Consider the following 207,288-nt stretch of genomic DNA (forward strand, 5'->3'; position numbering starts at 1 on the left):
TTGTGAGAATCAGAAGATGTGACTGAACTGTATGTACATAGTCCTCTGTACGCTCTCAGAGTACTCATCACGTAACAGAGTGTATCATGGGTAGCAGCCCCACCATGACAGCCTCCCAGTGGGGATACAGGTTTTAAAGTGCTACACTCTCCGATTCTTTGCCTGATCAGTCCAAGGTTGATAAGACGCAACGCCTATGAAAGGCAGATTTCTTTCTTAAGAACACATCAAAGCAAACCAGTCCTGCTCACTTTCCTCTTTCCACATTCTGCCGAGGCAGAAGAAAGCAAACAAGAAAGAAAGCAATGTTGGGAGGAATAGGCGCAGCAAATGGGGTTTGCCATGGCTGGATTTGATGCCAGGGCTGGATGGACTAAGTCAGAATTCAGGGATATATGCCAAAAGAAATTACTACAGCTTTCACTGAGCGTAATCCACCACTTCAGTATGTATTTCCTTTTCTTTTCACAACTAAAGAAGCTCAGGCATCTTCATTGAACTTCTGCTATCTGAACATATACAGAGTATCAGCTGTCAAAGCATGAAGTAGTCACAGTTTTCAACAACTTATTTAAAAAATACATGTTTCTCTGAAGGATGTGCTGAGGTGAAATTTGCTTTAAACACCAATGCTTGGTGTTGAATGTCTCAAAGAGGGAAATTACTGAGTGAAAATACCCAGTCAGTCAAAGATAAAATAAACCTGAGGGTTGTCCCTGTGCTCTATTACTGCACCTTTGAGTCCCCTGCACAGTAGAATCTCCTCCCCACCTCTTTATTTCAGTCTTTCAACCTCTTTGCCTCTGTACTGGCTCTTTAAAATTTAATTGAGTTTATGTTTTTTAAAGGAAGACTGTATATATTGTTGTTTTTTTAAGTACCTGCAGTGCTATTACCATTATCTAGTCTTGCATGAGCAAAGAGTCATATTAGAGCAATTAAGTGGCGGAGTATGACCCTTGTAATTATAAATACTGAGACATATAATTTTAATGACCCTTATGTGGCATCTAATGAAGGCCCAAATCCCCTTAGAAAATAACAGGTCATTATCACCTTACTGTTTAAAAATCGCTGACTCATACTTACACAGTATCCTCACGGCAGCTTTGTGTGAGGCCTCCTTGTTTTCTGGGTCCACATACCCTGAAAGAATAACCTGTAAATGTAACATGAACATGCTGCTCTCAGAACTGCCTGTGCCTTTGAGAAGTGGAGCTTTTGATTCATAATTTGTGCCAGTGTGAGTGTGAATGTCAGTGTGTGTGGCCCACCGGCAGTTCGAGGCCAGCAGCTGCGGGGGGCCGTGGAAGGGTATGGTTGTCTAAATCAGTATCGACAACCTCACTCCTCTTCTGTGAGTGTGAATTCAATCCGAGCACAGACAGCAGCAGACCAACTTAGCCTGTAAAGGCTACTGTGATGTACTCTGCATATCTCCTTAAAACCCCTCCTCCGAGCTCATTGGAGTGGAATATCTTCACACCGTGTCTGTGGAAGCAGCTTTTTAACATCATCATGCACAATTAAATGTAACCCCAATTTGCTCTAAGATGTAATATCCAATTATCAATTGAGCAATAAAGGGGTTCAAATTACCTCTGCATTTGCATTTTTTTCATATTCTCAAGTCAATTTTCTGCCTGAAATTGATTCTTTTTTAAATGACTCTTGAGACTGAAGACAGTCTTGTGTTACCTATATATTTTTAAAATATGCAGGGTGGGGAAGCAAAATTTACAATGAACATTTAGTTGTTTTTTCTCAGCAGGCACTATGTCAATTGTTTTGAAACCAAACATATATTGATGTCATAATCATACCTAACACTATTATCCATACCTTTTCAGAAACTTTGGCCCATATGAGTAATCAGGAAAGCAAACGTCAAAGAGTGTGTGATTTGCTGAATGCACTCGTCACACCAAAGGAGATTTCAAAAATAGTTGGAGTGTCCATAAAGACTGTTTATAATGTGAAGAAGAGAATGACTATGAGCAAAACTATTACGAGAAAGTCTGGAAGATACTATTGAAGAAGAATGGGAGAAGTTGTCACCCGAATATTTGAGGAACACTTGCGCAAGTTTCAGGAAGCGTGTGAAGGCAGAGGACACATAGAATAAAAACATTTTCTATTATGTAAATTTTCTTGTGGCAAATAAATTCTCATGACTTTCAATAAACTAATTGGTCATACACTGTCTTTCAATCCCTGCCTCAAAATATTGTAAATTTTGCTTCCCCACCCTGTATATATTTAAACCACTCTCGATTCAGGGGCAGATCTACCCCAGCTGCCCCTCTAAAAACTGCAGTGGTTAAAACAAACAGCCACAATATCCACAAACTCCTCAGAACATTGAAACAAACAATAAATGGACCCAAAGTGTTTTATTGTTCTTCTACAGTACATCTTTGAAGCAGCTGTTGTGATTATTTAAAGAACAGAACTTTTACTTGTAATGGAACGTTTTCATGTCAATTGATGATGATTGATTCGATTGATTTTAATACTATTCATTTTTCAAGAGCTTGTTTTGCTTTGTTTGAGTACTGGTCTTGTTCCTGTTGTGCATTAAGAGCTCAGGTAGTGTATTGATACAGGGCATTTTTCAACAATAAATAGTTTTATAATATTTTTGTGGATCTTGTGTTGAATCCAATTACATACTGTTTATAAGGGGTTATCCCCCCTTTGCCACCTCAAGTAAAATTTGTAAAATCTGTCCCTGTCTCCACTAAATTGGCCTAAACACATTGCAACAGTATTCATCCGAGTTGAAACAAACTGCAAAAAGTGTATTTATTTATGGGACTGCAGACATTTCCCATCATTCACTTCTGTTTCCTTCCACTTCTCTTTTTGTCCCTGTCCATAAAAAATATATACTTTATAGGAAAAAAAAACAAACTCTCAGGAACCCTTACGTAAGTTGAGTGTATGTCTTACTATAAATATGGAATCACACAGGACTTTACCAGCCTCACCTGCTCTAAGTGGATAGTTTTCGGTTTTAGAAACTTGTCGACTGACTGACTGAATGAATGAATGAATTTCATGGTCACATAAAGCATCAGAGTCACAGAAATGGAATATCAGCACAAAATATCTGCTCTCAGCACTTTCTGTGGGGCAAAGATTTCTTTTCAGCAGCCATTGTGACTTATCTGGATTTCTGTACCAGTGTGAGTTTCCATTTTCTTCACTCTCAACTTTCTTTATTTCCAATACTACGCTGAAGAGGTTTAAATCCCTAACATGCACAGACAGGTTCTGGTCCAGAAGTTAAGTAGCTTTTCTGCCAGATTTATGATCTGGAAAGTCAGTACAGTCCGTTTCCTGTAAACAGTACAGGAGGGCAGATGAGGAAAAAAAAAATACAGACAGCAAGAAGCATAAAAAAAACTAAAAAAAAAAAAAAAAACAAAGTGAAGTGTTTGAGTGTAAAGGAATCACATCATAGCCACTCAACTTACTTTTGCTCTTGAAATTGCTGAATAGCGAACGCATGATGGTCAAATGACCCATGAAAAAATATCTAATTCAGCAGAGCACTAAACTACATAAAGTGATCTGATTCAAACACTGCAACAATGCATTTCTCTGAAAATGATTTCTGTTCAAAAGCCTTGAGGCAAATCAGCATCAGCCTTATTTCCCAGCTCCAAATGAAACTCTTTCCAACTTTCTCTATCAGCGCCGGGGAGGGTCGGCCATTTGTGTGCGACCCTGCATTGTGAAAAGATGATGTGCATTTTTGGTACAGGTTCACGCTCTGTGATTTCGGAGTAGTCTTTGGGGCTTTGGTGTCCTCATCCTAAGATCCCAGAGCTGAACCTAATACAGGGGAGCGGTGTATGGGGGAAGAGGGCAGGGAACGGAGCATGAAGGAGCAAAGCAGGGCAGTGCAGGGTGGAGGAGAGCATGCTGGGTGAAAAGGAAAGTTGATGGAAAGCAAAACAGAATAAAGAGAGTAAAAAGGAAATAGAAGAAAGCTCAAGTTCTATGAAGTATTCTGAATGAGTGAATTGTACAATAGTGGGACCAGTGTTGTTCAAGGTACTTCCAAACTGTATTATATTACGGCTAAAATTTGCTTAGAGGTCTTATTTATGTGTTTGTGCATAAGAAATCAATATAAGTGAATCCCCAAAGGAACTTTGTGTTGGTAAATGCAAGTTATTCAAATTTACAGGATTTCAGTTCTGTTGCAACATGTTGCTGGCCATATGAACTATGTTTTCAGCTCAAAAATGTCCAATTTCATCACAATTAATGGTATATTTTCATGTCAGAAATAGCCAAGTTATATTTTAACTAATTTACCTGAAAACAAATATTCTATTCTTTTAGATTCCCCAATTTTTCTTACAAGATTATATACTACATATCACGTTTTATTTTTACAGGTTCAATATGGAGTATGGTGCTGATCCATCCTGCTTATGTTACGCCAATACATACATTAAGAATGTCACACGTCACTTTGTAAATCAACAGTTTTCCAATAATAAGCATTTTTATAAAGAAATAACAATTCTATATTGTTATTTACTCTTTAGTATGATGATAAACTATACAATAAATAATTATGATACTAGTTTTTGCACAGGGATCATTTGTGAAAACTGTGACATGGCCGCTGAGCATCAGTATGATGGGATCTGTAACAACCATGTCACATCCGTCCACTGTCACATTTTGTGTTTTTGTGTCAGCTGTTATTGTTTTAGATCCACAATACTAACATTAATGAATAAGAGGATAATTAGCTATTGTAAGTCTATAAGTTTATTCCTAATAAAGTACTGGTACTGACCAGATCATCATGGGTAATGTCACGTCCGTCCACCAGCAAAAGTTTTCACATACACATGCTATTCAAAATCCAATATTTCTGAAAATATAGCTTCCACTGTCAAATAATATCAGTAGCCTGTGCACAAATGGATTAGCATTATTTCAACATAGTTCTATGCATTTCTTACAACTTTTTTTTTTTTTTTGACAAAAATGGCCACTCATTTAACCCTCTAAGTAAATTTTAGCTGATTATAGATCATCTGTTACTGTTATTTAAAAGTAATTCCTCACTTTACAATATTACTGTCTGTCAATTGTAATGTGTTACTGTTACTTTTGAGTTACATACAGACTCTTGTCATAAATGGCGCATGCACAGTGAACCCAACCCCCAGTAAAAGAGACAGGAGAGCCTTGGGACGCATAAATTTGCGACCCAAAGTACATGTGGACTGATAGCTCAGTAAATAACACTACAGTCTACGATGTTTGAATCCCAGCATTTTTTTCTACATTTTACATGTTCAAACAGGAGGCATGACACCAAGGATACAAATACACAATTGATAAAGAATTCTAACTAGTCATAGAAACGTTAGCTTGCCTTGTCATTGCTGATCACAGGGATCATGCTAATGCTAACTAGCTTCTGTAAAGCAGGATTAGATTTAGTAATGAGCATGTGGACAATGGACTGTCTCTGACATCTTCATCCACTGGCTGAACACCAACAGGAAATAGAACTTTCCTGTCACATTTTTGATTCCTTTAGGCAGTGTTTTTCAACCCCACATGGGGTCGCCTGGAATTCAAATGGGGTCACCTGAAATTTCTAGTAATTGATAAAAAAAAACAAAAAAAAAAGTACTAATAAAAAATATATGGCGAGTTGACAGAGACAATCATAATACATAAAAGACATGACAACATCTGAAGCTGAAACTGAAGCTCTGTGGTTCTGTTTATCTTTCAGATGTTCATTGTGGTCAGTTTCAGATGCTGCAGCTCTTTCATAATTCATAGTTTGAGTTATTGTTTGTTCAGTATTAATTTGCAGCCTTGTAAATACAAACTGGACTGTCTGCCTCCATCCATAATAATCTATATTATACAGACTAAATGTTGTATAAAATTAATGTTTATTTGCAACATAGTATAGCAAACTATTACATGATCAGAAACAAATTAAATTTAGCAAAAAAAAATGTCTCAATTTAGAATGTCTGGGGTCACCAGAAATTTGTGATGTTAAAATGGGGTCATGAGCCTAAAAATGTTGCCTTAAGGAATCAAAGTCTTGGTGGTTGTTTTTGTTTGTTTGTTTTTTTTTATTTAGGCAAATTATGGCTGAAAAATGTGTTGTAACGCAAGTGCAATTGAACATGTATCAACTAAAATATTACCGAAAATCAATTAGTAATGCGCACTAATGTGTTACAGCAAAATTAATCTATTGCTGTAATGCACTACTTTTGTTGCGTGTTTCTCCCAACACTGAGTAAGACAAACAGGATACAGTACAAAATGGAAAAGACAGAGAAAATAGACAGATCAGAATAGATCAGAGTACAGCAGTGTCTCATGTTCCACACTCAAAGCTAATGATAGGCTGAGACATGCATCAGACAGGGTTCAGAGGTCACAGGACCACCCTGGCTTTCATCATGCTGTATATTGGCTGTGGGCTGTACAGTGTCTGTGAAATGTCAAAGGCAGATGAAGCACGCTAGAGGAAAATCAATGCTCTTTGGAATCACTGTTTGCTTCCTGAGCTTTGTTTTTCGGCGCACACTAGCACACCCACTAACACACACAGAAGCATGATCAGACCTGTTGTGACATTTTACCTGAAACAAATCGGTCTGTGTTGTGCTTTCGGCTTTTATAGAGGGAGGCATCTGCTTTGATTTGCTATATGTCTCCCCTGCAAATGAAACACTGCATGACCTGGAAGCTACAACGGGCAAATGCAAGATAGCTGTTAATAGTGTGTAGGGTTTTAGAAAGAGATGAAAAAGAATTGTATATTTTGCATGTGGCGTTTACTGCTTTTGAGTTAGTCCCATTCCTTTTTTTCCCCCTCAATAACTGACTCAGACTGCAGCATTAGGAGACCCTGTAAAGAGTTTTTGAAATGACTAAAAATATTAAATTCCCCATTGGCTGTTGTGTACACAGGCACTCTGAGCAAATAACATTGATTTAGTTAAGTCAACTGAGTAAACCCACTGTACTGAAGAAATAAAATGTGCCTTGTCTGTGCTTTACTTCTGCAGCTGTCAAACTGAACTTGAGTAACACAGCCAGAGAATGTAGCTGACAAATGGCTTTATTTGATACTGTGCTGTTTATAGGCTCTCGTGTGTATTTATTCTGCGTTTGTGGGGAAAGCCTTTACTTAGCCTCCTATAGTGATAAGTGTCAGTTAGAATGAAAGTAACTGTAGTCACTGTTGGTTGTAGTAGAAATGGCAGAAATCAAAGGTGCACATTGAAGGTCTGCTGAGTATGTTTGCATGTACGCAGTAATACTTCACACACAGGCCTATCTGGGTTTGCATCATAATTTAGATTGACATTTATATGAAATGTAAAGAATCCAGGTGACTCATTTCATTCTTTGTATAAGGTAAAAACGTCAAGTTAATTCATATCTTGTATTTGATTTATGTAATATATGTAATTTTCAACACACTTTCAGTCCGAACACATCCTATTCTCTTGATTATATTGCATATATAGCCTTCACCCTGTTATTTTCTGAGATTGAATAAAGGTTAAATGCATACATTTACACATTTGTATGTATACAGTTAGTATTTATATACACTTTCAATGTTGGCTATTATGTCGGGTCTTGGGAAATATCTTGTTTTCTATTGTGTCATGATGATAAATAGTATCTGCACAGTTTCATCTTCATTATACTGATTCTTCTCATCAACAGCAACTTATCACCACCTACCAAACCCTTACACTACATTTGTTTTTGTTACCATGCAAATCATTAACTCCTTAAAATCCAGCCACATTTAGTTGTTTCTGTACTGAAATAATTGCTTCAGTAAAAATTCACCTGTAAGAGTAAGGATGGTCACTTTGGTTTATCGGTTTTTAGTTGTTGTTTTTTTTTTTTACTTGTAAGTTGGTTTAAAGGACTGTCCTGCTGGAATATTCATTACAAGACAAAAGTTTTGATAATTGACCATAAATAGATAGATAAATAAACTTTTGTGGTGAAAATTTGTTCATTATAATTTTAGTCATAATCTTAAAGTATGTCACATGATCCTATTAACTATAGAAAAATACCAGGAAGTATCCATGTTATGACTTTTGCACAAAAAAACTTCCATGTAAATACATATACCATTGCAAAATTATAGGGATAGATCAGTATGACAGATAGATAGATAGATAGATAGATAGATAGATAGATAGATAGATAGATAGATAGATAGATAGATAGATAGATAGATAGATAGATAGATAGATAGATAGATAGATAGATAGATAGATAGATAGATAGATTTACTTTATTAAGCCCCAAAAATAAAAAAAATATAAAATACGGTCACCGCTCCGCAAAAACAGTCAAACCACATCAGCAATCAATAAATAAATATATGCAGAGTATAAGTAGCTAAGAATAACTTAGATTAAAAAGAAAGTAGAATTAAAAGACAGAATTAAAAGACAAAATATGTTTTCTACCAATCACATAAAAACGTAAAAGCACAAAAACATTAAAAAAAAAACCATAAAAAAATGGCTGATATACTGTAGGTACACAATATGAACAAAAATATTTCTACATATTACACTTACATCTCGTAGGACTACCCATTCTTGCTGGTTTTAAATATTTCCACAATAAAACGGTCCATGTCTGTTCATGTTGTCAATAATTATTACGATTAATGTCAAATCAATATTTATTCTCAGTTAAAAGCCTGATTTTTCTTTCTGAGTTAGAGTTGAAGAAACCAGATGGCTACTTGTGATTTGAATGACTATTTATGATCAGAACCTGCCAAATACTTCAGAAATCTTGAGTGAAACTAAATTAAAGAGAAAGAACTAAAGATAACAATGAAATAAAAACATAAAGAAAGGTATTATGACAACATTTTTTTTCCCAGATGGTGTGCTATTTAATAGTAATCAGGAAGATGTATATATTTCCAGTAAAATGAAAGATCCTGGCATCAAATTTTTTCAAAACTCCAACACAAAATTTTGTTGAAATGCCATTAAACTGGCTGCGATATCAAATAAAGCATTTGGTTAATTCTCCAAAGTATTTAATCTCAGTTTTCACACTGAACTGGAGAGACTATATGTGCTAGCAGCCAAAGTGGCACATATCAATTTATTTATTTTATCAGAATTTGGATCAAAGAAATAACCAGTAATTATAAAACGACCAAACATTGGATGTGGTAAATAGAAAGCTCAATAATTGGTTGATCCGTGTTCCATATTGAAGCCACACCTGATAAGCTGTTGGTAAAAGTTTCCAGGGAGCTGTGTAGTTTGTATTCATCCAGAGTTCACCTCTCCTGTTGTATTTCTGTCTCTGGGGCACGGGGATGGTGAGGTTGAGGATTTAGTGATGATCAAACTCACTGGACTGGACAGGAATAACACAACAGGACAGGCTCTCTGACTCCTCTATCTATTGTCGAGATGATTTGAGCGTCTGGGGTGCTGGGGCTGTGGAATGAAATAATGACCCGGAGAATTGCCGGTGGAAGATGGGGGTGACAGATGGGGCAGCGGAGGTGTGATGGGTGGAGGTGTAGACAGGATGGACACTTTTCTATTTCGCAGCTCTCTGATTCCCCTGTGTAATGTGGACACAATTAGGAGGAGGAAACGTCTCCCACAGCAGCTTTCTCCTGTCCAGCAAGATAAAAGAGATGAGAGTGACTTCTACCTTCCTCTGCCAGAAAGACTCTTCATCTTCACGTCTTATGGAGCAGACTGATTGTGGAGCTGAAACGATGTCCAAACATCAAACAGTTTCAAAGCAAATACAAACAAATGATTTTTTGTTTTTTTTGTTTTTTACAAAATATAGAGGGGAAAGGGCTTGGGGGGGAGGATCCAGTTGTTTTTTAGAGTGGGGCTTTGCCACATATGTGTTGATAATATCTAGTTTAAATATGGATATATGAATATCCTCTGCCAAGGAACGAAGGAGATTATGTTTTCATCGGAGTTTGTCTATCAGCAAGATAACTCAAAAAGTTATGGATGGATTTTCATGAAATTTTCAGGAAATGTTGATACTGGCACAAAGAACAAACAAGAAAAGCACTCAGACAGCGCAGACCTCCACCAAGAGAGATCTGCCCCCCTTCCCCCCGATCACCACCAAAATTTAATCATTTTTTCCTTGTGCCAGTATCAACATTTCCTGAAAATTTCATGAAGATCCGTCCATAACTTTTTGAGTTATCTTGCTAACAAACAAACACACACGCACGCACACAAAGCAAAGTGATCACAATAGGAGGAAATTATTACATTTTGGTGGTGATTGGGGGGGGGGGGGGTAGACTGATCATCCTTGGTGGAGGTCTGCGCTCTCCGAGTGCTTTTCTAGATACTATATTACTATAGGGCAATATAGAATATTATATGTATTTATATTATATATGTGATTTTGGTTTTTGTTTGTTTGTTAGTTTTTATTAATACCTGAGAGTGCTGATGCTGGTATGATAATTTGTAAATGGTATTATCATATTAGTATATAGTATAATAATTGCTATATAGAGTTCATAAGGAATAGAGATTGGGCATAGGAGTATGTAAGTTTTTACTTCCTACTCCTTTTCGAGCATGTTTAATTCGCTTATTTAATTTCATTTCTTTTATTTCTTTCTTCTTTTGTTTACTTATCAACCTTTTATGTTTCATTACTGATATTTTGTTGGTTGATTTTGTTTTGATTTCACTGTCTACATGTTCAAAATAAAGATTTCAATCAATCAATCAATCAATCAGTCAATTTTCACCTTCTTCTTCTTCTTCTTTGTCTTCTGATCTATTCTATTCTTCACTCTCAGATCTTTTCAATGTACCTCCTGTCGTCTCATCTCCATCATACACCCTCAATCATTTGTACTCATTTATTTGCTTCGGCTAGATGAGAGCCATAAATATTCATAAATCCACAGTTTATTCTAATAATGTGGTTCTTATATGCATGTCCATGTTCATGTGTTCATCATGTGCTTGTCTTGCATATCCATTTACATTTACAGTAGCTGTTTTTTTCCATCGCCATTTATGCTTTGATTGTAGCCGAACATTCGTGACTTAAATTTCAGTTCGCAGAGGTCCTCAGCCTTAGAGGTCTCGCTCACCCTGAATCTGAATCTGTATTACTGCTGGAAGAGTTATTTTAAACAAGAGGAGGAATCTTGGAAACGTATTCCCTGTGGGACATGTGTGCGTGACATTCACATCCCCTTGTTCCATCTCGGAGCTGAAACTGAGCATTCTGGATTCTTGACATGAAAAAGTCAGCGGGCAAGGTTCAATTTATAAGTTATACTGTAAACACAATGATAACCTCACATGTTCAGTTCTTTGTCACTGGTCCAATGCTCTGGAACACTCTGCCTCATCAAGTCACATGTCCACGGTCCATTCAGTACTTTAAATCTCTTTTAAAGATGCACCTATTTGCACTGGCTTTTAATACAAGTGTTTGAGTTTTATTTGTTTTATCTTCTGGTTGTGTTTTTAGATACTATTTATCCTATTACTGTGTATCTGTTTTATCAGTTTTATCTTATCTTCTATATCCATATATTTTTAAAAAGCCAAGTGACCTGTGTGTGCGTGTGTGTATGTGTGTCTGCTCTATAACTTCAAAACTGGACAGATCTACCCTTTGCTTTTTGGAGTACTTACGTATTTTGGGTCAAGGACCAGACAGGCGAAACCAGCTTATAAATACGATCAGTACTTTTGGAGTTATTACTTGTTTTTAAAATTACAATGGGTTTACAGGTGGCCTGCGGTTGACTCCATTCACAGCTGCAAACAGGGGGGGGCTGGATCCGGTTCAATGAAACCACCAGAACATGATGGGAGAACTGGGTCCGGCTGTGATCACACACAAAGAAGGTTGGTTTGGTTCTGGCTGTGGCCCAGTTCCACAGCGTCAGTCCCTGGTTAGACCTGGACCATTAATGCCCCCCCCCTCCACTGTGGATGGCAGTGACTCGCAATAAACCGTCATGTTCAGTCGTGCGTAAAAGTCTTATGCCACCTTCAAGTGCTACCGGGAAAAGTAAAAATCACAAACCATCATGTGCAGTCCTGTGTCAAAATCTATGGTCCACGCCGCTGTCAATACAAAACAAAATATACAGGGTGGGGAAGCAAAATTTACAATATTGTGAGGCAGGGATTGAAAGAGAGTGTATGACCAAGTAGTTTAATGAAAGTCATGAGAATTTATTTGCCACAAGAAAATGTACATAATAGAAAATGTTTTTATTCTGTGTCCTCCTTCTTTCTCAATAACTGCCTTCACACGCTTCCTGAAACTTGCGCAAGTGTTCCTCAAATATTCAGGTGACAACTTCTCCCATTCCTCTTTAATAGTATCTTCCAGACTTTCTCGTAATAGTTTTGCTCATAGTCATTCTCTTCTTTCCATTATAAACAGTCTTTATGGACACTCCAACTATTTTTGAAATCTCCTTTGGTGTGACGAGTGCATTCAGCAAATCACACACTCTTTGGCAGTTGCTTTCCTGATTACTCATATGGGCAAAAGTTTCTGAAAAGGTATGGATAATAGTGTTAGGTATGATTATGACATCAATATATGTTTGGTTTCAAAACAATTGACGTAGTGCCTGCTGAGAAAAAACAACTAAATGTTCATTGTAAATTTTGCTTCCCCACCCTGTATATATATATATCCTTTATTTGACCAGGTAAAAAAGACCTCATTGAGATTGCAAATCTCTTTTTCAAGAGTGACCTGGCCAAGAAAAGCAGCATAACACAGTTTCTGACAAGACAAGATATTATCAACACATAATACAAAAACTTGGTTGTAGTCAACTCATCAAGTTATGCGCATGTGATGAAGTCATACAATAATGATGTAAAGCCCTTTAAACAAATATATAAGGTACCTATGAATGCATTCTTATCTGTTACTTCAGATTTCAATACAAAACAAAACGAGGGCCATTCTATGTTTTCCTAATCTGTGTGTTACACCAGTAAGCTCAGTTCAGTTCCCCATTTTATTAACTCCACTGCTTCTAGAACCCATAGTATATTTTTATTAGTTTTACCGTGTCTTTTATTTTTACTTATATCTTTGTACAGCGCTTAGGCACTTTGTTATAAATGTGCTACATAAAAAAAACTTGATCTTGACCTTTATGTGATTAATACTTTTTAAATCAAGCACATAAACCAAAAAGCTAAATTTCTTCTGCTATTCTGCCACACCCACCCCCTCTTTTTTTTCCCCCCATGTCCTCTGTGCTCATTGCTGAATGCACCGAGAGCACTGTATCACTCACTCCCTCCATCTCCTTGCTTGCTTCATGGGTTGTGACACCATGACAGAGTGCCATTTGACAAGGTTCCCTTTCAGTCTGGAACATAACAGCGAGGGTCTATTGCATTTATGTGCTTTAGTAGCACTCACAGTCTTCACTTTTCACTTCTTTCTTCTCTTTCTCTGCCCTTCGGTGTTAGTAAGATGTGGCAGTGACACCACACACCTTTTTAACTCAGCTTTCATTTTGCAGGCACAATACACTGCATGTTCCACCTCATATGTATGTAGTAGCAGCTCATGTTAATACAGTATGGTGTCTAAATGCGGGGGCAATATTCTTTCTGCTCCTGGCGTGAATAGGGAAGTTGTTTTCCTGACCACCATGCAAACGTGCAGAGCGTATTGATTTTAATGCTGATGACACCGCTGGTACATTAATGTAATGAAACAGAAAACAGCCTTTTAGCCTTGAAGAAAATAATTCTTTTTTTTTTTTTTGCCTCTATTGTTTCCAGACAGGATTATTTAGCTGTAAAATAAAAGAGGCCAACCACAGTGCTTGGGTGAGCTGAGCTGAAGTCTGTAATTACCCAAGAGACACAGGGAGGGGGTGGGGGGGTGGGAGAGGTGGTCATTTAGTTGGGATGTTAATTGTAATTACCGTTCTGGTCGGATGTCGCCATGGCAACCTTCGCCACCACTGGTCTTAGTCTGACCATGGTAGTGTGTATGTGTGTAAGTGACAAAGGGAAAACAGGGAAACTTAAGATGTCCACAAGCTAAAAGTAGTGTCAGTTTGTGTTCTGAACAGGCACTTACACTTCTCTATAAGGCAGACAGATACCTCCCCACCCCCACCTCACCCCCCACCCCCACCCCCCAGGATATCCCTCTATTTCTCTTCTATCCCTCATGACTACTCCATCCCTCTTATTCCTACTCCTTTAATGTTTTTTTTTTTCTCCTCCTCTCATGCTTTCATCTTCTCTGCTGGAACTTATGTAGCTCTTTCACCTCCTCTCTCCCTCATCCACGCTGACCCAATGTTTTGCTTTCTGCTCCACCGCTTCCTCCTCTCATGTCAGTCATTAATCATGCACAAGTAGTTCATGGACAGAGTGTACTTACTTGGTTTCTGTTTACGGCATATGAACCAAAGACTCTTCTGTGTTTCGCATTCAGCACGCTAGTCGTGTGTATGTGTTTGCGTGTGCACGTGCATGTGCATGTGCGTGTTGTAGCTCATACGAATGGGGTTTTCAGCGAAGAACTGTACCTGTTATTCATGTTATGTAAAAATAGCACACAAAGAAAACAATTCAATCTAGAAGCTTTGCACTAAATGACAACTGTGGAGAATTCAATGACACTTAATCACTATTTACAGATTTTGGGTTACACCAATGATATTACATAAGCATATTTTTGTGGGCTGATGTTAGCAGCCTTGTGTCATTTGTGTTGGTATGAGCTTTGTCTGACCAAAGGGTTACTGAGGCCACCTATTACAACATCATCTATGACATCATACCCTAAGCTCCAGTGGACACACACAGTAGCTTATACGTACACACAAATTACTGGTCCAAATTTTAACACGGGAGACTGATTTTAGTGGCAATGATCTGGTGTGGCTATAAAAAGCATCTTAAATGGACCGGACAGAATCTGCCAAACAAACATATTTGACTCTCACAAATGTTATCTCGTTGCCCAGCACTGTTTCTGTTTACTGCTTCATGCCTGCTGTATTTACATTGTGAGATGAAGAGGCCAGGAATTAGGACTGTGTGGAGTTTTTGTGTGTACACTGGGCGTTGTGTCTGACCATTAAACTTTCTAGAAACACACATATTATCATTGCAGCTTCTGTCACTTGGCTGTTGCAGCAGCCCGTTTAATTGAATCTAAAGATGTCTGAGCAAATACAGACGAGTTAACAAGTTGGCATCCGAACTGAGGAAGAAGCAGGAACCTTAACTTATCCCAGCAGTGAGTGCAGAGTTAATTGTGCTCGGAAAGTTGATTCATAAGCAAAGAAAGCGACTTCACATTTGTACAAACATTTCTGATTACACAAATGGGAATGGTGACAGATAGATGAGGACAGTTGAGTGGGAGAGAGGCTCTTTTCTGTGAGTACTGGGGGGATGAGTGGGAAAATGAGAGCAAGGGGTTTTACCGGACAAGCGGCCATTAATACACATAAACTTCAGATAAGATTAAATTTAACCCATAAAGACCCAGTGCCACTTTTCTGGCAGTTTCCAAATGATTTTTTTTATCTCTATTTAAATTTTACTGAATGACTTATCACCATAATATTATCCTCTGAATTTATCATTTTTTAATATAAATCATGTATTTTTTTACATTTCATTTGGGTGTTCGTGAAAACTCACAGTAAATTCAAAGGTTTTTATATCAAAAGAGAGAAAACTGAAGAAAAAGTGACTTTTTCCAGTAAAATTTATCATTAACGAAACATAAACCAAGTGTCTCCATCGACTGTCATATAGCAAATGAATGAATTTTCTCTCTTTTTTAACCTTTCTTAAGTGATTTATTAGCATTTATCCTCATGTTATCCTCTGTATTTTGCATTTATAAGTGAAAATCAGGTATTTTCCCATAGTTAATTCACTGATCATGTAGATGTTCATAAAAGCTCAGAGTAAAGTTGAGGGTTTTTATGTAAAAAAAACAGAAAACTGAGGAAAAATTTGCTTTTCAGTAAAATATATCATTAACTGAACATAAACCAAGTGTCTCCATCCACTGTTATTTATCAAATGAATGAATTTCTCTCTATTTTTAATCTTTCTTAAGTGATTTATCAGCATTTATTCTCATATTATCCTCTGTATTTTGCATTTAAAAGTGAAAATCAGGTATTTTCCTATTGTTAATTCATTGATCATGTAGATGTTCATAAAAGCTCAGAGTAAAGTTGAGGGTTTTTATGTAAAAAAACAGAAAACTGAAGAAAAATTTGCTTTTCCAGTAAAATATATCATTAACTGAACATAAACCAAGTGTCTCCATCCACTGTCATTTATTAAACTCCGTGGGTTTTACTGGTGAATCAATGTTGTAGAAGATGACAGTGTTTCCACGTTCACTACGGAGCCTCTGAACGTCCAAATGGGTCATATCTGATGACCATGAAAAGATGATACACTGCATTTTACATCAATTATTTACATGGAAGGATAGAATTAGAGAATCAACAGGTATGAAAACAGTTTAGATCAGTAGATGCTTTTGGTCACCAGTGGTTGTTTGAGTCTTTATGGGTTAAAAAAGAATGTAAAGAAACACAGAGAAATGGAATGTGGACAGTCTTTATAAAAACTAGTCCTGTGGGATATATTCCAGTTTACCAGTAATCTGAAATGTGATGGAATGTGACCAAAATAAATACTGTACAGGACACTGCTGGACACAATGATACTTCAACTCCACTACTGACTTGTTTGATTCAGTCACTTCGAGCAAAGCGTCCACATCTAAAGTGTGATAAATGCCAGAGTAGTTGGAGCAGAAGTGCTAATCATAATGAATATCATGAATTTTTCCAGTAGAGAGATGACATTTGCAATACACCAACAGTGTAGGATGGGAACTGAAGAAAAAATGCCACTGAAGCTTGGATCTGAGATAGAAAACAAATACCAAATAAGTGCAAAAGGATACAAGCGTGGCCGGAAAATCGGTATGAAAATGCTAATAGATTCAAAATGACAAGCTTTTGTGATGACTTGGTGGAAATAATGTATTGCATTCATGAAATATTTCAGAAATTTCAAGTTTAAAGCCTTATTTAGGTGAATAAATGATGCTATTGATACATAATGTGAAGATATAAGAGAAATGCAAAACGGATATTGCTACTTCTCCTACTGAAGGAAGGAGTCTCTCTTTAAACAATGTTTCTCTCTCTGTTGTTTATCTGTCAAGCCTATTTCCAGACAGGAACATCGATCTGCTGAGAAAGCCAAGATTACTTTGAGTGCCAACATTTTTTTACACCCAATACCAGAGTAGCCAGAGTTCTCACTGCTCACAGTTTTTTTCCTACAGATGCCGAAGGTGAAGGAAAGATTAGAATTTAAGGAAATATATCAGAGTAGTGTTAGCACAACACAAAAACTTTAGACTATTGATAGAGAATGTTTTATTACTACCAACACAAACTTTAGTTGGGATTGGGCTCAAACTCCTGTATTATGATACCAAACACACATCATGCTTCCCAACAGTTGTAACATCTACAACAGGGGTGTCAAACATATGACCCATGGGCCAAAACCAGCCCATCAAAGGGTCCAATCTGGCCTGTGGGATGAATATGTGAAATGAAAAAATGACATCATCAATTACATCAAGGATGGCAAAATCATTTTAGTTCAGGGGCCACATACAAGTGTACTAGACTGGTAAAATACTTATAACCTATAAATAATAATAATAACAACTCCATTTTTTTCTTTGTGTTATGTGTACAAAAGTTCAATTACATGAAAATGTTTATATTTACAAAATGTCTTTTCACAAAAAATTTGAATAATTTGAACAAATATGAACAGTATGAAATGTCTCAACCCATAAAGACCCAGTTGTTGTGGTTCCCATATGATTTTTTTTCTCTATTTAACCCTTCTTAAGCGATTTATCACCATTTATTATGACATTATCCTCTGCATTTTGCATTTTTCAGTAAAATTCTATATTTAATTCCCAGATCATGAAGATGTTCATAAAAGCTCAGGTTAAAGTTGAGGGTTATTATATCAAAAACAGAGAAAAATTAAGAAAAAGTGACTTTTTCAGCAAAGAGAATTAAAGGTAAAAACAGGCATCTCCATTCACTGTCATTGATCCAACTCCATGGCTTTTACTGGTGAATCAGTGTTGTAGAAGATGACGGTGTTTCCACGTTCACTATGGAGCTTCTGAACGTCCAAATGGGTCATATCTAATATGAATGAAAAGATGAATAACAGTATTTTACACCAATTATTTAGCTTTTGGTCAGCGGTGGTTGTTTGGGTCTTTATGGGTTAAGAAAAGTAAGTGCAATTTTAACAATTTTATGTCTGTTACTAAATGTTTTCTGCCTTCATAGATCCACTGCAATTTGTAACTTGTAATGCACAAGCTGAGGTGTATATTGTTAAAACTGCACTTATTTTTCTCAAGAAATTTCAGGTTGTTCATTGTTGTTCATGTTATTGAAATTTTCATAATGTTATTTTACATTTTCACTGGTATTATTTTACAGGTCCAGCTCAGTTGAGATCATACTGAGCTGTAAGTGGTCCCTGAACTAAAATGAGTTTGACACCCCTGATCTATAACCTGTGTTTCCTCAGACACAAGTGTACCTCTGACAATTCATCATCACAGGGAAAAAATACTCAGCTGTCACACACCAATGATGACCTATATTTTGAGTACAGAACATATTTCTAACATATGATATATAACTTATCAGGGGAATTCATAGTTTAAGTATCTTTCTTGCCTTCAACTCAGATTCATGTATACATGGACCTCAATGACCTGCAGCATTAAAGTAAGACATGAATGATGATAAAGAGATGGAAAATCAACAAAATAGGATTTTGGTGAAGAAAAAGAGCAGTAGCTGTTTGAAGTAGAAACTGAAAGTGGGACATTTACAGACACCGTGCTTTAGGTGTATCCAAAGATCTATAATGACGGAGATAGGGATCTGAAAAACTTCACAGAACCATGAGGACCTGTAAAGTTCAAAGAAGTATGAGGCTGAAATGTGGTGAAAGGTAGTTCAAATGTTAGACACTGAAAATTGAAAAATGTAACACATATGAAAAAAGTGACATAAATTAATCTGTTTTTTACTCCCAATGTGTGAACCGGCTAAAAAATTGCAAATTCCCTGATTTTTTTAATTAATTTATTTTCTTTTCCTACATCCATGAAATCAGCCTGTACTCATTCTGATACTGTACCAGGGTTCCCACGCATCCTGGAAAACCTGGAAAATAATTGACCAATTTTCCTGTCATAGAAAACATGGAAAATGAGAAAAAAGGTCAAATGTCCTGGAATCGGTGAAGTTATTCTGGAGAATTATTTATCGTCCCTCTGCTTTCTGACCTTGTGTGCCTAAACTGAGATGAAATAAAGGAAACTGTTTTTCAGTGATTTATTGAAAATATACAAATATTTTTAGAGGAAGTGCAGGAGAGAAAGTAAGAGAGAAAAGAAAGTTGAGCTGGGAATTGCCCAGTTGAACATTGTAACTCCAGTTTGTTATGCTAATTCATTTCATTCATTCATTTACTGTATTTGTTTATTTTGAGCATTTACAAGAATACATGCAAGTCCAAAATCATTCATTTACACTCGAAAAGGAGTGGGAAGAATTTTTATTTAATCTCACCCACATTCTCATCATCAATTAACTTAACATAATAACGTTACTCACTCCTGTCCTTAGACTTCAAGCCAGAACAATGAATAAAATAGGCCTATACCAAATTAGAATAAACTCATTACATAATCAAAATGTGTGAGAAAAATAGAAAAAAGTACATTCCTGGTTAACTGTCAACTTACATTATAATAATTACATACATATACTACATACAGGGTGGGGAAGCAAAATTTACAATGAACATTTAGTTGTTTTTTCTCAGCAGGCACTACATCGATTGTTTTGAAACCAAACATATATTGATGTCATAATCGTACCTAACACTATTATCCATACCTTTACAGAAACTTTTGCCCATATGAGTAATCAGGAAAGCAAACGTCAAAGAGTGTGTGATTTGCTGAATGCACTCGTCACACCAAAGGAGATTTCAAAATAGTTGGAGTGTCCATAAAGACTGTTTATAATGTAAAGAAGAGAATGACTATGAGCAAAACTATTACGAGAAAGTCTGGAAGATACTATTAAAGAGGAATGGGAGAAGTTGTCACCCGAATATTTGAGGAACACTTGCGCAAGTTTCAGGAAGCGTGTGAAGGCAGTTATTGAGAAAGAAGGAGGACACATAGAATAAAAATATTTTTGATTATGTAAATTTTCTTGTGGCAAACAAATTCTCATGACTTTCAAAAAACTAATTGGTCATACACTGTCTTTCAAACCCTGCCTCAAAATATTGTAAATTTTGCATCCCCACCCTGTATATATACCTACATATACTAATGAAGTGCTACGCTGTAATCTGTGGGTGTGTTTGCATTATTTTATGAAACATTTGTCATAATTATTTTTCATAAATAAGTTATAGCCATAGACTGCATATCAAATGTCTGAGTTATAAGCATAGAAACAATATGAGGTAAAAACAAGTTACAAATGTAGAAAAGAACACTTCCAAAGAATGAGGGGGAATGGATTAGTGCGGTGGTTCCCAACCTTTTTTGGCTCGTGACCCCATTTTAACATGACGAATTTCTGGCGACCCCACACATTCAAAATGGAGAAATTTTTTTTGCTAAATTTGTTTTTGATTATGTAATAGTTTCATATACTATGTTGCAAATAAACATACATTTTAGATGACATTTAGTCTATATAATGTATATTATTATGGACGGAGGCAGAAAAGCCAGGTGTAGATTACTGCACAAAGTGAAAATTTTATTGTCCTTAGTCAGTATATGTACAGTCAGTCCAGCTTGGATTTACAAGGCTGACAATTAATACTGAACAAACAATAACTTAAACTATGAACTATGAAAGAGCTGCAGCATCTGAAACTGACCACAATGAACATTTGAAAGATAAACAGTACCACAGTGCTTCAGTTTCAGCTTCAGAGTTTGTCATGTCTTTTATGTATTGGGATTGTCTCTGTCAACTCACCATATATATTTTTTTAGTATGTTTTTATTTTTTTTTTTATCAATTACTAGAATTCTCAGGTGACCCCATTTGAATTCCAGGCAACCCCACGTGGGGTTCCAACCCCAAGGTTGAAAAACGCTAGATTAGTGTATGACTTGATAACTTATCTCTGTCTCTGGAAAATAATTTCAGGGAAAGAATGGGAACCCTGTGTATGAATTGTTATATAGAGGAATCATGTTATTTTTTCTGCAAAAATCCTTATGCTTATCTCTGATTGCCTCCCTCCCGCTCTTCTGTTCCTCTACAGCAGGGGTGTCAAACTCATTTTCTTTCAGGGGCCACATTCAGCCCAGTGTGAGCCAGACCAGTCAAATAATAGCATGATAACCTGTGAATAATGACAACTCCAAATTTTTTATATGCATAAAATAATGTTAAATTATGCAAACATTTACATTTTACAAACTATCCAAACAAAAAAGATGTGAATAACCTGAAAAAACTGAAATTTCTGAAGAAAAATAAGAAGAAATAATAAGAAAAATTTGATCAGTATTTATATGTGTGCATTACAGATCAGATCTATCAAGACACAAAACCAGCAGAATATTATTGAAAACTTATTTTTCTTTAAACATTTCAGGTTGTTCATATTAGTTCAGGTTATTGACATTTTATTATTATTAAAGGATATCAGAGTTTAATGTTCTTTGCAATAAATCAAAGAAAAAATTGGTGTTGCCGTTATTTATTGGCATGATGTCATATTACTTTTTTTCACATTAAACCAAGAAGAACATTTGGAGTCATTATTTGTAGGTTATTATGCTATTATTTTTGAGTTCGACGCCCTTGACTGTTAATATCTTCTGCACTTTGTAAAGTCATCCCACGGGCCGGACTGGAACCTTTGGTGGGCCGGTTTTGGCCCCCGGGCCACGTGTTTGACACCTGTGCTCTACAGTGACAACAGTGTGCAACAAATAAAACACTTAAACACAAGTGTCATGTAAGTATATGAGCATGCTAAAACATTGCATTCTGTATCTTTAGCAACAGTTATTTTAGATTTGCATTTTCAGATAATTATGTAGAAATGAATGCTCACTTGTGTCTGTTAGAGATAAAAGTGCCGGATCAAAATCCTGAATAAAACTTAGATTGTTGTGTTGTAACTGCTCAAGCAGATAAAAAAAAACTTACTTGACAGCTGCACAAGCATCTTGGGGGCTTGGATGAATATATGAGATAAGGAGCCAATCTTACAGAGTCACAAATAATGGACTCACTGTAAAGGAAGACTCAACTTCAGCCTCGACTTGACATTTTAGTAAATTTGATTTTGTACCAGCATAAGCTTCACCCTCTGAGCATGAACAGAAGAGATTTACTGCACATATAAACACGTAAAGCAATTTCATTTGAACATTTCAAGTGCCTATTAGAATGTAGAGCTTTACTTGTGTGTCTATAAATACTATGAACTTCTCAGTGTTTGACCAGTTGTCTCTTCTAGCCTGTGAAGGTCTACCGCCTGTGCTACGCTGTATTGATTTTTATTTGGGACATGCGCTGCTGTAGAGGATGACACCGCTCTTGTCACATCCAATCACCGTGTCTGTTTTTCTTCATCTATCCCCTATTTCTCTTTGCCTCAGCCCCCACCCTAACACCCTCCCATTAACCCAGCCACAGTCTTCTGCTTAACTTTGACTCAAATCACACTTGATATTAAGGAATCCACTTGTTTTACATCAATCACACATCGCGAATTACATCCAAATGCAAATAGACTGACCCACATATTTGTTAATGGCTTTCCGTTTGCTTCCTTTGTTCTCACACTCCACGTCCACTCATACATACAAATAATGCACTATACTTTGCTGCTACCTCCCTCCTAATGTGCAATATATCTATTTTTTCACCTGTACCACCATTAAGCTCTTATTATGCTGTGTCTACGTCTGCCTTAATATTGCTAAGTGTTGTCAGCAGTGGTGTAGTGGTCCCTGGAGAAGTGGGTATACTCTCAATTTTTGCCTTTTTTTTCAGTAGTTCAGAAAAAACATCCTGTTTTAGAAACAATGACATGTAAAACTACTTTATTTAGTTTACCCAAAAATCCATCAGTAGTATTTGCTCACAATTATAAAATTATCATGACTTGATCAGGAGCAGTTAGTAGGTACTGGTCACACAAGCAGCTGCATGAATGTAAATGTATTCAACATGAGGCAAACATAGGATAACGTTAGCCTTTCATAATGTTAGCCTTTCATAACATTAGCCTTTCATAACGTTAGCCTACTCACACAGTTTAACTATTGGCGACAAAATCTCTTCTCTAAATGTGCAGTCATATGTCCAGTAGTTTAAAACAGTGACTCCTTCTGAAACCACCTTAAAACTTACCTCAGAATTATGTATTCCATCAAAATAGGTTCTCTTACCAATGCTGTGTTTCCACTACGTGGAACCGGCTCGACTCGGCTCGGCTCGACTCAACTCGGGTACCAGGTCCTATTTCTGGAGACCGTTTCCATTACAGGATATTACCGACTTAGGAGTACAAGGATGTCATAGCAATGCGGCGCGTTACTTCCGTGTCGTCTGCTCAGAGAGTTGCTGATAAACTCGCTCCTTGCGTGTTGTCTCATCAAGCTCATGCTGAATTTTTATGTCCGAACCTCCTCGACAAACCATGGTGTAGTTTTGTGGGCTGTCAACATGTGGATTAACCTACTGCTATATTTACTGTAAACTTCTGCATCTGTTTTTGTAAAGCGGCGGGTCACAGAGATGACTGTCTGACTAATCAGTGGTCTGCAGTGTTTACACATCACGTTTTAGCATCTGGTCCCCAGTCCCGGAACCTCGGCGGAGGCGATACCAAAAAAACTACCGGGTACCGGATTCCAGGACCTTTTTCGTAATGGAAACGCAAAAAGGCCGAGTCGAGTTGAGTCGAGCCGATACCACATAGTGGAAACGGGGCATATGTATCACTCACTTGAAATATGTTTATTCTGCCTTTCTCGTTCATATTTCCAATAATCGCGTATCTTTCAACGAGATGTGCAGTGACCTATCAATCAACTGGGGTGGCACTGGCGCCTGAGGTGTCCAGTCAGGTTCCAGAGGTGGCCAGTGCTAGTTAGCAATATGTTCCTCTGCATGACCCGCCCTACTCTGCCTCTGATTGGCTCATCAGTCCTCATGCCTAAAGTTAACCAATCTAATCAGTGAAGGCAGCAAGTACTAGCCAATTAGAGGTAGAGTAGGGTGGGTCATAGCTTCACCATCCTGGGAGAAAAAAATAGCAATTTGGCTCAGATACTACTGAACGGTGCACATCGGGGGGATTTAGAAGTGGCTATATGCAATGTTGACTGAAAAATAAGTAGATTTATGCCGTATACCCTGGACGACACCACTGGTTGTTAGGTGAGGGTTTTTTTTTTGTGTTTTTTTTTTTTTTTATTGTCTAGCTACTTTTATTTTATCTTAGATACTTTCACTATCTTAGCTGCCTTTACTTGTTTTTAGCTTAATGTTAACTGCTTTTAATTGTTTTTCGCTACCTCTATTTTGAGTCTAGTATATGTTCTCATTTATGTTAAACTTGATTGCACTAATCTGAAGAGCTCCTTGAATTTTGTCATGTTGATTCCTTGTGCTAATATGATAACTATAAAGCATCTATGTATCTATAACATGCTGCCCCCCCCACCCCCAAGCCCCACTTCCCCAGGCTGAGGAAGCTACATAGCATGTTTCTGTCATTTCCTTGGCCTCTGGTCCCTGAGCCATCTGAGAAGGGATCAATATCCAGCGTTAATGTCTGCTGCTCCCTAATCACAGCTCCACTGGTGGCAGATGAAGCAGAGAGACAAACTGCGAATCTCCCCCTCTTCTTCTTCCTTCCTTTCCTCTGTCTTTCTTTTGCCCCCCCCACCCCTAATCTTTGTCTTTCTCCTGTCTGTCTTTACCTGAAACCTGACTGACACCTAGTGTGTTTCTGAGTGTGCGTAAACCAGCTGTCCTTTGTGGTGTTCATGTGTTTTTGTGTCCTTTGAAAGGCAGCCAATGCTCTATGCTGGCAATAAGTACTCTTTGATGTTGTGTTCATGTTTCATATTCATTTTTTCCGTCTCATGTCAAGTTTTGATGTTTCTGCAGAGGCGCTTCGCTGGATGTCTGACTCTCTCTCTCTCCATTTTCATTGCATTACACGAGCCGCACTTGCAAGAGAGCTGTGAGTTAATGAATAAATGAACTGATTAGATCTTGTTTGATCCACCATCATCATCAAGCATCTCTCCCCATTGGTAATGACCTCAGTAATGGTGCTGGCTTTAGTGGGATTTTAATTGATTTAGCTGCTTTACTTTTGTTGCATGGATGTGTCTTGTATTCCTTAAAGGGAGGTGATCACAGGAGCTGATTCTTAACTGCTTATACTGATTGTTTCCTTTGCTCCCCAACATGAGACCGTTAACACATCAGACATCACTATTCATCCATTCCATAGTAATCACGTGTCTGACTGTAGAGGCTTTTCTGAAATGAAATGTGGTAAGATTTGTTCGTGGATTGTGATGCATTCAGGTCTTTTGACGGTAAATCTACCAGGTCTTGCCATAGGCTAGAGTCAAACGATGTAATAAAAGGGCAGCTCAGGCGTAAATCTGCTAATTAAGTGCAGATTCAATTAATTAAATCTTATACTTTTCTTATTATTTCCTTCAGTTGACTCTGTTAGTAAAGAAAGAAGTGAGTTTAAAGACATGCAAAAAGTTTGCTTGTTTGTTTCTTTATTTTTTAAAAATATAACATTAAAACCAAACCACAAAAAGATTTATATAAAAATAAAGGAAAACATTCGAAAAGGAGTGGGATAAAGTTTAATTTATAATCTCCTGCCCCCTATCCTAAATTCCTATGTCAGATCTCATAAGTAACTCAAAAATCCTACACATATGACTCCATTTTGCAACAGCATTTTGCATCAAAATAAACTCTGTCCATTTCATGACAATAATACCCATATCAAAAACAAAAATGAACTCTGTCCATTTCATGACAATAATACCCGTATCAAAAACAAAAATAAACTCTGTCCATTTCATGACAATAATACCCATATCAAAAACAAAAATAAAGTCTGTCCATTTCATGACAATAATATACATATTGAAAACAAAACTAAACTCTGTCCATTTCATGACAATTATACAAAAATCAAAAATAAACTGTCCATTTCTCAGCAGTAATATACTTATCAAAAATAAACTCTGTCCATGTCATCATATTTACTCGACATTTTGGATTTAATTATCTTTTTAAAAGCGTTATTTGATTTAATTGCCTTTGTTTCATCATTTAAGTTGTTCCTTAAGTCGATTCCCGTCACAGAGATACAATCTTCCATCATCCTTGTCTTGAATCTTATTTTTTTTGAAGATGTTGAATCCTTTTAGATTGTAGTGACTTTTCCTTTTTTCAAATTTGTGTTGAATATTGACCAGCAGAGAAAGTAACTCCATGCAGTACTCAAATGGTAATGATAAGTGGTAAATTGACTTGCATCTTCTGTATATAGCACCTCTCAGCCTTTATGGTAGTGAGAGTGCACACACAAAAACTCACACGTGAACACACCAGTGAAACAGTCACTGGGAGCAGCTTTGGGTTCAGCGTCTTGCTCAAGGACACTGTGACATGCAGACATCAAACCACCAACCTTCGGCTTTGTGGATGATCCGTTCTACTAACTGAGCCGCAGCCTCCCTCAAATATAGGGCTGAGATATATTTGAAAGCTCTTTCATTATCATTTATATCAACATAAGTGATGGAAAATGAACAAGAGAAATCAAATTCACTCAAATGTCTCTTGAGGGCATTAAAGATGTTATATTTAAGTTCATTGGAATACACAAAGTGAAAATACGGGCTACAGAAAAAAACCTGCGACCATAAATTTGCCTGGAATTGAAAACTCTTTTTGTCATTACGTACTCTTTCCTCCATAATCATGTGCAACAATTTTTGTGGTTTTCTCGATGTCATTAGTCCAGGCGCCTCCGCTGAAAAGCTTCTGAGTGCAGGTACCTGGTAATGTCCTAATGCCTGCCATAAATAAAGCACATTAACACTGCAACTGCACTGTAATAACCTCCACTATGATGTGCTTCCCTGCTCTCATCACCCTGATGACCAGTGGGTTATAGTGTGTCGGGTTTGCTGTGGCAATCTTTATAACAACTAGTTACATTTTTATCCAATTACAGGTCATTAAAGGGGAGATATTTTGTCCCGTCTCCAACTTTAATGACCTATTTGAGGGTTAAGTTTTATTTTTTAGGATTATGGTTAGAATTGGGGTGGTTAATGCTAGGCACCTTGGCATGATGGTTAAGGTTATGGGACTAGGGAAAGTAGTTATAGTAGTCGAAGTATGCAGAAGTCTGTGTTTAGTGTTACATTTATGGAGTGATTTCACTACCAAAAGCAGGAGGGCACAACTTATCACTCCATATAGATTCACATTCCAGGTCCCAATGCTCAATTCAGATTTTTACCTCCACCAAGTGTAACGGCGGAGGTTATGCTTTCATCTGGGTTTGTCTGTCTGTCTGTTAGCAGGATAACTCAAAAGTTATGGATGGATTTCCATGAAATTTTCAGGAAATGTTGATACTGGCACAAGGAACAAATGACTACATTTTGGTGGTGATCAGGGGGTTGATTTACCTTGGTGGAGGTCTGCGCTCTCTGAATACTTTTCTAGTTCTTTTTTTTTTTTTTTTTTTGCTTAATTCAAAAAAAAAAAATCTGCCAATATAACGAGTGAAAATTACACTGGTCAACAACAAATTTATTGTTTAAGTTTTTTGAGCTGATTAAGGATAATTTTGGTGTGCTGAATCCAAAAATCGCATTAATTTTGCTCAATCAGGTCAACTTTCTGAACTATGCTACATATTGGCTTATTAACATTTTTGCTTACATTTATGGGCATTTTCACATCATATGATACAAAATTCTTTCATTTTTCTTGCAATAAATGAGTTCTGAAGATTTTACTTTTGCCAATTTATGATTGTTTTTTTTTAATATTACAGGTGAATGAAATGGCTTCGACTAGAAGATCTTGCAAAAATAAGCCTGACGTATTCTGCTACATCTGCGGTGAATACACCATTGTACCTAACAGGAATCCTGTTAGAAAATGATTTTTTTTCTCTTAAAACCTATTTTGGGTGAGAACTATATAAAAAATCAACTGATAAAGTCACAAAAATGTAATCAATTTATTGAGAAGATCCAATTTTTCAAAATCAAATTAGCAAAAAAACTTGACCTGATTGAGAAAAACAGATGTCATTTTTGGATTTAGCGGTGCAAAATGGTCCTAAGTCAGTTGAAAAAACCTAGATAACTTGCAAAAAACATTTTTTTGTAACCCAGTGTTATCTTGGTAAGATTTCTTGAAATAAGATGTTTTCTAAAAATAAGTTCTTACATTTCACAGAAAAGTCACTCTTTAGGTGATTATGTTTTATTTTAAGTGTGGTGAGATATTTTGACTAAAAATGGGGGGGGGGGGGGGAATTGATGAAATTTTCAGGAAATGTTGATACTGGCACAAGGAACAAATTATTACATTTTGGTGGTGATGGGGGGGCACTGATCTGCCTCGGCAGAGGTCTGTGCTCTCCGAGTGCTTTTCTAGTTTTTTGCCGAAATCCGACTTTTTTGTGTGTTTGTTTACATTGTGATTCAAATGCGACTACCATCAGACTCATATGTGCACAGTCTGGTCCTGAAGTGACCCGTGTACACAGAAGAAAAAGGAAGTAAATATGGATCTTGTCGGGTCCTACCTCCTCCTCCTTATGGCATTTGTTGCATTTCAGTGATGTATCAATCAATCAACCAAATTTTATTTATACAGCGCCAAATCATAACAAAAGTTATCTCATGACACTTTACATATTGAGCCGGCCGAAACCAGACTCTAAGCCAACTTACAGAAACCCAACAGAATCCTCCTGGAGCAAACACTTGTGACTGGTGACAGTGGAAGGAAAAACTTTCTTTTAACAGGCAGAAACCTGGAGCAGACCCTGACGCCTGGACGATGGACGACTGCCTTGACCAGTTGGGGTGAAAGAGAGAGGGTAAAGGAGGAGAAAATGAGAGAGATAGAGAGAGACTGGGGGAGAGGGGGAGTAGAGAGGAAATGGGGGGATACACATGGATGCAATTGATGCACAGATAACTAAACTAGAACTGACAAAAGCAGATCGGCTGGTGTTAGAAAATGTCCAGTGAAATACAATGTGACCGTTCAGACTGAAGTCGCCTTGCAAACAATTAAGGACCACATATGAAAGTGGGTCTGATTTGAAAAAAATTGGGTTTGTGCTGCTCAGACTGTTATAAGAAAAATTAGATATAGTTCATATATGTGCAAAATGTAAGATTTGGGCCACTTTTCCCTGCAGTGTGAATATAGCGTAGGAAGCTAAAAACTGAACAGTATTCTCAGTGAAGCTGTCAGCTAGTGTCGTCATTGTACTTTGATTTGAGGTACAGATGAGTGGGAAAATGGTGTTTCAATATTTGTACTCCGGCTCAGCTAAAATGACTAAAACCCAGTGGTTTGACTCATGCTGTACTGCTCACATCTAATGTCTGTAACTAACTATTCACCAAATCTGTCTGAGTGATTGTTCGTTTCTGCATGTCTGTGTGTTCCTGTGGGGTTGTGTTAGTAGCTTATGAAAGCCACTCTGTCCTCCCCTCCATGCTAATGCCTTGACCAAGGCCTTGGCTTTCTCCTCTTGGGCAGCCAGTCGACCGGAAGACAGGATCAAACGCAGGAGGAGGAGATCTCAGTGACTGGAGTCAGACGCTCTTTCATCTCCTCTCTGCCATGCCAGCACATGCTCTAATGCTTCATTTTCCCCACACACAGGGGAGGGAGTCTCCACAAAGAGAGCTTTCTGAGCCAACTCTCCCTATGTGTCTCTTTTTATATTCTGCTTAAACTGATTCATTCCTGATAGATAATCTTTTGCATTTCATCTATCTATCTATCTATCTATCTATCTATCTATCTATCTATCTATCTATCTACAGTCTACTCTCGTTAAACCGCCCGCCGTTATACCGCCATTTTTGCTCACCGCCGACCAAAACCATTGCACAAAAATCCCCAATGCATTATTCCATTAGCTACCGCCATTTCCGCCTATCACCATCCGCCAGCCCAGTTCCATGCACAAACAACACTTATACCATTGATTTCCCGACTGTTATACCGCCAGCGTGATTTCCATCGAGTACACATAAATTTTAACAATGCACTGAAACAAACGCGCCAGACGCTGATCGCGACAAGCTACGAGTAGGTCTACGGAACGGCCACCGTTCATTTATCGCAGAACACTCAGTAGGTCAGGATGTCGGGAAGAGGACGTGGGATTAAGCCAAAGCCTCAAGATGATGGGGTGTCATTTTCCGACATGGTATTTTAATGCTTAAAATGTTTCCCCACTTTAAATGATCCCTTACAACATAACAGAAGCAAGATTTATTTAGAAACGCAATTAGAACGGGTTAACGGAGGCAGCATACACATCATATAGTAAAGACATGCACATTATGGACGCAACCCGTTGTAACGCCATTTTCGCTATACCGCCAATTTGGCCGTGAACGGAAGTTGGCGGTATAACGAGAGTAGACTGTATCTATCTATCTATCTATCTATCTATCTATCTATCTATCTATCTATCTATCTATCTATCTATCTATCTATCTATCTGTCTGTCTGTCTGTCTGTCGATACGGTGATTTTGACAGCAGTTATCGTGAAAAATTCATTGTTGAACTTGCGCCTATATTTCCATGCTTTATAATCTGATACTAGTTGTTTTTTTCTATCTGCAAAATTGAGGATGTGGATGTGGACAGGGGTCTGGATCAGCACTCATGTTGGTCTAATGCTCTAAAAGTGATTTTCTAATGTTCAGTGTGTTTTTCATGTATTTTGTATATATACTGTAGATCTTTGGTTTGTTTGTTTTTTTTTGGGTTTTTTTTAGCACTTATGGGTAAGGATCCAAATATGGTAACTTCGCTGACCTTGATTTTCTACATAACAATTTTTTTTTTTTTTTTTATTTCTAATTTTCCACATTACTGAACAATTCCATTATACTTTGCACATTACAGTTTATTGTTGCACCTTACTGTTTTTCTACCATTTCTGTTGTTTTTTTTATACTTATAATTTATGATATAGAGTGTTTGCTGTTGTATTCTAGAGTATGTTGATCTTATATTGTATTTTTGCTGTTTGTTATCCTGCTGCACTACAATTTCCAGTTTGGGATCAGTAAAGTCTATCTATCTATCTATCTATCTATCTATCTATCTATCTATCTATCTATCTATCTATCTATCTATCTATCTATCTATCTATCTATCTATCTATCTATCTATCTATCTATCTATCTATCTATCCATCCATCCATCCATCCATCCATCCATCCATCCATCCATCCATCCATCCATCCATCCATCCATCCATCCATCCAGGCTTAATGCTGTAATGACGGTCTCATTAATTTGCTGTCTGTCTCCCTGAATAATAGACTAACTTCAGCTTTTAATGACTCAGGAAAAAAGTTGGAGACGACAGCTAAAAGACCAAGTTGAGGTTGATATGACATTTTCTGAGTTTGGCCATTCCTGCTGGCAATCTACAAGAAAAAACAAACAAACTATTTTTGCAATGGGAAAGCAGTAAAAAAGAGAGAGATGAGTCTGGTGTGAAGAGAAAATTAGACAAAATATGACCAACACAGTGCGATGACCCCTGAATTGAACTAATTCAAGTCCAGAAACCCCTAGTAATAAATCAAACATTGTGTAAGACGTGTAAAAACCTGACTGATGGCTCAGACTGAATGGTACTTTCTATGATGCATGTTACACCAGACTAAAAGGATTGTCTCAAGTTAAATTAGTCTTAGCAATTACTATTTCACTCACAATTTAAGATCTGCAGACATGCAGGACTTAATTATGCTGAATTAGCAGCTTAGAAAAGGATGTGTTAGATTTTAATGATCTTATTAACCAAGAAATAGGAAATTAGCTCTTTCAGCATGATATGTGTGTGTGGTTGTGCATTTGTGGAGTGTGAGTGGAAGAAAAAAAAAAAGAAAAGAATTTAAAGAGATGCACATCTGATCTGTTCTATTTGAATAATTTAATCTAGACAGGATAATGTGGGAATCTGAAGACCAAACACACCCAGATGCAGTCAGGTTCCTAAGTATTTGGACAGTGAGATAAATGTTGTAATTTTGCCTCTGTACACCACTACAGTGGTTTAACAAGAATATTACATCAAACATTTAGGAACTACATCTATCTTGATGGTTTCATGTCAAATCCAATGTGATGGTGTACAGAGGCAAAATTGCTAAATTTGTGTTACTGGCCAAAAGATTTGTGGATCCGTCTTGTTTCTGTAATGAAAATAAATTAACAAGATATCTAAGCATCAGCAACGAACCATCTCTGGACTGTCCACTGAATACTGACCTGAAGCCTGTAGATATGTGGAGATGGTGAGCATTTGTCTTTAGCAGACAAACTGAAACACCCATGCTAAATTTGACCATGTTTTTTTCAATGGTTATTGATCCACAACAGGAACCAAGCAAAAGTTAACAGAGTTTACCAGAGCTTCGACAATGGGAATTTCCTTTAATTGTTTGATAATTTTTTAACAAACACATGATTTGTTATCCCAGCTGGAATGGAACAACAGCCAACTGGCTGAATGGTTTAAGCCAGTGGGAGGCAGGCGACTTTCTTTGATAACTGGGCTGTTGGCTTACCAGCTGGTTAGTACGCTGGTAATGTTCATTGATATGTGGTGGGCTGACTGTATACATACCAATTATTTGGGCCAATATGGCCTACAGCGTGGTGTAGTTGTTTGGTGTAAGGCATATCAGAACAAAGCGGAGAACTCCCTGAGGTTTTCCTGCAGGAAAAACTCCAGATTTTCCTGCTTTAACAGAAGTTTAACAAAAAAGTGTGAAGAGAAAAGAAGGAACAATAAGCCTCTAATTGTAAATTTCCTACCCTGAAACTCTTTAAGTGTTAGGCTCACATTAACTTCAGAGGGAAAAGACAGTGGGGATGAGGAAAGCATGTTATAAAGAAGGAAACTGATGATGAAACAGATGGAGGTAGATGGAACCAGTGGAATAAATAATTTCATAATAAGCCTATGATCCCTCAGATGTATTTTATAATTAGCGAATATGGAGATCATATCATATGGATCACACTGAAAGATGGAAGACTTGTGCATTATTATTAACAGCCAGCACTGACAGAAAATGCATTCATATGTGCATGTGTGCACATGCAGACGTGGCAAAAAAAAAAAAAAATCTTTCCGCAGTCCCATTTCATTCCAGTGAGTGGCCTCTTCACTCCACTCCCTGGTGTTCACAGATGCCTGTCACGTCACCATAAAAAGACAAGAGAGAAGGAGAGCATGACACAGATGCATTCCCCTGACAGAGAGACAGTCGGATTGAAAGGTGTAGCTGATCCCTGAGAAGCACTGCAGGCTTAATATCCCCTCCATATCCACTCTCCGTGCCGCCTGGTACCATGAGGCTCGGAGCTGACGTCAGTGTTATTTCTGTCCATCTTTTGGTCAGGGAGGGGTCATCATCTCTAATGCATTATTCACAGACGCAGTATCAACCTAGACAGATTTTATCTTGACAGGGCAAAGCCAGCTATCACCCCTGGCGAAGAGGGTGAATAAACACCAAAACCAGACAATAGCTGTGGCTGCACCACTTTTTGATTGATACTGCTCATTTCAATCATATGGCGTATTTGTAAAGGTATATCATTATTCTGAAATATGAGTCAATAAAATAGACACTGATGTCATTTCTTCCCACAAAAACTTGAGTTGTACATCTTTTCTGTGTGAACTTGGGAAGGAAGCATGAAAAAAAGCAAGGGCTCTTGGGAAAAAAAATGCACAGGCCCTTAAAGATGTTTGTCTCATATGCCCTTATACATAATCGAGTAATTCAGCAGAGGTTTTCTGACTGATGTTTGAATGTCAACAGCTGTCATGTGGCACACATTGTTAGATAAGCCGTGTTGTCTACAGTGAACCCATGGGAAGGTGAGCCACAGATAACACAAGTGCATAGATTTACTGAATACAGAACGAAACAGTCTTTTCCTTGCTTTCAGTAATATTCAATGCAATTCATATTTAAAGTATTTCTTTATGCACTTGAACTGTGGCTCTTCTAATATCTACTCCGCACTGATGACAGCGATAATGCTGGTAGTGAGAGATTTACTGTTTATGCAAATAGCTGCTCTGATAGATTCCTGGCTATTCTGTGATTCAGTTTTGTTATGTATATACCAAGTTAAAGGGCTCATATTTTGCTAAAACGACTTTTATTAGTCTTTGATTCATTTATTTGTGTATTTGGGGACATTAATGGTTCCAAAAGTTTGAATTTGAACCCTTCAGGTGCTACAAAAGCTATCTTTATATTCATTTTGGCAAAAATCGAGTGGATTTCTACAACTTGTTTCAATCCCTGCTTAATTTGTTTTGACATTTGCACATACAGGGTGAGTCAGAAAAAACGCTCTTTCCATTTAAAGAAATTGTATTGCTAAAACGGAAACACTGATTTTTCTTTTGACCATACAGTCATATTGATGTGGTTATTGAGCATGTCTGGTGATGTAGTCATAGATTTATTGCATTGCATAAGAGAGAGAAGGTCCATTGTTTATAGGGCACTGAAATACCTGCCAACACAATGTATGCCACAGTGAACAAACTTGAAATTGACAACAATTACAGGAGTCGGGGCTTTGCTTTCACACTCAGGACATAGGCCTACATGACAGTGCACAGGGAGTTTTCATCATGGTAAGACCACAGTTTACGGATGTGCAGAGAGCTTTCATGGTGACAAAATTCTGCGAAACTGGTAGCGTCCAAGAAACCATCCGGCAGTTTCAAGACCGCTTCCCTTTTTCTTGTGGGGGTATCTTAAAAACCGTGTGTATCAGACTGTTCCACAAACTCTTCAGGAACTCCGAAATCGCATCACGGCTGAAATCCAAGCCCTACGACGAACACGAATGGCGAGAAGAGCTGTGTTAGAGATACGACAACGAGCACAGATTTGCATCAGTCTGAATGGTAGCCAGGTTGAAGGTCGTGCCGGACGACTTCGTTGAGACAAAACATTTTGATGGCGAGTAAACATGCTGTAATGGTTGACAATTTCAATTTCATTCACGGTGGCATAAACTGTGTTGGCAGATATTTCGGTGCACAATAAACAATGGACATTCCCTCTGTTATGCTATGCCATAAATCAATGATTCAATCGCCAGACATGCTCAATAACCACATCAATATGACTGTATAATCAAAAGAAAAATAAGCATTTCCATTTCAGTGGTACAATTTCTTTAAATGAAAAGAGCGTTTTTTCTGACTCACCCTGTATAAGGTCAAAACTTTTAACGAGCATTTCTAGTCCATACTGAAAATATGTCCAATATGCGCAAGCCGATTACCTAAAATGTTCAGTTGCTGTTTGAACAGGACAGAGCAGCACAGTTAACAACCTGGAGGGGGCAGGGCCTGAAGTGGCTCATGTGCATTTAAAGGGCCAGCGCTCAAAACGACCTTTCTGGTGTCATTACTCAGAAATAGGGTTGAAGATGGACCTGTGAAGTCGAATTAATGAAGAATTCAGACCCAAGCAGAGCATTTACAGTTTATGTAGACCACAGGGAAATGTTTTAAAATGCATAATTCCATTTAAAAAATAAAAATATCACTCCTTTAAAACCGTATCAAGTAGCAAAAACAATGTCAATGCTTCTATTGTTTTTATCACTACTTTGTAGAGTTAATTGGCTGAGTGGCTCATTACTCCCTCTAATGGTCAAATACATTCACAGTGACACCTCAGCTCATTTTAGTGAATAAATTCTGTGTGCATTTCTGCAGTGGAATATTCAACATCAAAACTCCTTTTTTTTTTCAAGAGACTAATGCTACTTCTTTCAGCCCTGTAAAGATAATATAATATCACTCCTTTAAAGAATACACAATTATTACGGTATGCATACAGTTGTTTATATTCACTCAAATGTGGATTCTATTATCATCACAAGAGGCAGAACTCAGAAAAAAGTTAAATGAAAATGGTTCATATCATAGTCTAGCATTTTTTTTGAAGATGTAGCAGTTTCGGAAATCAAACATCAAAAATCAAGCTTTTTTTTTTTTTTTTCTAGAAATGATGAAAATTGGACTCAGTTAGAACCAGGGGGGACACAGAAATTGACTTGCAGCAAAGTCCTTGTCATCAGATGTGAACCCATGTGGGAGCAGCTCATGAATGTCAACTTATCTGAGGAACCAAGAGTTAGAGTTGGGGAATAGAAGTTGTGCAGGTACAGATACAGATCAACTTTATTTCATTTTATCCATTTTCCATCGGCTCAAGTTAATAGCACCAATTAAAATTTAAAAAATTATGCACAGTCTGATTGGATGGGGTTGAAGTTCGTCTGTAAGCCTCCTGCATTGCAGTGATGTCACATGTCCACTGCAGCTGCTTCTCTGGTTTGATTAGACTGTGATGAAGACAAGGATCCAGACTGTCCAAGATCCTCCACCTTACTCAGTGTGCATACAAGCATGAGCATGTTATATACACATATTAGACAGCACAGTGGCGTGTGGTTTGTGCTGTTGCCTCACATCAAGGAGAAAGCAACAAATTCAGTTCGACTAGAGTCTTGCAAGTTCTCCCCATGGCGTTCAGGTTTCATCCAGGTCCTCTGATTTCCCCATCTATCAAAAACACGTATGCTAGGTTAATTCTCCTGTATGCTCTTGACCAAGGAACTGGCATAGATGTGGAGTTAGTTCTTTGGCAGCCCACTCCTCCTTTTGTAAGGCTTAAATGCAGAAGCAGAATATCCATATGGGAACAATAAAAGGAAAACTTTATCTCTCCACCACAGTCACCAGTGAGTCCAGCTACTCTCTAAACACTGAACCAGCTTTCATTACCAGTTTGTCCAGTTGCCTTGCGTCTGTTTGTTTAATGTTGGACTAAGGAGTATTAACCCATAAGGACCCAAACATCCATCACCGACCAAAAGCATCTACTGATCTAAACTGTTTAATAAAATGTTGTTGGTTGTTATCGAGCACCCTCAGCTGAAAATTGTGCCCTGCCTAATTTAATGCAGCTCCTTATAGAATTCAGCTCAAAGGAATTTATAGCTTTGGGTGACTTTAACCTGAACTGGTTACAACCAGTTTCAGATGAGCTTCGATCCCACTGCGACGCCCTGAACATCTTCCAGTTGGTAGGCAGTGCAACACGGCCAAACCTTAAAAATCCAGAAAAATCCTCTTTAATAGATCTCATTCTAACAAATGCTCCTCATAAATACACAACTACTTCAATATTTGCAAATGATGTCAGTGACCACTGTGCTGTTGCAACAGTGAGAAACACAAAAAACACCTAGAACCAGGCCACGCATCATTTATAAACGGGACATGAAGCACTTTTCAGAGCAAGGTTTCTTTCATGATTTTTTTTTTTTTTTTTTTACAAATAAAATAAAAATAAAATAAAACTTGATTTTTATTACGAAAAGTGTGTGGTGTTTTAAGTATAATGAAATATATATTGAATGATTAAAAAAATGTTATTAGTAATTTTTTTTTTATAAATTACAAGAAATTTCAGGCAACTCCATTTGAATTCCAGGCGACCCCAAGGTTGAAAAACACTGCACTAATCCTAACAAAAAAAAAAAAATACAGTTTGTCATCTTTTCATGGTCATCAGATATGACCCATTTGGACGTTCAGAGGCTCAATAGTGAACATGGAAACACCATCATCTGCTACAACATTGATTCACCAGTAAAACCAATGGAGTTGGATGAATGACAGTGGATGGAAACACTTGATTTATGTTCAGTTAATGATATATTTTACTTAAAAAGTCACTGTTTCTGCAGTTTTCTCTGTTTTTTATATAATAACCATCAATTTTAATCTGAGCTTTAATGAACATCTACACCATCAGTAAATTAAAGATAGGAAAATACCTGATTTATACTGATAGCATACAAAATACAGAGGACATTATTAAAAATAAATGGTAATAAATCACTCAAGAAAGGTTAGATATTGAGAAAATTTCATATGGGAACTGACTTAAATGTAGCTCTGGGTCTTTATGGGTTAAGATGCCATGTTGTAAAAGAACCTTCAGTTGAATAATTGACTTGAATTAAGGTATCGACCACAAGTAAAGCATTAGAAATGGTTCATTAATTAAACTGTAAGTGTAAGCAACTGTTTATTCAAGCATCACCTTTCCTCCCTTGGTCAGGGGGAGTTATGCAGTTATATAGTTATGCAACTAAGTGGTCAGTAAATGCCATTAATTTATTATTATAATACCTTTAGGGTTAGTAATAACTTTTTAATGAGGCTGATCATGTACGTATCAGAAAACAAACTCCATATCAGTATGTGTTGTGTCTTCCATTTCAGAAGCATAAAAATCATCTAGATATGAGAAATTAATTTCACCAAGATCAGAAACTAGCATCATTAGCAACAGATTTTTTCTTGTTGGTTGAGCAGTTGGAAGACAGACGTATGAACCGTGTTTGGAGGTAACAGCTTACAGTCCTCACACCAATCTGACAGGAAAAAGTTGGTGTTATGGAAGCAGAATGGCTGTTGTCAGTATGTAGCTTCAAAATGAAATATGGCCACATTATGTGAGCTGTGAAATGCATCTTGTGATACAATGACCACAGTAGTACACTAGGGAAACCTCACATCAGAGTTTGTTTTTGACATCCACACACACGTCCCTTTGACTATATTACTGTAGCTGCACCAGTATAATTAGTGACTTAGTTATTTTATTTTTTTCTAATTTTCTGATTTCTGGCAGTGCAGTCCCATTTTTTTTTTTTTTATTTTTATTTTGAATGGAACAGAATGAACTCTTTCAGCCTTCATCGTTATTCACTATCCATGTCATTTCTGCTCCCGTCCTTTCCCATGTTCCATGGCTCACTGTGTCTAAATGTGGGGTTGAGAGGAAAAGCAGCTGATGGATGTATGCTGCAGTCGTCAGCTGCCTCTGCTAACAGGGTAATTGAAATGGTAATTTTCTGATACAGGATGATGACCTGTGTTCAGCCAGAAATCCTAGGCCTTATTGGATAATGAACAGGGAGAAAATCGGCCCATCAAAGCTCATTGGCGCGCTGAAAATGCAGTGAAGAGTGAACAGTCTTCTAATGTGAAGTGCACACACAAAGTAGGAAGTTTTGATGCTTGCAAAGTGTCTTTAGTCCGTCAGTCATTAGTTTTGCACCACTTTCCTCTTCCTTTCTCCCCGACCCTATTCCCACAACAGTAAAGTCTTGACTCAGATATGCTAATAGAAAACCTCCTTCCTTCGATTCAGTTTGTGTACTCCTCAACAGTGTTTTTGCCTTTATGAGAGCGGTGCGTGGGTGAATGTGGGTGTGCATGTGTAGCAGAGGATGTCTGTGAATAAGTGTTTGCATAATTGAGTTTCACCGGAACATGTTCTATCCTTTTTTCACTTTCAAAATTCATTTATTTATTTTTTTTGGAGCAATTCTCACCCTCTCTCCTTTGTTTCCACTCCTCCCTCTGTTTCTATTTGGCGTTTAACCTGATAGGCAAATATGGCGTTATTTGTACTGCACGCCAGGCAGGTAGCTTTGTGTTTTTGTCATTCAAATCATTATCTTAATTGCTTTGCATTGCTTTGATGGCTTAAGGCTAGCTGGCCAGTGAACCTGAACAACCAAGTCCCAGGAACAAGCTCTTTTTTAAATGCTTCCTTTTCTTTCTCTTTCTCTCTGGTCTTTTGCCAGACAATAACACAATCAATCCTCCCATGTCCAACACACACACACTCTTTAGCAATTACTCAGTCTAATTAACTATTTGGCCATTGTTGTAATTACCTCTATAGAAGAGAGACATTCTCAGATGCTCAGTTATATCATTATTTTCCTCTTGCATTGTTCTGGTAATATTTGATTATCACATCAGATTATTACTATTATTACCCCTTTTGCAACATTAAAACAATACGTGGCTCTACATTGTTCTTACAGTTGTGTTTTTTGTGCATGGCGACTGTGTTTTGTTTTTTTTTTTAGACGTTTCCAGAACGCATCAATGTGTCTCTCTGTCAGACACACCTTAAAGTTATGTAATAGCTTGTGCTTTCGTTTAAAACACAGAACCGCAGGAACAGTTTGACAGAATATCATAAAATCTGGGATAAATGAACCATGATGATTTTGGTGGTCCAAGGTAAAATCACTGTGACCTCAACCCATTCTTAAAAGGAAGATAAAGCCTCTCAAAATGCTCTGAGGGAATTTGGAAAAAAACATGTTGACTTAGAGGCATGGATGAACTACATTTTTTTTTAATCAAAGATCATAGGTCAAGATAATTTTAAGCTCACAAAACCCATTTTTGGTTGTTATTCCTTGTAAGAGCTGTATCAGTATACACTACCTAGTCATAAAAAGTCACACACATTATTTTTCTTCCTTTAGCTTTGGAAGTTACGCAGTTATAGGACATTATTTATGCTCTACAGTTCAGTCTTTATACTCTCTACAAACTGATGGATGCTTAGGAAATGAAAGGCAACTCACTGCATCAGTTAAAGAACTTGCTGCCAATTGAAATATATTAGTCTCTGCAGCATTTATGGAAGGAAGAATATTATTATTTGCTTAGTTAAATCCTACTGGTCACTTTTTCATTTATTTATTTCTCTTTTGCCAAAGCAGTGTGACATTGGGATAATAGATGAATCTGATTTATAGAGTATATTTCTTTTTTTCTGCTTTGTATCATCGCTCTCTGTCTCGAATGCAGCAATATAACAACTCCATGTGCTTTACTGTGTGTCTAGGTTTTGTCAAGGCCTCTACTCATCACTGAGCGTTCATTGTATTAAAGTCACTGTATGGAGTATAATGACAATAAGTCCACAACAGCTTTATCCAGGGACAGGAAGCTAGTCTGGTATTGAGTGGAAAAGAAGGAACACAGAGGCCTCACAAAGACAGATCAGGCATGAAAGGCCATGCCAGCGCAGTCAATTTTATATGTAATTTGCAGATTAAGTGGGTATCTTTTAGTGCTAATAAAGGTGTTTGTTAATTAAAGAATTCGAAATAAAAGAGAAATTAGGACACCTTTAGAAAGCGGGGTGCTAATAAGCGATTGCACGCAGCAAGCTTTTCATTACTTAACCTCATTTCACAGAGGGGAGGCTAATATACTGAGGCTTTTTAATGTTCTGCCATGGCAGCTCTGGAATGTCCCTTGAAGTTTTTGGGAGAGCGCTCTTTTGAATACAGAAATATTCAAGGAATTTCCGTGAATTTTTAATGCAATATTTCATTTGTGGTTTGAGCTATTAAACATTATTTGACACATTGTCTGGTGGTTAATGTTTATTTTGAGGTAATTGCTTCTGAAGGCAGGCTGGTTGAGATCTCATTAGTTCCTTTGCCCTTGTCTCACAGCAAACATTTTACCTGTACTCATTAGGCATCAGACATGACACATCAGAGAAACTGTTCTGCAAGCATTTCAGGCTGTTACTATGCCAAGGTCTGCCCTCTCCGAAGAACCTGCCAAGCATGGAGCTTCTTTCCTCTCATGCCCTAAAAATTTCTGCTCTTTTTGGTGATGCACCCTTGTCTTTAAACTAGTATTTAGTCCAAAGTGACACCTGCTTCCTTATGAAAAATAGTTTAATGAAGTCAGAGGGTTGGAAATGCATTTATTTCTCTAAAGCTCAAACAGTATCCTATTAAGAACTTTCTCATGGAATTCTTTAATAAAGATCTGAAGGTCTCAGTCCGTCATAAGTCAGCTGCCCTTTTCTGTTCTGCCTGAAGGGAAATTCTTTCTTGAAATAGAATTCAGATGTACTATTCCAGCAGTATTGAATCAGCCAGTATTTATGAACATAATCAGCTGTGTGAGGATGTTAAAACACACATAAATAGCTCTGGGGCTGCTCCATTTCTCATGAATTATAAATTTAAGTATTCATGAAATTTTATATGAGTTTGGACACACATTTTACAAAATTCACTCAAGTGCCAGTGTGGTCCTTAAGTGTGTACAAACATTTCCTCTTAAAATGTGCATCTGGGTGCAAAGCTTTGACTTTAGATAATTCTTATCCGCCAAGATCAGAGGATCCTTTGACATTATGTAAATTGCAAAATAAACAGATTTTCAAAGTGCTTTTTTTTCTTTTCTTGTTTTAACAAAGACAGGGGGTGGCAGTGATAGAACAGCAGATTATTGGAGTGTCCTCTCCAGGTGTTTTGTTGCTCTTTTAAGGGATGTCCCACAGGCTGATCCAGATGGAATTTATGAAGAATCTGAATGGTTTAAAAGGGTCATAAGTAGGGATGCCCGATAATATCAGCCCACCAATATTCTCAGCCCGATATTGGCATAAAAATGTAATATCGGTGAATATCGTTATCGGTTTGTTTGCCTATCATTAAAACCAATAAAATAACGCCTTGATTTTGCCAGCATTTACCGATGCGTAAATGAAGCATTGTTTGTAGCTGAAAGAAATGTGCAGTTTTCAAAACTGTACAGTAGAGTTGCCACACTGTAATAGACTCATGGAGGGAGAGAGAGAAAATAAATAAATATGGCATTTTTTCCACAACTTAAGTTGAAGTATGTATTCTTTGCACAGACAGTGTTTACATTTTGAAAGCCTTGTTGCATTTGAGAATGAATCCATTGGGGCATCACAATAAAATTAGGCATGATGTGTTAATTCCATGACAGGAGATATATGATGTTACCTAAAATTAGTTTAATATCCCACATATATCGGCAGCGGTATCGGTAGATATCGGAATCGGAAATTAATTGGACAATATCGGCATATCGGTTTTTGGCAAAAAAGCCAATAATTGGACATCCCTAGTCATAAGGTTTAAGAAATTGTATATATGTCTTCAAGGATGCTTGAAAGAAGGGTGCAAACTTGAAACATAAGTTAAAACACCAACAAAAAAGGAAAAAAAAGATGAAGAAACACCTACATTTGCATATACTTTTATACTGTACCATTATCTTTGCATCGTCTTCTGTGATACTGCTCTTAAACTACATTCAGCTTTGCACCAAATGTTGACACATGGTGGCCTTAGGCAGTTGGAGATGTAGTTGGTTGGCAGAAGAAGGGGTGAGGGGTCTTCAACATGTTACATTTTAGGCTCCCGGTGCCCTCTGGCGGTCCACAGAGGAGACGATACCCCATTCCTTATTTCCTTTTCAGCTAGTCTCTCCATTAATAGCTTAGTGCCGCTCCAGCTCCCATTGTTATTCCTGCCTGGGTGCATGCTCACAAGGATGTTGCATGTTTATCAGACCAGAAATATTGTGCATCTCTGCTTTAGGAGGATGGACTTCGAAAGAATGCTTTTTCTGAATCAAAATGTCCTTGTATCCTTTAACTTTACTCATTTCTTAGTTATCTCTTTGACCTTCTGTGTCCATCCATCTTTTGATCACTGAAGCCAAAGCTATGCAGTGAATCTACTCTTGCATCCCTTCACAGACTACACTTTTTCAGCTTATGGTCGTCTATTAATTCCATTCATTTCTTTCTCAAACACACAATGGGTAGAATTTAACACAAAATTAATGAACCTTAAATGTTGCAACTGCCGTAATATGCAGAGAGATGCTGATTGATTAGGCATGTCACACACAGACATGCACACACACACAGGGAACTTGTAGAGTCAGCTTTGCTTAACACCTCAAAGGATTTGGATAAGTAACTGTCATTGAGTCTGCATAATTAGGACACCATGTCATCTGAATGTAAATTGCCCGGTTGTACAGATGATGTGTCACATTGCCTGGAAGTCAAGCTCACAAGAATACCTTTTCAGCCGATCATCAAAATATTACTAAAGAAAACTCCTGCCAGCTGCCAAACTCTCACACATTCTTACTCTTACACATTTTTAAATTCATTAAAAAAAACTAGTATGAAGTGAAAATAAATACCATGCACTGAGCTTTTTCCTCAAAGTAAAATATGCATCAAAAGAAAGGGTTAATCCTTTTGTCAGTGACAGCATTCTACACAGATGTCTTATGTTCAAAGTAAAAACAGTTACTATTGATTACTTTTGTAAAGAGATGTTGTGTTGAATCCTGTAGTTTACAAACCACAGGAAAATGTGCTGTGTTGTTGATAGTAAAATGTTCACATAACCCCCAACTGTTTCTCTGTCTTTCTTTTTTTTTTTTCTTTTGTTATTGGTTTGTTAGATTGATATCTTTATGGGCTTTTTATTCTGACTGATAACTTTAATTGAAAAACAGTGACTATTACATCATTAAGCCTTTACAATGCCTCTGATGATGCACAACTACAAGCCTGGTGTAAGCAGCTATAACATGAGGTGTGAGTGCCCTCTTCAGGAAATATACAGAACTGCAGCTACCTTTTCTTTCTTTCTTTTTTTTTTTAACCCTTTCATGCATACTGGTCAGTACAGTGGGCAGTTATTCTCCAGATGTTCTCTTGTATATTCATGGGTCTCGTTGTTTCAGTTCCATATCAGTCGATACAGTGGATGCTTGTGCACCATCCCATTCACTGACATTGATACCATGACTATTACTTTACTGTTCTTGATAAACCTGATCTGCACTAACATGTTTGAGTGTAAATCAATTGCTTGTTATTGGTATTAGATTGTAATTTATAGGGGTTTTTTTTTTAAACAAAAAGGTGGGTTTTTTTTTTTTTTTTTTTTTTTCATATTATCTCCATGGAGTGAGTAATGACTAGTATTAGTAAATGTTGAAATGTGAGAAAACATCAGATTAGCAGCATTGAAAATGTTTTTATTTCATAGAAATACATTGAAATATTATTTTAACCCTTTCATGCACAGTGGTCACTACAGTGGACAGTTACTCTACAGCTTTAATCTTGTATATTCATGGGTTTTGTTGTTTTAGTTCCATATCAACCAACACAGTGGACACTTATGCATCATCTCATAAACTGCAATTCATACCATTATTGTAACTTTGCTGTTCTTGGTTGGTTCTTGAGCGGAATTCAATTGCTAATATTTATTTTTTGCATATTATCTCCATGAAGTGAGTAATAACTAGTATTAGAATATGTTAAAATGTGAGAAAACATCAGATTAGCTGCATTAAACATTGTTTCATTTCACTGTTTTCACATCGCTTTATGATATCGGGTTTTAAATACATGTCTCTTTGCTTCAAGAATAAAATTCATGGTGTCCAGCTGAGTGGACATTTTTGTAACTCCATGAAAAACAGGTTGATTTAAAAAAAAAAAAAAAAAAAAAAAAAAATCAATCACATTGGGTTTTTTTTTTTCATGCCTAAAGAGGAATAAAAACACTCAGGAAAAAAAATTTTGATTAAGGTTCTAATAATTCATGCATGAAAGGGTTCATTTATATAGTTAAAGTCTTAAGTTTAATCACAAATTAGTCAGTAGTTAATGTTTTAAGATAGGATTCCTTTGTTTCACTTTGTAAGTTTTTAGGATAGTATGGGTTGGTTGTAACATTATGGTCAGCATATATTTCCTCCTTGGGGTGAATCCTTAGTACTAAGTAATGCTTTGTCTGTGATCAGATCAAGCCAAAATAAATGTATAAAAATGAGACTGAGACAAATCCGGGTTTATTCTTGGAGCTTCCAACAAAAGAATACACTAACAACATGTTTCTTTGCTTCAAAAATTAAATGTATGATGTCCAACTGAATGGACATTTTTGCAACCCCATGAAAAATAGGTTAATAAAAAAAATATACAATCACATTATTTTTTTTAATGCCTAAAGAGGAATAACATCTTGATATTGAAGGCTCTCATAATTCATGCATGAAAGGGTTAAAGTAACTGTCAAACTGTGTTCCTGAAATGTGCCATTCCTCTTTTCTTTTTTTTTTTTTTAAAGGAAGAGGGATACATTGACACAATTCTTTGTTAGTATTGTTAGCATAACATTTTTCTAAATGGGTGGAAAAAAATTTATTTCTAACATCAATTAAAAAATTAACCAAAAACTGCCCCCTATTTTACAAAAACAGATATTTTACAGCATTAATAAATTCTTTTAGATGTAGATACTATTTATTTATATATTTATTTATTGCTGTATATTGGATGGAGTTAGTGTTATTAAATGCCCGGACAGTAGGTGGCAGCATTTAGAGTTTAACCGCATCGTTTAAACGCATCGACACGAAGAAGAGCCTTTTTACCTAATGATAATATGAGGTGAGTGGATATTCCCGTTTTTATTACATTTAGTGCACAAATATATTTATATTTTTTCTTGTCCTCATATGAAAATCACGTTGAGCTTTATTATTTATCACGACACATATATATATATACTGCAGAATTATTACGATACGAACGAATAGCCGACCTGCTATGTTTTGGTGTTGCTAATAGCCTAGCATCCCAAATGTCATATGACATCTGGAACAACAAACAACTGTAAGGATGAGGTAATAGCTCTGAATAAGTTAAATGTGCGCTATGGAAATGTCACTAGTTGTATTTCGAGAGTAAGGAGACTCGAATCCTCAATTGTTTTTCGAAATTAGTCTGAGAAAACACAAAATACAACCAGAGTTATGCGTCATTTTGAGTTTATGTTGCGCTGTCGTGAGTGTTGTGCCGAATTCTGCTCCCTGCCAAAACTGTATCCCCCATCATGTAGTTTTTGGCAGGATCTGGTTTATTTATATTTTTTTGTGTTGTGTATCTAAGATTTAACTTTTGAAAGTTTTATGAGCTTTACAGTTTGCATATTCTTTAATGTTAAACACATAAAAAAAAATAAAAATAAAAAATAAAAAAACTGCAATATCTTACAATATTATTAATTACTTGTTACACGGATATGATGGTGTTAAGAGGTTGACTAATTCACAATTAATTTCATACTCTGCAGTCAGAAAGGAGAAAAATTAATGAGCCAGGGTGAGCAGCGAGCATTTCTCAGCACATTGTGACAGGGTGAATTTGGTGCTCCTTGTCCTCTTCATGATTGACTTAGGAAGGGGGAGCAGTGTTCAGCACAATTAGTTTAACATGTAAGATTGAATATCAGGCTTGAGCACAACTCAGAAACCCATCTGTAAACCAATGTATTTATCTCTAATACACATTTGATCGAGAGCATGTACAGTCATGGAAAAAATTATTAGACCACCCTTATTTTCTTCAATTTCTTGTTCATTTTAATACCTGGTACAACTAAAAGTACATTTGTTTCTACAAATGTAATGATAACATCAAAAATAGCTCATAAGAGTTTAATTTAAAAGCTGATATCTTGCCATTTTCCATGGTTTTCTTGATAATAACCAAAATCATTCAAGTTCTTACATCAATAGCTATGGCATTGTACTGCCAAAAACAGTGCTTTTAGGCATTCCATGTTTTCTTTTCTGCCTGTTTTAGTCACATGATACACACAGGAATTAGTACTTGATTGCATAACCATTGTTTTTCATGACTTTTGATGGTCTAATTATTTGTTCCGCAACTGTAGTTCCCAAATCATTATATAACAGGGTTTTGTCACAAGAATAATATCACGCTTACAGTGTTTTTGAGATAGATATAGGAATATTGATATTCTTATGTTCTTAACTTAACTTTCTGTTCTGCTCTTTTACACCTGGAGTTGTTATTTTCAGAATGGAAGCTCTAGGTGACATCCTAAATATATTCCCCACTAATGGCAGTGGGTTATCAGTGACACTCAGCCTTTTCCTGATCTTTCTTGGTCTTCTCTACTGGTAGGTAAATACTTTGGTGCTTTGTATTTTTCTTATTGATAGTAAGAAGTAGTTATTTGTAACTTATCATGATATAAAGCAGACATTTTTAGGAAGTCAAGCAAATATATACTATTGATATTATAACGCTCTTCAGTATTGTGTGCTGGCATTTATCATGTCATTTTAGTAGAAACCTATAAACAGTCTATGGATCATAAGATGAATGTGTTCTCTAGCCTGATTCAATGAAAAGACACCCATCTTCATATTTTTTTTTTCCTTTTATTCATCTCCCATCAACACACCTATGTTGTCTTTCTTTTAGGTATTCAGTATACCCTTTTTCAGTGCTCTCAAAATGTGGCATCAAACATCCAAAGCCAGTGCCTTTTTACGGCAACATATTCATGTTTCGCCAGGTAAGATTTTACACCCTTTCAGTGTTTGTTAAGATGACTATCTAAATCCAAATCATTCTTTCCTGTCTTTCTTTTTAGCCCATTGCAAATGTATTTGTCATGTTATCGGCCAGACTTTTGAGGCACTGATGCAAAATATATCTTGCTTTCAACTCATAGTGTCACTTGGTGCTATTTATGCATCAAGATTATTGCATTTCCTGAAGGAAACTAGCAGCTTGCCATTTTATCAATATGTCTGATGTTAGATGAATGATATCAATATTTTTCTCACAGCAGGCTTCCTAATTTTACGCATTTCAACAACAGAAAGCAAAAAAGCTGGAGAAATAACAGCCCATAGCAGTAATGTTTGCACTTAATGTAATATAGATGTATCTCCGTGCAGAACATTCTGGGGTGATTTAAAATCAAACTATCCTTGGTGTTAATCTTTCTATCAGTGTAAGAGCATTTGTGTGACATAGTAACATAGTAACATACTCATTGTTGAGAGGTGCTATTGCTTCCTATTATTTTGTATATTTCCGGGTTTTATTTCGTTGGCTGTTCAGTTTAACAAGATTTTTTGATTCATAGTTCAAGATAAGTTTTGTACATCAGGCTTCAGCAACATTCAGTGTTTTATTTATAGTTCACCGATGTTGTTCTGTACCTTTCTTTTCAGGGATTTTTCAATCCAATTAGTGATCTTATAAAGACACATGGTAGAGTTTGTGGGTAAGTACTTAGTCATGGCATTACTCTGTGACATTAAGGTTTATTTATTTTTATTCCTCTGAAGTATGAAGCAAGATGTAACTGTGAGCTCCACTTCCACATTTTTAATAAATGTTGAACCTCTTTAGTTGTGGTTTTTTGAAGCAATACAAAGCACATTAAGTAGTTCTACAACACTGTACAAGAAACCATAGGAAACATCACTTTAAAAAAGTGTACACAAGTACTTACTTGCTTCATATGGTTAATTAAATTCCATCTATTACTGGTGCTGATAACTGGAATTCGTTGGTGTGACTCATATCTACATCTGGTGTATTTCAGGTACTATTTAGGCCGGAGACCTGTGGTGGTGATAGCAGACCCTGATTTGCTCAAGCAAGTGTTGGTCAGGGACTTCAGCAGCTTCCCAAATCGAAATGTAAGTCAATTTATTTCTGCAAACGCATAAGGTCCAGAAAGAGATTACATTTATGTGAGATCAGAGACTAGCCATACTGCACAGAAACTGGAAATATGTTGGAAAATTTGAAATGATGAGAACATATTCGGTCTCTGGAGCAGTGCTGATGATAATGACTTAAAAACTAAAAGAATTGCTGGAATATTTGCAGTATAATTTTAGACAATGTAATGACTGTCACCTTGTCTTTCTCTGTGCAGTCTTTTCGCTTTGCTACCAAGCCCATGAGTGACTGTCTGCTGTTGTTGAAGAATGAAGAGTGGAAGAGAGTTCGGAGCATCCTTACACCATCTTTTAGTGCTTCCAAGATGAAAGAGGTAAAAAAAAGAAAAGGACTCACTCAGAATGACTGGTAACTGACCTAAAATAGCTGATTTTCATTACAAACAGTTTGTTTAGTCTTTTTCATATTTGTTGTCAGAATAACATGAAAGTAATGATACAAATATTACTCAAAGTATTTCCACTTTTTGAGTTTTGTGCCTGTACAGACAGTACCGCTCACAAAATAAAATATGAAGCTCATTGTTTACACACATCTGTATCATGATATCATCACATTTTTTTCTTTAAACTAAAACTCGTATCTGATTATTTTTACAGTCAGTCTAAATAAGCCTAATAAGTCCCTCATAATCACACTCACCCATGTCAAAGAAATGCTGTGGTTTCAACATCAAAACTTCTTTAATTCAGAGCTGTGTCCAGTGGTGAAAACAGCAACGATTCTTGCTTTTATCACTTTGTCACTTTCTTTGAGTCTAAAAGTTGTTTCATCCCATCTCATCACTTTCTGATGCTTTGGTCAAAGGCCCCGTGGCTTTAGCATTCATCATCATGGTAGACCAGCAGAGTGTCTCCCCACTCACTGCTCCCTCTAGTGGTCACATAAACCCCCACCCTATCAGAACAACAATTCTTCAGATTCATTTGGCTGTTTCCTGATTCATGTGTAGCTTTACTACTTCCATTTGAAAACTAATACTTTATATTTTACTGAAGTCGTACTGGAAGGAACAAGCTTTTGATGGGCAATTATGTGAAAAAAAATTTTTTTATCTTTCTGTTTTTGTGTAGATGGTTCCACTCATCAACACAGCTACGGAAGCCTTAATGAACAACCTGAATGTCTATGCGGAGTCAGGAGAGGCTTTTGACATCCATAGGTAAAGCAAACACACAACACAATACTAACTACAAGCCCCAAACAAGAAGAAGGGCGTCTTTATCTGTGCTTTTTATTTTGTCTAAGCTTCCTTTTACGTTTCTGTGTGTGTTACAGATGTTTTGGCTGCTTTACCATGGATGTTATTGCCAGTGTGGCTTTTGCAACTCAGGTGGACTCTCAGAACAACCCAGACGACCCGTTTGTCCATCATGCTCAGATGTTCTTCTCCTTTTCTTTCTTCAGACCCATCATGCTGCTTTTCAGTAAGATTACAGTCTGTGAATCCTTTTTACATAGGGTCACTGCTGACAAATACATATAAATGAAACAACTCTGTCTGATCTTTATCTATTTTAATGAAGTGGTTGCTATTTCAGAGAAGCACCTTGAGTTTTTGATTCATCCTTCAAACGTGGATAGATAAAAATGTGTATATTTTTCATAAATATTCTAACATGCACAGAGTATTTTGCAGTTTTGTAGGCTGAACTCAACACTGATTTATATGAAGTTACTATTTCTGATTGAGTCATTTCAATAATTTCTGTGTGCAGTTGCTTTTCCTTTTATTATGGCTCCTTTGGCGGGCCTTATCCCCAACAAAAGGCGAGACCAGATGAACCAGTTCTTCATCAGCAGCATTCGGAAGATCATCAAGCAGAGAGAGGAGCAGCCTCCAGAGCAGGTGAATGTGGTTGTTACATGTCAGGCTCTATCTGCAGTTGACCAGTGTTCTTTAAATGAATTCACAATTACACTGAGCAAAAATATAAACGCATCGTGTTACACTTTAAATTAAGTTGCTCAATAAATTAAGTTGTACACAATTTATTTTGTTGATCAATGCGGTACAGATTACTGTCCGTTAGAACACGATAGTGGTGTCTGGCATTCAGGGACATTCATGTGGACACGGTGAGCGCCGGTTGAATGAAATCACAACTTGATATCTACTGTGTCCACCACTGGCTTCATGTAGAGCGACACATCATCTTCTTATCGAGTTGACAATGTTGTCAATTGTTGCCCGTGGAATGTTATTCCACTCCTCTTTGAGGGCTACACAGAGCCGTGGGATGTTATCCGGAATTGTTCCCGCATGATTTGCTACATCTGTAGCATGGTGACATCTAAGGAAATGCAACATTTGGAGGTGTCCTTTTATTGTTTTCAGTATACAGAGCGTCTGAATACTGTTAACGCTGTTTGAGCAGCATCTGGACATGCCACAGCTGTGTTTTTGGTGGAATCACTGGATCACTGAGCAAGTACTCCCTCGCAGAGATGGACAAATCAAGAGAATTAACCATGTTTTATAATTATAAGACATCATGAGCTCATTTTGGGCCGCGCATCTCATGTTACACAAATATTGTTCATGGGGCATTTATATTTTTGTTCAGTGTAGATATAAACATCTAAATCACTTAGGGGCACATGTTTAAAATGAAGCAGGGTTTAGTCATTTGTTTAAAACGATTGTTCATTCCATCCTACTAGCAAAAAGAACATATTTAGTATTAACCAAATAACCAAATTTTGTTGCACTGTATTTTGCAATGACAATGAAGTTTATTGTTATTCTTCTAATGTAATGTATTTAAATGTTTTGGCATTTAGAGGCGTCGGGACTTCCTTCAACTAATGTTGGACGCACGAAACAGCAAGACTGAAGAGTGTGTGCCTTTAGAACACTTTGACACCGGGAGCCACTCTGATGGCCTCGGTCACAGCTCTCAGCAAACAACGCCATCAGCGTCACATGAAAGACTCAAGCCTCATCAGTCTCAGGAGCCTCCCACAAGGAGACCTCCAAAAAAGACAATGTCTGAGGATGAGGTTGTGGGTCAGGCTTTTGTTTTTCTCCTGGCGGGCTATGAAACCAGCAGCAACACATTGGCCTTCACCTGCTACCTCCTGGCTCTCCACCCTGAATGTCAGCGCAAAGTACAGGACGAGGTGGATGATTTCTTCACCAGACATGTGAGTGTGTTAAGTTCCAACAGAGAATATCAGCGAAGACGGTCACCGCTGTTAATAAATAAACCATTTCTGGTGTTTTTCTTTTTGTTGTAGGATTCACCCGATTACACAAATGTCCAAGAGCTGAAATATTTAGACATGGTTTTAAGTGAAGCACTGCGCCTGTACCCTCCTGGATTCAGGTATAGTAAGAACATTAAAGTAGTATATCATATCATTTTAGTAGAAATTATACTAGTGGAAAAAAGTTTTCAGACACCCTTAAAATTCTACACAATGTAAAACATTCTGAAATATTCTGGTAAAGGTTCATACTGTCTTCCAAATATAACTATTGCAAGTAATTCATTTATCAGACGGGGTAGTTGTTTACCTGCTTGACTAGTTTCAGCTACTTCCTGTAGCCTTCGTCAGCAGCGTCACGTGATGTTGCTGTGACTGTCTTATAGGCTGCTCAGGAGGATTTGTCAGACAGCAGGGAAGGCTTGCTCCCCCTGTTGTCTGACCTTTTCTCCAGGACTTCTCCAGGAATGACCTACAATAATTATGAAATATTTGTTTTAAAAGGTGTGGCTGTATCGGACAGACACAAACAACTGCAAATGATTTTTTTTGTTCATTGTTCACAAGAAAAAACAACTCAATTCTTGACTGTTTCACCATGTCATACATGTGATGTGTTTCAAGGGGCGTTATTTTTCTGAAACATCCAGTTTTGACCTTGATGGAACAGAGCATGTGCAGAGGGGAGTATTTGGGTTTGGAGAATGGAACAATACTTGCTAGAGTTCAATGACTTAATAGTGATTCTTAATGCAATATATCACAAATAAGTGGAGAGTCCAAAACTTTTTTCCACCACTGTACATGGTTAAAAGATATCAAGGTTCAAGGTTACTTTTTTTTTTTTTTTAATAAAGTTTTGCATAAAAAATGATTGCATTTGGTATTCCATTAAAAAACACACATTGAACCTGACAGGCAAGTACTTGATTGAGTGTCAAGACAAAAAAAGTGCTCAGTGTTCCATTATACACTATATTGCCAAAAGTATTTGCTCACCTGCCTTGACTCGCATATGAATTTCAGTGACATCCCATTCCTAGTCTATGGGGTTCAATATGACGTGGGTCCACCCTTTGCAGCTATAACAGCTTCAACTTCTGGGAAGGCTGTCCACAAGGTTTAGGAGTGTGTTCATGGGAATTTTTGACCATTCTTCCAGAAGCGCATTTGTGAGGTCACACACTGATGTTGGACAGAAGGCCTGGCTCTCAGTCTCTGCTCTAATTCATCCCAAAGGTGTTCTGTGGGGTTGAGGTCAGGACTCTGTGCAGGCCAGTCCAGTTCATCCACACCAGACTCTGTCATCCATGTCTTTATGGACCTTGCTTTGTGCACTGGTGCACAGTCATGTTGGAAGAGGAAGGGGCCAGCTCCAAACTGTTCCCACAAAGTTGGGAGCATGGAATTGTCCAAAATGTCTTGGTATGCTGAAGCATTCCCAGTTCCTTTCACTGGAACTAAGGGGCCAAGCCCAGCTCCTGAAAAACAACCCCACACCATAATCCCCCCTCCACCAAACTTTACCCTTGGCACAATGCGATCCGACAAGTATCGTTCTCCTGGCGACCGCCAAACCCAGACCCGTCCATCAGATATCCAGATGGAGAAGCGCGATTGGTCACTCCAGAGAAGGCGCCTCCACTGCTCTAGAGTCCAGTGGCGGCGTGCTTTACACCACTGCATCCGGCGCTTTGCATTGCACTTGGTGATGTATGGCTTGGATGCAGCTGCTCGGCCATGGAAACCCATTCCATGAAGCTCTCTGCGCACTGTTCTTGAGCTAATCTGAAGGCCACATGAAGTTTGGAGGTCTGTAGCAATTGACTCTGCAGAAAGTTGGCGACGTCTTCGCACTGTGCGCCTCAGCATCCGCTGACCCCGCTCCGTCAGTTTACGTGGCCTACCACTTCGTGGCTGAGTTGCTGTCGTTTCCAAACACTTCCACTTTCTTATAATACAGCTGACAGTTGACTGTGGAATATTTAGGATAGAGGAAATTTCACCACTGGATTTGTTGCACAGGTGGCATCCTATCACAGTTCCACGCTGGAATTCACTGAGCTCCTGAGAGTGACCCATTCTTTCACAAATGTTTGTAAAAGCAGTCTGCCTAGGTGCTTGATTTTATACACCTGTGGCCATGGACGTGATTGGAACACCTGATTCTGATTATTTGGATGGGTGAGCCAATACTTTTGGCAATATAGTGTAGCAGCAAGGATAAGTAAAAAGATAATCTATACACTAATCTATAATATATCTCTGTGGTAGTTTATTTGTTACTGTTAGAGAACATGCCTGTTCATTTATATTTGGTGTCATTACTCTGCTTTAAAGGATACATTAAGATCACTGCTTCTTTTGAAAAAAACAAATTACAGAAAAAACACGTTGATGACAAATTCACCTTCTAATTTCACCCCCTAAAGGTTTGCACGAGACATTGAACATGACTGTGAGGTGAATGGCCAGCGCCTCCCTAAAGGAGCGTGGTTGGAGATCCCAGCAGGTTTTCTCCACCATGATCCAGAGCACTGGCCAGAGCCAGAGAAGTTCATCCCTGAGAGGTAGGAATCTGAGATCTAGCTGTATCTAAGACCTCAAGCTGTTGTTACTTATGAGTGTCTTTCTATTCTATCACCACAAGAATGTTTTACATGAAAATGACCGTTTTGTATTTCTGATTCATTCTAAAAATAAAAGTTGTGTTCAATTCCAAGGTTCACTCCAGAGGCTAAAGCCAGTCGGCATCCATTTGTATACCTGCCATTTGGGGCCGGACCCCGGAACTGTGTGGGAATGAGACTGGCTCAGCTGGAAATCAAAATGGCTTTAGTCTGTCTGTTCCACAGGTTCAGCATTGTGTCATGTTCAGAGACCAAGGTGAGTTACACAGTGGCATTTTCATTAAAATACAATAAACAATGACTAAATAAACTTGGAATGCATGTGCATTTATGCATATCAATATTCATTTTTCATTCTCATAAATTTTGCTAAAGCAGAGGAAACATGTTTAAAGAATAAGAAACAAGCATTTATAACAGAATTATAGTTTTCAGTTAAATATGTTGCAGTAATAAATAAAATGGTCATAATTTAAACTATTCACAGATCTCCATAGTGTATTCATGAAAACATTGTCATATTTGTTGCTTTTGTCTTCATGCAGGTTCCTCTTGAGCTCAAGTCATCCAGCACTTTAGGACCTAAAAATGGCATATTTGTTAAAATAGTGAGAAGAGGCATGGATGAAGGTCAAACAGATGCTGCACCGGATGATTAGGAACAAAGTGTTCATTGTTTTGAATGGGAATATATATATATGCAGTCAAAATCCATCCTACTTCTGAGGGGCTTCAGTTGTGATTCATCTGATTTAGAGTGAAAATGCACTGTAGAGTTCTGTTATAGTCGTGAACTGGAAAGTGGCCTGGATGTTTGTGCTCTACTGATTGATAAAATGAAGCACAAACAGAAGGTTGGCCAGTATTAGTCACATATCCAGTCAGGCACTGATGGGCGTCTCTCTGCAAGAATTAAGACAAAAGAGGGAATTAAATTTTATTTTACTAAAATGAAAGTAACTCAACCTTTGCAGCTCAGTCGGCCAGGATTCAGAAATATTGTTCATGTGTAGCAGGCTACAATACCTCAGATTAACCATTAATCTAAGACACTGGTTTGGATTTCATGCCATGTTAGGTTTTCTTCAGGATGTGGTGAAATTAATTTATGATTCTTGACACAGTAATACTATGTTTCTGCATCAGACACTGTTCTATGATTAAACTTGCTATTTTAAATGACAAATAAACTATAAGATCTACTACATGTGGTGTTTTTTATTATGTTGGGAACTATATTAGATCTATCAAAACATGACAGCCTTTGTTTTTGATTATTTAAGTTGGAAGGAGAACCCTCATGGTAATAAAAGTATATTTCTACATTTATATCTAGATGATGCTTAGGAGATTAGTAGATGCTTTATAAGTACAGCCCAGAACAAATCTTAATAATTGCCTGTTTAAATTGGACCCCCTTAAAGAAGAGATATGACGAGAGAATGACAAAACATTTAGACATTGGCCAAATGCTTTGTGTAACTATAGTAATTTATTGAGATGAGATTTTGAATTACAGGTCAAAAAAATAACATGCAGCACACACAAGTGATGATTTGTAACCAATTTGCCATACAACTAAAAGCTGATTTAGTGATACACACAATCACCACAGAACACTGAATATTATACTGACTGTACTGAAAACTGGTCTAAATATAGTTGGCCCACAAACTGTGCAACTAGGACCTACCAAGGTCAAATGTTATGAGAAAAGCTGACATCGTCTCTGTGACTTACAAGTAATTAATCACATACTCTGGGTAAATCTGGTATTTTTCAAAAATAACAAAGATACTGGGGTCCGCCATACTGTTGACACAACTGTCATAGAAGGCTTTGCTGTTTTTAGACGGAGGCCGGACGTAGCTGCTGCTTCCTTTGGTGTAGTCCCCCACCAGCACCACAGCAACAAACATGATCTTCTGGTTTCCTTTGGATGTGGAATATCTGGCTGAGTAGGAGGCATCCCTAGCAAAGTAGCTTCCTAAAAAACAAAGTGTCAAAGGATGAGATGACAGAAATTAACCCATAAAAGCTCAAACACCCACCGGGGCCCAAAATCATTTACTGATCTAAACTGTTTAATACCTGTTAATCTATTAATCCTACCAATACATGTATATAATTGGTGTACAATGCAGTGTATCATCTTTTCATGGTCATCAGATATGACCCACTTGGACGTTCAGAGGCTCCGTAGTTACTGTGGAAACACTCATCTTCTACAACAGTGATTCTCCAGTAAAACCCATGGAGTTTGATAAATGACAGTGGATGGAGACATTGGGTGTATATTCAGTTAATGATATATTTGACTGAAAAAGCTACTATTTCTTCAGTTTTCTGTTTTTTATATAAAAACCCTCAAGTTTACTCTGAGCTTTTATGAACATCTACATGATCAGTGAATTAAATATAGGAAAATAGGTGATTTTCACTTATAAATGCAAAATACAGAGGATAATATGAGAATAAATGGTGATAATTCACTTACGGAAGGTTAAAAATAGAAATTCATTTGGAAAGTGCCACAAAAGGAGCACTAGGAAGAATCTCGTAAGGCTTTTTATTACTCCCAGTTTAACTAGAAAAGCACTCGGAGAGCGCAGGCCTCCGCCAAGGTAGATCAGCCCCCCCCCCCGATCACCACCAAAATTTTATTATTTGTTCCTTGTGCCAGTATCAACATTTCCTGACATTTTCATACAAATCTGTCCATAACTTTTTGAGTTATCTTGCACATGGACAGACAGACAGACAAACCAACGCTGGCAAAAACATAACCTCCTTGGCGGAGGTAAAAAGCAAACAGCTGCAGATGCACCAAAGGTTTTGGCGTGAAAGTGGTGAAGTCGATGTCATCCATTCACATATATTTTGGAAATGTCCGTATATTACTGTGTTTTGGAAGATGATTGGGGACGCACTGTACCATGTTTTGGGTTATTCAATTCCACTAAATCCTGATGTTCTATATCTTTGTAACTTTTGGGACACTATTATTCTTAAAAAGGATGACTGAATGTTGAATGTTTTTATTATTGTGTCTTGCATTAAAAAAAAATAAATAAATAAAAACATGCCCAGCCCTTACATGGGCTTATAAGACACCAAAAATACACACCAAAAATCAAACACCAGACAATACTATTTGGTTAAAATACTCTTAATAGCTGCAAAAAAATCTATAACACGGAACTGGGGGAAGGCAACCATTTCATCAAAGGACCAGCGAATATCCACAATTGAAGAGATATTTCTAAAGGAAAAATCAACGCAGACTGAGACTGCAAGAACCTCAACTGGATAAAAAGTGGAATAAATGGACTACATTTACACAAAATCAATAGACTGACTGTTGCTACCAGGCACATTGTGTTCTTTTGTACTCATTTGTTTTCTTGTTTGTTCTTTTTGGGTATTTTTTTGTTATTGTTATAATTGTTGTCCATAAAACTCAATATTTAAGAAGATTTGAGTTACAAAACAAAAGAAGTAGCACTGGGTCTTTATGAGTTAAGAAGAAGTTCCTTTCATAGACATAAACTAAATGTGCCGCACAGTGACTTTGCAGAAAATTTTTTGTTGCAGTCTCTCGTTGAATTGTGAAAGCGGTTGCTGTACCTTTGCCGTATGCCGTCCCGTGCATGCCGCACATCCTCCAGTCAAAGTTTTGCCCACAGATGGGCTCGATCAGGGACTCATCTGTCCCATGGAACAAATGCTTCTCCTCCACAGGTTTACCCCCGTTCTTCGCCTTCATCTGTTCCTTTTGCCTGAGCACAGTTTGAAAAATGGTATTCCAATCCATCATTTTCTTTTTTTACATTTCCTGCTAATCTTCTCTTTACTTTACTGAATAGACTGTACTTTTTAAACAGGTGAGTAATTCCCATGAACCTATTTACTGCCCATTAATCCTGAAAATCTTTCATATTTCTACTCAATTAAATAACCAGATGCTATTTTTCTACTAAACATGGAGGCCAGTAAGTCAGTCCTGTTTGTTACTTTACCATTGAAAGACTTTCCACAGAGAGGGGTTCTGGATCCTCTGTATGCTGTTGATTTTACTCTGGGGCATGGTGTTTTTAAACAACATCTCAATCATGCTGTACTCCTTTGAATGTGTGGAGAGAAGTACAAGCTGGAAGGGAAGAATGAGGGTCATTAATAAAAAGTATTAATCTGGGATGTCATAATATGTATAGAGTGTTCAGAAGCTGTAACAGTAACTGCATATAATATTTAGAATTATGTTTTCATTTGTGTACAGTCACCATTACATTCACTGTGTTATTGTTACATTAGAATGAGCTGCTTTATGTGTAGAGACAGTACAGATGACAGTCTGTCCACTGCGTTGTACCGCCGTCTCATTTCTCTGTTTTCTGTTTTTAGTATATCTGAGGAAATTTACCCTTTATTCAGCGCAGAACAGATGAAACACTGGCTCTAATGAGGGTCTTTGACATTGAGAATTATTGTAAATGTAACTGTAATTCTATTCTAATATCACATACTGACCCTGTGACTGAAGTTAACCTTTTTTAATTGTCAGAATATGAAAAATTACCCAAATTATTGAACAAGATATTGTTTATGTGTCTGCAAATATTACCACATGTTGGACTTCTTATTTTTGTCTTATATGTGATAATACAATATGTTGATATGTGCTTAGAACATGTATTTGAAAGCAATATTTTTCAATAAAGAATGAAAAGAAAACACTTTCAACATGGATACACAAGAGAAATTATGTAGATTATTCCACACTTTTTATACAGATAAGGGAAATTATTTTGCGATATTTGCATATTGTGTTATCGCAGAACTGTAGTTACACATACAGTGGTGGAAAAAACTTTTTGGACACCAGACGCATTTGTGATATACTACAATAAGAATCACTCTTAAGTTGTTGAACTCCAAAACCCACATGCTTCCTTCCACACATGTACTGTTCCGTCGAGGTCAAAACCGGATGTTTCAGTAAGATAATACCCCTTTGAAACACATCCTGTCAAGAATTTTTTCTTGTTATCAATAAACAAAAAAAACAAAAAAAAAATTGTTTGCATCTGTCTGATCCAGCCACACCATTTTGAGACATGAAAAAGATTTTTCCGCAATTATTTTATGATCTTTGAGTGTTAAATTTTAAGAATGTCTAAAAAATTTTTTCCACTACAATAGTTCTACTAATATGATATACAATAGGATATACTATTATGATCTTCTTACTACAGGGTGGCGAAGCAAAATTTACAATGAACATTTAGTTGTTTTTTCTCAGCAGGCACTACGTCAATTGTTTTGAAACCAAACATATATTGATGTCATAATCATACCTAACACTATTATCCATACCTTTTCAGAAACTTTTGCTCATATGAGTAATCAGGAAAGCAAACGTCAAAGAGTGTGTGATTTGCTGAATGCACTCGTCACACCAAAGGAGATTTCAAAAATAGTTGGAGTGTCCATAAAGACTGTTTATAATGGAAAGAAGAGAATGACTATGAGCAAAACTATTACGAGAAAGTCTGGAAGATACTATTAAAGAAGAATGGGAGAAGTTGTCACCCGAATATTTGAGGAACACTTGCGCAAGTTTCAGGAAGCGTGTGAAGGCAGTTATTGAGAAAGGAGGAGGACACATAGAATAAAAACATTTTCTATTATGTAAATTTTCTTGTGGCAAATAAATTCTCATGACTTTCAATAAACTAATTGGTCATACACTGTCTTTCAATCCCTGCCTCAAAATATTGTAAATTTTGCTTCCCCACCCTGTATACCTGAATCCATAAGGGTACAGGTGCAGTGCTTCACTTAAAATGATGTTTATATATTTCACCTCTAGGACATTTGTGTAATCTGCGTAAAATTTTAAGGGTGTCTGAAAACTTTTTTCCATTACTGCATGAACACAGTGATGTGCCATGAAAATACCTTGTATCCAAAGTCAGGCAGGGCATTCTTGTCCCAGTGTAGCGGGATATTCTCAGGTGTGGACGAGCCAGAGCTGGAACTGAGAGATGACAGAATACAAAAGAGACAAACATAAAAATTTCAGAAGCAGTAATAGTTGAAACATCTCCATCCATAACTGGAAGTAAAAATACCTGTTTAGCTTCAGTTCCACGTCCTGAGCAGACACAAAGCGAGGCCTCCTTCTGACCTGTCTTCTGGTTTGGTATTTTAAATTCTGCTGATACATCTGTAACAGCTGGTTTCCCTGTGCATCTTTCAAATGAAGAATATACTGCTGTTTTCCAACTGAAAAGGGAACCTCTGCATCTCTATCTGCCATGTAAACGGCCTCCAGAGTTTCAGATTTGACAGAGCCTGGCGTTTCGGTACCATCCTAAACAAACAAACAAACAAAAACAATCGTAACAGGTTTGATACCAGGGGGAAACAGGATTATAAAGTCCTAAAAAAGACAGTAACAAAACTATTGTCTTCATTTTGACTGACCTGTCCATACTCCAGCCAGACTCCACTGTCTTCCCTCCAGTACCACAGCCACTGTGTTGTGAGGATGTATTGAGGCGGCTTGGACACAGAGGAAGCGGTGGACAGGCGGCGAACAGGAGACCCTCCATACTTCATTGTCATGAAATCAACTGAGTTCACACCATGGGAAGCTGAGCTAAAAGCATGTGCTTCAAGTTAATTAACTGTGGAAATAATTTTTTAACTTGATAACTACCATACAAATGCTATTTCTTGCTCATTTGCACATTTCTAGACTACCTCCAGTCATACAAATGTAAATCAGAAGACACTGTGTCACATACACACTCTATGGTCAATCATGTCATTATTCACCTATGAAAAGAAAGCAACCTGAAAAGAGTTAAGGCAGATGAAGGTTGATCGGTACAGCTTCTGTCATTTTGGGGGTCACAGTAGGCCTTCTCAATGTCCTCCATATTAGGCAGGTCATTCCAGGTCACGCCATCACTGTCTAAAACCTGCCATCTGTAAGGCAGATGCCAGTGGACGCGAACACACTTCTCTGAGAGAAACAGCAAAAAAAAAGGCAGTCAATACAGTAGTACACATAGAAACATGTTTACTGTAACACAGATTTAGACAAATATATGGATAGATTATGATAGGTATGATGAGTCCATGTTGGCAGAGGCAGTGTTACCATTGAAGCGGCAGTGTCTGCGAATAGAGTAGAGGCAGATTTCGGTGCCGTCAGCATCATTCTCAGATTTATTTGGACAAGGTGAAGTGGTGGGAGCTCCAGGGTTGCTGCGGGACGTTTGGCAGGGAGGATGATTAGTTGGGATTTTCACCTCTAGTGGTACTGCAAGAGATAAACACACACACATGCATGAAATATGTTTTGTAGACTCTCTTTTATTTGAGGGGAAAAAAAACAAAAATAGCAAAAAAATTTTACCTGGTATGGGAGTGACTTGTTTCCCTGGTTGGCCCATGATGATGGATTTATTCCTGTAGATCTTGTAGAGGTTTTTAATATTATCTTGGCTGTAGCCTTTGAAGAGCCTCATCCCATTTGCATCGATAGCGTGGCTTCTCTTGCATGATGAACCAAACTTACAGTCACCTTGTAAATAGTGCTGGCACATGTGTAGCTTGGTGCAGGAAGTGTTGAACCTACAGGATCCATGCACACCGTTGCCCTTGTTGTAGTGTGGGCATATCTGCAGGGGTACAAAGGGGAGCCCATGTCAGTGTAATTAGAATATGTGGCAGTTCATTGATGTTTCCATACAAAACATAAACGCTTAATTTAATCAACCTCAGGAAGCAGAAAAGGGTCATTCTGTAGTAACAGCTGGAACAGCTGTTTTTCTGTCAGGTCTTGGAGGCCATATTTCCCCAGAATCTCTGCATTGTGTGGAAAAGTCAGACTATGGGGATTTTTACATTTGATTCTGAAAAAGAGAAAAAAAGAGAAAAATGTATTTCGGTTAACTTTAGAGATCTCACTTTTTTATATGTTACATATACAGGCCACAAGATTTAGAGGAGCACAGCACTGTATTATTTCATGTTATACCGACAATAACTATAATACATGTATATGCACACACACACACACACACACATCTGTGAGCTTATTAATTGCTTATCATGTACTGTAGGTTAAACTGGAAAAGTAAGATAATGGCATATTATGATATATAATGTCAGACGATGTCATTGTTTACTTATAAACTGGTGTTTCCCCATAGCAAATGACTGATAAACAGGATGTGCATTGCTACCATCTCCTGGTCAAATCAGATGCACGTATTTCTTGGGTGATTATAAAGAAAACTGTGTAGCAGTAATATATATATATATATATATATATATATATATATATATATATATATATATATATATATATATATATATGCACAACAAAACTAAAAGACTGTACTGACTAAAGTTACCTTCTACACCTTTAAAAGGCTTTCATATTCTTTTGAGAAAAGACCATATCATCACGCTCCACCCTTCTTGACTGTTATCAGCTGTTTTTGTTGATGGGACACGTGAATCGTGAGTCAGTTAATCAACTAATGTGTCAGGTTTCACAGGTTCAAAGGAGATGTCAATCATAATTCCACTCTACCACGCCCGCTGTGACGTCATACGTCAAATCAGGACACGCACGTAAAATGCTTCCTGGGGTTTACATTGTTTAGTTTTCTCTCCACAGTTTGACAAAAGACTTAGTCACAACAAGCCTGAGTGAAATATCAAACCATAAACACAATTTAAAACATTAAGAAAACATGCAGATGTTGTAAATGTACTGTTAGCTGATGCTATGTTGTCTCGAGCAAAAGCTAGAGCTAAGCTGTAAACAAACAATTAATAGTTGTTTTTCCGCTGCTTGTTAAGAAATAAACTGGTTCTTACCCGAAGGTGCAGTCTCCGCAAACAAAATACCTGCAAAGGTGTAAATCGTCACACCTTAGACAACCCCCAGCTTTGACCTGACAGATTCGGAGACTGGTTTTGGCGACCACCAGACTGTCAGGGCTGAATAACTGGCCGCCCTGGGCCCTCTGTGTCCCGGGCTGAATGGCAAAGCTGCCGTCGTTGAAGAGGACGGTCCGCAGAACTTGGTCCGCAACAGTGAATTTTTGAGCGATGGCGTCTTTCAGGTGCCGAAAGTCTAAACAACCCTGATTGTCACACAGGGTCTGGGTGACAAATTTAGAAACGACTGCCGTCATTCTGAAATTTGTCTGGACGAAACACTTTCAAACTTCGGTCACACAGGGCTCACTCTAGACGGCTTCGCTGTTCGGCAGAAACGAAACTGAAACTTTTTTAAACCTGCCCCCAAAACAATGCGTCATCATTACAAGCATAAATATTTAGATAAGAGAAATATTAAAGACAGAACAGGAATTAAAATAATAGTAATGATAATAATAAAATAACACGGGGCCATTCTACTCACTTTTACATTTTGTATTTAACATTATATGTGCGTTTGTTGAAATACTTACACATGTAAGAAGCACTTGAAGGCAACACTTCCCCTAGCAACGGATGTGGAGGCTCAGTGTACCTTAGCAACCATGGAGGACGAACTTTCCCCGACAGAAGAAAAAGACATGGATGTCGGCGAAGAGCAAAAATTCCTCTATAACCGGATCGAAGAACTTAAGTAAGATTAAAAAAATAATAATAATAATAAAATAAATAAATAAATAAAATAAGATGCTTAGTTAGCCTTTCCAGTCGTAAACTTGAAATTAATGTAGTTTAACTATATGTTGCTAGGCTAGTCAGCTAGTTTGCTCAGCTAGTTAAGCTAAGCTAAATACATATATTTTTTTTTAATGTGGCAAGCGTTAAATTAAAAACGCCTGTATATAATATTAAGCAGGCTATAGGTTTCAGTACTAAAAATGCCACATTTTGGAGGTACCTTGTCTGATATTTTTAACTTGGCTCAAGGTATTACACAAATGTAAATTATTTTGTATATCTGTAATTTCGCAGTTTGGTATAAATAAAGTACATCTATCTATCTATCTATCTATCTATCTATCTATCTATCTATCTATCTATCTATCTATCTATCTATCTATCTATCTATCTATGAATGAACACTCTCTTGCACTGACTCCTTGTGGAAATTGAAATTGAAAGTATTTTTTACTACTGTGTTTAAACTATTGTGTATTTACTATTGTTTTTAAGTTTGTGGATACTGCTGGAACCTGTAAATTTCCCTATGGTATGACTAAAGTATCTATCTATCTATCTATCTATCTATCTATCTATCTATCTATCTATCTATCTATCTATCTATCTATCTATCTATCTATCATATGCTCTCTTAGCTACTCAAAATGCTGATCTGTTGAACTTGTTTTTCTATAGAAAACACACAGGCAATCAAGTTTAATCCCAGTGACCTCTGCAAAGAATATAGTTGTTTTTAGTTCTGTTTACTTATTTCATTTATTCATTTATTTATTAGGGGCAATGCATTGAAAAATAATGTACATGTAGAACATCTGATGTCCTGCATAAAAGAGTATATACCATTTAGCTAGCAAGTAAATAAATAAAACAAGTTTTCCATATATGACTGGGATGTTGTTACACACTTTCACCCCAGGAGTCTTAATGCAGCCCTCCTGGCAGAGAATGACATGTTTGAACGGTTCATCAGCCGTCTAGACCCACAAGACCTAGTATCTCAGGCTGTTGCAGAGGATCCAGGGGCAGCAGGAGCATCCCAGCCAGAGGTTGGAGTAAGTGACACCCACTGACAAAATCCTACAAAGAGTTACGTAAAATAAAAAAAAACTGAATGAAAAACTCTGCTGAGATAAGTTTTGAGTAGTGCTTTTACTTATGTCTGATTGAAAACCTTGTAATGACCTGCAGATGTTGCTTTCATGTGAATAAATCTTAGAATTGACAGTAAAATAGTTTTAGTTGAGTATATATGCATGTGTATGTATATGTGTCTTCTCAGGGTCGTGGATGGAGGCGGAAGTCTCGGGCCAGCATAGTAGATCGCATCCAGCAGCTAACCCTGGAACAAAAACTTTATCTGGCACAAAACGAAGTGACGGAGACACAACAAGACCAGGAGAAACTCAGACGGAAATATGAAAAAATCCAGGATAACTACATGGTGATGAAACACCCCTGTAACAAAAATACAATAAAACACACATATGTACAAATACATTTTCTCTAAAGGGTTTTGTATTTGTCTCCAGACATCTCTGGAAGAAGCAGAATTGCGCCTTGGAGAGATTAAGAAAGCCATGAATGAGCTTGAACGCAGACTGCTCAAACCTCTGAAGGACAACAGATTAGAAATAAATGACCCTGAGAAAATGCTGCAGTTTATCAAAGACAAGTCAAAGGTAAAAGTTTAGTCAAATGTCATCACTCATTGCTAAGTCAGTTTACAAACAATTTGGTGATTAAAGGAAATTGTTTGAATTAGTGGATATTTTCTTTTTCCACATTACTTAGATTTCATGGTTAATGCTAAATATGAAAAATATGTCAACAGAACTTTTAGTCTTTTCTCGTCAACTACATAACATGATGTGTAAAAGAAATAGCAAAGTAGGAAGTGATAGGATGGTGCTAGGATTAATGTAAATAATGGTATAAAATGGCAGCTAATGCAGTATGTTTTTAATACAAGCAGTTGTTCCTTCATAGTGCAAGAAAGCAATTTGAAGGAAGATACCTTATCTCACCTTATCCCTTTGAACAGAAAGAACACAAGGTTGAGATTTTGATTGACTCTTATTTATAGAGTTTTTATTTCATTTGGTATTTTTCAAAGAAATTACCCTTTCCTATTATGCAGACGTGTCTGTTAAACCTAGACATTTTCATTTGTAAACGTTCTGTTCATATACACAACCAGATCAACCAGTTGGAGAAGTATAGTCTGAAGAACCAGGCACTGAAAGCCCATGAGAAGAAGCTCCAGCAGCAGCTCCAAAAAAGACGAGAAATGGGAAAAGCCGAGTATGAGGTAGAAAAAATCAACTTAACGGCTGAAAGAGCAATAGATTCAGTGGAAAATACATTGTGAATGCCATATCTATTTATTTGTTCCTTTTTTTTTACTTAATCGTATTCCTTGCAAGTTGGTGAATATAACATGTCAAGTTGCTGTGTTGCAGGAAATCCTCCAGGAGTTCAGTGAGCCTAGAATTGATAAAAATCTGGATGAACTTCAAATCATCAGTTCAAAAGTACAACGTGTGCTCAGTTCACATAAGGTAAACTATATATTTTTTGAATGTTACACTACAAAAATCAAAATCTTACTAAGTGTATTTCTTTCATTTATAGTCAAAATATCTCATCACACTTAAAATAAGACATAATCACCTAAAGAGTAACTTTTCAGTGTGATATAAAAACTTATTTTTAGACAACAGAGCTTGAAAATCTTATTTCAAGAAATTTACCAAGATAATTTTCACTTGTTCCATTGGCAGATTTTTTTTTTGCTTGAATTAAGCCAAAAAAAAAAAAAAAAAATCTTGAATTGAGCAAAAAAAATCTTGAATTAAGCAAAAAAAAAAAAAAAGTCTTGAATTAAGCCAAAAAAACAACAACAAAAAAAAATCTGCCAATGGAACAAGTGAAAATTATCTTGTTAAAATTTCTTGAAATAAGATTTTCAAGATCTGTTGTCTAAAAATAAGTTCTTATATCTCACTGAAAAGTTACTCTTTAGGTGATTATGTCTTATTTTAAGTGTGATGAGATATTTTGACTAGAAATGAGAAAAACACACTTAGTAAGATTTAGATTTTTGACTAAACATCTCCAGTATGTTTATATGAACAGGAAATGCTGCAGAAGGTGACATGTGAGTCATCAGAGCTGAGCAGTGACATCATCAAAAAGAAACAGATACTGGCAAAAACTGAAGAGGCAATACAACGTGCTGAGGAGGTTTGTATGAGAAAAATAAAAGGATATTTTAAACCCAATTTGTTGGTTTCTTTCTTCTGTGGATGTTCATTTGTTTTTTCTGGCATTCTCTCTACAGGAACGTTTAAAAGCACAGCTCTTCAACCAACATCTGCACCGCCAGATGACAGATTATCAGGCTCCTAGTGTCACTGAATACATGTATGTCAAGGACAAACACAAGAAACTGAAGCACAGTGTTCACACTTGGGAGAGGAAAGTTGGAATTGCTGAGGTAAACCACATTTTCCTCTCTGTAGCACAGTCACGCCTCTACTGGATTTCCTGTTATTCTGTAAAATAATATTATGAAGTACACCATCTTCACTTTATCACAAATTTCAGTGGCAATAACATGAAACTTCTGCGCAATAGTGTCCAAAACAACGGACTTCCTTTTTTCTGTTTTTCCCAGATGGCCTTGAAGACCCACAGTAAAGCCTGGAACAATCAGAGAAGCACTCTCACTCCTATGAACAGTGCTGAGGCTGGAACGAGATTTAGGGGACACCAAATCTCAGTAAAGCTCCCTTATATCGCAGAAGATTGCATGTAGAGGAGGAAAGGAGAACACTACCAAAATGAGTGAAGAAAACATTTAAGAGTCTGAAAATAAAGAATGAAAGAAAACTTTGATTCCCAAATGCTGATTCACAATATTGGATCTTATGTTGATGTTTACAATGATTTGACTATTAGTTAGCGTGATAGAAAATAAAAATAACTTCATATACTATGATTCTGTTGCTGTCATTTTAGTATATTTCACTGGACTTGAGAATGTATGACCTTAACTTTTTAACCCATAAAGACCTAGTGTTACTTATATGTAGGGGTGTAAAAAAATATCAACTGCAATATATCGCGATATTTCATTTCACAATACTGTATTGATATTAAAAAGTACTGTATTGATATTTTTAGGTATTTATTCAAATGCAGATATTGTGGCTTTTCTTTTCTTGTTTTTCTTTTTTGTTTATATTTTATTTATTATTATTTAACACTCTTTTATTAAATAATGTTAGTTCCTTTGTTGGGATTGCACAAAAATAATGTTATGATGTTAATTATGAACTAATAGAATATGAACATTTGAACAGGATCTTAAACTGTAATGTCTGTAAAACATAATATAAGTTTTACCACAGGAACATTTTGTGATATAGCGTTAGATCCTGTTCTGATCAAATAAAAATGTGTTTAGTATTTGTGCATATTTCTGATGTAATTCAATTCTTCAAGGAAATAATCATTTAAAAAAAAAAAGAAACAAAAAAATTGCCTTTTTAACAGTATCATGATATAACAAACCGTGATCCTAGTATCGTATCGTATTGCCAGATTCTTGCCAATACATACCCCTACTTATATGGCAGTCAAAAAATGGATTTTTCCCTATATTTAACCTTTCTTAAGTGATTTGTCACCATTTATTATAATATTATCCTCTGCAATTTGCAATTTTTCAGTGGAAATCATGTATTTTCCTATATTTAATTCACTGGTCATGTGGATGTTCATAAAATCTCAGACTGAAGTTGAGGGTTATTATATCAGAAACAAAGAAGACTGAAAAAAAGTGACTTTTTCGGTGAAGATATCAATAATTGGATGTAAAAACAAGCATTTCCATCCACTGTCATTGATCAGTTCATTATGTCAGTTCCCAAATGAAATTTTCTCTATATCTAACCTTTCTTAAGTGATTAATAATCATTCATTTATAATAGTATCCTCTGTATTTTGGATGCTATCAGTATAAATCAGGTATTTTCCTGTATTTAATTCACTGATGGTGTAGATGTTCATTAAAGCTCAGATTAAAATTGATGGTTATTATATCAAAAACAGAGAAAAATGTAGAAACAGTGACTTTATCAGTAAAATATATCATTAATTGAACATAAATCAAGTGTGTCCATCCACTGTCATTGATCCAACTCCATAGGTTTTACTGGTGAATCAATGTTATAGAAGATGACAGTGTTTCCATGCTCAGTACGGAGCCTCTGAACGTCCAAATGGGTCATATCTGATGACCATGAAAAGACGACAAACTCTATTTTACACCACTTATTTACATGTATTGATAGGATTAGTGGTACAGAAATTATTTAACTCTTCAGATCAGTAGATGCTTTTGGTTACCGGTTGGAGTTTGGGTCTTTATGGGTTAAATCAGCCTTTAACAAAGTAAAATATAAGAGAAGAAATACATTACAATAAAATAATAAAAATCCACATCAGACTCAACAAACTATTTCCTTTATTAGAAAGAAATCCTTTGAGGTATAAGTCCGCAAAGAATCCTAAATGTTATGATGTTACATGCCATATATACAGTTATATACATAAAAGTGCAATGTCACAAATGAGTTAAGCTGTTTATTTATTCTTCTGTAATATAACGGTTTGTAAAATGGCATCATTACTTATTCATGTGTCTTTTTCCTGCGTTGCATTTTCTGAAAACACAGTATTGGACATGAAAATGCAACAGTACAGAATGTCTGAAGTTCCTCTAAAACATTTTCAAAGGCACTTTCACAAGTACATACTACAGATGTACATACATAACACCACAGAGTAGCTTAACGCCTACAGACGGCATAACTGAGTCCTACTGTTGATGATGTTACATGGTGACAATAGCACACTTTTTTTTTTTTCTCTTTACAACTGGCTTCATAGGTGGATATTTATTCTACATCATTTGTTCTAAATTAAATTCATTTCTACTCAAGAAACAAAACAAATGTAACAAAAAGGATTATAAAAATAATGAAAGTTAGTAATCAGAAAATCTTTTTAACTTTTGATTATTATACACACATTACCTGTCAAGTCAAAGATAGTGTAAACCTTCTGTTAGAGAGCATTGTTTACTTGTTGCAAACTCATACCAAGTCTTTTCCAAAGTGTTATTATATGCTCATCAAACATTCCCAGGACATGCACCCAGTTCTGCTTTTACTACAGTACAGAGATTACTTAAAAAGACACACAGAGGGGTGCAGTCACACAGCTGGAACTCTGGCACATACAGCTTTAAGGGGGGTATTGCATGGGAAATTATTACTTGACCCTGGACACATATGAACTGACTGACACGGGCTGTAAATCGTCCCCCATTTCCACATACGCCACTCCACAGTATATCAGAGCCGTCTTCATCCGTAAATGCCGGGAGAAAGCTTCAAGGTTACCATGGAGAGCAATGCAGGGGCAGGTTATGGACATTTTTACCTGAACTAAACACAGATTACAGATATTAAAAGCAAGCTGCTGTTTTCAGAAGTTGAACGAACACAAGCGTAGGAAGCAGGGTGAGCATATTAGCGGGCTTTTACACTAACAGTCGTTAGGGTCCATGGCTACCGGCAGAGCTCCCACAGGGTGCTGCCATGAGTCTATACACATCAGACTATAAGAAGAATGCTTCATCTAGTACAGTCACTTCTTTGGATAGGAAAAGCTAAGCAAGGCAAAAAAAAAGAAGCAATGGTGTTTTTTTTTTCTTCCACACTATGTAATAGAGTATGTGTTGTATATATTGTACAATGGAGAATGTTTACTCTCACACTGCCCCCATTGGTTATACAGTTTTAAATAATTGCTGACAGAATTTAAAAATGCATCAAAGAACATTTATAATGCAGTAGTGGTTTTATCCAATAGTCATATCTCATTTCAGGCAATAATAGTTAACATGTTACAATGTGAGTGAATGTAGCACAGAGGTGATCTTTGTACATTTCTGAGACACAACAGATGTCATGTCCTGCCAGATAAAGCTGCTATGTTTACACGCTACTGGAAAAAAAAAAAAAAAAAAAAAAAAAAAAAAGCATTTTGGTATCAGTACCATGAGTTTATTAACAGAGTACCATGAAGGGCTCCACAGGCCCATTATGAGTCCAACATTGTCATGGTTTCTGTCCAGGTAGTCACAGCACCTTTGTAATAGTAATATTTAATATGTGAAATCAGTTTCGTAAGGCCTTTTCATAACACCTTCAACGGCCTTTTTGAGTAGAACTATTCTAGTTGTATGTGTGAGAATGCCTGTGTGATTACTACAGTTGTTATGAGGCTCTGTTTCAGGTTCAGTGGTAAACAGAGGAGCTACATGCACCGTGTTTTGTTCAAAGATACACAGTTCATGAATGTCTGTAATCTAAACTAATGTACATCTTCTAAAACTCTGAAGGAAGCCTTTGTGATTTGTTGTTTGAATTGAATACAAAAAAGAGACATATTAGATAATATTAACCTAAATATATCAACACCTAACTGTGCACGTTATTCAGCCATGATTTGTCCATCTGACAAATCTGTCTGTTCTCCAACACCAGCCTTCGACCCAGTCCCCTTTATCATCTCATGTTAATGTTCAGAACACCAAAGGAAAACCGGCATCTCAATATGCAAATAGTCCTTTCCTGTTCAGGTCCATATTTTACATGTTCTTAGATATTATTTATAGTATGTCTAAAAAGTATAGAGTTGTTTTACATCTGTGGTGTCATTCCCAGAGGTTACATGGTGCAGGACTTGTCCAGAGGGTCCTGAGGAGATGTAGCTGGAGGCTGTGGTACCTGGCCAGACTTTGGCAGGACCATGGGCTTGGGCCTCAAGGCCGGGGGTTTTAGTTGCACCCCCATGCGAGGTGCTACCACAGGCTTGAAGGTGCTCATAGTATCGCTGGATGAGCTGGTGCTGCGGCGGATGGGAGGCTCAGTGTTGGCAGTGGACCTCAACATAACGCCATGGATGGGGCTGAGGGACTCGCTGGAGCTGGCCGGCGTAGGACCACCGCCGCTGCTGCCAGAGGTCTGGCGCTGTTCCAGGGTGTCCAACACCACATCGGGGGCGTGCTTCGCTGAGCTCTGCCTCTCCAGCTCACGCAGCTCATTCAGTGCAGTGTTCATGGTTTCTTCTATATCCTGCAGGAGACAAGACAGTGGGTGGATAAGAGAGGAGGACAGACATGGAAGGATCATAGTGAAAGATAAGAAGCATGAGTAAGAGACAAGAAGGTTGGTGTTAAAATAGAGAGAGACAAAAAATACTTAATGTAGGAAGTAATCATCAAGTAGTTACTGAGAAAGAGTTAATATACGGTAAACAGAGGTGACACAAGTGTAAAGTTAGGTACACAAAGGAAACTGTGATTTTAAAAGAGAACAAGAGCAACAGATTTTCAAGAAAACACCCAGCATGCATTAAAGACAGAATTAGTAGAGCATAGTACTCCACCTGCATCCCTCCCCTTGCATGCCAAGGATTTTGGACAGTGAAGGAGATGCAGAGATGACAAGAAATGTTCATCTTGGCATCCTCCTGGTAGGCAGGCAGACAGCCAGCACAGTTTAAAGTGCTCTCTGTGACCTCTGATTTCTATGCTAGCATCATGGCGAATTTTGTTCAAATAAGAGCCATTGTATTCTATAACCAGTGACACAAAACTGGAAAACAAGTTAACTAATTATCACTAGTGGTGGACGAAGTATTCAGATGCTTTACTTAAGTGAAAGTGGGAATATCAGTGCCAAAATACTCCATTACTCATCAAATAAAGGTCATGGATTCAGTTTTACTAAAAACATATCTGTGTTATCAGCAAAATGCAGTTTTAAGTATCAGAGGTAAATGTTTTTAAGTCTACTTTGTAAATGTGCAGCAAATTTTACATTTTGTAGACCACTGAGTAGATTAGAACAGCAGTGCAAGGCAGCGTAATACATGAGATGTAATGGAGTATGAGTATAAAGGACCAAAAAAGGAAATACTTAAGTAAAGAACAAGCATCTAAATTTTGTACAAATACAAATACTTGAATATTTGTACTTACTTACAGTCCACCACTCCACATGATTACCAATCAGGCATTAACACAATTGGTACAAAAAAACAAACATACAATTTTTTTCAATTTGTTGATGAGCATGGTTATAGTAAATATACTATGAGTCCCAATGTCAAGCCATGCTCCCTGCTGTCTGCCTGTGAAGCTAGTCTTTTTTGCGTGTATTTAGCACACAGACACAGTTGCAGCCAGAGGAAGCAGAAGACAGGGACTGACTATGTTTTTACAGGGCGGGGCAGGGCTTTGATGGTGGAGGGAGCTGCGGTCGGGTCGCCGCTCGTCCCACGCTGACCTGTGCGATGGTCTCCGGATCCAGGGACTTGCCGCCGTGATGGTGGGTGTCAGAAAAGCCCGTGTACTGGCCAGAGGAGGTGGAGCGGCGGATCGGAGGGCTCTCCATCTTCTTCAGAGACTCATGGCGGCTGATGTTAGTCAGACTACCGTGGCCGGTGCGACGGCGGCGTTCAGGGCTGTCCATGGGCATGTGGTTTCGACTCCGTAGCATGTCCCGAGGGCTGAAATGGCCCAGAACTGGGGAGCCCATTTCCGGGGTGCCTCCATGTCCCCCATGTCCTCCATGTCCCTGTTGAGATGGATGAACCATGCAGTGGACTTCACTAGGCCGGGCAGGCGGCCGCCGAGATGGAGGGTCTGATCTTTTTCTGTGCCTGCTGGGATAGAAAGCAAGAAAATGCAAGAAAATGTCAAAACATTAAAAAAAATTGACATGAACAAAGAATTTTAAATTCTACACAACAATAAATTGGCAAGTAAAATAAGCCTTGTTATAGTTTCCTCGCTACTTGGATGGTGGTTGATATAGCACTTTAAATGGCTAAATTATGAACAATAATAAAATTTTGATTTTGCGAATAATGGGATGTCTGATAAACAATGGTTTGTAAGTCACTAGGTACTTGAACATCTAAACCTAAACTTCAATCATAAAATAAAAAATAAAAAATCAAAAGCTGCAACTGTCACACAACCTTAGATCTTCTATATACTTTTTAGCTAGAGAACATTACAATAAATTAAAATTTTTCAGTCATACGTTTGATTATATGAATGAATGAATCCACCAAATGTGATGAGAGTTTTCTATATGTAAAATACACAACCGGTAACGAATAAAACTTCTATCTCAATAAAAAATAGAAACTACCACAGCTGCTACAAGTATTGTGAAAGGAGCCCTGACGTCAGTGCTCTGGAGTCGGACATGCATATTTGGGGAGCAGGTAGAGTGGGCCTGGCTGTCGGCCAGAGTAGAGAGGCCTGTGGTTCATCATTGCACCAAAACAGCTCCATGTGAGAGGCTCCAGCTGTCTCAGCAGCACAGCTGTCCTCCCTCTGAACCCAGACCAGCACAGGACTGTACACACCTTATCTGAGACATAGACATATGAAGGGCTGAGCACGCAGCAACATGTGTCTGATCGGACACACAACCCTCACACAGACACAGTTGTTTCTCCATAGTAACATCTATCTCCTCGAAGCAGTTCTATTGGTTCATACAATGCCAATAAAGCAGCACATCCTCCTCAGGCTGCCTCTTATAGGCTGATTTCAACATATTTGTGCCTAGAGGCACTATAGTAACTGGAGTCAGCTTTAGTCAAAGCTACAATTTTCAATTAACGCATCATAACCCTTGCCAAAGCTATACAAAATTAAAATTTATTATTCACCAATTGCATACCATATTTAGATCTATCTGGTTTTACATTTTTCACCTAATGTAATTCTCCCCGTGATATAAACTTGAAGTGCATATTAAATATCACCTCAGAACCAATACATATTTTAAGTGAAGTACTTTACATATCCTGAAGTGAATGGCTTTATTTGACTGTTTATTTCTGCCTAATGAATACAGTCTAAACCTAATGTCACTGTCATAAAAATTTACAGCAAGCTCTGTCAACACACCTAACAAAAAGCAACAGATATACAGACCTTTAGGATTACCAGATAATGTAATGGGAGTGTTTTTCACAAAGCCACTGAGCTACCATTTCTCCAAATTCACATCGCTTCATGATACAGAAAAGGTGTTTACTGTAAGTCTGCTTCAAGTCTACACTTCAGATGTTGACATAACACACTAACATGCACCCAACACTTTTAATTTGAATGAAATTAATGAAGCTGATTATTTAAATAATCAAAACAAAAAATAAGAAGTGGATCACTGCAGGCTGGTGTGCCTGGTGGAAGAAAGAAAAAAACTTTTTATGACTGCAGAGAGAAACCTAGTACCTAGTAAACAACTGGAGATCCAGATTTCAACCTGCAGGGGGAGCAGTGTGCATACATAAAAAAACGAGTCTCCCTCTGGGATGTAGTGTGCACCAACAGGCAGCTTCACAGACAGCAATGTACTCTACAAGCTGTCAGCCTACTGACAGCTCTGGCTTTGTTTATTTTGGCTTTGGCTATTAATAATTTTAATCACAGAGCTTTACATGAGTTTCTATATGACCAAACAGACGGTGGACCAATTTTAATACTTGTTTTTATCCCAGTAATGTGCATCCTCCTCACTAAAAGTATTCATTTGGATCACTAACATAAGTATTTTGTTTACCAAGGCTCACTTTTATCATAATGCCACTGTCTCTACATGTTACCAGCCAGAGAACCGTATGGTAAGGGCGTTGCTCGTTGAGAACACCAGAAGAGGAAAAAAAATCTATATTAAGCTCAGGATATAAATGATTCAACAATTGTGAGGATTTTCTGAATTCAAGAACATAAAGTGAGGGGGAAGACAGCAAAGAGAGAGAGAGAGGTGGGGATCACCTGGGAGCTGCTGACAGGTAGACTGCTGTCAACACTAGCTTAGTGAATTTCAGGACGTTCATTAAGACTGATGTGAAAATATGACTCATTCAGATGAACTCCCATTTGCATACAAATACCTGCAGGGGTGTAACTATTGCTCTGAGTATGAATCACCACCAGTGAAGTACAGGGGTGAGTATGGTTGAGAATATAACAGGAATTGTTCACGTTTTCCAAACACCAGCATCAGACGTTTCAAGGTTGCTTACTCCACCACGGGTAATGAGAATGCAGCAATGAAGAGGGGAAAAGACTAAATACTGGCACAACACCAGCAGACGCTGCCAACAAGTCTGACGTGTGATTGGATATGTGTGTGTCCTCTCCATATGTACCAGTATGACCTGCTGATGACTAAGCACCGCACTGAAATAGGCATTTAATACACATGCTTTGCAACAAGGAACTGCCTGGTCACTGGCATAAAATAGAGAGGGGGATGTTTCTTTGTCCAGTGGCAATAAGTCAGAGAGGGGTGAGCTGAGGATACAGAATGACAGGAGGGTGCAGTGTGTGTAACAATGACGACTGGGTACATATTGTACAACGTTTTCCTGCTTCTCTCAGGCCAGTTCATTTCATAGGCACTGCCAAAGACATGCTATTAAACTGTCAGCTGCTAAAAGCTTAAAAACAATAGATTATTTTTAGGAATGCAGCACAGTCTCATTCGAGGAATAACTCTTTATTAAAAATGTAAACTGAGTTCCTTTTTGTATGTGTCCATATTGGTTGGATGGCTGTACACAGCAAATTATTTGGTTTTTACCAAGATAAAAAAAACAAAACAAAAAAACATTAGATTTAGAAGTGTTAGATAATTTATCTTGTTTAAGAGTTCATTTCTTATTTTAATTGATCATGCATCTGTAGACATGTTTATTTTTAGATTTAACTAAATTCAAGAAATCTTGTCAAGTGAAATTATCTTACTGCATGGATAGATATTTCACTTGTTTTGAGTACCTTTTTCCTCAGATTTAGTGTTTTATCTTGTTTTCAGACACCCCCTTTTTTGCAGTGTACTCAGTCATTCCTGAATCGACTCAAACATCTTGGATGATGAAATGTTACAGTTGTTGCAGACATAAACTTAAGACTGTTGTTTGATAATAGACTGGTTTTCTACTATTAGAAAAAAATCCCATGTGGTCATTTATGGGTTGAGTCTAATTCCTCTAAACAGTGGGGTGTTTGTTCACATCAAAAAATGTGCCTTAGTGTCTCTTATTTGGGTTCAGTATGAATCTGTACAAAAAGAGTCCTTGTGGAGTTGTTCTAAAATATTGTGCAACTTTTTAAGCAGCTCCATCATTGCTGTGGTACATTATCAGCATTGTCCTTTGAAGATATCAAAATACTAGAAGCAATTTCTGCAAAAATGCACAACAAAGGAAGATAAAGCACTGCAAGCTGTGCCACTGATATGAAATGATAAACACTCTCTGTCTAATTGGCAAAGTCGAAAAGGTGAAGAAGGTCACACAGATGAATAAAAGTAGAATAAAAAAGGCTGAATAAAATAAAATTCCAATAATATCATGTATTTTGCTAGTAACCTTCATTATGCAGGTAGAGGGCTTTCCAAAAAACCAGCTACCTTAATCAGGCGTATGCAACTGGTATCAAATGTGACAGTTAACATATTTACCTTTCTGTATCCTTTATACAAGAAAAAGATAAGTTATTCTTGTTTTTACACCTAATTGTTGCATAAAGCTTGGATACTTTGAACACTAATATCCAGATGAAGTATTGTCGACACAATAAATCCAGAAATACAAAACACATTTGAGGTTTAATTTTGTTGTTCATGGGAAATATACAGGGTGTCCCCTAAGTCTCCATACATAGGCGACGTAATACGTTCCATACATATATGGTTCTAACATGTATTTCTTTATATTTCTTCTTTATAGTTCTTCAGCAGTGGAGGACACGCATTGAAATGTGTTCCCGACAAAATGGCAGTCATATAGAGCATATTATATAAATAAAAATGGTTTACGTCAAGAAACGTTTATTTTTCCTATGTATGGAGACTTATGGGACACCCTGCATATGCGGTTCTCGATCTCACATGTGTCTTGCTGAGAAAGAGACACAAAGTCAGTTTTCTCTTGATATATCTTCCTGTAAAAGTTCATTTATTGTCAGGATGTTTGGGGGATGTGTGGTTTGTAAAAAATGGGTGGCATGTGACAGATACAGGACATGACTCTTAGTGTACTTCTCATTTCTGAAAAATCTCTGACATCTTTACTGGGATTTATTTAGACAGATGTGTACAACAACAACGATTTTGGTAACATTAATCAGCAAACAAATATTTGTTTTCAGATTCCTAATTGAGGTTACTGGTACAAAGTGTCTGAGAGATGCATGAATAAAACAGCAGAGTGTAAACCAACCTGGTGATGTAGGCCTCAGAAATGCGGGTGTCATTAGGCGAGCTCATGTCTTTCCCTGAGCATTTATCCTCTCCTGCATGGCCGCTGCTGGCCTCGCTGTCAGCCTTCTGACTCAGAGTGTCTGAGAAGTTGTCATCTCTGGGACACAGAGACAGAGTGACATTGAATCACAGAAAGAGTGAGAGGAAGTGACAGACAAACAGACAAGAAAAAGGAGAAATCAGCGAATCAGCCGGTCTTTCATTTTACGCTATTCTTCGATGACAGTATTTGATATTGGTTTCCTGTTGTGTCAGCATGTTTCTCCCTTCTCTCCCAAGGTCCAGAGAGTCAGATGAGTCATGTTACTGTGCCTTTCAGTCTTATGGTGATGCCTTGTGGTGGCTGTATGGGTTTCAGAGAGGTATGTGACTGGATACTGGGTACAGTTGGTGCTTGTCAGATGGTGGTAATCAGAGCCATTGAGCTGCACTGCTGCCTTTGATGTTGTGTATTAGCCGAAATAAAACACAGTCACTTATTTACTGTCTCCACATGCTCACAGAGCAAGGACACGCACTTCTCCGAAGCAGAGGCAGAAATAAACAAAATTTACAGACACAAGATAATATGAACACTTTGATAGCCAAGCCTTGAGTGGAGACTTCCTGTGCTGAAGTGGTGTGTCACGCGTCTCTGTACATGTTTTATTCTTGCCGATTTTATGGGACAAGTGAAGATCCCAACCCCGTCTGCTCCTACAGTCCACGGTCAGCACTGTTTAAGTAAAGGGCAGGATGTTACAATGCTCAGGGACAATCCATACAGCTGTAAATTCCCATGCTCTTTCATTAACTAAGAAGACACCCCATCAGCAGTGCTCCTCCTAGTGAATTATTGATAGAAGCACAGTGATGGGACAGCAGCGGGGAAAGAGAACAGAAAAAGAGGGGAAGGTATTCTAAATGACCATTTTGTCGGCCAGCCACTAAGTGATTGGAGTGATTCTTTTCCCGTCCTAACGAGACAGTAAATCCAGTCCATTAAGCACCAACAGTCACCATGGTGCTTGTTAGGGCTAAGAGCCAAAGACAGTGACAGAAGACACATTAAGGACCCTGGAGATGGAGAACACTCCGCAGCTGAGCAGGGCCAATGCTGGGCAGGAAAAAAGAAGGCTGAAGTTCATCTATGCATGACCCTACGGTCAAGTGATAGCTTAGAGCCTCTTATAAAGCAAATGTTGTTTAACCCTGTGGTTCTTAACTGGTATCTCCTTGGAGCCAGCATTTTCCCCATTGTCATTAAGTCATGACCCACTTTTATAGAATTTAAACCAGGCAAACAGATTTAAAAGAAAAAAAAAAAAAAAAAAAAAGCCTCATTAACAGATGTTCTATGCCAATGTGAGTTATTTTTTAAAGACAAAATATACCAGTTTTTACCAATGCATTCAGATCATATTACTTTAATTATAAACTGAGTGAAAAGCTCAGCTGCGGAACTGTGTCTGCACACAAAACAGGCTGTTATCAGTTACTACACATTTTTAAGAGAAAATAGGGTGCGTTTTGGTTCTAAATGACAATCAGCGTAAGTATCTTAGTGTTAACACATCATGCAGTTGGGTTTTAGTCCCTTTTTATTGTCAATATTTATGAAACCATATTTATCTCACTGGATAGTATTTACAGGACACTACAATATAATCAGTGTACGTGCAGGTTTGAGGAAGACAAATTTGTGACCTTTTAAGACATTTTTCGAGACATTCGTTCACATAAATAACAGTACAATGAGCTTAATATTTATTGCCTTGAACCAGCCTTAACCATGTTCCATCCAGCTAAAATTACATTTCCATTATTCCATGACTAATGTTTCTGCTACTGACGTTCAAGCTCATACCTGAACTCCTCCACCATGAATGATTGATGGAAGCTCCACTGATTCCTATCTCTGTTACGCTAAAACGCTAAACACTTATTGCAAATTTGATTCTTCATAAAGATTTACAAAACAAATAAAGCAATATCACTTATTGTATCTGAAATTTTTTAAGATGTTTGAAAGGATTAATTATCAATTTTAAATTAAATTAAAGCCTTACTTTGGGACAATCAAATTTAAGATTTTTTAAGACACCCTGTATAATGTAAGCTTGCCTGTCATGCCTTATTCAATGTCTGCTTCCACGTGGCAACAGTCGCCAGACTACATGTCTCTGACACCTGTCATTAAAACTCCAACATTAGATAACATTTAAAACCAAAACACTGAAAGAGTTAAACATATGTAATTTCCACTGCTACAATGCATCAGAATCAAAAAAGTAACAAAAGATGTAGTTTGATTGACATTGTGGAATGGATCATGGAATTGATTATTTTCACATCAGTTACAAATGCAAATCTGTGTGATGTAAACCTTGTTTATTGAAGAGATAATGGATCAAAATGTCAGTCATATTTGTGTAGTGGTATATTCATGTTATGTCATTTCATTCTTCTTAGATAACTGCAAGTAACTTTAGTTATCTTAATGTTGTATACCAATTTAACATAAGGTGATCCCATGTATGAGAAGTAACCCTAGTAACATTTCTTTCACTTATACACTGGCTTGGCGGTGTGCATAACCAACTGGATGCCAAATAATAAAAAAAAAAACGGAAAAAAAAAAACATGCAGTGTACCAACATACACTGCAATTTCAGTTAATCTTTGGTGTTAACTTAGCATGATGACACCATTTCCAGGTGACTCAATTAAATGTACTGTTTGAATGCATCTAGTTTTGACATAATGTTAAATTAACTGAATATAAATCCCTTTTCTAAAAATCAAAAAACTTAAAAACCTGCACACAGTAAGAGTTAGACGGTTAGAGGTGACCTAACTTGTTAGTATTCAGCGTGTGTGCAAGCTCTGTGCATCATGCAGTGTCTTTGCTTGAATTTAAAACAAGAGAAACCTATCCCATACCTAGGAAAAGTAAGATTTTTGGAAACAAATACAAGGTCTAGATATTGATTTCTCTTTAGTTACAATGTTAATATATAATCAGTGTACTATCATCTACTTTAATGTGCACGTTCGTCAGGTGGAAAGTCAAAAGACATGTTTGCAAATTCAAGTTTAAACTCACATGTCCTGAACGACGATATACTGATGTGGCACCAGGCCGTCGATGCCATTGTGACGTCCCTCCCACCAGTCCTCAGATGCTCGCTGATACAGCAGCAGGGAGGCGCCCTTCTTAAAGGACAACTCCCGGGAAGAGCGCCCAACGTAGTCGAACTTGGCAATTGCTTCAATGGGTTCGCCCTCTGTCAACAGAGAGGATTAGACAGGTCAGATATGTCAGACAAGGCAAAGACATCAAGTAAAGATGGCTATTATCACATAAGCAGGCAGACATTTTTGATGATGACTACAAATATGTGCATTTAAATAGGTGTCCGGTAGGAGTCTAGGAGTGGGTCTAAGTGTGGCATGCTTGTACATGTGCACGCCTATGTGCCAAACAGTGCACGTGGAGTTCAAGTGTGCAGAGTGTATTAGCCAGCTGGTTATTTTTGCTGTAGTCAATAGTAACCCAGCTGTACATTGCTGGACTGTGACCAGGGCCACAACAAGCCCACAGGAGCTTTACCAGGATATTTATAGATGGTGATGAGAGGAGATCTATATGTCTCCAGGGCATGTCACTCATTGTATGGATCATTAGATTGGGGTGATATGTGCTCAATAATTGTACAACTAGACTTCTTGATTACTAACACGGGGCCAACCTGCAGTGCATAATAATGATGACATCAGTTACAAGTGGCAGTGATATGAGTTTTTTTTCTGCCCAATTTTGTTTTACTGATGACATTCTTCAAATACACTATTCGGAATTTAAAATCTGCCTGTTATATTGTTATCCATCTTGAGGAAAATATGTGTACCTTAACAACAGCTATTGTCAGCTCTCCTGTTCAAAAGTCTCCGAGCCAATATGCATGCACTACAGCAACACATGTCTAAAAATAGCTTCTTTATTCTCCCTCACTCCTACCTCTGCCCTCCTCCCCTCTCACTTTCTCACTTTAAGTCAGACAAGGGGTCCCTGGACACATATAGCCCAACTATATACACTAGCAGAGAATAGAGTAAATGGCTAAATCTTGTATCAGCTGTGAAAAGCTATCATGATATATCTTTCACAGGAGCTCTGGAGAAATTCCCAGATGGGCAGAAGGGCAATGTGAGCTATGATTCTTAGGACAGGCGAGGCTTCTTAATTTTTCTCACAGTCCTATTCAGCTTCGTCCGTTTTTCTTCTTTTTTTTTCGACCGTTTTCTTGCCACCTTCCCTGCTCCACTGGGTTGTCAGGATTGACAGGGTGAATGTGACGTGGCTCCAATGAAATGTGACAAGCAGGAATTTACTGTCTGAATTAATCGTGCTGCTCTACACCAGACAGGCTGTTAATAAAGTGGAGTGGAGATTTCTTTTTCTGCCTTTTCTCTTCACCAACTCTTCCCCCCTCCCCTTGTAATTTATTCACCCATCCATCCATCCTCTTCTTCAAATGTTTGTCCGACATCTCACGCGCTTACAGTGACGTGGCTCAAATTGGAGTGCGCTAAAGGGTCCCCTATGACGTGGTGTGCAATTATAACCAAGAATCGCTTCAGAACCAAGCCACCCGAGGTTGCACATACACACTCGTGCTGTTACTGGAGTTAGAGAAATGTTGAACTGTGAGAGCTTGAAGCCTGCAGTATGAGAGATACAAACTGTCAGAAACAAGTCAGTGGAGCGGAGTCGCTGTGGGTGTTGCTCTAGATCCATGTTAATACACAGATATAGAGGAACCTAAGCAGCCTGGCATCGGATACAACTATGATCAATATAATAGTATGAAATGCTCTTTCTCTTTTATCCACCCAATTTTACATTGCTGCTACAAGCCAGGCAGAAGCCTCCAATTTGGACAGATCAAAGTGGGGCTCTGGGGAAGAGGTATAGCCAGTCCTGTACAGTAAAATTCCCTGCTCTTTAACATGTGCAATCCATATACAGTATGCCTGCCGGGGCACTTGACAACAAGGACATCCTATACGCTCCTGCAAAGTGATATATAATCAATGCTCCAGTTAGTTCACCTCTGACCTTGTAGTGAATTTACCAGCATATGGGATATCAATGTATTGATGGTGTACGAGAAGTGTCACTGTAAAAGCAGACAATTAATCTCTGTGCATGACAGCCCCAGTCCTGAGAGTGACATGTGTTAACCCTGAACGGAAGTACAGCGACGGTCAAAATGTGATATATATATATATATATATATATATATATATATATATATAAAACATTCAGCAATTTATTTCTTGAATGTACTTTCTACTTATACCTGATTAAAAAAATACTCATGTAGTTTTTGCTGTTTGTGTGTGGCAGTGTGCTCTGTACAAATCAGACTACACAGGTAATCTCACTGAATAATGAACTCTTTCCATCTCTGGGGGATTCACTACATTGAAAAAAATCTAAATCTTACCAAGTGTATTTTTCTCATTTCTAGTCAAAATATCTCATCACACCTAAAGAGTAACTTTTTAGTGAGATATAAGAATTTATCTTTAGACAGTAGATCTTGAAAATCTTATTTCAAGAAATCTTACCAAGATAATTTTCACTTGTTCCACTGGCAGATTTTTTTGTTTGAAATTAAGCACAAAAATCTTGAATTAAGCAAAAAAATCTGCCAGTGGTACAAGTGAAAATTATCTTAGTAAGATTTCTTGAAATAAGATTAAAAAAAAAAAAATAAAAAAAATAAGTGCTTATATCTCACTGAAAAGTTACTCTTTAGGTGATCATGTCTTATTTTAAGTGTGATGAAATAATTTGACTAGAAATGAGAAAAATAGACTTGGTAAGATTTAGATTTTTGCAGTGGATAAGTTAGTTTCTGGACAGCTACTTAAACTGACACATGAAATTACCTTTTCTTCTCCAACAGTTTTGAGCTTTGAAAAGATTGGATAGCTAAAATTTTTTCTTTGTCAGTATGCAGACCAGGAAAAGAAGTCCCTGTGGGTCTGAAATGTGAATGAGGTCATGGAGATTTAAAATAAATAATGACAATAACTTGACCACAGGGAGGCACCCAGTCGGTGGAGACATCCTTCCAGTCCATTTAGATATGTTTTTGGATCAAAACCATGGTAGCAAGGGATTACTGGAAAATATATCTTTTACAAATTAATCAGAGAGTTGATAGCTGCAATCCATGTGTTACACTGGGAATCTTCATATCCAGAAGTTTCCCTTTTTAGTTATAAATATCATTTGAAAGCACTGGGATTAACAACTGATGCAATGTGAGGAGATGAGCTGTATTTCCAGAGTGGCACTCATGAACAAACATGGAGACTGCAGATGATTCATGGCAGGGTGTTCCTTAAAATCATCCCTGGGTGTAAAAAGGAGACAGGAATGGGGTAGTTGTTGTCACCATGGAAACAGGTTTAGGGAAGTGTGACTCTGTTACTAATGTGAAATATGAAGACCTGCTGCAACCACATATAAGTTCTCTCTTCTTCCTGTCACGGTGTCTACATCTAGTCAGCTGCCTGTCAAGGTTATTTATGACTTTTTAATGAGCTCAAACTTTTATTGTCTTCTTCTACTTTTTCATTCGATGTTAAATAGCGACGCCTGACCCTGTCTGATCTTTTCGTCTCAAACTAACTCTCTCATTGTTTGAGTTGGACCTGACTAAGTGCTCTCCATTACACTCAAACAATAGACCACATGTATAGTCACACAACTTGAACGTATCCCATGAAGTCCACCCTCTGGAGTCCTCAGGGTCTTTTTTTTTTTTTTTTCCATTTTGCACATTTGTCTTGGACACATGGAAATGTAGTTCAAATGAGCAAAAACAGATGCTATAATTTCTAAGAAGCAATAAAAAAACCTGACACATTTGATACACACTCCTTTCATTTCTTTTACAAATTACTACAATAATTATCTGTCATGTCAAAATCGGGGGAGCTGAAAAAACAAAGATTTCTCTTCTGAGGGGTCCAGTTGGTGCAGACCACCGTAGAATTTCTATAAGGGGAATGTAGAAATGCCCCGAAGCCCAAAGGGAGAGGCAGAAACATTAGAATATGAATGGCCGTCCATCACACTGAGCCCGGTTCCCTGGCCCTTCAAGGTTACTGCATTTAACAGGCTGAAAGGCAGGATTATCCACCCTGAGCTGCAGAGAGCTGGGTTTAACCCTCACAATGCCACAGACATGAGGAAAGTGTCCAGATACAGCTTGTGGAAGGGTGAGTGCAGCATTTTACTTTACATGTGTGTTTCATTTTGTACTGTTGAATTCTCATTACTATGGTGTTCATTCAACAAGCCCATTTTTTCAAGGAAGGGCAGTTTGGTATTAAAAGCAAAATGCAACAAATGTCAAAATTACCATTTACAGACACGATTTAATATGTTTGTGTGCGTGAGATGTTCTAAATAAATGCATTCATCACTCACCATCCTCGCTGGTGTGCGTCTCTGTCCCTCCCTCGTTGTCTACTTCCTCTAAAGCTCCATGCTCACTGTAAGGGCTCTCGCTGTGGGGGGACAAAATGCAAAACCACCAGGTTTAAAGGTCAGGGGTAACAAGAGGGGAAGTCTGAAAACAGAACTATGGAAGGTCTTACTGCTGCCAAGATTTATCTGGCACTTTTGTTAAGTCCTAAAAAAAGTTTAAATAGCAAATTCTCATTTCAATGAGGATGATGGGGAGGAGAGGATGTGCTCGAAATTTGTATGACCTAGAGGAAGTTCAAACACCGGTCAGTATCAGTATTCTGTGAGAGGCTTAGATGCTTTATCTGTAGTTGGGCCTCTTTTTCTAAATGGTCTCCTTCTGGCATCGCGCCGTGAGAGCTGGCAGTAATGCCACACACATCTCTACAGATTACTGCTGCCAGGAACTGAGTTCTCCTCCCATGCTGACATGTCACCAGCCGCCTCCTCTTCTGTAAGAAAAGGAGGCAGTCAAGACAACAAATCTCTACAGGGCTCGTGGCTTTGCCCAGGGGGGACATGGTTGTGCAGAGACAGGTGATTAGCTTTAGCCAGAGATAAATCCCTGTCAGCCTCTGGTGATGTTGGGGACGCAGGGAAAGTAAATTAGTAATACAGACAGATAAAGACAGGAAGAAAAGTGATACATTCTGGTTACAAATATGGAGCTGGCAAATCATGTTTGATCTGTTTGACTCCAGTATGTGCAGTATGTGCTACAATTTACCTAATCATCCTTTCCTTTCCAGGTGACCTCTTTCTTTTTCTTCTTACTATAATTATGGTCATTACAGTGATTGCTTCAGTCGGTCACGCAGAAAGAGCATTTACTATTTTAAGAAAATGCTGAAACATGCTCTGCCTTGTCATGTTCTTCAACCACAGACACCTAATTGGCATGTGTGATTATTCATATCAACTCCGCTGACATGATACTGACCTAGCTGCAGCAGTATGCTCACTGTCAGAGTGCATGCATACCTGTATGTTAAGTGGGTCCCTAATGAATGAGGTTTGGCTGCCTGCCTTTGTACCATTCATGGAAAATTCTGACCACCTCTCAAACCTGCATGTCATTTAGAAAATCTGCACAGCTGCATGAAAGGACCTCAATAAAATGCTTTCCATAAGGCTACAACTTGACCTTCAGACACCAGTGACAGGGTGGCCTGGGAGCCTGATGGAGGTTGTAGCTTTACAGTTGAAACACTCCAAAAATAATAGGGCTAACCTTGAACTGAAAAATGGCTTTATGTTTTGATAATACATAAACAGATAAATACCATATAATATACAGCTTCAGTGTCAGTCTCATTATGTATGCAGAGTGTTCATTTTCTCACCAATAGTCTCCTCCAGCCATGCATTTCTCATAAATGGGCCCATCTAATTCTTTGGCATCAGGGAAGATGGTTTCATGGTGGATGATGATAGTCTTGATAATCTCATTGACGTGCGCCTGGCAGGAGACCTGGTCCTGGCTGTCTGGTGTGGGCATGAGCGTCGGTCCGAAGCATATGGCCAGGTTGTATGGGTCCATCATGTTCTCATCGCTGTACTGGGACAGGCTGGCAGGAGGTGGGAGTTAGGGAGAATAGCGGAGGAGATAAATATTGTACAAAAGGACAAGGAGGAAGAGAGAATAAGTAAAGATAACAGCCCTGCAGACAAATCACAACTGACAGCAACAGAAGCTCATAAGTTGGTGGGACGTTTCATTAACAGGGAGCAACCCTTGTAAAGTGAAATATAGGATGGATTTAAAGGTTATTGTCCGTAAACTTACTGGTTGAGGAAGGCAAAGAGGTAGCGCATGACAATGAGGACTGATCTGGGAATTGTTAGGAGGATCTTGCGGATGTACAGCGCTCTCTCATAAAGGTTTTCTATTCCTACAGAGGTAAAAATAAGGAATAAAAAGGTAAAGTAAAGAATATGTTGTTAAATTAAAAAAATCAACACCACAGGTCAAATGCCATACCGTTTGAAACTGCACATGAAAAATACTCATTTAACTGACGTGTCCATATATTGATTATCAACACACCAAATCCCAAGATATAAATAGCAGCTAAGCCAATTATTCATCAGAGTTACTGCAAATCTCAAGACAAGAAGCAGAGATTTATTCATCCTGTAATATGTAAAGTGTGTGTGTGTGTGTGTGTGTGTGTGTGTGTGTGTAAAGGCCTCAAGAAATGCATTAACTCTGTGGCTGTGACCTTCACCTCTGCTTATGTATCTCTACTGACACCACACAGAGAGAGGAAGCCCTGTGGTTGAGGGAAAGAAGCTGACACTCTGTGCTAACTACAAGGATTTCAAGGGTTTATTTCCTATGCTATTTAAAACACCATCTCTCTAAACTTGATTTTGTTTATTTTTTCTTGCACAAAATCAGACATTACCCACACAACAGGAACTTGTAGTCAATAAACTTGATTATGACAGAGTACATGTATTTCTACTATTCTAATACTGACTTTATAATATTGTGTTAATTAAAAAAAAAAAAAAAACGCTTGATAAACATAACCTTTATGTCTTCCACTACAACCATATTTGTTCTACAGTGGCACTTGAAGCAGTATTTTATTTGGCTGGGCTGGGGCTGTGCTGCCTGCTAAAAATAGACCTGTCACCCTCCAGCCACTCTGTGCCATCTGGGATTTGGGCTTCTGGGATACTCGTGATGTATTTCATCTTTCGTGAATACCTAAGTAGGATTCTGCAAGGTTCCTTAGCACTTCAGAAGTTACTATTTACAAAATCTACCACAATACATGCTGATACATCACGTAAAAACTCACACTAGGCGCAAACACCAACATCCTTATTACAAGTTCCATTATGAAAGATATCAGTAGCTGCAGTACGCAGCTGTGGTGAAAAAAAAAGACACAGTCAACTGAAAGCAGTTAAATGGAAAAGTGATCCTGAAGCTGGTCTGAGCTACTCCATATGGAATAAGCAGAGGGTTTTAAATATGAAGCCTGCTGGGCGTTCAGCCCACACTGTAATCACTGGCACGTTGAGCTGGGGAATGTAAACAGGGAATCCCCATCACTCATCCTGCACAAATGTGTACAAGTACACCTAGGAAACACACACAGCCACACTTCACACACAGAAGAGAACACTAAAGCCTGTTTGAACATAAACACACAAGTGCAAATGACACACAAGTACGCGTACAGCCACACAAGTCTTTAGGAAGGGTGGAAAGCTACAGATACAGAAAGACACAATCTTTCCTCTTATGTTGCCATTATAGATACTTAAGCTACAGTCCCACCGAAAATATACATACACTTCGACATCAGTCAACAGCCATTTAAAAAGGCCAGTTTAAAAAATGAACAAAGATTGTCAGCAGCCTCTATGTGACCCATCTATACCAGACTCAGATATTACACAGTCAACAGACAGAGTTGGAGGGCACAGTTTTACATTTAAGGATGATTCTTAAAAAACTTTGATTTCGTTATACTTTTGTCAAAAATGCTCATACAAAATATAAATAACTGGCAAACTAGTCACTACCATAATAAATTTTCGATTAAAAAAATAATTGTATACTGAGAAGAAGTGTGCTATGTTGTTGGTAAAGTGTAAATGTGACTGTACAGGTGTAAAAAGTAGCAATGGACTTACAAGAATCCAAAAGATCAGTTGTATAATTATTAATAGCTGAGTAAGATTCAAAAACATGACAAACCAGTAACAGTAAGCATAAATGTGATTATTCTTACTGATGCAGGACAGCAGATCGTTGAATCTCTCTTTGGGGAAGAGAGGGTTCTCCAGACCCCGGAAGTAAAGCTTGAGAACGCCAGCCACCGAATTGATGTCATGGTTGTTCTCTTCATCTGTCAAAGGATCATTTCCTAAGACATGAAGAAATCAGCAGATCAGACGAACAGTACTTCCTTGGAAATCCTTTACAAGCGCATTAAAACTCAACAGACTTCAACAGTTCATTTATAAACTATGATAAATAGTTTCTGATCGTGCTCATGATTAATTTCAAACATGTCCTGTACCTCTCTCAAAAGAGTTCTTGATGTCGTTGACTTCCAGTTGGGACCCAGATACACGGAATATGCCTTGATGTTGGAGGCCTAAAATCACAAAAATCAAAAAAAAAAAAAAAAAGGTAATGAATGAAAAACAAAGATTACAAGAACACACTTAGCTACACTGACAAATAAAGAAAATTCCTACTTAGCAAATAACCCTCTATTCAGTTAAACCTAAAAGACTCCTCCTGCCTGATAAACCCCCTCTTTTTTCTAATTAAAGAAAATTAATGACTCAAATGACCGACTGCAATCAAGCTTTACTAGAGGGTCTTCCAGCCAGGATTAGCATTTAATAAAGGGGAAAGGTCATGGGTCAGGACAAAGAATAATTAGGCGCCCATTTGTTTCTTTGCTGTCTTTCAGTGCATCATCATCATCATCATCTGGCTGACCCTGTGTGACCTTGTTTCTGTCACATCTTCAATTCAACTTAACATTCTTTTTGAACGTCCTTTCTACTTAAGTTGAAAACCAATAATGTAACCCATCACTTGTGCTAGGCTAAGCTGTCTGTCTGGGTGGAAAAGGCTAAACCGCTGTAAACAGGATGGAATCTGCATTTTCCCATGACCGCAACTGAAGTGGAGCAAACTGTAACCCCAACATGAAAAAAATACACACCCAAACAATTAACGCCTTGAAACTGTATCAGATAAGATACAGAAATAAAGCAGGCTACAGGGAGTTATGAGAGAAATGACTTTTAAAAATAACAGCATACATTATATTACACTTAAATTACATATACCTTATAATAAAAACTTACTCACCGTATAAGTTTATGTAGCGAATGCAACTTTCAACCACACGGGGGATAGCTTGCCCGGAGTCCTTTGAAGGCAAAGTAAACCAGAACACCCAAATGTCAGATCATGTATAATTTTCTCTTTTTTGTTACATGCACAAGAGCTAGGGCCTGACCAGCACTGGGTTTTGAGGCCAATACAAACATAGTACTCATTTGAATGGATATTAAAAGAAAGAATATATGCTATAACTATATTGAAACTTAACAGATCAAAAGGAAAGATACATAAAATACAATTTAATGTAGCTCCCTCTTCTGCAATTTTATTTTGTCCACTTGCATAAAATAATTTAATATAAATCAGATTTAACATCTCATGTACTGGTCAAACTCAGGATCTGGCAACAAACTATTGCTTTGATGTCAAAAACATAAACACATGCACACATGTAAGTAAAGGTTGTTGGATTAGATAAACTGTGAGAGTAAATGTGTTGGGGATCGACTGAAACAGACTGAGTTGACTTCCAGTTATTTATGAGATACTATAGGCAAACATGTACAGGTCATACTTTCCAGCACGTTTTAAACAAGCATCCAGTGATAGTAAATATACTTCATGTCCTGATATACTAACAGTCAAGTGTTTTTTAGTGCTGAGGACTTATCTAAACAGCCACACACTCAGTTTGGAGCGGTGTGATGAGAGGTGAAGCAGCCTCTCCTTCACAGAAAACACATTCCTCTCACGTACGTAGACGTAGACTGCACTCTTGTTCTGCCTCAGTGCCAGCTGCTCCTGTGGCTCAGTGCTGGACAGAGACTCGGTACATGCTTTTAATGATACAGTGGATCTGTTTACAGCCCTCAGGGGTATAAGCACGGTCCTAACACAGCAACCATGCCAAAATCGACTATCTATCGCTGGAATGGAGCCGTGAGGGTTGAGACACAGGTCTGGTGCGGCTGGATTATGTAATACTATCTCTTTGGATATATGAGACTGGGGATGACTGCTTTTTATCACTCGAATTTTGATGTTCAGTGAAAAGGATTCAACTCAGTCTGTCTCAAAGGAGTCAACTGATGATCATATAAACAAACATGAGATGAAGTAGAAAAAAGCTGATGAGGCCAGGTAAAGGAAAGAAGTGCAGACAAGCAGCATGGGCCCCCCCAAGATGCTTCAAAGTGTCTACCTGATGTCGAGCATGTGAGTTCCGTCGTCCGCGGCTACAGAGAAATGTTGCAAGAGACAGAATAAAAGAGAAAGCAAGACCCAGATTAGGACCACAGCAGCTGCCCACCAAAGCTTCCTAAGAGCATACCCTCATTCCACTCTCTGCTGGCATTAAACCCAAAAAGAAAACAGTGGGAACTGGACAGGACGAGGCAGGACCGGACACAGTCGCCAGTAAGAGGCACTGAGGAGGCCGGAGGAGGGATGCAATAACACCTTATCAGTCTGGCATCCGCTCTCCAACTGTCATTTATCCTGCTGTTTTCACTGGCCTATGTTCTCACTCTGGAGGAGGAGGCAAAAATATCTCTCCCAGAGCAGCTTGGCGATGCCAGGTCAGCAGTTAGTCAGGGGAGCTGACTGAGACAAACATTTATCCCTCCAACTGTCCTCCTCTCCTGCTGCAGCACTCCGAAATCTATCTGAGCCACCCTCCACATCTGCAGGTCGACGACAGCGGGGCAGACACAGACTGCCAAAGCTCACTGACTCATGAGGAAGGTTTCCAGAAACCATCTTAGCACAAATATGCTGGAGCTGTTGTTGTTTTGATGATAAAAGATGAATTAAAGCTAAGATGCTTTGGGGGAACCCACCAAAATGGCCAGAAAGCCAGAGCAAGACAGAAAATAGATAGGAGGAGGAGCAATGTCAGGCGGGTAGACTGGTAATCTGTACCTTGATGAATGACTCCAAATTGCCATTAAATAACCTAACATTAAAAACAGAGCGGGGTCTAGCCCGCCGGGTGCCAGTGTGGGTTCTGAGTGGCCCATTGGGATGTCTAAAATACAAAAAATGCATTAGTACTGTATAAGTCAAAGATTGATTGTCCTTTCCTTTCAGCTTCTAGGACTGATGTTGAGGCTGACTAATGTTTAAAACCCCGTGACGGAGAATGATGGACATTTGAATGAGTGTATTTTCAGAAAACTCCTGAACCTTTGGATATAATCCTGTATTTTCTTTCCCTGTGATATCACAGGCCAGTGAAATATCATACCTGCTGTGAGCTGGTGTGATATTACGAACTTGATGACATGTCCAACAGGGGGTTGCCTCTCTTTGTTTGTCTGAATGTTTGTATTGGTGAGTGTGACGTAATGGGGTTTGGTTTCTTATGGCCACTTCAAACTGAGATAAAGAAGGATTTTAGATTTTGCTGTTCAATCACAATTGCAGGATTATTCTGGTGGAAGGGCCAGAAAATGTTTTAAAAATACTTATGGTCATGATAAAACAACACGTCATTGTCCCACTGATGTAAAAGTATGACCACACATTTAATGCAACTGCAATCCCAATATGAGCCTGTGCAATAATATATTTGCAAAAAGCTGCACTTAAAAGATTCAAACATAGGTGGATTAAGGGTTATCTAATTGAAGAAAATGGTGATAATTTTTATTCAGTGTCACTGACCAAAAAGTACTGTGCAAAACCTGCAAAAATAAAAATAACTACATTTGATAAAGTCTTTCTACATTGTTCATGCTAGTTTGAGTTTCTATGTTTGAGCTGAAAAAGTAGAAAATAAATAAATACATTGACTAATCTGTGCATTTTCCTTGATCACCAAGCAAGCAGACACAAATTGCAATATTAGGCATATCTCTATGTGAAACCAAATTACTTTACTTGTAATCAACCCAATTAAAAACTACTGTGTACCTGTATCGACATAAAAATGTTGATGTGGTTAATGTGCATAACTATAGAATATCATATGACTTTCACATGGAATTTTTTAAGAACAAAATTAATTTTGTTGTTTTGACAGAAAAATGTGTTTAATTTCAAAGTAACATGCACAGATGAGGAAAATTTTGATCACTGCTCTCTCATTTACTGACAGACCATTAACTTGGCCCCAAAATCACTTACTTTCTTTAGTTATCAGAGCTCAAAATATGGTTAAAATATTAGTGTTGTGTGAATGAAGTACGCAGATTTCATTATTATTATCATCCACAAATTATATTCAAAAAGGTGCAAAGGGAATACCAGTATTAGGAGCAGATTCAGTATGACATCATTCCATACTTCACCTGAACTCCTTTTACAGATGCAAAAGTAAGACTAAAGATTCTCGTGATCCATCTGTTTCACTTTAAACCTTAATATAAAACATTAAAATTTCATGCAAAGTGTAGCCTCTCTCCTCTCCAGTTAAGTGTCCACTTTATGGCTTTTCATTCTCTTTACCACCTGATAAACCCTACTGTTGGGACACAGAAGTACAGTAATCCTGCCAAAACATATCGTGTCACTGGCCTTAAAAATTTGCAGGCCTGCACATCTGCTCAGAATTGTCCATGTTTTTTTTTGTCTAACTACAAACTTGTCTGCCTTCATGGTCACACAGGATTTCACATGAGACTTTCCTGAGGCAAACTGTCCTCAACACATAAGTTATTGTGGCTGCTGAAAGAAAAGTGGGCTAGATGTGCATCTCAAATATGAACTCAGTAAAAAGTGTGAGATTCTCAGTGTGTGTGAGTGTGTACTTTACCTTGTGGTCATGTAGTCAGCTCTGTGGCCTGCGGGTGAAGGGAGAAACGACAGAGGAAGTTAGATGTGCGGACACGCCGGGACCTGTCTCAGAGGTCTCTGCGGTGCATTGTGCATATGCCTAGTGAAGCATTTGAAGCCTGCCATCTGTCCGCAACCGCTGGCCTCTTGAGCAGTGCAAACAAACCCATACACACACCTACACAACAACTCATAGGTTGAACAGAGATTCATAGCACAGTACTTGGGCCACATGACAATTACAGTACAAACAAACATCTACCAGAGATGATGTACAATTACAACTGATGTAGGCACAACCAGACACACTAATCATCATAGAACTACAAGTTTAGACCAGCAAAGTAAGATTAAGCACAAAATAGCTTCCAAATGGTTTTGGAGAACAGGAGTAGTATAAATGTGAAGCCATCTGTTCCCCTGAACAGGATCTGACCTGCCTGTGTCTCTGAGTGACTCATACTGTACTTCAGCTCATTGACAACAATATGATTAAGGAGCATGTGGGAGAAAGAGGAGACTTTTCTCTTCCTCGTTAGCGCGCGGCTCCATTTCTTGTTAAGCGAGCGGTTTGACCAAGACCACCAGGAGAGCTGGTTAGAACAATGACTGACGGATACTCTCTGGGCTGACGCTAGATTAACTCAGGCCTCGAGGAGATCCCACCAATGTAGAACAAGGAGAGAACGTTGTAATAACCCGCCATCCCTCTAATACATGGCACTCCATTAAGTTGGGAGCAAATCAATCACTAAGACGGATAATACAAGTTAAAAATCCCCCCTCAGCTCTTGGCTTGACTTGCTAAACCCAGATTACCATCTAGGAGCTTTGACTGATGGCAGAAGCAGGCAAATAATGGGAAATTAGCCATTGAAAAGGTTGACTTTCTTGGTACAAAACAGAGGAAAATGAAAAAAATACATTACAATTAAAATTTGTGTAAAGCAAAAGCTAAGATTCTGTAGAGGACAGAATTTCTTTATGTAGAAAATAAAATAAACACAGGTAGAAGTGAAATTGACCTGTAGGGGTAAAAATTTTGTGCTAGTGCTTGACATAAACCAGAGAAGCAGAAGCTGTAGGGAGGAGGGTAAGTAAAGGATCGTGACAGTACCTTCACCAAGTGTCCTCTTCAGCAAGTCATGTTTGGCCTGCAGTTTGGAGATGAGATTACTGCCCTCCAGAAACTCCCGGAATTTCTGTGGAGAATTGAGAGTAATTACACAGTGGCCTCGAGTGCCAGCCTGAGCGCCCGCTCTTAAGACAGAAATCTATGATAAGGAAGCCAAGGCCAAGGGGCATGCAGAGAGTCTTTTTAAAGCCTTTATCAGAGCATGTCCATCTTGAGACTACAACAAGATAGCAGTTAACCTCACGAAAACGAGAATATTTTGGGAGTGTGACCCTCCTGCCAACTCATCAAAGTACTCCAAGGGGCTTTGTGTTAAGATTCAGAGCTTTATGTCAAACAAAATTTATATGCACAGATTAAGCATTTTTAAATTCAAGAGAAGAGCTTGGAGTGCATACTATCTGATTCATGTGAGGGGGTTTTCTTGCAGTACACAGTAAAATTAAGTGAGAGAAATCATTTCCACTTTTACTGAATATCACCATGCCATGTAGAAGAGAAATACGTTCTATTTTTCGTAGACATATGTGATTTCTCCTTACAAAAGACATCTACTTTCTATTTTCTCACTTCAGGGAATTAAAACAAAGAACCCAATTAAAGCTAGCAAAAAAAGATGATATACATGTGAAAGATGAAATAAAATAAAAACCACAGTCTACAAAAACAGGACAATAAAAACTAGGATGAACAATTCCCCTCTTGATTATTAGTGTGCAAAAATAAAACGCATTTGCACATTATAGATCCTTCAATAAATAATATTTTTGTAAATCAGAATTCATGTCATGCATTCTTTCATCTTACCTTTTTCTGCTCCAATAAATAAAGACTTTCCTCATAAATACCTAAAATCTACAACTAAATGAAAACTAAATGAAAAAAAAAAAAAAAAAGCTAATTTGTCATAATAAAAGTAAATCTAAAACAACTTAAGCACACACAAAACAAAACAGAAAGAAGTCCATCTATCTTCATCCTCTGTTCTTTCCAGTATCACATCTACACTCACCATGAAGTAGAACTGCTCAGTCTCCTGCTGGTTGGCTCTCCGCTTTGCAATACTGGGTTTGCTGAGGTACGTCTCCGACACAGTGGACTTTACAGACTCAGTTGACCTGCTGTGGTGGAAACACTCAGACACGTCGTAGTCCTCAATGGTCACCATGTCCTGGATGGTGGTCAAGGTGGCCTCTGATGTCTTTTTGATCTAAAGACAGAGAAGAGAAGAAGGAAGATGTGTAAAGTGAATTTCTTCAGAGCACACACCTGCCTGCTTAAAAGCTAGATGTCATGTCTTCGCTATTAGGATGTTATCGTCACAGCATAACCACCGGCTTGTATCATCACACTCCCTAAAAATCTCTTTCCTGTCCTACGACACTCTGAAAAATTCAAGTGTTTTCTGACAAGAAGCAGATTCTGAAAACTCCAGCCCTTAAACACGACTTCCAGCCAAAGCAATCAATTTGCATGCACTCAGAGGGGCCGGAGGTGAACAGCGTCGGGTGGAGATGGCACACTTTAGTTGCAGGCTTTTAAGAATCATTTCCATAACCGCCTCTTCCCTGTCAACAGGAGTGCTACTCTCTAAGCTTATAAACATTTAGTTGGTCGAGCATGTTCTGCCACTTTACTGAGAAAGATGTTCAGCGAGTGAGCGCTATAGGCCATAACAGTGTCCACTATACGCTGACACATGATGATAGAAGGTGTGATAAACAAATAAGAGAGCAAGCAAGCCTGTAATAGCTCAATAAAAGTTTAAGACACACAAGAAGGTTCATAATGAGACTATAAATTCTAACAACAACAATAAGGACTTGCAGTACCAGAGTTGAGAAGGAAATGAGATGAAAGATGTAATGTTTCAATAATTTAATGCGTAAAAACAGAAAATAAGTCATCCTATGTTTTATGTAATTATATAATATGAAAATGGAGGACAATATTAGTAGGCAGGAAAATAATGATCAGACAAAATTAATTAGGAAGACTACTTTTGTTTTGTTTGTTTTAAATCACACATATGTTCAATGATGGTAAAGGAAGAAATGATAATTACAGAAAATCCCCATGTTCTGGAAGCTACATTAACATAAAGGTTAAGAGATTTTCCAAAAAAAGAAGACAGGGGATAGATATAAAACAGAGACAGACTAGCGGAAGTGTTTAGTGGCTGTTGAGTGTGAGCATGAGTCACTGATGTGTAAATGCTGTAGAGTAAAAGAGCTGGAGCTGATGTAGAAACATCAACATCAAGAACCTCTCAGGAGAAATTTAGTACAATGCCCCTTGATTCAACATAGACATTCTAGAGTAGAGAAGAGCACACTGATTGTGTGTACTTTAAAAACGGAGGGGGGCACCACAGGTCAATGGGGCGCTTGCTGGAATTCCTCCTAATTATGCCTAATGGTCATGAGGACCCCCATTCAAAGGTAGTGACCCCATTTTTCAGTTGGAGAGTCAGTCTGACCTCAGTTCTAATAAAAGAACAAGGTGGATTCCTGTTGTAACAGTTGTACACACTTAGACAAGAGTGGATTATATCTAAAGCAAGGTGGATTTTAAACCATGAGGAATTTCTTTCCTGTGTTACTGTGATGGATTACAGTGCGAACATATGAGCTTTGGCACACAATGTAGATGTAGTTACAGTGTTATCCATGTTGTTGTAGAATGACAACACTCTGCAGGTTGGAACATGGCTAATGACAATGTACAACAGGAAATGGGGCATTCTGACATCATAAAATATCAACCTGTCATGTTATAACAGTCACTGAGTATTGCTTTGTTCCAAAGAATGAAATGAGACCTGTAGTCGATGCAAGAGAAAACTACTGAATAAAACGACAGTGACAATGAGTACGTTTCTACTAGATTTAGACAAACTAAGCAGTTAAACCAGCCCAGACTAGAAAACAGCTAACTTATGTAGAGTGGCCACATTACATTTAAATAGGCCTTGTAGTTTCCACAACTCTGGCAGCTCCCTAAAATAGTTAACTTACTATAACACCCCAGCCTCGTGCAGGGTGGCCCCATGGAGACAAGGGGCCCAGCTGTCATCATGAAGACATGAGCCATGCATGCGAGAGAATTGCTCCCAGTGAAAAAGCTGTTGAGTTTATCCATTATTCAGCAAACGAATAGTTACCAGTGTTCACTGCTGGGCTCAATTACAGCAGAGCTCTTAAGAGAGACCGGGTGGACATGCCCATTAGTCCCTCCAGCTGCACACCAACCTGGAGAGTTAAGCTTATTTTTTCCTCATTATATCTCTAAAGTATGTCAGTTTTAAAGACAAACATGACTTTTATTCTGTTAAAATCCAAAATGACTCCACTAGTCACACATTGAAATCACAGGCAGTCTGCAGAACAGCAGTAGAACATCACTGTGTTCAATATGCCCTGTAGAAAGTATGTAATCTTGTGATCATCCCACTATGAGCACACACATACCCACTCACCCCAGCTTTGATGTGGCTTCCTGAGATATTTCAGAGGAAAAACAAACACTCCCTGGAAAGGGAATGGTATTAGATTGCCAGGGTTTAGTGTGAAATGCCTTGAGAATAACCGTTAAGATGAAAAGACAGCAGAAGGGGAAAATTAGTCTGCGTGAGCTCTGCTTCATATGGAGGAAAACGAGATCTGAATAGCTACATTATTAAAACTGGAAAAAGATGAACAACACTGGCAGGCTGAGGAGATTAAACGAACAATGAACTAAACTTTTAAAAGGATACAAAAATTCATCTGCAGAGGAAGAAAGTGTGACCATGTTAACCCTCACCACCCACTGACAGTGACATCTTCCTACCCACGTGGCACCCCCTCCCACAACTGCTGCAAAGTAAATAATTTAGCGATGTTTTCTTTCACCATTTCACAGGAGTCAAAGAGGTTTGAGGAAACAGCTGCATTTCTATTAAGCACTGCCCTGCAGCTTTTCCTGGCCGGATGAAGACTCATGTTCTCTTTTACATTTGACAGTTGTGCTTGTAGGTCGTCACAGTGCTTTGGAAGTTCATTTTTCAAGGATATGTCTAACATGCTGTGCCCAGGAAGAGAGGCCATCTGCTGATGCTAACACAAGGCAACAGCACCCTCCAAATCTGACCCACCAGGACATCCGCTATAGAGAGGCAGGCAGACAAGGACATGAAGCACCAGGAATTGTCATTATACCACTACCCACAAGAATGCACACAAAGTCCCTGGGTATGTGTGTGTGCCATTGTAATCATACAGTACATTGTACAACAGTGTAAACTGTTGTCACCAGCAGAGTCAGACCAAACGAGTCAGTGGATTTTTTTTTAAGTTGGTCATAAATAATTACATAAGATGACTCTCAAGAGACAATTTAATTATTCAACCATATTCAATGTATTGACACAATCTAACAGACACATTACAAAGCAGCAGGTTTGAAGTGACTGGATCTTACAAATATGCAGAACTTGATTAAAGAATTAAACTAGTAATCAATTCATTCCATGCGACTGATTACGTTGCTAATTTACTGATTAAAACAGCTCAATTAATTATCAGACCCAAATGAGCCCCAGAATGATGCATTTGTATTCATTTTTGATTATGCCATTGTATTTTCAGTTATTTTACCTGTTGACAACAATATGATAAGAAAAAAACATTCTAACACTGCAGTGGATGTAGAGGCAGTTGACTGAAGTGGTGCTGTGTTTCTGCTAAGGATAAAAAAAAAAAGGTGCACTGATGTTACAGCATGGAAACAGAGAGAGAAAGAAGACACAACGCATAGAGAGCAAAGGAGCCAGATACGATATAGAAGCCAGCCGACTGACACGATTACACCAATCACAGCCTATCAACCTTAGTTTTACCTGTAAAGCCTGTGGAGTTATTTGAGCATTCTACAAAAAAGATTAAAAAAATACAGCCTGAAAAGATGCATCTCCAATGTCAAAACAGATCAGCACAGGACACGTTTGAGCAAATAAAAAGAAGACAGTGAATTCTACTGGTGGGAGCAAAATTTGAAGCTTCAGAGAGGGTTTGATGGATACCTGCAGGGCATGAAAAAGAGGAAAAACAGACTGCAAATGTGTGTGTGGTGTATTTACGCAACCAAAAAAAAACAAAAAAAACAAAAAACTGATTCTTCAGAGATCATAAGCAAATATGCTCTGTCTCACCTTGAATGACTTCTGGCTAAAGTTAACTTCTCTTAGTTTCTTTAATACTCTGCAACCGTCGGCAGCTAGCACCAAACAAATCGCAGCACAACAAAACTCCTACATTGTGTTTGGCAGACAATCTAACCGGAGCAGCTGAGAATATTTTTTGACATAACTAGAGGTAAGCCCCCACACACCACAAACACCTGTGTGGTGAATTGCATTTATTTGTGCTATTTTACCTCTTCGTTCTCGATCTTCAGAGTAGCTAGTCGAGACTGCAGTTGCTGGAACCTCAGTATGAGTTCTCCATTAACTGGTGGCTGGACTGAGATCTGACACACCTGGGGAGGGAAAACAAAAAAGAAATGAGTCATCATTGATCACTACCCTGAAATTAAAACCTACTGAAGAAACACATTGTCTTGCAACCCTACAACAGACATTTAAATCTTTCTTCTTCTTTAACTGCAGAGGAAACCACACAGACTTCTCCCAAATGAAGCCAAAGCTGAAATCTCAACTAAATCTAAAACTAGATTTTGGTCTGTGGCTGCCTGTAAAGTACCAGCCAAACAGCAACCCCTAACACGTTTAACTGCATGACTGCAGGCTGAAACATAACATAATTTGTCAACTTTAGTGCCCAATAAAATCTGATCAGGCAGCCTTGATACAATAAATCATTGAAAACAGAAATGCTTAATATTTTTAATATTTTTCCCCTTTAGATACAGTTGTAGTAATTCTAATTGTGACATTCAATCAGTGTAAATAAAACATACACGATCATCAGATAATATTGCCACAGCATTGAGTACCTCATCTCCCATGTGGGGCTGGAACTCAAATTTTGTGGGTGGGCAGAAGGCTGTAGGGTACATCTCCATGAACCTCTGTCGGTCACTTCTGGGGTCCAGACTGTCCACAGCATTTTCAATTATATCTAGTCCTTCGTGTCGCGATGTCTCGAGGTTGTATTCAGCGGACAGGTAGGTCCTCAAAGCTCGATTCAGACTGGCATGGTACCCCAAATCACAGCACTGGATAGGGAGGAAAACATTAATGTTACAGGGAAAATTTGGAAAATGAGAAGTAAAATTTCATACACTAAAATGACAACTGACCACAAAGTTTACAGGAATCACCCATAAATAAAGACCAATTATTAACATAAACCCCTGGATTAAGTGTACAAATAGAGGTAGAAGTGTATAAGGAGAAATGAGACACATCAGGGTTTTAATAAACAAAATTCCTCTCCTGAAATAGAGTTTATATACAGCCAACACATTCTAAGCCAAAAGGGTTGCTTCTGTGTTACACAACCTCAATGTTACCTCTAGGATTTAACACCCATTTTTAATAACTAGAACCTTGGCCAGGAGTTCTCCTGGGAAGACACATACACCCGAGGCACCCATAAATACTGACAGACACACACATGTACACACAAGTGAAACACTGCGTACTGTAAGTGATGGGCTAACACAATTCTACTACTAGGCTGCTTGTACACTTTGTTTCCGACTATAAAAAGTCTCCTTCATCAATAAACAAATGTGTGTGAGTCTGCGCATGCAGCTCACGCAGAGCGCATCCCATACACACTCACACACACACATCCTGGTGAGATGTGAAGACTTGTGAGCAAAGCGGGGAGAGGGGTAATTTCAGTGCACAGCATGCTCCTGAAGAGAGGTTGCATTTCTCTTCTCCTTTAGTGCTGTCTGAAATATAAAACCCCAAATGCTCAGTAAAGATCCAGTTTTCTTGTTCCTTAGAAACACCACCAAAAAATGGTGCAGCAAGTTTATTTCCCCAACAAAACGTTAATAAGCCAGGTGAACCACATCATAAATAAGTCATGTTTATCAGTGAGGTAGCAGAAGGTCAAACAAAGGAATCTGCTGGTAAGGCAGAGAAAGAGACCAGACTGATGAAGTGAATGGAGTGATGACGCCAAAAATGGAAATGGAGAAAAATGGAGGATGGAGTAAAAAAAGTAGGTTTCAGGGACAGGCCCACATCCACACTTCATTCATTTTGAAGAGATGCAGAAATTTTCAGAACACTGACACACAAAAACTAAAGTACAGTAGAATTGACCATAAGATGTGGGTTTTTAATAATTGTCTATAGAGAAGAGACGGGGGAAAATACTTTTTCATCACAACAGTTAATAACCTGCTTTAATTTTACCCTGCTCTATAATTTTCATCCCACTGTCTGGTGTCCAAAGATCTCTTTTATATCTGATCCAGCTGCTTAAGTCATCAGTCTTTTCCCTAAGTATGATTTTAAATATGTATGAAAATCACAGCTATATTGAATGACTATAGGATTTCTGTATCAGGATCACAAAGAAAGTTAATAAATCTTGACACTGTCTCTTAAATTGGGGGGAAAAAAAACTACAGACAGAAGATTTCAGAGTGTGTTCATATATAGAGAATATCCATGGCAATAAACTGTTTCCGGTCTCACTGCAAACAAACAAGTCTGTGCAAGAGATGAGGCTGTCTCAGAATAAAACCATCAAACGCAAGTGGTTTATACTTACATCAATTAAGTCTGACAAGTCGTGGATGTAGTATTTGAAAACGGAGGAGTTTGTTGCTTCCAGTGTCAGTAGGTACTCGTTCCGCGCTTTGATTGACTTCAGCTTATTCTCAGAGTACTTTGCTTGACGCTGATGAGAGAATTAGAACCATGAATGAGAAATACAAGAAAACAGAGCAAGTTTGGGGGGGGGGGGGGATTTTAATGAGTCAAGAACTGCCATTTTGACAAGTGATTTTACTTTTATGTCTTTGCACATACTGTGATTCATAAAGCGGAGACAGGATTACTGGCAAAACACCAGCTTCAGTAAACATTAGAGCATAAATAAGGTAACATCTGTTAAAAAAAGCCAAAAAGGAACTTGTATAGACAAAGAAAACCTAAATTAAATACGGCTTTTGTCCTTTGATTCAACCAGTGTGAGCCATCTGTCTTTAACCTACACTTCCTCTGCTCCAGACAAACAGAAGGCTGCTCGTTTGTCACCATCCACTGACCAATGGGCTTTGACTCACAGACTTCCACATTTAACACTTCCCGAATGCATTCCAGGAAGAGTGGTGGGGGAAAAAAATACATTCCCTGGAAATGTAATGCTTTGTCACGAAGATTTAACAGAAAACAGAGCTCTTTTGGGAATACAAACCCTGCTGTGGTTACACAAACAGTGTGTTTTCTGATAGCAAATAAATACGACTGTTCAAAACACTGTAAAGTTCACTTGTAAAGACAGATCAGACCATTTGATGTTAAGTATTTAAGTGAATAATCAATGGCTCATATTCCTTTAGGCTGAAATACAGCTGTCAGTAATTGGATTAAAATGATTAATGATTATAAAGCGCTGGCATTCTACCTTCTCTTTCATCTTCTCTATTTTTTTCACCGAGCTGCGCCTCTGGTATTTGTCCTCCATTCGGATGCTGAAGACAGGATCTCCCCTGCCAATCTGCTTCTCCTCCTGCTTTTCAGCCTCCTTCAGCTTGCTCTCGGCACTGATGCTTTCTGAGTGGTACATGTGATAGGTCTTCATAACCTGGAGACACACAAAAAAAGACTCTCAGCTGACGGAGGAACAATCAGGAAGTCCTGTTTGTCTTTATTCCAATGCAAAATTTACAAGACAACATCCTGAAACTGTTTGGTCATGATTTAAAAATAATTTTTTTTTTTTTTTTTTGATTTTTCAGGTCAGTGTCCATTAACGCTGAGAAAAACTCAAGGACCAAAGGCCAAAATAATTTATCTTCATAGTTGAGACGGACCTTTTACGCCCACATCTAAGGCTTCCTCCTGTGACCCGCTCATTCATCACAGATCAACTAAACTCATCTTGCAGCTGTCGGTTAGTCTCTCCCTAAACCACAAACCAAAGACAGATTTCTCCAGTCTTTCAATAAGGGCCGCTCGTACAGCCACTACAACCGCAAATCACTGCAGCTAAATGTAACATGCTGCCTCTATTGCTCCATGTTTTTAAAAAAATAAGATTCAGGAAGTAGATTTGGGTTTGCTCTGGTACTGGAATGAGGTTATTGTAAGGGAAGTCTGTAGTAACATAGATTTTGTCTTTTGAAGTCAATATAAGTGAGAAAGTGAAATTAACACAGCTTTAATTAATTCTTGCAAAAAGAACACTGCTATTTGTTTGTCTGTAGTGCTGCATTTTTTTTCTTAATCACTGATGGTTCTTATATGTAACAGGTCATTCTATTTTAATGTAAAATAAGCCTGTTTCATTGACAGAGGAACCTATAATCAAGGCTGTCATGGAAAATAAGCTGCACCCTTTTGCCTCCTGTCATACCATAGCTATTTAGCACCAGGAAAATGCAGTTCCTTGATGGTGAATAACTGATTAGCACTACTTCCCAAGGCCTGAGTCATCACTGTCAGAAAAGGCTGTAATGTGTATGTTACTCATACATTCTTGAAGAATCCATTAGATACTGACTCAGTTGTTAAGTAGTAACCCACGAAACATAAACAATGAGTTCTTCAAGGGCAGACATGAGAGAGGTTGTAAAACTTTATGCTGCAAAGATAAAAACAGACACTCTTAGGCTAATAGAAGATTGCTAATTGCTGGAAATAGTAAAAAAAAATACTGACAGACACATGAAGTCAAAATTTAAAGATGCCTCTGACCCTTAAAGATGCAAATAGACTCAAATGTGCCCAATTGAAGGTAGCATTAAGGAGCCTAGTGGTGTAACCTGAAGTGAACTAACTCTAGCAAACTATAGCCCCAAAACCTGTGTATGGAATATGATCCTCTGTACAAAACCCCACGTTCAGAACAAACAAAGACTCACCCAAGTCAAAATCTAAACACTGTTCCCCCAAACTGGGTTATTTCTGTACGAGTGGAACAACAGAGTAAAGTTTGATTTGTCTGGAGCCCTTTGCCGTTGGTTGGGTTTGCCCTTACTGGAACCAGTTTAGAGATGGGTGACTGACCTTGGGCCTTGCACTCCTCACTTACTGGTCTGGAGACTGCCATTGCTATGTTTACTTTGGTGCTTCTTTTAGATGGAGGGACATATTTAGAGACGGACCAGACCTGTTATTTCATTGGCGGTTGCCAACATCGGGACTGTGGCTGCCTGATGCAATAGCTTCGTGTGTGTATGTGTTTCAGTCTGCTTGCGTGTCTTCCCACAAGGGCTAAACCAGGTCAAATCTGGAGTGTGGACAGTGGTGAGAGTGACACACATTGAGTTTGGAGTAAGATGCTGTTGTGTTTGGACCGGCACTACCATCAACTGGAAGTGTAACCACTGTCGTCCTGTACTGAGTGCACATGGAGACACTACATGAATGATGAAAAGTGTATTGAACTGATGGAGAAGTGTAAACTCACAGCGTGTAATTATAAACAATAAAGTATGTCTGTAAGTTTACAGTTGAGTTTAACCAGCCGTCCAATGTAAACTGGCATCTAATTATACAATACTGTGCGGTGTGTTAAGCAAAGCTAGTAAGCTACCAGGGCTGATTGCAATAATTAAGGCAGTGAAATTAGCTATTGATTCATGATTTAAGAACCTTGCTTCACCAAGGTCAGAGCTACACAGGGACAAATATACCATATGTGCACCAGACTGAGGAAGAAAACATGGTTAGATGAAGAATGGAGTGCAGATGTGCAGCTTGTTGATGCAGAGCTTTGATGGTCTAGTGAAATGATACTCATTTCCACAGAAAATGCTTCTTAGTTCAAGGTTTAACAACCACTACACTCCACTACAACAACATGTGCTATATTTACCATGTAGGGGTTCCTAAAATAAACTGTCTTTTGCTTTGTTTTCTACCTGGTAATTGTTGATTGTATGAAACAAATACTTTAAGGTGAAGTGCAAAAATACATACAAGATAGTTGATGCTGTTTGATGTCATACGTGTTTTGTAGTTTAGGAATTGAGTACATTTCACTTTTAAAGACCCCATTTACAGCACTGTAAATGCAATTTAAGGCATACTTTACATCTTGTTGCACTGAAGCTGGACTTCTGTGAGGATCCCAATTTGAATACACATTATTGGGTGAAGGGCAGTGTTTGCTCGTGGCTCTTTAAGGAAGCTTTATCCTTTTCATCACCTGCCATTTGACTCTAATGCCATTGTTCTCAAAGTTCCTAAGTTGAGAGTTTTCTTGAACAAGCTGCCGTAACCTTCAGGTCTGTTATTTAACCAAGCACAAGATCAAATCAAATGAAGCTTTAATACATGGCATTTTAAGATGTAATATATAGATGAAGATGTTAATAACCTACAGGAACCCTGTTGTTAGTTCGTTTCAGACTATAAACCAGTTTGAACCATTATAGCAAATGTAAGTGCATTAGTAACAAATAAAAAGCAGTCATTGCTACTTACTGTGTAGAGCTCGTTAAGGACCTTCATTAAGTCTTCCTGGAGCTGAAAGGCTATTTCCTTGCTCTGAAAAGAGACACAAAGGGAAAAACAATGAAACCAACACAGCAAACCAATGGGCTGACTCAGCAAAATAGCCTACATGAAATTGCTTTTTCCAAGTCAAAATGATGTCTAATTATTGTCGCCTTTCAAACCAACATACTCACACCCCTCTCTCTAAAACCACAAATTCTTGTTACACATTTGAACATTCTACTGACCACTTTTAATTAATTACCTGTGGTCATGTATGAATGGTACAAACAGGGAGAAAGTGATTCATTATCCATGCCAAATACAGGATTTTGTGTGAGAGTGGTATCAGTGACATGGCAGCTTTTCCACTCAAATCACTGAACACAGCTTTAGTTTCACTGTCCACATGCTTAACACATTACCAGGCTTTTGCGCCCCAATGTGAAAGATTTTTCGCAAATATGTTAACTCAATCAGCCATACCACAAGGCTGACTCAGTAATACTATCACACACACACGCCCACTTTAATGCATCTCACGGTGTGGGATACAGTTTAACAGTGATACCGTGATGGATTTAGAGGGGCTTTCACTATTAATTTAACTGTGGTACTCCTATATTTCCTGCACAGACACTCATATACTGTAGCACATGTTTATGAGATTATGAGTCACGGCAATGAATTTTTGATCTCTCCACTACAGCTGATACAGCGTGCTCCTACCTGGATGATGTTACAGCCTTGGCCCACACTCTAGGTCTTTTTCTAACCCAATTATCCTCAGACAAATCTCATTCTGGGAGCCGCTCCCAGCAAAAGGCTGTAAAAGGCTTCTGAAAGGTCACTGAATCACCTAGTGTAGTGCAGTGGAGAAGTGATTTGGTTCTCAGGAAAGATTTCTTTTAAGGGTTGGTTAAACTAACTACATGAATCATTCTTGACAAATGATCCCGTACTTGGACCAAATAATTCACACAAGAGAAAACTGATTCATTAATGGTTGTTACATTCGAGTATTTGTTGAGCTCTGTAGTATTTCATGTGTTTTTTAATAATTTGCCACCACCTAAAGACATTGTTTCAGAACTTGCATACAAGGATTTGATACTGATGCTGTGTTTTCATGTGAAAAATTCATCAAAACAAACAAATCACTGAACATGTCACAGATCTTCTGAAGTGCTAACTTGGAATTAACTCCAATAAATCTTGTAGCCAAGTAAACATGTGGTCATGAACAGTAGCAAAGTGTGCATTTCCATAAATGTAGTTGATGCTTATTCTGAATTTTCAGACTGAAAAATGTTTATAAAGAGAAAAATAATATTGTAAATGTAAAATATAATATAGATTAGGTATTGATTTTTTTTAATGTTTTTTGCTCACACTAGCGGATTGTTTAAGTTTTGCAGTTCTTTGTGAGAGAATATATGTACTGGGAATGGAAACACCTTTGTCAAATAAATTGTGACATAGCCAACATTTAGCTCACATGACTGATCAGCTGTTTTCCATGTCCTCACAGATATTCAGATATATTATGAAAACACGTCCGGGAAAACAGGTGGCGTGGATTGATAAGACTGAATTATTTGTCTGTCTCAAAAAAATAGCTACATCACAGCTGCATTAGATGGACATAAAAAACACAATGCTCTGCTTCTTCTACCCTGTTTATTAGAGCCATGTGTCACATAGCCTACACTGCTATATGCTAGCAACATAATGCAGCCTACATTATTTGCTCCAAACAAGTTATAGAAACACAAATAATTCACATTTTCTTTTCGCCATTTAAAAAAAAAAAAGATTTAAAATTCACTTGAAATTTAAAAAAAAAAAACAAAGCTACCATTTCAGAAGGTTTATATGGTGCACCTTACAAATATTCACACCAACTTCCATCTCTAACATGATTCTATTAAACTGCAAACACGCAACAGACACACTGGGGGAGAAAAAATCCCTGGGAAACTGTGTGCTCTGACATACACTTTCACTCTTGTTCTTGACAAACTGTGCCCAGGTAAGCTGCATGACGTCCAGGCATGTGAGTAGAGAGCAAAGAGGATTACATTCTCAGTCACTGGCTGCCAGGCCGCTGTCTGAAATTAGCTGGTCGTGCTGAGTGACCTGACTGACTGGTAACATCTTCCTAACCACCACCCTGTCTATCTACTGCCTGATTTGTGGCTATTACCTAATCAGAAGGCAAACAGCCAAGAAGCCTGAATGACTCAAACCTTAGTAGCATTAAATAGGCACATTTAAGACTGGAGTGTAGATAAGGAAGGTAGAGACATTTTTTTTTTTTTTACTTTTAGATAAATTATAGGTCGATGTAGTCTAGAGTTCATAGCAGATCTGTAATTATTTCTTTCAAAGATGACAGTGTCATATTTTAAGTAAACCTAAGCCTATTAATCGTGAGTTCTTGTATGATTGAGGTCTCCTGTGGGAAAAGCCATTACCAACAGTCAGTTCAGAGGACGGAAACCTTTGACTCTGTCAGATCTAACACTTGTCAGCTCTTCTCCATTGAGAAGGCTGGGAAAGGATCCAGGGCTCAATGAAAAGCCTTTTCAGGGATCACATGAGCAGCGAGAACTTGTGTGAGAGGTAAACACCAAAGAGATAAAAGTAAAGTGCTATTACATTCAGTTCATGTCTACACTACTTTCACCAGAAAAGATGCGCCTTACACGAAATACCTTTTAAGAAGTCTGTGGATTAATCTTCCCTTTCACACTGTTGCATAAAGTTACATACGTATAGCTCAATTTACAGGCAATATGGACATTTTACTAAATGCTGTGCTGTGTAACCGATGTTGCCAATTTCATTTGCACAACCTAGTCCCTTTCATTTTAAAGGAATCTCAGTTGGGGGTTTCCAATTTGGTCTAATTCATTAAAAGGATCCTACAAATGGGTTTTCCCTTTTAAGCTCATACCATCTGTATTCTAACCACATTAGAAAGATAAAACAACCACACAGAGAGGAAACCAAGTCAGCCTTTAGGGAGTGGTGGGTTTCATATTGCCACTGACATTAATCACAGCATAGAGATGGCAGTTGTATACCCTGCAGGGCCTGTATGTCTGCCATTCTACAGTCCTGTCACTGTTAACACAAATGCACAGCAGATTCTGAAAGGATCAGATGGTGGAATTTAAGAAGTTCAACCAAGTTTTGACCAAATTGCATTGATGTGTGATTATTTATCGAAATAGAAAAATAACAATTGAACATTTTAGTATAATGTTGATTGGTTTTCATTAATGTAAGAAGACAGATTAATCTCATACCTGTCTGAAAAATGCACCATGGTTAGGTTAACTAGCCATAAAAACTTTATGTTTAGTAGTTTGTTTTATCTGCACATGAGACGAAACAGGTGTTGGGATTAGTTATGAGTAGAGACTTTTGACTTGTAGTGTCTGCAGCTTACTGGTTACCCTTACTGAGCACATCTGGAAACCTTACTTCAATGACTTACTGGTCAATGAGAGGAAAGAAAATATTACAAGTACAGTCATGGAAAAAATGATTAGACCACCCATGTTTTCTTCAATTTCTTGTTAATTTTAATGCCCGGTACAACTAAATGCACATTTGTTTATACAAATATACTGATAATGACAAAAAATAGCCCATAAGAGTTTCATTTCAGATTCTGATATCTAGCCATTTTCCACGGTTTTCTTGACAATAACCAAAATCACTTCAGTTCTTACATCAATAGCTATGGCATTGTACTGCCAAAAACAGTGCTTTTAGGCATTCCATGTTTTCTTTTCTGTCTCTTTTAGTCCCATGATACACACAGGAGTTAGTACTTGTTTGCATAACCATTGTTTTTGATTACTTTTGATGGTCTAATAATTGACTGTATATTCTTTTTTTAAAAATTTTTTCACTGAAATCGTGGCATAAAATATCAAATGTCTTATTAAGATGTCCAAGAACTGATTCAAAATCTTTGAGCTTTGATTAGGGAAAAGAAGCACTATGAGGATGTAATTTTCTGAGAAATTATTTGAAATTTCTAAGCCACAGAAATGAATAATTGATAATCAATGTTAAAACATATTCCTAAATTGTTTCCTTACTGCTGACAAGATTTTTGGCAGTAACCATGTTCATTGGTCATCTTATAAGGAAAAAGCTAAACTACAAACCATCAGTTTTTCCATTTGCTTTTGAATGGGTTACCATTAATCAAGTGGAGAGATGTTGGTATACTGATTCTGTGAACCAGACAAAAGCCAGGCTAGTTATGTAATCCTGTCTTCATCCTTTATAATATGGTACCATGACACTGACCGTGGTACACCCATCTAGGCTATTCAGGTGATGTAAAAAAAAAAAAAAAACACTGTCCTGTGTCTCCTTTGGTTAGTGAAGCAAAAAGACCTAAGACCATGAGACCATCTATAACCCTTAAATACATGATGAAATGATCAAATTAACACATTCTTGCCTTTGGAAAGCCTAAAGAATTACATAAAGCTTTGGGAAAATCTACCTTGCAGCTGTGGACACAGTATGAGACTTCCATAAATAAAACAGTGCTGAGTAAAACAAAGAGCCAGTTGTATGAATAATGAAAAGTGAATACATGTGATAAGATCTGTCCAAGCGTAAAGAAAAAAAAAAAAAAGCAGTCCACTACCACTGCATTCCAACCAAAAAAAAAAAAAAAAAAAACCCTTTCTAAAAGAACCTCTTCCTGACATTGCACTGAAAAGAAATAAATGCATGTGCCAAATTGATAAACTATTCAACAAGAGGATGTTGATGGAGGCTACTCTGAGGTCCTCCTACACTGTTCCACCTCACAGTGTGACACTAGAGCATACACGGAAATAAAAACACTGGTCTTTGATGTGCTGGAAGGATGACAACATCACAGCTGTCTCCTCGAAACTGTGAGGGAGCCCTCGTAACGTGGGGGGACTTCTCTGTTGTTTGTGCCTTGTTACTGAAGCTCTGCTCAGATCAAAGACTCTGGGAGGGTTTAATTAGAGGGTGAACAGTGTCTCAGGTCTCCTATGAACTGGGACCTCCCACTGGGCTGCCGTTTGTCTGCACAATGTCACCAGGTTCCACAGAGAAAATAGGTAAAAAACTCTGTGGTTACATATTGCAGATTCCACTGCAACAGAGCCAGGTGGAGGAATTTGATAATCTTAAGTATGTGTTGAAAGAAGGGAGAAACTAGAGTAACATCTACAAAATGTCTGTTTTGCATTTGCTCTCCTAAGGACCGGTTTATATACTACAAGTAGGAAATGCCAGATACACGCATCCTGTTGGTGTGTTTGGGATTCAAATGAGCATTTAATGTCCCTAAACACACATAATCAGACAAAACCACTACTATTAAGCAATGTTAATTACTTTGAAAACACAGAAACACTCTGGAACCTACAGGATAGATGGTAGGGGTTTACAGCGAAGTAGCATGAGAAAATAAAAGCAGAGGAACGGATATAGATATAAAAATGTTGCACAGGCTAAACTGACACAAAGGCACTCCTCTGAAGAACAGCCACTTTGTAATTTAGGTCTGTGGTGAGTTCATGTGACTCCTGCTGCATAGGAGCTCATAATCTGTTAGGGAGTTGTCGTCTTTGTGGTGGAAATGGCAGCAGAGGCCCGGTTTCATTCAAAAAGCCACAGTCTTCAGACAGGAGAGTGAAAGCATACTGATCTGAAACTGTGGTGGCCGAGGCTTGCATTGCTCTGAGTCATATAAGTAAACCACAAGAGTGCAACAAAGCTTCACTCCATTATACACAACACACAATATGTACTATATATGCCCTCCATTTGACTAAATATAAATTCTTGTCAAAATGGATGGTTAATTGAAAGTGAAAGATTGCTTATATAACATGACTGACTGGAGATGCTGCTGCCCAATCCAACCACTACGAAAAATCTGGATCATGTTAGTGGTGACTTCAAACTTCTTTCTTAGTCGATCAAAGAAAAGTAGAGGTCAAGTAGTGGTCATCAACATCGATATAATAGAAAGTATCCACAACCCAAAATGAGGAAAAGTTGGGATGGTTAGGAGAATACAAATTAAAAACTACTGAAAAGTTACTTTGCCTCAAGAACTGATTATCGCTGTGTGTTATAAATAAAATGTGGGTATATCGGTCACAGTGACGCTTGCATCTAGCAGCAGTGTGACTGCTAGCTACAAGAGCTTCTATGTGTCCTGTGACTCTCGGGGGTCATTCAGTTGTGGATAATAAAATAACCCCAAATGCACATCACTACAGAGAATATCCAGGGTTCCCTAATACATTTCCAATTTTAATCCCAGAGTTTCTTTCGCTTGAAATATTACTCTCTTCCTTTTCACCAAGCTGTCAGAGGAAACAGATGAGTTTATTGTTCTTATATTTTTAACCATTTTTTGCTTTTATTAGGCAATGCTGAGAGATGAGTGACTACAACAAATGTCATCTTGCTGTGATTTACACCAGTGTTGCTGCTATGTGGCATGCACTGTAACCATAGGTCATGGGTACAATGTTCTCACCTTCTTCAGTAGCCTTGTGGAGTCCTCACTGATCTGCATGAACCTCATGATGACGTTGTTGAGGTAGATGTCGCTCAGTGTAGCATGGTCTTTACTCTCCCTCCTCACCTGGTTCAGCAGTAAGTACCAACAGTTGACTGGAGACAGCAGGTTTTGGTCTTTCCTAGATAGACCAGAAGCAGCCAGTTAAGTTATCAAATACTGGAGAAAAAATCTCTTTAATATATATCTTGGTGCCATATTAGCCAGTTTCAGATTGATGAACATCAAATATGTATGTACAGAAATCAATGGTGTCTGTGAATGTAAACATTTTAATGTAGAGCCCTAATTCCTTTAGACAATATTTGTCATTTTCACTAGGTGTTTGTGACAGTTCTTCAATAACCAGGATGTTTTAGTGCACGAGGGGTCTATAAAAAGGCAGAAGGATGCGTCATGGGCCTCCCTTGGTGTTAAATGTCCCATATACTGCTGGTTCTGGCCCCAAAAAGCTCTCCGTATATTACAAGGACTACACTCTTAAGTTGGAGATACTTTGTATCAGTGACATTTCTGGGGCAGAGCTCTTGCACTGCTCTGAGCCAAGCTGACTTCCTACAACTAGAGAAGAGTGAGCCACAGGCTTTAAATACACTTAGTGGAATGAAGTTGGAGAAGTCATGGATGTATTTTAAGTGACACTGAAAAGTAGAATTACGTATGAACCATGACAGTAAAAGACAGACAACAAGGAGGAGAGAAGGCAGAGCAGAGGAAAGATAGACATCTGAGTGCAAAAAGGCTAAAGAGGAAAAAAAACAAAACAGAGAGGCCTGAGAGCTGTTTCCTGTACTGTGTGCCGGCTGCTTCCATGCTAACTGTAGGACATTGTCCAGGACAGAGTGAGCTGAGGCCCTGCGTAAGCACTGGCCTGCAGGCTGACTTCCTCTGGGTTAATCTATAACATTCTTCCTGCCTGCTAAATCGTAGCTCAGAATATATGTGTGTATACCCGTGCATGTGCGTGTGCATATTTGAAAAGGCTTTAAGGTTGGGTTTGGGGTCAAGTCTTGCAGGAACCATATGGAGCCTCGCCTCTGCACTCCCTTCACAAAGTTAGTTTGCATAGACAGGCAGCACTTGTCAACACAACAGGTGAAACTTTGCACTCAGCAAGTGACCCAGCCCTGAACTAACCTTCAGTACTGGCACAGCACATCTGCTGCTAGAGAAAAAAGAAGCATTTCTTTAAATGAATGACTGCACAAAAAAGAATCAACCCTAACTTCACAAAAACAGGAAGCAAGCTACATTTGATAAAAGTAGAGGCAAACATGCTGATGTGGAAAAAAAATATCAGACAGCATTTGCAACTATCCTTTTTTCAAAGATGCCAGGAAACAGTGAATTTTTTAATATAGATATTTAGAACAAAGCTCACCTAGTTTCCAGGAGTTATGCAAAAGAAGAGACCATATAGAAAGGGCTTAATTTTAAAAATGAGTCCCAGACCAATATCAGTAGGGCCCCTGGACAACATCAGGCATTCTGTCAAAAGTGCATTTAGTACAAATTATTTCTGCAATATGTATCAGGAGAGCACAATGCATCTGTTCTATGGTATTTGATATGTAAAGACAGCACATGTGTCTGCTCATTCAACTCCCTTTAGTTATGTTTACATCAGATGCATATTGTCCAGTTGACTATGACGTGAAGTTGGACACGGTACAATATAAATTCCCATAACCATGTATGAAACAATATTTCAACACTGCTTCCTCCTTTATGTTGTATACCTCCGTCCATCTGCCTGCTTTCTGTTCCAGTTGTTAAATAATGGGGCCAAGATGATGGGGAATGCAAAATAGCTCACGTGAAAGCAGCATTTGGATATATTAGGGCTCAAAATTTTCAGTCAGCACTTCTTTTTGCTTAAGCTCACGTTGCTGCTCAGGGCAACACAACAGGGCTCCTCATTGTAAAAAGATTGACCTAATTCAGCACTCGTACATGCACATATAGTATCTAATAACAATTAAGTTTGTCACACAAAACGCAGTCAACAAAAGCAACATCACTCTTTCCCATGAAGTCCAGTTGTTTTATAGATGAAGGGATAGATCAATATTATTAAAGTTTAATTAATAATATTCTTGGCAAAAACACCAAAGTGATTCCTCAGTTGTATGTTTGTTAACTGGCTGACCTACTATTCAAACTGAAGGTCTGCCGTGAAAAAAAAAGGGCTGGATGAAAAAACAAGGGGAGGGCGACACAGGCTGTGACGACAAACTAACCTCTGGGATTTTCTTACCCCACATAATGGCAGGAAAATCTCTCAATGTCATCATTTCCCCCTCAGCCAGGGCAGGAACTGGGTCAGACAGACAAACGGCCAAATAGACAAACTCCCAAGAGACTCAAACACAGTTATAAAAAAAAAAAAAAAAAAAAAGGGAGGTGGTGGGGTGGGGGGGTGATACTTCTGTCCAGGGGAGACAGGCAGGTGAATGGAAAAATAGAACTTATCAACAACAAAAGTCCACCTTATCTAGTCACATGTATATGTTCTACCAATTCAAGCGGGTGAAATCAAAGAATCTCTAGATTAGCATACTTTCACTCTCATACATTATCTGGCTGCTGACAACAAAAGACAATTCCCACGTCAGTATTCAGGGTATTGAAACAGGAGCTCTTATCAGAAGCTGAAGCCAAATTGCAGTCCTTTATTACCTAAGTGATAACATCTTTCATTAATGAACTATGGTGGTGGCTTCTATAGCTGCAGCACTGTAACTGACGTCCACTAAATTCATAGGTGATCACTCTAAGTCCAATTTACACCAAAGTAACGAATTAAGTAGATAGGAGCAGGATGCCAAAGTCTCATTAGCAAATGTATTTTTAGAATAAGTAAGGTTTAACAGCAAAGGAAATGCTGAGGAATCTTAAATAAAACACCATTTTATGCTGAGCTCCAGCAAAAAGTCTGAACGCTATTTGATCAGCTTGCATCACTGCATCACTCATCCCATGAATAAGTCCTCTGTTCTGCAATTCACTGCATGCTCTTCTCTCCTTTTGCATCATACCTCTTATGTTTCCATTACTTTTGCAGCAAGGTGATTATATGACATGATTTGGTTTCTTAAAGTTGTAACCAACCATGTTAATATTCTCCTACATGACTCTGTGTTCAACAAGCTAGCCCTATTTTGTAGCTAGAGGATGTTCTACACCTTCTTTTTTATCCTCGGAGACAAAGAGAGGACATCCGTTACCCAGAAACTTAATTCTGGATAAAAGCTGCCTATTTAAAATGATCCCAGCGGTAGCTTTGGCAATATAAATAATTCAGTGATTCCTCTGTGCACCATCTCCATGTCCCTCCCTGAGCAAACTTTGCATAATACAGTATCTGGATGTGTGCATGTGCATGAGTATGAGTGTGCATGTGTGTGTTTAAGAAAGAGTGGGAGAGACAGAGGAGAATGTTTGCCCATATTTGTTCACTTGTGTGTGTGTTCAGCAAACATCCACTGGAACACAAATGGAGCTAAGCAGACAGGACTGCTGCTATGAGCCGGACATCATGTTGGTGGAATTTTAGGCAAAGACCAGGAGCCGCAATTCACATGTGGCATTCTTTGTGAGTGTGGGAGTGAAAGGAACTTTAATTTATTTGAGACTTTGTTTATATTTATATTAATACTTGAGTTGTGATGATGGACTGAGATCAGGGTTCCTACAGGTTTCTACAAATTAAATTTAAGACTTTTTACGACGTTTTTAACACTACTTAGAAAAATTTTTAATGCCTATTTCTTGAAGAGAGGTGATCGACACACACATTCAGAAAATGAAAGGTGTGCAGGATCCCAAAAAAATTGATGAAAAAAATGAAGGAAGGTCCGCACAACCTGTGAGCTCCCAAAGAATTTATTAATTAATTTATTAACCGGGCCCGAAACGTCACGTTGGTTAATAAATTCTTTGGGAGCTCACAGGTTGTGTGGACCTTCCTTCATTTTTTTCATCAATGCCTATTTCTTGGCCATACTGGCAAAAATTTGTGACTCCTAGAATTTAGCAAAATGTATTTATGTACTCAGTCATTTCTCACCGGGGGCTGCAAAGTTAACGATACTTGGTTCCTAATTTCAATGCAAATTGTCGGGTTGGAACGGGTGGAACTGAGTAGACTAATGATACTTTCTTTGCAGCTTAGACATTTCCCAGACACATTTAAACACACTACAGCAAGTTTATGGCAACATAACTTATGACCTACCATATCAAATTTAATACCTTTTAAAGACTTTTTTAAATGTATTAAATGCAGATGTGTAAATTCAAGACTTTTAAGACTTCTTAAGACCCTGCAGGAACCCTGGAGATGTTTGGGAAAAAGACCCCGGGGTAATGAACCTTTTTAAAGTCTCAAGTCAGAATGCAGTGATGTCTTTCTGGCTGCACCATAACCCAATAATTTAGACGCTAAAGGCGAAAAATGTTTTCAAATTCTAGAACCCCCTCACAGAGACACAGTGCAGCTTTGACTGTTATACTAAGATGCTGAACAGTGTTTTGCAGTGTTTCCTAACTTGACTTAATAACAGCTCATTATCAGGTTTAATTGAGACCATTTGCAGTGTTTCCATTACTAAGTGCTGTTTTACTTCTGGTAGTAATGAAGAGGGGAAAGAATAAGGAACGAATCAAGGAAGAAATGCACATCAGCATTTCTTTTTGTGCTACATAGTCAGTGACATCAGTATGAAAGGAAGACTAACACATTAAAATTCATCTTGTTATATGCTATTTTGAGGTTTCTCCCCAAAGGTAGAAGTCAGAGATGATCTGTCTGTTTAACAACATCTATTTTTACTTTAAACATTTGGCATTATCCATCTTCCACTGCTGTCTTGCAACCGGTTTTGTCAGACTCTGCAGAAGAGCAGCCCAGCACAGGGCACATCCCCTGAAGCAACACAGATTCCTCTCCAACATCAGCTTGGTGCAATAATCCCACAGGTAGCACAACCGGAGTTTTCTGACAAACACCAACTCATTTTCTCTACCTAGACGATAACTGACTTCTTACTACTAAAACTTTTTTCCCTCTGCTGCATAAAGACAGATTTAGATTATGTTATGACATTCTGCATTCTGGTGGTACAGTCTGTGAGATTTATACCTGCAGTTTGGTCCTGCAACAAAAAAGGCAGCTACAAGTCAGTATGTGTTACACCAGTAGGAATAGGCCTTTCAATGAAGAACAGATTCATTGCATAGTAATCCAACATCTCCACGTCACCATCAACATTCCAAACAGGAAACAGTTCACCCTCAACCTCTGACACAAGAATTCTACAACATCCTCTTCACAGACTTGTTGGATGCACCACCTCAGAGGTTCAGTTCAGATTATCTGTCCAAGAAGCTCCACTGAAAGAAGATGACCAGCATCATGCATAAGTACACTCAGTCATTTCCTCTAAGCTGCACTTTCTCAAAAGAAAACAGCACAAGAGGAAACTATGAACATAGAGCATGCACTATGCATTTAAAAACACATGATGTCACGTTCATTGAGTTAATGTTAAATCACAGCACATTAAAACAAACTCCATCTTGGTCTATTAACCTCCAACATGTGGAATCGTGCTTCTTTGAACCAATACTGATATATTAAAAAAATAAATAAAATGAAATCAGGCTGTGTAAGATGATGGTATATATTTTCAATAATTTTGGTTCTTTGTGTACTTCCACACACATATAGACAGGAAATTTGCATGAACATGGCGAAGTCAGTCTGAGCAGCATAATTCTGAACAGGAACTGCTAGTTTGACATTTTCCCAACAACAGCAAGAAAAAAAAACTCAAACGTGATGAAGAACAGTAGGAGTATTTTAAACCATGTCCAAGTCAACTATTGTTTAATGATATATTCCATCGCTGCAATATAAAATCATATTACAAACATCTCTATCTCAAACATACCACTAAACTAAACTTTTCCATTTTATTATAGTTATACATTTATCAGTACACTAAAGGTTGAATGGATGTGCATAATACTTATTACTCCTCAAATATATATTTAAGTCAATTCCTTAGACATTCAACTACTAATAGTTTTAAGTCTACAGTGAAATGAAACCCTAAATTAGGCAAAAACTGGAGACGACTGCAAACTTAACATGCCTTGGTTATTGTTTATTCATGTATGTTTGAGTAAAAATGACAGCCTATTGCCAACCTGTCTCCACATGAGTTATTTAAACCAGATTCACAAATGCAGCTCCAGTGGCACCCTTTTATATGCAGCTTGTCTAGACTAATTACCCAGTTTAAGCCGCTCATTTTAATGCTACTTACCCATTCTGCTGCTTCACTAAGTCGACCTGTCATTTGAATGCAGAGACAGAACGAAAATTCACATTTTAAAAACAAAAAAAAAATACCACATACAAATCTGTCCAATAAAAACAGCCTAAAGGATATAGAACACAGAGGCCTTACTGTATGTGTGTTGTTTATGTGGATACAAAAATATAGGCCACGTGATTTAAAACCCACTGGAGGGTTTTTAATGTTATTCAGACCTTTTATATTTACTTAAGAAATATGCTCCTAAGCACTTGCCAAAGGTTCACCCTGTGAATGAAGTGACCAGACTGTACATCACGCGATGAAAACCACAGAGTGCCATACCACAGTCCCCTCCACAGTTACACATAAGGGTACACACAGCTGCTAGAGCCATTGGAGCCTCAGACAGAGAGAGAGGTCTATTTGCAGACGGTGAGGGCAAACATACATCTTATTTTTGTTCCCACCACAAGTTCAAACAATATGCTAATGTCTGCTTTTTCCATGTGTGGACCAGTGTAATAAGGCCAAAAATTACAGCATGCAGAGTCGAACTGTGATGCACCGTGAAAATAGAGACAGAGCTGAAAAGGGAGACAGATGGCAAAAGAAAAAAATGAAAGGATTGTGTCCTCAGAAAGTAAGGATGCCTGGTAAATACAGGATAAGTATTCATATGCAGTCTTCTATTTCCGTCTTTAGACACCTGTCCAATGGTTTCCAAACCAAAGGTCAGAAATAAGGAAATTCACAGATCTCCACAGTTGAAATGTAAAGAAGTGTAAAATATAATACTGTAGTGAGTTATCCTCAGCTATATAAGTGGGGAATTTGTAGACCACAAAAATGTGACCTTTAACAAAGACACACTGTACAATTAATGGACATAATAGCAGGGTTAGAGAGGGACAGATTTTATCAAATTTATGTCTGAGGGCCATGAATCAGAACTGCACTTTCAAAGCACAAGATACTAGTAATACACTCATGTAACAACAACTGATACATAAATTAAGGAAGGAAAAATAAGCACAACTGGGTTATTTTCCTGCCTGAATATGAAATGACTGATAAAGCTAAGCAGCACAGTAATCAAATTAGAACCTCGCGATCCCATCAACATTACACTGAAATCTAGTATGAGTTCCATCTGGCAGCCAAAATCAAATAAGGTTTCATTTTTGTAAATAAATGAGACCAGTGCACTAAGGATGACAATTCCAGTCTGTTTCAAAGAACACTCTCAGACCAAAGACTTGTAAATGAACCACAGACATGTAGTAAAAAAAACAAAACAAAACACAACACTATAATTTAAATACTAAGCATAGAGAAAGACTCAGAATCTACTCACTTGTACTGTTGATGATCCTTGGTGCTGCGAGTCTTTGCCATGAAGCGTTCAGCCAGTTTCTCCAGGTTTCTGGAATATTCCATCTCAATCTCTGCCTTTTTTCTGAAGAAATCCTGGAGGTCCTGCAGCAGCTGGACCCTCATCTCCGTCTGCTGGTCCAGACATTTCTGCTGCTCTACCAACTGAGCCCGGATCTCTGTGAATGAAAACAAACCCACAGGTGAGCACTAGACAACATTTACAGGTAGATCTTGTTGTTTATCCAACATCTGGATGTTGGATGTCATTGAGCTAAACTGGCTAATTCGGCTACTTTTAGTTATGTGGCTGAGACATTTCTGCTTATTCATTAACTTCTTTTAAAGTTCCCTTAAAAGGCCTAGTTTAGATATGCTTTTTATTTGTCAACATTTGTTTCATTCATATTCACTTATTAATCTGTTGCTTAAAGTCCTGACGGCTTGATTAGTTTCAATAACTGTCACATAAATCACAGTATATTTTGTGTATTCCTACTTTTCACTCAGCTAAAGGATGTCATAAAACATGGGAAGCTTAAAATCTTTAAAAAGTAATAATGTTGAGTTATACGAGGGATAAGGCTCAACCAAGAAACAAAGACACAGCAAAAATCTACTGATAGGGGTAAAACGCATGTACATCTGAGTACTACAGTGCAGCCACATGCAGCTCATTATCCTGTAGTTATGGGTCTCTGGATGCTTGTAGAGATATAAGGATGGCGACACACATGGTCTCAGGTGTTTCATTAAAGCTGAAAATAACTCCAGGATGAATGGAACCCAATTCCCACTATAACTAGCGCTATAGCACAGAGCAGCAATACACACACACACACACAGAGACACACACCCACACACATACCCACACACACACACACACACACACACACACACACACACACACACACACACACACACACACACACACAGAAACATCCTCATCATCAGTGCCTGTGACTGAAACCACAAGCCATTTAAAAAAGCACAAGGGTGACAACAGGCCTCACTTAAACAAGCTGTATGTGCAGGTAATTTACCCTCTGAGGTCCTTCGGAGGAATCACGCCTGGCAAAGTTCCCCTCATTTACATTAACATCACCCACAAGACAAACAGGATCTAAAATACACATGTATGCACACAACGACACACACACACAAACTGTTTCCTCTGTGTGTCCTGTCTGGCCAGGGCTGTGTATAATGGATTTCTCCTAATGGAAGGTAGCCTGGGCCAGACATCTTCAGCAGAGGAAACAGATTAATGAGGTGATTTAGAGCCACATGGACACCAGCGGAGAAGGGCAGAGAAAGATCCCTCATCTTAACAGCAGAGAACACTAAGGCTGCAACATGCCTTCACAAATTATCGGTACAACATGCAAGATATGACGGTAAGAACATAACTGCTGTGGTGACAAAATGTGAAACATTAAACAAAAGGTAATTTGTCCACTTACATTCAGCGCATAAACATATAAATGCATATGCAAACATACTTGATGCACACAGGGTATTAAAACAAGTGTGATACAGGATCATACATACAGATATACAGTCAGTGTTGAATGCATTCTTTGTTTGCAAAAAGACCATCGCCAAAGAGAGTGAACAGTTCTTGTTTTGTAGATACTACTCAGTGTAGATTAAAAGATTTCCAAAAATTTTCCAGTTTGATTCCAGATGTCTGAATCACTAGTTCATCAGCCAATTTAAAACGCATACCATGCTTTTCTTTCTTTACTTCTGACATCTTCTGTTTGTAAATGTACAAACTTGTATTAAAATTTCTGATAAAGAATGGTTTTCCATGCATTTTACAAGACTCTTCTAATGCAAAAAACCCTCTAATTTGTAATTTGGGAACTGACAACTATTTTCCTTCTGGACACATCTATACTTAAATCTTCAACTTGCAGTTCATAGAGTTTCAAAGTGTGATTAAGTATTGATATTACAGCATTTTTATGTGTAGTCTTGTAACTGTTTGTGGAAATATCACACACTAACTCTGACTACCTAATGAGCTATAAAGATGAAGAAAACATCTCTTGCTTATTTTTCAGAGAACTTCTGCTTTTGTAGTGAACATCACAAGAACTACATGCTAAAGAAGGCCAGAAAGTATGAAAGTAAAAATGTTTGCTTGGTCAAATTATCAATAATGTGCCTACTGCTTAATGAAAACTCTCACTAACAGGAAAAACTATGATGTATTTGAAGTTGAATTAGACAGCAACAAATGTCTACAATCCAAAAGATCCCTGAGAGCCTTTATAGGAGACCATCAATAGTTCAGTTTGTCAAGCTACTTAATGGCCAATCAACTGCTGACTGCATTAAAACCCTTCCAGTCAAAAAGGGGAGCAGAGCTGCATTTGTGAATGCACACTGGCATGCATTGATGCACGTGCCCTTAATGGAGTAATCGAATTAAATAAAATAGGCTCTTTGCCATTAAACGGCATTAAATCTGCTTGCAATCTTGATAAATTGACAATATATGCTGCATCGATTAGAAACTGTTGATTATTATTTGTATTCTCTCAGAGCAACAACTTCCATCTGGCTCTCAGAAGGATATAAACTACTTAGCTACAGACAGACGGGACACAAGGGAGGCGCCTCTGCAATACTAAATCTGAATGAATGCCTATCACAGCAGTTACACTCAACCACAAACATCATTAAAGTGGACGTGGGATTTCGACAGCAAACTAAGAGGTCTGACTACAATCAAGAACTCAAAACTTTAACATTAAAAGACATTGATGAAACTTGGAGACTGCCACAAGCACTAAGAAGATGAATGTGAGTGCATTAAACTCCAATAGGTCTTTCTGATGAATGAGTAAACCTTACAATTGCTTCTATCTTCAGTGGATATGGGGATTAAAACAAAGCTACCATGGCACTGACACAAAGGAGTGCACTGGATCATTTAACACAATTACATTCATGGCTGCACACAGAAACTCATTAAATCATTCATTTTCCAAATCAAACAGTGGCCACTGAAGCTGTACCAACTTGACGTATGGAGGAATTAATGCTACAAGGCATCCACCTGTCAGAGAAAATTACAGGTCTGGTACTTGCCGAAAGTACGACCAGCTTTAGAAACTCTCTAAAAAATTGCAGTGACAACAGAGTTTAAGCAGAGCCATATCTCCAGTCAGCCAGATATAGTTGAAAATGCATTTTTATTTTCCTGCTTGGTCTTTCCTGTACACTAATCTGGATTTTTTTCCATATCCAAATGTGCTTTTCTGTGTAGGAAAGCATTCCTGTCAGCCTCCAACTTCATTTTTTTTTTTTTTCTGAAATGCATTTTTGCTTTTAATACTGTTTCCATATTTACTGTACATTCCAGTTGTTCATATATTATTACAAAAACTGAGAAGCACACGTGTGGTCATGTATTTCAGAGAAAAATATGCATACTGTGGAGGCCATATGGGATCATCTAGACAGAGAAAAGGATAAAAGACCCTTAAAGCCTCTGGGGCATTCTGAAAGTGTGTAATATAACACAAGATTATTTAAGAAAACATCCAGACAGTCAACCCAAGAGAGTTGAAGAGTTACTGAATCCAAATGGAGGTCACACTAAATACTGATTTTACCTGCAGTTGTTTGCGTGTGTGTGTGTTTGTGTGTGTGTGTGTGTGTGTGTGTGTTTCAATACTGTGCACATATTTCCAGCATATTTTTTTGGTAGAAATAAAAAAACACCCATCAAACCTCTGCAAAAACAACAAAGCTAAGGTTGCCTGGGACTTTTGCACAGTACTCTATATTTGACAGTTTCATTATAGCACGCAAGATATACTGTACAGTGTAATAATGAGAAAAACAAAACTGGGTTTGACACTGAACAGAAAGTTTGATTTTTACAGTACATCTGTAGTTAGCTGAGCAACAGAAGTGAAAAAACGAAATGTCCCAGATTTCCTGCTGTTTTGTCATACAGCATGTAAACCACATCATGTTTGTCTGCCTTCAATTATGACCTTGAATTCCCTGCTGCAGGCAACATCAGCCATCTTGTTTCTCACAAAACACAACATCAGACAAATGAAGGATTATTAATGTTTTGTTTTCTTTTTAAATAAAGCACTGTTGGCATTTTTTTTCCTGAAGACAGTTCTACCTTACTGCCATATCAAGTGGTCCCCTACTATTATATGGTGCATTCCTGTCATTCTGAGGTCATCTATATGGTAAACATTGGTGGGCCTCTGTGCTGGGGGATATGATTATGGGGAGAGTGTGTGTGAAGAGGACATCAAAACCCTGTGTGATCTCCTTTAAAGTGGGAAGGTGAGACAAGCTGAAAGCACCTGTGTTTTACATGGACAAATCACACTAAAGGGGTACTGGTTGTCTCCTTTTATTCATATTTTACAATAACAATTTGATGAATGTTCCACAGGCTTTTTATAACAATTATTAGGTACATTTTGACATGAGTGGACAGTAGCTGGCTGAATTAAAAAGACATATAAAGCTGTCAGCAACAAATCCAGCTGACTGATGGACACCCAGTCAATGTGGCCCAGAACGATATAGACAATGAGAGAGCACTGTTTGGTCTTTGTGGTGATCAGGTTGGACCAAAGCCCTTTTGTTTCTACACTGGATGTTATCCAATTGCTCCTTTGGAGGCCGCATCGCATACTTCACATAACCCCATTCATGGCAACAAATATGTCCAAAGTTGCAATTCAGAATGGCTTCTGATTTGCCTGATAGGCCTGTTCTATTGTCAAAGAAAGTGCTTTGTAAGCAGGATGGTTACTGACCCACACTGTTGACCTCCTGAGAGGGAAACAGGGCTTCAGTAAAAACAGCTTACCCACTGTCAGACAGCCAGATACATAAGTTCCTATTTTTCCTTGCTCACTTGTGTTGCTCCCAATTAACCTTGCTATGAATCCGTCTGTCTAAAAAAGCTGTTACTTAAGCTGACTGCAGCGATGTACTCCTCTATGACACCCATAAAAGACTATAAACTTTCAGAGACTTTCTACAGTTTCTCCTAGTTGATTACAGTCTCTACCAGCAGCTATCTGGGACATATTGTACCACATCAGTCCCAGGGCTGCATTTCCACATGCAGAGCGGCTCATCAGCAGCACCTGAAATAGCAGCTGTGGCCTGGGGAGGGCCGATACAGGAGGGTGCCCGGCCCCACCATCTGCTTCAGATATAGGGTTTGGGACTCGGGGAGTTGCCTGTGCCTCTTCTGGAGGTTGGATACAAGACAGGATAAATACCATCAAAGGTAATTATGAAACAGCCAATCAGTTTTTAACACAGCACAAGTTTTCAATTACAGCTGGAGAGGGATCACATGCCAGAAAAATCTGAATATCTACAGTACATCATCCTCTGACATTTTTGGAGTATTCTGATAATCCAACACGGCTCTACCACTATGTCTAATTACAGGGGGGTCTGCCCGTCATGTTCTTGCGTCTGATAAAAAAGTATTACATCTGGAAAAAGTTACACAAATTAGTAGTTCATCCAAGCAATTATATATTAATAAAAGATGTTCCTACTGCACATCTTGACTTTTTATGCTGAGTTTTGTGATAAGCTTTACCTTCAACTGTTTTCTCTTGGAATCTTTAAACAATCAACTGATGGTCTTCCTGCCAGTAACAAATGCCTTGGCCCTTAGTAATATAATTATGTGCCAATACAGCACAGTAGCTTGGCTCTAAACACTCAGAGTAAACTATTTGACAAAGTCAACCTCAAATTAGGTATTACAGAGGAGAAGCACACAAAAGTGATAGTAGACCAGGAATGTGGGAGACATAGGGTTGGATTGAAGCCTGTGTCAACACATGGCAAACACCTGTACCAAAAAAGTTACCGGCACAATCCGTGCAGTTTAAATGACAAAACATACTCTTTAGAAAAACCAGATGCAAAACATGCTCCTCTATACACAAGGGGTGTAGTGGTGCACTCATTTGTACCGAACCGTTTCGGTTCTGGGCCTTCAGTACAATACAGAGGTGTACCGAACAAACACATGTAGCCTATGTGAAGAACGCAAGTGGAATGCACACAGTAGGGCTGCACGATTTTGGCAAAAAAAAAAATCCCGATTTTTTCCTCTAAAAACTCGATTTTCAATTTTGATTTCGATTTTTGGGTAAAACTACAAAAGACAACAGAAGTCAGCATGTCGTTTTCGTGAGCAGCCAACAATGCAAGGCACTGCTCTGACCTCAAATCTGTGATGGTATCACGAGATGAACCCACAGAAGTTTTTTTCTTAATTAAATCTTTATTGAATGAAGTAGAGTATACAAACAATGTATACAACAAGAAAATAACATAAGTTTGCCAGGGGGAATACACTATAATACAATGTCCAAATCAGAGCAAATACTTATTTTTTTTTATACCTTTTTTATACCAGCCTTTTTGTTTCCAGATTTATCTAACAGCTTTAAATAAAGTTCAACATCTTTCAAAAAATAAATAATATTTGGTTTTGTGTTACAGAACTTACATTTGTGAATGAAAAATTTAGCAAGTAAGAGGACTAAATTAATAATTATATATATATATATATATATATATATATATATATATATATATATATATATATATATATGTGTGTATTTCTTTTTTTTTTTTTTCTCTGGGTATCTGGGCCCACAGAAGTGATACCAATGTAAGTCAGTGACTTAGTCAGTGGTCGTGCGTGCATGGACCACGTTAATATGACTGATCCACATGTGGTTCTATTTAAACTGGGGGATCCGTGCGTGGAACAGACCGACCCAGGACACGCTGGAGGGATTCTATCTGTGGAGCTGGTGGATGTGTGTGGGCACAGGGCTGTGTGGGCTCCTCTGCTGAGGCTGATGACCCCGAGACCCGGACCCGGTTCGGAAGAAGACAGTACGGTACAGATCCGGGACAACGTAAGATGAGTGATCCGCATGCAGTTCTATTTCAGTTGCGGGATCCGTGCGTGAAGCCATGGCTTACATTGCTGCAAGTACTGCGGGCTCAATAACACATTTAAAGTCCGGTCATTACATGGACTTCTGTGACAGACCGCTGTCACTGATAGGAGGAGGAGCCTACGGGAGCCCGCAAGCGCGCGGCCCGGAGGCACGAGAGAGATGAAATCGATTTTACGATTTCCATTTTTTAAAAATCGTCCTAATTAAAAAATCCGATTTCGATTTAAAATCGATTAATCGTGCAGCCCTAGCACACAGTATGAGCAGGATGGCCACAAGTGGAACTCATGTGCAATATTTGATATCCTAGACGGATGTCTAAGCGATACATGCACCATACACATGCTAAAGGTGAACCAGCATGGAACCTCAGAGCAGCATCACAGGTACAAAGCCAGAGTTGGAAGACCCTCCGTCTTCTCTAAGGTCTCTGATTTGGGAGCATTTTGGATTCCCTGTCAGTTATGTCAATGGAGAGAGACAGGGTCAACAAAACAGCAGTGGTGTGCCGACATTGTTTCGTGGAGACTGGTTATATTTAAAGCTCTTTTTAAAGAAATTGGACTCCTTCACTGTACCAAAAACACATTGAAAATGTACTGAACCCCTGTACCAAACCAAATTTTTTTCTGTGCCATTACACCCCTACTATCCACTGTAAACATCTTGGCCATGTAGCTATCTCTATCTCCCCACAGCATTAAGTAGAAGCTAATGAACATGGAATGTCAGACGTACAGGGTGACTGACTTACACCAGTCCTGTGCCACCAGGCAGTAATGAGCGTTTTATAACCAAAAGAACCAGAATCAGATGGGAGACACTCATGGGACTTCTATGATGAGCACTGACATATGACCAAAAGAAGTGGACTAGTGTTTACAGTGTGATAGAGGCAGCTTTTACTGCGAAAATTATCACTTACTTTGAAATCCTTCTAGAATGAGATCAGATCAAACTGTGGATGGCAAACATAATTATAATCTAAAAACTAAAGAAATATATCAAGTAGTAGCTCACCAGTACCTACATCATACCTGCTCTAGCACCCCAGCATCTTCCAGAAAGAAGATGTTTATTCATATGACATTATGAGTCATTAAGGCCAATAAGTTGTGACCCATAGTCTCACACACACGCTTGTAAAAAAAAAAAAAAAAAAAAAAAACATTACACAATGACTAAAGCTATAGGAGTCACATGGTGGAGAAGAAGTTGTGTAATGACTTCATTATGTTGGTGAGAACAGTAAGGAACTCATCATGTGCTTGGTATGTCTGACATGGTTGAACCCTACCACCCCCTTACATCTGGGCATTACTGCTGGAATGTATCACTGATTCCTTTGTGGTTGTCATCTAAGATTACATCACTAGTACGGCAACTTGACTGACAAACAGAGCCCCTAATGGAGTATTCACTAATGTGTATAATGCCCACTTATGCATGTCTGCAAAGATGCATACAAAGCACTGACAAGGGGACAAATCCCATTTTTGGTTGAAATAAAACTGTCATAGAAACAGTTACAACTTGGTCAAGACCGGCTGGTGTAGTACAGGCTACACAGATTCTTTCCGATCACATAAAGCACAGCCAAGCTACACACAGCCTGCTGCCAGCTTTAGTAAAGCATTTTATCTCAAAATATTACAGAGCTGGTGATGTGGGCCCCATTACAACATCTGACTGACATGTTAGCAGCTTCCAAAACCACAGAGAGAGTTCCAATGCTGGGACTGTAGGCTACTGTGATCCAGAGACTTTTAAATCAGAGTGGAAAAGAGCCTGGCCCATAATCCTCTGCTTCTTTAAAACACTATGAGCTCAACCAACTTCCTCTGGGATATTTTATGATCCAACAGGAGTATGGTGCTACTCATGTGAAGTGACAAACAAGAGGGACATTTTCTAGCTCTTCATCTGCTGCCGTAGTTTCCTTGTCATAGTAACAGCAAAGTTGGGAAAAAGACTATAAACTGCTAGGCTACTTGCTTGTAGAAATTGTGATTTATCCAAATGAGTAATACCTTCTCCCAGACAGCTAAACGGATCTTACAGATGGAGGTGCAAACATGATTAAGAAGGAAAAAAACCATTGTGTTTTCTCTTCTTGGACCCAGGAGTATTGTGGGTGGATGACCCAAAGAGTTCAGGTTCCTTCCTGTGCATGGGTTTTTATAGTCTGATTCAGAAACAGCTCAGCCATGGCGGTTAACACAATGCACACCAGCAGTTAAAAAACGGATGTTGCCAAGAAATTTCTGAGTAACATAAACACTTAAATCTGTGTCAGTCCCATTGAAATGTCTGAGTTCTATAACTGAAACGTAATAAACCCAATTTGTGTCAGCTACACCAAATAGCACATTAACCAAAAAGACATGGTTGCTAGGGCAAAACCCCCACAGACAAGATGACTACAGCAAGCAGCAGAAAGATCAATCATCCCTGACATTACAGTGGCCTGTAGGACAATCATTTTGATCCAAACTAAATAAGAGAGTGAGGAGTTGAATGCTGGGAGCAGTAAGCACAGAGCTGAGGCAGGGCTATTTGTTCAGCTGCTGGTCAACATCTCAATGTTCTGTTTGACCTAGACACCAGTCTGGTGTGTTGATCTGTCAGAACAGTCCAGCTGAGATTTGCAATAAAGGACATGTCCAGTGCATCTGCTTCAGCTTTAATGTATGGGTTTGCTTGTGATTGTGATTGCAGTGACATGCACACTCTAAAGAGAATGCTCAAAACAAAGCTCCTTTGAGTGCAAACACTCAATATATACTTCACATTTGGCTCAAAAAAGTCTGTAGCTTGCCTGCATAACGGCAGCTGTAAGCCACTGGGATTCATACCAGCAACAATGGATTCCCATGGTGGGTCAAAGTGTATATGTCACAGTAGAGATTGAAATCCAGTAGGATTCCTAATCCTACTAGGACAGATAGGAATTGTAGTTTGTCCTAGGACAAACTACAATTCCTATCTGTCCTAGTAGGATTACAAGGACAGATAGGAATTGTAGTTTGTCCTAGGACAAACTACAATTCCTATCTGTCCTAGTAGGATTAGGAATCCTACTGGATTTCAATCTCTACTGTGACATATATAACATCTAATTAATCATATAGTCTGTTCCAAAGATTCAGTTTTCTGTGAGATATGTAGCTAAACATACAACTTATGTGACATTCTACAACTATGAAACTCAAAAAAAATCATTTAGAGCATACAGTGCATGGAAAGCAAAGGCAAAAAGTGGACTGTGTAGCAAAATCTGTTTGAAATGTTTCTGTAGTCATGTTCTGGCTGTAACTCTGGGTCACCGATGGAATTCTTTGCAACTGCAGTGAATTAAACTGGCCACAGCTGCTGTCAATTGCAAAGGAATAGGCCTAGGCTACAAACTTTACAGAGACACTTTTCAAGCCTAGTGGTATGGAGAATTTGATACTCAAAAAATTTAATTTTGATAAAATGAGGGATGAAATGACAACTCCCCTTCACTTTAGCTCCTTAACCCCTTCATGCTGAGGAACAGGAATGTAGACATGACTAAGGACAGGAAGTGGTAGCATCTGTGTGGATCAACATCAGAGAAAAGAAAAATACATTGATCTCTTTCAGTTTCTTGGCCAGACTTTACCCACTTTTCTTATTATTTATTAGATTGTACCCTCATGCACAGTCTGCTTCCCTATAGGGACTGGTGTGGTTTCTTATGTGTGAATGAGAGAGAAAGACAATGAGAGATAGTATGTGTTTTACAATGTAGTCTAAGAAGCCTCGGTGAACATGCCCACAGTATCAACACATCCTAACCTTTTTTCCATTTATCTAAATGAAAAATGACACCTTGCCTTGCATCTGGCCTGCCTTTGTGCTTTTGTTTGGAGATATTAGTGATGGGAGAGATAAAGGGGCTAAAGCTCATATGTCAAGACAGCCTACCTCTTACTTTCAACAAAGCCATCCTCAGGCGAAAGACTTGGCTGGGCAAGCCTACAGTTCTTACAGTTGGGATGTTTGTTTGGGGTAACAATACTATGAAAATTGTGTGGTTGGCCAGCTGAAGTGATAAATGCCTTTAAAAACGCTGGTGCACGAGAAACATCTGGAACTGGAAGTGCACATGCTTTCATCTGTAGGAAAATTTACTTCCTCTCACTGTAAACAAAAAAATGGAAACAGACATATGCTGGCAAGGGTTTGAATTATACAAACTCTGAAAGATGAACCTAAAGAATGGCAGGGTAGTTATGTGGCCTGCGGTGATGAGTGTTTGAAGGAGTGGTTGCTTTCAAGAGACTGTGGATATACTGACTTTGTTCCCATGGGCCCCAAGAAGGCAGCAAAGAGGGGGGAAAAGCATGTAAATGAAAAGTCATACAATGCTGCCCCTCACCAATGCACCTGCTTTGTCTCATTACACACACAAACAGGTAGAGGAGGGAAGCCTGCACCTGTGTGGGGGCCAGTACATTTCAGGTATGCACAGCAGACTGCTGAAACATTTCCAGTGGTGGGATATGAATCATTTTGACAGCTCCATCACCTACAAGTTCCCCACCCCCCTAGTTTCTGACTCCCTCATGTATCTCCTGACCTCTTCTCTCCAATGTCGCTGTTTATTTCTGTCTGAGCCAGTTCGATAGTCAGCCTCCAAATGTCTCTATAATCATTCCATTTAGCAGTGAAGGCAAAATGTAGGCTAATGTTAATAATTACTTTCATGAATATTGTTTAGTCTTAAAAATGTCAGCATATACCAGAGGGAGCGACATACCAGTCATCCACTTATTCTGTGAAACAATTTATCGATTAACCAATTACTTTTTGAAACTTCCTTTTTTAATACTGCATATGACCAGGGTTTGTGCAAACTTTTTAAGACCATTATGAATGCAACGTAAGTCTTATTTCCTGTTGCAGTGAAACTGGAATGTGGTGATGCTTCCGAGGTGAATAGAAAATATTGGGTATTGGGCAGGCATTAACTGGTAGTAGTTGGTAGCTTCAATATTTTTCTGACATTCCATGTCATTCTACTATAGCACAAATTTCTAGTTTAAATAATTTTTTGCAGGAGGTGCAGTGAGATCCAACTTAAGGCTGGGCGATCTTTATAGCAAAACTTATGCATCCCATTGATCTGCACTAAAATGTTGACAAGTAGAGTGTGTGTAATGTACTGTTCTGACACTGTTGATATAAGGATGAAGAATGACCATAAATCAGTCACCTGCAGCTTGTGAAATTTGATAGGCAGTGAGTCCAATTCACACAGATGCATAAGGGTTATGGTAGTCTGAAAATGTTATTGGTTCATTCCAAAAAGGTGATGGGGCAAAGTATACTGACAATTACTAGAAACATTGCAGCTATGCAGCTATATGTACACAAAAATGTGGACATGTTTGGTTACTTCATTTTGATATTGTCAAAATATCATAATAATTTGGGTCCAAATTTATGCTAAAATGCAAAGTTTATAAACACAAAACAACAAAAAGCCCCCACATACAGCTGAAGACTCCAGAAACCAGAAAAGTAGAGAAAGGTTTGGTTTGGTTGCAACTTGCCCGTATTTTATAAGAGGAGTGAAAATTGTGATTCAGATCATGGATAATGATTGTACCTCGAAAGATGGTCATATGATCTCTTGGCCAGACTGCCAAGCCCTAATTCACACTTATTATTTTCAACAGGTTATGATCAAGAACTACATCCCATCACTTTTAATGCTTAATATTGAGATTGTTAGATTTAACAATTATTCTGCAAATAAGAATGTTCAACTAGATTTGAGTGGGTAATTATTTTTTTCCATTCCTCACTATATGAATGTTTGTCTCCATGCTGTTGTGCTTACCTGTATCTGTTATCCATTTCAATGTTTCTCCTCTATCCAGACGCTCCACCATACAACTGTCTGTCTCTCTTTACAGCTGTCTTTCTTCCCGATCTGTTTTTACATCTGCCTCTCTTCCCAACTGTACACCTCTATTTTAAAAGCATGTTCGTTTTGTCTGTCTTCCCACACAGTGATGTGGAGACACCAGAGTCGGGAAGGGACTAGGATTCATGGCCCAGAGCCAACAGGAGCCGCTGCCAGCTTGAGTTGACAACATGTTCCCACAGACGGGACACTGTGGCACCGTTGGGTCAGAGGAAAGTATTGGGGGGGGCTAGTGAGATGAGTGTACACAGCTAAAGCTGAGGTGTCACTGACAAAGCTAGACCACCCAGTCAACTTACAACTAAAAAAGAAGAGGAACATATTGAGGCATTCAATTGTACATGACGAGTAGCTTCTGAATTTACTGTTGCAATTTGTGCTACCTTGACTTTCTCCTTAGTATCTTTTCACAGTAGCAGAGTTTATGTATATTCTAAGACATTGAGATCTGTTTCCCATAAATCAAAACAAAGCAGCTCAATGCAGATATAAGTTTGAGAGTGTCTAAGTCTCATGCAGAATAATTAAATGTTACAAAAAATGAAGTTCAACGCAAGACAAGGCAGAGTTTAGGATACCCTGCTGGTTCTGGAGCTTGGAAACCAGCCCCAGTCTCCCAGAAGTCTGTACTAAACCACTTAGTCCCCTATATTACATACTATATGCAGAAACAACCTGTCCCTGTGTGCCTTCAGACTCTTCGGAAAGGTTGAGGTCATCACTGCAATTTTAGTGAATTACAAAGAATTCATTTGGTGTCTTAAAGGTATTCATCATATTTCCACAGGAGAGGAAGTGGAAACCTGGGGGGTAAGACAAATACCAGCAAAAAAAAAAAAAAAAAAAAAGAAAAAACAAAAACATAAAAAACAAAACAAAGATGGATGGTGATTAGCTTAATCCATCTCTGCATGACTCCAGGAGCAGATCAGCAGATGAAGGGAAGCTGCGAACTTCAAAAATATGTTAATGCAGCAGCAGGTTCCAACCCTGCTTTAAGAACACCAACTAAAACATAAACACCACATGACATCAAAAGAGGAGCGAGTATACTCCTGAAGTTTTCCACTTTAATCAAGGTTCATAATGCAGACACCACCTGCCTTTTTCACTTTGCAACATTTGCTTCATCTGTCAGAAAATAGTATGTTCTAAATGGATCACAATCGCTGTCTGTCTTCACAATGTCAAGGAGGGAAATCCATAGAGTAACAATACAAATGTGTTCAGGTTTAATATTTAGAATAGTGAAGTTTGGTCATCATTACTAACACAAAGCAGTGCTGATGATCATTTCATTTGTTTTACAGACTTTTGGTCATAAATTAAAGTATTCAATTCCTCAAATTAATTAGGAACTATATCATCAGGGAGGCACCTAATTTGTGCCAATCTAATCCAAAAATAAAATTTTTAAATGATTATTTCACTGCATCTGTGAAACATATGACCAAAGGCACTGGCATACATCATCTGGTCACCTTGGAAATCACTGTCAAATACAAGTATATGTTAGTATTTTTCTGCAGTAGGTAGACGGGAGATTTATTTCTCGCAATATGTTGTTTGAGTCCTCCTCATTTATTTTTTTGCTTGGGTCAGTGATGGATGACACCATCAGCAAAGCAAACGGCCAGCCAGCATGTGTGTGCCAGAAAAGAATAAAAGAGTGACGGCTAACCTCAAACTGCACAGTGGAGTGCATGAGGCCTGACATCAGAGGGGTGCACAAAAACCCTGATTTCACAGTGAAAACCCACATGGGAAACATCAGCCATGCTTGTGTGATTTGCACTGTATCCACTGAACAGCAATAAGAAAAACATCTTCCTCTGGTTATGTGTTTTCCTTCTCGTTACTGACCACCCCTCACAGCGCCCCTCCCCTGGCCCCACCACAAAAAACAGCACCTCACAGGATGTGTGGTTTCAGGGCCTTTGATAGAGTTCAACCAGCAGAGGAGCTGGAGGGACAGAGGAGGAACTATTCAAGACTGGGTCTGTAATGCCAGAGGCTACAACTTTTGCTGCAAGCTGCTGGGAGTAAGACAAACAGAGAGGGAAGAAACTTTGTAAGGTCGGTTGGAAGTTGAAACAGAGCCAGGGACTGGGGGCTCTATGCAAGTAGTAGAAATGTATCTGAAGGGCAGTGACTTATTTCCATATTTATTTTTACAAAACAACTCAGTAGACTACTACTGTTCCACAGCAGAGAAATCCTGATCACCTAGGCCATCATCTAGTTTTGTTTCCCTTACAGTTTGTTACACTGGTATTGCAGAGACATCATACAGAGCGGCTGGACATCAACTTTCACTGGTGGAAAACTTAGCATATGTCAAACAATGGAGTCATTTTCCCCAAAAACTTCCATATGTCACTTTCTTTCAAACTTTTTTTCCTCTTTCACTTTTTTCTAATTTAACTTTAGCATTAAACAAAGAGCTTCTGGAGACAGACAGCATAAACATAGGTCTCATGAAGACTTTTATACTTGCAATCAACTCCACAGTCCTATTCAGATGTTTATGGGACAAGTTTTACAAAATGAGGGTATTTACAAGGTCAAAAATGATGGATAACATGCCTTATCTGCAAAGAAGCAGCTGGCTGAAACAAATCACAAATGAAAGTTTGTATTATCGTGCACACTCAGCACTCACTCCATACAGACACACACACATGCCCATTCAGGCTTCTCTAAAAATACTTTTACAAACCCCACTGTGTCTACACACAGGCAGTATTGATTATGAGGGTATGCCTTTAATTAGGCTCCAAGCATCACACAGTGCCCTTGTCTACTAGCTTTGTGACTGTTAACAGGACAAATTAGTGTTTGTTTAGTGTTGCACTGCTACTGTCTATGTACTCCTGTCTGTCAGTCTTTCTGTAATAATATACAATCAGAGTTTTGGACAGGACTTATTTGCAAGTCATGGGGATTATTCAATCATTGGTGGAAAAATCCTTGTGTGACTTTATTGCAATGCCTAACTGAGCAGACAAATAGCAGAAAAATGTCCTCAGCTAATGAAATTATAGAGTGGAAAGCAGCCAGAATTCAATACGTTGTTAAGCTCTCAAAAGCATTTATAGGTGGCTGGCTAAAAAATGATACTACAAAGCAAAGTTCATTGAGATAAAACCACAGTCAGCTACCAGCTGGGCAAGGAGAGAAAAGCATTGCTGTATAAGCAGCCAAGAAGTGTTCACCATCCTCTTTTAAAGTTGTTTTGTGTTGCTGATAAGCTGAGCTCATGGTACAATAAGGGAGAAACTTCCCCAAACTCTCTTCAAGAAAAACAGCACATCTTTTCACACCTGGTGCTCAGAGTTGTGACAGCTGAAATAATCCACTCATGGAGACGGCTTCAGCCTCTTGTAAACAATACTCTGCAGAATGCACCGTCTGATCTCTGAGAAGAGTAAATGATATGAGCTTATTTTCATTAACCTTCCACGGTGTTTGGAGGTGTTGGAGTGAGAATCCCTTTTGCTGTGAGGCAATTATTACACAAATGCTCGGGTTTGTGAACAATCACACTTCTTGAAAATACAATCACTGTAAGCTAAGATCATCTTCCTACACAGTGGATGACTTCACCTTCATGGGACTTGGGCAGGAGAGCAAAGGCAGAACAGACACCTGATGTATCGGGACAGCTGATGTCCTGTGAGGTGAATGGTAGAATTAGAGCCAGAGTTTGACTGTTTATTTAACCTACAACACCGTTTATCACATTGATTAAAACAGTTCTGTTGCACTGAAATTCAAATATTGAGCCAGGCAAGAAATAGATTGATTTTATAACAATTAACAACTAAGTATTACTGTCTATAATGCAAACCTAAAGTCCCATAAATAATATTTTCTAAGATTCTTTTCACTTACAACTGAAAATCTTTATAAGCATCATGGGCACATTTATCTTGTGTATTTCCAAAACTTAACTATACATTTTGTTTATGCTGTAGGTTTTATCATACCACTTTAATGTGGCTGCAGATTAGATTTTGAAAAAAAAAAAAGAAAAAATCCTGAAAACCATCTTGACCTGACAAGCTGCTAAATACAAACTAGAACAGCTGATCAGGGGCCGAAAAGAAGATATAGGCCTAATTCCTATTTATAATGGCCTGGGGCCTTGACACTTCAGTCCTCCTGTCTGAAAAGAGACACACGAATAGGACAACATGATATCCACTCTTAGCCTGCTTCAACCCTAAGGGATAGTGGATGCAGCCTGAGGATTGAGGGCACAGGGGTTGCAGCTGTGAGGGACAGGTTGGAGGTTAGAATAATGGGGTGCATGGATGGGTGAGCTAAAGCCGGGATTGAAGACTGAGAGAATTAAGGGCAGGTGGAGGATAATGGGGGTGGGACCCTGCCTAAGAGCTGGGGTTTAAGCTCAGAAAAGATTTTACATTTCACATATAAAGTAGAAAGGCCTCTGCTGGTTCACATGTAAATGACAGCATTATTGACGGATAAACATAAATTGTAATGATATGCAATATTCTTTTGCAAAAAAAAAAAAAAAAAAGAAATGCATTGGTTGTTTACCTTGAAGCTACTTTAATTAGCTGAGCTGATATTGACATTTCATGAAAATCAACAAGCCAAATAAAAATGTATTTTAGTTGATTCCACCCAACACTGACATTTGTGGAGGGTCATTTTATGCAGCCACTGGAAAATACCACTGAAATTTTGCCAAGAGCCACACTTCAAAGCAAAAGCATAATCTAAAATCAAAGAGATATAATTATGCTGATATGATACACTTTGTAGTTCCAACGAAATATGCACACATACATATTTAATGGCTGTTTAAGGGCCGTGAGTGAATCATCAGAGCTAAGGAAGGAGGGACCATCTTGCACTACACTCATTATGGTTTCATTACCATGCAACTTTCAAAAATTCCCAGATTTGAACCGAATACTAAGTTGAGTACAATGTTCCTTAAGCTGCACCTAACCAAACTGATAGAACACGGAAAACTTGACATGAAAGAGGGGAATTTAAGGCAAGCACCAGGGGATTTACATTTTTTTTCTCTCAGCCTGATGCAACAGAATCTGTAAGGCAAACACTGCAGTGCAACATTCCTCTTCCAAAATCTTAGCCTTAGAGATCCTCACCTGCTAAAGGAATCTGATGAAGAGGGGGAGTGGACATGGACAGAATAATTACACTGAGTGTACTTAAGAAAATAAAGAATGCTGATGTTCAACTATGAATTGCAGTTTGTTTTTTGTCTCCTCTCTGTCCTAAACATAGGAATATGATGACATAACTGTAGCTCTATTCATGTCATAATCTTTCTCCTCATACTCTCATTAAGTTTCAGACCAAGTGCCTCATTCACAGGCAGCACTGCTACTTTAGGCCCAATCAGTCTCCTTGTCATACTCCCTGTCACAGCCAGCAGGGATGGAATTCTCACAAGGCATCCATGGTGAAAACCAAGCTGTGGAGAATGAGGAAGTTCACGACACCTCCCACAGGGCACTGGTGGCCAGGAATGGCCAATGTCATCTGCTCCAACACATATACACATACATAAGAGAGGACGCTTCACAAAGACCTCATTTCCAGATAATTATAGTGGAAGCCAATATGGAGGAAGTGACAGAGAGTTACGTGCTGTTATCTTTACCGACCTACCCTGAGGGAGGCTTTAACCACCAATCCTTGCCCACTTTTGTAAGTACCAGCCCCAACTCTGAGAGCAGGCTCTTAGTCTGGCTCTTAGCTGCTGAGATGACACGTCTTCTAATAAAAAAAAGTCTGTCAGAATATCTTTGTGATCTTTTCTGTGTGAACACAAACTTGACAGGTGAAACTAAATGCCGGTTTTGCCTGCAGGAAAACACTCACTACACAGATACACCCAGTGTTTTCAGATTACTACATGAGATCTGAGCCGATCATGGCCAGAGAATGTGATCAACCTGGGGGCAGCTGCTCAGAGGGCCAGAGTGAGGGACAAAGAGAGAGGAAGAACAAAAGAAGAGACAGATCAGCTTTCACTGCTCTTTGTCTCTATACATTACAGCGAGCAAGACTGGGGCTTTCTCTTTTCAGTCTCCCACAGAGCCACGAGACAGAGGCCACTCACTGGTGTGTGAGAGTCGGACCCACAGTCCAGGCATCCATATGCTACACACCCAGCTAGGTTGCCATGCATCACACCCCTCTGACACGCTATTAACCAGGACAAATCACAGAATCCCAGGGGAGACGCCAGCTTCCTCCACACTCCCTGATTAAAAAGTAAGATATATGAGGCATGTCCATGGAGTCTGTGTCTGTGCTGAGCAGCTGACAGAGCAAGTATATGCAGACATGCACACACAAAACTGTGACGGTGACATTTTTGAACTGTTCAAAACAAAATTATTACCCAGCTAGTATGGCGCTTCAGTAATTTTCTGTCATCCTGGTCCAAAAGCAGATTATAATCTGTAATTAAGGGAAAGATTTTAAAAAAAAGAGTGCCCTCTACACTAATTTTTTAATGACCATTTGTGGCGGGCAGGCTTTGCTCTACTTAGGGTTATGAAAAAAGGGGCGCACAGGGACAGGATCACACTACTTCCATTTCCACTCCGGACTAAAAAACTAACTTTGCTTTGCAGTTCGTGCCACTCATATTAAACTATAATAAAGTGGGCTGTCAGGAGTCTGCAGGGATTTCTCTCAGCGTGCGATATGCTCCACTTCGTCCTAACCTAACCTACAAATGCTAACCTAAAATATCCACCAAAAAAAGAAATGACGTGACAAAGATTTCCAAGAACTCAACTGCAGATACTTTTAGTGCTACCACGATCTGCCATGCTGGTTTCTTTATAGCCTGTCTACAGGATTTACTCATGTAGACATCATTTAAACAATTAGGAGATGGAAATGTGGTAACAGGGGCTTAAACTACAAGTACTTTGTTATGCTAAAGTCAATTTCTAACTCTGCTATGGAAAAAGCACTAAAAGCCAAAACAACTTTTCAAGTGGCCCAGGAACCATTTAAGGAATCTTTCCTACATTTTAACCAAAGAAATCAGGAGTTAAATGTAATTTTTTTCTCTTACAGTTCCTGATGCCGTGTCTGTCTTCGTAAAGACAGAATATGAAGCATTAAACATTTCTGACCGACAAAACACAAACCTGTTGCATCTACAACTTCTTTACAGCTCCATTTAAACAGTAAACAAGCTACTACTATCAATACTAGTATGTTGTTTTCCCTGTGACCCGACACCCTTGGACAGGGGTCATCAACCCTGGTCCTCGAGAGCTACCATCCTGCATGTTTAAATTGCGTCCCTCTTCCAACACACCTGATTCAAATGATAAGCCTATCATCAAGCTCTGCAGAAGTGACCAAAATGACAGTCAGGTGTGCTGGAAGAGGGAAACATCTAAAACTTGCACGACAGTAGCTCTCCAGAACCAGGGTTGGTGACCCCTGTCCTAGGACTTGGAAAGCATCTTAACCCTGGATGCCAGCCACTAGCACATTGTATTGTTTACAGGAATAATGGCTGACCATCATGCTCCACTGTTTGTTAAGCTTTGACATGTTAAGCTACATGTCATAAAAAATTGTTTTAAAATGAAGGGAATTGTTTAGTTTCTTTTAACTTTCACTCAGAAGCACAAATCAACCTTTACACATAAAATAAATGATGATTTGACATTCATTGAGATAATTATTAATATTAAACGAAAAATGTTTTTATCATGATGTATTTGGTGAGATTGCCCTCCTTAATTAAGTTAAGTCACATAATACACTGTTGAGGAGTTTATTTATTTGGCATATTTTCAAACAGGCATTCTAGCTGATGATACTTTCATTAGTCAGACGAGTGTCTCTGCATTTCCAAGAACAATTATTCAAGTTCAAACCAAGATTCAGTTGGCTATTACCATGAGCAGTATAAGTTTATATGGAAAACATGGGATTGAAGATACATAAATTATTCATGTGAATGGGCACTGGGCATTCATGGGCCATTCTGTCAATGCAGTAGGTAAACCAATCCAGTTGGATAAGGGAAGAAGTTGGCAGAGTTGAGGACTGGGGATTCAGGTCAGAGAGCAGAGGTCGGTGTTTTAGTGACCAGAGGGTCAAATTGTACTGGACAGAAGGCCGCCAGCAGGGGGTCAGAGAGAGGACAGGGGGAAAATACAAAAAGTAATACAAAATAAGTGATTATCTGGTGACGTTACTGTAATTTGTGAGAGAGAGAATGTGTAACACTGCTGGAAATAGTAATTGAGTCAGCTGGATTTTTGTTCTTTTATCTGACTGTAAACCACAGGCAAGAAGACAACACAAAGAAGTGTCTGCTGTCTCATCTATTGCATAATAACCGCATGACTTGAGACCTCATGACAATAAAAAATAATTGTGATATTTATGGAAACGGCTTACCAGCATTTCATCAAGGAGCGTTTTCAGAGTCTGTAAAGTTGGCAAAGTTGCCTCAATGAAAAAAGAGAAGAAGACTTTAAGTGTAAATGTAAAGTTTCTGTACGATCTTTATTTCAGTGTTCCTTATAACAGCATCTTTCAATGGTGTGAGTACAAAACAACATGCAGTAACTCCACCAAACAATAAGAAACGTTTTCTATGTGTGACCACTGGCAGTGGGACACGACAAGCAGGCTGACAGACCTTTATCTGTAAATTACGCTACTCTTTTTTTCCCCCCTTCAATTTCCACACACCCCACATATCCGTAGCTGGAACCACAGCTATGGCTCCAGTTTCCATCTTGGGGGAGGGTGGGGGAGAGTCCAGAACTCAGAAGACCTGCCTGGGGCTGCTCAGACACACCATCTTTAACTGAGCACTGGGCCGTCATGGCTGCAACCCACAATGAGCCTTTATTGTCAAGCTGATAAGCTGAGAGCTGAGACTATGGGAAACTCCTTCCAGCTCCTTGCTGCACTACTAAAAACAGACAACACATACTAGGAGAACCAGAGACAGACGAAGCGGTGACCACATAAAACAGCTAAGACATTTTGGAGTGTCCACAGCAATGAGGCTGCATTTTATTTCAGAGCTTGCTTCTTGGCTTTGAGCTATAATCAATCACGGTCACAGACACAAAGGGTATGAGGCATTAGCTTGACATTTCATTGACCACTGTTTTCTACAATAGGTCCCACTCTCAAGCTTCTCCTCAGGGCAGCAAACCAACATGGCAGCCATGCTTCAAGGGGTGGCCTTTGCCTATTGATCAGGAGAGCAGTGTGCCCAAAGCCTGCTTGGCTCAAGTCAGGAGGTCAAGGCAGAAGAAAGGGAATGTGGGAAGAGGGCAAGGAGGAGTCACAACATCAGTAAATTAAACTTCTGTTCGTCAGTGTTAATGGTGGAGGAGAAAGACTGTTCATGACAAGAGGAGAGAGAGGAATAGCTTGGGAAAGATATTGTGCCTAACTTAACACTTCACTTATCACATCCTCTTTAATTCTACTTTGCTATGACTTGTGGCAACATGTAAAAATGTAAAGATAGTTGATATGTTCTATATACTGCTAGTACCAATAGTGAAATCTGCCTGCAAAGACAATTCTGAGGGGATAACATCCCATAAGATATAACAGGTGCAGAGAAGAGGAACTGTTGAGGATGAGGATGGACTTTCGTGTGTAAAAGGACTCTCAGAAAATACAGATTTGAAATTGTTTATATGGATACACTCATATGCATATTGTATATAACAGTTACTATACTATACATGATCTGTAACTTAAAGAAGCTGTGAGTATAAGGACGTGCATTGTTTTCCACAATACAACTAGTCACTAATGTAATTCAGTTTGTGTTTGTCAGGTGTAGGAAATACGACAAGCCATTTGATAAACGCAGACAAGGTTTGACTTGTCAGCACAATAAAAGCTGCTTGGCTGTCATTCCTGCCAAATATCTGATTGTTTTGAACTGCATTATTTCAGGAAAGCTGGGATGGATGCCAGCTAAAAGAAGACAGAGGTAAAAAAAAATACACAGGGCAAAATAAAAGCTCTGAATCAGATATGGTAAACAAAAGGTTACAGTTGTTAGATTTATATTTCCATTACGCCTACATTTTTAAAAAGCATTTCTTAGTACGCATTAGATTTTGTTTGCTGTTAATCTAAATAAATAACACATAAAACTGTTATTACTGTATAATTATTTTTAGGCCGGATGGTGGGACAAAGTGAAAGAGTTGTCAGGATGGCACTGCAATGAAGCCATACTGTGGTGCTTCTTAATCTGTAGACTAAGCCTTTTCCATGTTTTACATTAAACTCCAAATTAACAAAATCAACATAAATTACATAACATTTGAGCGTCTCAATTATGTCAAAATTGCCCATTTTAGCTATTTCTACATTTTGAAAGATAAAAGAGACTTAAACATGGTAATGGTATCTTACAAACTATTCATTAAGTTAAATTCTAAACTTAATCTGTGCAGCATAACTTGATTATGCCTGTTGCAAAAATCAGAAAATTGCTGAAAATCAATTTAGGGGAGTCGGGTGCATGTAAAACCCAGTGACATCTTCTTATGACTCCTGTCCATGAGCAGCACATCAGTAATTGATCTGACTGAAGTGAGATGAGTTGATTGACTAACAGTTTATATCCCATAGCAATCATACCGTTTAACTAACCATGAGATTGTTGAGTGTTACTCCAGTAAAACATATTTAGGAAGAGATGGAGTAGATGGTGGACTGAAGCTCAGCCTTGGTTCCAAAATGATTCATTCAAGACTGAAGTACCTGTGTTAATGAACAGGCCACAGCTTGTGAAAAGGTTGTTTAGTGAGTCACAGCGGCAACACAGAAAAGAGAAAGACAAAGTGGCAGATGTCACATTGTTTACATGAATATGGAAAAGAAGAATCAAAAAGAGGCTTCACTTATTGCATGTTTGCACTTGTCTTAAAAGGCTTTCACCACCATTAAAGACATAAACAGCTTACATCCGGCAAATGAATCGGCTGAACATATTCAGACACAGATTAAAACAAGTCAACCAAGTCACAGCTTATGACCTCTGCCTTCACTTATTCCTGCATTGACCTCATACCGTCCCTTCCCATCCCCCCAATCTCCTAATCCAGTCCTACTGGGAGGCAGGCGGCAGCAGCATGACCTGATGGTCACACTGTGTCTGTCTGCCTTCCTGTCTGTCCATCTGCTGAGCCCCAGCAGTAGTTTGAAGGAATGAAAGCAGTCCAGACAACAGTGAAAATCTCTTTCACCAGCCCCTCCCTCACCCCTTTGTTTCACTTTTTCCTCCATCAGTTTTAATTCTTCTATTTAACTTTCTGTCTAATCATGGCCAATTCCATTAAAATGTCATATCTCCTATTAGCTAATGCAGAGCAGCTACACAGTAATTCTCATCCAGCTCATTACTAGCCAGTTCTGTCCAACATAGGGCTGCTCCTCACTGCCCAGCACCTCCAACAAAGAGGGGTGGAGGAACAAAATTAGCCCCAAACCACTACACGTGGAGCACTTTGGTCAAAAGAGCAACGCAATTACATGTTACACTGTGCATCATTATTTAACATTTACATATTTACAATTAACTGATTCAGTGACTCTAACTGGAGACAATAGAGCAAGATTTTGTCCTCATTTGCAACAGTTCCAGTTCAGTAGAAACCTTTTTGTTTGGTTTAGGCATGCATGAGTAAAGCTTAGGGTTAGTTAGGGTTATATGAGGAGGAGAGGAGGTGAGGTGTCCCTGTGGCCTTTGTGGCTTTATTGAAAAGCACAGCAGGGAAGGTGAAGCACTGGTTGTGCTAGGCAGAGTTTATTAAAACGGCAAAAAGGGTGAGTAGCCCCAGATGGTGCTGTCAATAACCATTCACTCACACCATGCACAAGTACACACCAACGCAACAACCACTGCCATACCACTGAGTGGAAACACGCCACACAAAAGGAGGAGTAGTAAAAACAGATGGTGTGAATGGATGCGTGATGCACTGAAGAAGTACTCTGTGAGGTGTTAGGATGCCATTAGTTTTTCAGGCTCGAACCTCCATCAACACTTCAGAGAAACTGTTATGACAAAAACATCAGACATCCAATACGAAAAGAAGCTTCAAATTAAAATAATAGAAGCTGTAAGATATGGACCTGGTGCAATCCCCAATATAGTCAACCACTGATTAATGACATCTAATTGTAGTCTGCATGTTAAGGATCAGTGTGTCCATGTTGTCATTCACCTTCAAGGACTGTATTTTTGCTGAGGCGTTTAAGGACGGCTGTGGACACACAGACGGTCACGAGGCTGTTGCATGGTGTTAATGGGACAAAATTTGACCGTCACAAAAGGTCAGCAGCTCGCTTTAGCTCTGCTTGCACTCCTCAAATCACAACTGACAATATTTACTCATGGAGAAGGCAAAGGTGAGATGCTAGGGTCTGACAGCTGCTCATACCTTCCTTAATTATTCTATTCTCAGTCTATTTTAAAGATCAACTGGGAACCATGCACAGGAGCACTCTCAATTATTAGTCAGTGTTCAGCAAGTTAAGCAAGAGGAAAATATGTTCAATGGATTTAAAAATTTCATAGTTACATGTTTGCATTATTTTGATACATTTAGGCGTGTTGACTAAATGCTACAAACAGAGAAGAGATTAAGTGGGAATCACTCTTTTTTTAAATATTTAATTATGGTTATCACTAATATAGCCTACTACAGCTTGGATGAATAAAATCTGACCTAAAATGAATGGCTGAAGTTTCTGTGAGGTAAAAATGGCCTGTAATGATACTAAAAAGGAAATCCAAGACAGATTTTGATTTTTCATTTGGTTACTTTTAGGGTGTTTTCACACTGGGTATCCAGATCCATGCCATACCTGGATATGCTCACATCTTTCCCGTAGATGTTGTGTTCACAAGCACATACCACGGCCCATGCCTGTGTATGAGTGTGTGTCACAGGGCTGAAACAGTAGGTGGCGGTGTGGAAGGAATTCTGTCGCAATCCAACAAACACAAAAGTCAGAAGAAGACAAACTCTTATGTCATCAACTGAGCGACTGTTCTGTTCATTTGTCTACAATAGCGGCAATACTTTTCTATCTGTTAGCCTGTTTAAGGCAAAATAAAGAAGAGCGACCTTCGTTGTCCCTAATATATGACAGAGTGGTTCAGTCAATAAGGTGAGCTCATGCTGTGCAGATCCGAGGCTTTTTCAGGAGACAACGGGGTGCCATCTATGGTCTCGTGGTGATTAGGTCACTTCCATTATTGGAATGGCGATTAGGTCACGTCCGTTCTCAGGCACGGATCGCTTTCACACTGCAACGTACCGTACTACAGGGGTTGGACAAAATAATGGAAACACCTTCACCTCAAGATGATAATGCCCCAATCCATACAGCTAGAATTGTTAAAGAATGGCATGAGGAACATTCTAATGAAGTTGAGCATCTCGTATGGCCGGCACAGACCCCAGACCTCAACATTATTGAGCATTTATGGTCAGTTTTAGAGATTCAAGTAAGACGTCGATTTCCACCGCCATCGTCTCTAAAAGAGTTGGAGGGTATTCTAACTGAAGAATGGCTTAAAATTCCTTTGGAAACAATTCACAAGTTGTATGAATCAATACCTAAGAGAATTGAGGCTGTAATTGCCGCAAAAGGTGGACCTACACCATATTAAATTATATTTTGTTGATTTTTTTAAGGTGTTTCCATTATTTTGTCCAACCCCTGTAGAGTCCACGCAGTCCGTACTTGCAACTACCTTCTCAGATGGACTCACGTACAGTACTTGCAAGTGGAATGTTTGCATTCACACTGATAAAATTAAGCAGACTTTGGGGTCCAACGTATTCAGATATGGACTCGGGTATGGAGTGTGAAAACGCCCTTAAAGTACTCTTTAGTACTCCCTGTGCTTCTTAATCTAAGATAATCATTTCTACCTATGATCCACAGGTAAAACAGAAGAGTTGTTTTTTTGTTTGTTTGTTTATTATTAAGAGCAAGAGGCTTCAGAACACACCACAATAATCACACAAACTCACCAATGAAAGGTGGCAGACTGATTTTAAGTAAAATTACGGTTTAGACTCCACATGCACCAGATGCCACATATGTATGACATCTGCTCTGTGGGCTGTGTGTGATCACTGCATACATGTCCATGTTCTGCCACGGAAATGGACAACATACATCCTAGTGATTATCTATATAGAATCCTAATAATTTGAATAATAATCACAACCATATGCTTCATTTCCTTGCTTCCTCTGTTTAATCTCCATATGTACAAACAGGCAGAACGCTCTATGTGAGGGGACTGATTTCAAAGGCGGTTCACAGAGGGAGGTCTTTATGGTGATCTGAGGAAGGACCCCTGTCAGAAGCTCAAGGGGTCCCGCTACTACTGTCATGACCCTTGAGGCTACAACCAGCAAGTCAGAGTCTGAGAGTAAACCAACACTTTGCCCAAGAGAAAACAAAAGCGTTGCTATGCCCTGGTGCACCAGTCCACAAAGAAAGACATAAACACACTCAGAATGCCAATGCACACACAACCTTCCACTACTCTGCTTTAAACGCCTTCAATCGACTGTAACCAATGTGCATTGTAAAGCGCAAATAAATTCCACTGTCCTTACCAAATCCTCTTAACATTTCTGTTTTTTTTTTGAAGATGCTGAGCGTTGGTGTACATGCCGATTCAGCAATTAGCAAAAATTAAATCCCTACGCAACAGTGCTTTTTCAATAAAAGCATAATTTGTTTGAATCGTCCAAATGACATCCATTTTCATTTGAGCTGTGGGAGAGGAGGGAGAGGATGTTGGAGGATACTTAAGAAGTGAATGTCAGCTGAATGACAAGGCAGACCTGAAAACAGTAGCTAGTTCTCAGATAAAACCTCATTGAAAACTGCATTTAGCAACTTACATTAACTGACTTCAATAACAGAAACACTCAGCATACTGATGCTCTCATGACTCTAACAAAAACTGAAAAGATGTCTATAAATGTTGATGTAAATATGCATGAACTTCTAAGATAACTGCATGACGCTTGAGGCCACAGATCAATGGATTTAAACAGGAAGAGCTAAAAGGGCTTCCACATTTTTCAAATTACCGTGAAAACCAGAGAGGCAGAAATGAAGAGGACTACAGGATTAAACATCAAATGTGACTGTTATTGTGACTTCTTATTGTTCTGCTCCTTGAGCAATCAGTGTGCGTTTACCAGAATTTGCCTCAAGCTGTAACTGCAACACTGCAGATGTGAGCCTACTCATTATCACCCCAAACTCGCATGCTTTAACTTCTTTACAGAAAACCCTTTGCAGATGCAGTCAGGGGCTGCTGTAAAATGTAATACTTAATGTTGATTCAAAGCAAAAAATCATGTTGAACATTACTAAGCATTTCCTTCCATAACTAACAGCTCATCATAACTAGCCTGGAAGACATTATGCCAAAACAAACAGGGCCTGTATCTGCCTAAGTAAATTGACCTACTAAAGGCATTTGTGCTGAACCACTAAGAATAACCAAGGTTTGTTTTTAGATGATACAGCATGTCAGACTATTAAAAATATGGGATATAATTTACTTCCAAGGTGAATTAGAGAATGAAAGGCAATATCTAGATATAAAGTAAGACAGCTAAGAGATTATGTAAACATTATAAGATGCTGTGTCTAGATAAGATAGATTTTTTCTTTTTTTTTTTTTGTTTTAATGTTTGCCTATAAATAACATCCTTCTGCACATTCCAATAAAAGACTAATTTCTGCCATTTGTACCCAAAAAGTAGAAAGTTTTTTTCAGTTCAATTCTGACTCATCCTTGAAAATGTTTTGACTCCAAGGTCACAAATGCATTTGACTGATAATAGAAAAAAATTCTTTCCAAAAAAAATTAATAACCACGAATAATTTGCAAGGCAAAAAGAAACCAGTACAGTAATTCATGCAAATGGCTAGCCATGATGTGAACTAAACTCCCCCCTGAAAAATGTATCCTCCCTCTTCAGATAATTTGCAACGCATGATGCTCACAATTAAATTCTGCATCTTCCCCGAAACAATAACACAGCATTGATTTTCTGAGGTCCTGGTGGTCTGATCTAACGACACCTATTCTCAGCAGCATCAGGTTGCTGTTATTACCCCGCTGGGTTCTGCATGACAAATGGGAAGCTTCGTCATCTCTTGTTCAGCATCCCCTATGACTGTGCATCATCCTCTATTATAGACTGAAAGCCCTTAGTCATCCTCACAGGGAGAAGAAAGGGTGCTGAACATTCCTTGTAAATGAGAGCCTCTGCTCAGCCACATGCAATCTTTTAATTCCTCAGGCTGCACTGCTCCCTTCTTTACCCCCCTTTCTCAAAACTGCCCAGCCCCCAATGGCCACCTCCTTTCTCTGGATTTAAGGTTGGATAGGGGGACATGAATAGGTGCTATTTTGGAATGCTAACGGTGCTAAAGAACAGTGCTGGTTGGCGGTGGGCCAAATCCCCATGGTTACTCTGGAGCAGCAACTGCCTCTTTCCTGTGCTGATCTGCCTGGGAATAAACTACCTCTGCTCTGCATGCACGGTGGTGTTTGAAGGAGACAGAAGAGACAAGATAATTTAGGGTGGCATCATTACGGTGTCTTGCACCCCTCCAAATCACCCATCTAAATCAAGGCACATAGCAGTTTTATGCTTTGGTCTGAGTGTGTGGGCTTGTGACATCAAGACAGGGAAAGGGCTAGGGTAGAATAGCAAAAAAAAGAGCCCAGATTGGAAACCACTTTGGCTGCTTGTACCATGCCTTCTGAAGTGCCCCTGAGCCATTAAGTGGGGTTTTCTACAGGTGTGCTGTCTCAACTTGTGCTTTTCCTCTCCTCAGTTGCATAATCCTGCTATAATACTGTGGGAACCATGCGGTGACTACAAAGTCTCATTGCAACTCCTGTATACTAAGAGCCAGGTTTGCAGTAACAGGTTGTTATAGACGTCAACACAATCAAAGACAAGTAAAATGTGTTAAGGTGCATTAAAGGATAGAAACTGCTTAGACAACTACATGATACAGGCTGAAGATTAAAGATTAGTAAAAAGGCTGAAAGATAGTGATCCATCTTCTGAGTCATTGTTCAATCTGCTTACTACTTATCACTAGTTCTCACATGCAAAACTACAAAACAACAGATAAGACGATCATCAAACCTTTTATTTTGCAAATTCAGTCCATTATGAATGCCACATTGAAAACTCATGACATGTGTAATAACAGCCTGTAATAATTAAATATCAAGAAAACTCCTCTTTCTTGTGTTTCCCTTGCACTAAACATGCCAGGTTGCGGTAGTTTGCCTGCTTTTACAGCATCACTGGGTATGACTCATATGCAGGTAGGGATGCACGAGCCTGGTCCCTATTAGCCTTTTTACAAGCATATTCCAAAGGGGGGAAAGAGTTTACGGTCTTACCTTTTACTTGACTCTCATACTCCGCGATAATCTCTTTATCCTTTTTGAACCTCGGCGTGGACATTTTCCCACTGCTTGTGCTTTAGGCTTGTTGAAAACTTCTCGCAAAAACTGTTTGTCAACAAGCGGGTTCCTAGAGCAGCCGTCGCATCCCAAACCGGACGAGAAAAAAAATGGAAAGAGAGAAGAAGACGAAAGAGGGCGACACGGAATAACACTTAGCACGGGTTTAACTTTAACACTAGCTCGGCACGGAGCGAGGGGGTTTTAGTCCTTCATTGTTCCTCTTCCTCTGGAGCAGTGGTGGATATAAAGCAGGGCCAATGCGCAATCCAGCTCCAACCAATGACTCCTCTCAACTAACTGAGCAGTCGGCGCAACAGCACAACCGCCACCACAGAAGAAGAAAAAAAAAACAATCACGCAAGTTTCTGGGGCTCCGCGGCTCCGTCCGAACTGGAAAGTAGTGCCAAATAATATGACCGGGACGCGTTAAAGTCGTTAGAGTAGGGCTTTGCGTGTGCTTTTTTTTTTTTTTTTTTAAATAAGGTAGTGGTTTCCAGTTTGGGACCCACTCACACTTCCCCCCCTTAGCTCGGTCTCCCTCGACGGTTTCTCCCCCCCTACTCCCAGCAGGCTCCGAGGCAGACAGGGCAGGCCGACTGCAGCACAGCAGCTGGAGCACAGGGAGAGGAGAGGAAGGACAGGGAGGGATCTGATCCACACATACATACACATGCACACACAGTTAGTGGACACCAGTGGACTGACACTCCTACCTCCGAATGTGCAGCCTTCTTTTTTATTTATTGGAGTAGACTAATATTCAAGTGTGCCAAAAAATTTTACACATTTTATGCAAAGTCTTACCAATGACCATGCATATCACTTTTCAGTTCATTCCAAAATTTACACCAAATTGCATATCTTTATTGCAGTAAATCCACCTATAAATTTTGCAGGACAGTACTAACAAAGACTTGAGTAAATATGTTGATTTAGTATGTGACAACTTCACAAACCTCTCCACGTAACTACTGTGTAAGTAATAAAAAAAAGTAGTGGTCTGCAGCGCCATCTGCAGGGTCAATAAAAGCACTCGACAAGAAACGGCCAGTGTTTTTATCTTTACAACATTCAATTTCATTTTATTGCACAAAAAAAGTAATCATGCGCCATGGCACTGAAATAAATACAACAAAGCTGAAATGTTTTTTGCAATGCTATAATCTGAAATGCAATACATGTCACACCAACACTATCCACTTTTCTGTCTTTTTTTTTTTGTCTCCATATCAGCTGTTTATGTTACAAAACAATGATGTACCATTTTAAACAAGGCTTGAAAGCACATAATGTATATCAGTCATTGTAGTGTTTTCTGAAATCATATTATGTGTGCTCAAACAGAGATGTATAACATACTTAAATTAAACAAACCACATGTTGCTGTGAAATATAAAGGCATCTTAACTGACTTAACATTCCACCATTGTAAACGTTTACATAATAAAAAACATATTTACAATAATCCCAAAGGATCCTGAACAGGACGTAACTGACAAGTAATGGCAGCTTTTCAACTTTACTAAATGCCTAAATGGCTTTATAATAATCTCACTAGACTATTACACTGGACACCACCAGGTTCACAAAACAGTAGTCTATCACATTTCTCCACACACCACAAAATAAATTATGTCAATACTGAACATTAACCCTGTTGATCTTTTTAAGGTTTTTAAAGTAAGCACCACAGTCAGACAGTTTTAAAGAATGTTTCCTCTATGACCTCTGTGAACCTCTCCTTCATCTGCTGACGGAAGCTGGCATACCACTCCAACAGCCTCCTCCTCCTGTCCACCCTCTGCTCCTGACTCATCGATCTCTCCCTCTCCAAGATGGCCGGCAGCTCCTTCCAATCATTGATGAAAATGAAGGGGGCCCCTGCAGCTTTTAGCAGACGCAGTGGAGCGCTGGGGCCTGCCGCACAGGTCCCAGGTGTCTGGACGTCTTCCACCACTGGCACTGAGCCGTAAGAGCAAGCTTCATAGATACGGTAGCACTCAGTGTTAACCCCGACTGGGCAGAGGGTGAGCTCGCTTTGGGCCAGAGCTGTCTGATAGTGCCTCAGACTGTCTGTTGTCTCCTGAGGGAGCCACCTGAGGCAAAGAGACAAGTGCATTGCACATTTTCCAACCTCAACTTCACTTTTAATTTAATTGTGCTAAAAGGGAAGCAGGCAATAAGACATAATATAAATGCTTACTTTATCCACATCAGCTCTAATATCGACTCAGTAACTGAATAATGACTTACTTCTCCCTGGCAGTGGTGATGCATTCTTTGTCAAGGCCAGATTGTTTCAGCACTTGCATGAGTACTTCTCTGGAAGAATTTTTGTAAACAGTTCCTAAGAAATTGCAGAGGTATGGCCTGTTAGAGGTGATCATCTGGGCATTTGGCCTGATCATGGGAAACTGCCTGTATCTGCGAAGACATAATAAAACCTCACAACCTGCAAAGTATGGTGAATACAAATACATTGACATGTAAGAAAAGTTAAGGATGACATACGTTGCAACACCAAGCGGCCACTGGAAGACATCTTTGTCATTGACCCAGGGGCTGTCATACACTAGAAACAACAGATCCACAAAGCCACCATTTCTCTTCAAATATGGGCCAATCCAGTCATTGTTGCAGCGCTCGTTGCCAAGCAGGACCACAGCCACATGAGATACAGTGTGAGACTGAACCAGAGCCTTGACATGCTCCAGCCACCGTGTGGAGTACGTGACCTTCTGTTGTTCACGACCATTCAGAACCAAAACCAGGCTGTTCATTTCCAGAGGGACATGGCCTTGGACGACAGCAGGACCTGTATAAAAACTGCAGAGAAACAAAGCAAAGAAGGAATAATTTGATGGCTTCAGATTATACAACTTTTTTTTTTTCAGTATCCTTTGATGTTGTTACCTGAAGTCAACCTTTCCACACTGCAGCTCCCCCTCTCTCCATTGGGCTACTTTGTCAGTAGGGTTGAGGGGTCCCTCTAAAATGTGTTCCCAAAGGTAAAGCCCTGGAGAAAAAAAACAGTTAAAACAATTTGCTATGAGCATCACAGTGTGAGCATGTTGCACTGCTCAACCAAGGCAAACATATTTTTTTCTTTTCTACCTTAAAAGTTTACTTTTTATATTACAATCACCACCTATCATTACTTTTTTTTTTTTTTTTTTTACAACATAGATACATACATAGTTCATTCACTACTAACTGATCCAGTACCTAATGTACTGTTAGTATTAGTAGTAACCCTTTGGAGATCAAAGGGTTAGTAGACTGGCAGAGGGGTGGGCTGCCTGGTAGGTTGGTTTAATACTGTAATGTGTCAAGTACTGCACTGTTTTTTGCTTTATAATGGCTTCTTAAATACTAATGACATATGTATACTTATTGCATTGATTTAGTTATAAATTTCTTTACTTAAAATAATTACACAATGGGCAGAGTGTCATAAAGATCTACTTAACACTATTCTCTAAGATGCACTCTGCCTACAGCATAGATCTACTTAAGTAAACAGTGATAACGCAAAAATTATCATTTAGGTTGAAAAACCATATATATTATTATTACATTCTATTTTGTCAAATGCCAAACAGACCTAGATACAACATGATATCAATTTTATGTACTGTCATCCTGTTTCAGAATAATTTTCTTTTGTGTATGACATTTTACAACCATAGTAGTCAACCACTATTCTGTAATGTTCTCTAAAAGGATAATATTAAACACATAAACACTGAGTTTAATTATTATTATTATTATTATTATTATTATTATAATAATAATAATAATAATAATAATAATAATAATAATAATAATAATAATAATAATAATAACACGTTTAAGATAAATACTTTGTGGGTTGGTCTTCCCCGTTTTAGTCACGATATGACTAAGTCAGATTCTCACCTGATCATTATATGATTAGACAGCAATATCAATCTGATTGTCTCAGAGATGGATTACAGTAAATTTAAACTTTGTTGAAAATCTCTTCAAACCCCAAAAGATTTTGTCTGTTTGGTATTTGTCAAGCCAAGTCTTAAACACTGTTCTACTTTTCTTCTCAGACTTGGGAGAAACTCCGTTCAGCGTTCATGAACTAGAAAATATATTATCACATTATTAGACATGACTCAGTAAAGACAATTAATTCACCAGTCATACCCCCCCCCCCCCCCCCCAAGATTTATGGGATCTGGGTCAATAGTTGAGGATGAACCAAACCACAACTCACCTATAGCGGCTTTCCCCCAGATTTGCACCTTGTATCTTTTAGGTTTGTTTTTGTCAATTCGGCCGATGTACTGTTTGAAAGCCTCTCTCTTTTTATTTAGAGCAGAGTTGTAGTCCACCTGTTCATTCTCCCACGGATTCCATTCATCGCCTACAAATGGAGCAACAGCACCGCCATCTCTGACACCACCTGCCAAACACAACGAGTTAATCACCGTTAGATTCTACGAAGATATTCCCTAAACGTCAGATAATCAGGAAGCGAATTCATGAATAAAGGTGTGAAAACGGTGTTTTATGGAATTACCCGACGGGGCTGTCTCTTTCTTCACAACCCTATGAACGCGTGATATTGCTTTGGTGCTGAAGAAAACATTGTATGCAGCATATAGTGAAAATGCCACATAGGCAAAAATTATGAGAAGAAATAATTTTCTTTTTGGTATTTTCATTTTTTCCTCTTTTTTTCTTCTCTCAGGTTACCATTGTGTAGCTCGCCTTCATTTTTTTTTTTTTTTTTACGTAGGACCCGTGTTTACATCACGAGGACCCCCACAATATGGGCGTCTTCTTTAAATGCCTGTAATAAATTTAGTTTAAATATATTTATAGTTTCCACTGTTTGTAACAAATCTCCACCACATAGCTTTTCTGAATATACTTTAAATTTGGTGTTATCTAACGCTGTAATTCCATATTACACTCCACTAAATTATATTTTAAAAATGAACAGGAATATTTGTATGTAACTCAAGTAACACGGAACCTTTTCAGGACGGTGGGAGTTTCTAGTAAAGCAGAACAGAAAGGCGCACGCTCGGTTTGTACGCGCAAGGTCGTGTCCCCAGTAGTGGGGTGGTGATCTCATATTTTGGACAAGTATGATGTCCATAGCCGCTCGTAACGGGGTTCTATCCTCGTACTTGCAGGCAACGAAACACGCGGTTAAAAACCTGGGGTTTGGAGCTAAGGATGTGGCGGCTACTGCTGGTAAGGACAAATAACGGATGCTGTCGGCTAAAGCTAATGGTAAAGTTGGTATGGGGATGTGTAACTTGACATATTGACATGTCATAATATTGTATCAGACTGTGGCACACTGTGGATTAAGCTCAGCTTTAGTAATCAGTTCAGTCATCATCGTCACATCAATACGGTATTAAAATGCTAATTAACCCAGAGCTGTAATTCTGAGTTAGAACTAAGAAGCTTGAAAAGATTTCACCCCTCATATGCGTTATATAAGGAAATGGTTTTCTCAACTTTTTTTTTTTTTTTATCGTACTGTTTTGTTAGTGTGGTATATTAATTCGAGCACATTACACTTAAATACATCAGCTTACTAAAAGTATGTTATCTATATTTTTTCCAGGTCCTGCAGGAATCCGACTGGCCCATACAGATGTCAGGATCCCTGATTTTTCAGACTACCGTCGCACCGATGTAATTGACCCAAACAAGTCCTCCCAGGACAGCAGTGAGGGAAGAAGGGTATTCTCCTACCTTGTAACAGGAGCAACCACTGTGGTTGGTGTCTATGCAGCTAAAACAGTGGTCACCCAGTTTGTCTCCTCCATGAGTGCATCAGCTGATGTCCTGGCTTTGTCTAAAATTGAGATCAAGCTCAGTGATATCCCTGAAGGTAAAAACATGACCTTCAAATGGAGAGGAAAGCCTCTGTTTGTCCGTCACCGCACAGAGAAAGAAATTAGTGCAGAGGCAGATGTCAATATCGCAGAGCTGCGTGATCCCCAACATGACAAGGATAGGGTGATCAACCCCAGTTGGGTTATTGTTCTTGGTGTCTGCACCCATCTGGGTTGTGTGCCCATTGCCAACGCTGGAGACTTTGGAGGTTATTACTGTCCGTGCCATGGTTCTCACTATGATGCTTCAGGAAGAATACGAAAGGGACCTGCACCTCTTAACCTCGAGGTTCCTTACTATGAGTTCCCTGATGATGAAACAGTCGTTGTGGGATAAACACTGGAGCTCTGTCAGAGTTCCTCTCTGTAATATGTATTTTAAGTGGCTCTGTTTGAGCTTCCATGTATTTACTATTAAAGACGTATTTCCAACTGCGTGATTACAATATTCAGTCTTGAGTTTTTCCTTATCCTGCATACACAATGATGATTAAACTGTGTTTTCAAGAACTCATATTTTGCAGATGATGTGTAATAAAAACTGTTAGTGGCGCAAGACAAAACTAAAGGAGAAATACTTGAGGGCAGAGAATAAATGGCATAAACAGGAAAAGATGAGAGGCAGACCTAGGAACTGAATAGACTCAAGTAAACGAACCTGATGAAACACAGTCCTTAAAGTATTTGATACCTGCTTCATTAACCCTTTTCAATTAAATTTTTTAAATGATCTAAAAATAACAGTCCATTTTCCTAGGACACATCTATGTTGTTTGCTTTTAGAACTAAAATAATTAGTCACATGGAGACCAACCTTGCATAATAAAAGGATTTCACTTGATAACATAACCCATCTTCAAATTCAGCACTGTAGGAATTGGGACAAAACAGACAGCCATAAGACAAAGTAACTCTCCTTGAATATGTGATTGTGAAGTCAGGGAATTACAATAAAATTTCTAAGTCATTGAGGTGTCTATAGAATTAATGCATATTAAATAGAACACTACGTTGTCCAGATAGTTTAGTGAGGGATCTACTTAGACTTGAGGCTGTCATTACTAGCAAAGCTCTATTAATCTAAATGCAAATTTGGATAGTGCAAATACATAAATTTCTGAGTTTGATGTACATAATTTAAACCACTACCAGAATGACTTTACTATCCTTAGTTTATTTTCAGCATTGAACTGGTTTTGGATGTTGAAAAACTAAGAATGAATGATGACCTGGACAACAGAAAACTTTCACAGACATCCAGCTTTACTGTGATGTTTAAAAGACTTAAAAAACTCATTACATGTACAGTGTATGACACTAATGGGAAAGCCTTAAACCACAGGTCCCTTAATAGACCTTTGTCAGAGCTTATATTTTTTTTCTCATCACAGCGGGAGGAACACAAGTCATCCAATAATATTAATGATGGATCTATTCGATTGTTCCGGAAGCTATGCCATTGAACCAAAACAGTGTAATTCATACTTGCACTTGTAATGCAGTCATTGTTAAAGGACTTACTCCTATGCTATAATGAGTCAAAGTATGTACTGCCAAAAATCTATATGAATATTAAGGTCGAGGTTCTTGTCGCAAACATGTTACCTGGTCAGTATTGTCACACTTTAAATATGAAAACTTCATACGCTGATGTTTATTTTTGTCACTCATAAATACCAATATACTGTAACATAATACTGGCAAAATAATCCCTTAAACTGAAAACCCAGTAGTTGATACATTTGCATTAATTAAAATATTTCAGACTGTGCAGATGATCTACATTATCTTCTGTATCTTCCATAACTACACCACTTTGGCAGAAATTAATTTAAAGTACCATACACAGCCAGACATAATTATAAGTGCTGGTAAAAGCATACTGAATAAATAATTCCTTCAACTGATAAGTGCACTTCCAGTAATAAATTATTCCAGTCATACAGCTCTCTTAATTCACAATCTGCTCTCATAACTTTTGTCTCCTGTTAGCATGACTGTGATTGTGTCTGTACAATTTTTATACAAGTAATTTCACATTTTTTCAAATGTTCATAAAACAGTTCATGTTCATCATAAGGATCCCAGTAATTTACATCAGTTTCCACACACACACACACACACTAATCCACATAATGGACCTCTGCCTGGAGTTCCTTGGTGATATAACCAAGAAGAGCTGCTGTAAGCTGCTGCTTCAGGGTGGCGTTTCCCATCACCAGAGCTGTGAGCTGGACCATGTCTGTCCACTGAATGTCTCCAAGGATGGCCATGAGATCGTCATAAAGCTTCTGCTGCTGCTGAGGACTCAGCTCCATGATGATCTGAGGCAGAGGTTTGAATTGTCCACTGGTCATCCAACATCCCAAAAGGCCTCCAACAGCTCCGCCTATAAGAGAAAGTTTATTAAAGGAGTGATATTTTGCTGAATTCTTCATTAATTCAACTCCACAGGTCCATCTTCAACCCTATTTTTGAGTAACGACACCAGAAAAGTCGTTTTGAGAGCTGGCCCTTTAAATGAAAATGCCCCACCCCCTCCAGGTTGTTGACGATGTGCTCTGTCCCATTCAGGCACTTGAGTTTGTTAATACGACCAACAACTGAACATTTTAGGTAATCGGCTCTAAGTTTGGACATATTTTCAGTATGGACTACAACTGCTGCTGCTGATAAACAATTATGGCGTACTCGGTGAAATGTTTGTCGGGAGTCTTGACCTTACATGTGCAAATGTCGTGATGTAACTACTTATAAAATGGAACAAATTAAGAATGAATTAAAACAGGTTGTAGAAATCCACTCGATTTTTGCCGGAATGAATATAAAGATAGCTTTGCAGCACCTGGAGGGTTCAAATTCAAACTTTATGAACTGTTAGGGTCCAAATGCACAAAAAAGGTACCAAAGACTAATAAAAGTGGGTTTAGCAAAATATGACCCCTTTAACAGCACTGACATACACTGATTGGCCATAATGTTAAGACCACTAATACATGAAGTGGTAATAATGCTGATTATTTTATTACACTGCCACATGTCAGTGGGTGGGACATATAAGGCAGCAACTGAATACACTGATGTACAATTTCTTCGAAAATATCTGCATCAGACATTAAATGTGCTAAATCTTACATATTTTAATAAGATGAATCAGAAAACAAATGACAAAAGTGCTGGTTAGCTCCTGTTTTCAATATATATGATGGTGTGTTATTACACATCTATGTTGGTTTATGTACATTTATACAATGGATTTATAAACGTTCCACTAGAAAGAACTTGAAAAGTGAATGTATTGCAATGTGAACACACTGTTTTGAGGTAGATCTGGTAGCTCTTAGAGAAATATTCCTTTTGAATAAAACCCATTGTCTCATTAATTCTCAGAATTTCACATTTTGGCCCAGGACTGTATCTTAGAAACTACAACCAACTAGCACTTTTGACAGAATTTTGTGTATTAGTGACTCAAATTTGGTAAAGTTTAACTACTTTTATTCTGGAAGCATTTTACTCATAGACCAGTGATATTTAGCCCTCACAGTTGATGTGTTGGAAGCAGGAAAATAGGCCAGTTAAGGATCTGAGAGACAGCGACAAGATCCAAATTGTGATGGCCAAATGACTGGGTCAGAGTGTCTCCAAAACTGAATATTTTGTTTGATCATCCTGGTCTGCAGTGTCTAGACCATACCATAAGTGGTCTAAAAAGTTAAATCTGATCACAAACCAATCAAGCATCTGTGGGATGTGCTGGACAAATTAATCCATAGATTCCTCCTGTTACAACATCCAGGATCTGCTTTATATGCCTCAAGACACCTTTAGGAGTCCATGCCTTGGGTCAGTGCTGTTTTGTCGACAGAAGGGGGACCACACAATGTTAGAAGGGTGATAATAATGTTATGCTCCCACTGATGCTTGACTGGGTTGAGATCTAGTGATGAGATTTTCCTTTTTCAGACCACTTTTAGAATCTAGCCACTGCAGACCAGGAACACTCAACAAACCCTACAGTTTTGGAGACGCTCTGACCCAGTCAGTACCATTACAATTTAACCCTTGGCAAAGTCACTCAGATTCTTGTACTTGACCATATTGCTGCTTCCAATACATCAACTCTGAGGACTAAACATACACTTATTTCCTGATACATCCAAGCCTCTAGTGGGTGCCATTGTAACAAAATAATAATGTTGTGGAAAATCGATGTACTCTTAAGACTATTGAATGTTTAACCTGCCTGGCAAATATATGCACACTACTGATCACAGATTTATTAAATGATCAATGGAAAGAAGGAACTATTGCAGGTATCATAGACTCACCCACTGCAATACCAAGAGGACCCCCAACCAGCCCCCCTGCAAAGGCCAGACCCCCAGCTGCTGCTGCTCCCTTTCCAGAGCTCTTCACCGTAGTTTTGATTTGCTGATTGGCAGACAACTCGCAGCACAGCTTCATGACATCTTCAATTCGATGGCCCATACTGTTATTTACATTTAAAAAAAAAAAAAAAAGTAATTAGAAAGAAATATTGATGAGTAAGATCTGCCAATGTGGAAAAATAATTTGCGTCAAAATTGTGGTTCTCACGACCGGTTACATTATGTTAAAACGTAACAAAATGTAAATCAATTTGAGGTACAAAAAACAAAACAAAAACCAATTCATGAGAAGAAAACAAAATATGATATAACTCAGATTGCATCAGAAAGCATCATCATGATCATGCAGGTTACTCATTGTTATTGTCCATTTTCATGAACGTCGAATTCTTCTAATTTCTGATTTGATTGTGTTTCGTGAACATACCTTGCCTTGCTATCCACATCGGTATTTGTTTTTCTTGTATTTAAAATAAAATAAAATAAAATAAAATAAAGAAATCGGTTTCAGAGCCGGTAGCGCTCCTGATTTCTGAGCTTGTGGACGCAATGCTTTGTGGGAGGAAAAAAAAATGTTGCATTCACGTACATTAGTTGAATCCCAGATTCACCTGTTTGACAAAACGGGCATGCATATTTTAGTGTAGTAATATATAGTAGGGCATTTGGAATCATGAAAAACCTTAAAACATTTTAATAATGATTAATAATTATATTAACGTGATATATATGTATTTAAAAATAAAATATCGTTCTATTTATTTTCTTATACCATACGCGTTTATATATGTATTATCATAATTTTTTGAATGATGTCTTGTGTTTATTATGAATTTTTGCTTATGAATGTATGCCTGCCGAATGAAACTTGAATTGTCTTCATTCGGTCCCTAATACTTAAGTCTTTCCACATTAGCATTGAAATGAGAGTATTTTACTTACAAACTCGGGAATCTGTGTCCATCATAACAAATGGCTAATATCGATTGCTTTTGCATAGATAAAGGACTAAGTGTTAAGTAAGGTGTTATTAGACGATGTTATTTTATTGACCATTCCTTGTGGATTTTGGTGTATAACAGATGTTCATATTTCGGACATCACTTAAATGCAACACAATCAGCCAATAACATCAAAGAAAGAAGGGGGCAGGGTCCACAGGTCGGATTATAATAATTTCCAGAAAGCATACTTTGCAAACTGTACCATTCATCAGTTTCCCATTTAGACTTCAAACATCCAAAGGGATAAAATATAGGCTGCTATGTGGATGTTCGTGGTAAAAGATTTTCTACGATGTTTGTGCAGCCAAAGCAGACCCGTGTCACATGACTAGAAAATGTTTCTGTCTAAATAATGCTTTGATATCACTTGTGCTTGTCACTGTGAATATGACTGCATTACTGCAGCAGGGTTAAGTTTGCTGAGTTTGCCTCAAAGGACTGTTTACGTCTGTGCAATGTCCACTTACCCAGAGTACACCGGGAGCTTCAGAGGAACAGCTGTCATCACAAACCGGAAACGAGGCTTGGGTTTCACATTAAACTAAAAGTTACCTATTGAGGACCTGTTGAATCAGAAAGAAGGGGGACAGAGATTAGATGTGATGGAGGCTACATGTACAATATGACTTGTAAAATACAGGGTGGGGAAGCAAAATTTACAATGAACATTTAGTTGTTTTTTCTCAGCAGGCACTACGTCAATTGTTTTGAAACCAAACATATATTAATGTCATAATCATACCTAACACTGTTATCCATACCTTTTCAGAAACTTTTGCCCATATGAGTAATCAGGAAAGCAAACGTCAAAGAGTGTGTGATTTGCTGAATGCACTCGTCACACCAAAGGAGATTTCAAAAATAGTTGGAGTGTCCATAAAGACTGTTTATAATGTAAAGAAGAGAATGACTATGAGCAAAACTATTACGAGAAAGTCTGGAAGATACTATTAAAGAAGAATGGGAGAAGTTGTCACCCGAATATTTGAGGAACACTTGTGCAAGTTTCAGGAAGCGTGTGAAGGCAGTTATTGAGAAAGAAGGACGACACATAGAATAAAAACATTTTCTATTATGTACATTTTCTTGTGGCAAATAAATTCTCATGACTTTCAATAAACTACTTGGTCATACACTGTCTTTCAATCCCTGCCTCAAAATGTTGTAAATTTTGCTTCCCCACCCTATATATAGATTAAACTATTTAAAATGTACATATGTATTGTATTAATATTTACATCTGCATATATTACACCCATTGTATACAGAGTAGATATTGTTAATACTGTATATTCTGTACTTTCTGCATTTGCTGCTATTGCACTTCTGGCTAGATGCTAAAGTGCATTTTATTGTCATGTACTTGTTTATGCGTAATATGGAATTGAATCTGAATTTACAGTGTATTGAATAAACTAAAATACATAATAATTACCATAACTTTGACCAGTGGTGGCTGGCGAACTTATTTATTGGTGGGGCACAGTATCCAAGTCAGTTTTCAGCTTCACTATAAGCATATATCACCACTAGGATACATGCACCACAATTTAAAATGTTAATTTGAATTAAAAAAAAATATGCAGTGTGTTTTCAGTCATGTACTTTTTATATGTAAATTTCACCCATCTATCTTTCAAACACACACATTTTTCAATGACTCTGGACAATGCATTTAGACCAATTTAGACCAGAGGTAAAAAAAAAAAAAAAAAAAAAAAAAAAAAAAATAGAAAACCAACTTAAGCATATCTGCAGAACGACTCATGCTGGAAATTAATCTCCTGGACTCTTGTGTTGAAGCCAGTTGCATTATCCACTGAGCTATCCCAAGGCTGTCATACCTCCTACACTGGAGGGAGTCTACTGCGCACGCACTATTTATAACGCATGTATATTAGGGTAAACAGAGAGCCTTGGGCACAGATGTTTGCACCCCAAATAGGAAACATGTGACTTGACTGCTCACTAAATGACTGAAAACATTTTTAAAGTACACTTGAATGCAGATTATACACAGTACTCACAGGCTGTATCATGTATAGCTTGTTACATCTTATATTTATGTTTTTGTAAAATTATTTTATGTGATTCTTATTGTCTTCTTCCTGTGAGACAGGAGGGGTGGCGCCCAAGTGCTACTTAACAATAAGGCCGCAATCAGTTAAAACTAATTATGCAATTCACATATATGGAAATATATACAGTATTGTCCAAATTATTATTTTTTTGTTTCTATATTGATAGAAAAAAACAGTAAATATGTGCAAAGTGTTAATACACACATAAAATAAATTGGGGGGAAGAAACAGAAAAAAATCTGAAATAATTGAATTCTAGAAGCTAGAAACCAGTATTTTGCTTGTCCTGTGTTTGTTCCTATCACAAAAAATAAACTAAACAATCTGAAATGTCTGACATGCTTAATAAAACATGGTGTAAAATTAATACAGTCATACATATCTCATATTGTTTGAACAGAAGATTTACAGACATTTTACATGCAAGGGGGGGGGGGGGTCTCATAAATACTTGAAACATTAGCTTAGAGAACTTAACTAAATGTTATACATCTATTCCTGGTTGTATCTTAAAACAGAGGCTGGGTATTGCAGACATTTGAGCATTATAACTTTTGCATAATACTGTGTGTGCAATACATTTCATATCTTCAGTTCATTATGTAAAAATATTACATTTGTTAATCGAATTCTTCACTAGCAGAACTTTTATTGTTACTTTTAAAAACCCAGTTTGTTTATGGATGTTGTACCAATAAATATGCTGTAATTATTGAAGAAAACTGTTGAACTGTTGATGTCTGTTTGTTTGACTGTACTGCCATAATAATATTGTTGTGCATAATTCAGTTACTGCATTATGTATTAGTAGTGGTTTGAATACTTAATTAGGAAAAATGTATTATTTGATGCATGTATTAAGTTATTGATAAAGGTGTAAAAGCACTTGAGGGGTAGGATTAAACAAGTTTATACCCCTTCCTACTCCTTTTGGACCATGCACATTCAGACACTTGAAGATAGATTCTGTTCATTTAAATGTTATTTTGCTTTTGTCTTATTTTGCTTTGTTTTATTACGTCCACCGAGGGGGTTATGTTTTCATCAGGGTTTGTTTGTTTGTTTGTTTGTTTGTTTGTTTGTTTGTCTGTTAGCAAGATAACTCAAAAAGTTATGGAAGGATTTTTATGAAATTTTCAGGAAATGTTGATACTGGCACAAGGAACAAATGATTACATTTTGGTGGTGATCAGGGGATGGGGGGAGGTTTGTTTGTTTGTCTGTCTGTTAGCAAGATAACTCAGAAAATTATGGAAAGATTTTGATGACATTTTCAGGAAATGTTGATACTCGCACAAGGAACAAATGTTAAAATTTTGGTGGTGATCAGGAAGGGGGGATTGATCTGCCTTGGTGAAGGTCTGCGCTTTTTTAGTTTTATTTTGTTTCTTTGCGTGTTTGAAGTAAATAAATAAATAAATAAATAAATAAATAAATAAACTAGAAAAGCATTTATCACACTGGAAGAAAAATCCAAGGCACTCTCTTTAAACATTAACCCTTTCACGCATGAATTATGAGAACTTTAATCAAGATTTTTTTTCCTGAGTGTTTTTATTCCTCTTTACGCACGAAAAAAACTATATGATTGATTTTTTTTTTTTTTTTTTTTATGAACCTGTTTTTTATGGAGTTCCAAAAAAATGTCCACTCAGTTGAACACCATGCATTGAATTTTAGAAGCAAAGAAACATACATTTACTGACATACTGTGTGAAAACTATAAAATAAAAACATGTTTTTTTAGTGCTGCTAATCTGATGTTTTCTCACGTTTTAACATACTCTAATACTAGTTATTACTCACTCACTCAAGTTTTTGTTTAAAAGAAAAACCCTGTTAATTACAGTCTATTAACAATTAGCAATCAGTTTACACTCAATCATATTACTGCAGATCAGGTTTATCAAGAACAGCAAAGTTATAGTAATGGTATGAATTGTAATGTATGGGATGGTGCATAAGTGTCCACTGTGTTGGCTCATATGGAACTAAAACAACAAAATCCATGAATATATAAGAGAACAGCTTTGAATAGCTGTCCACTATAGTGACCACTATGCATGAAAGGGTTAAAATGCTTTTATTAGCATGGCATGGTCATATCTAGACCTATTAGGATATGACCATGCCATGCAAATAAAGGCATTTTTAATGTTTAAAGAGAGTGCCTTGGATTTTTCTTCCAGTGTGATAAATATTTTGAATCCCTTTTTCCAAAGAGCACCTCAAACAAACTCTTTTTTGGTCCGAGAAGCATTCCTTCCCAAACATTTTTTTTTAAATTAGAAAAGCACTCGGAGAGTGCAGACCTCTGCCAAGGCAGATCAGTACCCCCCCACCCACTCCCCAACCCCCAACACCACCAAAATTTAATCATTTGTTCCTTCTGCCAGTATCAACATTTCCTAAAAATTTAATGAAAATTCTTTTATAACTTTTTGAGCTATCTTGCTAACAGACAGACAAACAGACCTGTTACACTTGGTGGAAGTAATAAATAAATAAATAAATAAATAAATAAATAAATGTAGCCGCTATTTGTCATCAAAATTAAATCAACTTAAAGGTGACTGAACTTAAGACTTTAACATAACTCAAATAACCACTAGATGCACCATGGGTTTGTGGTTTACGCAGTCAAAAATACAATGTCCGTATCATAGATGTAGTTCAAGTGGTTTATTTTATAGATTTTGCAGGCAAACAACAACTAAGGCCTTTTGTGCTGTCTCTCTTGCTTATCCTGTCTGACTGTCTGATCGTCTGGTAAAAAACCATAGGCCCACCCAGGTGCATGCTGGTCGAACTTTGTGCTCTCTATTCATACCCAGGTGCCCACGGTCTAAACCAATAAGAAAACACAAAGCAAAAAGGTGCTAAATACCAAAAAATGAAAACAATAACCATAAAAATAAAAAAATAAATTCCAAATATTAAACAAACAAAAAATAAACAACTGGCAAAAAAAATATTAAGTCAGTAAACAAAAAAGGTAAATTAACTTTAAATAAAAAAATAAACCGACAAATAGCTCCTCAACTAAATAAATAAATAAATAAGCTCCTCTGTGAAGTCTTTTATTTTGAAGGGCTCTACCGGATGTACTTCTTATCCTAGCTGTCTTGTTCTGAGGTGCATGGCGCAGCGAGAGTGACGAGGAATATTGCTAATCTGGGAATATTATAACCGTGGATATTTTTGGAAATCATGCAGAAATCTTGAAATGAGAGTGTGAGATGCTATCACTTCCGAGAGTGTGGATTAATATCACTGCCCCATTGATGAATACGACCAGAACGGCTCTCAGGAATAGCTGCTGCTGCTGCATTCATAAACACTTCTTTAGGACTCACAACAACCCCTGAGCTTTGTTTTGGCATCATTAAACATTACAGATTGTTGTTGTGTGCGTGGGTTGGCGATGGCTGAAAAAGGTAAAATGAGTGCAGAACATCTCGGTGGAGTTGTCAGGCTCCGAGAGGAACAGGAAAAGGTAATTTGACCAGTAGACGTTTTCTTGGCTCTTTTACTGAGCTCCAAACGGCCACGCGGTGGACCAGCACGGCTCGATTCAGCCCGACTGGGTTTACTCAACTGCTTTTTATTTTCACTACATCTTTGCATATTCTTTGAACTATATCCTGTTGTGTTAAGTTTTAAACACTGTCCCTTTTAAGCTCCATCTTCCAGAAGCTTCCTTGTTTGCAGCCACTCACATGAGCTCAAGTTCACGTTTTCCTTGAATGAAAGAGATTTAACCCCAGTTTCCTGTTTCTTTGGCAGCACTCTACTTGTAATGGACTTTTACTTGACAATCTGTCGATTAATTGACCTTCAGATTTTGGGGAGCGGATTATTAATGTGTTGAGGGATTATCAATTAGCTAGCTAGGGGAGCTAAAGGTCCTTGTTAACGGAATTTATTAATGAACACTTGAACGCCTCACCAGCTGAGACATTTAAATTTGTGCAAAAGTGGAAGTAATCATAACTTTTATTTTGTTACATATGCACAGTTCATCGGTAAAAGTTTGCATTACTTTGGAGGGATTAATGCTTCTCACAAACTGTTTCCATCTGTGTTGCATCATGTACCACACTGTGAATGTGTTTGTGTTGTTGCCTACAATTTGGTTGTAGTTTCAACAGCTGCGTCTGTCTTCCCTTCCCCCTTCTATTGTATTTCCTTCACGTTTTGTCTGTATCTTGTTCATGTTTTCTTTTTAACCCTCCGGTATCCTGTCCACCAAGGCCCTTACTAAGCACCAAGTGTGCCTTTTTGGCACACTTATGGAATAATGTCAAAAAATTTTTCATACAGTTTGTTTTTAATTCTTTTACACTTTTTTCTATTTCATCAACTTGAGCTGTAAATAAAAATACCAAATACTCAATAATTGTCACATTTTTTAACCCTTTAAATGCTGTGTTTGTAATGTAAACAAACCATTTTTTTTGGATGCAAAAAACACACAATTTTTTTTTTTTTTTTTCAAAATACTACATAAAAAGTGGATCATATATTATTTGATTTTTGCATCCTGGCATATGTCAATGATTAACTCCAACATCGGTTAATTTGCATTATTATTTTTGGCGTTAGGTCAAATGTTCAAAAATGCTAGCATTTGTCACCAAGTGTGCGCAAAATGCACACCTATAAATCAAACTATTAAATATTATATATTGATTTATTTTTCTGCTCTAATTTGATTTTATTTTTGTAAATCAAGGTCAGCCCTAATCATACAGATCAAATGGAAGAAATAGTGTGTTTTAGGCACACTTGGCAGACAGATGCTAGTCTGGTAATTTTCTTTTGTTTACAATGTGCAAATTTTAGTTGGAGGCCAGAATTTTAAAGATCATGCACAAATGAACAACTTTTGAATTCTAACCTTATTTAAATTCTGAAAAATAACATGAAGTTTTTTAAAATGAAGTGCAAAGTGTGCCTAAAAGGCACACTTGGATACCAGAGGGTTAATCAAGATGTTTGTTTGTTTTTTGAAATTACCAAGCACTGGTGCCCTACTGGTAAATACTTTGACTTTAATTAATATGATTGACTGAAATTATTTGTCCTGAAAACAGGTGGTGAAAAACTGTGAAAGTCGGATTGAGCACTGGTAAGTGTCAAGAGGAGATTGAGTTTTTTGTAACAGTTGGCACACACTTGGTTTGTTTGCATTTGAGTTGAATACAATATTGCACCATGCTGCAAGAGAAAAGGTTGAAATCAGATAGGTTTGTATTCCCAAAATAAACTAGGCTAAATAAAGTTTTTTTTGTTTTTGTTTTTGTTTTTTTTAAAGCTGTGAACCTTTAACACACAAAGTATCAACAGCAAATGTGTGTATTTTTTATGTTTGTCATAGAATAACTAAACACACAGTTGTAACAGTCTAACTAATTATCATTATTTTTTTAAGATTAAGATCCTTTGTTGTCAGTACACAGTACATGCACCACACACTGAAATTTAACTTCTGCTTTTAACCCATAACTGGAACATGCAGGAACACACCACACACTGCAGAGTAGGAGCAGCGGACTTGCTATATCAGGCACCTGGGGAGCAAATGTGGTTGGGGGGGGGGGTCGTCAAGTGCCTTGCTCAAGGGTACATCAGCCAACAACTTTTTCTGCCAGTCCATGGAATCGAACCGGTCACCCTTCGGTCATAAGCTGACTCTACAGCCGTACAGAATATGTTTCTGTCAGGGAGAATTTGTGACAAATGCTGGAGATAAGCTTTAAAGTCTCATATATGTATTTAAACTATATTGTAAAGCATCTATTAGATGATTATTGTCAAAGTAAGTGTTGCCAAGTAACTCAAGCTTGGAAATGTTTTTATCAACAATTAAGTCTACTTCTAGAAATATTATTAACAGATATTTTGGTGTTATTCTGCGCAACCTTTGCTCTAAAAAAATGCAGTTGAGATACAGTTGGAATACAAATGGCCCACAGAAGAGCTGCACAATTGGTTTTATTATAGGTGTAATTTTGACTCACAATAATCAAGTGTGATTTGATGCAATATTGATTTAGAGTAGCAGCCCTCCCAGACCAATCAGCGGCCTTTCTGAATGACAGTGTGCTGTGATTAGCTGTTCTGTTAGTGGGTTTGAACACGGCCTGGTGGCACAGAGGGGTGATCTTAAAGGACAAGCACACAGTGGATTTAGTTTTAATCGCTGTCACTGTCCATTATACCTCTGCATGGGGCATCGTTTAGCAGAGCAAAACCACTTTCTAATACTTTGCCAATGCTTTGTCAGCAGCCAGAGTAAAGTAGCACTAATGCTATTAATAAGCTTTCATTCCATGTACAGAGGGATGCATTGACCTGTAGGTTCAAGGCTGGTTACACATTTATCAAACTTCCTCTTTACTCAGTTTAATGTTTTTTTGTTTTTTCATCCATAGTGATGTTTAAGTACCACTTTGCAGAGTTTGACATACTTTTGTTTACACATTCACCCAAAGTAAAGACATTTCTGTGCACAGTTGATGTCTTTATATAAAGCAACATTTAATCACACAGTCGCTAATGTTTTGTTGCTGATAATGAGCTAACTTTCGCTTTTAAAAGTTGCATGTGGAAACCTGTAATCATCATTCCTCGAACATTGAAAAACATTTTCACTTTCATTTCCAGCAGCAAAACCTTTGAAATGAACATTTACATATTGATAGATTATGAATTTCCAGTCAGATGGGTAGTGTAAATGTTATTTTAGCAGTTTTCAATGCGGTCATTGAACTTTTTTCAATGTATTATTCAATGTAGTACTTGTATTTCTTCTAAAATTAGCAGAGGAGATCTTTAAGTGTTTTTGAAAGATGAGTAAAATGACCTTAGAGCAAAAAAACATCTTCTAGCAGCCCAACTATCATTCTTTAAGAAGTGAACTGACTGAAACTCAAGCTGATGGTTTCCCTTCAGTCTACATTCATTTAATAACTTCCACCTGTGCTTTTTTTTCTTCTGTGACATGAAAAATATTTATGAAAAGGGACTGTTCCTCATGATATAATGTCCTTTCATATCAAAGGCCAACATTTGTTATGATTTCCTCTCAAGGCTTACATTGTTCCATTATCCCCCCCTCCCTCCCCCCAAAAAAAACGCATATCATGACAACATGTCCTCTCTCAGTCAAAGAGCTGCTTACCCATGTTTTCTGTTGATTCTTTAATATCTCAAAATTGAAACAAACTGAACTGCATAACAATACCTTCAGATGACAGTTGTGACATCACAGAAAAGTGAAACAACGAGGTATTATCATAACTTTGACCTAACATTATTGTAAATCTGTGACTCTGCAGGTTAGAAGTGTCAGGAGACTATGAAGCACTGAACGACCGTCTCAAAACTCTTCCAGATCAACTGTCTTATGATATAATGGTGAGTTTTTTTAATGTACACAGATGATAGAACTGAAATACATAGAAGTATGAGACCTGTGGCTTAAGACGGAATTCATGTAATATTTTTTATTTACTATTTTTATTACCTAACTGTACAGAATATAGGTAATTCATTCTCTCTTTTCCTCTCATTTTCTATCGGCTTTGTTTCACCTGCCTACTTGTCATTACCTCTGCCAGGAGGTATTGTGATCACTTTGCTTTGTGTGTTTGCGTGCATGCGTGTTTGTTTGTTAGCAAGATAACTCAAAAAGTTATGGATGGATTTTCATGAAATTTTCAGGAAATGTTGATACTGGCACAAGGAAGAAATGATTCAATTTTGGTGGTGATCGGGGGGGTAGATGTGTCTTGGCAGAGGTCTGCGCTCTCCGAGTGTTTTTCTTGTTCTTCATTGTTTTTTTTCGTCTGATGTTCTGTGAATAGGTACCGTTTGGTCCCTTGGCCTTCATGCCTGGGAAGCTGGTCCACACTAATGAAGTCACAGTGTTGCTTGGAGACAACTGGTTCACTAAGTGTTCTGCCAAGCAGGCTCAGAAAATTGTGGATCACAGGTTGAAATGTAAGTCTGCTTTAAAACAATAGAAACACAAAAGCATGTTTTTTTTTTTTTACTTTGCATCCTCCACAGCACAGGTGTCAAACATGCAGCCCGGGGGCCAAATCTGGCCCGCCAAAGGGTCCAGTCCGGCCCTGGGCATGAATTTGTCAAATGCAAAAATTACACTAAGATATTAACAATCCTTTTAGTTCAGGTTCCACATTCAGACCAATTCAATCTCAAGTGGGTCAGACCAGTAAAACACTATCATAATAACATAAAAATAATGACAACTCCAAATGTTTCTCTTTGTAAATGTAAATATTTTCATGTATTTACATAAAAACAAACTATAATTTCGTAAAAAATGTGAATAACCTGAAATGTCTTTAGAGAAGTAAGTACAATTTTAACAATATTCTGCCTGTTACTCAATGTTTTATGTATTTGTAGATCCACTGTGATCTGTAAGTTATAATGTACATGTGGAAATGATAAAGTGAGGCAGAATATTGCTAAAATTACACTTATTTTTTCAGTTTGTTAATGTTATTCACATTGTTTAAAAAGGATTTTTTGTCGATGTAAACCTGTTCATAATGTAAATTTACTTTTTTCGCTCTTAAACATAGAGAAAGGTTTGGAGTTGACATTATTTATATATTATTATGTTATTATTTTACTGGTTCGGCCCACTGCAATCCAAATTTAGCTGAATGTGGCCCCTGAACTAAAATGAGTTTGACACCGCTGCTCCACAGGGTGTGTAGTGTGTTCACAGGGAAGTCCAGTAGAGGGTGCTGCTGTATCAAGTCTATCTTTACCATGCATTTGAAACACTCAAGTAGCTAATTTATGCAGAGCTACTTCTACAATATCTGCAGTATGCTTTGGAAAATGCTTTTATCATGTTATCTTGATGACTTATAGATTTTATAGTAGTATTTTTATTTTGTAGTCTTTATAATAATTACTCTACTATAATTTCCTAACAGATGCACTGCATTTTGTTTATGTTGTTTTTATCATTGTCATCATTGTCACTTGCTCATCTACATTTCACACCTTTCTATCGCCATATGTTTGGATTACACCCAGTCTATGAAACGTTGTTTGATTAAATGCAAAAAAAAAAAGTTTGTAGGAAACAAAACCTGTTTATTACACTACAGGTTAATTGTAGCGATACTTTCCTGTTTGTTTTCCGAGCTGCTCGTTCTAAGTGAGAAAATCTCATATCGAGTCAAATGGGCCCACGTAACGATCTGATCTGATGTGAACATTATTAGAGTGTTTAGTGAAGCAGAAATGTGCTGCCACAGCCCATCCGCAGCCGTCTGCCCCCCCCCACCCCCCCTCAGTCTTCTGACCCTGCCCACCCTGCTATTACAGAGCTAAGTGCTGTAATACAAACATAGCTAGCTGAAATGTGTCAGACAGCAGCTGAGTTGTCAGGCCGTCTGTGTTTGACCTTTCCTCACTTCCAGTTGATGCACTGACTGGAGGGGCTCCCAATCGCCATGGAAACAAGGGCCCTCTGCTGCTATTAGTAAAAGGGCTTAATTGTTGTGAAGATTTAATGATCCGGAGTAGTATTCAGGGCAGAAGATATTATGAACTGTTTGTGTCATCATTTTTCAATTTTTTTCCCCTCCAACATCTTTAGGATTTTAACTCTTTAACAGCTGTAGTAATTTATTTATTTTTTATCTGAAATGTGTAAATCCTTTTGACTCCATGTTAACACAAACACAGCATTTACACATTTTCAGCCTTCACTAAACAAACTTCATGCATATTTTAATGATAATGCACTTGTTTTCTACAGATGTGAAGCAGGAACTTGATGATCTGACAAAGACAATAAAAAACTTTGAAGCCAGAGTTGGATTCGCAAAGGACTTGGAGACTATGTCAACAGTACGTTCTTAATAGCATTAAAATGGTCTCAAAATTAAGACATTGCACAAGACGCAAATGAGGCAAATGTGTTGACTTTGCTTCTTTTTCAGGGCAAAGGGGACTTCGTTGACATCAGAGAGGAGGTCGGAAACATTGATGCTTCTGTCATCAAAGGTACTTGCAACAGCCTTTTGACTGTCCTCATTTCACTTGAATTTGTACAAGTCTAATGGGAAGGCAAAGAAAAACACAAGGATAGTCAGAATCACTGTTTGTGACACCACACTTTATTTAAAACATTTCTTACTTGTGTTTTTGCTTTAAAAGGAAAGCAAAGAATAGCACACAAGCCAAAGTCTAAGCCCAAGCTGGACGCTGTGTTCGATCTAAATGAGGAGGATGAAGAGAGTGGATATGGAGAGGACAAAAAAGGCATCTTGACTGAGGAGGAGCTGTGGGCTAGACTGGATGAGCTGGAGAAACTGGAGGAGCTACAAGATGAGCAGGACAGGTATCGAACACATTAAGGGTTTTTGCTTAGTAGAATTCGATAGTAGTCCTTGACATTTTCTAATTAAGTGAGGTATTAAAATCTCTTTTGCGTTTTTTTTAGATTATCTGATACTACAGACATGAATGGTGAGGACACATCATCCTCTTCCTCAGAGGAGGAGAAGGAGGGAGATCCGACCCCACCTGTAAATGGTCTGAGTCTGAAGCCAAGTTGGGCCACCATGCCTCACAGTACAGCACCACCTAGCACTGACAGAGAAGAGGAAGAAGATGAAGAAGAGGATGGCAACTGTTTGCCAACCATCTATTTCTCTCACACAGTTGAACCCAAGAAGGTCAGGAGGATAAATTACCTCAAGAGTCTCACAGAATTGTTTTGTCTCTGTTTAAATTCATTCATTTTGACCCTTTTTCTCTTTACCGCTCGTGTTTTTCAGGTGAGGATAAACACGGGAAAAAATACCACATTGAAGTTCAGTGAAAGAAAAGAGCAGAAAGATCAGAAGAGGAAAAAGAAAAATGGACACAGTAACGGACACTCACATCATGAACTTCACAAAATTACAACACCGGCGGACATCTACAGGTAAAATAATTCACCAGTACTTTGCGTCAAAGCAAATTCATTGATGCAGATCATGTTTTACGGGCTCTTCCTCTCCTCTGATTAGTGACACTCAGCTTTTCTTCCCAGGTTATTTGTCGATATGAAGAACGGAGAACCCATTCCCAGGAAGTCCATCTTAAAATCACGTAGCCGAGAGAACAGCGTGTGCAGTGACACGAGCGAGAGCAGCGCAGCCGACTTCGAAGAGCGACGAATAACCGGGCGCAGCTTCAGTCACGACGAGACGACACATAGTGACACCAGTGACGGCATAACGGAGGAGGACAGTCCCACAGTAGTCCCACTGCACCCCGCCAGTCGATTTGAGGTAAAACGCACATAGATGTGTTTTTAATTAGGTTTTTATTTCTCTCTCTAATGTCTTAAACGGGCTTTGTTGTGCTGTCCTTCGAAAGGTTCAGTGTGAAGAGCTTTGCAATACACAATTATGAATTTTTTATGAAAATCACACCTTTGTGCATCACATCCCTTAATATAAACAAAACAAGCTGGAGCCCAATGTGGTCAAACAATAGCATGTTGATGAAAGAGATAATGTGAGTGCGGCGTATAACTCACTAGCCGTCAACCTCGGAGTTCTTCTGTACATGACACATATCAGTAAACAAAGGGTCTGGAATCCAACTTTACTGTTTCTTGTCTTTACTTAAAACTTAAATTTGTACAAACAAAAGATGAATTCCTAAATTACATGACGGTCAAAAGACTGTGATGCTCCTGGGATCCAGGCTTCTGGTTCCTCTTCTCTTTCTTTACATTTTTATAAACTTAGCAGCCAGTAGGATTGCGTCACACAATGATGTCAAGACTTATGCTATTATTACTCAACATTCATATAATATACATAAATTACTACTAAGAAGTCAAATATAAATATGAATTTTTAATTGAGGCACAAAAAAATGGCTTTAACAGATATGATAAAAAGACAACAGAAAAGGTTAAACATGCATTCTAACATTCCAAAGCATCACCTGCAATTTTCCCATCATTATAGATGCAGTTACATTCCAGTATCTGCTATTATTCTGAGAAACACAATTTTCCAATGGAGCCGTTTTTTTTGGAAGGCTAATGAAAAAGAACATACTACTGTACATGCTGACATGTAGACCCCAATTAAGATAATTTTTTTTTGTTTAATAGTGGGGACAAATTTGTTCAACCCCACAAACACAGACTCCCTTTTTCATTTTTTGTGCATTTAAAAAGGTTGCACCTATCCAAAAAGCTGTTAATATCCTTTTTTCTAATGTAAAGTAGATGTGTTTGTCCTCCAGATCAAAAATATGAGCTTTACATCTGAGCATCCATTCTCTGCCAAAGTGGATCTTCATTTCTACTCCAGCTGAACGTAAACAGAGCCTCAGCTAAGATGCACATTCTGAATGCGATTTGCACACGTCCAAAGAAACTTCACAAAACCAGAATAATACTGGCATACCCCACGCCTTAATTTGAAAATGCTGCGTTTGGTAAAAGGCCTAATTCGGAATATTCAAATGCAATATGCTCTTTAAATGATCCGTATCAAATTCAGAAAATTGTCATATTTTGATTAATAGTAAAATATCAATGTGCATGAAATCTAGTGACTGTCACTCAGTGCATTGGATACCAGGGTCATTAACATCTTAAAGGAGAAAGTTAAGACATCTTTGACTGGAAAGTTAATTAATTTAAGATGTGTTTACTCTCCAAAGTTATCATTTGTTTCTTTTTGTTGTTTGTGTCCTTTGTTTTTTTAACTTCTCTCCTTGTTTTCCCTCTCTGTTCTCCAGGCCTTTTCAGGTACAGTGGTTGAAAAGGACCCCATGCCTTTAACTGTTCCCCATCTGACTATTGCTCAACCTGCTCTTCCAACCATTCTGGAGAGGAAACAGGAGGAGGTGGCACCTGAAGCTTCCCCGCCCCAACAGCCTCCGAAAAGAGTGTCAAAGTTCAAAGCTGCAAGGTTACAGCAGAAGTGACTTTTAACGAACGAAAACATTTCATAATATCTTCTTTTTTTTTTTAACCTGTTTTGTTTTTTCTACGGCTGATATACTGAACAAACCACAACCCCTTTTGTCTTCTCTTTACTGTCTTTTGCTCATTTTTAATCCACTTTCTTGTTTTAACCATACAGGGTTTCTGTCATTGAAAGTTCAGTGAGGAGGAAAAAATACCAAAACTTAAGTAAAATCAGCCTTTTGTGTAGCAGTACAAGCTCCAGTTTATGGTAAATGCTGCTCATTTTGTTGAACTGCACCAACAGTAGACATGACACTTAACAGCTGCCCATCTATTCACAGGGCTTGTGTTTTTTTCAATCTGCTGCTTTTTCCTAAGAACTTGTGCTTTCTTGTCTGCATTTTTCTGCCGATCTCTGATGTTGCCACTTTTTGTAAGACTAGGCTTTGCCACATAGGACGAGTTGCCTTTTTTTGATTCTTTTTCAAGTATGTATTATTCAGTAGAAGCAGGTCCCCGCTTAGCTATCATTTTCCTTCTCTTGACCTACCTAATGAATGTACGTATTCCTTTGTGACAAGCTTTATCTACAGACTAAAAAGAATATTGATGTTAACTAAACAAAAAAATAAATGATTTTGGCTACAAGCCGTGTTTCATTTTTCCTAAATAAAATGTTTTCTTACTCTGTCCCTAAAGGGATGGATCCTCGTTTCATTCATGGTCTCCAGACAGACTTCTCCTGACAGGCCTTTATTGTGTCTTGTCATATTCTGAGCCACTTTGGAAAGGTTTTCCTAAATTGTCATTACACATCATAGTAATAGTGTGTAATTGTAACACTCCTCGCTCCGGATATCTATTGTTAATTGTTATGGTCTTTAAACAGCTTTTACCACACACTCACTGAGCTCTTATGAATTTTATGTAGAACCCCATCCGTGCTCCAAATTGCAGCCAAACTTTCCAAGGGAGGAATAATATTTCATTAGACGTGAAAAGCCAAATGAACACAAAATACCAACATAATTTATTAAAACTATCGTATATCTGCAACCTAAATTGGATGAAACAATCTCTCAAGCCAATCTCCTTGGCAACAACTGATGCTTAGCACAGCCCCAACTGCACCAATATTCAATTCTGTTTTTCAAAGAACAGTTTGTGGTGTACGGCTGTATTTAGAGGCCTAAATGAGGAGACATCAGTTAAACGCCTGATGAAAACACAGGTGATAAATAAAGCTGCACACCTCTGCAGCACATGTTGATGAAGAAAAAAAAAAAAGTCTATTTTTGATATGGTGCAGGTGCAATATATTTTAACCAGTGACAACAGAGAAGTGACAGTTTCCTTTAGTGTCTAACATAGGGTGCAATGTTTGGTGGTTGTTTCACCTATTTTAAGTAAGTTATTAGATCAACAAAACAGCACTTTAAATGAAAGAAAGTGCAGTTCCTTTTTGCAGTGGTAGGTTACTGTTAGTGTTATAACCTTGATAAAAAAGTGTTCCTATATTTAAAAAGATAACTCAGTAGACATGCATAATGGTGAATGCATACAGAAGTCTAATGTCCTTAAATCTGATTTATTTCAGTATTGTATTAGTCCTTGAGGCTATTAACAGTTTGAGGTGTGTGTCATTTATTTGCAATATCAACTGAAAGAACCAAAGGTTGACTTTACTTGAAAATACCATCAACATGGGCAGAATTGTATTGTTTTGGACTTGATTTTATACTTTACTCCATCTCACCCCCCAAACAGCTTTAATTAAAGCTGCGGCTTGAGAGTTGAGAGGTTGTCACTCCCCTTTTAGTCAAATGGTAGGAGTGCAGGTCTTTGATAAGAAGCTTTTAAAGTGGTCCTGAGGTGACTATGCCCCTCCCCACTTTTCCTCTTCATCAGGATTATTTCTCCAATATAAAAATCCAGGTAGCATGACACAGATTAGGCAATGCTTAACATGCTGGCGTTGTGTTGGTGAGACACAGATCAGTGGTCTTATGTAGGTTAAGCTCTGAAGGTATATGCCAGAACATAGCGGAACTGCATTTCAAAGAGAATCGAGCACACAAACTATGTAATGGGCTGAACACACAAGATCCAACCACATTTCAGGGATTAAGAGGGATTTTAAGAGTTCTGCGATGAAGGATTCAAGCAGGTATTGTTGTCCAGACAGGTACTTGGGTCTAAGAGGAAGAGAGGAAGAGTTACACTTAGCTCCAAATGTCAGATGAATGGATTAAACAGCAGCCAGTATATCTGCTTAGCTGCTATTTGAACTCATGATATTAAAGATCAAGACACAGTGTCTTGTACCTACATCATCTAAACTCACGGTCGAAGAGGAACTGGCTTTGGTTCAACTAATGAATCAGGTAGAAATCACTGGGGAGAAACAAATATGAGGTGAAGTCACAGCTCTGCAGCTTTAGGACACTTTGGATCCTCCTGCTGCTATTTTCCATCCTCAAGTTTACCAAAGTTAAAAATGAGTAATAATAATAATAATAATAATAATAATAATAATAATAATAATAATAATGATAATGATAATGATAATAAGGCTAATGATGTTCATTTTATCTTCTGTTAATGTCATTATACTTTTCTTTTTTCTTTTGTTCAGACAAGGTACAACTATACTTTGAACAAAAGAAAAAAGAAAAGTATAACAATAATAATAAAAATGATGATGATGATGATGATAATAATAAAACCATAACTTTTTCTTTTTTACAACATTAACATAATTTCTGACTTATAAAATGCTTACTTTTATATAAACTTATATAAAATTATCCATCTATATTGTATAAAATAACATATAAAAAGTTTAAATAATATAGTAGGAACATTAAGTTTGTACCTACTATTACAAGTACGTTTGGAGTGATAAAACCCATAGTATATGTGGTTCAGTAAAACTTCTGATAATAAAGAGATGTTTTAGCATTGCAAGCTCTACCCATTCTATTCTATTCTATTCTATTCTATTCTATTCTATTCTATTCTATTCTATTCTATTCTATTCTATTCTCTATACAGTTCATAAGTCAAGTCCCTTTTGAGACGTACTATATTAACAAACCCAACAATTTGACATCTTTGTTCTTAAAATTTTTACCTTAAAATCGAAATGTATGTGCAATTTACACCTAATTGCAGAAATATTACACTTATTAACCCTTTCATGCATTAATTGTGAGAACCTTAGTCAAGATTTTTATCTTCAGTGTTTTTATTCCTCCTTAGGCATGAAAAAAACAATGCAATCGAGTTTTTTTTTTTTTTTTCTGTGGAGTTACAAAAATATCCATGCATTGAATTTTTGAAGTAAAGAAACATGTGTTTAAAACCCAATATCAGAGAGGGATATGAAAACAATGAAATAAAAACATGTTTAATGCTGCTAATCTGATGTCTTCTCACATTTTAACATAAAAACCCCTTCTTGTCTAACAAATAACAAGTGATTTACACTCAAACATGTTAGTGCAGATCAGGTTTATCAAGAACAGCAAAGTTACAGTAATGGTATAAATGTCAGGATATGAGATGATGCGTAAGTGTCCACTGTGTTGGCTGATATGGAACTAAAACAACTAAACCCATTAATATACAAGAGAATAGCTGGAGAATAACTGTCCACTGGAGTGACTTATGCATGAAAGGGTTAAATTATTACAATATCTATCTATCTATCTATCTATCTATCTATCTATCTATCTATCTATCTATCTATCTATCTATCTATCTATCTATCTATCTATCTATCTATCTATCTATCCTTACATGCCAACACTTTCATACAAAAAGTTGACTTTGGAGATTTGGATGACAACCTTCTTAAATCCATCACGTTTTTTTTTTTTTTTTTTTTTTTCATATGTTTCCAAAGACTATAAAAGTATCACTCGTGCGGGAAATCAACGAATTCGACATACACACATCATCTCAATACAAACATCTGAAGGATTAACTCAGTCTGCGTCTTGAAGACGCCGGTGTGCACATTTTACGCACGGCCACGGTGCCAGTCTGTTACACTTACCAGCGGCCAGATGAGGGAGACATACGGCTTCGGGACATGTCGAAGTATCCCGAGTAATTTTTATAAGATTTCATTAGCTCTTTCTTCAGCTGGAAATACTACAGCAAAGCGCACTGCTGTCTTCGTCTGGCGGAAGCGTTGAGAGAATGTGGAGGAAACGGTAGTTGAAAAAGGGAAATCTGGGTCCGACTGTGAGCTGGGCGTCTGTGATAAAGCGTGTGAAGCGTACAGTCCGTCACTCAGCAGTCAGTCATCCAGTTCAACATCACTCTCCTCTGAACTCCAGCTGTCACCTCCTGTCCCCGCCGCCTCGAATCCAGCCAGGTAAGAGAAATCACTGCCGCTCCTGATGGTTTTGCTGAAGTTATTTGTACAAAGTAAGTCAGTTTAAGTTTCTGACGCGTCGGATTGTGATGAACGTTATCCAGAGCTGCCACTGCTTGCTTTTTCTCTTATGTGTGTGTGTGTGTGTGTTATGTGAATAGTGCAATAAAACTATAAGTGATATTTCCAGAATTCCATTCGACACATTCTTGGTGATTTTAAGTGATGGAGTGTGTTTAATGGCGTTTATTTGTGTGTATTATGTTTAATCATCAGCCCCATGAAAATGTTTGTGAATGTTTTTGGTCATGATCCTCCATCACATCATATTATGTAGCAGCAAATTATGATTTATGACATTTGTTTTGTCTCTTAAGACTTTACAAACTATATTCCTCAGAGAAAAACAGGCCTGTGAAATACTTGATACTCTACATCCCACACAGACATGCACTGATGAAGTTGTGTGGTTGTGGTTAAGAATGATGATGCAGGATGAACACTTTACCTCATGGTTACCTGAAATGAATTTGGCTCTTTTATTTAGAGGTCTTGTAAGTTGCATCTTTAGTCAGACAGCACATGAGATGTCACGCATTAGAGATTATAATCTTTTTTTTTTTTTTTTTTTTTTTTTTTTTTTTTTTACTGTCACCTGTACAGAGTGGCACAGCTACTTTCAAAGCCACCCTCACCCTCTGCCCCCCTTCCTCCTGTTTCCAAATGCTCTCCTTTGAAGCGATGATGCCCCATCTGTCATATGTGAGCAAAGAGAGACCATGCTCTGCTCTTCTCAATTACTGAATTCTCCTCATGCCAGCTCCGGTGGGACAGGAGGAGGAGCAGGTGGGTGGCAGTCAGCGCGATCAATCAACATGAAATATTCAGCTTTGAATATACACATCATTTACTACTACCACTGCTGTCCTTGTTAGAAAACCCCAAAAAGAGTTGGGGCATTTGTCTGAAACGTTTTCTAACTGGGACTATCTGAACGGTGTGACACAGTTCCTGATGAAAAATAAGGCCTGTGTTCAGGTGATTCTATCTCTTTTAATGCTAAAATATAGTGTGCAATGAAAGTGGAGGGGGGTTAAACATTTCCTCACAATTAAGAGGAAATTAGAGGGAGGGAGGGTGAGCGGATGAAACAGTATTAAATGTAGCGCCACAGCCATTCTCTCATTATGCCGCTGTAAATTCATACAGCTTACATGACAAAGCTCTGCTTGGCAACTTTCTCCCCTGATAGAAGCACTTGTTTGAACATGAAGCACATGATTTGAATATCTGTAATCCATGCTGAAATCAACAAGCCAGATGAACTTTTTGGCACCCTCTTACCATCACACTGAGTAGGATTTCTCTCCCCCCCCAAAATGCCTAAGCTATTTAGACTTAGGCTTAAAAATTACTTGAAAAAAAGAAAAAAACTAAACAAAACAAGGTGCCTTTAAGTTACTGGATTCGTCTTTGCCATGTGTTCTGCTGAAATTTTCTGGAAGTTTGAAATCTTATCTGAGCTTATTTGAACCTTTCCAGTCGTTCAAACTCTTCAGGAAACTTTTAATCTCCTAAGTGTCTGCTTTGTGATTATAATATCTCTGTGATGTTGCCTCATGAAATTTGCCGGAGTACCATGGCCTTAAGTATTTGAGCTATGAGGCAATACAGTGAAAAGCATAGCCCCCTCATATGAGAACACAACAGTGAATAATTAATAACCTTGCTCCCAATTCCAGGAAAACAATAGCATATTGTAGGAACACTGCGCTAATTTAACTAGAGGAAAAAAAAAAAAAACACTCACCAACTTCGACAAAATATGGAATGCATTGCCATTGTTATAAAGCATGTCTGCATGAGTTTTGGTCTAGTTGTTTCAGATTCTGCAGGTTTACACGCTTTTCACAGTAACAGAGTTGTGCTATTTGTGTGTGCTGTTGTGCTGCATGCTATATAATGTGTAGTGTAATGTTGTTTGCCTTTGAGATTAATCAGAACCCATTAAATACCCCTCTCTCACCTGCTGGCTGTATGTGAGGTGGAAGTGCACATGCAGGAAGCTATTTTCCACAGGCCTCCTCTCTTGGCTGTCAGCTCCCATTAAGGGGGAAGGTGTCATATCTGTAACACAGCTGAGTGCAGATGGCAGAGTGGAGGGGATGGCTCACCGATTTAAACAATGATTAATGAACAGAGATGGAAAACAAATTACATTGGACTATTGGAGGCAGGGAATTGTTTTTATGAAAATGTTAATTGTGTCTGCCAGGCTGATACCAGGAGTGGGGGAAGGGTGGAGTGAGGGCAAGGCAGCGAGGCAACCGAGGGGCTACTGATAGGACGTCTACTACTCCCCTGGCTCAGATTATCGGCGTGTCTCAGCATGCAATGTTTAATACCGTACCTTGGCTTTAAGACCTCTAATGTGCCATAACTTTCAAGGTTTGGCTTTTTATGATGAACCCCATGAAGAATTGTCGCCCACCACTGCACCAATTAGCGTTATCTCTAATAATAAGTGGTTGTAAGTGACGAGAGAAGGCGCCCTGTTCTAGTTGTAATTATTGCAGGCGGGTGCAGCTGCACTACTTAGGGAGATGATGATAATTATTTTTCTTTTTTTTTTTTTTTTTTTCATTGCGGGTTGATTATTTAAGAGCATCATACACTCATCAGAGTAATCAGGAGAGAGTGATTAGTGGAAATCCACGAGGCTAACAGCTGCCACATTAAACACTTGCCTCTGTTGCCAACACACAGAGACAGAGCCCTTCCACAGGACAGAGACGAGCGAAAGCACTTCACCTTCAACTCCACGACCATGTGTGGTTGTTAGAAAGTCAAGGCTTAGGGCACGCAGAAAATTAAAGTAAACAGAGCCTCCCATGAAAAAGGCATCCTGTTTGGTGCCAAGGTCAGCCATTAATGCTGCTTTTCACAAGTGCAGACCTGCTATATTGAAGGGGTGTAAAAGTTTGATATGGTATTTTGGAAGTGTGGGAAATAGATACAGTTACGGTGTAATGACCTTGGACGCTTAAATTATCTCCTGTTGTATTTAAATAAGCAAACATAGAATTCTCTGGTGAAAAAGACCTGTTTGATAAGGCTTCTGATCTACCACCCAATCCGATGCACAACTCAAGAACAGTCTCAATTAGAGATGTGTGCCACGGCCATGTCCGGTGTTCATGCTGCGTTGCTTGCCACTGTGTAAGGCCTGGTAAACTAAAGGCTAATTCTCTTAGCCCAGATGTTGCCTGAGCACAGTCCTGGGATCCCACTGGGTTGATGAGCTCAATCAGTGAAATGATGAAAAGATGATTTTGTCCCTGTAATTACAGTGTGTAAACTACTTAGCTAGGATTGCAAAGGAAGTCATTTTCTAATTACGCTGGTACCCCGTTGTCTAATGGTGGATGTTTTGTTGTTTTAGAGAGCGCACGAGAGAGAGAGAAAGAGAGAGAGAAAGGAATCAAGAAGAGGAATATATGTGTGTGTGTGTTTGTGCGTGTGTGTGTGTGTGTGTGTGTGTGCGCGCGAGAAAAAGAAAGAGAGTCAGAGGGTGAGAAAGGGAGAGGAACTTCATGAGGGGTCTGTGCTGTGCTGCTGCAGCTGAAAAAAGACCATCACAAGGGCAAGATGGCTGCCAAATGAGAGTTCATTGAATTATCAGCCCAGTTAATGTGCCTTGGATTATGCTCTTTGTTTGTCAGTTTTTTTTTTTCCTGTAGATGCTATAGCTTAATGAGATACTGTAAGTGGCATTACCAGACTCCTGCTGTGATTTTGTGATGACTCGTTTAATGACTTTTGTTTTAGTGCCTCCAAGTGCTTTAGCAATTGAAAGTAGACAGATCGGATGCGTCCTCCATTTTTGCCATCACTCTGCAGTTTTGCAAATATTGAGCAACCTGTAAGATGAAGAGAAACTTTGTCAGGAGCACTTGTACTATAAAGTAAAAATGATAAAGTGACAGGAGTTTGCATTGGCAGTCCATCTTTTCCTGCTCCGGGGGAAGTTGTTCTTTTCAAGAAGCAAAACGTGTCAGTATGTTGCGGACTGAAGAAGCTCCATTCTTTGAGATCTGTGTTAGTTCTGTTGGAGCTGGCTGCTGTCCTGCAGGGCTCAACCATCTGATGCAGCCTACACCATGTGGATAGGCTTCTCTTGTGCAAGGCATCCCCTACGCACCCCACACTGTTAACACACCCCATCGTACGCCAAAGCTTTGTTTGTGTCCAGAAAGAACAGGTGGTCTGTGCAAACAAGAGCAACTGTTTACACATTAGTGATTTAAAATACATTCTATATGCACGTGCATGTGTGTGTGCATGTGTGTATGTGTATGTGTGTGAAAGGGGAAAGACAGCATGTGAGCGTGGATGTCTTTGCATGTGCATGATGAAGGAGCATTAGGGAGACTTTTTGTTTCCTGTGTGTGTGTGTGTGTGTGTGTGCATGTGTGTGTGTGTGTGTGTGTGCGTGTGTGTGTGTGTGTGTGTGTGTGAACACTTGTGAAAACATCAGAGAAGGCTTATGAATGCAAAAGTAAATATATGACACACATACACACACTATAACACAGCTCTAAATCTCCATATTTGATTCTGCATGAATTAAAAAGTTCTCCTATAAGAGGGTAATTTTCAACTGACTCTTAACAGGTAGAAACACAACTGGTCACAAGTGAGCAAACCTGCTGTTTCCAGTCCGACTCTGACTTGCTCTAGCTTTTGCGATGTTGCCAGAGTAACTTGTTTTCCCTGTGTTGTATTCAAGGCCACTAATCTGCATTACTGAATGAGACAAACAAAATTAATCGAAAGATTCCTTTCTCTAAACATATGAAATAGCTGACTCCCAAATAAGTGCACATCCCCACTGCACCACATGCACGCCAGATTTATTTTTACAAGGAACAAGCCAGATTTTTGATTGTAAAAGGAGTGGCATAGATTTACTGCATCCACAACAAATGTGTATGTATTCCTTTATGAGTTCTTTAGCTATTACTCACAAGGAGCTAGTTTGTCAGTGCTGTGTGTGCTCTTTCTGTGCTCTGTACTCCTGCAGTAATGAATGGTGCTGGTTAGACTATTCTGTCTCCGTCAGGCTTTTGGGGGGCCTACAGAGAAGCTCCTATAGGGTTTCATTAATCTGGCTGTCAGAAAGTATATGGGTGCTATGTTTTGTACGGGTCATGGTGGGCAGCTGTGTTACCACTGCCCTCTTCCTTGTACAGGCTCTTCATTCCCTGACAGGGCAGTCCACAGGATGGTTAGCTGACTGATTTGGTGAGTGGGCATGTGGGTAAAGCTGGAAACAGGGAATATATTGCATGTTACTGAGCTTTCACTGTTTGCACTGTCTGAACTGCTCTATAATTACGAATTAAATAGTTATCTGAGAACTGTAAAGTTTGGAAATTCCACATTAGGAAAGTTCTGATGTCTGATGTGATTTAAAGTTAACAGCACAACTTTACAAATAATCTGGACCATTAATAGCTGTATGAGAATGTCATATCCCTTTATTTCACACCTGTAGTTACATATTCAACACTGCCTTGCTAATTATGTTTGCATCATGCTATATTTACACAACTTGTAAGATTTTTCACCTTTTCCTCACTTTAAAGGAAAGGTTAGTAATATTATGCACTAGAGGCCCTTCAGTGCATTTTATCTGCAGACAAGAAGAAATATGCACTTACAATCTATAAATTTACTTCATGTATTTACAGTGTCACCTCACTATGGATTTACAATAATATCCATCCATCCTTGTTGACAGTATACAGCAGCTACAAAATAAAAAGATTAGATCTCCTTCTGGCTTCGTACCTTAAAGAATTTTTAGCCTAGCATCGATAAAAATTAAATGTAACAATGTTTGATACTGTCAGATCTAAAAACATCCAGCATACACAGCTCCTGTGGCTTGTTTAAATGTGTATGTGTCACTTTCTTCCATTTATTGCCTGTGCTAAATCACACCTGCTCCTTGTTCATCTACGCGTGGCCACACCTAAGAGGCGCTACTGTGACATGATGCTTAATAACAATCAAGCACTCTCTCAATCTGCACCAAAAGAGCCTAATCCACTCTGACAGAGAAAACACCTGATGGCCCTGCATGCTGCTCACATCTCCACCAATACCTTCTCCACACACACAAACACATACCACTGCTGAAGGTTTTATGCCTGCTTGCTATGCTTAGGTAATCAGAGGTATACCACTTTAGAAAATATGAAGTGGATCTAGTGTATGCTAATATCATTCGCTCACTTTCTCCCTGTCAGATATGATTAGGTCAGGCCTGTATCCTTACATTGATCTCAGCTCAGAGAAGACAGGCTGCTCACACCAGCTATGGCAGCAAGATGCCAGCTCTTTATCTATGCGGTTTTGTGTACAACATTTTCATGACTGACTGAGGTTGCTATGGACCATAGGCAGCAGCAGCAGGTGGCTGAGACTCCCCAGACGTTTTATTTGGGAAGGACATTACTGCTGTCTCTTGACTTCTCTCTTTTTTTTTTTTTTTAAGTGAAATTCTTAAATCTCTCTTGTCTGTTAACCAGGTAGGATGGAGCTAATGTGAACTGCTCATAAAAAGAAATGCATATAAGATCTATAATAGTTATTTAAAAAGATGCCATGGGAAAAAAAGCTTTCTGAAGTTGAGTTTGATCAATCATTATTGATTGTATGCAGACTTGAGAGTGAATACTCTGTACAGCATTACACATCCAAGGCTGCAGTGCAGTAATGACATTAATAGAGGCAAATGCAATAATAGTTCAAATTACTGTAATCCTTGAAAGTGGGTAGGAGGTGGTGGTGGTGGTGGTGGTGGTGGTGGTGGTGGGGGGGCATCCTCTGTCCCCTTCCTCTGTTCCGGCATGACTGCTAAAGAATAACAGGTTAACAAATATACTCTACACATGTACTGTATTGTCATATAATTCCTTCACATTTATCCTGTCAGATTAGTCTAAGTCCAAATTGATTTGTGATCTAGAATTCGGGGTTGATTCATTGCTCACACCAGCTACAGCTCCTGGCCAGGCAAACTCTTTATCTGTGTGGTTTTGTGTACATCATTTTCATGACTGACTGAGGTTGCAGTCCAGGATGATGTAAGCCTGTGTTAATTCAGTGTGGACAGTGCAGGCTTTGTTCTGTGCCCTTTGGTGCTGCACTAGAGCTGTGCAGGGCTCGCTTATGTGACCTCTACCATTGTAGCGCGATGTGAATTTGAAGCTTTGTTTGCTGCTACAGTTGAATCAAAAAAGAGAGCTGGGCAGGGGAGAAGTGGTGCACATTTTTGCTTTCCATTTAGATAGTCTTCCTTTAACTTGAGTTTGCATTTTTGCATCATTAAGTTGTTTATTTTTCTTAGTACTCTTGTGACATAATTATCCTGGTAAAGGTTTTATTCAAATATGCAATAGACCTGCTGAAAAAGCTTAACTTTAATCTTTTTTAAAGCATTTCACACATTTGTGAAATGCAAAAGGAAGGGCAAGTAGAAGCAGGCAGTCTTTGATGTTTGTGCTGCCGTAGTATTGTGTGTCAGTACAAAATGAGATCAAGACGAAGATTTTCACCTTACCCTTTAGTAAAGATGATATATTTGTTGAGGAAGCCTTTGTGGTTAGACTTAATCAGCATTTTCACAGTCTCCAACAATAATCTAAAACCACAGGTATACTTAACACAGGATGAAGACAGTCAGAATCTGCTTTTGCTCTGTTTCCTGACCTATTTGTGGTGCATCACTGGCATTATGAAGAAGCTGCAAAAGTACAGATTTACACACCTAATTGACAGTATATAACTCTGCTGACATTTCGTTCACTCTTTCTTTATGTTTATGATACAGAAATGAATGTATTTGAATATTTTTTTTTTGTTTTGAATAAATTTAAAGGCACTTAATTTTGACTTTTTTTTTTTTTTTTCGTTTTTAGGTCTGAGCTTCAACAAACAGACGTTTCATCTCAGCATGAGTCTACATCCTGTTTCTACTGAACAAGTGTAAACAGTCAGCATACAGTTCACCACTGTTCTTTGGACTGTCCCAGATAGATACCCCTGACCACTGTACTGTAACATCACCCAGTCCTTAAAAGTACGGCTTCATTACCCCATCCACCCACCCAATTAGGAGCCAGATGGCGCTTCTGGCCAATCAAATCATGGATGCAAGGATTCTTAGCAGTATGAACGGGAGAGTAGAGCTCTCCCAGTTTTTGAGGGTCACCAATCAAAGCATCGTGTCACAGGTAAATTCGGCTCCAGATGACAACCGTAAGAACAGGAAGTATCCCTGCCCGTTGTGTGGAAAGCGTTTCCGTTTCAACAGCATCCTTTCCCTTCACATGCGTACACACACGGGTGAGAAGCCCTTTAAGTGTCCGTATTGTGACCACAGGGCTGCACAGAAGGGCAACCTGAAGATACACCTCCGTACTCACAAGCAAGGCATTCTGGGCAAAGGCCGTGGGAGAATTAGGGAGGAGAACAGGCTGCTTCATGAGCTGGAGGAAAGGGCGATACTAAGGGACAGGCAGATGCGAGGCGGCCATGTTGGTTTTCAGCAAACATCCAGTATAAACCTCCATCAGAAGTCCCCGCTGTCACAGACTGTCCTGACACAACCCCAATTTTTAACCACCTCAGGGGTTGCTGAAAGCGAACCACGTGCGTCCACGTCGCCTAAAGTTGCTACTGTCCATGATGAATCAGCACAGCCCCAGCCAACAGGTTTCCGCTGCTCATTCTGTAAGGGAAAGTTCAGGAAGCAGCAGGAGCTTGAGCGTCACATCCGGATTCTACACAAACCCTATAAATGCACCTTGTGCGAGTTTGCTGCCTCACAGGAAGAAGAGCTCATTGGCCACGTCGAGACTACACATATAACTGCTGACTCAGGCCCGGGTCCAAAGGCCGCAATGGGGGCAACTGACAAGGGGAAGCCTGTCGGTGAATTCCCCTGTGAGGTGTGTGGCCAGACCTTCAGCCAGGCCTGGTTCCTAAAGGGCCATATGAGGAAACACAAGGACTCTTTCGAGCACTGTTGTCAAATCTGCGGCCGTCGTTTCAAAGAACCCTGGTTTCTTAAGAACCACATGAAGGTCCACCTCAACAAGCTGGCTGCTAAAAGTAACCTCCCTCCTGAACATGATGGCTCTGTTAACATGAGCAGTCTCACACAGGACCATCACAGCAACCTCTACTCCCAGTACATCTCCCGCATTCACAACCGGTTTCTCTCAGCGGAGAGAGCTGACCAGCCAGACTATAATCACATGATTGCCTTGGCAGGAGTTGACATGAAGGTTAGAGAGATGTTAGGGAGGATGATGTCTGCGGGTCCAGGACCTCTGACAGATGGCGAGAGCTTTTCTTTGTTGGGTTTAAATCATCTTCACCCTCCGCTGAGCTCCACAAGCCTGGAATATCTACAGAAAGTCGTTTCTAACAGAGATGCAGTCAACAGCAGCAGCAGCAGCAGCAGCAACAACTATCCGGCCTGGCAGATCATGACACCTGGGCTGCCTGCTGAACAGCAAATGTTCAATCCGAAAAGCCAGCAGCAGCAACAGTGCTCCTCTTACCTGCCTGCAGAAGATGGAAAAGTGTCGCTTGGTGACCCAGACACCAAGGCCATCAGCCGACCCAGTAGCCCAGGCAGCCTGAGTCATCATGGACTGTCAGAGATCATCACAGAGACGGGGAACTCCCACTCCAGCAGCTCCCTGGACCATAGACCACGATCTTCTTCACCAGCTACAGGTAAACCATGTCAATAAAATGTCATTTTATAAAGGCCTAATTTAATTTTATTTCTAATTTAGCCCTTTTGAGATGGAAAGAGACAATACTTTCTTGGATTAACTATTCAGACTTAGAGAAAAATACTACTACAACAATGTAAAAATACTGCATGACAAGTTAAAGTCAGTAAAAGTAACGTAAAGCTGCATAAGGAAGGTATGTTTTTTCAAACTGTGGGTGTTTTGCTGTTCTGAGTGTTAGCAGCAAAAGTCATTGAAGTTAAAGTATATTGCTCCGTCTGACTGATTAATTATTCTTTGATATATAATTACATTAATAATGAAGCATTACTGTTAGAGCAGTGTCTTAGTGTAGTAGGGTCTAGAAGTGGAGCTAGTTTTAACTACTTTACAATTTTCTTTGTATGCGAAAACCATATAAAACTGACAGCTCATGACACAACTCATAGTAGACATTTTCCCTAGTTTTCCATTTTTATTGACTTGTAACTATAAAATGTAAACACATTAAAAGTGAGTGAAGAAGCTAAACCTGTCAGACAAATATAGTCAGCAAAAAGTAAAATATTTGCAAAGTTTTTAAAGTTGCATATAATGGATATACTCAAAGTACGAGCCTACTGCAGTGTAGTTAGTTAATTTCCACTGCTGTTTACAAGGCATTGAATCAAAACTACAAGATAGAAACAAGTCAACACACTTCATCATCTTTTACATATGTGTGTAATTTTTCAAAAATATATAAAAGCTAAGTGACAGCTTTGGCTTTGTCTGTCTTCCCACTTGGTGTAGGTGGACATGAAGCGCAGGGTCAGCAACACCACTACAGATATTACTGTTATCAACAAGGACTTTGTCTTCCTTTTAAAGATAATGGCATCATGTTGAATTGTAGGGATAATTAGTACCCTCTATTTTATATCCGTCACATCCCCACCCCTTGCCTACGGGGGCACAAGATGTTAATGCATGCCATCTGGTGTTTTTAATGATTTGATATATACCACCCAGTGATTTTTATGATTTGATCTACCACCTGGTATTTTTATTGATAGTCTTCTGTTCCACCTGGTGATTTGGATGATTCGGCTCTCTGGGTAAATGCCTTTCTTGTCATGGCATCCTGCTAACATGTTATCATGAGCTTAAACTACTGCTATAACAGCGTTGTTAAAAGAACTGTCTGCTCTGTTTCTTCATTGCTTGTATCTATGGTTATTTTATTCCAGGGTCGGAGCAGTGCTGTAATGTACATCTAAGTCTAATGCACCCTTGTGGGATTTGATCCAGTATCCTCTTAAATGATGGCCGTATAGCAGAGATAAATGGATCAAGTCTAATCTCATTAGACGTTTTGTTTCCATATTGTACACACATACTGGTATCTGTGTATTTACATGTAAATGCTCACATTTTATGGCCAAATCCCTCTCTGGTTGCTCTTTAAGAAACATATTCAAGCTCTGTTGTTTTTACTTTCCCTCTTCTCCCCTATCTCCAAGACCATACGGTGTCACTTCCAGAAACATTTATGATAGCTGGCTAGCTGAGGATTTGAGTGCACACAGTTCTGGGATGGCACATTCAGTATCAGACTCTAATTTCAGTCAATATTAAGCATGGAAACTAATTCATTGTAAAGGTCAGGCGTCATTGCTTTAGTCAATGATGGATCCGGCAGGCTCTCTCTCCCCCTCTCCTCCTCTCCTCTCTGTTCTTAGTCCTGTGTAATGGTAGACTCACTCTGGGGGCTTAGCACCGCATTGTTTAGCTCTGACAATATATCCCAGAGACCTCTGCAGCTGCTCCCTGCGCTCACAATGACAGATTAATTAACACAATCACACGCTGCTGGCCCTGGCTCAACACACAGGTCTGCTGCGGGACAGATAGGTAAATCCTACACATATGGAGAACACGCACCACTTGATGAGGGTTTAATAACAGGGATAAGTTTTTTCGGAGGTGGGGGGTTGTAACTGATCAAGTCTGTCTGTCTCTATAGTCGGACGTGGAGGAAGAGAGTGAGAGAGTGTGTTTTCTAATTCAGGAGAGCGGAGATGCTGAGGAAGAATTACCACTGCCAGATGTTCAGCTTGAGGAACATTGATTAGTCCAGAATTACTGGCTGCATTATTCATAGTCAGCCTATGGTGGTCATGAAGTTATTGATGTTCTCAATATGGATAGCAAATATAGTACAGTCATGGCTGTCAAAATGAGAGACGGCTTCTTTCCTTAATACATCCAGATACAGTGCTGGATTTAGATTTCAAACTACACATACACATCATCCAAAAATAGAAGTAAAGCTTTGGTTTCAATAGGAGTATGTTATGAATACTTCTCTCAGCATCTAATCAGGATAGATTTAAAAATGCGTGTTGACTTTAATTATAATCTGAGATTAAGAATAACATCTCTTCTTAAATGATAAACTAATGAAGGGTGCATGCTTCAGGCCTCTGACCTACATTGGACCAGTTAGATCCCTGCTCCAAATAAAAACATGCCTAACAAACATAAAATGCTCTGACAGTTATTAATTAGTCCCATTCAATATTCTTAACCTCAAGGTCAATGAGCAGACACCATGTAATGATGTTGTACGCACATGTGTTTTGTCCCTCATTCCCTGCCTTTATGCTACTTTTACTGTAAGAGCAACAGTCAAGTACAACTAAAACGATAACCATCACTTTCCTGCGAATGGAAATTTGAGCAGTAGTTTACCAAGAAACACAGATAAAGTAGGCAGCCATACAGAATATCACTTTTCATTTGGGTGTTCCAGTTACATCAGTCTATTCTTTGTGATTGGTGACAGTAAAAGTATAGTTTAACCAAAAGGGTCCTTATCTAACTCAGTCCTCTGTCAGGCTTAACAAATTCAGCTCTTATTCAGAGATCAGAGTCAGTCTGACTGGTTTGTCTAAACTGATTACCTGTTGGCTTTTCTGTCTCCCTCTCACTTCTGTCTTTTAATCCTCTTTTTAATTATTATTGCAGATATGAGGCTCAAATTAAGCTCAAAATGCTTGTTTTCCTAGCATGCAGATAAAAAGATTTACCCAGGGAGTTCTGAACACCTGCCTTGAAATATTGTTCCACCGTCTCCTGAATGCCATTTGGCTTAATTGACTTGGAAACGTCCCAAATGCGTCATTGACTATGTGGTCTAATTAATATTAATAATATATGCTATTATAAACATCAAAGAACATCTGGTGCCCCTGTTTTTCTCACCAGTCTTGTGTGTGACTCTCACTCTCACTCTGTTTCATCTTAAACCAAACCAGCCACCATGTATCAGTGTTTTGCATTTCAGGTGCTTGATTGCATATAAAGAAAGAACCAAAGCCCCACTGTATATGGAGTTTGATGCCTACAATATAACTGCCAAATGCCTATGTAAGCATATAGTATGTGGGGCTGTGATTGCATTGACGGTGATGTATGGTTGTAAATCTTAAAGCCTATTTCCATATGAAATGAATCACTTGTCCAAGCCCAGCTGCATGCTTTTTCCATAGACACGGCTCACTTGAGGCATTTATTTATTTATTTATTTATTTACCTTTTCCTCCGTCTTGCACATCCAGTAAGGGCGGATAACTCATACGCATCACTTCATTAGATGCTCTGTGTTAGGTGAGAGAGGCTGGGGTTTGTAATGATGCAGTAATTGGAGTTTTGGTTGATAAATCTAAGCTCTAAAATTACTCCCCTCACATAATGTGAGCCTCAGCAGTGTAAGTAAATCTTAAACTGATTAAGTTAGCATGAACCAGGCAATCACAAAGATGGCACTCGTCCAAAGGAAGAGAAAAAAAGCAGAGTCTTCAGTCTTTGTGTTGTTTTACCGCTCTCATGTAGGCTGGCAAATGGGTTTAGGAAGGTCCATGCTGAAAGATGAGGTCAGATATATGTGTTTTCTGCATTTGGAGCTGGCCGGTAATGTCATCGTAATTTAAACCACAGAATAATTGAGATATATAGCGTGTCTGAAAGACTTCCATTAAGCTGTTTGGATTTTTTTGTCTGTTACTGGAGACAAGGGTGTGGCACTGTTGAAGTCTCTTTCCCGCACTTGAACACCCACGCACGTCGCCTCACATATGTAATGTACGCAGACATTAAATCAAACATACTGTACACACTCACACACTCACTCACACACTCACGCTCAAACAGCACAAAGAGGGGTGACTGTCTTCAGTTCAAGGACATAAATTTGCCATTTCAGCTGTGATTTTTCAATTTCATTAGGTTCAGCTCTATTTAATTAATATGTGGGTGTTATTTTACGGTTTTGTAGATTTGAAATATTAAAAAACAGCCCGCCTTTTACTGCCATTCAGCTCACAATAGTGGTTTTTCTATTAAACTTGGAAACAAAGTAAAGTAACAACTACAGATCATTAGATTTAGATTTACCTCAGAGAATTACCTCAGGGTCAGATCTTGAGGTGTATGAAATTGATATTTCTCTGGCGGGGATGAATCACTGTTGTAACTCAGATATTAGTCCATTAAAGAAGAACAATAAGGCATCAATATGCATAGAATTAAATTAATGGTGGTGGGTTTATCTCCCTATCCCAGACGCATCCCTAAAAGACACAGTATAATGTATGACCTGACCTTCAAATGCCAGGAGAGTGTTGGGCAATAAACTGCCAATATTTGTGGCTTAATGGCGTCGGATGACTTTTACTGTAATTGGAATGGCAGCGAAACAGCTGGGCTGTTTAAAGACAGTGCAAGGCTGAGGTCTCAGACAATCACTAACTCAAAATGGTCACAGGGAGTGTGTTTAACCCTGGAGGGTGTTTCTGTGATGGCTATAAGGATTAAACTGTAGGTAAACAGAAGGAAGAAGGCATAAAAATTACCTGCAATTAAAAGTTATGGAGAGCACAACCAAACCATGTATCCAGATGGTTATTACTCACAGGCTAAAAAGAGAAAAATTAGCCTTTGTCATCCTCCACAATAATACACTTTGTACTTTTTGAATTATGCTCCCAACACACCAATTTTTCAAGTGTAAAGCAAAAATAAACTCAGCTGCAGTGTATGGTGTGGTTAATCAGAACTGCTCACATGTTGGATTTCGTTATTTTTGACTAGAAAACATAGTTAGCGGTTTTGATGGAATGGGGTTCTTGTCTACGACATCTGCCTTGTTCTAGTTGCTTTACAATTTCACTGTTTATTATTTGTGGAAGAATCTTGTTTGGTGTTAACATCTTTGGGTGTATTTATTGCACATGGTGGTGGCGTCCATACTGTAAAATGATGGATCACTGGAGCTGAAAGCTGATTACAAGCTTGATTTACTGCAGGGCAGCACTTAAATCATTCAACTCAGCCTGGTGTGGGATTGCAACATTTTCATGTTTAGACAACGGTTGTTGGTACATACTTTTCTTGGAGGAAAATGCTCAATATGCCTCATATACACATACTTTCCTGATTTGATTTGGATTGTATTGTTTTTGCCGTTTTCGCTTGTTTTAGGTGAGAAAGTCTACAGGTGTCCACCCTCCAGTGACTACACCACTGCACAGACAGCTTCCCTGGGGTTCCATCTGGATCGCTACCACTTCCCCCACTGGCAGAACAGCAGAGATCTGTCTTCTCCACTGCAGCCCACCAGCAGTAGCTCCAGCTCCAGCCCCAACCCCAAGATCCGACCGAGGTCAAGGGAAGACTGGAGCCCTGCTGCAGGTCACTATCTTGGCCTGGACGGTGAAAATGCCCTTCTGATCAAAAAGCAGTCTGATCTTACTGACAAAGAAGCAAGCGTGGACAATTCTATATCTGGTCAAAGCAGGAAGTCCCAGTTTGAGCCTTTAGATTTGTCTGTCAGACCAGAGTCTCTATCATCCCTGGTACAGATGTCTGGTGTTTTTAGTAATGGACTTTCTTCCTCTATTGCCCGCCAGCTACAAAGTTACTCTAACTCTGCAGCTGAAATCAGTGTGAAACCAGCATTTCCGTGCGACCTTTTGGTCCAGGGAACAAAAGAAGAGATGAACGCACAGAATGCAGCCTCCACAGGTCACAGTGGTAAAAGTGAATTTGAGAAAACGCCACCTGAGTTAGGGAGGGAGACTGAAAATGACGATGCTACCAAGTGGAAGATCCTGAAAAATAATGTCCTGGAGCCGGAGGAGCTTGGACAGTGTGATTTCCAGGGTCCTGGTGAGAAGAATGATGAGCCGGGACAGCGGGCCAGACCTATTGCTGAATCCCCCATCTCTTCTCTGGAGAGCTTGACTCCAGGACAGGCCATTTCCCTCCAACACCAGGCTGGCCTCCTCTCCTTTCTCAGATCCCAGGGGAACCTGAACAGTGCAGCTGCCAGCGCTCAAAAAACCACACTGAATGGTGGAGGGAGCGTGGAAATAGATGGTGCATCAGGTGAGTTCCAGCTTATACATCATACAGGCTAAATGCAACTGTCACTGTCCACAATATGTAGTTGGTAGTTCCTGAAGATTTGAAAGTACATATTGCCATCTAGTGGACAAACAAAGGTTGTTCATTCTTTTTGCTCCAGCTTGTTATCTCCTTTCAGATGCTTTGTAGCACACGATAAAATGTGATAGACCACTGCAGATGGCTTGTTAGGGAAGATAACAATATAACAATTCCTTAACTTTATTTTATATAGACACTGACAAACTGTTTTACCATGTATGTGTGGCATTGTCACCCTTCAGGATGCTGCTATAGAATCCCCAAAAAAGTTTTTGGCTGTATCTCATCCCTGATCACCTGACAGCGGAAGTGTGAAGAGTGAGTGTGAGTGTGTGAACGAATCATGCCAATTATGAACAGCACACTTCCCTGATACTTATAGCACATTGAGTTTTTCTTCTTTCTTTCTTTTTTTTTTTTTTTTTTTAAATCTCTGATCTCAAGTAAGGGCTAAAGAAGACACAGGTGTGTGCCACTGATTACCCCTACACTTTAAGAGATGATATAATCTCCTTGTATGATAAGTTACAAATCGCCCAAACCAATGAAGCCCACTGATGGAGAGGCTTAAGCTCTTGTGCTGGTGTGATATGCTTGCTGAGTGCAGATTTAATAATGCTGTCTCTCAGGAGAGGGAATCCAACAGCTGGGGTCTTTGATATGCATGTATTATGAGTGCAACATGATACACCTTCCCTCTGATCCCCCTCTTATTCAGAAACTCAATATGTTCATGTGAAAGACAGGAAAGTGCCTGTCAACTCCATTAGGGATTAACATCTGTTCCCTTTCTTTATGATTCTAACAGCAAGATGTAGTTTTCTATTTGATTGTACAGATGGTTATTATAATATGCCAAAAAGCACCCCTCCTCTCAAAATCTTGTCATGGCCGTAACACCGTTCATGTTTCTTTCTTGATTTTATTGCATACAATGACATTTGGATTAAATTTAGTAAAATTAGGTACGATTTAGAAAAGTTGGCAGTCTTGTATTGTCTGTGATCAAATCTAATGTTATAAATTTCCATGTTAAAAAATCTGTTGGAATTCTAAAAATATTTCCCAACAGTCCAGGATCATATTTTTCACTTTTGGGATCAAAGTATTACTAGGTGTTATGAGTTATTTTGAGCTTTCCTTGCTTTTTGTTCGCTGCGGATTGATCCTCCATATTTTTTTTCTCCTCTTGAGGAAGTAGATGTCAGAAACACAATAAACACCTGTCTGTCAAACAAACACTGAGATGGGTAACTGACATTGAGAGTCCATCGAGTGTCCTCTAAAACTGAACCAAGCAGGTGGCCCAGCAGCCTGTCCTGTCTGCAGTGCTGACCAGGTGGCTTTGTCATGGGGCTGTCTCCTGTTGCCCCCATCCTCTCCATACTGTATGGCACGTCGAGTGGCATGGTGACATATTGCTGGGCAGTTTGGACATGGAGTGATGTGTTTGTGATGACAGTTCAGGTCGGCTCCAATGTGCCAGCAGTGGTAATTGGCCAGATGGTGACCTCTGGTTGAACCTGTCTGCATGCTCATTAGTCTCAGAGAGCCCTCCCTTGTGTTTTAAACAGAATCTGTCTTACCTGCACTGCTGCAAAAGCAACACTAGAGGGCAACATTTACCAGCCTAAGTGCTTGAAAGCTCTTACATATTTCTGCACCACATATTTCACAGACACATCACCCATGCAGCCTTGCTGTTTAGAGTAATCTCTAACTTTAAACTAGTTAACTTAACCAGCTGCCTCTTTGGTGACATTAGATCAGGCCACTCTGGCACATGAGAAAGAGTGAATATGAGAAAATCAATAAAGAAAGAATTAAGAATGAAAGAACTAGGAGGACTGAGAGAAAGAAAAGGCCCTGATTTGAAAGGTTGAAAGGGGTGAGTCATTATCTCATTGTCTGACCTCTGTATACCCTCCGCAGAGAGGGTGACAGAGAGTGAGAGAAAAGGGAGAGAAAAGGAGAGAGAAAGATCACCATAGATGGAGATAGATGGAGCGACAGCGAGGTGAAAGAGGAGCGGTAGTGAGGCTGTCTCCATGAGCAGATGTCGTTTGAGGGCAGCGAGAGGGCAGCGCGGCCTGTCTTTGTGCTGTGCTTCTCCCCATAGAGATAATGAAGGGTGGAGCACTGGGAAGGATGTGCAGTCATCACTCACTGTCTGTGTGCCATCAGAGCTCAGGCCTGTGTCATCCGTCACCATTCAGCTCCTCTGGCCCCGTCGGCCCCGCCACTGTCATCATGGTCATTATCTCAGCCTGTGACACACAACACACTCTCACTGCACGCACACACGCGCAAACACACGCAGGTGCAAACACACACATACATGTGTCCGAGCCTCACTCCAGTATATCTGAGGCCAAAGTGTCACTGAAAAATGCACTTCAAATATTAAAACTGTGCATATACAATAACCATCTGTTGTATTTTGTATGAAGCTAGCCTCTGATACCATCATTCACACAAGTGGTGGAACATTTACATATAAATAAATGGACAAATTGCCCAAAGTCTGTTTTAGAAAGCTGACAAAAATTGTATGAACATAAAAATGACAGCATTTCAGCCACTGACAGGTGTAGTTCTAGGTAATGTATGCTTTTGAAGTTTAGAGCCACTTACAAGTAGGTCATAGTACAAACTTAGCACTTAAACTTCACTTTAAATGTTTTGTTTTCTAATTTGTTTGTTAAAGCTGCATTATTTTTGTGTTGGCCTTGATTTTCATATGTCATTACGATTTCACAAAATTGGCTGAGGTTTGGGACTGCAGCAAAATGAATAAATTGTTGGTAAACATTAAAATGAAATGATCATGCATCTAGACAAAGAGAGAGGCATTATTAATAAAGTTTTTACACTTTTCTAAACTTGTTTCCTTTTCTACACATTTGCCAAACCTGTGCACAGTCGTTATCTGTTGTACCGCCACCTAAAGCAATGATCTTGCACTTTAACTGAATTGTTTACAGCCTGTTTGCCTAACAACTTATGTTTCATTCACTAATTTCACTGTATTGATTGTTTTTTTCCAGTTCTTGGCCAAAATCCCCTTAAACATGAACCACATTTTAATAAACCAGAATGATTTCTTATTGCAGATTTAAAGTTAACATAACTTTCTGTTCTCCGTTCCTTATTGGCAGCTCATCTCTCTTTCTTTCAACACCACACAATTCCGTCTTTCTCATTTCCTATCCCGTCTGTGCATCCATCCATGCGTACACATATAGGAGTGCGTGTATGTATGTATGTGCACAACACAAGCGTGCACGGCAGGTCTGAATCTGTGGCCAGAGCAGCCTATGAATGGAGGATCATGTGGTGAAGAGATGGATGGCTCTGAGCCCACTGCTGTCTCCTCTAATTGTAAATATTAGTTACATTAGACTCTGGCCTGTGATTAATGGAACTTATTTGGAGGTTGCCCTCTCTTGGACCTCCCCTCTCCTCTGGTGGGAGGGAAGAAAGAACAGCAGACCCAGGAAGACGAGAAGGGAGAGAGAAAGGCGATATAGAGGCAGAGAGGAGAAGACAAGCAGGGCAACAATCTGTCTGATGTAGGATCGAGACCTTTTGGCTTATTATTAAGTGACTCTGTGAAAGTATAATGGAGTACAGGATTGCTCACATCATCTGAGTGCATCTACACATTTTTTAACAAGACAGAAGGAAATCTGTTCCACCATAATAAATGAGCGAAGTATAGAAAAGTGAAACTGACAGTTTTACAGTTTCCTGCCTGGAACTTTTACAGCTTTAAAAGGCAACAACAATGTTTCTATGAGTGAGCTGGAGAAATGCACAGAATCAGAGATGTTATTTTTCGCTGTCCACCCTCACTTCCTGTTTTTCCTCTTGCATTGATTGAGGCTAGGGGAAGTTGAGGCGAGGCAGGTGGGGTGTGAGCGCACACCGCAAACTACTCTGTACCTGGATTTTGACAAAGCTTTCTTTTACTATTGTTCCTTACAGACGGTTCCCCTACCCTCCCTGCATAAGGCTACCCTGAGTAACTCTCTGTCCCTCACACACGCACACACACACACACACACCTCTGTTTCCATCACTTGTGGGGATATTACAGAGTTACATTTATTTCCGTGAGACTTTCTGTACTCCTAACCACTGCTTCCCTAATTTAGACCCAAATATTCACCATAAAATTTAATGATTTACATTATGGGGTCCAGCATTATGTTTCCCACGAATTTCAATGTGAATGAGCTCCTGGTTTTGAGACCTCGTAAATATAGAAAAACATTCCCAACCAACACATGCATACACATACACATGCACATGAACACACACAAACCCCTCTGTGCCATTGTGATGATATTCAGATGTGTCAGGACTTATCCTCTCACTGACTTGTGTGTAGGAGTGTGTGTGTGTGTGTGTGTATGTGCATGTGTGTGTGTGTCCTTTACGGCCATCAGGTTATTATACACCAACAGATGGAGCATTACCTTTTATTGCTCACACCTTCTGTGAGTTTTCCCACTTTTCCCCCCAAAAACACCTTTTTTATGTAGATGTGAAAGCGAGTGTTCAGCTCTGTGCAGCTGTCTCGGCTGTGATGAGGAGTATGATAGAGAGGAAGAGGCGAGGGCGGGGTGAAAGGGCTGAGACAGCCCTCAGTTTTTGGGAAGTGATGTCAAATGACATCAGCACATAATGGTTTACTGTAACCATGAATCACAGAAAAACACATTGAAGTGTTAGACAGAGGGGAAAAGAGAAAGTCATTATGTGATGTAACATCTCAAAATAGCACAGCGGTGAAAAAGGACACATGGCTGTGTAGGTATAAAGGTAAATGAGTCATCCAGAACAGTTTTTGTTTTGATGTTAGCAGCACCTTCAGGCATCGGTGTCATACTGATTTTTATTGAGGTCAGATAAACTTATGGAAGCTATTAACGGTATCCTTTGTTGTTTGTAACTTAAAGGTACACTCTGTGCTGTGTCATGTAGGTTCACATTATTTCTAGTGGAGTTATGGAGCAGGCACTAAAGAGGGGAACAGACAGGAAGTTTTGGCATGCCTTGCCTTCCAGCTGCAGACATCTGTCATTCCTCAACTCAACACTTGTGTGTGTTTATTTCTCTGTGTGTGTGTGTGTGTGTGTGTGTGTGTGTGTGTGTGTCTGTATTTGTGTTGTGAGCAGGAAGTGTGTGACAAAGAAGTAGAGCTTACTTTTTCTTTTTTTATATGTTCACAAGAATCAGTGTTTTTGTAAAGCTGTGGTTTCACAGAAGGTACAACAATATCATTATGAGACCAAATTAATGTCTGTCAGTTCAGTTTATTTTATTATGTTGTTTCCCTCAAAACCACAGTGACACAGTATAACTGATGGGAACTGCTTTGAACTTATAAACTCTCAAATGTGCGTTTTCAAAGGCATTTCTCATTGACTTTTACGTCCCATGTGCCATAATGTGGTTTGTAACACAAGAAAAATCACCTGCAAAGTATGTCATTTACTAGCCAGAATTCTAAACATTTATTTTTCATCAAAACTAGTTTCACCCTGATTATTATTTTTTCACAAAGGAATCAAACTTTTAGAAAAACATTTAGAAGAATGCTGCCTTGAGCCTGTGCTATTGTTATTGATTAGTTAATGTCTAGTGGTCACATGGGACAACGTTTGAAAGCAGACAAATGCTATAAAGTGTCAGGTGTCATCAACTCAAAAATCACCCAGTTGGAGCTGACACTTATTTAATTTAGTTTTAAAAGACAAATATTGCCACAGATGACTTTCAACACGACTCTTTTCTTAACCTACGTCCTTTTTTTGCAGGTCGGAAGCCATTCCAGTGCAGGTACTGCCCCTACAGCGCCTCTCAGAAGGGCAACTTGAAGACCCATGTCCTCTGTGTGCACCGCAAGCCCTTCGACAACAGCCTCTACCCTGACCGCCGCCTCCGACGCTCACACACACCACAGAGGTCCTCCAGATTGCCTCAGAGCATCACAGGAGACAATCGTGTGGCAGGGAGAGACCAGATCAGCGTGACATCACTCTGTGGGACTTGATGCTGTCATAGCAACAGCAGACACAGACAGTCAATGATTCTTGTTTTAGCTTCAACTCAAAGGAGTTAGGAGGATTGAAATTGCTAAAAAAAAAAAAAAAAAAAAGTTAACGACAGAGCTTGATGTACATTCCAGTGTTTACTTGAAGAGCCACAGTATGTATTTATCTGTAGCAAAGAAGCTGCCTATAATAATAAAGTCCATTGTGATGTGAATGTGCAGCGAGGGTATTTAGTGCCGTTCATTTTGTCAAAAGTGTCCAAACGATTTACTTGTGTTTACATGCATCTATCAGTTCAACACTTGTCTGATAGGGAAAATGTACCAAGCCTGCCCAAAGCACTTGTTCTTTCATCCAGTAAATACCCTGTGTTACATTTTTGTAAATATCACTCGATTTCCCTTCCAGTCCAGGAGTCTTGTCTATCTGTCAGGATATGGTGCCAGATGTTCGGGCTTTAATCGCGGCAGATGTAATGAAGTAGAATGTTGCACATCGGAGCTTCCATTTGTTCTGGATTCCACTCCAGGGAGAAAGCC

General features: G+C 38.5%; 9 protein-coding genes across 15 annotated transcripts; 5 read left to right on the plus strand and 4 right to left on the minus strand.

The window, feature by feature from the left end:
* Positions 1-28,933: 28,933 nt before the first annotated feature.
* On the plus strand, positions 28,934-56,955 carry tbxas1 (thromboxane A synthase 1 (platelet)). 3 transcript variants are annotated; one of them, XM_030137068.1, is made up of 14 exons: positions 28,934-28,939; positions 48,211-48,325; positions 48,633-48,726; positions 49,394-49,446; positions 49,771-49,867; positions 50,110-50,226; positions 50,987-51,075; positions 51,192-51,340; positions 51,632-51,762; positions 52,698-53,060; positions 53,154-53,242; positions 55,556-55,693; positions 55,847-56,009; positions 56,299-56,955. In XM_030137068.1, exons 2-14 carry the CDS (start codon positions 48,225-48,227, stop codon positions 56,410-56,412), a joined length of 1,698 nt encoding a protein of 565 aa, XP_029992928.1. In that variant the 5' UTR covers positions 28,934-28,939; positions 48,211-48,224; the 3' UTR covers positions 56,413-56,955. The 3 variants fall into 3 exon arrangements, with proteins under 3 accessions (XP_029992928.1, XP_029992927.1, XP_029992926.1); XM_030137067.1 differs by lacking the exon at positions 28,934-28,939 and adding an exon at positions 46,737-46,787; XM_030137066.1 differs by lacking the exon at positions 28,934-28,939 and adding an exon at positions 46,739-46,787 and having other exon boundaries at positions 48,205-48,325.
* Positions 56,956-57,226: 271 nt separating this feature from the next.
* parp12a (poly (ADP-ribose) polymerase family, member 12a) lies at positions 57,227-65,040 on the minus strand. The gene is made up of 11 exons (XM_030137065.1): positions 64,658-65,040; positions 63,546-63,681; positions 63,183-63,447; positions 62,925-63,086; positions 62,597-62,786; positions 62,243-62,417; positions 61,888-62,129; positions 61,715-61,793; positions 59,773-59,903; positions 59,381-59,532; positions 57,227-57,740 (listed from the first exon to the last, which is right to left on the minus strand). The coding sequence occupies exons 1-11, from the start codon at positions 64,975-64,977 to the stop codon at positions 57,490-57,492; spliced, it is 2,103 nt and encodes a 700-aa protein (XP_029992925.1). The 5' UTR covers positions 64,978-65,040; the 3' UTR covers positions 57,227-57,489.
* Positions 65,041-65,302: 262 nt separating this feature from the next.
* Positions 65,303-69,446, plus strand: cfap263 (cilia and flagella associated protein 263). Its single transcript, XM_030136970.1, has 9 exons — positions 65,303-65,417; positions 66,381-66,516; positions 66,744-66,905; positions 66,994-67,143; positions 67,662-67,772; positions 67,924-68,022; positions 68,600-68,707; positions 68,805-68,960; positions 69,141-69,446. The coding sequence occupies exons 1-9, from the start codon at positions 65,329-65,331 to the stop codon at positions 69,279-69,281; spliced, it is 1,152 nt and encodes a 383-aa protein (XP_029992830.1). The 5' UTR covers positions 65,303-65,328; the 3' UTR covers positions 69,282-69,446.
* A 1,528-nt stretch (positions 69,447-70,974) lies between these two features.
* Positions 70,975-154,246, minus strand: srgap1a (SLIT-ROBO Rho GTPase activating protein 1a). 3 transcript variants are annotated; one of them, XM_030135749.1, is made up of 22 exons: positions 153,582-154,246; positions 123,087-123,282; positions 115,365-115,527; positions 108,788-108,850; positions 105,762-105,941; positions 104,904-105,032; positions 103,162-103,383; positions 102,583-102,684; positions 98,180-98,377; positions 97,150-97,234; positions 96,013-96,040; positions 93,460-93,493; positions 92,283-92,343; positions 91,474-91,551; positions 91,183-91,317; positions 89,217-89,322; positions 88,774-88,998; positions 87,392-87,471; positions 82,985-83,165; positions 79,859-79,996; positions 74,890-75,265; positions 70,975-73,674 (listed from the first exon to the last, which is right to left on the minus strand). In XM_030135749.1, exons 1-22 carry the CDS (start codon positions 153,643-153,645, stop codon positions 73,267-73,269), a joined length of 3,252 nt encoding a protein of 1,083 aa, XP_029991609.1. In that variant the 5' UTR covers positions 153,646-154,246; the 3' UTR covers positions 70,975-73,266. The 3 variants fall into 3 exon arrangements, with proteins under 3 accessions (XP_029991609.1, XP_029991608.1, XP_029991610.1); XM_030135748.1 differs by having other exon boundaries at positions 74,890-75,268; positions 153,582-154,245; XM_030135750.1 differs by lacking the exon at positions 153,582-154,246 and adding an exon at positions 135,977-136,115 and having other exon boundaries at positions 74,890-75,268.
* Positions 154,247-154,706: 460 nt separating this feature from the next.
* On the minus strand, positions 154,707-158,398 carry rxylt1 (ribitol xylosyltransferase 1). Its single transcript, XM_030135752.1, has 6 exons — positions 158,200-158,398; positions 157,894-158,082; positions 156,561-156,663; positions 156,159-156,473; positions 155,901-156,071; positions 154,707-155,743 (listed from the first exon to the last, which is right to left on the minus strand). Exons 1-6 carry the CDS (start codon positions 158,342-158,344, stop codon positions 155,341-155,343), a joined length of 1,326 nt encoding a protein of 441 aa, XP_029991612.1. The 5' UTR covers positions 158,345-158,398; the 3' UTR covers positions 154,707-155,340.
* A 277-nt stretch (positions 158,399-158,675) lies between these two features.
* On the plus strand, positions 158,676-159,984 carry LOC115421331 (cytochrome b-c1 complex subunit Rieske, mitochondrial-like). Of its 2 annotated transcripts, none has more exons than XM_030137170.1 (2): positions 158,676-158,882; positions 159,274-159,984. In XM_030137170.1, exons 1-2 carry the CDS (start codon positions 158,774-158,776, stop codon positions 159,873-159,875), a joined length of 711 nt encoding a protein of 236 aa, XP_029993030.1. In that variant the 5' UTR covers positions 158,676-158,773; the 3' UTR covers positions 159,876-159,984. The 2 variants fall into 2 exon arrangements, with proteins under 2 accessions (XP_029993030.1, XP_029993029.1); XM_030137169.1 differs by having other exon boundaries at positions 158,677-158,882; positions 159,265-159,984.
* A 711-nt stretch (positions 159,985-160,695) lies between these two features.
* On the minus strand, positions 160,696-165,425 carry LOC115421332 (protein C19orf12 homolog). Of its 2 annotated transcripts, none has more exons than XM_030137173.1 (3): positions 165,401-165,425; positions 163,870-164,030; positions 160,696-161,927 (listed from the first exon to the last, which is right to left on the minus strand). In XM_030137173.1, exons 2-3 carry the CDS (start codon positions 164,027-164,029, stop codon positions 161,662-161,664), a joined length of 426 nt encoding a protein of 141 aa, XP_029993033.1. In that variant the 5' UTR covers position 164,030; positions 165,401-165,425; the 3' UTR covers positions 160,696-161,661. The 2 variants fall into 2 exon arrangements, with proteins under 2 accessions (XP_029993033.1, XP_029993032.1); XM_030137172.1 differs by lacking the exon at positions 165,401-165,425 and adding an exon at positions 164,357-164,506.
* A 4,692-nt stretch (positions 165,426-170,117) lies between these two features.
* On the plus strand, positions 170,118-180,644 carry uri1 (URI1 prefoldin like chaperone). The gene is made up of 11 exons (XM_030136921.1): positions 170,118-170,510; positions 172,111-172,145; positions 174,358-174,436; positions 174,886-175,021; positions 176,829-176,920; positions 177,013-177,076; positions 177,230-177,413; positions 177,516-177,750; positions 177,853-178,001; positions 178,110-178,350; positions 179,825-180,644. Exons 1-11 carry the CDS (start codon positions 170,439-170,441, stop codon positions 180,011-180,013), a joined length of 1,476 nt encoding a protein of 491 aa, XP_029992781.1. The 5' UTR covers positions 170,118-170,438; the 3' UTR covers positions 180,014-180,644.
* Positions 180,645-192,119: 11,475 nt separating this feature from the next.
* Positions 192,120-206,963, plus strand: LOC115421022 (zinc finger protein 536-like). The gene is made up of 4 exons (XM_030136672.1): positions 192,120-192,128; positions 192,531-194,196; positions 199,722-200,627; positions 206,513-206,963. The coding sequence occupies exons 1-4, from the start codon at positions 192,120-192,122 to the stop codon at positions 206,746-206,748; spliced, it is 2,817 nt and encodes a 938-aa protein (XP_029992532.1). The 3' UTR covers positions 206,749-206,963.
* Positions 206,964-207,288: the final 325 nt, after the last annotated feature.

The sequence above is a fragment of the Sphaeramia orbicularis genome, chromosome 6 (genome assembly GCF_902148855.1).
Source record: "Sphaeramia orbicularis chromosome 6, fSphaOr1.1, whole genome shotgun sequence".
In the NCBI taxonomy this organism is placed as follows: domain Eukaryota; kingdom Metazoa; phylum Chordata; class Actinopteri; order Kurtiformes; family Apogonidae; genus Sphaeramia; species Sphaeramia orbicularis.

Coding starts and splice junctions, on each gene's coding strand:
- tbxas1 (XM_030137068.1), top strand. CDS start 48,225: ATGGAAGCTCTAGGTGACATCCTAAATATATTCCCCACTAATGGCAGT. Junction 50,227..50,986: donor GTGCTTCCAAGATGAAAGAG/GTAAAAAAAAGA, acceptor GTTTTTGTGTAG/ATGGTTCCACTCATCAACAC. Junction 51,341..51,631: donor ACCCATCATGCTGCTTTTCA/GTAAGATTACAG, acceptor TTCTGTGTGCAG/TTGCTTTTCCTTTTATTATG.
- parp12a (XM_030137065.1), bottom strand. CDS start 64,977: ATGACGGCAGTCGTTTCTAAATTTGTCACCCAGACCCTGTGTGACAAT. Junction 62,787..62,924: donor CAGACACTGCCGCTTCAATG/GTAACACTGCCT, acceptor TGTTTCTCTCAG/AGAAGTGTGTTCGCGTCCAC. Junction 62,418..62,596: donor AGGTTGCTTTCTTTTCATAG/GTGAATAATGAC, acceptor ACATGCTTTTAG/CTCAGCTTCCCATGGTGTGA.
- cfap263 (XM_030136970.1), top strand. CDS start 65,329: ATGGAGGACGAACTTTCCCCGACAGAAGAAAAAGACATGGATGTCGGC. Junction 67,144..67,661: donor TTATCAAAGACAAGTCAAAG/GTAAAAGTTTAG, acceptor ATACACAACCAG/ATCAACCAGTTGGAGAAGTA. Junction 67,773..67,923: donor TGGGAAAAGCCGAGTATGAG/GTAGAAAAAATC, acceptor GCTGTGTTGCAG/GAAATCCTCCAGGAGTTCAG.
- srgap1a (XM_030135748.1), bottom strand. CDS start 153,645: ATGTCCACGCCGAGGTTCAAAAAGGATAAAGAGATTATCGCGGAGTAT. Junction 105,033..105,761: donor TAGAGAAGATGAAAGAGAAG/GTAGAATGCCAG, acceptor TTCTCTCATCAG/CGTCAAGCAAAGTACTCTGA. Junction 93,494..96,012: donor GCTGACTACATGACCACAAG/GTAAAGTACACA, acceptor ATTTCTCTGTAG/CCGCGGACGACGGAACTCAC.
- rxylt1 (XM_030135752.1), bottom strand. CDS start 158,344: ATGAAAATACCAAAAAGAAAATTATTTCTTCTCATAATTTTTGCCTAT. Junction 158,083..158,199: donor GAAAGAGACAGCCCCGTCGG/GTAATTCCATAA, acceptor TGTGTTTGGCAG/GTGGTGTCAGAGATGGCGGT. Junction 156,474..156,560: donor TGTGGAAAGGTTGACTTCAG/GTAACAACATCA, acceptor GTTTCTCTGCAG/TTTTTATACAGGTCCTGCTG.
- LOC115421331 (XM_030137169.1), top strand. CDS start 158,774: ATGATGTCCATAGCCGCTCGTAACGGGGTTCTATCCTCGTACTTGCAG. Junction 158,883..159,264: donor GGATGTGGCGGCTACTGCTG/GTAAGGACAAAT, acceptor TATTTTTTCCAG/GTCCTGCAGGAATCCGACTG.
- LOC115421332 (XM_030137173.1), bottom strand. CDS start 164,029: ATGGGCCATCGAATTGAAGATGTCATGAAGCTGTGCTGCGAGTTGTCT. Junction 161,928..163,869: donor TCCTCTTGGTATTGCAGTGG/GTGAGTCTATGA, acceptor TTTCTCTTATAG/GCGGAGCTGTTGGAGGCCTT.
- uri1 (XM_030136921.1), top strand. CDS start 170,439: ATGGCTGAAAAAGGTAAAATGAGTGCAGAACATCTCGGTGGAGTTGTC. Junction 174,437..174,885: donor AACTGTCTTATGATATAATG/GTGAGTTTTTTT, acceptor TTCTGTGAATAG/GTACCGTTTGGTCCCTTGGC. Junction 177,414..177,515: donor CTACAAGATGAGCAGGACAG/GTATCGAACACA, acceptor CGTTTTTTTTAG/ATTATCTGATACTACAGACA.
- LOC115421022 (XM_030136672.1), top strand. Junction 194,197..199,721: donor ATCTTCTTCACCAGCTACAG/GTAAACCATGTC, acceptor CGCTTGTTTTAG/GTGAGAAAGTCTACAGGTGT. Junction 200,628..206,512: donor GGAAATAGATGGTGCATCAG/GTGAGTTCCAGC, acceptor CTTTTTTTGCAG/GTCGGAAGCCATTCCAGTGC.